General features: G+C 41.3%; 5 protein-coding genes across 5 annotated transcripts in view; 4 read left to right on the top strand and 1 right to left on the bottom strand.

The window, feature by feature from the left end:
* The first annotated feature begins 129788 nt into the window (after nucleotides 1–129788).
* Nucleotides 129789–211307, top strand: cdh6 (cadherin 6). The gene is made up of 12 exons (XM_035170921.2): nucleotides 129789–129905; nucleotides 156784–157127; nucleotides 171446–171740; nucleotides 171884–172003; nucleotides 173906–174079; nucleotides 184754–184941; nucleotides 187132–187382; nucleotides 193301–193437; nucleotides 195199–195320; nucleotides 202925–203042; nucleotides 203635–203886; nucleotides 207918–211307. The coding sequence occupies exons 2-12, from the start codon at nucleotides 156909–156911 to the stop codon at nucleotides 208463–208465; spliced, it is 2424 nt and encodes an 807-aa protein (XP_035026812.1). The 5' UTR covers nucleotides 129789–129905; nucleotides 156784–156908; the 3' UTR covers nucleotides 208466–211307.
* Nucleotides 211308–245916: 34609 nt separating this feature from the next.
* Nucleotides 245917–260196, top strand: c11h5orf22 (chromosome 11 C5orf22 homolog). Its single transcript, XM_035170883.2, has 10 exons — nucleotides 245917–246216; nucleotides 250061–250206; nucleotides 252621–252770; nucleotides 252908–253041; nucleotides 254730–255049; nucleotides 255504–255566; nucleotides 256664–256785; nucleotides 258236–258302; nucleotides 258941–259080; nucleotides 259203–260196. The coding sequence occupies exons 1-10, from the start codon at nucleotides 246148–246150 to the stop codon at nucleotides 259357–259359; spliced, it is 1368 nt and encodes a 455-aa protein (XP_035026774.1). The 5' UTR covers nucleotides 245917–246147; the 3' UTR covers nucleotides 259360–260196.
* Nucleotides 260197–264081: 3885 nt separating this feature from the next.
* si:dkey-29d8.3 (uncharacterized protein LOC556220 homolog) lies at nucleotides 264082–271052 on the top strand. Its single transcript, XM_035170885.2, has 7 exons — nucleotides 264082–264262; nucleotides 267496–267640; nucleotides 267751–267846; nucleotides 268231–268375; nucleotides 269017–269162; nucleotides 269323–269462; nucleotides 270235–271052. The coding sequence occupies exons 1-7, from the start codon at nucleotides 264163–264165 to the stop codon at nucleotides 270381–270383; spliced, it is 921 nt and encodes a 306-aa protein (XP_035026776.1). The 5' UTR covers nucleotides 264082–264162; the 3' UTR covers nucleotides 270384–271052.
* Nucleotides 271053–274986: 3934 nt separating this feature from the next.
* On the top strand, nucleotides 274987–280132 carry LOC118118069 (actin-related protein 2/3 complex subunit 5-A). Its single transcript, XM_035170886.2, has 4 exons — nucleotides 274987–275262; nucleotides 276846–276918; nucleotides 278030–278206; nucleotides 279445–280132. Exons 1-4 carry the CDS (start codon nucleotides 275123–275125, stop codon nucleotides 279505–279507), a joined length of 453 nt encoding a protein of 150 aa, XP_035026777.1. The 5' UTR covers nucleotides 274987–275122; the 3' UTR covers nucleotides 279508–280132.
* A 1744-nt stretch (nucleotides 280133–281876) lies between these two features.
* rnf2 (ring finger protein 2) overlaps nucleotides 281877–288358 on the bottom strand; it is an 11373-nt gene continuing 4891 nt past the window's right edge. The window contains exons 7-9 of the mRNA XM_035170884.2: nucleotides 287907–288079; nucleotides 287426–287615; nucleotides 281877–285452 (exon numbers count right to left, since the gene is read on the bottom strand). Of these exons, the coding sequence (XP_035026775.1) occupies nucleotides 285351–285452; nucleotides 287426–287615; nucleotides 287907–288079 (465 nt within the window). The 3' untranslated portion in view covers nucleotides 281877–285350. The remainder of the gene's footprint in view (nucleotides 285453–287425; nucleotides 287616–287906; nucleotides 288080–288358) is intronic.

The following is a 288358-nucleotide window of genomic DNA, read 5'->3' as shown; positions in this document are numbered from 1 at the left end:
ATCAGGATGGCAATTGTTACGACTGGGTCACACTGGATGCATGAGCTGTGCGTCATGGGACATCTTGCTTTTCATTTTGTTGCCCATGTTTGACAAGCGTGTTTCAGGTGCGTCCTGCACATGAGCCACGCTGCTCTTTTAGAGAGTCGTAGGCTTGCCTATTTTCTCTGTGTACCGCTTGTAGTGGCAGCAAAATAGACCACAGATTCAATCAATCAATCAAATTTTATTTGAATAGCCCATATTCACATATCCCAATTTGTCTAATAGGGCTTTAACATGGTGTGACATCCTCTGCCCTTAACCCTCAACAAGAGTAAGGAAAAACTACTAAAAAACCCTTTTAACAGGGTAAAAGAAGAAAATCTCACATTGGCACATATTGTCAAAAAGGTTGCCGACCCCTGATTTACAGCATTGATTAGAATAAACACTTTGTAGCATAATGGAAGGTAAATTAATTGATGATCTGAGTAGACATATTATATATCAAGCAGTCTTGTTGTAATCATAGTTCACGTTCAGCAGCCACCACGATCATGATCCACCATCACAATCGGATGCCACTATAGTCCACAATCATGATCCACTGCCGCCATCAGGATCCACCATCAGCTGCCACCTCGATCGTGGTCCATCACCACTATCAGATGTCAACACGATACAGGATCCGCCATATCAATCACGATCTCTGATTCGTGATCCACCATCATAATCCACGATGTGGCCGCAGCCGCGGCCCTGGATCTGAGGACGATAAGGCAAAGGGACTCCGGGGAAGAAGTGAAGTCAGTAACATGTATTGATGAAATATTCATTTCTTTGATGTGATAAGGATTGAGAAGAGGAAGGAGAAGCTGGGAAGAGAAGCTCCGTGTGTCATGTGTCCCCCGACATTCCAGACCTATAGCAGCATAATTAAGAGCAGGTCTAAGACAAGCCTGTACCAGCTCTAACTATAAGCTTTATCGTAAAGGAAGGTTTTAAGCCTACTCTTAAACATACAGATGGTGTCTGCCTCCCGAACTGAAAGTGGGAGATGATTCCACAGGAGAGGAGCTTGATAGCTGAAAGCTCTGGCTCCTACTCTACTTTTAGAGACTTTAGGGACGGGTCCAATATCTATTTGTCGAATTTGTCACAAAAATGCGAACCTTTATCAAAGTAAAAAGCACTCACTTTCTGTTGACTGAATCCATTCATTTGTTTTAACAGTTTTAATTGTTTTAAATTTGAGAACCAGGAACAGTTGTGTAACCATCATATTTAAGCTCTGTCAGACTAGTTGGTATAATGAAAATAATAATCCTCAGTTTTATCTTGGCGTCAACAGGTGCCAAGGACCGCTTTGATCAATACTTTCTAAGAAGTAGATCAAGTCCTGAGACAAATCTATACGGGCTGTTGGACCATCATTGACAACAGGACAGAAATGGACATCAAAAGAAATGGCACTTCAGCACTCTGACATTGTGGGCCACGTCCAACAGGGAAGAGGAGGTTTGGGCCTAGGTCAGAGTAGACCCCTGTAAAACAAGGCAACACCTTCTGAGCAGCAAAAATTGGTAGTCCTGGAAATCCGGCATCAGGAAGAGGCAGCAAGTTCATAAAAAAGGCTGTCACTCAAGCCAGACAGGGGCAGTGGATAAAATGGGAAAGCATAGAGAAAGAATTATCAGCTGGAAGGACCTGTGGGGAATGGAAGCAAGCAGGATTAGCTTCCTGCTTAGATCAAACTATGATGTCCTTCCCAAACCCCAAAACCTACAGCAGTGGCTGAACGAAGATCCATCCTGGGTTAGGGTTAATCCTCACATCCTCACTTGTTGTAAAATAAGTTCCTCCAAAGGTAGGTATACGTGGAAAAACAACCAGGTACTCAAATGCACTGCAGCAACAATAGAAACAAAGAGTATTGTGAGGGGGGAACAAGGGACAGAGAGGGCCTCCACTCGTGGTCAGTTCGAGCAAGCCAGAGACTGGGAGATGTTGGTGGACCCGGGCCAGCGGCTTACAGTCCCATCACATATGGTCACTACTACCCTTAGACCTGACCTGATACTCTGGTCCAATACACTGTGCGTCGTTTATTTCATAGAATTGACAGTACCCTGGGAGGATGATGTTGATGAAGCGAATGAGAGGAAAAGGCTGCGGACATGCAGACATGGCTTTAATGCAGAACAATGTGGCTGGAGGGCAATAGTTTGCCCTGTCGAGGTTGGCTGCAGGGGTTTCCTTGCAACATCCACTATTAGGTTGCTCAAACATCCGGGGATTCATGGACAAGTCCTGCGCCAGACCAATAAAGAAACATCACACACTGCAGAACGCTGCAGCCAATGGCTCTGGATCAGGAAGATTCCAACTGGCCCCCAAGATGTTAGGGATATGCAACCAGGTCTGATCAACCTGTGGTGGGCCTGCCTTAGAAGAGTGTCTTGTGATTAAAAGGCTGAAACCCCTGATGACGCTAAGGTACACAATTGAAGATATTGGTAACCTAAATTGTGCAGAAGAACTTCAATTGTACAAGGGATATTCAACATCTTGCCCTTTATTCTAAATGATGATAATGTTATGATCGTCGGTGTCAAATGCGACATTGAGGTGAAGGAGCAGTAAGACGGAGCACTTACCAGCATCGGCAGACATTATATATCATTTGTAATCTTCAGGGGAGCAGTTTCGGTACTGTGACATTTGCGAAATCCAGACTGGAATTGATCAAAAATGTTGCTAGCATGGCAGAAGGAGCAGGGTTTGAGTCTATTAATGGTTTTTAAAAGGAATCTGTGATAAATGATCAGAATCCAAACTCAAACCAGGAAATCGCTGATAAATCATCAGGGTTATTTTCCCAAACAGAGCTTCCAATGACTATAAAACTGACCCTGATGTGTAAAATTGGTAGAGGATGGATATACTATATGTACCTGTTGTCTAAGGGATTACAGTATATTGACTTTGTACTGGCAGCACATTGCCCAGCATCTCTCTTGAGGCTCGTGGTCATGGAGTGCCAGCTGGTCCGGTGCCCGACAGTCTGTATACCAGAGGAGAGAACACAGTAAGAAAACATGCAACTGTATCTGTCTGAGGGTCCCTCACTGCTCCTCAGCTCTCCGGTGATGAAGAGGGAGGCTTCACAGTTGGTCAGTTAGCATCCCCACTGACACTGGACAAGAGTAACGCAGGGCCAACACACAGAGACAAACAACCAGCCACACTCATATTCACACCTACAGTCAATTTAGAAACTCCAGTTAACCTTACCCGAATGTCTTTAGACTGTGGGATGAAGCTGGAGTACCCAGAGAAAACCCATACAGACAGACTTCTGACTATGATGCAACATACAATGCAATTTAATGTGATTTCAAGAGGAATGATTCTAAAAAATTCTACTTCTTTGTTCGAACACGTTTGGCGCTGAGGTTTGGACTGATGCTTGTACAAAATAACTAATGTGAAGGTGTCACTTTGGTTTTTGGACATTTGTCACTATTTTCAGGTTGGACCTGTCAGTCAGGTAACAGAAGCCAACGGAATTGCATCAAACAACCTTCAACTAATTTAATGTTACTGATGTTTAACATTCATTAAACAAGCTCTCAGAAAGATAAATAAATTGCCAGAAAGTAAACAAAATAATATATTGTGTTCCAGCATGGTGCACTTTTTACTTTTATTACGCACTGAGCACCCAGCATTGACAGAACAGTGTCAGTGTCTTGATTTTATAGTTGTCATTCATGAGTAGGCTACTGAGTGTGCCAATGCCATCCTGCAGCATAGCACTAACATTTGCCACAATACACATATATTGCAAAAATTAACTGAAGAAAAAATATTGCTCGCCCCTTCATTATACAGTACAAAATAAAGTAACAACAAATACACAATTTAAAAAACGATGAGATATTAACAGTTAATACAAAACATTTAGACACCTTGTCCCTTTAAATACATCTTTAAAAGAAAACTTCCAAACCCTGCCTATAACGCACTGTATCCAACTCCTGCCTAATGTGTGTCACAGCTTTACATTTGTGTTCTGAGCAGTTACCAGCTGTGCCTTCTTTCAAAGCACTGATTAGTGTGCATGTGTCTTAACAGGTTGTGAATACAGTGGAGAGCTGACAGGGCTTTTAAAAAACATATCAAAAACAAGTGCGACATTAAAAGACTGAGAGGCTGAAAATCAGATCAGGATCAGAGCAGGCAATATATGGTCACTTAGCAACAGTGGACACAATCTGTTTCCAACAAATCATTTTTTCACTCCTAGGGAAAAATACTATATACAATTATATTTAAGCACTGAAATAGATTTTGGAATGATTTCTTTCTGTGATGGTAGAAATTGTCCAGTGTAGTTGTGATCTTTGACTGTGGTACGACTGCTCGTGGTCTTCCAGAGGCCACACATTTCAGTTGCCTGGGTGTTTATAAAAATCACAGAGAAGAATGTTGAAAGCATGATCTCACTGCATGGTAAGCCATATCATTAGCACTTTACAAGCTGGGAAAAAACATCAGTAGGTAGATACAAAGTCACAGAAAACATGGAATATAAGAGGAATAAATACAGGCTGACATCAGTGCTCAACAAAAATCTTAATTGTCCTAAAACTCTCCTTCGACTCAATGAATACATCTTTAAACTCATGGCTCTTCTTGTCCTGTGGGGTTTTTAAAAACAGTAAAATTATTACTTAAAAGGAAAAAGACGGATGGAGTATTAGATTTGTTTCTGAACATTTACAAGCCAGGCAGCTAAAGATGCTGGATAAACACAGAGGGATGTAACAGATATATCACATTGACAAAACTAAAGTTCAAAACGTAAAGCGTAACTTTTGTGCGTATACTTTATCCATTGTTGGGAGGATGACCTGTCCAGAGTGGAGGCTGCCTCTCACCCCAATGCTGACATTTTTCTTACTGCTTTGATTCTTTCAACTGTATTGCCCACATTTTGTACCTATCCATTGTATGCTGAGGCTCCCATTATAAAAGCAGGAGCTTGCTGTGTGAGAAGACAAAGAAACAGCAGGGTGCCATTCAGCGTTTAGTGTTCAGTCGTTGTAGAAGACCACTAGAATGAAGACAGCCACACCCACTTCCTGCATAGCCAGACTCCATTCTTTCTTTATTACCCAGCTGTGACTTACACGCCTCAGTGTGGTTCAAACATATGAACTAAGTCGTACGATAAGGTGTCCAGCCCCATCAGGACTTATCAATGGCCACTCTCGCCGCCATAGCTTCATCCAGGCTGCAGACTTAGAACTGTTCACTATCAGATCTGTGTGGAGTAAAGAGTGATGAGTGACTCTAACCTTCCCCAAATGAATAGAGGAGACACAGACATGTCATGGATAGAAATGCACATTAATTCTCATTTACTTCGGCTCCTCTTAAAGTGTGTTATACATTCTGGATGGAAACAAAACAAGGTTTTTAGACACTGTTAAATTTGCTCATTGAATTACACTTAGACCTTCACTTTTGACTTTTCTCATTACTTTTTGCACACTGGATCTCATTCTACGCTTTGCTGTCCAATATATTGACCCTTCAACTGACAGCATTGAAGTGTTTGCTTAATTGGTATTTACTGGGTTCAGGTACTTTAACAACTGCTTTTATTTTCTTTATTTTTCTCTTTTATCCCATCCCGACTTTATTTGTTCAGTGAGAGAAGTGGGCTCTTGATATCCTGCCAGGATTTTAAATATGGGCTGGAATGGTGTAGTGTTGTGTCACATTGCTTCTGTTAACACTCACCAAGGTCTCGGAATATAAGGACATAAAGGTTTTGAGCGGCACATCGGAAGAATTAACAAGTAAGAGTATGTCCTGTCTTGATTAAAAAACTTGGTTTAAATGTCTACTTTTCTCTTTTTAGAGCACACCATGTGAAGTTACTTTTCTACACTTCAGATTGTAGATCTTGATTAATCTAAGATCAGGAAATGACAGCATCTGGGTCTGGTTTGACTCAGACAGTAGATAAGTTGGGCAAACAAACAATGGGCATGGAGACGTAAATGTTGCAGACAGACAGACAGTACAATCTGTAAAAGCTTTATCTTATGGTGTGACTATATAAAATACTGGCTTTGCACTGGTTCAGAGACTTTAGCCAACATGAGGATATTTTAATAAAATGGTAATTATTATCACTTAATCTAAGGTTAAATTAATTTTAAGTCTTAAATTAGCCTCCATCCCCACATCTCATGTGGATATAAACTTTAAGTTTAGAGTCAGCAGATTAACTTCCAACTCATTGTCTTGTGCCAAATTCAATATACTGCAGTACAGCACCAACCTATAAACTGTGACACTGTCCTAATACATGTCTAAGAGATAACATTTCCTTAATAGGGCTCCTTTAAATTTGGTGCAACAGTGCAGTTACCAACAGTGTTACCATCATTCCTAACATCCAATAATGAGTGCAAGGCCTTTACAAAGCGAGACCGAGTCAAAACATTCCTTTTCCCTTGGAAACAGCTTCATCATCAACAAAGCAAAAGCTTTAATTAGGAAACAGAATCGAGAGGAGAGGCAGAACAGCAAGATCATTGAGAGGATAAGGGAGAGGAGGGAGTTAAGGACCCTGTGTAAAAGAGACAGATTCTAGCTAAGAGTAGAGCCGTCACTGTCGGATTGGCTCAGAGCCCCTGATCCTAATCACTTGCATCCTTAAATCAAGCAACAACAAAAAATCAGGCCAGTTCCTTCAAGTGGAGACGGGTTTAGACAATAATGTGGTGGTGTGTGACGACGTTAGATAGACAAACTGTACAATAAGCTAAGAAGCAAGTGAAAATAGTAGCGTTCAGCAGCTTGTGGAGAACAAAGAAGTGCCAATTACATAAATGCCCTGCTGTGTAAATGGATAGTTGCTCACATGTTTGAAATTTGTTACCTGGCTGACAAGTGCTGTCGATGTAGTGAAATGGGAGGAAGCTTTATGATAGAGGAACCTATTATTGTTATATTGCCATAACTAGTCTTTTGGGAATAAACTTCCTAAATGCTAATGTGGCAGCTGGGCTCTGCCAATGGACTTTCAGTGGGTCTGAACCAATGTCTCCGCTTGTTTCTGCAATACACCTGTCAATCATGATGTCTCACCCAGCTTATTATTAAAACATTAAAGGGGACATAGCATGCAAATTCCACTTTGTTAGTGCTTCTACAGGTTAATGTGGGTATCTGGCATGTCTACCAACCCAAAAACTCTGGGGAAAAAACACTCGCGCGTTTTGTTATAGTTCCTCTAAGTCAGAAACGTCATGCTTGGGCGACTCGATTACTTCCTGGGTATTGTGTCGTAACAATACACTGGAAGTCTCCCTACATGGTCTTGGCCCACCCCCCGGTCGATCCGTCTCCCCCACACTCGTTACTTCGGGTTTACACCGGAGGCTGCGAGCAGCGCGCGCCCGTTCAAGCACGCAGCCAGGCTGTTCACAGGGAAACATTTCTCAGGATGGCCCGCGATTCACTCACATGTGGCATTGTCTGGATCGGGCAGGACTGGAGAGAGGCTGCAGCAGCTGCTGAGGCGACCAGCACGCTCTCCCGGTGCGTGAGCTGGAATTTGTGTCAGCGCCACACAGCCAACAGTGTGGAGGACTTCCCGCAGTGTTCAGCGCTACTGTAACCCCCGAACCCGACATTCAGCGGAACAGCAACAGCGGAGAAAGCAGAATCGTGGGCTGACACTTATATATACAGTCTATGGGGCTGACCAGGCGCGGAGAATGCTCGTCCGTGTGAACAGCCAGTATTTCTTGTGGCGGCGAGAGCGGCTCGCTGCCTGTAGCGGATCTTCCACCTGCCAGCTGTGCTTGAAGACTTCCGCAGTGTTCAGCTCTACTATGCCGGGTTACAGTAGTTCCGCAGGTTACAGTAGTTCCGCCGGGTTACAGTAATTCGCGGTTACAGTAGTTACGCCCGGTACGGACGGGCGCGCTGCGAGCAGCGCAGCGCCCGTTCTCCAACTGCTGCTAACCGCCCTGGCTATTCACAGAATAATGCATTTCTCGCTAGTCCAGCCCATAGACTGTATATATAAGAGTCCCAGCCCACCCCATTCTGCTTTCTCCGCTTGTTGTTGTACCCGTTGAATATAACCGGGGTTCAGGGTAAATGATGGTCTTCATAGCCCCCACCTCTCTTTCTCTCTCTGTCTGTCTGCTGCTTGTGTGCTTGTAGTGGATGGGCAGAGGGGGGACATTAATTATGTGATTAGGAAAATTAAAACTCCAGGACAACAAGGGGAATACAAGTATGGGATGCATATTTGATAATTTATATCATATAAAATATGTAATTTATATCGTTCAAAATCATGGGGAGGGGAGGGAGCTGGCTCATTGGCATTTACAAAGAACAGGCAGTCAAACAGGTCGCTCTGTGGAGGGCTGTTTTATGAGGTAAAGGTGCTGTTTTTAAATGATCCTTGTGGTATTTTGACCAAAGTATATTACAGACATTTCATTAAGACCCCAAGGAACCATATCAACTTGTGGTAAAATGGGCATGCTATGTCCCCTTACCCGAACATGGATCAGTGTGATTAAAACTAACTAAGACGACAGCGATCATCTTTGGTTTGGCTCATGTCCCAACTGCTAAGATAGAGTTCATGACCACTATGGAGCCAGCTTGAGCAGAAATACCCTGTAAATATTGGAGGTTCATTAAAATGGGCATAATTAAGCTTTTGTCAATGTTAGGGCTGGCCCAAAATTATTTCAAGATAAAAAAAATATCCGTTGATAGTGATAATAAAAATGATAAAGGTCAAATTATTATTTATTTTAAGTTTAAAGCCTCTTTTATCCCCTGAGTGAAGGTTGAAATAAACAGCAAAACACTTTGCAATCAATTATGTGTTATACCTCGTTACCATTGTTTTATTTGTCTAGCCCCAATCAATGCTATTGTCTGTATGTACCTCTTACTGACAGTTGTCACTCATCTGACTGAATGGTGGCGTTTCCAACTTCCTGTGGCTCGATGGAGCAGCATTTAAATTAGGAGGCTCCCATCACACCAGCATCAAGACCAGTAGAAGCATGATAAAACTCCAATGGTTAGCACTGTGCACTGACAGCAAGAGGTTCCTGGTTTGAACCCATCACGGTCAGCTGGGGCCTTTCCGCCAGGAGCTGCGTGTTCTTCCTGTTCCTGTGTGGGTTTCCTCCTACAGTCCAAACACGTGTAGGCTTAGGTGAACTGGAAACTACCCTGTCTGTAGGTGTGTTTGACAAGCACTCCTTAGACACTGGGCTCCAGCCACCCACAACCATGAGAACGAGAAGCAGGTGAGGAAAATGTTGTATTGAGCTAGTACTGGTAACTGGATCGCACTATATTGTTTCATATCAAAGTAAACAGACAACTCAAATTCAAATTCGTCAGACAGTGCCTTTTGGGCATGAGTGGTTGCGGTAGCTGTTGTAGCTATTGTAACCTGCAGCTGCTTGGATACCAGCAATCACTAAAAGCAAACAAAACACATTGAATAGTAGTACAGAGATGTCTGATTTCGAAATGAAATAAACCCAAATCCAAAGAAATACTCTTTCAACCAAATGAATGAAATCTATTCACAAACATGAAGAAAGGAATATCCTCAGTACCACGCACAATAGAATCTACTGGACATAAACGCAGCATTGAGATGTTTGACAGGTTTGTATTCAACGCCTTGTAGAATGTGATCTGTCAATCACAGCAGACTGCAGGAATAAAACGGGGGGAAAGAGTCAGAGGTGTGTGTATGTGTGTGCGTGAGTGAGAGGCAGAGTGAGAGGCAGCCACCGAACAGAAGCAGTGTGTGTGTTGTCAGCACTGGTGGCCCCTTCACAAGCTCTGCCTAGAGGCCCTCCATCTGTCAGAGGTGAAAGGGAAACCTCAGGCAGCGCCACAGTGACCTCGCTGACCTCCTTATCTCTTTCTGCCTTCATCTTCAAATGCTACAATGTGAGGATAACGATGTAGCATTTCCTCTTTACTTCAAACAGGACCAACCATTCAGCATCAGGTCATATTCACTTGTCAGTGTTATGTTTCAATGAATGAAACCCTGAAGTGGCAGTTGGATGTAGGGTTGAGGGTTGTTAGATTTAGATTATTTCTGTAGCTTGATGTTCAAAAGCGTTTTTTTGCTTTTAATGGAACCTTTTGCAGCAGCTGAATTCTTCCCTATCCTTGGCTCATTCATGAGCAACTTGGTGCCAACTGACTGCTGAGGGTCTGCAAACTAAATGCTAACCTGCAAGATTGCCTGGAACTTGCTTGTCCCTATTAACCTACACAGAGAAAGGTGTTTTATAGATAATTAGGTCAAGCAAGTTGATTGGCTGATAATTCTGGAGGCAGGTTGAAAACGTAGATGAAAGCAAGTGCAAATGAAATAGATGAATGAATGTAGGCTGAGCAACGCTTCAGCACATTCACCTTTCCAGTCTGAATGAGCTATTCCAGGTTTGCAGCTTCCTCTGTTTTGGATGGTCGGCAGTCAAATTATCAGCTTGTTTAATAGTTTGTTGTTAGTAAGCCGAATACATTTTTACATTTAAATGCTACCTTTTTGAGTCCTTGTACTTGCACAATTCTGCCATAGTTCAGTCCATCATCGAAATATTCCAACTAATTTGTTTTAACTTAAACCCAAGTTTCAAACTAAAACAGGGCCAGCAGTATTTCCAAAGTTCTCCATTTGATGACTTTTTTTTGTATTTGTGGCATAAACCTGGCAACATTGATGCTCTCAAAATTAAAAGGTACTAGTATGGAATATGAATGTAGCCACAGTCCATGTCGCTGCCCAGACTCGTTGACTTTTCCCCAAAGAGCAGAGCTTTTTCAGTTAGATTGAACTGTAAGGCTGTTAGTGTACTCTGAGTAGTTTTTAAAACTTAAGTAAGTATGATGACAGTACAGTATTCTGCTGCTTTAGTTTAGATTCCATCCCTCCACTCTCTTTGTGGTGTGTTGTGATGGCAGACGTTCCCTCCTCTCAGCGTTGGTTTCCAGCTCCTCCTGGAGGATCCCAAAATGTTCCCAGGCCAGATGGGATGTATAATCCCTCCAAGTTCTGGGTCTACCCTGGGGTCTGTCCCCAGTAGGACGTTCCCAGGAACCCTCCAACAGAAGGTGCCGAGGAGGAATCCAAATCAGAGGCCTGAAGCTCCTCAACTGGCTCCGTTTGACATGAAGTCAGCAGCAGCTCTACTCTGAACTCCCTTGGGATGCCCCAGCTTCTCGCCTTATCCTAACAATGAGCCAGAGCCCAGAGCCCAGACACCCTAGCAAGCACTTCAGACTCCATTTCAGGCTCCCAGCTTCTTTTGTTACGGTGCCATTAGCATGATCAATAAAAAAAGCATTCTGTGTCTACTGAGCTCATCCACTGACCAACCAGTTGCAATTCAAGCTTTTGGTGGCCAACGGGGATTTCATTTTTTTTAGATTACAGTTGTAGAATTTCAGTAATACAATACTAAAAGACAGTGTAAATAACATGTTATGTGCTATTGTAAACAGATATTTTTAACCAAAAGTCAAGACTTGTGTCTGTGCTGTAGTCCTGGCTTTGGCCTCCTGTGGCCACAGCATATCAGAAGTTGTCAACCCATCCAACTATGTTAAGTGTGAGCTCTCTGCAGTGATGCAACCTTCACATAATGTGACTTACTGTGTTCATGGGGAGAGAGGTCTCCACTGAGGCCATGGGGCCACTTCTTCAAAGGCTTTACTGCAGTCCACTAGACAAAGGCTCCTCACACATGTCAGGAGCATTTCCTTTGCTGTGGGGACACACACACACACACACACACACACACACACACACACACACACACACACACACACACACACACACACACACACACACACACACACACACACACACACACACACACACGGACACAGTCTACATGACATCCTGTTTTTAATGGATAGAGACATGAAGTAGAGGGAAAGTTTCGAGTTTTTCACTTTTTCAACTTTTTCTCCTTGCATGTGTCATGACAATGAGAAAACATTAAGCCACAGCCATTCACACTGGCGTCATTTTATTTCACCAATTCTAATAAGATTTTTAAATGCCTTAAGTCTCAATCCTTTAAGGATCACTAGACTGTTCTTTTTTTTAAAAGCCTCTAACCTGATTTCTGATTTAAAAGAAATCGATTTCTTGAACAGATTCTCGGCCTGTAGCTGCAGCGTCAGGCCGTTGATCTGAGGGCATCAACAGAATCTTTGCGAGTTACAAAGATATATTGATGAGGGTAACACCACCTAATTGAGTCAAGAAAGAGTAATGTATCAGTCAAGACCTAAACAGACCAAACGCTTTCTCTCCCAGACCTCCTGGAACATACTTTAACTAATTTGACAAAGACTTATCTTAAAGCATTAGATTTGTATTTCCTTAAGATCATTAGTGTAGTCTATGTGACACGCAGGTATACACTGTGAACCCACTCAGAAGCGTCAGGTTTTCCATACTCTCACTGAAAATGTGAGAATACAATATGCAACAATATTGTCGTGACAATTGTATAACAGCAATACAATAAGTCATGCTGGCTTCCCATAGGATTCATGTGTGGATACATGTACTGTATGTGTTAGTGAGTGTGGTGGTGCTCATGGGGTGTTGCTCCGAGATGGTTGTGTACGTGGCTGGCAGGGAATCATCTGAGTAAAGCTGGTGCTCCACTGCCATTGGGGCTACTGTGATGATAAAATAAAATAAAAAAATCCATAAAGTTTTAAGGCCCCTCTCTGTGTGCCTGTCATTCAGGGTGCATGTGCTGGGACTGTGGGAGCATGTGTAGTCAACCTCCTCCATTGAGCCAGTCCATGTGCATAGGTCTAAATTTACCCACAAAGTACACTTCACCACTGCACAGGTGTCACTCAGGTCGCAGTGTTCTCTGTTTTGAACCAGTGAGCCGACCCTGCTGGCTGTACCTGACAACATTTTTTTGAAAACTTAAAAAAAAAAACACCTAAAAACATAAGCTCACCTTTTTCAGCTAAAGGAGATTTTACCCTGTACACACCCAGTGCTCTCGGGATATGTCTCAGGCATATTTATATATATATATATATATATATATATACACTACCGTTCAAAAGTTTGGGGTCACTTAGAAATTTCCTTATTTTTCAAAGAAAAGCACTGTTTTTTTCAATGAAGATAACATTAAATTAATCAGAAATACACTCTATACATTGTTAATGTGGTAAATGACTATTCTAGGTGGAAACGTCTGGTTTTTAATGAAATATCTACATAGGTGTATAGAGGCCCATTTCCAGCAACTATCACTCCAGTGGTCTAATGGTACATTGTGTTTGCTAATCGCCTTAGAAGACTAATGGATGATTAGAAAACCCTTGAAAACCCTTGTGCAATTATGTTAGCACAGCTGAAAACTGTTTTGCTGGTGAGAGAAGCTATAAAATGGCCTTCCTTTGAGCTAGTTGAGTATCTGGAGCATCACATTTGTGGGTTCGATTATACTCTCAAAATGGCCAGAAAAGAAAACTTTCATGTGAAACTCGCCAGTCTATTCTTGTTCTTAGAAATGAAGGCTATTCCAATGCAGAAATTGCGAAGAAACTGAAAATGTCCTACAACGGTGTGTACTACTCCCTTCAGAGAACAGCACAAACGGGCTCTAACCAGAGTAGAAAGAGAAGTGGGAGGCCCCGGTGCACAACTCAGCAAGAAGACAAGTATATTAGAGTCTCTAGTTTGAGAAATAGACGCCTCACAGGTCCTCAACTGGCAGCTTCTTTAAATGGTACCCGCAAAACGCCAGTGTCAACGTCTACAGTGAAGAGGCGACTCCGGGATGCTGGCCTTCTAGGCAGAGTGGCAAAGAAAAAGCCATATCTGAGACTGGCCAATAAAAAGAAAAGATTGATATGGGCAAAAGAACACAGACATTGGACAGAGGAAGATTGGAAAAAAGTGTTATGGACAGACGAATCAAAGTTTGAGGTGTTTGGATCACACAGAAGAACATTTGTGAGACGCAGAACAGGTGAAAAGATGCTGGAAGAGTGCCTGACGCCATCTGTCAAGCATGGTGGAGGTAATGTGATGGTCTGGGGCTGCTTTGGTGCTGGTAAAGTGGGAGATTTGTACAAGGTAAAAGGGATTTTAAATAAGGAAGGCTATCACTCCATTTTGCAACGCCATGCCATACCCTGTGGACAGCGCTTGATTGGAGCCAATTTCCTCCTACAACAGGACAATGACCCAAAGCACACCTCCAAATTATGCAAGAACTATTTAGGGAAGAAGCAGGCAGCTGGTATGCTGTCTGTAATGGAGTGGCCAGCGCAGTCACCAGATCTCAACCCCATTGAGCTGTTGTGGGAGCAGCTTGACCGTATGGTACAAGAAGTGCCCATCAAGCCAATCCAACTTGTGGGAGGTGCTTCAGGAAGCGTGGGGTGACATTTCTACAGATTACCTCAACAAATTAACAGCTAGAATGCCAAAGGTCTGCAATGCTGTAATTGCTGCAAATGGAGCATTCTTTGACGAAAGCAAAGTTTGAAGAACAAAATTAATATTTCAAATAAAAATCATTATTTCTAACCTTGTCAATGTCTTGACTATATTTTCTATTCATTTTGCAACTCATTTGATAAATAAAAGTGTGAGTTTTCATGGAAAACACGAAATTGTCTGGGTGACCCCAAACTTTTGAACGGTAGTGTATATATATATATTAGCGCTATCAAACGATAAGAAAGATAAATGACAGAAGGCGGATATATACATTTAACATTTGTTTTAAAGTCCAAAGGATAGAGTTATTAAGATTGAAAAATAAAATAAAATCAAACTAAAACATACCATACCATAATTAAATTTGGCTGTCTCTTTGCTATGCCTCTGAGCAAACATAGGATGATGTTATTTAGAACCTTTATATTAAACAATTGGGGCATCTTAGCCTTTGTTCTTTTTTTTTTTAACAAATATAGGATGGTTGAATAAAACTTTTTTTCTTTTCTTTTTTAAATCAAACAACCAAACCTTTACACAATTTAAAGTAAAATCTGAATCTGAGCCCATCTGTAGAAGCAGTGTTGAGCCAGTTCAAGTTCAGTTCATGCAGATGAAAATGAACTAGTTCACGTTCATAGTTCATTTTTTATTGGGATGATTTAGGTGACAAACGTACGGTCATGTGTTTGGTTCTGAATCGATGGTGTCGGATCATGTCTGCGTGTCGCTCCGCTCACTTTAACACTGAGTCCTGACTGTGAGCGTCACGTCTCCTGTTGTACTGAGCACAAAATGATGACGAGTCATTTTCATGGTGTTTAAATGCAGCCTCATAAACTCTGGAGCGAATCAAACAAACACTAAGTTACTTCATGTGCTGATCAGGTCCTGATAACTAGTGACGAGTGTTTATTAGTTCAAGTGAGAGCAGAGTGGAGGAGGACACAGAAACTCCAGCTCGGTACAAACCAACTGCAGCTTCTGCTCTGATCAGGACGCAGCTGATCACTGATCAGCTGTGACCAGAGAAACTCTGTGTTTCACTGTTCTTCTACAAAGTCACTGACCGGCTGCTTAACGTGAACTGGCTCTGAGCAAGTGAGTGGGGGCGGGTATGGGTACATGGAGCGGGTCATTCTGCGCACACATTAATGCGTTAAAAAAATTAAGGCGTTAATTCCACAAATTAATCCTCCCGCGCTAACGCGTTAATTTTGACAGCCCTAATATATTTATATATATTTCCCACTTAATTTTGTTTTTAGTTAACCTTGCCAGAATACAAGATATCTTTCTATAAATTACAAATGAAAAAGGTCTGGAGCTATAAGTATTTATGTTTTCATGCATTCATCAATCTTAACCAACTTATAGGGCTATCAACAATTAGCCGCCTAAATTCCATCAATAAAACAAACTGCTGATTTGAACCACAAACTTTACTCAGGAGCAAATACTACTCTTTAAACTATTTAAAGAAAAAATTTATCCTGATAATTATCAATATTGACTGATTTTTGGCCGTATCACCAAGCACCATTCTTTATACCTCAGCAATATTTTTTTCGAAGCAAGATGTTAAACTTTGATCGTGATGTGTGAAAAAACTTAAACTCACAGAGCTGCTGATCAAATCCAGTAAAAAGACAGAATAAAGCAGCTTCACATCAAAAAGACACAGTGAGCTGAGCTGCCACTAACATTTGCTCAATTTTGTTTAATGATATCTTCAGATCCAGAAGTCAAGAACTTAAATCCTTCATTCGGTTAAAATCTATTGTCAAAAAACTCAAAGATCTAAAGAGTGTATCATAAATATGTGGCTTAGACCTGGATATACAATTCACATTGACAACACTGACACAAACACAAAGGGGATATGAGGCAAATCACAGGCGACCAAATGAAACACATTGTTAACTTGATTAAAATAACTGATTTCTCCAGGTTCGAAAAATGATTGGAAATTAACACACAAACACAACTCAACAAGTTGTTAAGCAGAGCTCCTGTCAATGCAGCAGTCAGCCCAGTTTTCAGGAGATATGTGATGTTTTTTTCTGTCATTCTAACAAACTGGAACAAATGGAAATTGTCTCTACTGCAACGATGGCCTGTGTGCCCTTGTGTCACACGTTAATGCTAACTGATACAGTATTCTGTCCAACCGTTTCCAACAGATTGACCGAGACTGTACAAGTATGTGACTGATAAACAGAATGAAGACAGTGTTCATAAGGGTGAGACTTGTGCAAGTACATACGTCACACAAAATGTGTTTCCTACTTCACTTGTACAAGAGGAAAGTCTAACTTAAGACTTTAATAAATGTATCTGACCAAAGAGCTGCATTTGCTGGTCTATGTTGAGTCTCATTGAAATGATAATGTCATCTGAAAGACTACTTCTATAGTTTGTTATGCGTGTTGGTTATTTTGACTATATTATCAAAGTGTTCTCCTATTCGGTCCAAGTCAGCAATTCTAAATTCCTTTTTAACATATATGAATAGCAGTGATGCAACATAGATGGAGCTCTCCTCGAGTGACCCAAACACTGCTGTGAGAGGAGTAAATCCTCGAATCTTTCTGGAACACAGAAAGACGAGAGCTGCTGTCGGATCCTGTCAACAGCACTGACACTGTGCTCAGATAGTTTCGCTCTCTGTTCATGTCATTCACAAGCTGTCGTTCTGTAAGTCAATAAAAGGATGCTGTCAACATGAACATCAAGAAATTGCCCTTGTGATTGATGAATGCCTTCCCTTCCTTTGGAGTGTACAAGCTTTTCACTGACAGCAGTTTTCAGCAGGACATGTGGCAAACCACAGATTTCCACCTCAGTAGTCGGTGTGTTCGAGCCTCGTAGAGTGTAGTTGTAGGAGGAAGGTTCCTGAATGATTACATGCTGCACCACGTTTAAATAAAGAGGCTTTCGAGGCAGAGCGACTGCGTTCACATGAAAAAACGTCAAAGTGAGTGCTCATTTCAGACGGTTGCTGGGAGATAAGGAGTGACAGCGAGCGGAGCAAAGGCTGGTGGCGGGATGTCAGTGACGGGAGAGAGATCAACAGAGGTCAACTTGATGCAAATGGGGTGACAGGGTGCAGCGATCGGCCGGAGGCCAGATTCTATTCAATTATATTTGTATAGCACCAAATCATGACATGCATTATCACAGGACACTTTGCATAAGGTCGAGAAACATATTATATTATAGAAACCGAACAGTTCCCGAAACGAGCAAGCAGTTTGTGACAGTGGAGAGACAAATTAGGAAAAAACTCCCACAGAACCAGACTGTCACATATGTAACCACTGCATCTGTCTGACTGGTTGTTATAATGACAATAATAATGTGATACCTATAGATGGAATGATGTTATTAAAGCCCCTAAAAGGAGTTTTTAATTGGTGAAGAAACAGTCTCATTTGAATATCGCTGTCTCTTTATGACCTACAACAGTAAATGAGACAATCAGTGAGATGGAGATCCCACGCACCCCAGAGACCACAGGCATCCCCAACTCTGTTTACAGAGCCGACCGAGCAAGGGACTTCAGGAAGAGCAGAGGAGGAGGTGTTCGTCTTTCTGTGAACAACAGGTGGTGCACCGCCGTGGACATTGTTTGCAAACACTGCTTCCCAGACCTAGCACTCCTCACGGTAAGGTGCAGACCGCTCTTTCTTCCAAGGGAATTCATAATAATGACAATTATGGCGGTATACATTCCGATACCCAAAGCTGCACGCCATTAACTAACAGCTGACGGCATGATCATCGTAGCAGGGGACTTCAATCATGCAGATCACAAACTGGTCAAATGCCCAAACATCATAAAAATGTGATTTCCCCAACCAGAGAAAATAACGATAACAATCATACAGCAACAAAAAAAAACATGACCTCATCCCCATGCATCCTGCAAACAGCAGTGTGTCTCATTCCTTCCACAACAAATGCACATGCTGGCTAGGCCGAGGTTTTTAAGACAGGAGACACTACCGGGAGCAGAGGTGCCCTGTGCATCATGGGAGATCCCCTGGTAGCCTCTGCCTATAGGAGTGTAACTAAGGGACGGTTCAGTGATATGTTCCCTGAAATATTTCTCCACTGTAGAAACTAATTATGATTGTAGTTAATGTTTGTTGCTTCCCAACGTGTATCAGATTGTCAGTAAAGCCAATGGCATTCACATTAGCATATTTCATAGTAAATGTGCTGTATACAAATGTGCTTTACCTAAATCCAGCACACTTGGACCTGCAAGTAACATAAAGATGGATCTCTCCAGCTTTTGGATGCAGATACAGACAGATCTCAGGTCATCCGACACTCTCCTTAGACCTATACTACAACCGTAAGCACAGATAAAAAAAACTGACAGGACTGTAGTCAGTGGGCAGGTTAGAATTACAGTGGGAGAATATCCAGTTATTGGTAACTCACCTGTTTGCTCGGGTCAGCAAAAGGAGCTGACTTAGCAAAGGGAGAAGAGTCTCACTTAGTTGAGTTGAATGGATAACATTGAAAATGGAAAATAATTTATGTAAAACACAAAATAATTCTTGGTGGTAATGAGAGTGCGAGTATAACTACCACCACCTTAAATGATGGGGTAGTAAGAATCTATATTATTATTTCAAACAAATACCACAATTCCCCCAGCCTAAACCACCATCACTACCATATGACATGATCCTTAGAAGTGGAGCCAAAACCCACAATGCGAGAGTCCCCCTCTCAGTACCACTATTCCTCACAACACATGTAAACCTTTAAAGACAGGGCTCAAATAGGCTGTATAATTTCAGGCTGAATAATTAACTGGACACAGGGAAATAGTGTGTTAACATACATTTGATGCTCTAGTGAGCATTTCCAGCAGCAGCACTGTGTGTGTGTGGGGTTTTGAGTCTAAATAATGTTCATGGTAATAATTGAAGATGCCACTGATTGTAACACTGTGGCCCGTTGATGTGTTGATGTCCACAACTATTGGAAGGATTGCGGTGACATTTAGCTTTTGCATGATAACTTGTTAATGCAAAAACTGGCTTTGGGTTGTGAGGTTAATTTGTCTCCTACTGAATAACAATATAACAAGGCTACAGTATTTGATGTCCAGAGGATGTGGCTTCCAAATGCAGTATTGCATTAGTGGTCAAATGTACACACAGTCAGTGTAGTAGTCATACCAAACCCACATCAGCACATCACATCCACAGCAGTGATGTGTTGCTGTGTTTGAAAGTCATGGTGCTAACATAATGTTTTTCTGATTAGCACCTGAAAGAAAGACCTGCACTGGCCAACTGTGCCAATTTAGGCCTCTGCAGCTCCGTGTTACAGAGGTTCATGGTGGGGTGTTGTTTTGTGTCTTTTTTCCCTCAGAGTGAGGAGGGGAGGGCGGCACACAGCAGCCTCATGGTGCCATCTGTGCAGGTCGAGCTCATGGTGAAAGATTATGGATCAGCAAGGGGTCAGAAAACCAAATAACTGTTAGATTGATGATCGAGGTGTTTGGCCAAAGGGCAGTCACACAACTAACAGTTTGTATTGCTGGCTGTGCCTCCTGACAAGAAAACCATTTAATGTCAGTGGTTTGTCTGCCCAGGGCTTTACATCTGAAGAAATATGGTCAGGTCAACAACACCAAGAAGACAAGAATAAAACGATAACAACTCTGTCATTAGGGTAAAGTGAGGAGGTACTGTTACTCATACCTTATGACTCATTGCAAAGTCAATTTATCAACTAATTTCTCATCAGCCTAACCCTCCTTAGTTTCAATTACTCTAGCTCGGACAAAGGTGCCTTCCAACCCTCCTCACTCACTGCAGCGCCTGCATTTAGCTTGAGTGAAAACAAGACATGATAGGTTAACAATGGGAAATAGTCCGTATTTATAAAGCACTTTTCTAGTCTCTATGGCCGCTCAAAGCACTTTACTGTACAGTTTTGCCATTCACACATTCACACATCCATTCATACAGTGCATCTACGGGCACTTTTCGATGAAAACGGCACAGCTGTCAGAGGCAATTCAAGTTTCAGTATCTTGCCAAGCAGCCACCCAGTTTAGAGCTATGCTCCTTTAACAGTTAGCTTTGCTTTGGTGAATGCACATGAAACCAGTGTGTTACCACTATGAACAGTATGAAGAAAAGGATGTTTATTTATGTTATGGCATTTGTAACTACTTTGGGCTACACGGACACCATGCAGGCTCTTTGAGAGTCCTCACAGTGAATTCTTAGAGTTAACATTCTGAGACCCTGACCTGAGCCACACCCTGATGTTAAAGACCTGATCCGACGGAAATCAGCTGATTCTGCCAATTTTTCAAAAGTCAAACCAAAACCAAAGCCATATTTTTCCTTGTGACACATGAAAAGTGTGGATGCAGAGAATCTGAGATCTGAGAGAAATTACCAGAGAAAGTGTCTCGTTAACCCAAGTTAAAAAAATGTAACTTGGCTCAAAACCTGACAAATCCTAATTTTGCTCCCCAAACACAGGCTCTCTTGTGGTTCAAAGAATCTGTAAGAGTAGAATGGGAGGTAGAGCCTTCAGCTACCAGGCTCCTCTCCTGTGGAACCAGCTCCCACTCTGGGTTCGGGAGGCAGACACCATCTCTGCATTTAAGGTTGAACTTAAGACGTTCCTTTTTGCTAAAGCCTATAGTTAGGGCCGGATCCGGTGAGTCCTGAACCATCCCTTAGTTATGCTGCTATAGGTCTAGACTGCTGGGCACTTCTCCCCTTCTTTCTGTCTCTCTGCCCCCACATTCATTTATTTACATGTCACTAACTTTGTGTTTTCTCCCTACCATAGTCAATGGTATTTGCATTCAATAATTTTTATTCAATTAATGAGACTGTACCCTTGTGACCTTTTTGTCTAAAAGCAGGTGTAAATAATTATTATAGCTGTTTAGCTCCATCACTAACTTTATGTTTTTTTCCTCTCTCTCTCTCTCTCTCTCTCTCTCTCTCTCTCTCTCTCTCTCTCTCTCTCTCTCTCTGCAGGTATCTCTGACTCCACAGATGCCGGATTCAGACAACAACTCATATTATTATTATTATTATTATTATATGAATTGTTGCTGCTATCATTGATAACATCTTTAGATCCACAATTATCACTATAACTAAATTAACTATAAATCAAATGTTTAGCAGCACCACTGAAAGTTATGTGTTTTTATTACACCCGCTAAGCAATTCTTTAGGATCACTTGTGCATCTGCTCGTGATCATCTAGACAGCCAATCATGTGGCAGTGGTGCAATACATACAACATCACAGGCTACGTTAGGTTCCTCTCCTCTCAGACAAGAACATAAATGTGAGGCTGCTGCGACTCAGACTCATCAACACTACAGTTGAAGACTGAAAAACGTAGCCTGGTCTGATAAATGTGGATTTCTACTGAGGCTGCTGAGTCTAGTGGCCCAGTATTAGTTTGTTTTGTTTTTTCAAATAGCTGTTTAACCAGATTTTTCACTGCAGAGCGACCACTACGGCAGAACAAACTCGAAAATGAAATACCCTGAAAAACCTAAATCATCAGCACAGTCATGAGAGAGAAAAATCGTGGGAGAGAAAGTAAATCAAGCCAGAAGAGAGCTGTGCTGTCCTGAAAACACAAGAAAGAACAGGAGAAAGGGGGGGGGATGAATTTGGCCAAGCTACCCCTGAACCCTGTCTGACAAAATGAAAGTGTTAATATAAATGATGCAAAGTGAATCATTGTTCCCACAAACTCTGTGTATCTCTAATCATGTGTTGTCTCTGAAGAGCAATTTCTCCCACACACAAATACACTCTTTGGTTTGTGGGCCCATTTTTGTCAGCGGCAAAAAATAACAATAAAAATTGTTCCCATGGACAAGAAATAAAATGGCCTGTTGAAGCGGAGGCTCATGAAAGGCTGCTGTATGTTTTGTTTTCCACCAGAGTGCTCTCAACCAGAGGGCTCAGAGTGTGCTTGAGCGCAGGAACTCTATAGCACAAAGGGAAGGAGAGACGGGATGAAAGAAAAGAGAAAAAAAGCAGGAAGGAAAAAAGGAGGGGAAGATTTTAGTGCAAGGAGCAGGTTGATAAAAGGTTTCCTCTGGACTTGGACTGGCAGCACTTGAATGCATACACAGTGGGCTATTGCCTACACAGCCTTAAAGCACTGTATTCTGCTATTTATTTTGAAACAGCTTTTGTTGTTGACTTTGAAGACATGTTGGCTGCTTGCTATCTACCAAAGAGAATAAAAGAAAAAACTCAAGTGGTGCTTGTTCCACTGTTCCCACTTCCTTTTGTGGTATCAACCAATGACGAAAGTGGAAAAATACAACTTCCATCGTTCCACAGACCCACAACAACAACCGTGAATACCTGATGAGCACTTATTTAAGTTGGTAGGGTGGAGGACACTTCTGTTGCAGCCTTCACATCACATCGAACTCTGCAACTTCACACAACGTTAAATGTCTTAATGTAGTTGTTGTGTCCTGTGTCCACAAATGCTGTAGGATAAAGATCAGTGGCAGTTAATGTGTTTAGCAGAGATAAACAAAAAAAGCATAATTTAATTATATAAGAGTAATAGACCTGAAGCTGCTTTTTAATTGGTTGTTGCAGATTTTCAACGGGACGCAGCTCTCTGCTCGCTCCCACTTTTATTTACAGCCAATAGGTATTGATTTAATTTTTTTTTATCTAATGTGATTGGTCGACGCTCAACGCCATCTCAGGTATACGGTGGCCCTGAGAGCTCAACGCACTGCAACTGATGAAAACACATGCAAGTGGACAAAACACAAGCAAAGTAAGAAAACATCTTCATCAATTTCACAACACAACACAACACATTACAGAAACGTGCAGCAAATACAGAAACGCGCTGCAAATACAGAAAACGACAACGGAAGTGTTTCCAGAGGACAGCTAAAAGTGATGGACACTGCTGCCACAGGAGACACAAAAACGTCCAATACATCAAACAAATTCGGTTCCACACAGGGGTCGGCAACCCGCGGCGCTGGAGCCGAATGCGGCTCTTCAGCCCCTCTGCAGTGGCTCCCTGTACAGGGTTGTGCATATTTTTCGCGAACGGTGAACTTAACGAATCAGTTTTCATATGATTAACGTGAACGTAACGATGAACGTGAGTGAACGTCACGTTCATTTTTTAAATCATCATCGTATCAGGCCATCATGAAACAGCAGGAGTGGGCATGTGTGTGTGTGGCTCCGCCCCCGCTCACTCGCTCGGAGAGACGCACAGTGAGATCGGAGCTTGGAAGAGGGCAAAATTGCTCTTTTGATAGTAAAGGTTGCCTACCCCTGCACAACATGGACAATACATTGCCTCACGAACAGGGGCTTGCTTGTTAGCGCAGTTTATTCAGTTTAACAGGAGAAAACGGCATGTCTCTAGCTCAGACCGTTGAGGAGTCATGACGCTCTAAAGACAACATGATATTTGAGATCGTATACGGCCCAGTGGGTCTCAGTTAACAGGATACATCTGCAGTAATAAAGTTTATTATTTATTAAAATAAACCAGAAACGTTTACAGTTTAGCAAATTTTCCAAGATCACTGACGGACACCGACTTTAACAACTCCAAACAATCACTTTTAGGAGTCCTCTGGAAACACTTCCGTTGTCGTTTTCTGTATTTGCTGCGCATTTCTGTAATGTGTTGTGTTGTGAAATGGATGAAGATGTTTTCTTACTTTGCTTGTGTTTTGTCCACTTGCATGTGTTTTCTTAAGTTGCAGTGCGTTGAGCTCTCAGGGCCACCGTACAGGTACGTCCGACATCACTGAGTTACGTCTGCTTTAATTTCTTTACAACAACACCCCAACAAGAAAAACAAGGGGATAAAGGAGCTTGGTCCAGACAGACTGCTCCCGCTCTTGTTATGAGAAACAGAGGTGGCTTACTGGATGTGGTGTAAGACTATAAAATATATACATGTATGTTTACAACTAGCATGTTGTATGGAACAGGGACACAGCACCATAGATGATAAATTATTAAAACATATTCATTGAAATGAAATCAGACAGATGGAAGTATTTGGCCACACTAGCTGGACACACCAGGGAGCCCAGGGCAAGTTTTGTCACCATGGACGCCTGGATTCATCCCCACCATTCTAGGGACAGCGTTTCATCTTTAGACTCTACAACAGCAAGTCTCAGCAGATAGATGGACGGATGGATGGATGGTTCAAATAAGCTAGAAATGTGATTGTCTTCTTCCTTCAGCTGCATAAATATGAACATATTATTCTATGTATTTTTACATCACGGCTATTATGTTTTCACTTGCCCTCCAAAACTCAGCATGAGAGCGAGATCCACACACAGTTATCATACAGCTCTGTGGTGTGGCGCATCAGTATGGATTGAAGATATTCTCCCAGGTCAAGGTGGCCGGCACAGAGTGTAACCAGAGGAGGAGGGTGAAAAGTGAGAGCAAATAAATATCAGCAACACAGAGCATGTCAAACACTGGGGGATAGTCGGGGTATGTAGTTGCAAGCGTTTGAGGAACACAGGCAGGACAGGCTGAGACAGCAGTGGATGCTGGGAGATGATGTGAGTGGGCGGAGCAGGCGCCCCTGACATCTTCAGTAGATGTTTATCCAACAAGACAGAAATGGAGAAAAAAAAGGAAGACTGTAAAAATCATCTCTCTATTCACAGACCACTTTCAATTAATTTGACATGCATGATAAATAACTGGTATGTTTTGATGTCTCTCTTTCAAAAAAGGCTGGAAGTCATTTTTGTTCCTTATCAAATCTTACCCTGGTTTGGACTTTTATTCCAGCACCTGTACCAGAGCACCGTGGACCTGCTGACAGATGACTGCTTTTTACTGCAGGAGAAAGGTGCGAGGGCACAGTTTCACTAGCTCTAACATCACAATGTCAAATCAACATCAAAATTGCTGCTCAAATTTTTAAAAAGGAACACGCAGTGAGCTTTAGTGACATGAAAATTGGTGACTCTGAACAATTGCTTAACATTTGAACAGTCACCTTTGAGGGAGTGAATAGCCTGAAAGTCCAAGCTATCACCAGAGCCTGTCTACTGCCCATTCTCTGGCTTTCAATGCCATTGTAATGAAGCTTAGCGTAAGTTCAGTCAGGAAGACCTAACCTGCATACTGATCAGCTGATTGTGGGCGTTCCTAAATATCCAATCAGATCTGGCGCGGTCTCTTTCAGCCAGTCATTCAGCAGTTGTCAAACTTTTAAAATCCCTTCTCCTCTCTTCCGCAGTCAGCCGTCATTCAGTGACTCGCACAACCCCTCCTCCACCACAATCTCCTCCAGTCTTGAGAAGAATACTCATCACCTCTTCCGGATCCCGACCTCAACTGATCGTATGTACTGTATAATGCCACATCGTGTTGGCAGCGATCATGGACCATGATGATGGATCCAAATAGTATCAGTGGATCATGACAATGGATCGTGGATTATGGCGGCACCCGATCATGGTGGCAGCTGATCGCGGACCAAAAAATCGACAAGACTGCCTGACAATATACCTATTACTCGTGGCATCCATTGCACTTCTGTCCGTCCTGGAAGAAGGATCCCTCGCATGCGGCTCTTCCTGAGCTTTCTACGTTTTTTCCTTACTCTTGAGGGTTGAGGGCAGAGGATGTCACACTTAGCAAAGTCCAACAGGACAATGCTCATAATATGGGCCATCCAAACAAACGATTGACTGATGAACCACCACCAGTGTCTAGACCCCGGGGGGGTATTCCTGTTCGATGCTCGGCTCCACCCCCTTCTAATCCTGATGACATCTCACAGGGGTCTAAAATGCCAAAGACTGTAAACATTCACAATACTTCTGTGCGTTTGTCAAAATAAACATTGTTAAATTGGGAATCAGGTCTCTCCTGATTGAACTGAGATTGGCTAAAGGGCAGTTGTGACATAGTCTTTAACGAATTGGAGTGAATTTTTAATTGGGAGGAAAAAAAACATAAAGTTAGTGATGAAGCTAAACAGCTATAATAATTATTTACACCTGCTTTTAGACAAAAAGGTCACAAGGGTACGGTCTCATTAATTGTATAAAAATTATTGAATGCAAATTTTGTTACAGTTATGATACAACCAAATACGAAATAAATGTAATGTTGGCAGCGGATGGCTTGTGATACAGAGTATAATCACTACCATTGTTTAACATATTCACGCTCGCATTTCGGTTAACAACCAACATGGCTGCCGTTTATTAGGACAAGTCAGTTGAATCCACCATAGAGACAGTTAAGCTACCTAGACAGCCTATTTTCTGTAAGAGAAGAACAAGCAACTGCTGCACTCAGTTTGTTTGCATCACATTGCTGCTTTCATTGGTTGTAGCTCGGCTCTGCGACCACCAATAACCCCCCCTTTTGGAAAATCGAAAATGAACTGAGAGGTGATGCCAGGCGAAGGGTTCATTACCCACTAAAAGCATTAACCATACAGCCAATAGTATTGAGCATGAAAAACACGGGGCACACATGGTCAATAATTGTTACAGTGGTGAAACTATACAGGTGTCTGTGTGTGTGTGTGCATACATACATACATACAGGCCTTTTCGTATGTATAAATGCTTTAAACATTGATTCACTTTTCCGGTATGTTACAAATTGTTTCTTCTAATCAATATTGTAAATACTGTAATTTTGCTGTTCTCCTTTACACTTGACATCTATTGCACTTCTGTCCGTCCTGGGAGAGGGATCCTCACATGTGGCTCTCTCTGAGGTTTCTACCTTCTTTTCCCCCTGTAATGTGTTTTTTGTAGTTTTTCCTTCCTCTTGTTGAGGGTTAAGGGCAGAGGATGTCACACCTTGTTAAAGCCCTATGAGACAAATTGTGGTTCGTGAAAATGGACTATAAAAATACAATTTCACAAATTTTACATGCGTGTGTTTGCGTTAGCAATAAGCACAGGGTATTTGTCAAAGACCACAGTAAAACACAAAATAGATTTAGAATAAAAACCCACTAAGCATCCAGCATCACAGTACAATCAGTCAGCATCCACACAATCTTGTTACTAACTGTGCTCTTATCACTTTCTTAATGATCTGTGTGAACAACCAGATGTGTGTCTGGTGTGTGTGCAGCAATGGAGGGATTACGGAGAGTGGTTGGCGTTTGGAATAAGAAGGGCTTTCTCTTTCTTTAGCAGCTGTGTGACTTTTAAAAATAACCTGTTAGAGCAGCTTACAAGTGATCAAGATGTTACAATAAAAGCAGGCCAGTGATAATGTAGGAAAGTGTGGCCCTTTGTTCATACCCTCACCCTGAGTCTGTGGGTGCATGAGTTCCTGTGGTGGCATGTGAGGCCCAAACAGCATTGAACGCTACATTCATGCCGACAATCTCCTGTTCTACCACATCTCAAATGTTCAACCCAAGTCATATCCGCTGACTGAGGAGGTCACTGAGGTTCACTGAAGTCACTGTCATGTTCATGAAACCAAATCATAATATAGATTATCTCAAGGCACTTAAGAAGGTCGAGAGAACCCCAACAGTTCCCACAATGAGCGAGCCCTTTGGCACAGGAGGGGTTCAGATTCTTGTTTTTTGACATATTCAACAGATGGACCTTGGAACTGTTGTGAAAGATACGTGTCTACTCTGCTGTGACCAGTATCCAAAGAAAATGGGCAAGACCCCAAATCCCTAGAACAGCAGCACAGCTCAAGCAGGTATAGTGTGGCTGCTCTAACTTGATAACATGGGCACCAAAATGAAAAGCAAGATGTTCCATGACATACACGCGCTACTCATGCATCCAGTGGGGCCCTGGAGTAAGTTTACGGATGTTCCTAATAAAATGCTCACTGTGCGAAAAAAATACCTTCTCACATGAATTTGCAGGTGATGTCTGCAGTTCCCCTGCAACATTTGTCCTTAAATATCTGTCCACTTGTATCTCGGCTCTAACGCATATATTTATTCCGCCTAGCAATGTCCCCCCTCGACCTCAATGACTAACCATGTTGCTGGGAGAATTGTGGTGCATTTGTGAAGCCCCCACTCTCATCTGACACTCGTTTTGTAATCACTTTTTCAGCAGCACCATATGTTTAGGTGCTGCTCACAGTGAGACACACATTATTCTGTGAAGCCATTATTGGCATTTATTTTTAAATCTACTTTTACACTTTCAATATTGTAAATGAGGCTAAAAGCCACTTTGAAATAATAGAGCATACAGGACGCATAAGGTGTGGGAATCTTTGGCAAACAAGAACTAAGCTAAAAACAATAGTACATTTGCTCAATTTATATTTTGACAAAATATATTCATAAAATGGTTAATAAAAAATGAACACCCTGTTTTAGGTTATTTGTCTCCATTTAATATATTTTTAAAGCATTTAAAGTGTCAGTGGAACCTACCCCCACACACACACACACACGTCCACAGGGGTTCCGCCACGATCACTGTCTTCTCTGTTGTCCGACTCACTTTTAATCAATAGAGCTGTCTCCACTGTCGCTGAATTGGCTCTTGTTTCACTCGAGCATAACTGCAAACCAAATACTGTTGGTTGCTTTCCAACTCAAATGTCAATGCCTCAAATGATCTATGAATTCTAGGTGACCAGCACCGGTAGCATGTAAGACCTGGATTTACACCGTATGTGGCAGGCAAGAAGAATGACGTTGACACTTCACAACATAAACTGATTGTCATATGTCTGCATATGAAGGGGAGCTGTATTCAAACTGATTTACTATCTTCATTTTGAAAGTGACTATTAATGTGAACACAGTGTTCAGTTCAGCTAAGTGCTTCGCTAACCTGCAAAGATTCAGCATCAAAAAGGGACAACTTCAACGACTGGAACGTACGTTTATAATGCCGACACGTCCCTGTAACTGTCCTTACATGGTGTGAAGAGATCGCTCTCTGACTGTCTGACACAACTGCTGTGTACGAGACAGCTCTTATTCTGTGGAAAAAAGAATTCCTCAAGAATCGCTCCCATGCAAACCAATGTAGTGTTTTATATGATACAAGATGCATCATGGGTGAGGGGCATAAATTGACAAGAAATGTGAAAAAAAAGTGTAATTTAAAGCTGTCATGTTTTTATGCATTTTTGACATTACTTGACAACAAGTGAAGAGAGACAGGGAAGGAGGGAGAAGAGGAGGTGTGACATGCAGCAAAAGGCCTGACTGGAAAAAAAAAAAAAACTTCTACAAATGAGTGTTATGGTTTTAGGGGTTTAATCAAAACCAGGAGATGAATTTAAGTTCAAGTCAAGTTAGGAAATCAAATAAATTAAGTGCTAATGTTTTTTAAGACAAAGCTGCCAGACTGTGTTTACTGGCTATAGCTTGAACTATCAAAAAAAGGAAAGTATAGCGAGTTTTGGAAGATACCCTCTTGATTTGTCTAAATCAGGCAACTGAAGCAGCATCTTAGCTCTAACCTTTTATACAGAATGGGGACTGTGGAATACTGAAGCTGTTTCAGACAGGGCGTGGAGACGAGGGGACAGACTGCAAATATGGACTTGTGAGTATTGTGTCTGACTGACTGAATCTATTAGTGTGACTTATGTGTCAAATACAAGGCCTTTCATGTGATTACTTCATAACACAATCTGTGTTTTGTAAATTTAGCTCTTTTAATATTAAGTATGCAGTTGAAAATGTAATTCAATGCAGTTCTGACATTGCTGTAGAGGAAGAAGCAGTGAGGCTGATAACATTGAGACAGAATTTAAAGCAATTAGCAAGTTGCATTGTTTCCTTTGAATCCCTTGTTTGTGTAGAAGCAGTTTAAATCCAATATAATCCCATACACTCCTCACATTGAAAAGTACTATACACTAAATGTTAAATATAAAGATATACTTAATAGCTGTCACTAAAAGAATTGGTTCAGAAGGTAATGAACTGCCATTGCAATAGAAACCGTTGCTGGGCCCAGAATTAAGTAATGGTGTAATAAAGTGGTTGACAGTGTTCAGTCCATTTAAACCTGTGCTCAGGATTTAGTGAAAGGGATTTATTTAACTAATCATACCTTTGGACAAATACATATTTTCCACAGCACATACACAGATAATTTATATAAACATGTAGGTAATGTCAATAGAAAATGCAAAGGGGAATGATGGTAAATGTTGGCAGATGTTGAATCATCCAGGCCATGCAATATAAGTGTGTTTTCACTTTAACACAGGCCAGCTCATAACGCACTCGGATTCAGAGTCAAAGGATTATATTTAATTTTGGAGGGGGTCCAGCTGCTTCAGCAGGCCAGGGGTTGACCTACATTTTATGTGGAGTTTTGATATCTGATCTTTAATCCAGAATAAAAATTACCCAGCCATACCCAAGAGGAATATCGTGATCAAAAGAAAGATAGATGACTTACCTGGCTTACTGCCTCACATATCCAGGCTGCGACATAGACTACACCTAATTGAAATGTGGTTTAATGCTGTTGTCAGAAGCTCCTGCCTGCAGAGCTGCACCCTGATTTAGACTTCACTTTACACTAATTCCTTTTCAAGACGGTTGCAAACAGTAATTACAACTAAGCTATTTTATCCAAGCAAATTAAGCCCAAACATCTGCGCCGACGCTGAAGTCTCCATCAGTAATGATGTGTTGTTGTTATTAGCACACGCTGTAATGACGTGTGATATTTTAGCAGGTTTAAATTGATATGTTTCTTTCTGGGGTGATTTTTGCAGTTAACAGTGTCCGTGGTCACTGGGTTGTACATGTGGCAGAAACAAGACTAAATCAAGTGTAGATGATGTGGAAGGCAACAAACACAGAACAATACAGTGTCGTGTGAGACATGAGGGCAACAAAGAAAAATCACTGTGATCATCATTACTATTCATTATGATAACAGTGTAAAAATACTAATATATTTATAATATCTGTAATCACAAATCATCCCATCCTGTCTGTATTCATGATAAAATAATACATTGTGAATAATTGCTTATTGTGTTAATAATATAAACAAAGTATTACCATTATTGGTAAAATATATCTGATAGATTCATAACTCTCATAACCGAAGGACAATTTAAATTGCTGGATCAACACTTGTATCTGCTCCTCTCTTCTTGTATCAGGAGCTTGATGAGTTTGAATTGATGAAATGCTGGAAATGTGGTAAATTTCTTACTGACACACAATCAGAGAGTCTTATTTACACGGCCACACTCTATGGTGGGTGTTTAAGGAAGTGATGCATCGCGTGTGATGTTTCTTCTTCCAATGCGACTGCATTAAGATGTATCATTGTGTTGGTCGTTACTTCTACAATGAAATACAAAGTGAAACAAAAACCTATCTAGCATTTCAAAGGAATGGAACAGTGGATTTCTTTTGAAATTCAGTCAAGTTGTTACAAGGCACGAGCAAACTCAGGCTCTGTTCAGACCTGGTGTTGACATCTGTCTCTGGTGATCTGACGTCAAGTGGACATTCTTAGTGTCAATGCACACAAGATGCATTGAGGATGCATTTCAGATTCAATCACTCAGACCATATCCAGAGTCTGGGAACATGTGTCCACATTTGTTAGCGGTAAACACAAATTTGTCCTGGGCCACATACTCAGCTGCCGTTCTCTGACCAGCCACAGTTTCATACTGGACCCTACGTATTTTTACACCTTTCCATGTTTCATATACATTGATTCATTTTTGTCCATGATATCACCACTTAGAAACACATGTTGATCTTCAATTTTTCTTTTTGCTATTTCAAATGCGTAACATGTATTGTAGAGCTGTGCACAGGGCAGTGACTTGCTGGGCCTCTCCTGGTCCCACGGACACATCTGTTTATTCAGATGTGTAAAAACATCATTGAAATGGCGTACATGTTTAGTTGCATTCAAAGTGGAGAAGTGACAACTGATCACAAGTGGTCACTGGAGACACATGGCCGGACATTTTCTTATACCAGGTGTGAACGGACAAACTTAGAGCTGTCCATTAGCGATCACATTATTGAAGACACATGTAAGGAGCTGACAGGGGAGGGGGGGACCTTCTTTACATATTACCGTCATTTATCAAACTCTTTCGAAGCATCTTAGTAACATCTCACACCCTCATTTCACATCTATACAGTCATTTCATTTTTCATTAGTTTCTAATCAAAACTGACCAAGACACAGTTTGCATATAAGTGTGTAAGACAGAAACAGAGTGTTGGTGTGTGTGAGGAGAGTTTTCTTTTTTACAATTACAATCTTTTGTTCAATATCTTCCAAACAGAACTCCAGGTCTGTCTCTACAGGCTACATGCTCTGCTGATGTCTGACGATGGACCCACTATACAATTAAACATTATCTGCTGTATAGCAGAGTGTGTAGTGTTGAGACATCAGTGTTCACACAAGTTTATAATAACAGTATCATCTCAACCACTCAGAAATCACCAGGACACTGATTCTGTGCTCTAACCCTGTTTGTTAATGTAACAGACACCAGACTACATCTACAATGTGCAGTGTGATTACAACCTAATGATCTCCTAGAGATGTTATCCTCATTTCAACAAACAAACATTTGTGACTCACCAACAAATATGAAAAACTATGCTCAACAAAACATGTGGATATTACTGTTATACGAGAAACACAGTTTATATTGTAATATTATGTCAATGGTGAATGACATTCGTTTTCCAGTGAGCACTCTCTCTCTCAAAATGCTGTGACTACTTTCTGGCGTCAACTCTTCACTTTTCAGACCTGTCATCAACATGGGATGATTATTATCGAAGGCCATTATCAGGAACCCAGACTCAGAGTAGAAGGTTGACTGACACCTGCCTGTGAGCTGCAGCAGTTCAGTGAGGTACCCGTTGAGCACAGGTGAGGTAAATGATTCCTATTTGCTATATAATCACTGGTTGAGTTTGTAGTTAAGGTCAAAAAGACCCTCAGGTCACCAGGAAGGTTCTCGCTACAGGCTGTTCGTCGCTGATCAGCTGATCCGTCCCTGAAGCCTCACTTTACACTGAGCAATTCATTTTGAGTATAATTACTCAGAGATTGAAATAACACAAGTGTGATTAGATGATGTGATACTACGGAGACAGAGCTCAGCTCCTTTGGGCTCCAGCCTTGGTGGCACTAAACCAAGACTCCATTATTAAAACACAGTTATGTTCTGGTGGGTTAGCATCACATGGCCTTCTCTCATCTCTTGTAATAGCTCTGTTCTCACACCAGAATACACTGCCAGTTTGATAATGGAGTAGAAAAACCACGAAGGAAAATAGTACTTTCTATTGAGAAGGAAAAATACAAAGATACTACCAATTATGCCATTTATATGCATGTTTCTGGACATACTGATATCCTCCAACTTTTGTGCTACCTCTGCTGAAAGGAAGACACAGATGTTTGCCGTGTCTGAAACCCCTACCTCATACATTATTCTGTGTTTAAAGGTGCCCTGTGGAGTTTTCTTGTGAACAAAGTTTCTTTTCCTTCAGTGTTTCACCCAAAAACTTGTATCCTTCTCAAATCAAAAAAAGAACTTCCTTCATAAAACATTAACAACATAATTTTTTTTTGAATATTTGAAATCCTGGTTTGTTTAGATCTGTGTTAAACCAACAGTGGGATGTGAATTGAACGCATGCGAAATATGTACGACGCGGGACATCTTGCTTCTCATTTGGGTGCCCATATTGTCCCACAAAATACACCAACATTTCCTAAAAACTGCTCACCACGTTTTAATTTTGAAAACTCTTTGAAAAGGGGTTTCATGTTAGTGTGGATGGACAGAAACAAAAACTTTCGGAGACAATGACATTGACGCAAACGTTTTTGGATTTGCTCTTATTAAGCTGTTGTCAGACACGACCTGCTGGTAAATGTAGGAGAATTGGGAACAGAGTTTGTCTTTCACACATGCACGAGAGAGGTTCTCTGCACAGACACGTTCCCAACAGCAACCAATCCTCCACATTATTCAGGAGAGAGGAGGAGCAGCCAGGTGCAGCAGGCAGAGCCAGGAAGTGACCCATCTGCAGAGATCACCTGATTTCCTTACTTCTGTAAGGTTTACACTTTCAGAAACCAGCGTCAGCTCTTATCACACCACACACTCTTCTGACATCGGAGTCTTCTATGCCTGTGTCACCGCTTTTTCACCAGCAGATATTTGTTGTGTCTATCATTTTTGTGTCTGTCACGCGTAAGAAGTGTCATCCACTCCCTCGTGGTGAATTCAGTGGGGGAACTCGGTGCATGTGTGAAAGCAGCTTTTGTGACGAGTCAACAGTCGGTGGCGAGTGCAACATGCATTCTGTGACACAAGAGGTTACTCCCGTGGGTTCTCTCAGCACAACGGAGAGCTTGAAGTTTAAGGATTTCTTTATTGCTGCTACAATTAAGTTGATTGAGCCACAGTCCATGCGTTCTTCTGCCTGGCTGCCTTTTTGCTTCACTATTCTTTCTTTTGTTGGTGGATCTTTGCTTCTCTGTCTCTCTGTCTCTCTCTCTCTCAATCAAGCCGCCACTGCATTTAAAAGGAGGCCGTGATTAGACAACTGAGTGCAGTCCTGCCAGCCAGCTCCACACCGCCTTTCTCTCCTACAGCTGGATCCACGCCCACCTCCACTCATTTCTAAAACCTACTTATTGTAACAGTTCCACCTCCTCATCAGTCTTACTTTTCACCAGCACTATTCATAGCCTTTTCTGAAAAGAAGTGTGACTAAGCCAAGTGCTTCCTGTTAAAACACACGCCAAGTGTATGTGCAGGGCCATGTCATGTGTGTTTTCCGGTTTGTTAGTTGATGAGTCTTTTAAGTATACTTTGTTCCTTGCAAGGAAGATCAGACAATCACACAGCATGCGAAGAGCATTCTGCAGAGGGAATGACAAAGATGCATTCGCAGGCACGTACTTTTACGCAGTATGTGTGTGAACCAAGTATTTAACACAAAGATTATAGGGCACATCATGCTGTTCATCATAGCCTCCAGTCTCCAGCAGTGCTGATGGTTTGACAAACATCTAGTTGTTATTTTTCAACTACCTGGTGCTGACCATAACATTTACTTACGGTCACCATAGCTGTGGTATATGGTAATTAGAGATCCTGATGAAAAACATATCCACCACCTTCAGATGATTGTGAGGTCCGTCCTGCAGTCAATGTTGTTGTGGGAGACAGAAGCCAGGGACACTGAAACACTCCTTTGTGTCCGAAGATTGGTGAGGTAGAGCAATTTTGTGTGATTGTGGCTACATCCATTCGACTACTTTGTCATTTGAAAAGTGTTTTCAAACTAAAAGGATCTCTGTCCACATGAGTGTTTTGGCTCTGCCTCAGTTTTAAACCACTTCCATACCAACACATTTGAAAATGTATATCACATGACCACGCGCGTACACAGGAACTGCTCAAATAATAGCTTGACTCCGACATGTGTTAGTCGTTCTATTATTGTAACAGCTGCTAGCACAGACAACAGGGTCAGCATCCCTTGCAATTGATTATCAATGTTGTGTTCTACACGGGTAGCTGAAGCTAATGTGGATTGTTTTCTTCTGGAAGCAGGTCATGTGATAGGAGCCTGACAAATCAGTGAAGGCTACGTTGTGACTGAAAAGACCCAAACTGCCAGTGGTTGCGAGTGTCTCCGTAATCGTTTCCAAACATCTCTGATTCTGCTGGTCCAGACTCAAATGAGTTTTCAAACAAAAACGTGGCCAGCAGCGTTTCCAAACTTCTACGTTTTAGCGTCTCTAAAACTCCACAGTAGTGTGGAGGCCCGGCATATCCATAGCAGAGTTGATGCGTTTTGTTCTGCAGCAGAAGTTTCCATGTGGAAATGGTGTCGTTTCCAAAGTTTCAGATCTGACGCTACATTGTGACTCTATGGCTGCTCTGTTAACTAAAGCAAAGAGGCCTTTTTTAGTGTCTGCCTCACATGAGAGCAAAAAAGAAATATTTCAGAAAAGAAAAAAGTCAAAAGGTGAAGAGAAGGAAAGCAGGGTAGAGAATTAAAGACTTTTATTTTCCCTCAGGAGGATTTGTTTGGAATAAAAACATTGGATATTAGAGAAAACATGAAAAACAAAAGGCCAAATGGAAGATGCTGCTTGAAATATCAATTTGCTGCATCAATGTTGAAGTGTAAATCCCTGGTCTGAATTTCTGACAAATTTCTGTTGTTTTATCCAATATAAGATGTACCACATAGTCGCAGCAAAGAGAAAACAATCATGCCTGGAAGCTTTCGGGGCATTTTCTGACCTGTTCTGATTCTTTTAAAACCTATTGTTTGGATTGCACGTCGGGGACAAATGGATGGACGTGCAATCGGCTTATCAATATAAATTAACAAGTCTGGCTTCAGCAGAAATGCATTTTCCATTCCCACTGCCGATCCAGCCTTTTGGCCCAGATTTAACTGTGTAGGGAGGAGCATTGACATGGCACATCTGTGTCCTTCATAATGAGCCACTTTAGCCTTGTTTAGCAATAATGTAATACTATTCATATAATTCATATATGCAGAGTCACCTACATTAACACAGGACCTGTATCTGGATGTGGACCAGCAACAACACAAGTTAACGCAGTTGTCAAAGTTGTGAATTGTTGATTGAATGAACACAAACATTTTCAATAAAACATATTAATCATTATGTCTTGTAGTTGAGTAAAAAATAATGTGTTTCATTTTAAAAGTATAAGCCTTGACACACACACTCACACACAAACAGTAAACAACAGCAGAATTTTAAAATGTAGACAATGTATGGAGAGCTGGAGGAGATTGCGGGTGTGCTCGGTTTGGCGCAATGCGAATGATACTATAAAACTTATCTTATTGACGGTCCAATCATGTATTATAGGACCCCAAATTAACACTGTAAGTGGAGTTAGTTGGGCTGAGCATGGCTCCCTGGGTGTCTGCCCTGGGCCAGGTACATACCCCCAAAGAAAGACAAAGGACCAGCCTGTTGCTCTTCAGAAGAGAGATACCTAAAAACCCAAGACCCTGCCCAACAACAGCCAGAGAAGCCTGATGGGACATCTTGTGAGTCGTTGTCGTCTTGTGTCTGCACTACAAGCAACATTGAATGCATGTAGAGAAGGTGCATGAGTCAAGGAAAAACTTTCACTACTGCAATTGTTCAGTCAACTAAAGGAAAAATAATTTCCTGGGAAGATTGTGTCACCCCAACGGTCCCAATGAAAAAAAGAACTCTTCCTTTTTCGTCATTGGTGCTGCACTGGAAGAGATTTGAGTCAGTAACCCCATACTTGAGGAGAGGCATATTGAAAAACTTGATCTTGCACAAAAACACCTTGACAAATTCACCATTCATGTATATAACATCCAGCACTAGCTTCAGACGCTAAAGTCACAGAGAAGGATGTGGTTGTGCACATGAATTATTAGGAAACCTATAGCTGCAGGGAAGTCAAAGACACCTACATGTTGGTGGGGGGAACGAGCAAGTGACCCTACCTACTGGGGTTAAATACTTCAGTGGCAGACGTGTGGAGTCTTTTGCCTCCGTGACAGCGTGCCGGAAGCATCATGCTGTTCATCTTTATCCTGTGCTGAAGTCCATCAGACAGAAGCATACAGTAGTCAGCTATATTCATTTAATTTCAGATGGACCCACCTCCCAGTACCGCAACAAAACAGCATTCTACCTGGCATCAACTGTGCCTTTCATGGGGGTTGAATATGTCACCTGGAACTTCACAGAGGCAACACATGGCAAGGGAGCCTCTGATGGGGTGAGAGGCCACTCAAAAACCTGGCGGACAGGATTGTGGCTTATGGGACTAACATCCCACATACAAACTCATTGTTTGAACAGCTGGCAGCACGTCCAGCAGTGAGGCTTTATATGGTGACAGAGGATGAGATCCGCTCCATCCTCCATCACTAAAGATAGTGCCTGGGAAAACGAAGATACATGAGGTAAGTTTATTTGTTATTAGTTTAGTAGTGAGTTCAATGTTGTTTCCTGCTTATTAATAGCTGACATCGACAAAACCAGGTGTTATCCAGACCCGGGAAGTGTCTTGCTTTTGTGTCCATTCGTGTAGATGCGTTAAACCCAAGGAGTCAAACTTCAGAGAAGGAGAAAGTGTAGAGTCAGAGAAGGAGAATGTGTGGAGTCAGAGAAGGAGAATGCAGGGCCAGGTCCTGGAACCGGTTTTAGAAGACGGAAAGTGGGTCCTTGTGGAGTATGATGTGGAACTCTTCCCTGGCACCATCACACAGGTATGTAAGGGTTAGGGTTTGTGTGTTTCACAGTTTGTGTGTAAGGTGAAGTGTTATTAGATCATTAATGTAAGTTATTTAAATGTTATTAAATTCCAATTGGTAATGTTATCTTGTTTGGTGTAATTTGATATATTGTCAGTTTTGACATCCTTGATCCACTTCCTGTCACATCCTCTGCATTTCATACCTGGGATAAACACACAGAAAACAAACCCTAACCCTAACCCTGATTATCCTGTGACTGCAACAATAAAAAATCAATGATTCTTACTAATTCTCATTACCGAAACCATCAATCTCATTTCTGAAACATGTAAATCAATTCCAAAACGGTATTGATTTAGAATTGAATTGATTAATTATAATCATATTTTGGTTTTCATGTAAGTTTTGTTGTTATAGTTTTGCAGCATTACTTTTGAAATATATCAGGTAATCGTAAAATATCTAAAAAATGCCGGTTGTAGATTGAAGGGGATGTTGTGATAATGAGAGAGATCAGTAAAACTAAATAAATACAATTATGTAAGTCTTTTCAGTGTTTTGAACTGTTGCGGTAATAGGGTTCAGGGTTCGGGGGTTAGGGTACAAACAGGTCCTCGAGGACATGTTTGGTGAAATGTGAATAAAAATGGGATTAAGTGTAAACATATGTTTCAGAGATGAATGGACCTGATTACCTAATACCTTGCTTATTATGTTTCATGACTTTGTGCATGTCTATTTATAATGTTCATGGATTTTGTTAGAATGACCCCAAAACATGTTCCACTCACATAAAATAATAGAATATTTTGATTGATGGCCGCACTAGCATCTTGCAGGAAGAGTATAGAGGTAAGGGGGGTTGGATATGGGTCTATAGTTAACTAAAACATTTGGGTCAAGAATAAGCTTTTGAAGCAAAGATTAAATTACTGCTACCTTAAAAGCCTGTGGTACATGGTTTGTTATATATATATAAGATATATTGAGGTAGATCTAAAACTGAGGTGTTAACAGGTAACACATCCCTAGTTTGCAATGAACTAAAGAATTGTATTTCTATACATGATATATCTTTTAATTAATGTGTGACTACTTGCTACTTTTAAAACACAGCATTTTTGTAATGATCAATAATCAAATCAAACTGTGGAATGTGCCATTGTATTTTATGAATAGTATTAAATGGAAGAGATGAGTCCACTGCAAGGTTATATTTGCCATCATATTTCCCAGCAAAAACAGTTCTGAATCACTGGAAAACATTAAAAGCTGCTCTTATTCACAAATAAATTAAGAATTCTCTTCACAAAAATCCTCCTGTTATGGGCAATGTGCATAAGTCCCTAAAAGAGCTTTCATAAAAAAAACACATGGCGAGATGGGATGTAGCTCGGTTCCAGTGTCTGCGCAGCCCTGGTTCTCAACGACTGAATGAGGACTCAAGTCCTCGGCAAGTTGTCAAGTCAGAGTTTGTGATTCGCTTCGCCTTTTCCGAGTTGGGTGGAAGCTTTGCAAGCGCTTGTTCCACAGTTCTCTGGTTAGCAGTAACTACAACAGGCTGTTTTTCCTCGTGGAAACGTACGAGGTGATTCCTCATGTTTGTAGTGTTGCCAAAATATCTCATTTTTGTTCGACACACCTTGCAAATAGTGTGGCTACTGTCCAAGTCCCTTCTTCCTGCAAACACATAAAAACCGAAATGCTTCCATACGGCTAACTTTCAATCAGGCAGGTGCCAGTCGAATTGTCTTGGTCGGTTGCACTGGTTCAGCCATCCTCACCTGTAGTTTATAACGTAAGCACGACGCACGTTCTCTGTGACATTTCGTCATCTAATTGGTTCAGACGTAAGCAAGGTAACAGACGTCAGCAGTCTACCATGTTGTCTCGTACAGTAGTGTTAAGTTGCACTCGGGGATCTTAATGTTGAAAATTTTCTTTTAAAATCCTGATTGACTTTACTGCATCGAGACCTAATCGTTTGAAAGACAAACGCAATGGACTTCTCCCACCCCTACCGGGTTGCCACCTGTTTTCTTCTATTAATAATGAGTGACTGGCATTATAGCCTTTCTTATCTGTTATTAGTCTATTTGTGAACTTTATCACAGCAAAAGGAACCTCTCATTCACAACCTTCATTTTCATGAGCAACAATTTCAAGTGTTTTACAAAGTATCAAATAGAAAATTTTGGACAACTGAGAATTCTTTAGTATATTTTGTATTTAGTAAACTGAACTATCTTTAAATGGCTGATCAGGCTGTGGATAGAAATGTCTGACTTTAGTTCAAGTTGCACATCTGTAACAAGTGTATTTCAATTCTTTGTGTCATCCAACACATTTCGAGGTTTTATCATGTGATCACATCCAGTACTTGCACATGCACTGTGTATGCAATCTGCGTAGAAAGCCAGAGTTTGTACAGAGAGGTAATTACAGGATGGTCCTACCAGCACTGCTACGAATAATCTTTAGAGTTAAAATCAGTTAACTATTTGGCGTAAGCACTTAAATTAACAGCAGACATATTGCAATTGGTAAAACAGCATAGTCAAAAGTTTAGACGTTAACCCCTCAGACACAGAGCAACACTAGCATTCATTGTCTTTCTCATCACCCCATCTTGGCTCATGTTTTCACCCCACCAATTCATCTCAAACCTCCTGGGCAGTGGCTCAGTTCAGAGCTTTTCTACTTACACACTCAAAATACGGCCTCATGATACTGTGGCAAACGAGTTGTTGAGGGTGAAAATTAATATAGCAACAATTTAGAGCTAAAATTAGATGAGGCAATGTGCAGAGTTGGTGATAATTGCCTGACTCGTCACTTTGAGCAACAACCAGGCGCCGACTGGCCATCAGGCCACCGGGACATTTCCTGGTGGCCTGATGCTCGTTCTGGCCTGCTGACTTGCGCCGCGCAACCGCCAAGCAAAGCGCGCTGCTCAGCAGACTTTGAGCGCACCTCAGCGCGCTGTGATGAACACTAAACCCAGGCCCAATAACAGTGTTCAGAGCGCAGTGGTGCTGCATGAACCTCCGCCGCACCGTGTAGTGGAAAGTGTTAGATTGTGCCGTAGTTCTTCGTGCACACCCAGTGCTAGACCAGGAAAAACAATGCAGGAGGAATAAACTTGACATCAGTCTTGCTATTGACTGGAAGGCTTTATTGATCACTTCCCAAACACACAGATCACGTGCCATTTACAGCGACTCTTATTGGCTGTCACCAGTCATCACACATCACCTGCTTGCACTGAGAATTAGCAAAATAAAGTAAAGTATTTACATTTGAGAGCATATTTTACATATCATAAGTCAACAGAAAGCCCCGCGCGCCCGTACACTGAACCCAGCAGAGATCTCAGCGCGGGTCGCATTCTGAAAGTGACGTCAGTCAAAATGGACCGCAGTCAGCAGCAGAAGAGGAAAGGTGGAGCAGAGGGAGAGAGGATGAGAAAAAGAAAAGCCTTGGCTGCAGAAGCAGCAAAATACAGTAAAATTACGGACATGTTCGCCAGTGAGGGAGCAGCAGGTCAGTCAAAAACACTTAATAAAACAGACAAACACGACATACTCAGTATGGCTAGCTAGCTGTCATTAAATAAGTTCCACTTTGTAAAAGCTAATGAGGATGATTTAAAGTTTAAAAAAAGCAAAATCTAAGAATATGACAAGCTAACACAATCATTTAGAGATGGAGATACAATATTTTTCTAGTCCCAAAATTGACCAGGAATTCAGATTTTCAGTTTTATGGACTGTGCTGTATGTAAGGTCTTAGTGTACCCTAAACTACAATATTAATGTTATTGTCTGTTGTCTTAAGCATATAAAAACAGGCATTGGGTGAATTTTAATAGCAGGCTCGCAGACTCAGTATTCTGATAGATTACTTGTTGGTCAGTCACATTTTTTGGGGTATTTTGTAATCTGGATAAATTTCCTCCCAGATGAACATAGAGGCCAAACTAGTCTGGTACCCATTACATCAACAAATAGGTTTAACCTACAGGATTAGTGGTCTGGTGGTTTAAGTGAACAGGGTGGCAGTGGCCTGGCAGTGGTGTCCACCACTGCACACACCACTTACACATTATTATTCTGCGGGTTTATTATTATGTGCATTATAATGCACACACCACTAGGCAATGAATGACAGTGTGAAGCATTACGTATATATAATGCATGACAATATGCAATGTCATGCCTTATATATATATATATGTAATGCTTCCGATGTCATTACATATTATTTGTCCCATTACTCCTCCCGCAATTTTTGTCAGACATACACAAGCTTTTTGTGTATTTGGTGTGACTTTAGGAAAAGTCAAATCAATCAAATTTCAGGCAAATTTCAGGCTAAAAGAACGACATTTAGGGTATTTTTACTGCTGTCAAAGGTCAAAAAGGATCATATTTGACCCAAACACTATTGACCCAAACACAAACACAATCGACTCTTACAGACCCTAGAACCCAGAGTGGGAGCTGGTTCCACAGGAGAGGAGCCTGGTAGCTGAAGGCTCTACCTCCCAATCGACTCTTACAGACTCTAGAACCCAGAGTGGGAGCTGGTTCCACAGGAGAGGAGCCTGGTAGCTGAAGGCTCTACCTCCCAATCGACTCTTACTGACTCTAGAACCCAGAGTGGGAGCTGGTTCCACAGGAGAGGAGCCTGGTAGCTGAAGGCTCTACCTCCCAATCGACTCTTACTGACTCTAGAACCCAGAGTGGGAGCTGGTTCCACAGGAGAGGAGCCTGGTAGCTGAAGCTCTACCTCCCAATCGACTCTTACAGACTCTTGGAATCACAAGACAGCCTGTGTTTTGGGTGCGAAGGCATCTATTTCGATAATATGGGGTTATGAGCTCTTTGATATATGAAGGGGCTTGATTGTAAAATTGTGTATAGGTCAATTTTCCTACCTATATGATACTATATTTTACAAAAGCCTTGAAACCTCAACTCACTGCAGTTGAATGAAGTACATGCAAAATATACAAAACACAAGAACATTTTAACCACCAGCCATTTTCTATATCCTCAGTGACAGAGTAGTGCTGAAGCCATATGAGTACCTGGCAGAGAGTTGATATAAGAATTTTAGCTCTAACAGACGGACGGACGACATCTTCCTCTCCGGCAGAAACACTGATCGTTTCTGGCATCCTTTGCTCTCTCTCCCTCTCTCGCTCCCTCTCAACTTGCTTCCTTATCCTGGTCTTCATGGGAATAGGAGGATCGTCTTCCTCTTCCTCCTCCTCCTGAGCCTCCTCTTCCTCCTGAGCCTCCTCTTCCTCCTCTCTCGGTGAGCACTGCTGAGTTTCCTCCGAGGCACCTGACCCACGAGCCTGTGGAGCACAAAGACAATGTCTTGTGTGCTTTCCAATTTTTAGACTTTAATGTTCTTGATGAATAGTGATATTTTTCTAAATAAATGTTTAATTTTAAAGTCACACAAAACTATTTTGATTTCTCATTACCAGTGTGTGAATACCTTTATAATTAAGAAAAACTTAATTCAAGCAACAAATTAACAGACTGTCATTGAGCAACGACCTCTTTCCACAGACTAATTTTACTTCACAATCACGGTTCAACACCTCCAATTTTCACCCAGACAATATCAGGACAATCTGAATTTTTTAAATAAAAGCGCTTGGAAATATCATATTTACACTGTTTTGGTTGTAGCAACAGAAATGGAGATTCTTATGGCACTTGGCAAATATGACATCACTGAAAAGATGGCAGAGGGCAGTGATATAACCCAAATAGGGTTAGCCTACAAAATTAGAGGTCTGGTCCTTTGCGTGAAGTGTGGCCTGGAGACGAGTCAAATTCCCGGCCTGAATTATTGTCCCAGTCCTGTGTTTTACTTTACCCAATGACACTGAGAGAATCTCAGCACTTCCAACAAACTTCAGCCAAACACTGAGCAGTGTACTGAGCACTGTACACAGCTGGACAGTGTGGGTGAGTGTGAAGCCAGACTTTTTGGGGTCTGTGCTGTATCAACACATAATAACAGAAAAATGACAAAGATGGAGATTATATCCCAGGTGATGATTCAATTTGGCTGCGGATCAAAAGAGCTGCACTGCTGTTTTCTCGTCACCTCGGTTAGACCTGCTGCGCTGGCACTGAATATTTAATTTCTCTTTACGATTCAACTTCCCCTCCTCATCCTCCCTCTCTCCTAATCTTTTGCCTTTTCTCTTTGAAACCATTAAAGGCAGCTCCACTGAGACTTGTAGCTCTGTCAATTGAAACACTGCCAAATCAGATGTACTCAGGGACTCTTGGGAATCTCCTTGTGATCTCCTGCTTTAGATCAGGCCTTTGCTGTGATATGGCACAATAAACAGTAAATGTGATCCAACCCTCCGTACTGTAACTGTAGCTTGATCACAGAGTAAAGAGACAGTAAGAATCTGAAATGTCCCTTTGTCTATCCTGACATCCTCTGGATACTGATTTGAGTTTGCCTCCTGAAAGACACATTGGGGAAGAGAAGGTCGCAGATGACTTGAGTTCACCTCAGTCTAACATGCTCTTTACCCCCCCCCCTCTCGCCTTGAGCTGCAGACGCTGAGGTTTGATCTTTGCCGCTTCATCAAAGACACAAACTGGGTGACACGATTCTGCCTTTTTCCAGATGACAAAAGCGACATTTTTGCCGCAAATGGCATTTGATAACTGACGGCACGGCCATCACGGTGGTAAAACACCAGTGACCTTTTCCAATTGTCACTCAGCTGTTACAGAGTGACTCATGAATTTCCTTGATGAAAAACAGTGGATTGTCTGAGGCAGGCGCAGCAGCAGCATGGATGACACAAAAGCCTTTATTCCGTGGGTACTGAGACCAAAGGCCAAAGAGAAATCTGCACCTTTCTATGTCCCCTCTTTACACCACCTGCCTTCTATTTTTACACTGGGTCTATTTTGGGGTCAAAATTCAAGCTGTTCTACTTAGTGCTCCAACTAGAGGCCTGGAGAACTTCTGTTGTGTTGACTGGATATGCACCGTTCACATTTTATTTCAAGGAGTTGTGTGTTTGGTTTTGCATCCAGTGGGCTGGTTTTTGATGTTGGTATCATTGTTTTGGCTTCCTGCAGCAATTCTGTTTTGTTCGCAACAGTTGCTTTTGAATCGGCGTCTTGTCCAAATTTGCAGGTCATTTCTCCTAAGGGAAATATTTTAGGCCGTTTGTCCTCGTCGCCACCATACTTGCTCATCTAAAAAAAATTACCTCCCCAAAACAAATACAGAGGGTGCACAGACCCGTAAACCCAGTGTCTGACAAAAAGATTTTAAAGTGTAAGGGCTCCCCCAACTCACCTATCGTCCCAGACACCCCACCAGTTAAAAAAAAGTCAAAATGTTGGTAAAGAAAAACCAATTTATTAATTTTTTACAAATTTGATGTAATTTTTGAATCTGTGCAAACTGGTTTGTGATGAATGGCACTCAGGAAAGTTTTGAGATCTCAGAACACCAGCCAGATAAGGGACCATTTTATATGGAGCTGTGAAATGTCACTAATACCTGCTCATTGTTGGGGGGCTTGGCGGCGATATGGCTCAGGACGGAGGGCCGTCCACTAACCAAAGGATCGGTGGTTCAATACCCAGTCTCCAAAGTACCAGTGTTTCATTTGACGAGATTACTTGATTTTTACCAAAAAGTCAAACCAAGTATGTCTGTGAGCTTTAATGGATGTTTACAACTTGGTTAATAATTTCACAAACATCTTTGTTCTATTAGTTAACTTCTGGTTGTCTGATTGCTCTTCCCCACAAAACTCTTAACAATATCTGTGTTTTGTGCAATGTCATCAAAACAAATAACACATTAATCCATGATGTGTAAACCTAGTTTTTGTACAGGGCTTATATTGTTTTGTGTAGTGATTGGATAACCCATAGAAAGAATCCCTTATGTCGTGTTTTATAGAAGCAGGAGGACAAAATGCAGAGACAAAAAGGTTTTAACAGAAAGGGAGGAGAAATGACGACGGGGTGGTGAGACGACCATGTGAGACGACGAACTGACAAAGACAAAGGGACACACAGAGTCTTATATACACAGGGGAGGCAGGGGTAATTGCACACAGGTGAAACACATGAGGAACAGGTGCAGACGACCACAGGGGGGGGCGGGAAACAGGACAAGGTAAGGATGTGAAGTGGGAAACACACAAGGAGCAAAAACTTCAAAATAAAACAGGTAACTGAAAACTCAGGGAGAACACAAATCCAAACATAAACATAAACACCGCGATAGATACAATACACAAGGAGTCCATAATCAAAATGAAAACACTCTTCATCAAAGAGGAAAAGTCCCAAGAATAAAGAGTCCAGAGTCCTGACACCACATATAATGCAGTAGCCTGATGTGTAAGGAATATGATACATGTTAAAATCAGTTTTACACAGTTTGTCAGATCTGGTGTTCAATAAGGATCACACAATGTTGTTCTCCTCTTAGTCTGTTGGTTAGCACCTAATAATTGTGACTGACATCAACACTGTAAACATTAATAACATGCAAAATGAAGAATACACCTCTGAGTCTTCAGGTCCGTGCTGATCTCTCTGTAATTCCAACAATCGTACACCACAGCTGCTTTTGTTCACAATGACAAGGTCCCAGGGTGATTCATGGCAGACGTGTCAGTGTTGACAACGCCCACCTCTGACCTCCTCAGCACAGCCCTCGCCCGTCAAGCTGCCACCTCCTCCTCTGCCACCTCTGCTCCTCCCTGAGCATCAGGCAGTGGTTTGGTAGCATTCGAGTGCTGCGACACAACGTCACCACTGTGGTGTAAATATTTCATAAAAGGCAGGACTCTGAATACTGATGGTCAGCTTGCTGTCGAAGGCTGAGCAACACGGCTGACACGCTAACGCTATCAAGAGAAGGCAATGTCTGTCCCCACATCTGCATTATGATGTTAACTGGTGAACACAAATGTATTAGGAATCAGTAATATGTATATACATGGGGGACCATCACATGACTGATGAGGATAAAAACTGTTTGTTGATGAAGATGATTTAATGTTTTTTTTTTGTGTAAAATCTTATAGTCCCTGATCCTAAATCATGTTAGGCAGCTTTATATAGCAATTGCTGTGTAACATAGGAATGGATCGAGTCCTGGAAAAATTGTGCTCAAGTACAGTTACTATCCAGAAACTTATGAACGTGAAAGTGTGTCAAATATGATTGATGAAGTCCACTCTGAGTTACTGTGCATTTTACAAGGGAAGTGGATGGAGGGGTGGAAAAATGGCTTAACATCATCTTAAGGGTCGGAATATTCTTGCTGTTAACTATGCATGGGCAAGAAGGCTGATTACGCAACCTGCGTCTGTTTAATGCATAGGTTGTGCACATCCTCAGAAATGGAAGCAACACTTACACAAGATGCAGTTCCCAAATAAGGTTGTGGCAGTAGTGAGTCCTTAGCAAGGTCAGCACTGGTCTGCACTGAGCCCCTTTGTCCAGACCAACAATAAATTCTATTTCCGTAGGCCGGCACGGATTATCAATTACAAATATACACCCACGTTTATCAGGACAGCTTTAAAAAATGACAGGTTTTCATAGATTTTATGTAGAAATATTAAGCTACAAGATAGACACTGACTGAAATAACTGTAAAATAAAACATCACCAAGAAATTCAAAGGGGGAGATTCATAAACAATGCAAACTGTCTGCCAAGCAGTGTTTCAGTACAGTGTAGTGCACACAAACACAAACACACACACACACACACACACACACACACACACACACACACACACACCACACACACACACATGTCACAATGCTAAACAATGCATCAGTTACTGACATTCTCCTCTGTCATCTGTGAATCTTGTTCATCACGAAGTCCTCCACACTCTGCAGGTTCATCTTCCACTCGTTCATTCTCAGTGTAAAGTAGAACCAGTTCACACTGTGTCACTGAACTCCTCAAAGTTTCAAACATGAAGCTGAATGAGCCTCTGCACTCGATGATGCAAGTGAGTGTTTTAGAATTCAAAAGCATTTGTTGGTCATGCAATATTGGTTAAATAGTTTGTATGTCTTAAAGGGATAGTTCTCTGAAAAAAAAAAATTCACTCATTATTTACTCACCACAATGTCGATGGAGGAGTGGTTGAAGTGTTTAAGTCCACAAAACACTTTTGGAGTTTCAGGGGTAAACAGCGTTGCAGCCAAATCCAATAAAATTGAAGTAACTGGTGAATCCTTCTTGGCTCCTGTGGTGTCATTCAAGCACCAACTGCACACAAGCTCAATGGTGCCCGCGGGGGGTGCAGTATTTCCAGTAGCATCGCTTCTTCCAGTAGCGGATATTTAGGCCAAAAACAAGCTCCTCTCCTGTGGAATCATCTCCCAGTTTCATTTCAGGAGGCAGACACCATCTGTACGTTTAAGAGTAGGCTTAAAACCTTCCTTTCTGATAAAGCTTATAGTTAGAGCTGGTCCAGGCTTGTCTTAGACCTGCTCTTAGTTATGCTGCTATAGGTCTAGAATGTCGGGGGACACATGACACACAGAGCTTCTCTTTCCACTTCACCCTCTTTATCACATTAATGTCTCATCAATACATGTTGCTGACTTGACTTCTTCCCCGCAGTCTATGTGCTTTATCGTCCTCAGATCCAGGGCCGCAGCTGTGGCCACATCGTGGATCATGATGGTGGATCGCGAATCAGAGATGGTGATCGAAATGGCGAAACCTGTATTGTGCTGGCAGCTGATTGTGGATAGTGGTGGCGGCAGTGGATAATGACGATGGATTGTGGACTATGGTGGCATCTGATCGTGGTGGTGGATCCTGGTCGTGGTGGCTGCTGACCATGGACTATGATTACAACAAGACTGCTTGATATACAATATACCTACACAGATACTCGACCATTTCTGACAATAACTCCTCAATTCATTTAATTTCTATTATGCTACAAACTGTTTCTTCTAATCAATGTTGTAAATACTGTTATCTTTCTGATGTTCTCAATTACAAGTGGCATCTATTGCACTTCTGTCCGTCCTGGGAGAGGGATCCTCACATGTGGCTCTCTCTGAGGTTTCTACCTTCTTTTAGCCTGTTAATAGTTTGTTGTTTTTTCTTCCTCTTGTTGAGGGTTAAGAACAGAGGATGTCACACTTTGTTAAGCCCTATGAGACAAGTTGGGATATGTGAATATGGGCTACACAAATACAATGTTATTGATTTGATTGATAGATAATGATAATATATATATATATAAACAAATTTCAGTGAACTATCCCTATAATGCACCACTGGATGGTGGTGCAATTAATTAAGGTCTGTATTTAGTATATAACACTTTTTGAGTGTTAATGAACACTCAAAGCAGTTTACCGTATAGTGCATTGCTATTCACCCATTCACACACACACACACACACACACACACACACACACACACACACACACACACACAGTGCATCTGTGTGTGTGTGTGTATGAGGATATCTTGCCGAAGGCCACTTTGACATGCAGATGGGATCAAACCACAGGCCCTTTGGTTAGTGGACGATCCACTCTACCTCCTACACAAGTTGAGGTATTGCTAATCGTAACCATGGCCTGACAATGACACCAACCTTAATTAAATTGTATTGTGTTTTGTTCTATTCACTAACTGCAGTGTCTGCACACTATGCCTTCCTCTGTCTGAGTTCTGGAGAGTGAACCGCCCTCTGTTTCCTGAGCCCCAGTAACCCAACACACAGAAACACAGAAACAACCAGTGGGTGAGTTAGTTTTCAATCCATCTTTTAGTTCAAGCAGTGGTCAACAGTGCCAAGAAAAGGTCAATATAACTCAGGTTCAACATTTTTTGTTTAACTCTTAGCACAGAGACAATGTCTTTTTCTTGATAATGTCAATACAACCATATAATCACCATCATATCGATAATGATATGTCAACATGGATGAAAATATATATTAGGGGACATTATCAGAGTGGCACAATAACAACAAGGGCTTTCAGAGTGTCCATACATTCGTCAAGCTAAACACCCAATCACCCTGTTTTGCCATGTTGAAGAAAGTGAAAAAAGAATAACCTGGATCTTCTTATTGATCTGAATCTGCTCCAGTATTGAATAGGTTCCTCCCTGGATCATGCCCCACCCAGTCCTCCTGCTGACAGACAGACAAACAGCAATGAAATCATGACCCCCTTATTTGGATGGCGGTAATTAAACGTATTTGGGCCTGTTTCTCTGCAACTAATTTGTCGTGATGTGGAAATATAGTGTCAGCGTAAGACACCTACTTTTGTTGTTGTTGGTCAGATACCAAAGAAACCATCATTTTAACGCTGTATGGACCTGGTTGACTCAGTCATGGAGAATCACTGCTTTAAACCTTGAAGATAAAGTATACTGTCACTTTCAATTTTAAATTATTAGACTCCGTTGTCATGCTCTTTCAGTTTATAAAAAAAAAGAAATCTAGATGTATTCTGCTTCATTTCATGCACTGTCCAAAATTCAACTTGACATATTGGCATTTAAAACTTTGATATCATGACCAGAATCTGAAATAAGGATGGACCCACTGGTGGTGTGGGCAGGGTTAGAGAGGTTAAAGGATTCTATATGGTTAGCATAGACACATTTCAATTTCAAATTTGTTCACACACTCTTCACACACACTGTTCACAGACCACCTATAGTGACCTCCTTTATCTGGTTTACTGTTGTTTTGATGGAGTTTAATCAGGGCCTATTACAGGTCAATTTCATTCAGACCCCAAGACGTGTTTGAATAGTAGTAAGTTCTATTTCTAAATGCACCAAAGACATGTCTGATAGCATTACATGTTAAAAAGTAAACAAAAAACTTCAATTAAGTGGAAATGGACCAATGAACAAATGGTTAGTTTGTGGTGAAACTAGTCTAAATTCTTAATTATTTACATTTGGCCTCATGGCCCAGGTTCATTTAACAGAACTTTAACAAGGGCCAGGTGATTTATTGCATTCCCAAAACTTAAACATTCATACTCGGTGACGGTTTTGCAGCTTATTAGGCCAAAAGATTAGATTAACTAACTTTGCAGAAAGGTGATTCACACATTCTTTATCCCTTCCTACAAAGCCGGAATTGACCACGTGTTTTTCCAATTGATAGACTTCAATAGAAACAACTTTAAGCCTGTTTCACTTTTCAAACATACTGGGAATGTGGCCATGACTCACAGGTTCCGAACAGGATAATACTGAACACGTTTTGAAAAACGTTCCCCGGTGCCAACAAAGCACCGAGTTGCCGTTACATGCAGATATTTAACAACAGGCAATTTGTGTAATATTGTTCTATAAAAATGTTAAAAGTCAAAAGGATTTTGTAGCCTTGGTGAGGACTTTGTAGTTTGTTTTGAAACCTGTTATGTCCTTCACTTTTCAGTTAGGCAGTATACTTTATTAATTTTATGTGAAGGTGGCTCCATTTGTTCTTTTGCTTTTAGCCTCGGTATTTCTGTCCTGAGATGAACCTTGAGAACATTAAGCTCCCTGCAGGAGACAAAGGGACAGCAGTTGAACTAAACCCAGATGGATGCAGCGGATACTTTCTGCATCCTGCTAACCAGATAAACGAGACATTTGCATTGTCTGGGCCAACAGAAGTCGTAATAATGTCATCATCAATGGAGTTTGACAATCCAGCTATTTTTCAATAGCTCATCTTGGAAATACTGGTCAGAGTTGTTATTCTTGCCTTCTCTGAACCCTCTGGATGAGTGTAATTTATGAAATTCTACTGCTGACACTGATTTCCTGTAGTGTTCTCAGATCCTCAGTCCAAGACCTATATGTCTGTGTTTTACACACAGTCAGATGTGAGTTTCTTTGTCAAACAGTGTTATAGTCAAATGTACAGTTGGTCCCCTGACATTAGAGAAAGAAATAGGCAGCAATTCATCCACTATTTGTGTTTAATGGATGGAAACAAATGGTGGGCAGGTGTAGGGATACTCATGAGCCTTTATTTGACTGGGGGTTACTAGGAGGAAAGCTTTGACTTTCATTTGTACTTATGGAATGAACAGCCATTATTTACCCCAAGTAAGAGCTGTGCTCATTGTCAGCAGGAACTTTGACACTTTTCCAGTTCTATTCTATGACTATTCTAGGTGGAAACGTCTGTTTTTTTATGAAATATCTACATAGGTGTATAGAGGCCCATTTCCAGCAACTATCACTCCAGTGGTCTAATGGTACATTGTGTTTGCTAATCGCCTTAGAAGACTAATGGATGATTAGAAAACCCTTGAAAACCCTTGTGCAATTATGTTAGCACAGCTGAAAACTGTTTTGCTGGTGAGAGAAGCTATGAAACTGGCCTTCCTTTGAGCTAGTTGAGTATCTGGAGCATCACATTTGTGGGTTCGATTATACTCTCAAAATGGGCAGAAAAGAGAACTTTCATGTGAAAGTCGCCAGTCTATTCTTGTTCTTAGAAATGAAGGCTATTCCATGCGAAAATTGCGAAGAAACTGAAAATGTCCTACAACGGTGTGTACTACTCCCTTCAGAGAACAGCACAAACCCGGTGCACAACTCAGCAAGAAGACAAATATATTAGAGTCTCTAGTTTGAGAAATAGACGCCTCACAGGTCTCACAGCTTCTTTAAATGGTACCTGCCAAACGCCAGTGTCAACGTCTACAGTGAAAGGCGACTCCGGGATGCTGGCCTTCTAGACAGAGTGGCAAAGAAAAAGCCATATCTGAGACTGGCAAATAAAAAGAAAAGATTGATATGGGCAAAAGAACACAGACATTGGACAGAGGAAGATTGGAAAATAGTGTTATGGACAGACGAATCAAAGTTTGAGGTGTTTGGATCACACAGAAGAACATTTGTGAGACGCAGAACAGGTGAAAAGATGCTGGAAGAGTGCCTGACGCCATCTGTCAAGCATGGTGGAGGTAATGTGATGGTCTGGGGCTGCTTTGGTGCTGGTAAAGTGGGAGATTTGTACAAGGTAAAGGGATTTTAAATAAGGAAGGCTATCACTCCATTTTGCAACGCCATGCCATACCCTGTGGACAGCGCTTGATTGGAGCCAATTTCCTCCTACAACAGGACAATGACCCAAAGCACACCTCCAAATTATGCAAGAACTATTTAGGAAGAAGCAGGCAGCTGGTATGCTGTCTGTAATGGAGTGGCCAGCGCAGTCACCAGATCTCAACCCCATTGAGCTGTTGTGGGAGCAGCTTGACCGTATGGTACGCAAGAAGTGCCCATCAAGCCAATCCAACTTGTGGGAGGTGCTTCAGGAAGCGTGGGGTGAAATCTCTACAGATTACCTCAACAAATTAACAGCTAGAATGCCAAAGGTCTGCAATGCTGTAATTGCTGCAATGGAGCATTCTTTGCCAAGCAAAGTTTGAAGAACAAAATTAATATTTCAAATAAAAATCATTATTTCTAACCTTGTCAATGTCTTGACTATATTTTCTATTCATTTTGCAACTCATTTGATAAATAAAAGTGTGAGTTTTCATGGAAAACACGAAATTGTCTGGGTGACCCCAAACTTTTGAACGGTAGTGTATATATATATTAGGGCTGGGTATCACTTCTGATTTCCCAAATCGATTCAATACCAATTCTTAAGGTCTCGATTCGATTCAATTTGTGATTTGGTTCAATATCGATTAAGTTTGAGATATTTCAGTGTACGATACTAATTTTGCTTGGATATAAAAGAAATGTTCAGAGAACTAAAGCTGTAAACTGAACAAGGAAAAATCTTACTTGGTGCATTATTAAAGATATTAAAGTATGCCTGTCAGGGTACCAATTTTTGTTGGATGATATATTGTCCCAGAAATGATTGGGATAAATTATATTATTGTCATAACTTTTAAAATATTTCATATGATTGAAATAATATAATATTATAGCATTATACCAAAAACCGTTCCAAAGAGAAATTAACTTTGAATTCTTAAGAATATTCAGTCTGACATTTGAATTAGAATAAAAAATATCAAATAGATAAATAAAACATAAATAAAATTAACCACACACAACCAAAATAATAAATAAAATGGACTCTCTGGCCTCTTGAATAAATATTAAGCTTTTGGCACCGGCTCAGTAAACAGGATGGGATTATTATGATTAGGTTAGTATTCTAGCGTTTCCTAAGGGGTTGGTGTGTGTGTCTGCTCGTCGCTCTTCACAGACAAACTGACAAACACATTTATTTAGTTATTAGTCTATGTTGTCGTATCATGAATCTGGATCATTCCAGTCACTTCAACCGTGATGTCCTGGCTGTTTGCTTCACGTGCTGCGGGTGTCAGGTGAACTGAGGGATCAGGTCCTAGTAGCTTTGTTGCCACTGTTCTTCAACAAAGTGGATTTGTGGGCTCTTTCACGTTAAAGGACTCTGCTCCTCTCATCTCTGCTTCACCGTCTGTGTCGCTCTGTGAGTGTGGGCGGGGGCCAGGGCCTGTGTGTGTGTGTGTGTGTGTGTGTGTGTGTGTGTGTGTGTGTGTGTGTGTGTGTGTGTGTGTGTGTGTGTGTGTGTGTGTGTGTATAAGCTCCGGCTCCAGACACAGATATGAGAGAAGTGACTCGCTAACTCACTAAAATGTTGCTGCTGTTCTTATGTAAAACGGATACACTCATGGGAAAAGGTTTATACAAAAGATCGATTCCTCTTTTTTATGAATCGACATCGGATCATTTAATGGTCACAGTATAACACCAAGGGCCTGATCTACTAAGTTCCCAAATATGCTATTAGTGCTAGATTAATACTGCATTATAACAGATTGCACGTTTGGTTGGTGGGCGTTTTGCGGCTGATCTACTAAAAATATATTATATTCATTTTATAAGAAACTTTAATGTTAAAGGATATAATTTAGTGTCATCTGCCAAGAAAGGGAAGCTCACAATATACTTTTGGCCAAATACACTGAGATCACAACTTCTGAACTTCATATCTGCTTTCACATCTACAGTTGGGCCAGTAAAAGGGGAAACTTACTTTAGGAAGAAAGACAAGAAGATGTTGAGATTTTCAACTTGGCCCAAACCAGGAAAAACTGTGACTTAAACACACAAAAGTAGGTATCCATGTACTTTTAGTACCTCCAGGAAGACAAATTAAAAACTCAGGATTGGCCTTAAACTGCAGATTATAATGAGAGACAAAGTAGGAATGTGCAATTGGCAAAGTCCTCTGACATGACAGGCAGGAAAACATTCACAGAACAATGCGCCTCAAAATGTAATCCCACCTGGAGAGACTTTAATCTGCAGAATGGCTGATTTCCCCGCTGCTCCACTTGTTTTCTCAGTTCGGGTACATCATTTAAGGGTTTAAAGCTTTCCTCCTTTATCTTAATCTGTTTATCCACTTGTTTCCTTTTTTTTGGTCTTTTTGTGTCATTTTAATATCCAGTGGAGCTGTGGCTGTTTTTTTTTCACAACAACTTTGAGGCATTATGTGGATGATTTCTCTCTCTTTCTCTCTCTCTCTCTTACTCACACACATTGTCAAGCTTTCTCACTCTCCCTCACTTTCTTTCTCGACCCATTCTCAGTGTCCAAATCCAGCTTTCTAAGTTACAATAGAGCTGTTTAAACCCTCTGAAATGCTGAGCAGGCCTTGAAACTGTCCATTGAAAAGTGGGCAACAGATGGACGGTGAAAGAAAGCGAGAGGGAGAGAGACCATAAGAGAGGGAAGGGAAAGAGAGTCAGTGCTTGGTCTGAAAGCTTCAAAGTGCCTTTAAGCGACGTTGGATTAAGGTCACAGCGAAGTTTCATAATGACAACACAAAGCGCAATGTCATTTAATATCACAATCACTCACTCTTACACACACTTCCCTCAACTATTACTATTCTGTGGTTGCACTGGGCAGCTCCCACCAGCCGAATGGATCCCAGACTGGTTTGAGGCGGGTGTGGGGGTCTAAACATTCACATTTTTTTTGGAGTTTTCCACAAACAGAGCTCCCAAAACAGTCAAAAGAAATCCCTGCTAATCCCCGAATCCCCACCAGTTTCTATTGAATGATTCAATTTCCCTCTCATTGTGTCACACTCAGCCTTTGTGAGCATGTGTGGCTGTGCGAGTGTGTATTGCTGTGTATCAGGAGTGAGTGTGTAAGGGGAATGCTCTTTGGGTGTGTGAGTGTGTTTGTACTCAGTCTCAGGTCACCAGTCTTGAGTGTGTTGCAATGAAGCTTTCTGCCACGGGTGTCAAAGCATGGACAATAACAGCCACGGAGCATGCTCAGTGGCCTTTTGACTGACAGCCAGGAGCAGTGGGCTGTGTGTGTGTGCGTGGGTGAGGGGGGGAGGACGCTGAGTGGAAAGGGAAATAATGACTCTTATGACTCCCATTTTCTCTGCTCTCTCGGGTGAAGGTCCGACTTGATTGTCAGTACACATTTAAAACATGTTTGTTATTCTCTTTCTGCAGACAGACCATAACCAACTGCATAATTGTAGAATCAAGTTTCAAAAGGAGTCTCTGTTACTCTGACAGTTTATACGAAATGCAATTTGTATAGAAGCGTGTAATCATTTTGTGAAAACTTCTGGTAGAATAAATAATAATCACACGACGATCCACACAATAAAATAAATGTCACTGGATATCTTGAAATCAAATATGATCAACATATCTCATAGATCCACGAATAGTACTGTGTGTGTCTATCCTGATACATCTCATTCCTCTATGTCATGTGGCAGGTTCCTTTATTATCATGACCACTAATAATGATAATCAATTCAAAAAATAAAATTCCCATCAAATGCACAATTTAAGTGATATTTTTAAAGATTCTAGAGATGTTTGATTGAAGTAAAGTTGGTTTGACTAAAGTGTTGATTCACTCTTTCATCAGTTTTTGCTTAAATTCATTATTAGGGATGATTCGGTTATAAAACACATCATAAATCAGCTGGTTTACTGTGATGAACCATCGTGTTTGATACCCTTAGAATTTGAAACACTGAATTATGTAACTGGATTTTTCTGGGCGAGCCTAAATCTCTCATTGTGGATTATACATACAATAATATATAATAAATGGTATACTGATCTAAAAATATAAATGATATAAATAACGTAATACATTTCACAGTTTCCTTTGAAACAAAGCAAGTAGCATTAAAATATATGCCAGGTTCAAATCAGTGGCGGAAAAAAGCCACTATGTTAAACTAACAAGCATTGAGGGATCATCATCATCTAACAAACATTGACTTGACTTCAGCTTTGGCAGATGCCCCCAAAAAACCATGAACATACAGTGTATTTACTGTGTGTTATTCCCAATGGGCCACACTGTAACTGAATTTTCACTGCATAAAAAAAAGAACTGAGGTGGCTCTTTTTCATGATTGTATAATTATTAGGAAAATGTAGGGCCTGACAGTTTTAATGATCTGAAAACCATTTAATGCTCATAGTTGTGTCCAGTTTTCCGAAATAATAATAATGCAGATCAAGGTATTTACATTATTAAACGTGGTCCTTGAATGTATCAACTTGAACAATACCTGCAATACAACGCTCATTATATACATAGATCAAATCCCTGTTTTTTAAACTGCTGAAAAAGTTCACATTTAACAAAACTATCTGCATCATGTTTAAATCATCCCTTGTTAACTTATGAACACAATTTCACCCCTGGAGGTTGGATGGAGCTGCTTCCATTTAATTTCCTCTCCTCACGGTTCTGTACTCAGACACCTGCTGCTCTGAAAGGACTCCACTCAAGAGTTGAGAGGCCTGCTCAGGAGTCTACTTGAACCAGTGTGACAGCAGTATTGAATTTCCTGAATGTAGCGTCGCATTTGGACTCATGAAGGATCCTTACATGACAAATTAATAGAGCACAGTTTGGCACCCCATTGTACCTGAAGTTCAGTGTCAACTACTTTGTGTGTGTTCCAGTTATGTATACAGCTGAGGTTGAAACATGAGATTGGATATATTCTTCCCTTCTGTTACTTATCGCCCTTTGGTTTTTCCGATGTGTCACCACCACATGTCCTGGTATCCAATCCCCTCGTCAATCACTACCCAGTTTGCTGGGCTAACTACATGTAATAAAGAGTAATTGATGCCACTTAAAGGTCAAATCTGTGTAATTTGGCTCTGATGAGCAGCTGACACTGGAAGCTCCATTTGCCAAACCAAAGTGCCTGAAGTGACTGAGTGACGGAAGGAATCAATAGCAGACATATGGCTGTAGTGGGAGATGGGTCTCTGTTCAATAGCAGCAGTGAAACCAGAGAGGGTGAGACAGATGTACACTTGAGTCGCTGAGTGTGCACAGGTGAAGCAGATGCTGCTCAACCAGAGGATCTTAACACTAAAGACTTTTTTCCCAAGAAAAATGTATTACAAGGAAGGAGACAAGGTTTTTCAGGTTTTTGAGAAAAGATGTTGAGTTTGTTACACAACTAATAGTCGCACAACCTTGTTCAACTGTACACATGACTGTGGGTGGCTGTGAGGTCTGAACTCTGTGAACTCCAGTGGCAATGACGTGATGTTGACAAAGACTAAAAGGACGTCTTTGAAAAACAACTGGGGCAAAATCTCCACACAGTATTGTTGTTGACAAAAAGAAGTGCATGGCTACAATAGAATCTACAAATAAAATCAGTATGGATTCTCACTGTTTTTGCTGATGAACAAAGAGGCGATTCCTCTTCCCACCACCGACAAAGCTAAGCTATTTACTTTAGCACGATGGCTGTAGGAGCTGAACAGTGGGGTTTGGCTGGTTTGGAGCCACTTCAACCATCAAACCATCAGTGTAGTATTGTCAGGCAAGACACCCTGCAGAACCACAAACCTTAAGGCACACAACACAGAAACAGAACTTTATTTCTCAGAACGATGTAACACAACTTCTAAAGGCAGTGTAGTGTAACGTTGTCTATTAACATCACAACAACAGGTCAATAGTGACTGACGTTGCTGGTAGAAGTAGATTTAGTCATTGACAGGAAGCTAAGCTGGTTCCCGAAGACAAGTGTGTTGTTGCAGGGTTAAATGTGCCATCCATGCTATTGCACACAAAACTTAATTTGCTGTTGGAGGTCAGGTCTTGTCCATTTCAAATGGATCCATGAAAGCTAAATGTCATCTATTTGCAATATCTCCTGTTTAAATGCACAGCAGATTATGAAAAAGGTGTTTTTTATGTTTTGTGTAAAGCACTTTTAAAGATTTTTTTCTACAAATGTAATTAAATGGAAGTTCACAACCTATTATGTACAATGAGTAAAATCATTACAACTAAGGTAGACAAGATTACAGAATAAGATCAACAGCTTTGTGGCAAAGTCCTTGAACATTTAGAGGATATGGTTTATTATATTGCAGGTATAACTCCAATAGTGCTGGGGTTTCTTTTCTCTGCACACTCAGGGTTTGGCAATGTCAACCTGCAAGCTCAGATCACTGCAATGATTGACTCATTTTGTGAGTGAGATTGACTTTGGGATTTTATAATGTTTTTTTAATAATCTTTCCAGAAAATAATTGTTTTATGATTTTTTTTGTCATGTCTGGATGGCTAAATTAGCAATATCAGAGACTGTCTGCAAAGCTGCACTTCATCATACAAGCTGTCATTCTGTGCATGGTCCGTCTCTAATTCAATTCTCTTTCAGCCTAAAATCACTTGGATGAAATGATCTTAGAAGTTAGACTGCTCATACTGCTAAGAGAGTGTTCATTGACGATGATTCATTTGAAGATTAGACAAAAAAATGTTTGGTTTTCTTTAACTGAAACCACAGTAGGGTTTCCACAGTTTACAAAAATGTGACTAAAACTAAGTTGAACTCAGGACTTGAGGTTATATTATGCACTACTAGTTTCATACACCTGCAACAAACTGTGATGCAACTTTTAAGTCTTCACACAAGTGCTCTGGTTAATGTACCAGCCACTTCTGTTATCTAAGACTTCATCAGCTACATTCCCACTCGTGTCTTGATAATGATTTTTTAAATGAAAGCATGAAAAGACAACGCTTACAGCTACTTTGTAATCATATAGCTATAACCTAACTTGTCAGTTTACTAGAAGCTTCAATACATTCATGACTGAAGACAATTGTAAGCTTTCAGACCCAATATTCAGTAATGTGTCTGTGTTATGGGCACCACTCAACAAAATCACTTTGGCAGAACATTGATGAAGTTGTGAAGCTGATGATGTAGCCTGTGAGTATAATGAATGCTGAAAGCTGATGGGTTTGCACAACAAAGGCTTCTCTCCTCTTCACTCTCAAGTGGCAGCAGGGCTGAGAGGTCCAAATGATAGACTGTGGTTCACATCAGTCCACAGAGGCCAGTTCAATGCGTGCGCTGCTTTTCACTCTGAACCTGTTTGCTACCTCTGTTGGTAAAGTGTTGTTATATTGCTCTTTTACCTCTACTCACACATTTTCCATACTTTCCCTACTGCAAAATATGTCCAGTTATGAAAACACATTATTCTTTTCCTATTTATCTACACTATCTCCACGCGACTCATTCATCACTTATGAACTGTATTCTACTTCTGCCCAAAAAAATGCCCAAGTCAAACAAGTCAGTGTTTAAAAAGAACTCTCTCACTCAATTTTAAGATAATACTGGTCTAAAACTGCAGCCAGATTACGAGCAGTGAGCTCAGTGTCGACTTTGTGAGACCCTTTCAGAGACTTTATTTTCAAGAGGACACCCAGTAACAAATATCATGACATTTAAGTCAGACATTAGCCATTTTCCCTGGAAGAGAGTCATCAGTCGAGCTCAGTAAGTGTGTAGTCCTCCCTGCTGACAGTGGCTGCTGCTCTCTGGGCTGACAGCTGCTGTGCTCAGTGAGTGAGTGGGAGCAGCAGAGGACCACACAAACAGGCTGCACGTGTTCTAACCAACAATTATTAATCCCCATTAGACTTTCCTCAGTCTGCTTCCACGTCTGAACTTGTGTTCTTGAGGACTTGAAATGTCATCAGTCATGGCCACCCCCTTTCTGGTTTGATTGAACACGAGGTGTACAAGACTCTAAGCATGCAGCGTGAGCCATATATGCTGTGTACATATATATGTTTGTATGTGTGCGTGTGTGTGTGCATGTGAGTGTGTGTATACATATACAGTATAAGGTATGTTTGTTTTTATATACTGGTAGAGTTCGCCAGCTTGAGTTGTGAGATGATTAAAGGGAGTGGAACTGCACACTATGTAGCAGGAAACTGAATCAATCACAACACATAATGATAATGCACAGCCCATAAGACTATGTGTACATTTCATTACCCATAGTATTAGCAGCACCAGCTGCCAATTTTCAAGTTTGAAAAATATATTGCTGCTGCATGCACGCTTAACTTTAACCGGTTTGATCAATATGCTACCTATAGTGCACTGCATGCTGCCATGCACTCAAAATAGCAAGTGTCAGTGTAGGAATACATGAAGTGCGACATGAAACATGTCTTTGTCTCATTCATCACTTGTTTTTCATGGAAAACACATTTTGAAAAAGGGGGGAGCTGCATATTGGACCCCTGCTCAGCCTTGCTGAAAAACAATATGAGCATTCACCCCAACCGACCCATCATTATGAAAGAGACATGTGGTCAACATCTTATGGGACAACTCCAGCAGCTAGTATTACTCCATATTTTATGATGAACTTTAGAACTTTGGATTTCAATCTGCAAAATTATTTTTGATTTATATGCTCCGCAAGAAGTTTACATTTACTTAAGTAAGCAGTTGTCACTTAGGAGTCTATTGACTGTTACAATACACCAATTGTTTTCCTCCATTGGTATCATGGGACAAGAACAGGACAAGGGACAAGAACAGGACCACTCTGGACACAAGTGTTGACAAAAGGTTCTGTGTTTCATTGGTTTATATGTTTTTGGTCAGGTGTGATCGATAAATTCAGCAGCTGTCTTTTGTGTCAGTGTTTACACTTATTAAATACAATGTGCCGGTACATCTGTGGCTTACACCAGGACTTGTGTCCTGTGTTTTCACATTCACTTGACATAAGTGATGTACAAAAGTCAAAGTGTCAAATGACAGCAGTTATGTATCTGTATTTGACTCTTTCATATCCTGATAAATCCCTGTGCAGTTAGCAGATGGATATTTCTGACAGCCTCCCTTTGTGTTTACTCTCAGTCAGACAGAGACACAAGCGTTAGAAAATAAAAATCATGTTTATTAGGAAAGCTGTAGGGGGCTTGCGCAGCTTGATCCAATACACGTTGTTTTGACTGAGTCCTCATTTCATAAATCTCTACCACGGAGGCATTAATCTGCACAGTTGCCACAACCCTTGAAGGCACAATGGCCACATTTATGGGAAATATGCCAGGCAAAAATAAAGATTATTAAACCAGGTGGAGTTGCTTGTTAACAGAAAAAGTGCATGGTTAGTTAGTGTTAGGCTACAATGGATGTGAAATGAACGTGTGAAATTCGACACAAGTTTAGGTACCAGCAAACTGAAGTATATTCAACCTCCTGTTTCACACATCCATTGTCATAAATATATATATGGTAAATGTTCACTATTTCTATAGCTGATGACCACTCAAAGTGCTTAACGGTACAGTTTTTGCCATTCACACACACACACACACTCATATAGTGCATCTGTGCAGGACTTTCTCTATAAGAAGGGGCTGTTTGTGTGTCTATCATTCTTGCTGCGTACTAGCAACCGAATCGAGCCACACCGAGCACGCACCGCCATCTCGGTTCGCCATACATTGTCTAAGTTTACAAATTCTGATGTTTTTACCCAGTCCACCCTTCACATGTGTCTGATGACACTATTTGTGTGTGTGTAGGCGCTTGTCGGTGTAAGCCGGCGCGTGAGACGAGCTGAATGTCTGAGCTATGAAGAAAGATTTTAATAGAGAGAGAGAGAGAGAGAGAGAGAGAGAGGTGAGTAGCGGAGTCCGTTGTGCCCAATGTGATATCACCCTTATCTTAAAAAACACTGTTTCCTTTTCCTCAAATTCTGGGACTATCCTACAGAAGCTAAGCAATTAGTAATCAGCTGCCTATAGTGATCATTTTGCCCGGGGACAAACATGATCACTGTAAGTGGTCAATGTATTTGTAAAGGATTAGGGTTAGGGTGACTCCACGCTGTTTTCTGTCAGACCTCTTCAGAGGACTAAGTGGGAGAGAAATTACCACTCCGGTTTTTTCATTTACTTTTGTAGCACCCATTTTGGTTCTTAGTGCTGCTTACATTTTGACATAATAATGATTCCCAGTTTCACACATTTTCAACCACTTTGGTTAAATTCAGCCAGAGTTATAAAAAAAGTCAAATTTTCACCAATCATGACTATGTCTCAACCTTAATTGCTTGAATGTAGGTTTATTATTGTAACCATGAGGAAAAAGGCCCTTGTCCATTTCAGGTGATGCTCCCAGGGAGGCATGGAGTAAGAACACTGTGGTGATGGTGCTCTGAGAGTTTAACCAACTTAGAAACTGGATTTTTCATAAGTGATGATAGCTGTGGTCAGAAATCTTATCCAGTGTGTAAAATGTTGGCAAATAGTACTGCAGTCAGAGTGTGATGAATTAAATTGTTTTTTCTTTTTAATTCTAAGAACTGTGCTTGTATGCAGATAAACTGGTTTATGAACTTGAACACACAAAGATTACCATTGCTGTGTGCCATTTTCACACAGTTGTTAATCATATTTAAAAGTCGTCCAGCGCCTTACCTCTGACAGATAAAAGAAAAGGCAGAGGAAAATAAATTTACAAGCAAAATGAATGATTTGTAAGATTAAACAGCATCCTGCCTTGGCAACTAGTGCCAATAACATGAGGAACAGTGCAAAAACTGCAGGCGACAAAGCGTGTTGCCAATGAGTCAAGACAGACAATGAGCTGAGTCGGAGATGTCCCAAAATAACCATTTATTTAGGATAACACAGTTATTTAGGGTAACAGCTTGGCTTTTCTCTGGGTTCTCAGATCAGCGATAAATACCGTTCCCATCAGAAATGTTCACACAACATATCACACAAACTAGTTTTTTTGGAGCGCAATCCAGCCCTTATTCCTTCATCTACTATCATGAATAACAGTCATTTAGGAAGCACTGAAGCATGCTTTTTCTAATACATAGTCACAAATGTAATTAAATATCACCATTTGATTTGTAATGTATATAGGGAACAGTCAGTGATTCAGAAAGTTTGCACCTCTCACTAAAGGCTGTTCCCTATATTATAATAATTGTTATATAGCACCTTTCAAGAGATACGCTTTATGTATTTCCGTGAGGACAAAACAGAAGAGAAAAGAAAAAAGTATTTAGCACAAAACCGGATAGAAACAAACAGCAGGGTGGAGCATTAACTGAGGCCAAAGGCCTCAGTGAACAGGTGGTGCTTGAGGAGCTTTTCGAAGCTGTCCAGATATGTAGCATTGCATATTTCGAAAGGGAGAGAGTTCCAGAGGGTGGGGGCTGCGACACAGAAGGCTCTGTCTCCAAAGGTTCACAGTTTGGTGTTGGGCATGGAGAACAAACCTGAGTTCGAGGACCGCAGCCTTCTGAACAGAGTGTAGGGGTGGAGGAGGTCAGTTAAATATAGTGGGGCTAGGGTGTGGAGGGACTTATAGGTGAGAAGGAGGATTTTGTATTTAATACGGGCCTTTATCTGGAGCCAGTGGAGGTGAATGAGGGTCGGGTTGATGTGCTGCCAGGGCTTAGTGTGGGTGAGAACCCTGGCAGTGAAGTTCTGTGCATATTGAAGTCTGTTCAGGATGTTGTCTGGTACACCGGACAGGACTCCATTACAGTAATCCAGGCGGGAGGTGATGTGTGCATGAGTGAGTGTTTCTGCCACAGAGTTGGGGAGTGAAGGCCGGAGTCTGGAGATGTTTTTGAGGTAAAAGAAGGCGGATTTAGTGACAGATTGGATGTGGGATTGGAAGGAGAGGGTGGAGTCAAGAATGACAGGCAGGTTGCGGACCTCGGGGGACGGGAGGATGGAGCAACCGTCGATGTTGAGGAGGAGATCTCTAACCTTCCGGAGCAGAGCCTTGGAGATGAGCTCAGTCTTGTTACTGCTCAGTTTGAGAAGGTTTGATGTCACCCAGATTTTTACGTCGTGAAGGCAATTGACTAGTGACTGGGGGAGGAGCTGAGCGGATGGATGAGTGCTTAGATAGAACTGGGTGTCGTTGGCGTAGGAGTGGAAATTAAGGCCATGTTGATGGATGATACAACCAAGCGGGAGCATGTACATGGCGAAAAGAAGGGGGCCCAGCACTGAGCCTTGCGGCACACCTTGGTTGACTGGGGCTGGAGCGGAGATAGAACCTTTGATGGTGATTAACTGTTTCCTGTTGAAGAGGTACGATTGGAACCAGGTGAGAGCTGTTCCAGTAAAGCCGAGGTGTTTGGATAGGCGGTTGAGGAGGATGGTATGGGAGACTGGGTCGAAGGCAGCAGAGAGGTCAAGGAGGATGAGGATACTGATGTGGCCGGAGTCAGCAGCGATGAGGATCTCGTTGGTGATTTTGATGAGGGCTGTCTCTGTGCTGTGGTGGGGTCGGAAACTGGATTGGAGGGGTTCATAGAGCTCATGGTTGGACATGTGCTGGTGGAGTTGGGCGGCGACTGCTCTTTCCAGGATTTTGCTGAGAAAAGGAAGGTTGGAGATTAGCCAGTAATTGTTGGGATCCTCTGGGTCCAGACCTGACTTTTTCAGGATGCCTTTTGAGACTGGAGGGGACCGTAACAGATTCCAATGATGAATTGATTATGTTGACCATGATGAAGCATAAGATGGGTAGACATGCCTTAACAAGGGCAGTGTTCATGGGATCCAGGGGACAAGTGGCAGCCTTGGCCTTGGAAACTAATCCATGATCAACCTGCAAAGGATGCAGCCTCTGAGTTGGGACACAGATTCTCTCTCTCCATTATGAAGGTGATTTAGGAAGGTGATTGTCTTTGCAGAGAGCTGGGATTGGAGGGAGAGTGTTTTAAGTGCCTAATGGAAATGGAAGAAAGAAACCGACAAGCTCTGGTGGAGACAGACTAGGCCATGACGCTGATGATCACTCAAATGATGACAACTATTTGCACAGTGTGACAGCCCTGCATGCACTACCTTACCCAAACCAACCTCTCTATTATCAGCCACAGTCTCACCTTATACAACACCCAAACACCACTGCTCCAGGCTATGGTCCCAACATCTCTACACCCTGTGCGGATGAACACTCACTCTCATTTTTTATGCATGAGCTGATAATGATAGAAACAGAAGAGTGTTAATTCAAGGTTTCCGTGTTCCATTGTTGTTTTGTGGAGGAAGCTTTTTCTTTTGGAAACCTGATGACTGATGAGCAGTAATACCATAATTGCCCAATTATCCTATTTCATTATTTTAAGAATGGACTTTATGTATGCCTAGACTGAAGAGCACAAGCTGTGATCAGCCATGCAACCTATTAATTTTCTTTTTTGCCACATTCACAATGGTAGCATTTTTCCTCTTATTTTCAGGGTCTCACATGAATTCTACCTCTTATGTGTGCCTATATGTGCTATTTACTTATACATAAATGAAGTAACTCTGTTGGTAACAGAAGTGAAAGTATGTAAAGGTCACCTAAGTTCACTTTAAGTAATCTGTTCTTTTGTTACCTACATATATATAGTCTGTACATGGTTTGTCTGTCAGAAGCCTGAATTTATAATGACAAGGGAGTGGATCTCCATCTTTATTTGTTTATTGTATATTTTTTTCTATCCGAATGTTATAAATGGGGGGAAGTGACATCCCAGGGGTTCACATGTCGGTGAGGGACCAGCGACCAGCGAAGTTCTGTCAAGCGGCAGACCTGAGGAAAATCACGACAAAGGATTATTAGAACTGGTTTATTACCTTGGTGAAACTTTTGTAGATTACCGTGGTACCAGGACTATTTTTCTGGGCGGTCAGAGATGGTGAGGATAGTGTGGATTATTTTATTTTATATTATTTGGGACTTTTTTCGGTTCTGGGACTAAGTTGCACAAACTATTTCATTTGATAAACTGATGAATTATATGAACGGGGGGGTTTGGGGGAAACGTATTGTTTGTACATGTATGTGATTTGTTTGGAGATGAGATGTTTTGCTCATGTTCCGGTCTTTGTTTGTAGGCTGACGTCCAGGTGGGATGAGTGTTGAGTTCATTTTCTTGGTAAAACAAACTAATAATTGAAACTTTTGTGAGTCAATTTTGTTATTATATATATTTTTTCACATATTGTAGTGGTTTCAGATCTTATGTCGTATTATTCGTTTGTTGTAAGAGAGTCAGCGGGCGGCGTCCATACACAAGGGGACAGATCCACCCGTTCTCCTTAAGAATAGCATGTGTGATTAATTCCCTTATATTCTAAATATGGCGAATTGTTACAAGTACGTGTATTTACCTTGTACATTAAAACAGCAGAATGTATGTAAACACGGTTTTATTTTTACAGACTGTAGATAGAGATGGACAAAATGAAAGCTCCCCTCAAGTCAAGCCAAAGCATCTGCAGGTTGGCTGCAGTGTAGGTGATAAACCCTACCTCCTCTGTTTTAGTGGATGGGCCATGAGCCAAATTAAAATGTCAAAATAAGCATGAAATAGATTTTTCATTTTAGGTAGTTCTTACTACACTGATGTATGTTCAAGTGTTAATTTTCCCAATGAGTAATAAAAAAGGGACCAAGCATCATAACTGACATCTGAGACTGAATCAGGATTGGTCTGTATCGGTGGGACCTGGCTAGGGCTCTATTCATCGATCGTTACTGTGCAGACTCCAAATGCTCAAGTGGGCAGCGTTTGTATCATGGTCGTTTTGGCTTCATTTCTGGATAGTTGAAGTGGAGACGCATCGTCCATGCTTGTATGCAGCTTTTGGTTTATGCATTTCATGAAACATAGCGAAAGTCTTGGTCAGGTTTCTGTTATCGTTGTTGTGTGTCTCAATTTCAGACCTAGACTGATAAAAGGCAGAGCAGTTTAGGATATTCAGGGTTGAGCAGAACGAGTGGTGTGATCAAGGATAGATGGCTTCCATGTCCACTTCTTTCTCATCAGCCACATTTTCCAGAAGGTCTGTCTCTGAGTCTTTCCCTCTGCTCTCACTCATGTGTGATAGGCTACATAACTTATGTTTCAGCTTATATTATATATTTTGGGTAGCTTGTTCCAACTGAAAGCTACCCATAATCTGAAGCAGTAAAGTTCTGACAGCTTCAGAGGAAGTTTAAGAGAATTGTGAGAACTCAAAATGTGAAATGGCCCGTTTCTGATTGACCACAAAGTCTGTTTGGTCCAATTTGTTTTGTTTCACAATGATTACATGTAACAGCCTACAAACATTGTCATCCATAGAGCCATGTTGTTAGCATATCTATAAATCCCCAGGTATGCTGTAATCATTATTTTTACAACGCGTCTCGACTTCCTACCACTATCTAGTAACAAAGCCAAAATAGCCTGGATATGAACACTGCCATCTCGGACCAATGACACAATTGGAGACAGAGCAATTTACACTTACATTTTATCATGTCTTTATTCCTTCAAAAGCTAATTAGAACAAAACTTGTAAAAATGGTCAGTTGGACCTACATCTGTGACATGAGAGCAAAAAAAGGACGTGGGGTGTACTCTGAGTTTTTAGTTTGGCCCATGTCACATCTGCCAACATTGATATGGTTGGGTTTATGACCTATACTGCAGCCAGCCACAAGGGGCGATTGAGACATTTTGGCTTCACTTTTATGAAGCTGTCATGTCATCCATCTTGACATTGTCATTGTGAGCATTAGCCTCTAATTGTGAGCATTTTAGCTCAACAAGCTGCAGGTACAGTCTCACAGAGTTGCAAGCATGGCTAAACCTTCGGTCTTGTTAAAATATACATTAGATGTGGTCTGAATAGTCAACTGGTGTGTCCCCTGAAGCTTAATTTCTAATACAACAGAAATGCCTCTGAGTTCCAAAGAGTCATTTCTAACCCAGTCAGACCCCCTCACTGGTCAGACAGAGAAATCCTACCTCCTACAAGTCAATTCACCTATTCTGATGCAAAGTGAAAGAGTGCTTTTTCCACCTTTCATTGCCCTCTGTTGATCCCCAGCATGGCTTGGTGTGCTGGTGGGAGAAGAAATTGTGTCTGTGTGTGAGTGTCTAGACATCTCCCAGAGCAAAGAACGTGTGATTTTCCCACACTTTCCACTACAACGTGATTGAAAGTTTCATTCTGAATTCAGCCTTTGTTGCTGTAACCTGGCATAAGGGAGAAAGTAAATGACTCTCAGCTCATCAACTAGTTTCGAGGTGCCATTAAGCAAGGCACTGAGCCCACCAGCTGCTGCCGTGAGAGCCGCACAGTGAGTGGTAGGACAGGGCAGAATGTAAATCAGCGATTAGCTGAGACAGAGCAGGAAGTTCGTGCACTGAAAAATGAACCTGTAAGAGAGATGGAGAGAGGCGAATAGAAGTTGAGATTAAAAAGAAGAAGAAGATCATTAGGAATTCACAGAAGATCTCACAGGAGGCCATGTTGTTAAATATTATCTTGTCATCTACAACTCCATAGGAGAGTCCATTACTTCGGTTCAACTGCAGCTTGAGACTGGATTTATGTATGTGATCTTACCGGGGATGCCATGGTGTGGGAATTATCCCACTGGGTTATACATTTGTAACATCACCACTGTTACATTCATACACAGGACATTTTACAAGAAAAAGTTGTGTTGAGTCAGTATCTGTATAGACTTCAAACTTGATCTTTAGGTCAGATTTTTACTGTGAAATATTTTTTATAGTTCTCAAATAACATCAAAGATCTGTAACTTGTTGTTCAGCACCGTTAAATCATTGTAGAGTTGTTGCCCTGCTTTTTCTCTCTCTCTTTCACACACATGTGGACACACATTGGCATAATGCATTTCCATGCCCTTTACCCTAACCTTAACCATCCAAGCTAAGTGCCTTAACCTAACCCTGACCTAAACCCTAATTCTAACAATAAAAAAATTCATGAAGGTGTAGCAACATCTGGATGCACGCTCTCATGCAAACCTGAAAGATGGGCTAAATGCTCAATCCCATTTCACCCCTTGGCCCTACCCCTACCCCTACACCTTTTTTTAGTTTGTTATCTTGCCCCTTGAAACAGAGTCACAAGGGGTAGTGGTTGAAATCTTCCCCTACGAATTGGGACAGCCCTTCAAGAAGCCGTTACATCATCAGAAGTCGTTGCGAAAACCTGTCACGTCATCAGTAGTCGATGTGAAAATACGGGATTATTAGATTGCTTGCATGCTAACGCTAGTATGCTAACGCTAGTGCAATCGCGATCTTTTTTTTTAAGGTTGTTGTGAACAAATTTAATTGATATTAAACTAAGATATTACAATAATTATCGTAGTTTTTAAATCCTTATTAATGGAGAAAATACTATATTTGTGGGTCTGTCTCCCAGCTTGCCGGTGATTCACAACGCATTCTGGGTACCCCTCTGTTTGAAGTGAGGGTCTAAAAAATCTCCGTTTGGAGGGGTATAGAGCCCTACCCCTCCGTCCCAACAGGTATTGGGACAGCGTACCCCTACACGTGAATGCGCAAAACGAAGGGGTAGGGCCAAGGGGTGAAATGGGATTGGGCCTAAGGCTGTAGGTGGAATTACTCTCAGCCACTCCCACTGTGGTAGCCTTGGTGCTCCCACCTCTCCCCATCACCTGCTCTTCCCCACCCACTCACTGACCTGTTCTCATTTCCATAATTAGCTCGCTAGTACATATACCATCCATCGTAAGTCACCTGTTGCTAGAAGGTTTTTTGTGTAAAAAGCAACTTTCCAGCCCTTTTGTCTGCTTGACCTCTGGCTGTTTGACCACCTGTTTGCTTTCTTGTGCTATCTTTCTGCCTGGTACTGATCTATTGTCCGAACAAACTTTGAGTACATTTGAACTTCTGATTCACCTGTTCATCTTTGCGTCCTGCTTTTGGGTTCAACCTACCTTTAATGATCCATTACAGAAAAACAGCCAATCCATTTCCTCACATAGCCCGTCCACTTTTAAAACAAAAAGCAGAAAACAAGTTTGAAAGACCACACACTCTGGGAATGAGATTTGAACTGTCCTGAGCACATTAACCTGACAGGTGTAGCAGCTGGCACAATGAGAGTGAGGTGAGGACCTATGCACCACCAGCCAGTGGTTAAAGCTCACCCACCCACACTGCACAGTGTCAGCCAGCAGGCATGATTTGCCCTGTCTCAAAATAATCAACGTGCCACTCAACATGGTGGCCCCCACCGCATACCACTACCTCTATGACCCTGTGTGAAGCCTCCTGAAGTATTTTCATGTTTCTGCTGTCACATTTACCCACTTTCACACAAAGCTGTAGAAGAGATCGCCCACACCTTTATGTTGGATACTATTGTCTTACTATTTGAACTGCGAATCAAAGGCTAATTTCACCACCAAAGGTTTTTTTGCATTAACTAGTGCTTCAGTTTATCCACCTCAAGCTTTACCACAGTGAAAGTGTGAAGGTCTCTGTGTGATTTAGCACCCAAATCTTTTTGCTCTCTTCCTGTGTCGCTCATTGCAGCAGCCCCCATGGGTGATGTTTTATTTTATGGGTTTATAATTTCCACATAATATCCTAACATTATACAAGACATTTTTCTAGAAAAAAATATGTTATGTGGTCTTAATATTATCAAATGTATATAATTTATACCCAAGCTTTAAAATTTATTAGAAGAAACTATTGTCCACATAAGATAAATTGTATAAATTGTAAAATAAACTACTTTTATAGCATTTTTCTTTGTATGGAGTACTGAATGTAGATTAATTGTGAAATGGTACATTTTTTCTCTTCAATATTAAATTGATAACAAAATAGAATGTACAAAAAGTGAAGGTGTCTGAATACTTAATGAATGCACTGGATATATTCTCCTTCACGACCCATCATCTGACATTGTATAGCAGAGGATCATTTGATATTGTGCTCCTTATATTTTGCAGATGGTCTGTGTGAATTGAATAACCTAACATGTAAATGAAACTGATCCCTGGTACTAAAGACAGGCCAGAGGCCACAGAGGAAAGTTCAGGCATAGTGAATAATAAGATAACACTGATTAAATGAAATGCCTTTTGCACAATGCATGCTGGGATATGATTCAGACCCCTGGGACCCTAAACGTGATAAGCAGCATTGGAAATGGATGGATGATTGAAATGATATGTTTAAATGAAGCAAATGAAATTAAGTAATTAAAGAGGATGCAGTATGCAGAGCAGCAATCAGAACTGTGAGATATGAATATGGATGATAAAGTCTGATACAATGGCAGAGTTTCCTTCACTTAAACCAATCACATCCAAGATAGTGGATTGCCTTAAAAAAGAGTTTCTGTTTTCATCAACCTTGAAGGCATAATTGAGTCCTTGAGCCAGTGAATCCGAAGTCCATTTGAATTTAGGATGAGTGCTGTTTACTAATTTCATCTCAGAGTGGGTGTTCTGTACTGTCACATTTCAATAACAGCATTGTGTACTGCTGCTCTTTCCCTTTAAACATGGAAACTGCACTTCTTTTCACTGCTGCACAGTGCTATTAAAATATCCAACCAAATGTACAAAACAGAGAGACTATCACAGTGAAAGCCTGACCTCGGTGTGAGCCGCACGCTGGTAGCCAACCTTGAAAAGGTCAGTTTTTGTTCTCATAAAGAAGAAAAAGCACATTTTGAGGAAGTTATATCTTGTTCATGTTGCAGCAGCATTTATGTGTATACCTGAATTTATTCAAAAAAAGACCAAATTAATTTCAAGCTGCTCAGCAGAGAGATCAGGTTGAATACAGTCCACCCAACTGATCCAGCAGTTCTAAAATGACTGTAAAACATGGATGATATGCAAATGCAAATGCAATCGCATGCACATGCAAATGCAATCCGAAATCCTCCATTGACCAGACCAGCTTGGACTACATAGGCCACGCCTTCATGGACAGAGTGCTCCAAAAAAGATGGCCCCTTGAATTGGGATAGAGCTTACGTCACCCGACTTTCTCCTTTGCTCCTGTCGATTATCTTGAAACAACACTTACTAGACTCCCTGAGGGACATGGTCATAAACCCTCCATATCTACAAAAAACAAGACTCTGTATTGGGAGACTATGAATCTCCCAATACCCCACTTGAATCCTAAATAATGCTTGTTTTAACCAGTAGTACTGATTCTGTTTCCAGAGGATGAATCTTGACAACACACAGACAGAGGAACTGTTTTACAGCAGCTCAAGAGGAATTGCTAGCACACAGACATTAGCATTTAACTCAAATCAGCTTTGTGCCTAAGTACAGACTCACACAGTCGCTTAGTTCTGTTTAAAAATGTGTGAATTCTAACACAGAAGAAGTCTTTGACAGCCCCACAATGTCCTGATTTATTCAGTAATGTGGTAAACAAAGAATCAAATATTTATTTTTGCCTTTATAAAGATTTTCTGAAAAAATGTAATGGAAAATTGAATACTTGCTTCATCTTTATGTTTTAGGGGCAGTTGTGTCATATCTATAAATCAACATACTTTTGACAACTTGAGACCAGGGATCAATAAAGAGGCAGCAGTTTATTACCGACCCGATTATAGCTTCATATCTGTTGCTTGAACCTCATTAACATTGTACTAAAGTTACAGTATAAACACGGAGTCTCAATCCTCCGTGTCACTGTCTGAATAATGATGGAGCTGCCAGCAGCACAGCGAAATGAGTATGGATTTATACCAGCTAATAAACACAGGCAGGATAATGGTATTGATCTATGGTTAGCTTAATGACACAATGGAACAGCCTATGGGCTTGTGGAGGATTTGGCACTGACCCGTGTTTGTTGCTGTGTTACAACAATTTGTTGTGTTTTCATGCTGTCAGACAGGTACTCTGCCGTGAAGACAGTGAGCTGAGGGAGACTGATTAATGAGGGCTGTTCCCCATAAACTTCCAGAGTCTCTAAGAAAGATGGTGGAGACAAGACGTGAGGTCACTTTGATTCTCTAAGTGAGAGGATGTGTCTGCATATGTGTGTGCGTGTTGTCCAGTGCTACCACGAAAGAAGTTCAAAAACTACTAATCCACTTTGTGTGTTCCATGTACTGTGTGTGTGTGTGTGTGTGTGTGTGTGTGTGTCATGTCCAGTGTTACCACAAAATAAGTTCATTAACTAGTAATCCACTTTGTGTGTTCTCTCCCCTTTTGTGTGTGTGTGTCTGTGAGATTATTTTTGTGTCACTCCTATTGTAGTCCTGCAGGATTTCTAAGACATCAATAGACCCTGTCAATAGACCTCACCCGTCAATAGAATGACTTAACCGGAATGGCTTAGTAAATAGTTATATAAGGCTGTTTGTGTGCACATGTATTTGTGTGTGCATCTTATTCAGTGTGAATGTGCCCTCTTTTTTTTTTCCGAGTGAAAACTGGAGCAACTCTCCCCTCTCTCTGAGATGGCAGCAGCAGGGTAGCATGTTATATAAAATCCTGCTTTCTCTGACAAAAGCAACTTTTAATAGCCTCAGAAAATCATCACATCTTCAGAAACTTCCTACTTGCTAACAATTCAACTAGAGCAGAGAAAGGTAAGTGATGGAGAGTGATGAGGATATACTTGTGTATTCAATCGTCTGTGTGTATGACAGTGTGAGGTCATGAAGCCTCAAAGACTTTTGAGACGCACTGAACTTCTTCCATCCAAGACTGAAAGATTAACAAATGTTAAATGGGGGCTACACTACATTGCCCAAATTTGCATTAACAGCTGTTTCTATCGGAAACACAAGAGCGTCTGGTGGAAAGCAACATAATTATGAACTGTTTTGTTTGTATATTTGTTTTGCTCCTGTCGGTGTCCTATTTGTATATGAAGACTTTCAGTCAGGGGTGAGAGCACATCACGGCACAAAGGAAGCTTTGGAAAAAGTCACTGACCTTCTTATAGTTTCATATACTGGTTCGTCTCTGTCCTAGCCTTCACAGATCTAAGTGCAGCATTTGATCATCCCATCCTAATACAGAGAGATATAATTGGCATTAAACCGCCCTAAGCTGGTTTGAATCCTATTTACCAGATTGATTCCAATTTGTGCAAATTAACGATGAGTCATCTGTGTGCACCAAAGTTAATCACGGGTTCCTCGGGGGTTCTGTGCTTGGCTTGATTTGATTTAACTTATATATGCTTCAATTAGGAAACACTCATCAGGAAAACCTGTACATTTTCACTGCTATGCAAATGACACCCAGTTATACTTATCATTTAAACTGGATGACCCGCAACTTTCTCCTTTTAAACTCAGATAAAACAGAAATTGTAATACTTGGTCCTAAAAACCTCAGAGATGCATGATCTCATAGCTGCTCTGGATGGCGCTGGCATTGACCTTGCTTCCAGTGAAACCGTTAGAAATCGCCTTTTTCAAAAATCAGACACGTCCCGTCTCCAAAAGTTGCAGAACAATGTGTAGTAGTGACAGTACCTCTGTCATTGCTGCTCCCTTTTTCTCTTTCAGACATTTTCTCTTGAATAAATACTTTAAACATTGATACACCTCTCCATTTATTTTAGACACCGTCTTTTCTCATTAATGTTGTAAATATATTTTTTGTTAATGTCCTCTGTTCCACGCGGCATCTATTGCATTTCTGTCTGGGCCTGCGAGATGGATCCCTCACATGTGGCTGTCTCTGAGGCCTCTACAGGTTGTTTTTTTTTTATTCCATACTCTTGTTGAGGGTTAAGGGCAGAGGATGTCACACCTTGTTAAGTCCCATGAGAGAAATTTTGATTTGTGAATATGGGCTATACAAATAAAAAATGAATTGACTGATTGATTGATTGACTTATCTGCTTCTAAGGTAGCATGATAACCAGCTAGCAGGTCTCATCACTTTCCAACTACGTTCCACGTTAAGAATGAGTGGTGCTCAGGCAGCAGACACTAACCTCTTGTAAACTCGACGATGGCTGACGACTATCACCATCACCCACTTCAAGCAAGAAATAATTTTCATCTGCAGAGAAAACTATCATTAAACACCCTAATCTGATTCGTTTCCCAATAGTATCATAACAATAACTCAAAGCTTATATTCTGTGACTTGATAGAAACATGAAAAGCTGCTCGTTGTTAGGAAGTAGACTGTGAAGACTTGTATTTATAGTGAATACCATTTGCTACCATTCATCAATAGATATTTGCACAACTTTTGTTTATTCTTAATTCAATTTGAACTAAACCAGCTTTCCCAAAAACACTCATATGTAATTAAGCCCCAATATCTGGAGTATTTCAACATTTTCATTAACAAATTGACATTACATAAATGGTAACCACTGAATCAATTTGCTATCATTAATATCATTTTAAAGTGAAGTTATTTAGTGAAGCAAACGTAAAGCTTCTCTTGTACATACATCAAATATGTGTAATCGCATCAAACAACCATTCACTGACGATGTATAGTAAATGCAACTATTCCTTTACGTTCAAAGCCAAACTGGATTTGTCCAAGATGGGCAAGAAAGTGTTATTTTCTCCTTTAAACATTAATTATAATTTTAAATAATTACAACATCAACCAAAAAAAAAACTGGACGAGATTACTGAACAGAAGAAAACCTTCTATCAGCTTTAATAAAATATGAATTAACAAACATATCAGATTTAATAATATACCAGTTCTTTCTATTGAGCAGTCATAGTAGTTGTCCTACTTTGCACTACTGTCCCAAGTACTAACCGACAGAAAAACATGAAAAGCAAACGTTTCAAAAAATAAGGTTTAACAGCCACCCATTAGAAGAATGTTTTTTTAACTTGGAATTATTTGTTCTTTTCAATGGCTACCGTTTTGTCCATGATCACCCACGAACACAGTTCTTTTACACAGTGTAGTAGTGTAGGAGGACATGAATCATATTGTTCTAGTATACTGACTTACTGCCCACTGTAGATATCTATAAACATCTTTTATGGTTTGAAAACTCCTGCAGCTGATTTACAATAAAAGCAGAAGAAATTTTGGCACTTTCCATGTAAAATGTAATCCAAGTTTCCAAGCTGTGATGAAAGTTGGCTGAGTAATTGAGAGAGAGATGACCACTGCTTTGTCATGGTACTCCTTTACTTAATGCCTGACCGATCATAAACCTGTTCCAAATTTGAATTTAACCCCCAACTCAAGTCTTAATCCTAAACTATTCTGTGATGAAAAATGAGAGTGGTCTAAAATGTTGTTATGCTCAGGGTCTAAAGCTCAAACTGGTTTTCAAAAGAACTTTGAGATCACATACATTCAGACACATATATTCTCTATTGTCTCCGTCTTTTCCAATCTTTTCAATCTAAAGCTCATTTGTGTCTCTGTGCAGAAACAAGACGGATTTGTAGGTGCCAGTCAGTAACAGCCATTTGCATTGGTCTCTGGCTGTTAGACGAATAGAGAGAAGCTGCGGGAGTCTTAGTTTTTCCTCAGCTGCTCATCCAGCACCGCTGACCTCTCTCCTCTCAACTCCCCACATTTACCTCATTCCAATTTTCTCCCACCCCAAGAGACTAACACACAGGCTGTGAACTGAATGAGCAGCGGCAGTTGGGTGAGGGAATGGGGATTAAACCTACGAGGGAGAAGACAGGGAAAGAAATACAAAAGGGGGCAGAGAAGGAGGCAGGAGAATGAGCTGGGATCTGTGTTTACTGGCTTTCAGTGGCTTGGCTAACAAGCCGTCTTCAAAGCCAAGTGAGCCAACAGTGCTGACCGACTTTAGCTGATGCTAATTGAGCTGAACGCCTAAAAGGAATACATTTTTTAATCAGCACACTTTCACGGTGTGAAAAGCCAGCTCAGAGTGAAACAGTTGGAAGTGAAAGAGGCAAATTAATAACTCACATTGGCTAATGTCATAGCTGATATACGTTTAGCAAATTCAAACAAGAAAACACTTGGTGAAATAAATGTAAATCAAACAAGTTTGTGTTGTAAGAATGAGTCTACTACAGCACAGAGAGAGAGCTAATGAGCCTGGCTGATTTAACCAGGTCAGCACAACTAAGGTGACCCAGTCCTCCTCCAGCAGATAATCCAATCCAAGCCAAACACAAGAAACTAATGTATTATGGATTCATCATATCTGATAAGCAAACCATGCATTGAAATAATAATAACATGAACTGCTGAGCAATTTTTCTGAGTAAAGTTATCCGGTCTAAAGCTCATATTCAGCTGTTTCTTAGCCTAACTCTAGGGGCTAGAGTGCTGCTTCACATTAAACACTTAATCAAACAGAATGAAACACATCAGAAATTGAGTTTTAGAGGTAGAGACTGACTAATCTTGTTACTTTTAGACAATGTAAAATACTTGGCTTCTGGCTCGAGCCTTATATTCAGAGGACAGGGAATGGGTATTTGGACCAGTGTCCATAGCCAACAGGGTAGGTACCCAATGGACCAGTGTCCATAGCCAACAGGGTAGGTACCCAATGGACCAGTGTCCATAGCCAACAGGGTAGGTAGCCAGTGTGGCAATTTACACCTGAGTTTTAGGCTCTCCTGGAACACTTCAATGAGTCACATGGGACGAAGTTCCAAGAGGTTTTGGCAGAAAGGCTAACACATGATGAAGATTGTGAAACCTATATTAAGAGACTGCAGATAAGTGTCTAAACATATGTCAATATCAACTTCAATCAATCAATCATGCAGGCGCCAAACCTCAGTCTCCTGATTAAAAGCCCCTTGCTTGACTCATTCATTCACCACAACCTCTTCCTCGTGCATTTACTGTCCCTCTATGATCTCACCTGACTTCCTACAGCCTTTCTGCTAGAAACTGGCTTTTAATAAGCACCTGACGGTAGAGGATCTTTAGGATGCCACCCAGCATATGGTGTCTGGTGAAGACAAAAAGACAAGGGGCTTAGGGAACCATTGGATGTTACATACAGTAGTTGCTGTGTGACTCTTCACACCTGGGACCATAGACTCCAATATTCGTATAACTCTCTGCACAAAAGAGTAAAACAATTCATTCCATGCAATGTCAGTGAGAATTATTTCAAGAGCGACTTGATCACATCACTCATTTGAGATCTGACTTGATGATTCAAAACTGTGCATAACGTAACAGGCGGGGATTCTCAAGGTAGAAGCACAGTTGGTAGAATCTACTTAACTTGTGAACCTCAACAGCAACAATGAGAGGACCAACATGAACTGGCATGATGAGCAAAGACTCATCACATCCTGACCAAGATACTATTTCACTGGCAATTTATGACCTAAAGCTGAAAAGGTCAAGTGTGGATTTATGTGACCGGAGCTTTGCTAGTCATCAGGATGAGACATCGACAATAAAAATAAATCAACAAACAAACAGTTTCACTGCTATGAACACCACAGATTAATTAAGAACGCAATTATGTCAAAGTTATTGGGGCTCAAATTTAATCTTCCGCCTTTTCTTAAATGATTCAGACCAAAGTAAATTACTAGATGTGATCACAACCTCATGGTCACCCTGAATGCTCTTAGTGCCGCTTATGCACACGCTCAAGCACCAGAGTGTTACACCCCGAAGGAGCACATCTGAGCATGTGAGCTGCTCTGCCTTGTGAGGCTCTGTCACTGTCCTGAGCAGTGGGAATTACAGTCACATCTTTTTTTGTGTTGTTGTCTTGCTCCTTGTCAGAATATCACAGTAATATAACACTTGAGGACCAGTAGGCCAGAGTAGGACCCAGGAGTGCCTCGTGCCTCAGACCAGCCCACTTAGACCACAGCCAATCATATATAGTCCATGTAACTATGCCATAGTGTAAAGCATATATAATGCATTATTGTTCTTTTCTCTACCACCTCACAATGTGTTTGTTTAGACAATCAGCATCTACTTCAGTGCCAATGACTGAATAACTTAAGATATACGACCCTCAAACATGAATAAATATGAGCGCTGTACTGTTCTCTGCACCTTATTATTCACAGTATAACTTTCTAAAGACACCATCGTTTATTTTTTGCTGTGCATGAGAGTGAAGGCAGTGCACAGCCGTGGTCTCTGAGACACTATTTGCTACTCAAATTTGAAAAATGGAACCTCCCCACGAAAGAAAGTCCTTAACCCTAAGCAAGCCTCCCTGCCCTTTGTGAAAACAGTGTTTCACACTTTACATTTTCCTTAATAGTACATTTTACATGTTTAAAACTCATCATATACATTATCTGAGACTGTAACTAGCATACATACCTGACTCCCCATAACCGTTAACTGCCAAGTATTTGCTCTGTATGCTCACTGAGCCGCAAGCTTGTTTTAAACAAGTTGCTAAGTTTGGCACATTGGTGCATTGTTGAGTTTTTCTTTTCAACTCTGGCTATTTTCAGCTCCTTTTTCTCTTTCTCCTCTCAATCGTGTCCTTCCTCTTTCTCACTCGCATAGCATCTATATGGTAATCAAAATGATGTGTGACGTTCTACGTCATCATGCTTCAGATCACACAGTTTGCACTACTAAGTGGAGTTACTCATGGTTAGGTTAGCCTACTGCTAAAAAGTGTTGTTAAGCCACTTGGTGCCTGACTGTAGGCGATGAACTGCCTGCCCAGACTGTTGTCATTCATTAGTGTCAGTCGAGAGAAAGTACGAAGAGTTGGATTTGCTAAGTAAATAGCACTGCTTTAATGTGGTTCACTGAGTTTAAGTCTGCAATCTGTGAGAATTCATCAGCTCATTTATTAAGACAGCTCATCACACAGTCAGCTCCTGGACTTGTAGTATCTTATGCACGTAGAGGGAAAGGTCATGTGGTCAGGCAGAGTTCAGCTCTGAGAACATAAAGCTCAGGACAAGAATGATAATTTAGTGATTCATAAAACAACTTTAATTTAACTTGAGAAAAACTGTTGGCTATTACTTAAAGGTTAGATTAAGGTGAAAGGGATCTATAGACAGAAATTTTATCTCAAATAATCCTAGTGATGTTTTCACGAGTGTGTTTCATTTAAATTATGCAAATTGTTATTTTATTTACCCTAGAATGGGACCTTTATATTGAAATACTTTATATTTAACTGAAGGTTACCACAGGTTCTCTATGAGAGAGAGAGAGAGAGAGAGAGAGAGAGAGAGAGAGAGAGAGCATGTGGAGATGGTGTTGATATCAAGTATCATCATAATATTAACACTGAGTTAATTACAATGCAACACACACTTAGTGCAGTGGTGTAGTGCTATTTGTTTTAGCACACCTGCGTGCCCACATGTTTAATTACATTAGTCACCTCTAACTGAACACGTGATCTGAATATTCAGTTTCATCACTCGGATGCTGCAGTGGCCCAGTCCTGCAGCAGTCAAGATCAGATGCAAGTCAAATCACCACAAACCACAACATTCATCCACTATTTGTTTTGTGTTACAGAAATCAGATATTGTGTTGATTAATAATAGCCTGAGTGCTTTTGTATTGAGCCATTCTGAAGCTGTCGGGCCACCCTGAGTGTCAAAAGCTGAGAAATGTCTGTTTTGGAGGAGGAGCACTAAACTGTCACTTCACCGGGGCCCAGGCTTGTTTTGTACCGTGGAACTCCAATAACACGAGGACGGGACAAGGGCCAGAGTAAAGAGGAACAACTGTAAATGTTACCCAAGAGAGAACAGAGCACCCTGCTGCTAATGAACCTGTTTGTGGGGAGAACTAGTTTTGCACATTGAGATGTGAGACCTGCTGATGAGCAGAGAACGTGAAGCATGAGAGGGAAATAAAGAAAGATGAAGAGGACACACACACACACACAGTGAGTCTGGGACACCCAATTGGTCCTGTGGTCTGGATAATGACACCAGATAAGTTGGTGTGAAGGGACTCAATAATTACAGCACAGCTCTGTGTCCTTGTCTAACCTGATAACCCCCTCATTACATCATCCACACGTCATTCACATTCCCTGGTATGTCAGCGTTGACTCTCCTCCTCTTGATTTACGTTGTAAGGTTAGTAATACATGTATCTTTTTAAAGTACAATAATTATGTTACCCACAATTAAATATCAAGAAAGAGAGTGGAGTTGATTTGCAACACGTATCTGCCAGACAGCCGATGATGTAACTGTGACACTTATTCATCTCCTGTGATTAACACTCATTATGTCTGTTTTTTAAAACATTTTTACATCATGTAATATTCTCACTCTTAAAATAAAATAAAAAACGTTGACTGGGAAATGAAAGGATAAGTCTGTTTTTTCTTCTATTCTTTATATTGTATCCTAGTAACAAGTATTGTGTATTGTGTTTCCCATTAATTATCTAGACTGTGTCAGGCCACCATATTCTAATTTGTCACGCCAGTTTCAGATCTCTAACTTGGTGTGTGCAGCACTGCATGCTCGCGCTACTGTGTGTTTGTGCCATGGTCCATAATGCTTTTATCGTCCATGCAGACAGTCAGACCTAATTGTTTTGGTTGCAGCTGTGGCATCAATGCAATTCATTCTCCCACGCGTGATCCTCTCTTTCACTCTTTAGTCTGTGTACCTGTCACTCGGAATCTGTTGCGCATGAGAATGACCTTCAGGTGCATGTACCCCTCTCACCGTAACAGATTTTGAACATCCCCTGGAAAACGCTGTTGTTCTTTTGTGCCACAGAGCTTGGTTGTTTTCTAATGTTGCTGGGGAGAGGGATGCCTACACCACCTTGCATCACCTGCTGGCACTGTGACCCAGTTCCACATAAGTAGTGGAAAATAGATGGATGGATGTCCACAAACTATTAAAACACACCGGTGAGCCACACTGTTGCACTATGAGCACACACACTCATGCACACACTTACAAACACGCACACACGCACGTGTAGGTTTATTTGGACTCAGTCCCACATGCACTGTCCTGCTGTCCAAACGACTCACTGGAGCAGGGTTTCTCCACCTTTTGGGATGTGGAACCTGACAAGGAGAGGCCGTTCAGAATAACATTTTCTATTCGATAAGGATTGTTCGCATTCTTCTTCTTCTCCCTCATTCAAAAATCCTGAATCTATGAATTTGCAAATGTTCATGACACATGATGTCTCCTACTTCACTGTTGAAATGTGCGTATGAAACAACAAACCCTGCGTATTGGGTGTTTCTACAACCTCACAGAAAGAACAATAAAAACCTTTTCTTTTTGTTTTGAGAAGGACTTGTACATTCAGCCAAGATAAATAAAATAATAAACTGAAGATTTTGTCAGCTCAATATTCTTATGGCGTTACAGCTGTCATGATAAATGTGTCCCAAACGCCCATAACAAAGGGAGGGGAGAGAGAGAGAGCAGCAGAAGGTGCACTGGTGTGGAAGTGAAGAGGAAGAGTATTATGCACAGCACATATATAGACAGACAACACTTGAGTCCTACAAATTACATTTATATTGAACTTATAGTACAATTAAATAGTTTTCTGAAGGATACATGACGCCAAACATTATGACTCTTACAAAGCCGTACTGCATTGCATTAGCTTGTACCGGTGTATCCACTGATTCATTCATTCATTCCCCTGTGACCTCTGTAGCTCAGTATCAAATCAAAGGTTTTCAGGGTCAAGAACCTGAAACCCTTTCTACTAACAAAAGAAGACAGCTACTCAGTGATTCTGTTGCAAACTCCATAATCTCCACACACACTGACCTTTGCTGATATTTGAAGGGAAGTTTGATGATATCAAACCAAACAGAGTCAAGGCTTTTACCTTTATAATGACCGTTTCTCTTTTTCTGCTAAAGTGGTTATGAATACTGTACGACATTGGATGCAATGCGTATTTTTTCAGCCAGCCTAAGTAATGATATTTCAGTTTGTGCAAGTTACATGTTGCATTAAGGTTAGGATGTGCTATATTCCCATTGACCCCTGACCTCAACTCCTTTAAAGCCTGGTCATATTTCAAATTGGCACAACCATGTTAACCTTGTAATATGGTAGTGCTAGAGGCTTGGTGATATAGGGATACGGTGACCACTCACAGGGCTTGCTGGTGAACTTCTCCAGCTGGTGAGCTAACGGCTTATCAATGACTGGCAACAGAAATGAAGTCAAAATATCCTTGTGCTTGTGGTGTTATACCAGAGTCTGCTCAGTAGTTAGTGCGTGGAGCTGTAATATCAAGGTCTATCATTAGTTATTACTAATGAAAACCAAACGTTGCAGAATCATGAGAACTTACAGCAGTGTAGATCTACCTGAAGTTACAGAATCGGTAGCAGAGTCACTGAATTCACCACTGGGGAGCTGGACTGCTACAAACTGTTTGTCATTGGTTACCAGTAAAAAGTCTTTGTCAACTATTTTAGGACACTACTTTATGAATTAGTAGCTTGCAATTAATTGTATGTAAATATTCATCCAATATAAATATAATATTGTAATACAGGGTGGGTTCTTGTCTGTTGCTGCACCATTTTGTGGTTAAAAAAGAGCAAAATGCTTTTTGCACAGAAAGCAGCAGTTTTGTAAACTTGTTTCAAAGATTAATGTTAACTTAACCCTCCCGAGCAGGAGACCTTGACCGAATCCGCAGCTTCCTCATTCTTGTCCTGTGCTGGGTCTAAACTAACTCATTCCCACATTGGAGAGGCTCGGCTCTTCACAGGACACGAGAGTTGTTGCAAAAGATTAGGAAAATATTAATGTAGTGAAGAGAGCTGTGGAGAAACCGAGGATAAGCATATTTGCATTATAACCTTTGACTGTTTGACTTTGTGAGGCATGGAAAAGATGCTTTGTGTGTTACAAATGCCTCTTTCCCTCCCCACCCCTCTCTCTCCTGCTACACAATGGCCTGAATCACATCTGGACTCAGGCGACAGTGTTGTCAGGATGTGTTACGGCATTTTGTGGTCATCTGAAAACAGGATATAAACCTTAACTAATACATAATAGATAATACCATGCAGCTTCAAAGCAGGGCGAGCCACCAGTGGTAAAATTGAGTCATAATTGCTCACTGGTCCAGATATTTATCTTTGTTACCAGCAATTGTTGTGCACTGTGCACATATATACATGTTCTATTCCACAAAGACCAACAGCAGGCTAAGCAGAACCAACAGCCTTTATATCCCCCAATATGTTAACAACCTTACAGGTACACTCCTCTTTAGTAGTATTCATCACATGCTTTGACTGAGCCACGTCTTTAAACTTTCTCTTATCGTCTCATATACTGTTTTTTTTTGTATGCATTATACAGCTCAAATACTGTACTCTATATCTGTATCTATGTGTCGGTCTAAACAAAATTTAGCATGATCAAATGCTATAGAATGAGCAAGACAGCTAGTAGCTATATTTCTGATGATGGTTTACCGACAGCTGTGTGATCAAGCATTTGTCTAATCATTTTCATCACTGCCAACTCTTTTCCAAAAGATATGATGATGAATGATGATGAAGAATCAGCTTGTTATCTAATGAGTTACAATGGGATTAGTTTAATGGTTGTGCTAAATTGGCCCCATTTGTTGAGAAAGCCAGAAGGTGCAGAGGCACTGCTGCCAACATCTAGCTGTCAGTCACAGTGGGGTCAGCCCTCCTCACTACCAGTCAACGGACCTTTGAATTGAGCTTCTGTAACCAATATATTATTCTACCGCCTTGGGCAGATGAACGTGAACATCAGCGAACATGATCTGTGCCTTTAGGCAAATATCAGGTGCTGGGAAATCTCTGAAGGTTGGCATCGACAGTGGATCTGTATGGTGAAGGTTGAAAGTTTACTGCAAAACTTGAATGAGAGAGAATATACAAAAAAACTAAGATTAAAATGTTCTACTACCGAAAAAAGAATGTCTATTTCATGAACGTAGACAACTACACGTAACATTAACGAGGCATATGGCTTTTTTAGAGATGGTAAATAGACTGCATTTATATAGCACTTTGTAGTCTTAACGACCACTCAAGATGATTTACACTATGTCACACTCACCCATTCACACACATAACATTCATACAGCACTTGTACCATTCACACACTGCTGGAACAATATGTCGTTCAGTGTCTTACACAATGACACTATGGGATGCGCACCACCTGATAAGTAGATGACCCCTTCTTCCTCCTGGGCCCAGATGATGCAATAAGATAGCAATGTTAGTTGGTCTGTTGGTCCAAGACTCTCCTCCTAAGAAAATCGACAGCATCATTTGTTCTGTGATAAGTCAAAAGGAAATCAGTGTGGATGAAAGGCTCAACAACACATCCGACATGAGAGACCATTTGTTTATTGTCATTAGTTTTTTCTAAGCATAACCACAATATTCCATAACCTTAATCATGGGTTTATCATTGTAACTACGATGAAGTTACCCTCACCTCAACTCAGCACTTATTTTAACCCAAACCATCATTTTTGCCAAAACCCAACAATACTTAACATTTTAAATCGTAACACAGATATATTTTTCAATAGAAATCTCAATGGTTTTGGAAGGCACAGACAAAAGACATATTCTAAGCAGGACAATGTCCTGTGTCTTTCTAGAGGGCATGGACAGAAAACATATTTTGTGGTTTTCTTTGGAGAAAATGTTAGTAAAGTAACAAATTGTCTTAAATACAGTTTCTCAACTCCTGAATTGATTGCTGTATAATTTGGCTAAGACATCTATCCCAAGAGGATAAACCATTATGACCTGGAGATCCCCTGACTTTTCCTCTAGCACTACTGGGAAGTTGACATTTTCATTACACAGTGAAATGTCCCCTATTAGATGGATCGCCATGAAATTTGGTACCGAAGCTTCATCAATAGGTAGAGACCAAAAGGGCAACAACATGGATACATGGGGCTGAAAGAAGTTTCCCTCCCAAGACGAACAGATTGCACAACACTGCCTCTGCCTTTTCGTGCTCATTACCATGGGTGCATCAATATTCACAAGGCAGCTAACAGCTTGTTCATTAGCAAACATTGTGTAAATTAGCAACCTACAACATTCTACAACAATGTATGCCTTTTTGCAAAGGAACATTTTATTTATTTTCTATCTGTAGTCTTGGAGGCGAGAGATGTGCTGCACAACCAGACGCAAAAGGGATATTCCACTAACTACAATGATGATATGTTCTTGCACAGACTGCAACATCTATCCAAAGCAAGTAAAGATTGACACTAGACAGGAAGATTAATACATCCCATCTTGCATGAAAACATCTGGGGATGCTCTCGGAGGAGCTGGAGAACATGGCTTTGGGTTGCTTTGCTTAGCCTGCTGCCTCACGATCTGGACCCAGAAAAGCAATGGAAAATAGGTGGATGAAAAAACACAAATAATCAGCTGCTCGCACAAAAAAAAAGAAGAAGAAAATCAGAGAATTAATATTCTCCCCAAAAACTTCTTTGCAGGTGTGTTGATGCCACAGATTATAAATAAATCCAATTTTACCACAGTGTTAGTTGTGAAGTTGAATTTAAGGTAGACTGTCTGCTTTGCAACGTGTGTGTGTGTGTGTGTGTCTGTGTGTGTGTGTGTGTTTGGGGGGGATTGTTCCACATTAAATCTGTTATCACCACAGATGGTTCCTGATGAGCAACCAGCAACACAGATTTTCCAACACCAGCCAAAATAAGTCAAGGACATCGACACACACAAGGCTGATCATGACAACCACATCCCCCACACACACACACACACACACACACACACACACACACACACACACAGACTATAATGTTTATCAACAAATTGCAACCAGTTTAAATGGTTTATGATAAATGTAAAATTAGTCTAATTCTTCTTTTATATACGTTATAAGTTTTTTACATGGAAAAACGTTTTGGTTGCCAGGTTTTGAAACATGTTAACTGACCCTCGACATGACTGAGCTCATATTCCTATACAAAGGTGAAAGTAAAGTACAGTCAGACGGTGATGAAGCTGGGTGTGACTCTGAATAATGTACTGTTGTACTGTTGATGTCATCACACATGGCAGCTGTAACCTGCTCCTGTAGATTCCTCTTGAGCAAAGTTGGGTGATTTCACGCTCTCCTCACTAGGGAAGAGTCCAGGATGCTTCCACCTGGATTACTAAAAATGCTTCTTACCGATCTAGTAGAAACAATGTGAGTACAGCATCAAACTTCATTCCTTTACTCGCCAAAATCTGTCTCTATAGTGCTTGAAAGCAATTTTGACGCTTTTATTTCCATACACTTGTAGCCCCATGTTTGTTGGCCCATCTTATTACTTACTAAGTCAAATTTAATTTCCAAAAGACTGCACAGCATGTTTAATTCAAGTAATGATGTTTTTTGATCCACTTAAACTCATAATAACAAAAGTATACAAGTTACCATGTCCTACTTCAGACTTTTCCAAAAAAGTTAATAAAACTCTGTTTTATACTTACTGACCCATGGTATTAGTTGAGTTTTAACCCCTGACTGTATACTTTTCACCAATGAATTTACTTGTATGGGCTATGATGGCAGCTCCTGATATCACTGCACACACAATCAATTGTGTGAAATCAGATCCGAAGACAATCACCTTTATATCTGCAGCCTTGATTTCACACTGAGGATGTGGCTGTTGTAACTTTAGCTGCTTGAGCTAACATGAGTAAAAGTACTTTTGCAAATGAACAGTGTTAATTTAGGTCATTATACTTTACAATGCCAATAATATGAATGTTTTCTTGTTACAATTTCCCAAAAATGACCAAAAAGAAACCAAGAGCTGCACACTTGATTTTATAGTGAGTATCGTAAGAATTTCACAGCCTAATTCAATCATACACATATTGAGTGTGTGACACACAAACTGGTAAGTAGGGAGATGCATGCAAAGTGATTGACAGGTGCTATGACACTGCCAAACTAATCAGCATGTGATTGACAGAAGGAGTGGGTGCTGTGTTCCTCCATTGGATGGGTGGATGGGTGGATGGATGGATGGATGGATGGACAGTCACACTAACTGACAGGCGGACCTAAATTGTCAGGATAGAGAATGAGGAGGAGGAAGAAATGGATAGAGAAACAGAGGAGATAGACAAAAAGAAAAATAGATCTCAGTTTCACCTCTACTCTGTTGTCCCCCCGTGTGAAGGATAATTTGCTGTTGTCATCTCCACTGACGTCCTCCGTCGTGTCAGGAGGCTGCAGCCGTCAGCAGCTGGGAAACCAGCAGTGCCTCATGTACTGCACCAACATCACTGTCTGAAGCAATCATGCTGTATCGTATGAATGTCTGCCTAGGCCACGAACTTAATGAGGACTCGTGCAGCTCCCCCACAGCATCTCTCAACAGCAATCATGCTGCAGTACAACAACACAGATTTGTTTGCGAACAGGTCAGTCTCTTTTCTCTGAGCATAAAAATGAAAGATTTACATCTGTGACATGGTTGTTTATGAATTCCAGGCCAATTGACACAAGCTCAAAGACCCAAATCGAGCTTGTGCCAAGTTTTAAAGACTCAACTCAATTCAAACTACCTTTTTCCATCTATTACTGAGCCTACATTTCCAAAAATGCAACTTGAATAACGAAATATCTGCCAGATATTTGGGTGTGATATAGTCTTGTTCTCAGAGATGAGAAGCAGGTGGCAAGATCATTTCTTATCGTCTCTACGCCTAATGCTATGGCCACACTGGCTGATGAACAGCCACAGAACAGCTTGCTTTTCATCTCGGCACCTATGTTAACAGATCAGTTCAGCCGTACCGCCTGCGGTTCAGCCGTGGAAGCCGCGCTGCTCTTCTAGAGATTCGAGGTCTTGCCTATTCTTTCTGCATACCGTGCGCGGTTCGCAGCAAGAATAATCAGTGAAAATGATCTTTCACCACAGTTTCAGTGATTATCTGACGAGTATGTCACAGAAATAATATCTGTAACACAACCTGTACCGGTTTCAAAATAAAAGCACTCCAGCGTTTTTTGCTGACTGAATCCATTCACATGTTTTAACAATGCTTTGATTGGTATTGCAAGACCGGAAGATGCACGGCTTCATACGTACTGTCCTGGCATTTAGTTCAGTACATAACCCCACTTTTATACAAGGAAATACTGGAGTTATACCAGCAGCTCTGCCAGTGTAAGCAACAGACAGCGGCGAGACGTATCAGAACCGCAGCCGGTGTGGCCCAGGCGCAACAGACACTGACTCAAGTGACAACGTGTAAAACCAGCTCACTTCTCCTCCAGAATGATTTTAAATTAGAACATATTGTACCCATCATCAGCATCTTTATGGTGAATGATTGATTTCTTTGTTTCTTCAGGTCTGGATTCAGATGATTCAACATGAAAACACAATTGAATTCAGATCTTTATATGATTTTGAATTAATATGTATAATCTTAACACAAAATCCCACTTACAAGCTTTTGCACAACTTTCAACTGTATCTCAAAGTCGTCATGAATGTATGGAGCCCACTTATGGTGTAATGCAACTTTGTCCCACAAACAATCATCTGTATTCACATGAGTAAAGGTCTTTTAAATCACAAGACTACAACTGAGCAAATCCTGCTGATGAAGTGAAATGCTGTTGAAAGCTGGTAAACAGTGAAACAGTTAGGCTCACTGACGTCACCAAAATCTCCTCCAAGAGAGAACACGATACAAACACAATATTAACCTCCAAAACAGTGGCAACACTGAAAGGCCCCTCAAAATACTCAAGTTTAATGTTTGATTTAATTCGATTTTTTTATTTTCAAACCTTTTATTGCCGTTTGTGAAGACATCAGCATTAAAACCACTTTTTCCAAGTTCTGTTTGGTCGTGCACAATAGGTGAAGTTTTGATGATCGAACATTATTACGTCCTCAAAGAAGGTTATGTCTTCATTGCTATTTTTCTTTTTTTCTTTTTGTCTGCATGGCTGTAAGCAGGATTAAACAAAAACTACTGAACCAATTTTCATTTTTTAATTTGGTGGATGGATGGGACATGGTCCATTAATCAATCAGAATCCATTAAAATTTGGCATTGGTTTAGACAAAGGGGTGGATCCAGGAAGATTTTTTTCTTTAATATTGCAAGATCGGGCAGTTTCACTTATTTCCTAGGGAATGTTGATGGATCTTGATGTAAATAATCTGGAATATAAAGGGGATTTATATCTATGAACGTGTGCAATTTGGTGAGGCTTGATTGAATTTAAGGTGACTAAGGAATGTGAAGAAATCATTTTTTGTTGCCGAATATCTTGAGGTTAACGTTCTAACCAGCTAGCCCCAGCCTGTCCCCTCTTGCAATACCTCATTGTACCTGAAGGGTACAAGGGAGCATCCAGTCTGACTTCAGTTCAGCATGAGAGAAGAAGTAACGCTACTTGGAGGGGAAATAAACATGTTAAGAGGAAATGTGAATAAACCTCTTTTTAGCACTGAACTACGGAAGTCCTCCACATTTTAAGGAGGGGCTGTAAATGTCGGAGTGAGAGCCTCCAGACTCTCTCAGCCTAGTAAGGGTCAGCAGAACATCCAATGGAGCCGATGTGAGAACAGAGCAGTAGATCCTCGGCAGGATTCATGGTTCTAACATGCGACCAAACAATGACAAAAACAACAAAAAGAAAACAAACATTTGTGGATAAATACCTGGAGCCATACACATAGAAGACACAGATATAGATGTCAAGAGAGTTTGTGGCGAAGAAGACCTACGCCAGTGTCAGACAAAGGCATGTGACCTCCGCAGCGGTAAACTACAATAAGTGGATTGCATCCTGCCTCCGCACACTGCCCCACCCCTGGCCTGAACACTCTTCAGATTTCTGTGTGACTTCTGTTTTTGTGAATGCGAAAGCGGAGAGTCCTGGAGTTGTTCCAGTCACTTTACACCTGATGTTGTGTGTGGCATTTGAACTACGTGCACCCAATCTTTCGGACTTCCTTTCAATGTGTTTAAATACGTGTTCCATGAATTCTAGAGTGAATCAAACAAACACAAAGTAAACTTCAGCTGTTTAGATCCCAACTTCTGATTATTGTTGGTGTTTGTTGGTGTTTATGTTATCGTGTAAAGTGAGTGCAGGTCAGTGGGGGAGTGAGGAGGGAGGACATGTGGCAGGGTAATGCAACACGGTACAACAATACCAATGTGTCCGCCCCAATCCTAAAGCAGCAATGGGCTGCCGCTGCAAAATAAACATAGCACATGTTAACCCAGGGTTAAGTGATAGGAATAGACACAAAAGCAACAGCTAACATTGGAGTTGGTTTCCACCACTGGAGAAGGAACCAGGTGAGAAAAATAAATAAGCTTGATCTTGAACTTACAACATTTTTCTAGAAGGTGAAGTAAGCCACTGTTAATGTTTACTTTGGCTTTGTAGTGAAAGCATACTTGCATGTGGCCCCAAATAATAATATAGTAATAATATTTGTATAGCACTTAGGTTACAAAGTGCTTCACAAAATCCATGGCAAAAATTTTTTGGTTTTTTTTCTTTTTGTCAAATAGTAAAAGCAGAGCAGTTCTGAGCGTTCTAATCTTACAGATAGGAACTAAATCTCAAATGAATACAAGGCTACGCTGAGCCACTTCACTTAATTCTGATGCCACTTCCATTAGTATCCACATTGTGCATTATAAATGACTCATATGTAATGCGTTCATAATTCCTTATGATCAAGCATGTAAGACAAAATGCCTCTTTTTGTACCAATTTAACTCGAACAACTTATAGTGAATTATGCATACAGTGGTTGTCACCATTTAAGTAAACACGTAATAGTAGAAATACAGAATGATCTTTGTGTAGTAAGGGCTTCAGGATAAAAGATGTTGCTGACTATATAAGATATTTAAGATTGCATGTACATTACTGGAGACCGTTTTAAAAAGCAGATCATAGAATTTGTTTCACTGAATGTTTTATGTTCCCCTGCGTGTTCTCCATTCAGGCATCATTCACTCTAGTATGTAAACCAACTTGTGGAAACTCAAACTATTCAGTCAGCCTGCACTTTAGAAAACAACATATGATACCTTTACAATCGGACTGATATATTTTATTACTGAATAAATGTGGACAAACATTGGTAGATGCTCCTCCTGGTTGGAGTTGCCCCCCAACTGATTCGGGTGTGGGCTGGCTGTGTGGAATGCATCGCTGAATAAATTAAACAGGGAGATGGTGAAGAACATAATTAATCTGCCATATTATCTAGTTGTCATGATTGAAATAGTTAATTAAAGATGGGAAGAGCTCTCATGCTCTATATCTGGTATTTTTCTCCTTTGCCTTCTGTCTGCTCTCATTTCCTCCCCCCCGTCTGTCTGTTCTCTGTGTGACATTTAAGAGTCAGCAGGGAAGAGCTGCTAATGAATCTGTGGGGATTAGCTGGTCAGATGACGCAGAGTGAAGACGTGGCTCACAGCTACAGATGCAAAACATCAGTGCTCACCTCCGTAACCTAAGAGGCGCATCTGATGAGCTCAAGAACACCCTCATCCAGACCACCTGTCCTGTTCCAAATGTTCATTTGAACTGATTTTAAATCAGCCAACTGAACACGACCACAAAAGACAGTTTTTTTATGTTCTATTTCCTGGTTGAGCTGTCACTGGTTTCATATCAGGGCTGTCACAATCACATTTCCACCATTTGGACAGATTGAAAATACTTCTATAATTGGAAAATGTTGAAAATGAGTGTTTGTCTGTTTGTATGAGAGACCAACACATTCCCCTCCAAACCTTTCTCATTGGTGTTAATGAAACTTTAGGCCTTGGTGGACAGTCAATGAGAGAGAGAGAGAGAGAGAGAGAGAGAGAGAGAGAGAGAGAGAGATTCACTTTTAATATAACTATAGCCTTTCTGAGGTTTCTAGTATGACCACTGTAACCACAGTCAGTGTGGCCCGGGCATTAATAACACTGGAAACAGTTAAATATTTGTTTGAATTAGACATTTTTTGAAAGTTCATTTCATATAATCAAAATAAAGGGTACAATGAATAAGGAGGACTTTATTATTAAAGCAGGTGTGTCCACATTGTTAACAAAACAATCTTTTTTTCAGTGCCAACATTACATGTTAATGTAGATGCAAATTCCATGTACATGCTCATTAAAAAGCCTTGTTTGTCACATTTACTTTGTTTCTCATGTGACAATGATGTGCAGGGAGCTCTGTTCAGTTGCTTCTCACTTGCCAGTAAAAGTTGAAGCTTCTCACGACTTCAGTAACACATTGAATATAAAACATACTGGCTTTCTTTGGGTGGGCATTCTGCTTAGCTTTGACTTCAAGTCTTGTAGGAAGCAATCATTTTATTGAACAACCTCTGAAGTTGCCATGAAAGGCTCAGGTTCATTACCCATGCTCTTAGTGGGAACCAGGCGTCTTACTTAGGCGGTGATCAGTAATAAGTAGAAAAACTGGCACCACCAGCTCTGACATCGAAGATTTGAGAGTTAAAATGACAGAAAGCATTAAATTCGATGAGCTGTGAGATTTCAGGAGATCAAGCCCAGAAGGCAAACAATGAGCAAACATGTTGCGAACACGCCTGGTATTAAGGGTTGTGTCAATTTAGCTGCTTTGTGCAAATGGCTGACAGTCATGTTATGTATTTAATTCCTAAACAAGTTATTCCAGGGAAAGCAGACAACATTTTCCAGGGTACATGAACTACAGCTGAGGCTTGGGTCGAAAGAAGTTAAATTCTTGTTTATAGCAAGACGATTAGCTTGTGTAACTAACCAGCAGCACCAACAGCAACCTACGCTGCCCCAAATGTCACCTACAGGGTACAGGCAAATTCAATTCTGCTGGGCTCATTTCACACATCTCATCACAAACCAGCTATGGCGTTGTTCAGGAGGGGTGGCGGCTATGACTCAGGAGCTACAACAATGCTGCTTTCAGACATGCTCTGGCCTCCGGAGACCCTCGCATTCTCTCCAGAGGAGGAGAATGTGTGAACGTATATGTCTGAGTGAGAGCCTCCAGACTTTCAGCAGACTTTATCTACCAGGCTCCCTACTATTAAGTCCGCAAAAAGTCCAAAGAATCTGATGTGAGCACACAGCAGGGGATCCCCAGCTGGATTCATTCAAATAAAATGAAATGAAATCTAAATGATGGACTAAATTAGGGAAAGAAAATGCTCTGTGTGAATGGGTGAATGTAAAGTGCTTTGAGTGGTCGAGGAGTCTATATTAGTACTATTGTACTACAGTTCATTTACCATTTACAGGCCAAACTTTGCCTCCTGTCCCAAATAAAACAGCTAAACTCAGCACCAGTCTATTAGGTTTGTTTGTATACTTACTATTCAAGAATGGAAACGTCTAAAAGAATTAAATCTGAGAGTAGACTCTTTATACACCTACACTCTGTTATCTATTATGACTGTGTGCTGTGACATGCTCAGCCCTTTACATTTGATAAAATCCAATAAATCATTGTTTTTGATTTGATCAGCGTCAAGATCTGACCTTTCAGCAGTTTGAGACGTTAAAGCAAACATCAATTATGAGACAAGATGATCCGCTCCTTACGCAACCATACAAAAATTAGATGAGAGAGAAAGTGGAGAAGATGTAACAGTGAGTTTGTGGAGTTTTCCTGAAGAAAATTACAGAGAAAGCTAAAAACACACCCCACCTTCTTCCTCTTTGATTTCTCACTTCTTCTCCATCTCTAGCCACTGTCCCCCCTTTTCTCTTCTGCCCACCCAACACATTCTCGCAGCACATCTTTCACATTTTCTTTTCTACTTCTTATCTGTGACCTCAGTCACCCATCGTCCACCCACACTCACAGACACACAAACACAGTGGGTGTGTTAGAATAAAGGTAGATTGTTCAGCTCTCCACTGAAGTGGTCAGTGCGGTTAGATAAGGTGAGGCGGTTCCAATCAATACATAGTTAAATCAGAGAGAAATGAATTTGTGTTTCATCTTAAACTCAAAATAGCAAGATGAGTCATAATCTTGATATTGTATAATTAGAAAATAATAATGTTTTTTTAACAAAGTGAAACGAACCAAAGGGAACAGAAATTAAACCATACAGAGAGTGATACAATTAAATGAAATGACTGAAAATAATACACAGTGTGAATGGAAATATGAGCCAGTTCTGCACTTTAAATTGAAACGCTCAGTATTTTTTTTCTCATTTGTTAAACACAGTCACTTCTTTCAGCAAAAGTCCTTTAATGCATGTCAATACTTCTCTTTATGGTAGTTTTATGGTAGAGTCCACCATTTCAGCGCAAGAGATGGAAAGCGATGCAGCATGTAATCCAGCATTATTGTTTGCAGGTTGATTTCACTGATATCAGCTGCTCTGTTTGCTGTTTACTCTCTACAGATGAAACAGAGCTGTATTAAGTTACTGCTGATGCCATAGTAAACCTGCACCGTCTGTTATTTGTATGTTGCAGCACATTTAATGCCTCTAATGCTACTCAATTAAACCGTTGTGGGAGAAAGAGCTGTGCTTGGTGCGGATAACCGAAGAAGTAATCCATGATGAGCTGATGTCAGCTCGTTGTGGAACATTGAGATCAGTCAGATATTCAGCTTTTGTCTCACACGAATCATTTTTACATATAGTTACCTCATTATTTGATTGTTTGGCCATGTTTAATATGAACAGCTGACATTCTAACATCACATGTAAAGCAGCTTTCAGATATGCACTGAACTCCGGATAATCTTCAGACATTCTCCAGAGGGGCTGTCTGAATGAGCCCATGTGAGATAACAGCAGGAGATCCTCCTGAGCGAGTTAATGTTAATGACATTTCTAACACACGACACAAAAATGAAAAAAAGACAAAAAGAATACAAATCTCTCAGGATGAAAAAGTGCTGCCAAACACGGAGAAGACACAGACGAAGCTTTGATCAGAGCTTTGGGTGATAAAGACGGCAGATGCCAGTGTCGATGTGCTGTAAACAAAAACATGTGATCTCCGCAGCGGCATTAATACGCTACATCCTGCCTCTGCCGGCTAAGTCACCCCTCACCTGAACGCTGCAGAAATTCTCTGGAGAAATCTCTGGAGTTCATTCTCTGGAGTTCATGTCTGAAAAGGGCTTATGACAGAAAATTGGGAAAACCATGAAAGTCCCCCTTTAATGATAACAACTTTAAGATTTAGCTCTTTGGCTTCTGATGACAGAAATGTACATTAGTGGAACGACATTTGATGTTTTTGAGCGGTATCACACTACTATATTTTTCATTCTGGCAACAAATCTCATGAAGAAATCAAACCGATGCATGTCACTGGTGGTTGGCTCAGTGTGGACTGATCCGTTTGATAACCTGGAACTTTATCTGCTTTGTGTGACAGTATAAAAAAGAAATACGGCAATTAAAAAAAGAATGAAGCCTAGAACCAGGTATGGACAGGCCTCTGACAGAGGAGTCGATCCCTGGACCTCAGGATGCTCTGACTATGTACAAGTATTAATGAACTACATGACGATGCCTGAACGAACGCACACACAGGCACAGCCTGGACTCATCTCACATTCATCATCACTTACATCCTGTCTTTGTCTGTGGAAGACGTAAATCTCCAGAAATGAATCCCACAGATTCAGTTTAGAATCTGCCACCATGCTAGCAGCTCTGTGAAGCTGCACTGAGGCACAGAGGTACTTTGAGCCAAATGCTAACATCAGCATGCAAACCTCCTCGGACTGCCATGTCAACATTTGTCATATTAAAGTGATAGTTCACAGAAAAATATAAATTCACTCATTTTCTACTCACCACTATGCCGATGGAGGGATTGGTGAAGTGTTTGAGTCCACAAAGCACTTGTGTTTTAGCCCAGACGAGCTCTTCTTTAGACGTAATAAAACAACAGAAAAAACATAATGCCTCCATACTGCTCGTGTGGTGTCATCCAAGTGTCAGCAAGCCCCGACATTCATATTCGACCCGAAACAGCGTCATTTATACCCTGTGTTTAGCCTAAAAGTCCACTACCAGAAGTGGCGATGCTAACGAACGTAGCCACACGATGGTGTGCCCGAGGGTACGTGAACGCACCAACAAGGAGGATATCAGAGGACATTTAGGCTTAAAACACGGTGTAAATAACGCCATTTCAAGCCAAATATGAATGTTTTATTACGTCTGAAGAAGCGGTCTCAATGGACTTCAATTGTATTGGATTTGGCTGCAGCGCTGTTTACCCCTGAGACTCACCCACCCCTCCATTGGCATAGTGGTGAGTGGTTAATAAGTGAATTTTCATTTTTCGGTGAACTATCCCTCAAACCATCTTAGCTTAGCATGCTAGCCATCACTAATTAGCACTACAAATAAAGTTCAGCTGATGGTCGTGTCATTTTCTTTGCAGGTATGTGGTTGTAAACCAAAGTACTGGACACATATTTCTGAACTGATCAATCGTGTTGGGGAAAGTCTCTTCAAATTCCATCCAGTTCATTCAATCAAGCAATCAAGACATTTCACTCTGAACCAAAAACCTGCTCGGAGCGCTACAAGGAAAGTCAGGGGATCAGCTAATAATACTATGAGGGCTGAGCACCGGTGACAATGGAATTTCTACTTGAAGAAAATACTTTGTATTTGTAGAAAATATTCACACGTGTGTATCAGTAAAGTAGAATAGAAAAATGCATATTGGAATACATCCTCAGCTGACGTTGAATACCTGTACAAACATCTGTGGCGATCCATCCAATGGTCGTGGAGATATTTCAGTCTGACCAAAGGAGTGGACAGACAAACATTACTATCACAGCTCAGAATCTAAAGGAGTCAGTAAGCTGCAGACATCACTGAGGAGCTTGTAGAATGGTCAAACAGCTTCTGGAAGCCCTCCCCCTATAACAACTTGCTGATGGCGGATTAGTGATTTTCAGTTATGGTCATTATCTGAATCCTTTCCATCAGATTCCTACTATTCAGTGATGGGCAGAGAGAGTGGAGATCTTAAACAAATAGTGTACATATTATTTACTAGGCTTAGTTCTGCACCACTATTGTGAAATGAGTTTGAGTTTTACGTCAGATGTCACTGATTTGAATTATTGCTATCGAACAAACAATGAGTTTTTGACCTGCTGTGGGGACAGTTTTAAAAAGGCCTGGATAACATCATGCTGACTGTGTGACTCCTCTTCACCTCACCTCATCTCATGCTGCCTAGAGTGAGGATATATCTCTCAGTTTGCCTCTGTCCATTGAATTTGCATGCAATCAGTCAAATAGAATGTTGTTTATGCATTCTGTCAGAAACCAGGGTAAAAGGGCATCATAAAGGAGCCAACATACAGAGACTGAAGGAGAAAGTCCTGCTGTGTATCACTGTCACTGATTCCACCAATGCAACCTGCTTCAACGTTGTTTCTTAATCAGGTAGTCTCTTGTATTTGCTTATCTTTGACTGATAGCTGCAGTAAACACACACACACACACACACACACACACTCACAATCCTGTTTAGCACTCCAGAAAGGCTTGTGCTGCTCTTGTGACGGTAGTCTGTCTGAGATCCCACTCAGGCTTAGTCCACAAGCACCATACCCACGTCCCCACACACACACACACATACCACTAAGCACATGCCATTATCCACCCCGTCAGAGGCACGCACGGAAATGACATATCTAAACATATATATACATTTACACACTATAGACATATAAATGCATCAAACTATAAAGGTTTTTTTTCCTAAGCTTTGTCGATGAAAAGAGAATGCACGACTGACAGATACCAGTTTAATTAACAGTGCACAGGAAGATTAAGAAATCTTGGCTATCTACAATGCAAGTGGTTGTAATTTTGTCAGCTATTTTTAGCCAGGTTAATGGCAAGGCTCCAGGAATAGCAGTGTCAGTTTGTCGGCCCACCATCTTGGTCTGGAAATATCTCAATGGTGACCCCTTTCAGTTATGCCGCTGTAACAGGCCATAGTATACCCCCAGTCCGGACTATACCTGGGGTTAAAGGGGCCCAGGCTAGATTATACCCCGGGTATATTATAGCCTAGGCCAATTCATACCCCTCAGGCCAGATTATATCCCCATGATATCAGTAGTGTTGAGTGATATACACAAGAATTACTTAATTTTTCAACATTTTATTGGGGGTTCAGCTTTGTCAGGTAAGTTAAGTGAGAAAGCTAACTGACTTAAATCTTAAAACTCTAAAACATAGACTTTTATTACTTCAACCAGAAAAACAGAACAAATATTAGACTTCCACAAAGATCAAAGATTACTACGTCCTGAAACTTCAACTTCTAAGACTAGCAAGTCCTCGCTACAATATAAATGTTCAAAGTTAAACACTGATAACAAAATGATCATGCTTGTTTTCAAGATAAAGTGCATGTTCTGTTGATGACTGCAGATTGAAGCTGGGGTATACTCTGGCCTGGAGGGGTATAGTATGGCCTAGGCTATTTTACACCCCCGGGTATAGTTTGGCCTAGGACAGTTTATCCCCGGGGTATACTCTGGCCTGGGCCAAAGTATACCCAGGTTTAATCTGGGCGGGGGGTAATTTGGCCTGTTACACCTGTACCACATTTTGATTTGTAATGTAAAGTCTGAGATGAAAGGGTATTTTTTAAACTTTGTACAATGGGAATGTCTTACAGTAGCATATTATACTGTATTATGATTATCAACGCAGGAACATGCTTCTGGTAGTAGTTGTCACCTATAACTGACTGAATGTTTCCCCATTGGCCCCATGAGTATTTCTTTACTGCTGATGTTGTGGTAATGTTTGGTTACAGCATGTGTCATCTAATGTTATTATTCAGCCAATTTATATTTTCTGTTTAATTGGACATGACATAAATGCAGAGAAAATGCCTGAAAGTCTTTTTTTCCCCGTGCCCCATGCTGATGCAAAACTGTCAATTGCCACAAAATTATTTGAACTATACTGTAATTAATCTCTTGTTTGTACATAAATCCAGTGTTAGTTTGGACTCAAGTACAGAATAAAGACTGATTCTGCCGTTTCAATTTCTGTGGACTGAGTAGAGCTTCACAAAACCTCTACTAAATATATATACATTATTGACAATTTTTAAGTTTTTACTCTCTCATTCAATTTTAGTTTGAGAGAGTTAGTAGCGATCTTGACACAAATTTTAAATAATAAAGTCTGTTTCTTAGAATAGAAATAGAAATAGATACAGTATTTGCTATTGTGTGTGTGTGTGTGTGTGTGTGTGTGTGTGTGTGTGTGTGTGTGTGTGTGTGTGTGTGTGTGTGTGTGGTGTGTGTTTTAACATGTGTTACCTGAAAGCAGCACACATGTTAAAACCCCTATCATCAGAGACAGTTAGCAGTGTGTTGTTTTGTCAGGACACAGTATGAAGGACAGGGAGTGGTAATAAAGACAAGTGGACAGGATGTTGGGAGCAGGAAAGGGAAATGGTGACACTGGTTCAAGGTGCCTGAGGGCCACAGGCACATCCACATGGTTTGGACTGATAGGGAATTTCATGACTTCACAAACAAAATGGAGAGTAGGTACTCAACTGTCTCCACATTTACAATCAACAACAGCAATCATTGCCACCATCCTCATTATGAAATCGACATGTCTCTTAGAACGAATGAGATGTGACCCCCTGGTAAACAGATGCTTTTCACAGGGTCAACTGATAACAATGTGAAGTTCTGTAAACTTCGTGATGGGCTGAGTTGGAGTGCTATTGGCCTGAATATGTAACTCATGACAAAACATACTTCCCTTACTGTCGAACAAAGCCTAATCCTTAGTCACTTTAGGACACTTTGCTGCCTTCTTAAATTACAAAGGCCATTTCTTGATTTCAAAGCAAATAAATATCCATCATATTTGACTCTGGCTCTTTTATTGTTTTGGTGTCTTGTGTTGCTTTTTTATTAAAAATCGTATAAATAGAAATTAATAAAAGGGCTCAGCCACTGTCAGAGCTTTCACAGTGCGGTCAGTATGGTAACTAACTGTGGTGACACATGTTAATTCCCTCTGTTCTGTGTCTGTAATTGTTCGGCCTGCTGTGATACTGTTTGCAGCAGTGCACTTCAGGGAAATATCGGAGTGGTCAGTACAGTGTAATTATTCTGTCCCTGACAATGTACACACGGGAAGAAAAATGTGGATGCCAAGGTGGTGGATAAGTACGTAGCACCTTCATTTTGATGACTGGAGATTTCATCCATCACAAACCTTCAATTACATTTACTTTTTTATTAAACAGATTTCAAATCTGATTCCTAACTAAGCAACTAGCCATAGCGTACTGTGTGTGCCATAACCACGATCTTTCCCCAAATTATTATTGTTTTAAATGGAAAAACTGAGTATTTTGATATTGATGACATAGACCCATGTTTGCTTCCTGATTGGTCCCATCAGTCACGACTCGACTACCAGCACTGAGCAACTAAGCACTATTGCCAACACTGTCAGTAGGTGTTTCATCTTTACAACGAAATCCCTACTCTCACCTTTTACCATTGCTGTTCATTGTCCGCAGTATTTTCTGCAACTTATCAACCAACTGCTGATTAGACAATCTACTTCCTGGTCACATCGGCATGCGCATTACCAGTGTACATGACTGGTCATTTCATATGTATTTGCAGCTGTGGAAGTATGGATTTCTGATGCAGAGCAAAAGCGAGAGCCTAACGCAGTATTCAGACGAACTTTGGCCCTGCATTAAGGAATGCATCCCTCTCATCCATTTGAATAGAGTCAGCCCAGCAGCATCATAGGGGTCCCAATACTGCAGGCTCCGGCAAAACACAGCAGGGTGTCTGCAAAAACAGTTCACACAGACTCAGCTTTTGCTGAAGCACAATGCAAAATTATCCAGCAGATCACATCCATACGAGTGTGTGTTACTAGTGCATTACTTTGCAACATGAACAAAGTATTTCTACTGTTCACTGTTTGAATCTCCACAAGGCACAGTAGGTTCACAGAGCCAATGGCATGGCTGAAGATGGTTAAGGTGGATTTGTGTTATGCATGGTGAGTTTCTAATATGAGCACCACTCAAAAACTGGCTCAAATTTGAGAGAGTGGTCAGGAACGGGGACAAAGTCTCTGGCTGGCTCAAACTGGCAGGAATCAAGTGACGATGAATCACTGGACTTTCCGAGATTAGTATGAGTTCAGCATGAGCAGGTCTTTAACCTTTTCTAACCTCATCAGCATGGCTGAGCGTGTTAACATGTCTGCTGTTATGTGTTTAAAAAGAGGACGTGGTAAGCATTCCTGTCTCTTAATTGCTGTCTGCTTAGTGACACAGTGACCAGAGAATAGGAAGAATGGGTTAAAAGAGTCAGTAGGAGGGCAAGGCGACTGTGGAGAGGAACGACTGGAGGGCGTAACAGAAGGGGGAGAAGAGTGGGGAAAACTCTGGTGATGGAGTAGAGAAGGAAAAGAACAATAGAGGAAAAGAGAAGGTAGGGGGTTAATGGTGAGGTCTGAGTAAGGGATTAACCCCCCTGCAGACACACACACCCACACACATACTGGATTAAGGCTGTTCACCTGACAGGCCCCACATTAGACAAACTCTTAATGTCCCACTGGCCTCAGTGCTTCATGCAAACATTTCAGGGAGCCCTTCACTTTATATATTACATGTCATAAATCTAATCTCTTGTGTTATGATAGTTCAAGTGGGAGGATTTTTTTTAAAAAATGGACAAGGAAGACTAATAGAAGAGATTTTTCCCAGTTCCAGGGTGAAAATTCCTCATCAACTTGTGAATAATATCAGTTGGCAGATATGGAAATGGTGGCACACGGCCCCATGTTTGGTGACAAGCATGGCTGGATTTTAATTTTTTTCCCCTTTGTTTTTCTCCCCCCATATTTTGAGACATGTCCTGTGGGTAGCCTCGAGTGCCAATCTGTCCTTGGCAGGGCTGAGTGGCCAAAGATTAATGGCTGAAGCCCAGATATTTGACAATCTTTCCAAGGCCAAAAATAGTAAATACAAGATAATTAAATTATGGGTCAAAATGTAAGCAAATGCAATAACATTAACATGTAATGGTGATGTTCCTGATGATGCAATAAAAGAACCATGAAGGACATGATTGCGCCTTTGAAGATATTATATTTCTCTCTATTTGCTAGAACTGCAATGAAATTGCAAACAGAGTGCAGGCAATTATTGACGGGTTGTCCTCATTTGACCTATTGTAGCCTGCAACCTACTACCATTATACACAACATAATGTTTTTGGCAACATAATGTCGAATATGAAACGGGCATTCTTCTAATAATCTGTCCAGATCCACCCACCCACATTTTTGGTTTTCAGCCTCAGTCTACCTATTCCAGTCTACTGGTGGTTGTGACCTGAGCTGATGTGGTGTAGAAATACAATACAATGGTGATATTCCTAATGGCCTCATCTTCTCCATCTGTCATCATGCTCTTGTATTTCCTGTATTTCCTAGTTTGGACAATTGCTAGATTACAAGCGAACTACGAGGAGTCTTGAAGCGTTTAGACGACTGTCACCACAAATGATTCGGTACAACTGTACTCAAGTATATTTAGAGTTCTTGACTGGAGCAGAGGAATCTGTTGAATAGGCTTGGTAGTCCCTTTTAATTAACCCTTTAAGGAAGGGGCGGCTAGTTCTGGCTGGTTCAAATCCTGGTTTGGCAGGGGTCTTTCTTTGTGGAGTTTGCCTCATGCAGTGATGCTCTGCAGGGATCGATGGCCAGGATGTGGTAAAGGGGGTCCCCATTTGTCCTTTGTGGTTTCTTTCATTATTCTTATTTGTATTTTTTGAGAAGTGTGTATTTGTTAAAAAAAAAGTTTGTGGGACGTAAATTGCCTACCAACGCCTTCTTTAACCCATGAGATGCTAAAGCCAACCACTCCTCTCCCCGCACCCCCGCCTCCCTCTCTCTGCTCCAGTACACCCCTTCAACTACATCCTGACTGTTTTTGCTGTGTCAGCAAATTCAGGAATCAGGAACTTTCTAACCTAAACTATCTCTGTGCTCTTGCCACAGGATGTTCAGAGTGTGGCTCACAAAAAGCCTCTGACTCCACAGGAGCATGTTGTAGAGCACATGATCTACATAGCTGAGGTTTGGTAGAACTTTGGTCTTGATAAAGATCCTGATTGGACTGAATAATCCAAATGTTGCTGTGTACTAAAAGCTAAGATGGCTAATAGCACAATTTAGAAAAAGGCTGGCATACCTTTAATGTGACATTCCCTTCATTTTTTTCACTGGATACCAGCTGTAATATTGCAGTACTGCCAACCGCTCTGCACTTACAGCTCTACTTTATGGACAAAAAGGGTAGTGTGTGATCTGAGAGGAATTTAATAGTTGGGGGTGGGGTGGCAGTGTCCATCTGTGGAGTCAGAGGGGGGTCTCTAATCTCTGTCTCTGAACCCCCCTCGTCAAAGCAGGGATGGACAGAGAAAATACTGTAAAATGGGCAGAAGAGAGGGGGCTATTATACTCCAGCTGAGAGCCTGTTTTGATGGCTCAGATTTTTTATGAGGGTTTAAGGATCAGGGTGGGTGTGTTTCTGTATCTTTGACTGCTGTGCAGAGGACTGAATGCAATATCCTTGAAACATGCTGAGGTGCACTTTATATTATTGTGATAGAGCCGCACACAATCACTCATTATCAATAACATTTTCTTGAACATGAGTGTGACTTTTTTTTTCACATATCCACACTAATATATCTGATATGTTCTCAGCATGATCAGGTAGCCTATACAATGCTATTCAATGCAAGGTAATGATTATGTGTTCATTTCAACACATATAGCAGACTGTCAAGACAAAGAAAATACATGGTGTGTAATGTGTAGTCACATATTATTACAGCTTGACGGTTTAGTGAGACTGCATCTTCATAAAAAGGTCAAAAACTATAAGAGCAGTGTTTTCATGTGAAAATGACTGATGAACATATTATCATTCTTTAGTGATGGCTCTGGCCCCCTCTGATTCACATCGTTGTCCATGTGTCCTAAAACTGGTCAGGCATATCACAAACATTTATCAAATTGGGGCAGGGGGGATTATTGACCAGTGGTAACTACTGCTGAAGCATTTTCATTTAGAGCCAAGATGGCTGCCGCTCATGTTGAGAGGTCTGCTGGAGTCGTTAGGTTTTTTGAATGGGTTTTGATTAGATGTCTGAAATGAAATACGCTCTGTGGTTGACACGAGCTGAAAACATCTCACATTTCATTGTACGACATTAAACACATCAGTCATGTATAAATACACACAAGCCTATGTGTGACAACATGAGGCGACAGAGGTTGTCAAGCCAAACACAACAACTAATCTACTAACTTGTGTTTACATTTACACTCACTGCTGAAGGGGTAAAGACCAAATCAAATGTGGTTATGTTGAAGTCATGCAACAGTGGTGGAGTTCATTTCTAGATTAGCGCTTTACTTCTGGGGACTGCATTTTTTTTCATTGCTCATGTTGTAATAAATATTTTGTTTTGGTGGTATTGAGCATTTAAACGTTGCATGCATGGAGTGAAGAAGTCACGTCATTGCACTGTCTTTATGACATCAGTCTGAACAACAGTAATGTAAGCAGAGAAGAGTCATGAAGAAAGCCAATAGAATCAACTGACATGCTTTAAAGTGTAACTTCTCCTCTAAGTGATTAATGAAATGCCTCCTTCTGGAAATTAAAAAAATGTCTTCTGAATGCAGTGCAGGGAGGCAGGGCCTCTGTAAACATTGTAAACACACACACACACACACACACACACTTGTCTAGCTTTGAGCAACAACTTCAATAGCAGCACACACACTTTTGTGACATGAATGTTGTATGAAGTATTGGGCCCCTCTCAGCTCTGGAGTTTCCTGACAGCCAAGACCATGGTCATCCCGAGCCATTTGAACTACTGGACACAGGCAGGCGGAGCTGAGACGGGGCTGAAGCAACAGTGTCTAAGCAGTGCAGTTGTCCTTGGCCATTCGAACTGCTGACATAGGTGGCTGTGGTCTTGGTCACCAGGACACTCTGGAGGCAAGGTGTTCTATTTCATACAACAATTCTGTCGCAAAAGTGTCAGTGCAAGACAGCCAAGGCTGAAACAGCCGTGTTTGACAAATGGAAGGGCAAGAGCAGACAGGGGATATTTAAAGGTCTAGTTTCAGCATGAATTTGAAAATGAGCGCTACTTTCCAGATTCCCAACCGTGAGTGGTTGCTGGTGGCCTAAAGCCGCCCACCTGTGATTAGGGGGTATAAATATATATATATATATATATTTATATATAGGGAGAGAGAGAGGTCCAAGTCGTTGACTCAATGTGAGCATTGGCCCTTCAAGGTCCAAGACAGTTTGAAACATTGGATGGTGTAATGAACAATGTTCATCCCATTAGATTTTTTAAATATAAATATGGTAATAAATCTGATGATAAAACCAGCAGTAATTTGTTTCATCCAAGAGCAGTCTTATTATTAAGTTTACAGAATTTAGCTTTACAGCATCTTTGATGAGCATGATTTTTTTATTTCTGACTTACAGGTCAAAATATCTTACGGGACCACCACCATGTCTTTGTGAGTGAAGCAGGCTGTGCTGTACATATTCTTAGAATTTTGTCGTAAAAATATTAGAATACTTTATAATGTAAAGGGGCATTTGCAAGGCATTTTCTGACTAAGATTGAGTGTTGTGTGGTTTTGCACGCCTTGTTTATTTGACACAAACAGCAAATATACCATCTGTACAGACGTTAGCTGGAGCTATAGCTACCAGCTGTGTGAGCAGTGTGCCTCCACTGCGAGGAGACAATTACAGTCTTTGATGTGAACGCACCCTTACAGCAGCATAAGTAGAGAATAGTCTGAAAGTCAGCAAACTGAATGTCACTTACACAGCAAAAGCTATCTATAGATCAGTAATGTTACATAATATTCAACACAATACGCTACTGTTCACTCCAGACCAAGGCTGCAGCAGCAAAACCTGTGTAGTGAGTTCAGCAAGGGTGTGTTTTATTGCTTATGAATTGAAGATTGTATTTGCAATACAATATATATGGGTAATATCACTTTCATTAGTACAAAGTCTTGTTTTAAGTGGAATTAGTGGCTGAGAGGGATACAAGTCACCACCAATGTGCCCTGAAGTTTAACAGTAAGTCTCTAACCCTTTGAGGAACTAATGGTTGCCACAGCAGAAGCACGTGTTCAGTCTTTGGAGTCAGAGCAGTGTCAGAGCCTCATTACACCCCGGTCAGGTGCAAGGTCACAAAGCCAGGTCGTGTTCAGACCAGCAGCTCATATGCTTTTATCACATGTCACTGCACTGTGGATTTAAAGGGGTATTAACCAGATGGAACATTGTATGACATTTACCAACCTCAAACTACAGTAGGGACCTTTGTGTTGGTGAGGTGTCAGGTCATTTTGAGGGCTTGTTTACATAGGGAGGGATTAAGGGTATACTGCTAATCAACATTTGGGCAAAATGAGCCTGTCATTTGGATTCTAATGGGAAGTGAAAGCCGCACAAACACGATCTCCCCTCAAACTGCAAAATACTGTGCATTTACACAGAGGAAATCTAAAGGATAAGACATTAAATTAAACCTGTTGTATCATTCAACCATCTGAGTGTAAACACTCATGTATTTAAACTGCTCTCTCTCAGGAGAAGCAGAGATGGGGGCTTGAAGCACAACACAAATGAGTTCCTTTCTTCTTCCTCTCCTGTGGCCTCAGGCAGCCCGGCTTCTCTGTGTGTATCCGTGTGTGTGTGTGTGTGTGTGCGCACGTGCATGTGTGTGTGAGCGTGTATGCCCGTGCCTGTGTGTTTTGCTGGGAATCTCACAGGACATCATAGGGCTCCAAGATGCTCCACTCAGTGATTAGCTGTGCTCAGCAAGCTCCACAGAGAGCAGCTCACTCACACACTCACACACACTCACACACACACACACACACACACACACACACACACACACACACACAGTTAGTCAGGCTGACAGAGACAGGCAGACTGGCAGGCCCATGTGTCACTGGCTAAGCTGATGAACTGACGTGTGTGTGTGTGTCTGTAGTGTATATAGGTGGATGGATGCATTTTTCTTATATTTTCTCAATAAAGTGTATGTTTCTATATATTTGTAGATAGGTCACTTCAGTGTGTGCATGGATAATGGCATATATGCTTACTACTGTGTGTGTGTGTGTGTGTGTGTGTGTGTGTGTGTGTGTGTGTGTGTGTGTGTGTGTGTGTGTGTGTGTGTGTGTGTGTGAGTGGGTGCAGGTACAAACTGAGAGTGTTTTGACGTGGAGCCTGAACACTGAACTTTCACATACACAACAACCACAACAACAAAGAGTGAGGCGGACATGCCCACCAACTCCCTGCAACAACTCCACACACTGGACCAACAGTAGCTTTCCATCCACAGACCTCTCTGCCAGTACTCATGAAGAAATGTGGGTTAGTTTTTTAACAGCAGCTTCTCTACTCTACTCAAACATGTGTCCATCACAACAACACACACACTTCCTGATCTCTGATCTGTTTTTTTATTTTTATTTTAAGAAAAGTACAGCATGAAACACAACTCGTCGAGATTTACTTTCTGTTTCTCATTGTTGTGCTTCCTTGAATTTAAGAGTTTGAGCCCAGGACCTCCTGCTGCGTTCTTCACATGTGAAAGACGATCGCCAGAGAAAGTCCAGTCCCATGTCTTCTTCTCCTTCTTTATTCGGTTTATTGGCAGGTGACAACCAACGTCAAGGTGCATTACCGCCCTCTACTGTGTGTGTCAATATCCTACTTCCTCTTCTTCCCCATTCGGTAGCGTATCTCTTATTACCGTTGATATTTGATAGCTTCTCCTTCGTTCAGTTGAGTGGCGGGTGACAACCTCCTGTGTTGGAGTGTATATCAGAGTTATCTAGCTCATATTAAATCAGTTTGTCCAATCCTGTCTCCCTCAGCTAATGGAACATACTCCCTATTCCAAAGGTAACTACTATTTCCAAGCTTAGTTCTTCCTCTCTGCTTTGCACTTTTCCTCTTGAGCTCCACTGACTCTTCTATAAAATATTTTGTGCGGGGGGGTTCAACACACAGTGGAAGGCGATAATGCACCTTGACGTTGGTTGCTACCCGCCAATAAACCAAACAGAGAAGAAGAAGAGGCTCGGACATCCTCCGCAATTCATGACTGAAAACGCCCTTAAAATAACAATGTCTTTGAACAAGAGGCCGGGCTTTCTATTAGAGTCACAATCTTTTTGTGGCTTTGATCTTCAACATTATTTGAGATCTTTAAAATTGTCTTTGGTTCTTTATCATGTCTTTGATGTGTCTATATGACTTATGGTTGGAAGAAGATACCCTTCATGTTCCATATCAAGGGCGTTTTGTACTACCTTGTCAGCAGCGCTAAGTGGAAAGAAACGGATCAAATAGACCTAAACCCAGATATGGAGGAGACTGCAATACAGACATTCACCATGGATACATCTAATGCATTGGAGCTTCCCAGCATGACAGCTGAAACTATTCGCATGCAGATTGAGGATCTTTATACCAAGTTGACTGCGGAGCAGTGGGAACTGTTAAAATCAGAAACACCAGACAACGTCACAAGGTTTCTGTTGGCAGAACTTCTTCTGAACATGACTTTGTCTGTGTCCTCAGACCTGATCACAGCACATGGACACAACGACTTTCCCTTTACTGCGGAGAGTATCCAGTCCAGTCTGGGAGACGCTCTCCGTCAGAGTTTAGCACCGGGCAGCTTAAAAAAGTCTGTGAGTTTGGATCAACTCACTGAGTTGGTTGCAGAGGAGATGACAGAGAGGGTCAATTCCCTCCGGTCTGAGCGCTCCACCAGCGGATGCTCCACCAGCGGATGCTCCACCAGCGGATGCTCCACCAGCGGATGCTCCACCAGACTGCCACAGTGTCACCAGACCACAGCCAACAAACTTGAGAAAATGGTCAATTGTGTTTGTAGAGTGTTGAAGAAATCTGCCAGCGACATCGAGGGCTCGTTCAAGCCGAAACTACGCAGTCAAAAGACATTTGAGCTGATAAACGAGTTCCCTAGGGGGAAACCAACCTCTTCAAGCACTGACTCTTCATCACGCAGTTCTCGCTCTGACAGACGAACATCCTCAGAATCATCAGTCCGCAGCAGTGACTATAGGACAAGTGAGGCCATCCAGGAAATCATCGGGAAGGAGGTGAGCGACATCATCGAGCCCCTTGTGGACGAAATGTCAGAATCTGACCTGAGTGGGCTGATATCTGAATCTTCTCTGGAGTTTAAAGCTGCTGCAGATGAAATCTATCAGATAATTAGTGAAGAGGAGAGCGTCAGATCATCTGATTCGAGTAGAGGCTCCAAATCTTCAAAGAAACACAAGAAGTTTTGGAAAGGAGTGGGGAAGAGGATCAAGAAGCTTTTTGCAAAGTTTTTGGCGACAGCATCGATGCTCAAGATGGGGACACAAGTCAGGAAGAAGTTCAGTAAGGAGACCCAAGTCCAGAGCAGTGAGTCAGTCAAGTCTCTGATGGAAAGTGTGGAGTCTCTGCTTCTGACAGAGACCAAGGACAGAGTTTCACCTGCAAACGCCCCCGTCCTTACCGATGTCCTCTATACGTACATCACAACTGACATTTTAGCGGCGAGTCCAGCTGAAGTGACAAAAGTGTCTGTTCCTAAGTCCCACAAAAAGATGTACGCGGACATAAAGGAGAGAGTGATCAATTTCCTGCCATTGATGAACTGGTGGTTCTCAAAAGAGGCCGGTGACTACACCAAGAGGGTGACCTCCGCTTTAATGGAGATTGAGCCCATCGTAGGATCTCCGGTTTCGAGATCAACAGTGCAACGGAACGGGCAGAGCCCCGCAAAAAGATGTATGTCAATCTCGTCATTGACCAGTTCGTCACTCGAGTGTATGCAAAGTCCAAAGTGAACTTGTGTGACGAATCAATACACCTCACTCAATACCTGTTTGAAAAAACATGGGCCGAAGTCCAAGACATTGACTTAGACATGTCCCCAGATATAATCAATGTCCTCCACAAGGCCGTGTTCAAGGACCTGTGTAAGATGTGGGACTGTCCAGAAACGCTGCTGCTTTCCATTTATCAAAAAGATCCAGAGGTCGAGAAAAGAATCGCCGCCTCTATGGAAAGCCACATGTCCAAAAAACCCGGCAGAATGTCCAGATTCTTCTCCTCTTTGAGCAGATTCTTTAAACGGTAGAAGTGCTATTGGTTTAAATGAGGACGTGCATATACGTGTCTTCTACTGAAGGGGTGTGGATTCACTCTGGGAACTCCAGTTAACCACATCCAAACAAAAAAAAGTCTGCATGAAATGTTTTCTGTAACCATTTTCTGTCACAACTGTTAAAAAATAATAAAAAATAAGAAGATGAGTCGCAGAGGTTGTCCTCTTGGTGTGAAAGCAGCCAGTGTGTGAGGAGGACCATGCAGGAAAGAGGGGGGGAGAAGGGGAGCATGGGGGGTCTGCTTCATTAGAACCGAGCTTTGGTCCCATGAGCTCTTTTCACATCTCATAGCATGAAGTCGTGTGTGTGTGTGTGTGTGTGTGTGTGTGTGTGTGTGTGTGTGTGTGTGTGTGTGTGTGTGTGTGTGTGTGTGTGTGTGTGTGAGTGCATTTGGCAAGCACACTCTCTGCCCAGTGGTCGTAGCTATTTCCTTTAAATTCCTGAACCTTGATTTCAGAGTGCAGGTACAAACTGAGAGTGTTTTGACGTGGAGCCTTTTCACATCTCATAGCATGAAGTCGTGTGTGTGTGTGTGTGTGTGTGTGTGTGTGTGTGTGTGTGTGTGTGTGTGTGTGTGTGTGTGTGTGTGTGTACAGCAGGGTCTGGTGCTTGTGTCGAGGCAGGAGTTGACTAAGCCTGAGATGGATCTCGGTTGGTGACTGATGCTGACAGACAGACAGAGGACATGATGAAAGTCTCAGAGTCACCGTCCAGCCTTTTCAACAGAACTCTTCCGTCACAGGAACTTTCTGGAGTCCTAAGCAGGATTTTGTGTGAGTGCCCCCCCTCCCCCACCATACTCATAAAACATATCAGTACCATGCGTTCAGAGTCTCCTGAATCCTTCTCTTGAATAGCAGTTGTCATCACAAACTTTGCTGCTGTATTTTCTCTGTACTTCCTGCAGATGACTAACACCGAGTTAAACCCCCAGTATTCAACACAGAATCGGTCTTTATGTTGACAACGTCTTACTCTCTTTGCAAGGCCCTCGTAAATCCCTGCAAGAGGATATTAAAGTTACCGACACAGTCTGAATCAGGCCAAATCATAGACTGTACACAGCTCACACATGACCTCACCTTGAGGCAGCTCGAGGTATTTAGAATATTACCACCAAGCTGTCAGACCTGTACACTCTTAACCTGTGTTCATTTTTCACAGTGACACAGGCTGACTTAAACTCTTGCTCGCTTTTCTGGTACGCGACACTTCTCATATTATATCACTCGTTACCCTTTTCACCTATCACCTATTTCATTTTAATGACAATATGGCAGCAGTGCAATTCATAGGATCTGTGACACGACGGTGGGTGACACACAGGATGGTTTTTCTGATCTCCTGGGATTTTCACACACAAAGGTCTCTAGTTGACTCAGAGTGCTGAGAAAAACCACATCCAATGAGCATCAGATCTGTGAGTGGAAACACATTTCTGATGAGAGACGTCAGACTATAACTTATGTCCCTCTGACTTTCTTGGCCTCTTTGAAGAAGCATAGCTCTGAAGATCCACTGGCCCCATTTAGACCTGGCCTCAACATCTGTCCTGAGTGATTTGATCACAAGTGGACGCCTCTAAGTTCAGGAGTGAAGATGCATTGGAGACGCATTTGCGATCAGATCACCCAGACCACATTCGAAGGTGGTCTGAGACACATGCACATTCTTTTAGCAGGTTGAACACAGATGGGTATCAAATGATATGTAACATTTTAATGTTGCTCAGGTATTTCACTGTACATACTGATACAAGATCTGAGATATGATCACAAGTGGTCATGAGAGACACATGTGGGGACACACTGTAATCACAAGTGTGAACTGATGAACTTAAATTGTCTGGGGACCATGAACACATTCATGGTCCCCAGACAATACATCCTAAAGATTAAAAGGGCTCTCTGACTTTTACCATCACCAGTAGGTCAAACATTTTAATTATCCAGTGAAATGCCAGTACATTGGTAACACGTTTCATGTTGAACCTCCATCAGGTCAGAATTTCACTGCAACATTAATGATATTCCCATCAGACGCTGCTGCTGCTAATGTTGTATTTAGTCTTTCGTGCTTGTAAGCAAATGGTAGCACGCTAACACACTAATGACGAGCACCACACCACTGATCCCCACACCACTGTGCTGTTAACAGACTAAAGATAGATGGATAGCATCATTATAACAACTATAACACTTATACACTGAACATCAACACTTGCACGCTGATGTAAAATGTCCCATGGGCACATGACCCTAAACCCAAACCCAAGAACTCATACAATATTTGAACTACTTGAAGAAGTGACCACATTACAATAATACTCAATAGAAGCCCAACCATTCTTGCACAATGGTGAAAACCTTTCTCTGATCACAAACCCTTACATGACCAGTTATTTATTTATCTTTACTTGTTTGCATTGTTTGACCTTGTCCGTTTGATAGCTTGTCAGATGTGTGGCAGGGACTCTGGGTCATCCATGTATTTATGACATATTCCATTTCTGTTCCTTGACATTATTTGACACTGCACCTGAATGACTCGACGGAATGACAGCCTCCCAGTGTTCAGCTCCCAGATCAGGTCGACTGGCAAAGGCACACGCCAAATGTGGGCATGAATTAATTCAGCCATAATTTCACTTAAAGGAGTGTAGAAGAACAAATGTTGCGTGAACAATGAGTTATTGGGCTTGTAATGATATTCTGAAGCAGTTCCCGAACACCAAACATTTGAAGACAAGGTGAAGCTGTATGTCCACTGTGAAAACTAAGATGGATGACTATGAAGTGACTCCTGACCATAACCAGGACAGGCATCGCGAATGAAGAAAGATGGCAACAGTATGTATGCGCAAAATAATTTTAGAGTGTAGAGGACTGGAGGAAAACTTTGTCAAGTTACTTATTGATTAATTAGTCTGCAATTAAATATGCCTACAGTTTGAATAGAGAAGAAAAATCAGCATACAATTTGCATTTGACATTTCGTGAGCCAGACAAAAATAGCCTAAAAAGAAAAAAATATCTGTCGGCCATTTGCCTGGAGAAAGGCTGGCTGCCAAATGACTTGCTGTTTTTTTTAGTTGGCCTTGAACAGCACAATGACAAGTCCCACAGCGCAGGTAACAATATAAAGAAGGATTTAGGTGTTGGAGTTGGAAAAGCAGTGCAGTGACTATGACTCCTTTTAGAGCTGGTGCTAGGATGTGAGCAGCATCTACCTGGAAAAGGAAATTCATCTACAACACGTGTACTGTATGAATTACAACACTCCAACAAGACTCCACATGAATTCTAATGTTGCTCTGTTTCTGCTAGATGTGTGAATAGCTAACTGTTAACAAAGGAGCAGGCGACCTCGCTCTCAGAAAGCAGTGTTATGGCAGAAAACTGGCTCCCGACAGCAGCACTGGATTGTTAAGTGATTTTGGCACAGTGGCAACGCTCAGTTTTTCAGGATTTCTGGCCTGAAAAGACATTTTTTTCCAGTGCAGCTTTGAAATGGTCAATAAGCGCTCTGAGCAACACAGACCCCACAAAGGTTTTTTCAGTGTTGTCAGAATTTCATCCACTTTGTCGCAAAAAATGTAAAGTTTTAGATATGTCATGCAATTCATGTAGGGAGGAGACAAGAAGTTAGCGGGCTCCACCGTAGGAAGGCTCGAGCGTGAGCGAAGATCAAGACAATCAGGGTAAGGGTTAGTAAGGATTCTCCCTCTCCTCTAACTCAAAACTGTTGCAAATGATTTGTTTGTTGGGTCGGCAACGCTACACAGCTGAACACTCCTCATCAACTGTGTAAGCAAAAACGTTGCTTACACATGCACACCTTGGTTGTGCTCGTGTTCCAGGATGGAAAACATTGTCAACCTAATTGGTATGCCAAATATGCCCCATTATTGAATGTACCTACTGTGGAAAGGACAGATCCTATGTGGTTTTTTTAGCCTTCACCTGACCAAACAGAAATGACAATAATAATAAAAAAGAAGTGTAAATAAGGAGCAGCAAGAGTTGAACCCCAACTTCGTTTTCATACTAAACTTAACCAAATATTAGTTTTACCAAAACCAAAGTAGTGGCAGCTGATTACAATAAGACTGCTTGATATATAATATGTCTCCTCAGATACTCGACCATTACTGACAATTATCCATCAATTCATTGACCTTTCATTCTGCTACAAAATGTTTATTCTAATCAATGCTGCTAAAACCTTTATCTTGATGATGTTCTCCTTTACACTTGACATCTATTGCACTTCTGTCCGTCCTGGGAGAGGGATCCCTCACATGTGGCTCTCTCTGAGGTTTCTACCTTCTTTTTACCCTGTTAAAATTTTATTTAGTAGTTTTTCCTTACTCTTGTTGAGGGTTAAGGGCAGAGGATGTCACACCTTGTTAAAGCCCTATGAGACAAACTGTGATTTGTGAATATGGGCTTTACAAATAAAATTTGATTGATTTGATTGATTGATGTTTGTCATTTCCATGTTATGTTGTGTTGTTCATTGGACCCAAAATGCAGATGTCAGACAAGACAGGTAGTGCAGGGAAGAATATCTTATCAAAATGGCAGGACTACTGACTCTATTTGTAGTTAGAAAGACATGAAAAACTCAAGCATCTGTTACTCACAAAGTAACACTAGCTAAAGTCAGGAAACACCTTTCGGGAAACACCGGGGAACAAGCCGGAGGGTGTTAGGGAGGTAGGACACAGATGAGCCACATTGGGGTACACAATCATAAAAGCGGGCTATATACAAAGACAAGAAGTAAAGCAAGCAAAAGATGCATAGGGAAAGAAAGTACAAAATAAAACAGGACATATAAGCTCAAAGCTCAAAGTTGAGATAATAACCCTGTCCCTCTAAAAACAAGGACAAAGTTTCAAAAAAGCCCAAGTCAATCTAAGTCCTTTACAAGCAATTGCTTATTGACATCCAATCACAAAGCAGACAGAATGATTATAATGCCAATGCTGTTTAATCACATAGCCTCCTGATCAAATGGGATTAGATAACATGTAAATATGAGGTGGAAATGGGCTGTACCGGAAATGAAAGTGTGCGTAAGGTTATTTCACCTCTGTAGCAAACTCAAATACTCTGACAATCTGCTCGTGTCCTAGTGGAGAATGTGTTGTCCAACAACTTTCTTCATTAAATTAGATGAATATTTGAAAGACTTGGTATCGATGGCTACCAACAGTGACAAGATTTAGTGAAATTGTCATCATGCTGTGGAAATCATCCACCCCCATGTTTATGTAGCCACAGAAAGAGCCTGAATGAAAAGCAAATTTCTCTGCTTCCACCCGAACATCTTTATTCAGTCGGAGCTCCAGTTTTTCACTTTGTCTTGGCAAGGCAAAGTAAACAGCTCTGCCAGAGCCAGTCAGCCAATATGGTGTAACTGATTTAAGGCGGATTAGAGATTCCTATGCTAAGCCTGAGAGAATCCTCTCAAATATTCACAGACGGACTGAATTAGTGAAAGAAACAATAGCCATTTTCAATGCATCTTATGTGAAATGTTTGCATCCTGTGATACTCGCAGCCATTGTAGCTGGCTGGCTCAAGAACATGTGACATGATTATATTTTAAAGCCACCCAAAGCCTGAGTTTTAACAGGAGCAGAATTTTAAAATACACATTGCTTTCTTTCCTGAAATAAAAAAGAAAATCCCCACTGTTTCCCTTCGGCCTGAAGTTGTTTTTTTAAAGGTTTGTTCCTGGTTTCCCCTGTCAGTGACTTGAACTAATTCCTGGAAGAGCTTATTGCTCAGAGGAAGAGAAATTGCTCCTAGTTTACAACTATTGGGACTCCTGTATCCTAAGTTCCTTCCCTATTTTATTTACAGACATGACACTTGCTATATGCAGTATCTTATAATATACTGTATAGGGAAAAGTAAGGAGGAAATCTCACAGATTTATTCTACATCGGTTATATCTTCAAACAAGAGAGTCTCAAGTCTGTCAGCTACGAAAACAGTCAATTCATGAACATGAGCTAAAGTGACTGCTGCAAAATACACAGACTGAACTTCCTGTATCTTCAATGTGTATCTGATTAATGACAACCATGGTTAATTCCACACATCCCAGTTCTGTCCCCCACCTGTACAGGACATCCCAAAGGAAGACAGGTGACCACACTGTTTTGTGTATCACTCACAGACGACACTTTTCTTCACCTGATGGTCGTTCTGCAGAGGAGTTAAGACAATTTCATGCTCCACATGTCTTCAGGCAGAGGAGGTCCCTGTGGTGTAAATGCAGGGGGAACTGAGTTGCGATGCCTGCTTAGTCGCATTCCCCCCAATTACACACCCCTTTACCTCTCACAATTTATTTTCACTTAAAAAACTATTTTTTGATCACTATTTTCCCCCTTGCATTCATTAACACTGCGTGCTTACAGCCTCACAAATAATCTCAGTGCTGTAGGGTGATCCACCCTGATTTAAATCCCCACGTGGGCCTATCCCACCCACGTATCGACCTCATTGGAGAAAAATCAATGACATGTCAATCATGTTGTGGCCGTCAAAGTTGGACACTCTCGCGGTCACAGAACAAATCATTGTTTGACACTTTTACTTTCGTCTCACACTGTTACATCATATGGAGCAATGGTAACAGGCCTTTCACCCAATTATAAACAAAAAAAACCATTATAGCTTGTAGTTTTTTTTACATTTATATATTCATATTTTACTGGGCTGGTTTTTGAAGCTGTGGTTGCTTATTTGTTTTGTTTATTTATCACTGCTCAGGAGATTTCAACACAGACACATCGTCCTCCACCAGGCCCGTAGGGGATAGAGCTGCTGACACTGTGTCCAAACAGAAGGCATAGCATGAGCAGCACGTCAGAGCAGCAGCAGCTCCGGTGCTCAATGTGCACAGGCTGCATTCAGTCAGAATACTGAGTTGAGGGTCACACTCATTTGGAAATGCTCACAGCCCAAGTCAAAATCACTGTAGCACTGTTATGCATTTAAAAAAACGCAGCAACACAGAGACTCAAAACACACTTCAGGTTGTGTTTATGTATGTGCAGCGTCTGTGTCGACAGCTGAACTGATTAAAGAGAGAGCTTATCTGATCAGTCACATGTGTGTCAACTGAAACACTAAGTCAGACAGAGGTTGTGTTATTTGCAATATAGATATACTCCTGTCAATCAGAGCACTGTGAGAGATATGCACACTTGCATAGCTGTAATGCACAGCAGTACAGCTATCACTCACTGAGTGTTTGCACACATTATCTCTCTGCTACCCCCAGCACACCATGCTTTCACTCACCTCACCAAACACTTCAAGACTTGAACTCATCAGGGTGGTCCACCATGGTGGTATATGGTATAGAAAGCACCATGCACTGGACAAAATTTTTATTTTATATTTAAAATAACATGTAAAAAGAGCCAATATCTTCTCACCCAGACACCCAACAAAGTATTAAACAAGTCCTTCTGTATTCTGTGTTACATGTTATCATATTCATTGTTCACAAGTGGTTATTGTTATAATTTGAACCTGCTCAGTGGAACAGTCAATCAGAAATCACCATGTGTAGTCACAGATTTGTTTCTCTCCACAGTCGCCAAAGTGCTGCTCATTGTGGGAACTGTTGAGTTTCTCTACCCTCTATGGAAAGTGCCTTGAGATAATGTACATTAAGATTTGGTGCTACAAATAAATATAATCAAATTTTTAATTCTAAAACAATTTTTTATTTTAGTTTGTTATAACATACAGTACTTTAAGTTTTGGTGAATTTGAATTGGGTGATGGCACCAAAGCCTTTTTTGCCAATTTTACCAATGATTTTAACTGAACATCTGGATAGAAACACATAGAACTGGAACATTTTGCCAAACTCACAACAAAATATCAGACATTCTTTGTTGAAATAATAAATGCTGAAGTTGCGTCAAAGCTGTACAGGAGGAAAAAGTCATGTTAGAGGATGAGTCAATGCATGGTTGGGTGACACTGACAGAACTTTTATCAAAATCTACAGCTAGAAAACACAGGAACGGTATGAGCCACACTTTAATACGTTTTTCTGTGAGTTGTTATTTTGCGAATCAGTGCAGGAAAATGATGATTCGATGTGTCCGAATCTTTTGCAGCGAACTGAACATCCATTCGGACATTTGCTACATTTATATCAGTTTTCTAAATTTAGACGCGGACCACAATCTCACCAATACAGATAGAGGACAACTTTAGGACTCCAAATCCATTTTCCACAGCTGTACTGTAACACAAACATAATGGTGCTAATAAAAGCCGCTGCCTCGTGATAACACTGATATGTTCATACTGTCTTCAGAGGTTTCAGACATGACCTCTGGTTGAAATCTGGAGAATTTGCTATGGAGTTTACCCAGAGTCCAGTGCATGTCTGAAAGCAGCTTTAATGACATTGCTGCCGACACCTCAGGTAAATTCTGATGTGACATGTTTTTAGAGCCACCTATTGATCATGTGGGCTGAATAAATGTTACGTGAAAGGTAGAAAGAGGTAGGACGGGGAGATAGGTTCGAAAGCTCTAAGAGCTCGTAAGTGGACTGTTGATATCCCATTCAGACATACAGTATACTGTTGTTACATACTCATTGTTTCTCTGATTCCCAGTGGAGTGAAATTACAGTATTAAAAGCTGCTTTCAGACATGCACTGAACTCTGTGTTTGTGGTGATAAGAGCTGACAATGGTGTCGGGGTGCTGTAAACAAAACCATGTGATCTACGCAGCGGAGTTAATACATCACTTCCTGTCTGTGCCTGCTGCACCCGGCTGCTCCACCTCTCGCCTGGATAACGCCGAGGATTTGATGCTGTTGTGAACGCATCTGTGCAGAGATCCTCCAGCCCCTGTTGTGCATGTGTGGAAGGCGGACTGTGGGTTTAGTCCATAGCCAATTCTCTGGATTTTACCCGGAGGTCATGTCTGAAAACGGCTAAAGTAATACTTCAATCCAAGTTAAAGTTTTTGTTAAACAGAGTAAAATCCTTACTTGTCTGTATTTGGTGCTATTTCAATGATTTAAGAAACAACCTGTTGAGCTGAACCATCAGCCTGAGTCACAAATGTCTGTCAGAACTATCTTCAAAAAGCGAAGGGAAATAAGAAAAGCTTGGTTGAGGAGAATGTACCCACGTCTGATCTTTCACACCTAAATAAAAGCTCTGTACAGTGTGATGAAAAATGTGAAGCCCTTTGGAATGACCTGCTTTTCTGTATAGGTTTGTCATGAAATGGGATCTGATTTTCATCTTAGTCACAAGTACAGACAAACACTTGCTTAACTATTGCAATTTTACATGGGTTTATTTTTTTAAAATCCACCAAGGGGCACCTGCTTGCTCACTTGGTGGTGCGAGCACCTGGCACACCGAGGATTGAGGCCTGAGGCGGCCACAGGTTCTGTTCCAACCCAGCCCTTTCCTGTGTGTCATCCCCATTCTCCCCCCTCCTTTCACACTTCCACTGTCTGTATCTTCCATCAATCCATCAAATATAAGACGGACATGAATTCTGGACGGACAATGGGGTAACATTAGCCATATATAAAGAAATGCATTCACAACACAATAAAAATATATGGAGCCTTTAGGTGAGGGATGGAGCCAGGACATAACTTAATATGACTGCGAAGATCACATGTTCTGGTTAACTAGCATCAAGAGGGCTATCCAGGTTATCCTGAAAGATACACTGACAATCCTGGGAATTTATTTTCTCCTCTGACGATGACTGTCCATGCAGAAAAATTGTGATGTCCCTCCACCATGCTTCCCCTTTGGTGTGATGCTTTCACGTTGATCTCCAGTGGCCCCTTTACACCATGACCTTCCCAAACAGTTCAGTGGTTTCTTTGGCAAAGCTCAGGTCAGAACAGCAGCTTCCTCCAGTGGTTCCCCTTCAGCTGCCACTATAGGGTTCTTTATCACCTCACAGAGAGGGGCCTGATCTACTGAAGAGGGGCCTGATCTACTGAAGGTTTGCACGTGTGTAAAAACGTGTGCAAACTTGATTTCACCTGCAAAAAAACATGCACGCTGATCTACCAACGGTGCACACTGAGGATTGCGTGCAGAATAACACGCGCTGTCCATTTAGTACGTTTGCCTTAATGAATATGTATTACTGGGCATTTCTACCCCAGTGCGCAAAATATTGGGAGGAGTGGATGCGAATACTTTTCAATTTATCACACGCATTGTGATTTACAAAGCCTGAAAATCTGTGCGGTGATTGTGACTGCGTCTAGAGGTCAGAGGCATCTCTTCCACCGGCCCCCCCACCTGTTTTATTTGCTGACATTTTTTCCTTTGTTCTTCTTCTTACGTCCTGCCATCTTCTTTTATTTTCATCGGCTGTTCTTTTTGTTTTACCCACAGCATTTACTTTCTCGCAGAAACTCTCCCATATCGTGTTTCTTTGAGTTATATTAATATTTCTTTGCTGTCGCTTAACAACATGTTTGTTTGCCTCTTCCACTAACACCTCCAATTCCATGGCATTAAATTTGGCTTTGCGCTTGCAGTCACTCTGCTCTCCGGAACGCTCCATGGCGGAAACCAGTAACGCATACAAAACACACCTTTTATCATTTACGCAATTATTTTTAGTAGATCACCCGCAAAACGCCCACCAACTAAACGTTCAATCTGTAATAATGCAAAGACAATTTAGCACTCTTTACTTTGGATCTTGGTAGATCAGGCCCTTTGTGTTGTGCTCACTGTCAATGGTTGTGCTTCAGGAATCATCTCAGCTTGGCGAACCCTTCTCGGGAGAGTAGCCACAATGAATCAATAAATCATCTTAGACAGTTTGTCTGACTATGGACTGATGAATTTCTTTGTTAACTATTGATCCTCTGAGTCTTGTGAGATCCTTTTTGTGAGGCCTGATTCACAGATGATTCTTGCGAACAAACTCAAAATGCTTTTTTAAGTCACAGTATTGTAGCTGTCATTGAATGTAGTGTTTGAAACCTACACTGTGAATGTTTTAATGTATTCGATATGGACAGTACAATGCTTTGTCTGTTAGTTTGTTCAAACGGGTTTTGTTTGTTCACTGTTGTGATGAAAATCTTGATTTGACAATACTTTTGTTAAATGTTGTGACTTAGGACTGTCATGAAGTGGATTCCACTTTGATTGTCATTTGCATGAACAGATGCCTGAATAATCCTGTGTATGAGCATCAACATCACAGCAGTGAGACTTAAAGGGGACATAGCATGCCCATTTTACCACAAGTTGATATGGTTCCTTGGGGTCTTAATGAAATGTCTGTAACATACTTTGGTCAAAATACCACAAGGATCATTTAAAACAGCACCCTTTTTACCCTGTATAAAACAGCCCTCCACAGAGTGACCTGTTTTGAGTGCCTGTTCCTTTAAATGCTAATGAGCGACCATCATTTACCCCCGAACCCCGACATTCAACGGGTACAACAACAAGCGGAGAAAGCAGAATCGCGGGCTGACCTTATATATACAGTCTATGGGGCTGACCAGCGCGGAGAAATGCACGTCCCGTGTGAACAGCCAGGCGGCTGCGCGCTTGGGAACGGCGCTGCGCTGCCTCGCTGCGGCGCTTCCGTCCGGTGTACCCGGCGTAACGAGTGGGGGGGCTCTGTGTGTTTGTGCCAGTGTTACAGTAGTGCTGAACACTGCGGACGTCTTCCACACTGCTGGCTGTGTGGCGCTGACACAAATTCCAGCTCACGCACGGGAGAGCGAGCGGTCGCTCCCGAGCAACTGCTGCAGCCTCCCAGTCCCAACGATCCAGACAAATGCCACATGTGAGTGAATCGCGGGCTGACCAGCGGAGAAATGCTTGTCCCGTGTGAACAGCCAGGCGGCTACGCGCTTGGGAACGGCGCTGCGCTGCCTCGCAGCCTCGCTGCGTCCGGTGTAAACCCGCCGTAACGAGTGTGGGGGACGGGGGACGGGGGTGAGGTGGGGGTGGGCCAAGACCATGTAGGGAGACTTCCAGTGCCTTGTTACGACACAAAACCCAGGAAGCTCAATCGAGTCACTCAAGCATGACGTTTCTGACTTAGAGGAACCATAACAAAACACGCAAGTGTTTTTTTCCCAGAGTTTTTGGGTTGGTAGCCAGATACCCACATTAACGTGTAGAAGCACTAACAAAGTGGAATTTGCATGCTATGCCCCCTTTAATGTTACCTGTGAAAAGCTGAACACAAACACAACAGCAGAGATCCTGTCAGCAATGGAGTGAAAGTATGATCATCTGAGGACTGGTGGGTCTATTAGGGCAACAGGGGGACGGTTAGTTCCTTTACAGATGAAATTGAAGAGGCCATAGACAGTAAATAAAGATGGATGACATGTCTCCACTTACTCCCAATATAAAAATGTTATGTAATTAAAATGAAGCCAAAATATTCTGGATACTGGTGCAGTAATCATTGCTGGTGATGTCATTTGAAACCAGTCTGCCCAGTAGTGATTGAGGAGTGTAGAAGCAATATCGATATCCTGCTAATACCTCTTGTACAGCAATATTAGCGACTGTACACAGGTTTTTTCAAACCATGATGAACCTGCTATAAAACTTATTTTCAAGGAGCTTGCCTCTCTGGTTTTTACCCGTCGTGAAACCTGAGGTGCTCTCTCACCTCGCTGTCTTCCCAAATGAACGCATTCACCTGGGTGTCACGTTTCCATCGCTGCTTATTGGAGCTGATATAACCTGTGTCTACTGCAGAGTCATTTGACCTGGTGGTGAATACCGTTTGTATCCATTCCTATTGCAGACAAAAGCCAGATGTTAGTGGGTTTTTTGACCAGCGGAAAAGCAGCTTAATTGTGAGTTAGTCTAAGCTGTGGATCATGAGGTTTCACTCCTGTTTTCGTAGCATCATATAACTAACTTATTAGAAACATAAACAGTTATATCAAAACATACATCAGCATAATGACAACTAATCTAGTTCTAAATTAAAATAACAGACACCATCTTTTGAAAAATTGTATTTGGTGTCTACTTTGACCTTTTAGTTCGGTCTATGTTCCATCCACTCACTTGGAGGAGACAGCCACCAGGGGGTGATCCATACGTTTTGGCTTCCCTTTTGGGGAGCTGTCCCCCTTTATACACAGACTATGGAAGAGATCAGTTGATCAATAACTGGAGAATGTGTTCTTTCTCGTGCAGTCTCAAGTGGCAGTGAGCAGGCTAACTAACCTGAAGTCTCCATTAGCTGAGGGTCAGGGTGCAGGGCTAATGCAGCGGTTTAACTCAATATTATTTCTGTCACTTTGTCTAAAGCATGTTTATCTGTTGCATGAAACATGGGAGCCTCTTTTCCACCATGAGACCCCTTTAAACCAAACAAATATTGTAGTCCTATGAGTCTGATTCCGAGTGGTCAGTTTTAGTGTGCACTGCTTCAGGGCAGTTAACTGTAACGTTTATTTCCAGCACAAAAGGTTAGTGACACTTGCGGAGGCTGGGTCTGCAGACGCACTCAAGGGGACAATTAAGTGCAATTACTGTAGCTCCTCATATAAAACTGAACAAAACCTTAGTACAGATCAATGAAGTGTTCACTCTAAACAGTTCACCAGAGGCTTAATGACCTCCTGCAAAAACGTTCTATACTCATATCTGCTCAAGCATGCATTTCCTAGGAAGTAAAAAAGTAAAGGACAATACTGCCACGACTATGACACAAAAAACCTTTGACACAAGTAATTAAAAATATTGAATCTGTAAAGTAACATATTTATTTGATCCCATGCCCCTGTGCAGAACTCAGACTGTAACTCTCTCGCTCACGAAGTTTAACCTACACGTAAACAACTTATATAAAACAAAAGTAATTTCACAATCACTGACTTTCTATTTCATATATCATTATTAACCCTTATGATCAAGAAAACATGAGAATATTACCACAGCTACCACACCTCCTGTTATTTATATGCTGTTTAGTTGCTTGTGTATTGTCTTTGCTTGCTGTCTGGTAGTTTTTAACTTGTGGGGTGTTGAGTGTAACTTCAGAGGACTAAAGGGATAGTTCACTGAAAAAATGAAAATTCACTCACTATCTACTCACCACTATGACAATACAGGAGCAGTATGGAGGCATGTTATGTTTTTTTTTCCTGTTTTTTTTTTTACGTCTGAAGAAGGAGTCACCAGTTCTTTAGTTGTATTGGATTTTGCTGTTTACCCCTGAGACTCCAAAAGTGCTTCTGAGGATTTAATGTTGCAGTTTCCAGATGCCTCCTATGTGTCATGAGAGAAAGGATTTAAAAAAGAGCTGTCAAATCAATTCAATCAATAAATGCTTAAATATCCTAATGTGTTGTCCTTAACACTTGATCGTACACTTCCCATAATGCAACTCAATAGTATCTTTCCCTGGCCCCTTAGTGGCTGATAAATGTCCTTCAGGCACATTCACTTTTTAACAGGGGCAGTGGCTTTCTGTTGCAAAACCCATTATCTTTCTCACACACACACACACACACACACACACAGAACGTGAATAGACCCTTAAAAAACCTCATCATTATGCCCAGCGGCTCGTGCTGCGGAGGATCTCCGGCTCTGTTCTCACATGAGCTCATTCAAACATTCACAGGAGTTTGAACTAGCAGGCTGGCTGGAGAAAGCCCGGAGCCTCTTACTCTGACATTAGCCCTTCGACAGAATGTCAGCAAATTATCAGAGCAGAATTATATTAAGTCTGAAAGTCTAAATCATCAATTGCGTCTATACTCAAGTTTAAATTTGTGAGCTGCAACGGCCAATCAGCCCTGAGAATGAAACTCAGGTCCGACCCGAGCTAGATGATCAAACTGGCCACTGGTTAGCCTCAGGTAGCGCTGGAAACGACATGACCTGCAGGTAAAACCCAGGGAATTGAATACAGAGTTACCCACAGTTTGCCTTCCACACATGCACAACACAGCGGGAGGCTTTCTGCACTGACACGTTAACAACAGCATCAAATCCTCCGCATTATTCAGGCGAGAGGTGGAGCAGCCGGCTGCAGCAGGCAGAGGCAGGATGTGACATAATAGTTCCGCTGCACAGATGCACGTGATCATGACACCACTTTTTTTCACCTGGATATATTCCAGGCGTGTTTGAAGCGTCATCAGATCTCCTACTGATCTCGAATTCTCCTGCATTTCTTCTGAGTTTACACTAGGAGGCCCAGGCAGAGAAGGTTAGCAGAAACTGCCGAGCCTCTCACACATGCACCTTTTTTTAAATTTGAAAATAAGCGGACCAGAAACCGGTAGACACACAACAACAGGATAGAAACTCTTCGGGGGTGTAATTGCAGCTGGACTCACACACACTTACGCATAGCTATGAATGCTCGCCTTAGCGTTGGCTCAAGCGTACCTATGGTGCAGCATCGACGCAGAGGCATGAATTGTGCTTAAGGCAGCTTCCAAATTTGTGTTGCGTTTGGTGTGAATGCCACTTGCTACATCCTCATGGAGCTGTGACACCTGCAGGCTGGGAGCTCCAGCTCCTGCTTATTAGAGCCTGATCAGAAGGTGGCACATGCCATGCTCCTGTAGCTGAAGGGGCTCTGTTGGCCTTTGAAAATACAGGCCACCGGAACTGTGTGTGTCTGGGGTGGAGCCAGGATGGAGATCGGGTGCGTGTGAGTGCGTGCGTGTGTGTCCCCTTCAATCGCTGACGGCACAGTGATAACGACCAATCAGAGGCCAGTTCAACTCGTCAATGTGTTGATTTGGTGGAGGTGGGGGGCGGGCGGGCTGACTGCGCGAGAGAGACGGGGAGAGCGCGCGGCGGAGAGAGAGAGAGAGAGAGAGAGAGAGAGAGAGAGAGAGAGAGAGAGAGAGAGAGAGAGAGAGAGAGAGAGAGAGAGAGAGAGGGAGAGAGAGAGAGACAGAGAGAGAGGGAGAGAAAAAGAGAGGCAGAAAGAGACAGAGAGAGAGGGAGAGAGCAAAAGAGGCAGAGAGGGAGAGAGAGAGAGATTGAAAGAGGCTGAAGAGAGAGAGAGGCAGAGAGAGAGAGGCGAAAGAGGCAGAGAGAGAGAGAGAGAGCGAAAGAGGCAGAGAGAGAGAGAGAGAGAGAGGCAGAGAGAGAGGGGGGAGAGAGGCAGAGAGAGAGAGGGGGAGAGAGAGGCAGAGAGAGAGAGAGAGGCAGAGAGAGAGAGGCAAAAGAGAGAGGGGGAGAGAGAGGCAGAGAGAGAGAGAGGCAGGAGAGAGAGGCAGAGAGAGAGAGAGACAGGAGAGAGAGGCAGAGAGAGAGAGGGAGAGAGAGAGAGGCAGAGAGAGAGAGGCAGAGAGAGAGGCAGAGAGAGAGAGAGGCAGAGAGAGAGAGGGAGCAGCAGTCTCAGTCTCCTCTGGATTCAGCGTCGGTCGCTCGCGTCAAAGCTCCATCCTCGGCTCACAGAGACGGTGAGTGGCTCCACATGAACTCACACATACACACACACACACACACACACACACACACACTCACACACACACACATGACAACAGTTAACGTACTTTTGACACATCGTGAATGCGCGTGTTGGTGCCAGGTGCTCCGGGCAGTGAAGTGTCCTCAGGTAGAAGTTGGAGCAGGAGCCGCTCGTTGGACGCGGTGAGCGGCGGAGGGCACGCGCACGGAGTTGGTGTGTTTTCATGGGGAAAGTGAGGAAAACCAGATAGTCCGCAACTTTCCTCAGCCTGTCACACTTCATCCGCTTTTCACGCCCGTTTACAAACAGCGACCTGAAAGAATTGATGCAAACCAAAGTTATCCCTATAATGTACCTCCTCCCATTACTCCTTATTAATAGCGAAACAAGTTCGAATCCGGAGCACAAATTGACCTCTGTGTGCCAAACATGAACTTGCGTGCAGGTTATCATGTGTGGTATTTCATTATAAAAAAAATAGTGAGGTTTTTATTTATGCGTACTTATTATAGAGCCCGTTCAGAACAACGGTAAATACAGGCGCGGATATTTGCTTATATTCGTTCAGGGTTATTTGAGCGCAGGGTGAGTAAAGACCACGGTACACGGTGTTAACGCTGTTACACGTTTATTGTTGGCGCAGTTCTTTTTCCCCTCGGTTTTGGTTATGTCTTTATTTGAATCTCTCGTCAGAAATGCAGTGGTTTTCGAGTCCCATCTGCAAAGGGAGAAAGTGTGTTGGCTGAGGGGAACATTGCGGCTGGGTTGGCGGATGAATTACATGGAAGAAGCTGCCACTGGAAACATGAAACAGGGTTAGTTCGCTGTTCCGGTGTCTCTGGATGGAGAGTGAGAGTCAGAGAGCGGAGCAGGGGGAAGTGATGCTGATCCGCTCCGACTCACTTTCTTCTCTTTTCCAACTCCCTCCCTCTCTCTCTCTCTCTCTCTCTCTCTCCATCTCTCTCTGGCTCCATCTTGATCCCTCCATCTCGACGTCAGTATCTAATTAGAAGATGCAGAAGTTTTTTTTTGTATATATCTCTTTTTTCAATGTCCTGCATCATCCGTCAGATAAGACGTCAGACCCACTTTCACGACATCTGAGTGGAAGAAAGAAATCCCTCCCTTTGCTTTCCCCCTGCTCCGCCGTGTGTCTGACTTATTGTTGGCGTACATCTGTTGTCTGTGTGGACTTGCTGTATTTAGTGTGGGGTAATGAGCGTCTCTGTGAAATGGGCAGTATGGACCCAGCTGGGAAACGTGCGTGTTCCCTCGCAGTGGACAGCTTGAACAGTCATGGTAGCAGGTTTTGGGGCAAACAGTGGCAGTGGATGCAGGCTGCTCGGTGTTGGATTTAACCTGCTTGGAGAGCCAGATGGGTGTGTGTGTGTGTGTGTGTGTGTGTGTGTGTGTGTGTGTGGGGGGGCAACATCTGGGCAGCTGTGGCAGCAGTGTTGGATACAAAATTAGTGTAATAAATAAATATGTGTCCTGTCTTCTATATTGTAAGAATGTGGCAGTTTGCTGCAGTAAATCTGCTGCGGGTCTGTGGGAGGCTGACATCAGTAATTTTGGATTTGAGCTGAAATCGAATTTTCCATGTTTGTGTTTTTAACCAGGAGCATTTTTGGATTTAACTTCATTTTTATTGCATAAATACTGAGACAAGGAAATGCAGTTAAGAATCTAATCAGAGTAGGAAAAAGCAGTGACGTGCACATGAATAGAGATAAATACCAGTGACGTCTGTTTGATAGTTTGATGAATTTCCCTCAAAAAATATGTATTCATTTTAACTAAACCTTCATATGTACCTGTGAAAGTAAAATAACAACAGGAGTTTGTTTTAGCACCGGACTGACAAAACATCAAAATTTGGTGAATATATTTACAATCTGATGTGGGAAGATTTGTAGGTTATTAGTCATTAATTCTCTAAACTTGTGAAGTGTAATTTAGTGAAACATTGGAACCCTGAGCAGACCACAGGGATCCGTAGCCCTGTTTGGTGATTCCTTTTTTTCTCCATGGATTTATACTTCAGAGGAATTTGGGGTTTCCCAGCATGCGTGCAACTGTGGATGGGCCTTGGAAATGTGCATAGCACTGGCATCCTTCATCCACATTACTGTACGTGGCCCGAGTCAGTCCTCGCATTAGACATTCCTCACTGACTCAGATAAGCTCCACGCAACCTAACGGCCCATCACTTACATTTTTCAAAGAGCACGAGCCCGAAGTAGACTGATGTCTGGTCAGCATATAATCACGTGACTGCTGCTTTTAGCCTGAATAGAGACTCAGGAGTCAGAGACCTGTGCACTCTGAGTGACCAGTGAGATTTTGCTCTGATTATAATTGAATTGAAACACAGTGTTCCTTCTGTGTTACACGGTGAAACAATTAACTTAATGTGAATTTAAAGTTTTAAAAATGTATAATAAAAAGTTATTTTTATGTTGTAATTGTCAGACCACTGATCGAAAACAAAACGAGCATATAACAGACTTCCCAGCATGCATTGCATTGCTTTTTAGGCATGATGGAAAAATAAATTGTGTGTCTTTGTTACCGTTACACGATGAAGTATTGAATTCTGACTCCTGTGAACAAAGCCTCAGATCTTTGTACTGATTCTGCTAAAATAAAGCTTTCAACAGTCGAGCTATATTTTTTAAATGTCAAATGAAATTTTAAAAGTGTTAACGGCAGTAAGGGAACCTAAGTATCTAAGTCAAGTCAATTTAAAATGTTCTAAGGTTTACTCAATATTTTGTTGCTCAACATTTACCAGAAGACACTGACGATTTGTAAAAAACCTTGAGTCTGATTATTCAAGACATTCCTGATGAAACACAGAAACATGAATAGGTTCTGTTCCTATTAACTGTGTGGACGCTCAGTCAGTGAGTGTTTGTCAGTGAATGACACTGACACCTACTGGGAAAGTAGCTCAGAACGCCTGCCCCACCGTGCCTCCGTGCACAAGGACGCATTTCTTTGGGACCATAATGGGCAACTCTCACAACTACAATAGGACACTTTGTTTCCCAAAGCTTATCCTCTGAAGCGAGTTGCTTTTCATGCTGGACACAAATCCCATGGTGGTCCTGACTCCAGCTGTCTGTAATCTAAGGTTAATCACAACGTGCACTGGTGGATGGAGTGTGCAGGAACAAAAGTGCTGTTGTGAACTCTCTTGTGTGATCGCCCTGAATGTGGAAAAATTAATAATCAGCTCCACTAAACTCCCAGATTTTGGAGGACTTTATGTTGGGTGTGGCCTGTGATTAGCATATCATCTATCATCTGTATGTTCCACATTTAACAAGATGCCCATGAAAATCAAAACATCTAAAGCTTAGAATATCTTTGGAAGACATGGAGCCTAAAACAAACTAGTTAAAACTGGCAGATTTTAAAGTGCTGAACTTTAAAATAGTAATTCCGCTTTTGATTCATGTTTGTGTGCAAATTGCATATTTTGACAAACAAAATCATAACTCATTGCCCACTTGCTTTTGTAAGTGTTTTTATTCACATCATAATTCCACTCAGAAGACACTCAGAGAGGAAACATTTATATGGCTTCAAAAAGAGAAATAAAAGAGCAAGAACACTGATTAAAAAACTAAAAAACAAATGAGAAATAAGTAAAGAGAAAACACAAACATTTTCAAGGTCTTCACAAGGATCCGAAAGAGCTTTCTGGAAGAAGACACTGACTCTGCCCGTCTCTGTTGTCGTGGTGGGCTGCTCCAAAGCCACCGAGCCATGATGGCAAAAGCTCAGTCACCTTTAGTCTCCCGCCCTGGACGCAGTCACAGTCGGGTCAGTCATGCAGTATGGAGCCTGTTAAGCAGTCAAAAGTTCAGCGAGATAACCCGGAGCCAGGCCAGTAAAAAACACACAGAGTCACTACAAAAACCAGTGAAGCCATCAGAGAGGAGAGGGAGATATTTGTCCCCCTCTCTTTGTTGTAGGTAAAAGCCTGACTTCAGCACTCTCTCCACACTGGAGGCGCTCTCTTTTTGGTTAAGGCAAACAAACAGGGCACCGCAGCAGTTAAGGCAAGAAGAGATGAAAGCACATAATCCTCTATATCGCTGAAACTCAGGATGGATCTAAGTATAGCAATGCTCCCGAGATGACCAGCAAAGCTAGCCTGAATGGACAAGTATTTTAGTGTGCCATTCCAAATTAGTGCTTGGAAGCAGCTCTAATGTGTTTATTAAGCAGAGTGAGGGCAGCTTCGGTTTGACTGGAAACATGGATATTTGTTTCTTTAGTTGTGCAGAGGGGACGGCTTGTTGAGTTGACTTGACAGGGTCCAGATGGGTCTCTGCCCACGCCTAATTTATAAAAAAAAAAGAAATTTGGAATAAAAAATAGAGAAACTAGATTTCCGCGAGAGAACTCACATTTATTGGTCTTGTATATGTCTATCCACATTCTCAATGTTATTTAAGAGAGCAAATCAAAAATTCGGGAAAAAAATGATAACGAGGAGAGGGAAGATATGTCCGTCCCTGAAATCACTCACGCTCTGAGGCCGCATGTGATTTGGTGTAAACTGTATTAGTGGCAGGAGGACAGAGTTTGTTGGGATGATGTGAAAAGAACTGGATGACAGTCATGTGTGACGCAACATCAGCCTGTAAACTGTGAACTGACGAATACGAAGATAGGATAAGAAGGTGCGGGGATGGGATGACCTCCATTTTATCAGCTGCCAGCTCTCCAGAAGAGGGAGGCACCAGGGGAAGAGGGTTTCCCAGCGTGACCGATAAGCACTAAACACTGGGATTATCTGCGGCTTGTTCAGAAGAGTTACGAGACATATTTAGGACTTACATCTTCAATTTAAATATGAGATCCTAATACAGTACGTCTTTCATCAGCTGGTTATTACCAGAAGCTTTGAATCATTAGCCTTCTGTCAGCTCTTAAACACATTCGCTCTTTCAAGCCGGAATTCTTTCATTCTTAAAGAGGACGTGTTGATGGCATCAAGTTTTGAGTGAAGAAACAGTATCTGAGATTGAGGAGATGTTTGAGATAATATGCATGCTCACACACACACACACACACACACACACACACACACACACACACACACACACACACACACACACACACAGAGACAAGCCTTTTTGGTTAAAATTAAAGCTAAATGAATAGATTATCAGGCATAAAGATTTTAAGGGTTTATTACATTGTGTTGTAATTTAAGAGAGATTCTATGTCTTTTGTGTTTCAGTTGTACATTCTGCCTTGGATTAACATGTTGTAACATGGGTTTACTGAATTTATTTTCATAATGAGCACAATGTTTGAAATGACAAGGGTCTAAAAAGTTCCTATATCAACACAAGCTTTGAAAATGTATCAGCTTGTACGCAAATCGATGTCCCAATCAGATCTTTTAGCTTCACCCAGTGCAATTCTCTCTTTGCGAAATCCCTCCTGCTTCTTTGCACCGAGCAGGGGTTTCTGCTGGTGTCACGTGAGCCTCAGCTCGCTGAAATAGCAGCAATTTGGCAACATTTCAGGCTGGAAAGTCTCATTAGTAAAAAACGGCAACATGTTTATTTATTTGTGTTCTTTTTCAGTTGTGACTGTCAAAACTAGATGATAAAAGAAGTTCTATAGCGTTGCTGTTTGAGACATTCATTATCGCATTGGTTCAGCTCCATTTGCAGCACACATTCTCTGGTATGTATATATTTTTCATGTCAGTGGAGTCTCAAATGTTCTGCCCTGGGCCCCAGACACATTTACACTGTATTATATGGAAAAGTGAAGAGAGGAAAAGCTTTTGACAAGTGAACTAGTCAGGCTCCTTTTCAGTATTGACGGCGCAAGACGTGACCTTCAACCTCTGACTGGGAGAGCCTCTTCCCAAAAGGCCTCATACTTAAGTTGCTTGGAAAACGGCCAGTTTGCCCATGATCTGTTACTGTATGTAAAGTCGTGAGCGTGTTCACCAGACACAGCAACACAGGGATGCTGCCGGTGCAAACGATGTTATCAGATATCATTTTTCAATGGATTGCAATAGGCATTAAAAACACTGAGTACATGATGTCGTCTGACAGGGGAGCATCTCACACATTTAATTATAGCAGCTCTGGATGCTAATGAAGCCGGGAAACTGCTCTGTGTGCTAATCTATGCTGACGGCCGACAACTGCCCTGACAATGCTCTTTGTGCTCTGTATGCGGGTGTGTGTGTGTTTGTGTGTGTGTGTGTGTGTGTGTGTGCAGAAGGTGATAACACTGATACGGTACAGGTACATCGTCAGGTACATTAAGTGGATTAAGAAGCAAAAGTGTGGCTGTAGTAAAGGTGTGTGTGTGTGTGTGTGTGTGTGTGTGTCCCTTTGATCGTCATATTCCCAGACTATTTGCTGATCCAAACAGTGCCTAGCTCTGTTTTCCTAACCTGCAGACCTCGCTCCCCACAATTGTGTATAATTGCATGGAAAGCATAGAGCGAAGGAACGCTTTAATACACCGTGAGCATGGTTGTTAGCTATCTCCTTCCCGCCCATAACTCCAGGCCACAGCAGATACCAAATTGGAGTGCATGTGAATAGCAGTAGCTTTTAACACGCTGCAGAAAGCATTCACATCAAATGAACAGTTTTCCTCTGACAGGTGTTCAGCTGCATCTGTCTGGAAGAGAGACGCTAAATTGTTGTTTGAAGACAAGCGTCAGGCTTCCTCTCGACTGGCTTGACAGATCCTCCAATTACAGCTCTCTGGGCCCAGTGTGTCGTGTTTGCAAATGCAGTAGATCGCTGTTCATCAGAGCCGGGTCAGAAAGAATGAAAAGACGTGGCGGCTTGTCGGATTTCTTGAGACCGCCTTACTGTTTTAGTCTGAAATCCGATGAAAGGCTTGTTTTAAAGCAAGATTAAAATGGCTTGTGGAGCACAGTGCGTAATTAGAGTTTGCTATGTTACGGGAGAGTAAAACCGAGGAGAACTTTGTTGAACATTAAAATGGACTAAAGAAATGAAGCAGTGAGAGGGTGAACGCCTGGTGACGAGAACACATAAATAATCTCACTTAGGAGTTTTGCCAAGTTAGTTGTGTGGTTCAAAGACTGTTTTCACACTGACACAACACAGCACACTGCTGAAGTGGAGGCATTTTCAGCTTGGAGGGCAGCAGCGTTATCACAGGCAGCCACCGAACCTCTGAAAACAACTGGAAAACTGTCTTCTAAACTGTGATTCTAAGGTCTGCACTGTAACTGCAGCCTGCAGCCCGAAACAGATGTGTTTCAATGGTGGAGCAGTATTATCACTTATTTTTCCTATTTTATTTATATGTTTAAACCTTCTGGGAAAAGCTAAACAAGCTGTAAGAACAACCTCTGACGTCCTGCCACATTGTAAAGTCTGACGTAAAAGCAGTTCCCCATCTTCACCAGCTAAATTAGTAACTGTGTTTGTCTGCAGAGTAAATAGTGTAGAGAGGGTTCACCGGAGCTCTTTCACTGCAAACAGCTGAGGGAAATGATGCTGCTGGTTACTGGAAAACCAAATAATAAAAAAGATCCTAAAAAAGTTCCGATCTATCATCCAATTCCACAAAGGTCTGTGTGTCTGCCTGTATGTGGAACACATATCTTGTTCATCTAATCGGCTCCACACTTGGCACACTGAGCTCTGCATGAGAGTGCTCTTAACATCAGTTCAGTAAATCATGCATCAACTTATATATAAACCACACATGTGAACATTAATAAAGCAAATTCAGGTTTATTTTATGAAAAACTATAAAACTATAAAATCTAAAACCAGGTAAGATAAAGAAAAAACGTCCCACTTGCAGGCATGAGCTCGGCTTCAGCTCGACTCTGATCAGTGTACTCAGTAGGGTGAAAACAATAGCCCCTTAGACAGTAAAGCAGTAAAGACACGACTTCCAGCTGAGCTTCACAGCTTTGATGAGGCAACAGTGCAACACTGAGACGGTATATTTAGATATGGTTTGTTTGTATGGAACAAGCTTAAAAAAGATTGAATAACAAAGATAATGCCTACAAGTGAGTGAGGGTTGGAAACTCAAAAGATAGATCTTCTGGCGTGTATTTCTTTAAAGTTGTTATTTGTTTATGGGTTACATCACTGTCAACACCTTCGCACTTAAAATCCCTACTCCAGCAGCAGAAATACCAAACATCTCTTTCCCAGTGGAGGAATGCTGCACCAGAATTTATTCAGATACAGAAAATTAAATTTTTTTTAAAATTCTTATATTGTGTAACATTTTGTGTTGTATTGCCAAGTCTTGCACTTGCACAGACAGTGCCCCCTTCCCATCACCTGTCTCTATCTCTATCACAGTTAATATTTTGTGCCGCATATATATAGAGTGCAGAGTAGCTAGTGAAGCTGGAGGTGTGAGAAACTGACAGCACACCTGGGATAACGTCCTGACTGTATGGTGCTACAAAAGACAGGCTTGATATTCACAGGAACAGTCTATAACCTGTCAGGCCACTGAATAGGAACAGTTTATAGTCTCTTGACCCATGTTTGCCAGGTTGGTTTCACACAATGTAAAAAAGCACAAAGACAAACACACTTGGAAACACTCTCTCTGCATGTGAGGGTCTTATTTGTTTGGTTTGAAGTGCTCCTCATCATCAGGCTTTGTCTGTGTTAATGGGAGATGAAAGCAGTGGCGGGAATGAGCGGGAAAAAGCATATATGTTGGCCAAAAGTAGTTTGAAACAGAATAGTTAATAAACTCCCTCACAAACCAGCCACAGCTGCTGTTTATTGTGTTTCGCAGTATCTGTCTTCAGGGGGCTGTGGGGAACAGCTGGATGATATAAGAGTGCACGAACAGAGGTTAGTGCAAGTTGTTCAATTTTATTCCTTTTGATTATGGTCCACTTTCATTGGATTGGATTGGACAGGACATGGTGCTGTAATAAAACAGTATAATAAAAGAGGCTGTATTTCGAGGGGAGCTTTTATTGCTGTGCTTTAGATGGGCTGTCAGATTTTTAACACATTTTCTGGCCCCGTTTTTATCTTCAGTGTAATCCTCTGTGTCATTCTTTAAATAGAAAAGATTACATATTTTTCTGGCAATGTTAGAGAGGGAACCTATTTATATGTCAGTAATATGTTAATTACCCCTAAGAGGGATACTGTTCATAACAGTTTGAATCACACTCAGACTGTGAGGAATAGGAGGAAGGCTGAGCTAAGGTTTACTACCTGAGGACAACAGACGACTACACACAATGTGCTCTTTACACACCATGGCCTTGTACAGGACCTATACTGCACCTCTCCGTTAGATAATGCACTTTACAGTGTTCTCCTCTATAGCTACCGCCCACTTCCAAGGCAGTGAACTGCTCACACGCTGACCTTCAGTGCATCCATTCATTTTGCCGACCCATTACTCATGTGAAGGGTCGCAGGAGGCCGTCTCAGCGTCAGACAGGTAGCCAGGCAACACTCGATTTCTTTAAGCTTGAATCTCTGCATCACTTGGTACTGATCCAGTGTGAAATATGTAAATGAGCAGCCTCGAAAGTTTAGAAACTGACTTGGGTTAGCGGATGTGTCTGCACTAATTTATACTGGGGGACGTTGTTTCATCTTCTGCTGGAGGTGTGAAAAGTCATAAGCAGCAACACACACTGATAATGTGCAGGATGCACCGAAGCATTGACGTGATATCAACTCTCCAGGCAGACATCAGTGTTATCTTTTCACTGCTGACTACTTGTACCATTACTCATCTGTAGTCTTTGGCTCATATTGTAAATTAAATATCACTTTTTTAGATAAATGTTGATGTTATGGATATTTTGTCCATGATATCGATAGCCTTGTCTCGACCAAAGTATTTGATATTGAACTTTAAGGCAACATTCATATGACTAAATTGGCATTTTCACACCTTAACAATCTCTGCCCACATGAGTCTCTCGTTCACATTAACACGCCTGCAAACGCATATTATGTTCCCCTGGTCCCCACTGTGGAAACACACAGTTCCTGGGCAAAGTTCCTGCAGTGGAAAAGCAGCTAATTCAGATGTTGAGCCACTTTCACCTCCACAATGACCATATTGTTAAATAAGATCCTTTCAAAACCTTTTGACTAGGAGCGCAGTGAGAGAGCACGAACCAAGGCTAATGCCATGTTAAAGAAAGTGAAAACAAGTCCTTGTTCTGCTGTTGTTCAGATCCCCCTCTTCAAAATTGTATGGAAACAGGTTCTGTAGTTTTTGAGTAATCCTGATAAACCCGGAAAAACATTTTGTGATTTTATAACTTCCTTGGTGGAGGTAATACAAATTGTACATCATAATGTTCATGATGGCAGAATTCACTGCAGCGCTGTTGTGTAAGATTATATTAACTTTAGCTGGTTGCATATGTCAGTGCTCAGTATTTACAGGGTAGTTAACGAGCGGAGGCCGACACTTCCTCCATGTTTATCAGCTTTGTCTCGAGACTGACTGCTCACCACAGTGCTTATTAATCAATTTTGGACGTGACATAGAAACGAGTGGCCTGGGAGCAGGAGCTAGCTGAACATGAATATTTGATTGTGACTTCTGGAATAAGTAGATTTTTCTCCCCAAGACCCCTCAACTGCTTCCAAATTGGATTCATCCCTTTTTCGAAGCGATTAAGATAAGAGGAAGCTCCGCGGTTCACCCCAGTGAGAGGAAAGATGGAATGTTCAGAAGAAGCCTGGGACGGGGCAGCTGCTTGTTCCTGCTGAAGTGGATGATTGTGCCACATTCTAGATGTTTGTCTCAGCTAGAGGCTTTGTTTTAAACCGAGCCGTGTCCTCTCTTTAAGTTTTTTACTCTCTTAACCATATCTTTGCTCTTTACACACTCATGGAAACACACATAGTAGTTTACAAGGGTAGACATTTGCTCATTTGCATAGTAATGGCCTGCCACATTCCACGGGAGAGTGACAAAAGCATGGTCCCTGTGTATGTGTGTTCCTGCTGTTTCTCGACTCCGTGGCTGCCATAAAACAGGGTTTCTCATGATAAAATGTCCTGGTGAATGAAAGACCTGCAAACAGAGCGCAGCTACAGACCCTCGTAAACACAGTCACACACAGGAACGAAACGCAGGATTTTATGCTGGTACACAAAGTCAGGCCAAAGCCTTTTTAGCACAGAGTTGAGTTTTCCTGTAAGCACCTTAACAAGTAAGTGTAATAAGTAAATGTTCGTTTAACAGCTGTCTTTAAAAGATCTTTGTCCATTGTGTACTTGAAAGGTTTTGGTGTGCTCCCTTTACCCCCAGCTCAGGGTTCAGTTTCCGAACCTAACTGTGGGCTGGGAGGAAATATTATATATGTACTGTCACTGAAACTAAATTAATTGTGTCTGTATAATAATCCTTGTAAGATACTGCTGAAACAGCAACGAGTGAGGCTCTAATGCAACCGAAAGGAAAATACAATTAACAATATATGTTGTATAAACATAATGTAAACACAGCACAGCGTCGCAGAGCAGGTCAAGTGCAACTGGTAAAGGCTGCTTGGCAAGGCCATCAGTACAGTTACACATAAACATAATTCACTCTTTGAGCATCAACACATTCAAATAGAAATAAAACAACAGATACTACAGTAACTACCATGTCTCAGCTGAAAAATATATGAAGAGCTGTGTGAGAAATAAAGCCTGTTTACACCAGTGGTCAGAAGTAATTGGACACTGGTCTACTCAAGGGTTTTTGGGCAGCTATGTGTTGTTTCACATGTGGCTCAGAGTGAATTGAGCTTTATGCTAACCAATGCTGTAAATACACGTACTAATAAATAATCTATTGCACTTCTGTCCGTCCTGGGAGAGGGATCCCTTACATGTGGCTGTCTCGGAGGTTTCTACGTTCTTTGCCCTGTTAAAAGGGTTTTTCTTTTTGGTAGTTTTTCCTTACTCTTGTTGAGGGTTAAGAACAGAGGATGTCACACCTTGTTAAAGCCCTAAGAGACAAATTGTGATTTGTGAATATGGGATATACAAATAGAATTTGATTGATTGATGAATTGAAATATGCCATTAAGGTTGGAGTGGATCTGTCTGAAGGCTGGTTGATCTTCGCTGTGGTTTTTCTGGCGAGAGAGTGCTCTATAAATGATGTAATCCGCGTCGAGGCTCCAAAACCTTTTCATGGCGTTTGGTCATGCACGTTCATCTCAACTTAGACCCCTTCGAGGGAAGACTGGCAAAGTAGGTTCGCCTTTACAAGCATCTCCACAAACCTGCAGAGGTTCAATGGTGCAGAATTTTTGGAAAGAGATTGCTGCTTCACCTGGTAAAGAAGAGCTATTTTGCTCCAGAGTTTGGAGGAACATTAGAGATTGCTTTGTTAAAGCCCAAAAAAGGTAGTGTGGCAAGAGTGGTGACCCAGGGGTCAAGGAGTTCCCGGCAATACTGGTTGAGCTGGGATGGCTGTTTCAGTTCAACAAGCCCAGAGAGACTGAAAACAATATCGACTGACTGACAGAAATGAAATGTTTGGTGGTGTTTACTATTGTTTCTAGGTCGCCTTCTTTGCTTAATTTCTTGTGTCTTTATCCACATACTACTTTTGTTAGCTAACGTGCAATGTCTTGACCATAAATGCCTCTGTGCATGCTTGTAGATTGTGCGCTATCTTCAGAGGCCTGCGCCAATGTGTGAGTATAAATAAGGCTTCAAAAGTAAGGTCCAGAATTTGAAATTGCCGTTTTATTTTAAAAACTCCAGGTTGAGACATTTGAAAAGCATGAAATAGTCAATCGCGTTTGCTTCCTGATGGACATTTTTTCGGATGTGTTGATATGGACAGATATCTGATGCACATCTAGACAGCGATTTTTTTTCTGCAAGGGAAAAAGATAAAAGTGAGACTCAAGAAGCAAAATATGTCAGAGAAAATGTGTGCTGAGTTAAGTGCGACACCTAGTGGTAAAATGTATCTTAAAATCAAACCGGTTTGAAAATATTTACACTAAGGGCTGGGCAATTAACCGAAAATGTATTGAAACTGACATTTATTACCTTTAACCGACTTAACCATGCTCATTTCAGTTAATTCGGGTAATACTTCCCCCACTGCGTGCATTCACAAACTGTTGTGTTTCTGCTACGTTCATTTTGCAGCAGCGGACCGGGTACTGTGCACCGTGCTGTGTTACCCTGCTGCATGTCCTCACTCCCCCGCTGCACTCACTTTACAGTTTAACTATAAACACCAACACTAATCACAAGTTATCAGGACATGTACAGTCCTTGAAGTTTCTGTTTTTCTGATTCGCTCAAGATTTTCCGGGACACGTATTTGAACACATTGAACGAAAAGGCCGACATTTTGTGGGCATAAATTGCACCTGCTACACACAACACGAGACGTAACGCACACAGCCAGGACACCAGGGTTAAAGGGACCGGAACAACACAATCGTTTAATAACGAAATATGTGTGAAGAGCAACAGAGTCGAGCCCACACACATACACACACTCACTCCTGCAGACAGGAGAGAAGTTCTTCCTGCAGATTATGACGCAACGCGGTGTTTTAACTTCATTGTTGCAGGAGAAGAGACGCCTTGTTTATCCAGGACCATAAATAGGAATTCAGCAGGTTTTTATGAAGATCAGCTCTAAGTGTGAGTGATTAGAAAAGAGCAGAGGAGCAGAGTCTCTACAGATCATGAAATTGATTTAAAGCCCCCCCCCCCCGCCCTATTTACACTGTTAAAACTAAGCAGCAGTAGAAACCTTTGAAGACACAAAAGGCATGTCCTCAACAAATGTAAATTTGACCTTTTTGCCAAAGAAGGTTTTTTTTATTATTGATTGGTTAATGGGAGAAATAAGAGACACATTAATTAATAATAAAATAACCCCATAGTAAGACCCTGCTCTGGTCCACACCCATAGAGGGACACACTGTGATGTCATTTTACAGGATTTCAGATCAGCGATTTCCCCACTGAAGTGTTTTGGGGTCTGCTGGTGTGTGATAAAAGATGCTCACTACGAGTCAGGTCTCCCATCCTCGTCAATCCTGCTGACCCCCCACCCCTTCTCCCCGAGCCCGCTCTGGGGTTACGTAATACTGTAAATCCTAAAGTACCATCTGGTACCAACAACACTATCCATCACTAATTGTTGTTGATGCACATGGCAGCAGTCATCAGAGCTCTCAGGAAACACACGCTAATACAGACACACGCACACACGCACACACGCGCACACACGCACGCACACACACACACACACACACACACACACACACGCTCACTCACTCAAACACAGTGAGGGCTTTGCTGCTTAACCCAAAAGCACAGACTGAGACATAATGAACACACTTACTTTCTGCAAAGGTGTATACCGGGGACAAGGTCTTTGATAGATAGCAAAACCATTCAAACCTCTCACACACCCACACCCACACACACACACACACACACACACATTTCAACATCTATTATCTCCCCTTTGTTAAGATTAAAGCAGCTCAGGTTGCATGGGGGATTAGGCTGGTTGGGACTTTGTAATTGCTGGGAAAGGGTCACTCAGTGAGTGCATTTGTGTGTGTGTGTGTGTGTGTGTGTGTGTGTGTGTGTGTGTGTGTGTGTGTGTGTGTGTGTGTGTGTGTGTGTGTGTGTGTGTGTGTGTGTTGGGGTCAAGCATTGGCAGCAGGGATTACATGACCCACAATGTGCACGTCCTGTAGTGTGCCTTGTCAGTTCCTGTGAACCATGACACTCCACTAAAAGCTGACTTTAGATCAAATGTTTATGTCCCGTTCCCTTCAAACCTTGGATGTTATTTAGATTGCATGCAATAAAACTCTCATCCCATTCACTATATTATCCAGAGAGCCACACTACACTACATATATGTAGGTCATTTTATGGACACACAAATACGGTTGAGAGCTTCTGCCATTCACAGCCCCCCCCCCCCCATACACCAGTTGCATTTCTCACCAGAGGGGACAGGGAGGAGGTGCGAGCTCTGCAGCATTTCAGGATGAAGCTATCTGTGCCACGATGTGTGCTTTGGGTAGAGACACTAATTACAAACAGTGCTAGATAAAAACCCATCCAAACACACTTTCACGCTCGTCCCAGTAGCGGCCTTGAAATGAGGTGTGAGTGCCAGTTGACTGATTCCAGTCACTAACCCGCTGTCACATTGTGTGTGGCTGCATCAACAAGTTCATTGATTTCCTAAAACATTGATTGACCCCAAAACTTGGGCTTTACCCACAATGGTGGTGTGCTGTTATTCAACACGCGCTAAATGGATCTTTGTGAGGCTGACTAATTTGTAAAAGTGTTGTTGATGTTAAGCTTTGTTATTTAACTGCTGCAATAGGAGGCACACTATGGTGACCGTTCGAAATGCTGGGCGGATTTTATTCGTCACATGAGGACATTTTCCACAGCAAACCAGCAGCTGCAGCAGAGGAACCGTAGATTTGATGTGCCGTGTGGCATGACCAACAGGTCTAGCTGGGTCTTGCTAAAGCCTATATGCTAAAACAGTGCCGGTGCATCCTTCAGCTGGGACCTCTACGTTCACTTCTCCCCTCAGTGAGGCGTTCACCACCTTTCTGCTGCTCCTGATAATCCCTGTGGTGACCGCAGAGCTCTTTCAGCTCAGTGGAGCCCTGTGGTCTGTTCGAGAAAAGGCTGAAGTATTTAACTCTCTTTCCAGTTGCCTCAGTAGTTCAGAATGAGCTGTGCACTCAAACGTTGTAGGGGCAATATTCCCAAGACTCAACAGCAGGTTTTAAATGGAGGAAAATGCTCCAAACATTCACATCCTTTTTCCAAGACTTCAATCTTTGTTAAAAGTTTGATTTCAACTATAAAGTGTAATTTATGAGCACAATGATTTTTTTTTTTCGGGCACATATAAAGCATCCAAAGACCACAAACATAGCTAATATTACTTACATAATAGAGTGTTGTTGAACGTATTGTTTCAACAATGTGAGCATCCAGAAGTAAACTTGTGTGTGTACTGAGAGCTGAATGTCATAATCGGTTTTGTTTAGTAAAACAGTGTGCAGCTGAAATAGGTTGTGAGCATGCATTCAGTAAAATGACAATGATTAGAGAACAATGTGTTATTCTGATATTCTGTGTAAAACAATGCACCCGAGCCTGTAAATGCCAGCATCCCCATCGATTTGAACACAGAGGTGGAGAGGATCCAGATTGGTTGCAGGATATCCACTTATACAAAATGAACTCATTTATTTGAATAAATATTGTAGCGAAGCGTCAGTGGCACTCGTCAGAGCAGAGGCCCTGTCATAAAAAGCCAGTGGGTATAAATGACTGGGACTGCCGGCGCTCTCTGCTCTGGTACTTTAATGTCATAATGGTTTGATTGAACATTCAGTGCTTAAAAACAATGAAGCAGTTTAGTCTTTCTCCGTTCGCAGCAGCATCATACAGATAAAGCCAGTTTGTAACACGATGCTTTGTAACTTTTTTAGAGGGACATTTCATTGTAGATAATTGAAGCCACAGTATCCATTTCTGAGGTGCGTACATCAAACCTGTGTTAGTACTGTAGACTAAATACCTTAAGGTAAAAAACAACAGTGAAACACAAATGAGACTTCTACACCATGATAATACTTATGTGTTTATTCATTGCAACGGTGTTTTTCTGTGTAAATGGTAAAATGGTCTGTATTTATATGGAGCTTTTGTAGTCTTGATGACCACCTAAAGCACTTTACAGTACTGTTTTGCCATTCACCCATTCGCACACACACATCTATGTACAGCACTTTTTTCTATGAGGGGCCATTCGGGGTTAAGTATCTTGCCCAAGGACACTTTGGCATTCAGATGGGGAAGACTGGGATCGAGCCACTGACCTTCTGGTTGGAGGACAACCGCTCTACCCCTCAGCCACAGGCGCCTTTGTATGGTCTGATTTACTCAACTCCATATTCACACACATTGTTTTGTTACATAATCACATATGTTCTACACTTATACACGGTGATCCTATTACTCAAAAGCCGAGTGTACATCAATCCAAAGCTCAGACATTAAATTACTTTTTAAATGTTTATGATAGATAAACTTATAATTGTGTTTCAATAAGGACATTCAGAAGATATGTCTCTATGACAACCACTTTTACGGTGTGTCCAAACGTGGTGAGGGAGGAGGAGCTTGCCGATTCACTGCAGGACAGGTTTTATGGTTCTCAGTCCTGTTGGTTTGCAGCAGGTGGCTGAGTTTCATGGGCCTCAACTGTTAGAACAGCACCTCCTAGTCTAATAACTCAGAAGTGTCTGAGCTAATGAAAAAAGGTGTATTTTCACCAAACGTCACATGGAGCACCAGAACACCTAAATAAAACTTTTACATTTTTTTTTAAATAACCGTTTCCAGGCCCCATTGTGTGGACATTCTCTGGACAGCAGGAGAGTCTCCGTAGCCCTCAGGTTCAGGTTCTTTGTCTGTGTCATCTGTATGTATGACACATCTTTGTCATCATGAGATATTTGTTTTCTTTTTGTATTTTTCAGTTCTGCGTCTGTCGCATATTTGAAACATCATCAACATGCCCACTAGTTTGTGGTAGATCCTCTAGAAAATATCCTGCTGTACTTTCACATTGGCTCACTTGGAAATTATCTGTGGTTTTTACTTGCGGGCTGGCATTATAGGCTCCACTGAATCATATGATGTTTAACACGTGATGCAGATCTAGCAAACATATAGAACTATGTCCAATCATATCTTTGTAGGCTTGAAAGCACATCACACATTCAATTCACACTGTAAAAGCGCATCTTCTCTGAACAGAATGGTTAATGGGTTTAAGCCTTGAAAGTGTATTTTACTGAAATATCAGAAAACTGCGACCCAACATGAGGTGCTTTCAGACATGAACTCCAGATAATCTCCTGAAATCATCTGGTGGGGATGTATGTGAGAACACAAACGTCTCCAGAGTCTGGACAATCTCCAGAGCTTTTCCTGGGAGCCAATACTCCTAACACTCGCTGTGCGAGCGGCGCGTGTACATCACAGAATGTCTTGCTTCTCAGTTTGGCGTCCATGTTATCAGATTAGAGCACCCACGCTGCTTGCGTGAGCAGCACGTCTCAGGCACATGCTGCTCTTCTCGAGAGTCGGCGTCTTGCCTATTTTCTCAGCTTACCTCGTGTGGTTCACAGCAAAAAAGACTGCGAAAATGATCTTTCACCACAGTTTCAATATCGGTATCTGTTGATTAGATCACAAACATAAATATTTTCAACACTTGTTCCAAAGTGAAAGCACCGCAGGGTTTCTGTTGACTGAATCCATTCATTTGTTATAAGGGGTTTTTGTTTGTTACTGCAAGACCAGAAGATGCATGACTTCATACTGTAGAGTCCTGGCATAGAGTGTAGAGACCTTCTTTTGTTCAAGGAAATACAGTAGTCCAACCAGGAACCTCACATTGCAGTTCTACTGCAGACACGCAGCAGATCGGTGGCGATGCCATCACCCGTACTCATGCAGGCTGTGTGGCCCGGATGTGATAATGTCTGAATGAGCCCATGTGAGAACAAAGCAGAAGATTATCCAGAAATTTACACAAAATGAAGATGATGTTCTAGAACTTTGAAAGATGGCAAAATACAAGAGCTCTTGGTGATAAAGGCCGGTGTCAATATGCTGTAAACAAAACAGCACACTACCCCTTCTCTGAACAGTCCGAAGATTCCTGTGTTGTTGTGAACACGTCTGACCTGAGAATCTCCTGCTGCTTTCTTCATTTTTGATAAAGGCAAAACTTGGTCAAAGTCTGGACCTCATTTTATGGACATGTGGAGTTCATGTCTGAAAACAGCAATACACACATGATCTGCAGATAGTCACAAGTGGAGAAACCACAAACATCTTCAGTTTCTTGAAATCAAAAGTGTTAAAACTCTATGTTGTAAAACATAAAGGTATAAGTGTTGAAGATCAAATTTCTTTACACCAAAATAGATTTGACCTGTGTTTGAAATATACAAGGTTTAGCTAATGGTTAGATCTTGGGAAGAAAAGGAAAGGATAGTTAGGTTTTGGGGAGACAACATCTTGCCTCAGTTCTGGGTTACACAACCAAGGTAATCTGAGATAAAACACAAAACTCACAGTCCTGTGCAAAAATGTCTGAAGTTCCGCCAAAGTTGATGTGAGGCTTCACCAATCGAGAGCGACAGATCAAGTGTCTTTACAGGTTCACTGCCAACGTCTGGCTCAGCAAGAAAACACTTTCTCTGGCAACACAAACAGGACATTTAGTGCTAAAAATAACCCTGGATAATAACCTGCATGTTTCGGCCCTTGGTTAGGGATGAGATCCATGTTGAGTTCAACTTAAGCAGTTGAAAGTGTTAGCCCATGTCTCCAGACTAGAGATGTGTACCGCGCAACAGTGTAGTGACATTTTATCGTCTCAGAGAGAGGGACACACTTTCATTTTCTTATTACACCATGTCCTGCTCTACCTTTTTGGCTTTTCAATGACCCACTATGTTATTTTCATTCGTAACCTCTTTGTTCTCTCTCTTAACACCATGGGACCTGGCTACTCAAAGTAATGTGGACTTATGAGAGTTGCGGTGCTTTGCCGTACAGGACTTCTGCACTGCCCTCCATGGTTCATAAAACCTAGTGTGTTTTTAACGAAAGAACTGATGTCTTGATCACAGCAGGAGTGTTGAGAACAGAGAAGGGGTGCTATGAGATGGCCTGCGGACCACACACTGTCTACACTCCAGCTGCCCTTCATACACATAGATCATTGCTACTGTGTGTGTGTGTGTGTGTGTGTGTGTGTGTGTGTGTGTGTGTGTGTGTGTGTGTGTGTGTGTGTGTGTGTGTGTGTGTGTGTGTGTGTGTGTGTGTGTGTGTGTGTGTCATATGTGTCTGTATTGATGTGTTGGTATTATTGATCTCGCTTTGTATGGAGAGGACTGTAAAGCCTTTCTGGATGAGCTGTCTACCTGGACATACTGATGCTGAATAGCTGATGGGGCCGTTGCAGTGGCTGGGCAGTGTATGCCTCCTTAATGTTTATTCATCAGAGTCAGCATTTACCAAAGCTTTTCATTTTAAACAGCAGTTTTCACCCGAAGTTGCTTTTCATTTGAATGTCCACGGGGATAAAAATGGCTGGTGTCCCAACAACTAGCATTCGAGAATCAATCACAGCTTGTCAGTGTTTATATGAAATTTACGAGTCAAGTGGGGGCCATGTCTCAGACAACACTGACCTACAGTGACATGCAGCTCAAGTTATATGTATGAGTGATATTTTCCTATTTCCTATGTCCTGTGCAAACAAGTGTCTACGTCAAACCGGTCATCAGCAGGCTGAAAAAGAAAACAAACCATCAATACCAGTCAGTATTTCCAAGAGATAATCAGTAAATAGCATCTAGCATCTGTGCTGTACCTTTACAGTCCTTATGTCCTCGTGCCATACATTCTAATATTGCACTTATTGTGAGTAAGACTTTCCAAAATCTGTGTTAAGGATTTCTGCTTTCAGTAGGAACCAGTGGCCTCAGGGCTGAGTGCCACTGACTGTGTAGGGCAGTAGGAATGTGAAGGAGATAAACTAACATATTGTGGGTTCTTGTGCTTTATACTTGTTTGGCAAGAATTTTAAAATACCCTTCAGAAAAGCTGACCTCTGAAGGACTCTCTTTGAAAACATATTCTACGGTTCATAACAATGTCAGATTGTTCTCGTGAAGCGCTGGAAATCTTTTGGCCACACTGCAGCAAAATGCAGTGTTTGTCAGGGGGCAGCGCAGAGACACGCAGGGGAGAGTTTTCCACAAACAAGTCATTTTCCTCCAACACCAGGTTGACCTCAAGTGTCCGCAATATCAAGATAAACTCCTTACGAGGGAACAAAAACACCATCCCTGTACAAACCTAGTGCAAATGTAACAAAGGAAATCTTTCTCCCAGTAACTGAATGGTTGATGATGGGCAAAGTGCTGCCAACACTGTTAAAATAGCAGCTCTGCTATGATTGAAATAGAAGGGCGAGGAAGGAGCACCGACTTGTTTCTCCACAGCCCTGCAAAAAGCCCAACACCATAAAAGATGTTGATGTCCCATCTTCCCGATTTCACATCTTGCCCCTTTCAGACAGGAGGCTTTTCATGGTGCCTTTAGTGATGTCTACAAAAAACGTTGGGTTTGGCTACACAATTGTGGATGAGTTAGATGATAGATAATTCATGGATTTTTGCATCTCTGATTTATGACATTTAATTAATTACTTTCTGTACACTATAATATTAAATTCATCCCATTGTCCATTCCTGGTCTTTACAGGACAACTACGCATTTCTGCCAGCAGTAACGATAGTTGTAAATCAGGACGCAGGAAGCAAAAGCAGGAAGATGCTTCCATGCCAACGTGTAATTGAAAGAGTTATCTGGGTTTCTCATAATCATAACCCAGTTATGGTGTTTACATAGACACCAAGCCAAAAACTGGGTTACTGACTGTCTCTGTATTTCCCTTCACACTGAATAACCAAGATGACTGAATGACTGCAAAGTGGATTGGGAAGGCATATGTACCGACTGTTACTGGCTAACTGAGCAGCTGACTGACGGAGCAGCTAATTGACACCGTGTCTCTGTGCTCCCCAACGTCTGTTCTGTATTAAAGAGAATGATTCATGGCGATGTCATGTGGATCACAAAAAAGTTGCAGAAAAAGTTTCTCTCTTTAAAAACTTGTAGTCAGGTGTCTACAGTCAAGCCGCAGCTCCTGCACCTCTTTTATGGTTTATTCATAATGAGACTTCACACCCCCAACTACCAGTGACCGGACTATCTGACGGCTCCGTGAGTGTGTGTTTGCCGTTGTCTGTCTGTCTGTCTGCTGTCCCTCTGATGGACAGACAGTTAGAGAGTGTGTGAGATACATTTTGGACAGGCAGTGTGGACGCTGTTGGCTGCTTTCAGATGGCTAGTCCATTCTGATGGAAAGGGGTGGTTGGGTTTGTACTTGTCACACGCACACACACACACACTCACACACACACACACACAAGCTGCTCGGTGGCTGACATTCTCCTTTTTTCACCTCTAATTGGTCCTCTGGGAGTTGTCAGAGGTCTCAGTGGCTGTCTGCAAGGTGACAACACACGACCGTGCACACACCCTGACACACACACACACACACACACATACTACCACCAACACAGCCCCGCATCAGGAGAAGTAGATGGAGGTAACAGAGGAGCAGAGGCGCTGTGATAGTCACCTGAAGGTCATGAACATTTATCACTGTTTGTAAAGTTGAAGGGTGGGGAGATTAGAGAGGAAGCATCATGCTGGCCTCGGCTGCTGCTCCAAACTCAGTGAGACCCCTTGTATGAATCCCAGCTGCTTTAATAACAGTCTCACCATGGTTATGGGCATATCAACTCGTATGCTGCTGAGTTATATGCCTGTTTATTTGAAAAGGCCATGGGGTTCTGGCAGTTTTGTTTTGGTCTGCAGCCTATGGAGCCTTGCATGGGACGTGTGGAGCTCTCTGGTGGACGCGCTGACTGTGAGTCTAATTCAAAAGCACCAGTGTAGGTGTAATTAACTAGACTGAGGATGTTAATTCTGTGCACACGTTGGAAGTCACTATTTCATTACATGGACTCTGTATTTTGTGGTTCATTAGGCAAGTGCTTTGGACAGATGCCATTTAAAGTAGGCTGTGAAATTACCATCAACATTGTTTTCACTTCTAGTCAGACATTTCTGGGAATGCTTCCACCACAGATTAAGCATGTTTCCCTTGCTGGAAAAATATGGCACTTTAGAACCACTTTATATTTATGTAAACTAACATACCATTACAAAGTTCTTTATAAGCATTTATTGGCTCTTTATTAATCATCATAAAAAACTTATATATATTCTGCATGAACATATTCTCCGACCACCAGACCAGTAAGTAGACCTATGGGTTTTCCCTCACACATTAGTCAATGAGCAATATGCTTTGCTCAGTATGGGCCTTATAAGGTTGAGCAGTCATTCTCCATTAATAGCACTTAGTAATTATGGTCTATTGTATTGTAATAAAACACAACATTTTGGAAGAGGAAGAGCAGTGTTGAGTTTGGTGAAATTTGGACACTTGATACTTTCAATATTAACCGTTGAATAAACAGACAAGCAGCGCTCTGTAGCAGCGCCCGAGACTCATCATCATCAGTGAAGTTATGGATCACAACAAAACGGCAACAACAACTGATTGGGAGTTCTGCGTACTGAGTCGAGCTTCGGTGAACATCGAATAAACAGGTGAACATATCTTTGTGCAGCAGCTGTGGGTGCGGCAACAGGGTTCTATGGACCGAGTCTAGCACCAGGCCTTTATTTGCTCAGGCTCAATGACTATAAGTCACTTTCACAGTTTCAGAAAGAATGCTGCAACCAGCATCACTACAGGCCAAGGAAAAAACACTTATTCCTTTTCCATCCCCCCATTTGTACATACAGTAACCTCATATCCGCAGTCAGAGAGAAGCCTCAACATCCCTCCACTCCGCCTTTTCTTCTGTAATCTTAGCACCACTAATCATTGTATCCTCATGATTTGTTTACGTTCAGTTGCTGCAATGGCTGCATTTGTACAGTTAAGCCATTTGAGCAGATGGCGCTCAAGATCAGCTTCTGATTGAATGAAAAAAACTGCAGAGCGTTCGACAGATATTTGTACAGCGACACCCTGTCAACAAGTTCGCAAAGCTCCTCTAGACTGAAGAGGAAGCGTGGCAGATTATTTGGAAACTTTCCAATCTAGTAACCAGTGTGATGATCACACACAATTAGCCTGCTGGGGAATGAGCAGGGCTGCAGGACATAATCAGATCTTTGATGTAGCTGCGCTTCAGCCCACAGACTGCACTTTTGTCAATTACTGCTTCCCACTATATAGAAGCATGAATATTTCTGAAGCCTCTTCAGGTTACACTGAGCCAGAGCACCACACTCATTATCTTAGAAAACATTAGTCATTATTAACCTTCTAATAGATCTGGAGAGATAAAATCCTTTGAAATCATTGGATGGATGTCATTGGTTACCTTAAGAGAGGGGGTACATTCAGACTGTGGTATGCCCTGTGTGAGTGACTGTAGCTCTTTGCCATAGTTGACTGTCTGAGGTATTATTTTAGCTTGAAGACTTCAAACGGTTCTGTGGAGAAAAATATCAAGCATTTCACGGAAACTGTACGTCAAGGCTTTCATGTCTGTTGTTTTTTGACTGCTATAACTGCTATAACAAGTACCAACCCAATCTATTGAAAGGAGAAGAATGTTGTAGGTGAATGTTTATGTCATTTGGAAGACAGTAAATCTCTTAAATCATTTTTTTATGGAAAAATAATTATCTGCAGACGTGAGAGTTCATTTGTGGTGATTCTGGACTGAGGCCAGTACATCTGTGATTTTTTAAAGAGCATTTTTGGGACTTTCCACAAACTCAAAACACACTAGGATAACAAAGCGATGGATGGGGGGGTCCCTTTGAACCGGAAAAGTTGAAGGCTCCAGCCTCTTTCACTGATTGATAATGGAAGCGGTGAGGCTCGTTAAAAAACGGAGTGAAGGCAGAATCAATTAGTCTCCTGTGTGCTCTTCATCGGATTCAATTAAAGCCTTTCTATAAAGCACTGACTTAATGGGACTAATGCAGTACAGACACAGAGCAAGATGGAGCCAAGGACAAAGAAGCCAGGGAAAGAAGGAGCAACAATGCTTTGCCATTCATCAGTTAAAGGTTAAAGAGCAGCAATGACTGACTACTGTTTGATCATGTTGAACAAAATGTCTTTATAATGTGAACATGAGAGTCATTTTGGTGCAGTAGTTGACTGGAAGAAGGTGGTTGTGTTGGAACATAGGACTGGTCATGCTGGGGAATGCATCCCCACAGTCACGTTGAGATGACTGCTGGTTGAAAGCCATTGTTGCATGTCAGGGCTGCACCCTAGTGCTGGGAAGATGAACTGATGTGGTGAAGCCAGTAAACAATAAGTGTGTGTCAGCACTTTTTTTGATATTTGTTTTAATCAGTGCACTCAAGATCATGTTTGTTTTTCCTCGATGAGCGGCTTTAAAGAAATGCATCCTCACCCTGCATTGTCCCGGAGTCTCTCAGAATCCTGAAAGTATGAATTGACCTGGTGCGAACACAGTGTTGCCGCGCAGTGTCAACAGATTGAAACGGGTCATATTTGTATCAAAAGAGGCGCAGATAAAAAAAGAATATTATTTTTGCTTGTTGCGGCAAGACATTGACAGAGCTCTGTGTGGGAAGATAAAAGCACATTTCCTTTCAGTGTTGTAATTGCTGTGTAAGAGTTTCCTCCATATCCTTCTTATTGATCCAGTGCAGTATTTTAGTGCACACAGCCTGTTTTGGATGGTGTTTTTTGGATGATACAGCGATTGAGTCAGTGTTCAATTTGGATTTTGGAAGAAAATGTGTTTTTTAAACCAAGAACCTTTGTCACTGAAATGATGCGGCAGCAGCAGAGAGAGGCACATTTGTAAATAGTGAGGGAGCTGTGTTGGTGAATATTGACGTACTGAATCTAAACTAGTGGTTTCTGTTATCCTCACAGCTACAACCTCTTCACAACAGTATCACGTAAAGCCTGCCCAAGACTGGATGACTTAGATATTTTAGGATATAAAAATTCTGATATTGATATATTGCCGTATATTCTTTCAGGGCAAACTATGTGATGACACAATTCCTAAATCACCCCTAGTATCTCTTTCCCCTTCATGTTCTGTAATACAACCATTTATATCCATGCATATGGGTGACTGTGGCTATGGAGGTAGAAGTGTCCTTGGGCAAGACACTAAATTCAACAGTTGACACTTAAACTGGGAGGTGTCCAATGAGGACAAGTACAAAATCCTGAATTCTACGACCCACATTAAGTTCAAAATCGGATTGAATCATTCAAATGAAATTTCTGCTAGTCCCTGCTATACTTTCAAGGGTAATTCTTTTTCAAATGTTTTTGATTTTCATAAATAAATCTTAACTGGAAAACCTTTTAATCAACTTTAAAAAAATCTAAATCACAGGCACTTTTATGAGAAAAAAAACTATGAAAAAACCTGAATCTCCTCAAACAGAATTAATTGATTCATGATGCACATGCACATGCACTAGTTACAAGTTATATAAAGAATACTTAAGATTTTGCGATATTGAACTTCATTGCATTCAACAACCTTAAAGAAAGCATCTGAAAGAACATAGTGATTGCTTTACTAAAGTCAAGCAATCATCTGTATCTCACGTTGGCCTGAAACAGAACCATAGTCATGATTGTTCTAGAATTGTAACCAAATGTTTATGATGTTAAACATCATGTTGACTATCAACGATGTTACCCCAAACCAGGATCTTTCCCAAACCAAACCAAATTGTGCCTTTACCTCAACCCAAATGAATATTTACTATTTACTTTATTTGTCTTTTCCAACAGTGGATTTTGAACACTATATCTGTGGCATATCTCCTGCTGCTGTATGGGGGCTGTTTCCCGCCCCTGTGGGTCACATCAGAGGGTTTAGGTCGGTGGACTTATTGGGTCTTTTTTCTCTTGTGTTTTTTATCAGCAAGTTGATTTGCATACATTTACAAATCAGTAAGATGGAAAACCTGCACTCCTGGCTGCTCAGGTCTGAATGATTCCATTATAAACTGTCCTCACACTGCTCTTCTATGAAATGTGGATCTCATGTCTGTTTCTCTCTCTCTCTCTTACAGCTTCTTTCTCCAGTCAGTCAAAACCTGAAGGACTATGACTGGTTCCTGCAGCTGCCTACTCGAGGTGATCCAGCTGGGCAGATAGAGCAGTTGTGACCTGTAGATCCTGCACTTCCTCCTGGAAAATGAGGACTATCGTACCGGGCCTTACGTGGCTCTGTCTTTGCCTGTCGCTGGATGCGTTGTCTTTGAGTGGACGGAAGACAGACGCAGTGGATGGAGAGGGAACTCAGGCAGCAATCAGAGGAGAGAGGCCACTTAGAAGAGTGAGACGGGGCTGGATGTGGAACCAGTTTTTCCTGCAGGAGGAGTACACTGGCAGTGATTATCAGTACATTGGCAAGGTAAGAGCTGTGCCCCTGCCTCCGTGTTTGTGATTACACATGAATGTTGACATGGTCCCGTGTGCTGTTATATGAAATTCCCTTGATTTGTTGGAAAGAGATCCATTAGTCATGGTTGGTCTGTTTCAATAAATTCCTGGATTTGTTCGTTTGTATTCTTGTTCAAAGTGATTACTCTGCACATGTGGCTCATGACTTGCAAGCGTGATGAACGTGCTTGATGATCATGACAGGAGTGTTATAAGTTGGTGCACACATGTGCTACTTGAAATGGTTTTCATGTGAACAATTACATTCAAAAATAAACTGCTTGGTTTGGGTTCTGTACATTCAAATACATAGAAATCAGTACTCTGACAAATTGGATTCGATACTAAAGTGATACCTGGGTACACATTTCATAAGTTTATAAATATTATGATCTTTAAGTATTGCAAAAAGTCAACGGGGATCATTTGAATTATATACTTGTAGAGGCTTTCAATACAATGCAACTTTATAAATCCTGAAGGCAATATGGTTTAGAGAAGAATAAACAAGATACAGACATGCACTGAAAAACATACGCTAACAACAATAACACATAAAAAACTAAAACTAAAAAAATATATTCATATGTATTCTTGAGTCATATTTCACCATTAAAAGTTTAGATTTTAGATTTAGATTTGGTACAATGACTTGTCATACCTTGATTTTTGAGTTATTTTGAATCTGTAACAAATTAAGCCAGTTAAACTTTTACTGCAGGATCATCACTCGATCATGATTGGACCAAAATAGTCATGTGGCAGATTGTTTGTTTTATGGTTTCAGCCATCGTTTTTGAATCATTACAGCCTTCATATTTTTTTTAACAAACATTTTAAGTTACATTTGAATGAAGAAAAAACACAGTCTGTAAGCAATACAACTTATAATATATCCTTACTTGCTTCATTACTCTCATAGCTTTTGCTTACCCAGCATCACCTGGTCTATAATGACACATTGCGTATTAGCTATGATTAGCAAACTTTAGTTATTTCTGATTGATAATACAGAGTCAGTCTGCTTTGTAATTCTTCAATTCTTGTACTACTGGCACACCATGTTTTAGCATTACCTTCTAGCACTTGTGGCAAACTCGCTTTTTCCCCCAGCAAAAATAACATTTCCTTGGTTTGACACAGCTGTAATTCACATTTTTATACAAACACTTGATATAAAGCGCTGCTTGAAGTGACGAGTCCAGAGGTCGGCTTTTTCAGAAGGTACTCTGTTGTTTTGGTTTCATGGCCTGCAGCTTTACTTTTGAGTCGAGTCTCAGTGCTGCTGTCAGCCTGATGTACACACTGTTTGGTAGCTGCAAAACACCGAATAGAGAGAAGATACATTTATAGCAAGTACTAGGTGAACATCATTGAAAGAAAAATGTAATACAAAAAAAACTGAGATTTATGAATACTTTATTTATGAATAAGAACATGACTTCAGGTAAACGAAAGACATTTGTGTAATACTACATAAATACGTCAAGTTACATGGAATGCACCAATTCATCACACTGTTTACATTCATCTCCGACTACGGCTGCTCGCTCTCTGCAAATGCTGAAATTAAACTTGATTCCAAAACACCCGGACCTGAACCCTGTGTGGTAAACAGAGAGACCTGCTGATACACAAATGTTCTCGGCACAGACTTGTGTAGTTGCTGTGCAGAGCAGTGAGAACACGGCTGCTGTAGCTCTTTTTCCTCTCGACTGTCACTGCGAGAGGCTTTCACAGCGCTCCAAGATTCGTACACTGTGATATTTCTGCTCACCCAAACTGTAAAGACTTGTGTTGATGTTTGCTCAGCGACTGCACTTTGCAGTACACACTGAGTGCAGAGAGGTGCGGAAGGCTGACAGGAAGAAAATGGCAGGATAGGCAAAAAGACAGGATGTGCAGGGCGGAGTGAATATATCAGGAAGGTGTTTTCTCATCAGATGCAGAGAAATGTCTGTGTGCCATCCTGTTAACGTCCAAAAGTCTGAGAGTCTAAGAAATGGCCCGAACATATTTTTATCCTAGTGTCAGTTTGTGATAGTTTAATGTTAACACAAATATACAAATAAAGAGTTCACCAACCCATAACCTGAGTTTTCAATAAACAAAACAACAAATGCCTTGAGATAAATCAATTCAATTTTCATTTTACCAAAATCGTAACATACATAGCTTACATTGATGCTATAAAAAAAATGTATGGAAAAAGAAAAACTTAAAAAGTCTCCTCTCCATTTTACAAACCACCACATTGGACATTAAAATAGTTTAAAATGCAAAAGAGGAAGAGGATATACAGATGATATTGTTACACTTTTCCTCCTGAGTTTATGTGACGCACCTTATGTTCATGGTTTATTAAGTTAGTGAAGTGGAAAAGGGCTAAAAGTGAATCAGTTCATGCAGCTCCAGCATCTGTGGGCTGGGCACGTGTTCTTCCCAATGACCAAAAGGGCTACAACAAATGAGAGGAGAAACATTCATACAGGGCACGAGGTCTCACTGCCTCAACATTTCACTGTGAGACTTTGTTGTAGTTTTCATTTTATTTTTTTAATTACACAACTAAGTTTGAAGAAAAATAAAGATTAAACTAAAATTCAATTGAGAAAAATACTTTGCAGATCCCATAATTGATTGGAGCTGCTGCTTCCAGACGAGTTTCTCAGATTCTAGATGTGGGTGTCCCGCTTTGTTTAATGTCAAGTTTCTGTGGCAGTGTCATGATGTTAATGAATGACTATTATGAAGAGAGCCTGGTATCTATCAACATAGAGCAGTGTTTACCATTAGTTAACTAGAGTGACCTATGTGTGTTACTGTTTTTCGCCACAGATTGAATTGTGAGAAACGCCGCCATGATTAAGTGAATACAATACACATGCAGCACCTCATCCTGAAACCATATGGAGAGAAAAACATATTTATAAAACCAGACTTTCTCAAGATCCTCTGGCCAAAGAAGTGTTTCATCCATAAGTAAGGCCCTGAGTGAGGCTGTGCATGAAACATGCTGTTTGATGATGCTTTATTGCACTTGTAATGAGGTGTATAATATTCACTTACCTTGTGCAGAGATAGAAGGGTTACGTATGGATTTTCCATCTAACTGGCTGCAGTGTTTAATATCTAGACGAGATGCTGGGCCCATTAGTGAAGTTAGAACATCGTGATGATTGTTGGTGCCGTTCTGTTTGATCAGAAGCCAGATGCCGGGAGGTGTTGTGCTGCTCTGTATGAATCCTGCTGTCTGACAGCACAAAAACAAAGTAAGCTTTGAAACAAACAAGAGTTTGCTGCGATTGAGGTGAACACAGAAAGAAGCGAGACGGAGTCAGCACACTCTCCCTCCGTGCTGGGGTGTTGCCGTCACTGCGAGGGTTCTGCCTGGTGCTTCAGATATGCTTTAGTGACGACAGAGACAGATTAGCATGGGGACTGGAGACTGTTCTGCAGAGGCAACAATATGGCAAGGCAAATATTAACATGTTTTTACCCCTGATACCATTCAAGAATCATAAAGTACCGAATATTTATGCAATCCTGATCCAAATTGTTAATATTCAGGGACACAGCCAGACAGCATGCATCACCTTTAGATACTCCCTGCCTGCCGAGGACTGAGCTGCCTTCATCACGGCCCAATCCAGCTGCATGCCTTGTAGCCAAACCCCAGTATTCAGAACAGGGAGCCCAGAAGAGTTTGTTGTGATGTGGTGCAGTTGTATGTTGTTGATTATGTTGCACTCGTCCAGTTAATTACTGGGGGTCAGAAAACAAGCTCGCGGATTAGCCACACTAAAATCCATCACAGTTTACAGACCCACTTCCTGCTTCAACTTTGACCTATTGTACTTACCTTGATTGTGGATGGACAATTCTCCAGTGGGACTGTTACTGACCTTTAGGTTCTGCTCACTTTCAGTTTTTACCTCCAAACAAAGTTGTTTAGATAACCTGGGTTAACATCCGACCGCTTATCTTTCTCGACCTGTTGGACTTTGGTTCACAGATGTCGCAAGTGATGTTATAAGAAAATCACACCTGTAAAATAAACACACAAACAAAAATAAGTGATCATTGGTTAAGTGTAATTTGCAGAGCTATAGGCACATAGTTGAAACATTGACAGACTGACAGAAACATTGTGGAGGATTTAGAAGTTTGGAGATGCATCAGTAGTAGACACAAATATAATCTTTGTGAATGAATCCCCAGATAAGCTCAAACACCACTGATGTCTATGGAGCCACCAATCTCACGCTAAGTTAACCACATTAGCTCCAGTGGAACTTTCTCTAATAGAGTCAACAGCACTGACCCTCTTCAAGAAAACACACAAACTGCTACATTTTCCCAGATTGTTCGCACAGTGTCATTTGTTTTAGGATCAAATCACAAGTGTTTAACTGAAGAGTATAACGGTCGTATTCGCATTTGTGTGAATTTATGTGTAAGTACTACAACCCTCAGAAAAACGTTGTCCCTGAGGTGTTTGGATATGGATTTGATGATGCATGATTTACATCTGTTTATGGATATTGTTGTTATTATTATTGTTGTTCGTGATCATTACCCTTTTAGAAGAATATTACCCACTGTGGAAACATTATTTACACAAAGATTACACAACAGCCGTACGCAGTAAGTGTATCTTCTACCACCCACTGCTGCACAGTAAAGTCAGAAACAGCAATGAGCAGTCTACCAAATAAATGAGGGGCCATTGTCACCATGAATATGATTGTGAGAAATCACAAGAGACAGCAGTATGGTGCAGGTTTGGGAGCAGAGACAGGGATCTGGGACACATAAGGACTCCGGAAAGCATGTTCTGCTCCGAAAATGTGCTGTGGTGAAATGTCCGCAGGCTTCGTCAGCTCGTGTTAGGTAAAAGCATGGAGGTGTTGCAGCCCTGCAGACTGACAGATCAAATCAGACTGAACACTGCTGGAGAGAACAGGCAGCAAGGATCAAATGGCGAGAGGGAGGCAGGAAGGGAAAGACAGTCAGAGAGTGAGGGGGGAAGAGTGGAAAGGAAAGGGAAGCAAAGGGAATGAGGAAAGAAAGGAAGAAACAGAGGAAATGTGGGTTTTGTAATGTGGAAAATATTCACTAAAACGGTGTAGTTAAAGGAAACGTGAAGACGATGAGGACAGGTAGAACAAAAGAACAGCAAAGGAACAAGACAAGAAAAAGTCAGCTGCACGGAGAGGAGGAGGGGAGGGGCAGCAGGAAGAGAAAGGAAACAGAAGTGCAGAGAGAAAAGGTGGAGCACTGCAGGTCGATAAAAGGAAGACAAGTGAACACATGACAGGAGCTCACTGCTGGAACCATGTTCCTCACATCACTGTTATTCAGTAAATACGGAGGTTGTTGGAGGATTCAGGCGCTACATGGTGAATGCGATAGGCTTGGACTGATGTGCTGTGTGAACTGTGCACTTTGATAGAAAGTTGAGTGGTTATGTGACATGTTGTCCAGATGATACGAGAGCAGTGTCACCTTCAATCAAGGCCAAGCTGTGGAGTGGACAATATACATAAAATTGACAGTTTTTTCTGTAGCCCGGCTCTAAAGATATAGATGTTTATTGTTGTTTGCATGGTGCTAAAGGGACCATTATTACGTATAGTGGTAATATGGGTGGATGGTACCGTATATAGTATAGTGGTACAGTGTCTTGGGATGCTGACAGTGTTGATTCTCTGGTGGCTCCTCAGGACATTTTGAAACTGTGCTCACAGCTTAAAAAAAATGACATTTGACAAAATCACAGGCAACATCTTTTTCCAAAAACTCTCCCTGCTCCTCGGGATAATCCACAGAGGAAGAGCACAGTGTGAACCTTAAGAGAGGCTGTGAAGTCATCTCTATGACAACTGAACTCAGTACCCTGATGGTGCCATGATCTTCTAATTCCATATGATTTAATTCTGTAAAGAATGAAGTGTTGATATCATGTTAATAATAGACATATGATAGTATCGTGTAAATAATCCACCACCTGTAAAGTAGTTTCTTTCCATTGCGATGCCCTAACTTTACACTCATCATCTATCTCTATCCCCCCATTTCTCTATCTCTTTCTCTCTGTCTTCGATATAGAGATAGAGAGAGAGAGAGAGAGACTTTCTTTCTTACATTGAATGTCCATTCGTAGGGCTGAAAGTTTTATCTATAACCAGAAAAAAACAAAAATCAAGCAAACAAAAGAAACTGATCTGTTTGTCTATGATCTCCACTCTGTCTCTCTCTCAGCGGGGGCCACTACTCACAAACAGCGCAGTCGGAGTGGTGTGTGTGTGTGTGTGTGTGTGTGTGTGTGTGTGTGTGTGTGTGTGTGTGTGTGTGTGTGTGTGTGTGTATGCAAGTGTTGGTTATAGGAGATGGAGAGACATAAAACTATACACAAATTTTACTTATCTAGATAACTGACCAACTTCATTCACCAAGATCATCATCTAACTACACAACCCTAGTAGTTATTAATATTTTGTAATATTTTTTTTGCGTAATAATATGCCAAAAAATGTGATAAAACAGACAAGTTAGAAAAGGAAATTGACCCCATAACTGTTATTATTATTCAAAAAAATCCTTCTGGTATTGTGACAATATGATTATTGTGAATTCTGTTGGCCGTGATAATCGTTGAGTGCAACTCTGGTATTGTGACAGTGAACCCTAAAATTAAAGGGGACATAGCATGCAAATTCCACTTTGTTAGTGCTTCTACAGGTTAATGTGGGTATCTGGCATGTCTACCAACCCAAAAACTCTGGGGAAAAACACTCGCGCGTTTTGTTATAGTTCCTCTAAGTCAGAAACGTCATGCTTGAGCGACTCGATTGCGCTTCCTGGGTATTGTGTCGTAACAAGGAACTGGAAGTCTCCTACATGGTCTTGGCCCACCGTCCCCCACACTCGTTACTTCTGGGTTTACACCGGAGGCTGCGAGGCAGCGCAGCCGTTCCCAAGCACGCAGCCGGGCTGTTCACGGGACGAGCATTTCTCCGCTGGTCAGTCGCGATTCACTCACATGTGGCATTTGTCTGGATCGTTGGGACTGGGAGGCTGCAGCAGCTGCTCGGGAGCGACCGCTCGCTCTCCCGTGCGTGAGCTGGAATTTGTGTCAGCGGTAACACAGCGCACAGCAGTGTGGAGGACTTCCGCAGTGTTCAGCGCTACTGTAACCCCGAACCCGACATTCAACGGGTACAACAACAAGCGGAGAAAGCAGAATCGCGGGCTGACCTTATATTCTACAGGCTGACCAGCGGAGAAATGCTCGTCCCGTGTGAACAGCCAGGCGGCTGCGCGCAGAACGGCGCTGCGCTGTGTAGCGGTCTTCCACACTGCCAGCTGTGTGGAACTTCCGGAGTGTTCAGCTCTACTGTATGCCGGGTTACAGTAGTTCCGCCGGGTTACAGTAGTTCCGCCGGTTACAGTAGTTACGCGGGGTACACGGACGCGGAGCGCCGCTGCGAGGCAGCGCAGCGTTCTCTGGCCGCCAGCGCTGGCTGCCACCACACAGGACGAGCATTTCTCCGCTGGTCAGCCCCATAGACTGTATATATAAGGTCAGCCAGCGATTCTGCTTTCTCCGCTTGTTGTTGTACCCGTTGAATGTCGGGCCGGGGTAAATGATGGTCTTCATAGCCCCCACCCCTCTCTTTCTCTCTCTGTCTGTCTGCTTGTGTGCTTGTAGTGGATGGGCAGAGGGGACATTTAATTATGTGATTGGGAAAATTAAAACTCCAGGACAACAAGGGGACAAAGTATGGGATGCATATTTGATAATTTATATCATATAAAATATGTAATTTATATTGTTTAAAATCATGGGAGAGGGGGGAGGGGGGAGCTGGCTCATTAGCATTTAAAGGAACAGGCACTCAAAACAGGTCACTCGGTGGAGGGCTGTTTTATACAGGGTAAAAAGGGTGCTGTTTTATATGATCCTTGTGGTATTTTGACCAAAGTATGTTACAGACATTTCATTAAGACCCCAAGGAACCATATCAACTTGTGGTAAAATGGGCATGCTATGTCCCCTTTAAAAATCTTTGTTTCAAACACCTGGATAAACATGTCCCGGTTTTGAGAGACCAGAGAAATCAGCTTGGAGGTCTTCAGTAGAAACTGGGATACGGGTCGTGGTGGCCCCATTTTCTATCGACTGTCCCTCGACTACTGTCAAGTAAAGGCAGAAAAGTCCCAACAACACTATTACTGCCACACTGCTCTTCCATTACTGGTTATAAGATGGAGAGGCTCAACCCAGCAGAGTCCCCACAGCCAGAGACGGCACTGAGTTCGTCCCCAGCTGCTGAGGCCACTCAGCAGTGAGCAGTTGGTAAACAAATGACACTGATCTGAGATGACATGAGATTTGCTGGGTTTGCAGGAGACAGAGACACACCTGCACCTCTGCACACGTCAGACAGTATCATTAGAATCATGTATTCAGGATTCTTTGAACGTCATGTCATGCATATGACATACGTCTCACCTGCCCTGGGATTCCACCTGAGGGTTGGACAGTTGGGTATCTCCCACTAGAGAAACAGCAAGAAGAAATAGGCATAAGAACATCGAGATCAGCCACATTATTACCATTGTCCTGATTGCTGTAAAAAGTTGGTGGTGTTAAAATGGCATACAGTTTTTATACGACACTCGCTGCATCTGCTCAGCAATCATCAACAATTCCCTCAGCTCACAAATTCAGAATAGGAAATAACAACTCAATTTTCCAAAACAATCCCTGTCAGAGGTGGAGAGAAAAAAGGACATGAGCAGCTAGAAAATCCAATCGAATTTGAATGTCTGACTTTCAGTGGGGACGTCCTACACCAAAGAACTGTTGGTGCTCATCTCGAGGTAAAGGTCCAGTGGCTCTGATTAAAAAATCAGACAGAGTTGCCATTTAATTAATCCGTCCGAGCCAGCTTTTTGTTTCGATTTTTTTTTTTTTTGAATTTCGGCCCACTTTTCTGCCATTGTCCTATTCAGTCTACATGTAAAACTCTATTAGTGGTTGCTGCTTGTCTCTATTTTCATGATCATTTTTCTGTCGCTGTCTCTCGGGCTTTGGCCCCATGTGAAGTGTAGCTGCTCTAAATGTTTTCATTGCAAATCACTGGCTTGTGAAGACACAGTACATTATCTATGTGTTTAACTCAGTGACACTTTTTTTCCTGTTCATGCACCAGAACCAGGCAGATGAAGTGTGACCCATCCCTCCACACTGTTGATTTGCAGCGTTGTCTTATGCGTGCGTGCGTGTGTGTGTGTGTGTGTGTGTGTGTGCGTGTGGTTTTGTGGGGGGTGGGGATGGAGAGGGAGTTATCAGCAGTGAGGCAGGAAGAACCTGAGGGAAAAAATAGCTTTTTTGCTGTCTTTGAAAAGTAGTGCAAGTGTAGAGGAGTCTAATTATCCCCTCAGTCGCACCAGAGTCTTGCAAATGTCTTTTTAGAGCGTTCTAGCTGTTCCCAGAGTCACACATCATCCACCAAAACAGCATGTCCACCCTAACCCCAGACTTAAGTTTTATTAAATCCATTATTCTCCACTAGCGAAACCATTTTAATTCAGTTCAGTGCAGAACCCAGTATTTTTCTCATTTCTTCACACTGCGACACTGCATTCAGATCAGGTTTTAATGATGCTTATATAGACAGGTGACAAATGAAAGTGAGACTCTGTAACTTCAGCTGAACAACAGTGGAACTGCGACAATAATTCATAATCAAGGCAAAGGCCAAAATGCTTTATTGAACTGCCAGATTTCTGAACAGATGTTCACACAAAAGAGCTGTTAAAAGAGCACAACACCAGAACAAGTTCATGTGTATATATATATATATATATATATACACATCTTAAAAAACTTGACATGCGGGTAGCTTCTCAGAATCGAGGACATGGCCATGTGCTCCCCAGGTATGATAAAGTACTGGGTCAATGCTACAGCATAACTGCTAATGGTAAACGGTATGTTTTTATATCGCGCTTTTCTAGTGACCTCTCAAAGACAGTTTTTTGCCATTCACACGTTTATACACTGCATCGTATATTCGTATATATAATATCATTTTTAAGGTCTTGACCTTCTATGTAAAGTGCCTTGAGATAATGTATATTATGATTTTGCACTATACAAATAAAATAGAAGGGCAGCACCTTTTCTATGAGAATGGGGGAAGACTAGGATCGAACAGCTGACCGTCTGGTAAGAGGACTACCGGCTCTACCCCCTGAGCCACAGTCTAATGCCTTTCGTGCTTTAGCCCTGGCCCGAACCTGATCCTTCTCATCCCTGTTTACAACCAGCAGTGGCTATCTGTTTCACCAATGGTTCAAGTAGTAAAGCAGTGGTCCTACTGTGTGGACAATACTGATTTGTCTATTTTCAGACTTGATGAATATACTGATGTGGTAACGTCCTACATTGACTTCTCTGAAAATGTGATTATATACAGCAAGTCATGGTTCAGTAGAGAGATAAAACAGTAATGGAAAAAATAAGCACAATGCCTGTAAGGATAAAGAAAGGGAGCTGTACGAGGCAGACGAATCAGATTTTGAGAGAGCTGTCGAATTATTTTTAGAAGGTTAGAAATCAAACTTATGACAGCAAGGGGGTATGGCAAGGCCTTGAACAAATCACTAACTATAAAACCAATGTGGCAGTAGTTGGTGATGACCCAAAGCTGCCTGACAGTCGAAATGAATTCTCTTGTCGCTTTGATAACAATCAAAGCCTAATGAGACAGCAATAGTAGCCACTCCCCCAACTCCCGTCTTTGTCATAGAGGAGCATGAGGCGAGGAACCGGCTGTGAAGCCAGAAAAGCAGGAAAGCAGCAGGCCCTGATCTTGTATCCTGTCTCTAGGAAATTTTAAGACGATGAACTTGCTACTTTCTTCACTCGTATCTTTAACGGGTCTCTGTTGGAATTCAAAGTTCCAGAATGTTTTATATAAGTTGTTATGATCCCTCCAACATCACTAAGTTTAATGATTACAGCTCAAGCACCTGCAATAACAAAAGTCTTTATAGCAACTACTAAGTACAGGGTGCTTTTTCCCTTTGTGTCCATTCCATCCGGCAGCATGATGAAGCTCTTGCCACTAATGCACAGGTTCTTTGTTCCATCAGCACTGGTGCCCCATGGGGTTGCATTCTGTCACCTCTTCAATATTCATCATATACCAACTCAATATGATTTTGTTAGCTAGCTGTCGAATGTTGTGATTACACAACATTCGACAGCTATAAGGTCTTTCTTCTGAACTGAAGAGCTTGTGGTCAATTTTCGACAGATGAACACCACTCAATAGTCTGGAGGTGGCCTGCAGCTTTGGGTTTCTTGGAACAGTGATCGTGGATGACATCTCGGTCTGTGTTATCACAAAAGCCCACAGAAGACACTTTTTTCGTACTATCTCAAAAAGTCGGGGGGGTCCAGAAAGCACCTTTTCTATATCTGTGTGGTATGGCAACTCGACAGCAGAGGCTGCAGCTGCACGGAACAGTTTGCTCTGCCTCAAAAATCATCAGCTGCAAACTCACCCCCATCCCTGACATCATGAAGATCCGCATCTGGCGCAGAGGTCTAAAAATACTACAGGACTGCGAGCACCCTGACAACCCGCTCTTAATAAGTCTCCCCTCAGGGAAAAGACTTGGGGGCATCAAAACTAAGACATGTCTTCTCCTCACCAGTACTTACTACAGAACCATCCCGTTACTAAATGGCTCCAAATTCTGCATCAGCACTTCACGGAGGACAAAGCACTAATTACTACTAAAACACCTGGCATTCTACTTTGATTTTGTATTATATACTACATCCGCAGCTGTTTGTAATGTTTCATGGAGTAGGATTATCTGTTTTTATTTCTTATTAGGTGTAATGCTGGTATTGTTGTATTGTCCTGTTGAGAGCACACTGAGGCGACTGTATTGCAATGAAGCCTTGAAAAGGTATTTTACATTTTGATTGCATGATTGTGTATTGAAATGTGTTTCTCAACATCTCAGACATTCTGTTGGTTTCTCTTGTTATTTGTGACCCACTGTGTGTTGGGCACTTGAGCATAAATCAATTAAATCAAGTGTCAGCCAAAGAACAGGCAGGGCAGCACGAGCATTCAATGCCCAGAAAGATGAAGGACGGCAAGACCTTCAGTATGTTAGAACACAATATAATAATTATATTATTATAATTTTTACAATTATTATTATTATTTTTATAAATATTAATAATAATAATAATAATAATAATGTGTTGGGAACAGACAGTTCTTCAGAGAAAACCTGAATTCATGCACATTTCAGAGGGTTTCTGCATTGTTAGAACTTCAATAGCCTATGCAGACCTTGGACTTTTTTTCTTTCGCTTCAGAGGCACAGGACTTCTGTAGGGACAGAGATACTAAGTTGAAAGGAAAATCCTCTCATTGACAACCCAGCAAAACTCCAACAGGCCAAGTTGGCAGATTTAGATTTTTCTTAGGAGGAAGAAGAAGAGGCTGTGAGTCAGCACTCTTGTTTCCCATCAAGGTTCATTGGTATGGGCAGTGAAGTGAGTTTGTGAAGTGAAGGCCAGAAAGCTCAGAGAGTGACCCAGTCATTGAGTTCTGGGTTGCTGGGGAGGCAGAGAAGAGATTGCTTATTTCTATTTTTAAGTCCCAAATAATGAGCTGCAGGTTCCTTAACATACAAAGACAATGAAATGATGTAAAGTGGGTCTGGGGTTCTTGCTCCATTAGCGGATAATGATGATCCTTTTATACACAATAACTGCTAAACCTTTTGTCTGTGAGTGAATTAATTCCACATACAACCAACACCACACATGCAGAGGTACCATAGAGCTACAGTGTTTCAGCAGCTGAATGCTACACAACTATGTCTGCAACTAAGGTTGTGTGGAACAGGAGTAATGTGAATGAGTGAGTAATAGTGTATTTCACATCATTCATTGTTTCCTATAATAATGAGATATGTAATGATATAATAGCTCTGTCTCACACACACACACACACACACACACAGGTGTTCACATGCGATCAAAGGCTTCAGCCTCACACCTGACCTAAAGCAGTAAAGCAGGGTAGAAGGGATGAAAGGTGAACAGTGATCCCCTTGAGGTCGGCAGATACAGACAAAGACAAGAGTGAGAGAGAGAGAGAGAGAGAGCAAGCCGGGTTACTGCTGCAGGTATGAGAGCAAAAGCAACAGATCTCACCGCAGATCCGATAGATGTTTACTCCTTCAGGCACAACACGATAACTGGCTTTCTGCTGCCTGCTCTTCGTTTTCGACCACGGTTTTCCCCCTTCAGAAGATTCTTGTGTTGATTCTGAAGCTGACTCCTGGTCTTTATTCATGTGTTTGTCTTTGCTCTTCTTTGCTTGATCTGATATAAACCTGTCACCATCATCCGCTGGCTTTTTTAACTTTGCAGAACTTTTACATACACAAAAGGTGAGTATAACACAGAGGCAAGAAAGACTGAAAAAACTATATGTCTCCTTTCAAAGTCTTTCAAACTAAATGTATTAAGTACCCTCCGCACCAACTTATAAGAGTGCTTTCCAAAATTATAATGCTTTTAGCAAGATGATACAGCTGCTAGTGTTCCAGAATGTTACTGGCATCAAACCCCATGCAAACACAGAAGGCAACAATGTGTTAGTCTGTCGGACTTCTCCAACCTGTCTGTAGCACTCAGCTTCAGTCCCACTTGTTCCTACTGACGACATTCATCTTTAAAAAGCCTCCTAAATATGCAGTTTTATTTTTTTTAATAGCTCATTTATGTCCTAAAAAAGCTGGCAACTGTGATTTTTTAGCACAACATTACATGACAGCAGGACGTAGTGCATTTGCTGGGGACTATTTTCAGTAGTAGATTAATCCACCCTTGCTTTTGTGAGCAGGACAGTTTACTTGTCCACTGGACATGTAGAATATCAACAGACTTATCGTCTGTGGTTGGCTGAGTAACCAGCTTCAACTTACAGAAAGAAACATGAAACCAAACCACACTTTTTGTTCAGCCAATAAATAACAATGTCATGCTACATTGATCAAGTTCGATCTACATGGCCACAATATTGTTTCCAGTCATTAGTAGATGCTTTTGAAGATAGATGTCCAGGAAGATACATTTAGATGTGCACAGTTTGCAGAAATGAAGTCTTTGTATCTTACAATAACTTTGAATTATGTTCAGTTATGTAGCTTAAATATGTGTGTGTCTCTGTGCAGCTCCAGTCAGACCAGGACAACGGCAACGGCTTAGTCAAATATGTGCTGTCTGGTGAGGGGGCCGGCGCCATCTTTGTCATCGACGAGAATAATGGCGACCTGCATGCCACCCGCCGCCTGGATCGTGAGGAAAAGGCTTTTTATATCCTCAAAGCCACAGTGGTCAACAAGCACACAGGTCTAAAGCTGGAGCCAGAGACAGAGTTCATCGTCAAACTCCATGACATCAACGATAATGAGCCTCACTTCAGCAAAGAGGTTTACACCGGCAGCGTACCTGAGCGGTCTGACACAGGTACGGGCTCTCAAGAGGAAGAGCACACTTTTTACTTGGTGTTCCTCTTATTTTGAAATAATGTGCAAATTTAGGGACAAATAGGGATAACCCGGATTGTGTACTATTTGTCTATAATAACCATGTGGATGTGTATCTCTCAGGTACATCTGTCATGCAGGTGACAGCTACAGATGCTGATGACAGTATGTATGGGAACAGTGCCAAACTGGTCTACAGCATCAGCCAGGGACACCCATACTTCTCTGTGGACCCAAACACAGGTAATAATGATGGAATCCTTGTCGTGAACCAGAAAAATGTTCTTACAGTGTTTGTCATTTTAAAAAGCATATTTACCTAAGAACAAATACATGTAAAATAAAATAAATACTGAGCCCCACCTCTAATACTGTGGTTATAGGTTGTTGCAAGTTTCCTTCAGCTCTTTGCCCCCTTAATGTATCTGCTTTTGTTTCATTCATGCCCCGAATCATTGGATTGAATCAACCAATAAATAAATATTGTCCATATTTAGTTAAAGGTTTGAGGTTCTACATCATTGGCTCCAAAACAATACAAGTTTCTGCACTGGTACTGTCAAATTTTTTATACTGAAAGAAAAAAGAAAGAATCGAACTCAAATTTAAAGCTTGAAGTTGTTTAGCCAGTGAAACATTTTAATGTGAAGAATCAGCAACCGAGACACAGACATGAAGCTGAAGATCAGCTATTCCGTCTGACACTGGTTGAGATATTAACATTTCCCAGAAAGGGAGTCTTCCTTCAACAGTGTTTAGCACCGCTCTGCTAGCTTGACAAAGCAGAAAAAAAACCGCAGCAAAATAGAAAATTCTAAAAGCAGGGTCACAGGGTCTGTAAGCTAAAAACACTAATAATAGGTGAACTGCCCGCACTCAAATACTGCATCTCATTTTCCGTTGGATTGCTGACTTTAAATCTCTCCCTCATAAGTGGCACTTTTGAGTCTCACTCCTCCATATTTATTTTATTGGATTCAATTAATCAGATCCTTTTCCACCACTGTCTGTACTCAGAGCAGAATTTCATTTGGGTAAGTGTGTGAGTGTGAAAGAAGTAGCTGGAATAGGAGGCTCTTCTTTGTTGCAGCTCCGTATCTCAGTGTGAGACAGTACATCTGTTTTTCATCTGCATGAAAATCTGTTAGAAAAGCTAGTAAGGAAAAAAAGTAAATACACAGGGCACCTTCCCCCTGCACATTTATGCTAACACTACACTGAAAAAAGGAAGAAAAGAGAAAAGGGATTTGTTCTAATGTCTGCTCAGCTCAGCCCTTCACTGATCTTATATACTTTCTCTGTAAATAAAAAAGTCAGCCATCCATTTAGACAATCAGCACAGTAATCTCCCTCTGTCTGCTCATCTGTTTCAAGCAAATAAAGGAGTCAGGGCCATGGTCAGCTTACTGCTGGCTATGGATTACACAGCAATGATGGACCATGGTCTCTGATGCAGAAAGAAGAAAGTAGAGAGAGAACAAAAGTATCGAAGCAGATGATGAACATGAAAATTTACTGCAATAACAAATACAATCCTTTTCCTGTGGCTTCTCCACAATAAAAGCCAGCCTGTATTTTGTGATTTAAATATTTGCAACATTAAGCAGCAATGTTAACTTAAGTATTCAATTAAATTGCACTGTACTGCATGCATGCATCATCTATCTTATGGTATTTCCTTTCAATCTCCTTTGTTTGTAAAAGCGAATGGTGCACCATTAACAGTTTATATATTTCATGAGAAGCTTACCGATTTTTAAAGGGATAGTTCACCCAGAAATGAAAATTCACTCATTATCTACTCACCCATCTGGGTGAAGTGTTCGAGTCCACAAAACACTTTTGGAGTCTCATTTTTAGATGAACTATCCCTTTAAGTACACACATTTATACGTTTTTATTTCAATTGGCATCCTCAGCAGTGGATTTGAAATACCATTGTGTAGTTGTCTGATTTTATCTGCAGATTTTCTTCTCTTAACCACACAGTAAAGAGCAAACTTTAGCTTTTCAAGTTGATCTCACCTTAACAAATACCTTTTTATGATGTTTGATGAATATATAAAGTTTAGTGTGGCGTAGGATGGTGAACATGAAAACGATGTGAAGAGCAAAGCTAAAGCTTGTGTGATGTGTTTTGCCCAGGTGTGATCCGGACAGCCTTGGGTCCCGGTGACATGGACCGCGAGCAGAGGGAGCACTACCAGGTGGTGATCGAAGCCAAAGACATGGCCGGGCAGAGAGGAGGGCTCACGGGGACCACAGTGGTTAACATCACACTCACTGATGTCAACGACAACCCGCCCCGCTTCACTCAGAGTAAGTTAACAGCACTGAAGGAGGACAGAGTGCCTCCAGATGATGAAACACTGAGTCACACATGCACACACATTAATTATGGAGTTCAGATGCAGAAAAGGGGGGCATGATAACTGCTGTTTTTTTCATACCTTGTTAGATATGAACAACTTTCCCACAGGAATCAAACAACGTCTCAGTAAACCTTCCTCTGCTGTTAACTTTCAATTGATCGACACTTAACACCGGCTGTGAAGAGAACAAGCTGTGGGAACACCAGTCACAGGATGGCAGAAATGTTACAGAGTTTATATCCACAAATCAAGTTTCCCCCCAGGAATCAATAAGGTGTGTCGCATTCAAATGGCAGCACAAGCGACATTATATTAAAAATGAGCACTAGAGGCAAAGTCACAAAAAAATAACCATAAACAGGCTGTTTCTAAGAATATTCGATATCCTACCATTTCCTGAGAAAATGTTATGGATTTTACAAGAGCAGCACAATGTGCAGACACTAATGGAAATCTTGGCCAGTGTGTGTGGAGTGACAGATGCTTTTAATCACACACAGTTCTCACTACTAAGTGGAGCAAACGGTGTTAAGATAATGGTGCATGAGGGAGTTTCTCTGATATTATTGATTCAGAACTTTGCAGATTCTGACAGCTGCAGAGTGTTTAAAATCACGTGGCAATGGAACGAGCTGCTTCGCTTCCAAGCTCCCCAAAACAAACACAGCAACAGTCTGCTGCACATTTCAGCAGGGATGCTGAAGTTGAGCAAGGAAAGTTGGCCTTTACCGCCCCCCCCAAAAGCCCACCATCTCTGAAGTAATTACTGAGAACTGAGTTAAGTTATGCATTGTAAGCAGACAAAGCGCATTGGCTTTGTAGACCTGCAGGGGTAAGGGTTAGGATTCTGGGAGCAGTTGTGTGTCAGCCACAGCAGAAGCCAGGAGAGAGAATGCAGCTGCTGTTTGCCAATAAATAATGATTTTTTTAACTAGACAATGAGACCGTATTAGGTGCTGTAGATAGCAGCAACATGTGATGTGTGGTTCAGAGTATCAGGGGTAGGCAGGAGCGGCTGCCTCCAATTAAAAATACAACCCCTCTGCGTCTGTAAGCACTGTCAGGGCTATGTCAGATAGACCAGGCAATAGTGATTCAAAGGCAACACACAGGCTGATAACTGTCACTCAAACCTCTTCACACCACGTCCTCCGGCCAGCAGGAGCCCCCAAACTGCAAGGTGTCGTCAGAAAAATGAGATGAGACTAACACAGGCTGTGTCCCGCTCCGAGGGCTGAGGTCTATGAACACCTTCGTTGACAGATCTGACATGAGACAGTTTGGTTTAGGTTCTATTTCTGTGGTCTCTTTCCTATTTGCGTCACCAGCTTGTCCCGCTCTTACCGTTGCATCATCAGCTACTTTGAGCCGCTGCACTGACTGCAGCTAGGACTCCTGCTTAGCTATCTCTTCAGCTTCATCTTTGGCGCGTAATGACTCCTGGGATAGGTTGTCCTGAAAGGGGTTCCACCTGTTGGATCCCTTGTTGCCCGGGATTGGATGCATTTGAAGGAGCCTTTGAAATGGGACAGCCTAGTCACGCCACTGTGATGAAATCAATCTTCAAGTGCAGCCTCTGAAGCATGTGGCTCCTGAATTGGGACACAGAGCAACAGTGGCACCCAGTTGAAGTTTGGCATCCAAGCTGCGATGGTTTTGATTTTGAGCACGCACCACTGGTCCACGGATTAAAGGTCAGAGGGAGAGTCCAAGATCCAAAGGTCCAAGTATGTTCCGAGATCAAGATAAAAAACAAAACAATGGTGGAAGAGGTAGGTGATCTGTTGAGATGAAGATGATTGGGGTCAGGACATCCAGTTGGTCAAGGAGATCCAGAGGTGACCCAGCAGTGAGAAGGTCAAGGAGTAGAAGGTCAAGGAGTAAGGATCAGTTAGTTACAGAGGTTTTCCTTACTAGTTCAGGGTTAAGCTGCTTCGAATCATGGATCCCAACCCACATCACTCAAAATAAAAACACACTGTCAATGCTGCATTCAGCATGAACTGAAAGTTTCTGCTCACTGCTGACTTTTTCTCTGCTCAGCGTTGTTATGGATCGGTAAATCATTGTGCTCAGCTCACACGCCAGAGGTCTGAAATTGCTGCTCTACAGACATACCAGTCGACCTAATGGTGCTCATAACCAACACTTTAAGTCCTGTCCATCACAGCAGGAGCACCATTCACTCCCAACATGCTGATCTACTCACCCATTTCTGCTGGAGAAATCAGACAGCTTTTCTCTGTAAACTGATTTCTCTGGATATGTGTGTCTTTCCAGGGGAATTCATCCAAGTAACACTAATTCTTCCTGAAAGCCTTCATAATTAATTTAACCTAATTCATCCTTAATCACAGAAACAGTCTCACTGTAAACGTGTGGGCTTTGTACCAAACTCTCCAAAGACCTGTGCTGTGTTAGTTTGAGACAGGCACTGCATATTATTAATATAATTTACATATTTATATATATATAATTTCCACAGCCACACTGGTGGCTGCTCACACAGGTATTTTTGCTATGTTATAGTATATTCTGCAGATTTTGTTTTCAGAACAATCAGTCAATCATTGTATTCTAAATGACTATATCCAGATTACCTGTTCTGTCTAACAATCAGTTCAGAAGTTAAAGATATTCAGTGTTCAGTCATAGAAAGCAGAGAAAAGCAGCAACACCTCACATTTGACAGGTTGGAGGAAGCAAAAATTGTTTAAATATTAGTTATTGCAAAACATGAGCATTCTGTAACTTCTTTTAGAGGTTGAAAGTCCCTTCATATCCTCCACTGATGTAAGAAACAATAAACATGCATCGAAAGACATCATTTAGTGTAGGTGGGCTGGGGCGCAGGAGGTAAAGCGGGTCTTCTACTAACTACAGGTTCGATCCCAGTCTCCCCCATTTTGCGTACAAGATACCAAAGTCCAAATTACCCTTGACGGCTATGCCACTAGTGTGTGGTGGGAGTATGAATAAGAAAAGTGCTGCAAATAGATATGCTGTATGATTATGTGTGTGATTGTGTGAATGGCAAAGCCGTACTTAAAAGCTCATTCTCTATATAAATACGGACCATTTACCATACAAATCAAAGTTCGACAATACAAGACCCATTGAGGCAGCATTGCAACCTCCACGTCTGAATACTGTGCCCTTCAATGGGTTCTCTAGCATATATCAAAAAGAAAGGGCCCAGTAACATGAACTTGAATCCCTAGTACAGCCCTTAAAAACACTGCAACATTTCTAAGAAGCACCTAATATCTTCCTTTAGTGTACCTTGTAAGTCTAATGCAGACTGTCTCTTTGCAATCAGCAGAGACAACCATGGTGGTGTCATCAGGGCGCTCCCTCCACAGCCACGCCACACATTATAAAGCTGGTGACAAGTAGATTGGATTTGGCAAATGGTCCCATTTAAGTTGTCATGGTTAAACGAATGCTTTTGGCAGAGAACAGTGAAAAGTGGCAATTATGTACTGATTTGTATAGAACTGGACACGTGTCCGTTTAACGTGCAGTCTCGCCTTCAGAGAAAAAAATATATTTGAATAGGCCTACTAATTCTGGCAATGATTCCCATGGCAACAGATCCACTGTGGTCAGCACTTGTGCAGAGATAAATACATTTATGGATGTAGAATAGTCCATTAATTACAGCTGGTGTTGAGAGTGAAAGCAGATTAACCTGTCCAACATTACCATAATGTTAAAGGGATAGTTCACCATAAAATTATTTTACTTTAATTATACTGATCCTTGGTGTGATCCAAGTGTCCACAAGCCCCGACATTCGTATTCGACTGGAAACAGCGTCATTTACACATATTTAACATTCCTCAGTTCTATATAGGGTGAGCATGTTAGACGAATCATAACTCATCCAAAACAACATATATAATGCTGCAGGAACAGTGAGGTTCTCAGTTATAAGTGGAGTAAATAGGTTTTTCAGCAAAATGACAAAAACTAAAAAATTGTATTTAATGTACCTGTATTTGTATATATACTCATGCATTTATCTCACAGTAACAGGTGTCAGTGAAATGACTTTTGGCTGAACAAATAAATCCCTGAAAAGTGACTATGTGTTTAGTGGATTGACCGGAGCAACAACAGCACTGTGTCTGGCCCAAAAAATATATTACTGCTGAATTTTGTAAATGTCATTGTTCGCTGCTGCGAGTCAAGACAGGATCAGGGCAAAGCAGGCAGCTGCCCCCAAGGGCAGCAAGCCCTCTGGGGTCCCAAAGGATCCCTGTGTGGAATATTTGGCATTATCCTCCACGAAAGCACAGTATATCCTGAAGCGACAATGGCCTTGGGGTGGGCTCTGCATTTTTAAATAATGTTAAGGGTATCTTTAGTTTTCATACTTTTGTGTTTTGAGTGGATGTAATTCAGTTCATATGCTTCGTTAAAAATAACACTATTCTCATGCAATATTTAAATTGCATATACTTATACTTATAACCTCACAGTATATAAGCAATCCTTATATATATGCTGAAGCAGCTACAAAAAGATTCATGCTTAATCATCTCACAGGGATGATGATGTGATTGAAAACTCTACAAGAACTCCTATCTGAACACTGTGATGAAATTATTCTCAGCTGCCGTTTTTCAAGATTAAATACTTCGGAATTCATCTTTTTAATCCGACATTGACAAAAAATAAATTGTTAAATAGAGGTTCAAGGCGACATCATTCCATAGGTTTGTGACCATTGTTCACCAACATGGCAGTGACTGTCAGAAGCATTGTGTGTGTGTGGTGCAGTGCAGTTTAATTCAGTGCTAATCTCACGTTAGTGTGTGTGTGTGTGTGTGTGTGTGTGTGTGTGTGTGTGTGTGTGTGTGTGTGTGTGTGTGTGTGTGTGTGTGTGTGTCCAGCAGCAGTGTTTCAGTGTCTGCAGTTGTGTAAAAGAAATGGGTAAATAGTTGTTGTGTTTGCCTCGATCACATTGTTCGCGCTCCAATCCCAGTGAATTGACACAAAGGCGGAACATCGTGCCCTTGGTTCTCTGGATCTCGGACTTTCTGTCTTCATTCATTGTCTAAGTGTTTTTCCCTCTGCCTCTCTATCTCAGCCGCGGTCAATCACGGTCACTGTATCAGAGCATCAGTGCCTCCTTCCTCCTGTCAACACCACTGCCTAGTCACCCATTGCTCAGATCACCCAAGGATATGTTGAACAGACTGCATGTGGTGTTATCATTTTGTTTAAGTAAACACACACACACACACACACACACACACACACACACACACACACACACACACACACACACACACACACACACAAGATGAGGAGCAGCCATTCATTACCATATATGACACTGTCTGTTTACTGTCTGCAAACCCACAGGTCAGAAACTGGTTCTCACAAAAGGTAGAACTCTAACGCAGTCATCCACACACATGTCAATTCATTTCACTTCATACCGTGACTCCAATCAGTGTTGTCGGAGTCGGAGCCAAGAGGCAACACAATCTCCAATCAGCCGGAAAGAAAGCTGAGTGGAGATGAATTCTGCCTCTGCTCTCTTTACTTCTGGCTCTTTGGGGTTTCACCAGGCTCCCACTTGTTTGTCTTAGTGTTTTGTTAACACAGAAATAAACCGATTGACTACCACAGGTACTGGAGTTGCACAAGGAAAATTGCTTTTGTGGTTACATTCTGTCAGTATGGGTATATGTATTTGTAGGTTCTAAGTACACCAGCCACAGAGCACCGATCACATCAGAGACAGTAACATTAGAAGCTGTTGGATGGGTTCTTTACTGTCTTGTGTTACATCTGCTTGCCACGTGGCAGTTTAATCTTAAGTCAATCAAATCAAAGCTTTGAATAAGCTCCTGATTGGCTGCTTGTTGCATCTGAACTTTAACATATGTGACCCCATTCACATGAGAAAGCATTTCATTCAGAAGGGGACTACAAATCTTACAGAATAGACTAGTGTACTGTATAACTGTTGATATAATAACACTTTATTATATTTATTTTCTTGTTTATTTAAATATTTATTTATTTATATTCAGTTTTCTCATTAGTTTCAATGATATATGAAATAAGGTTTTATTTGTTCAATATTTAGTATATATTCTTAGGATAAAACAAAAACTATTTTGTGGCTTTTTTGTAATTTCCTATTTTTTATAACCTGGTCACACATTCACCCTCACATTGATAGTCAGTGTATAGAGTAAATATCTATAAAGTTTTTACCGTCCTCAGTAGGCACACCTTGTCATATCACTGCCAGTGTTGGCCTCTGTGGAAGACACTGTTGTGTGTTCGTTGCTGGTTTGGTTTTGCTCAGTGTGTTTGGCTTCATTTGGCTTGTTTGGCTTGTTGGTCAGTGGTTGGTAATTGGTTTAGTAGACCAATTACACTCACTGAAGTGAACCACAGTTTCACAGAGTCCACTGCTGTGGGACCGTAATTTCTCACTGCAGAAATAAATATACACACATGATCTGAATAGGGACATTCATAATTAACCATTTAAACCTAAGGCTGGCCTCTGTAGCCAGGCTTTATCACTGCTTTCCTTGGACAGTGGCACCATCTGAGTCTGCATTCTCCTCAGACTGCAACAGACTGTCACCAGAATAACCCCACAGCACGTGGACATGCTGCCGTCTCTGAATAAAGATCTGTACCCAAGCTGTCCATAAGCCTGGCCTGTTTATTTTATTTTCAGCTCTGAATAATGCAACTACAAGTTGCATTTTTGTTTATAGACGTTCTTTATTGTTTTTCTACACTGAAAGTGCCAGTCATACACAGCATACACAGAGGTGGAGGAGGATTGAACATCTGTTCATTAACCTTTATTATAAGAAAATGTTATATTGGTATTTTCTTAAATGTGTTGCAGACACTGGTCCATTCTAAATAGAATATTTTAATTTTGTTGGCTATTGATGTAAGAAAAGATTTTGAATGAACATCCCTAAATCTGAAAGCCACTGCAGCTGCAGTGGAACCATTGTGTTTCCCCCTACCCTGAAATTAAGTGTGAGTATTATGTATCATCCTTTATCTCATTCTCTCTCTTTGGCTACACTCAAACAAACACACCTAAACATACCCAAACAGTGGCAGATTGTATGTATGACACCTGCTGTGTCTCAGTAGTATATAATTACTAACTCGAGTGGTTTATACACACCACTAGATCTCTGAGATGGAACATATGCACAGACACACACACACACACTGCGTAAAGGATATATGTTGATCTAAAAATGCCTCAGGTTCATGCAGCACAGTGACAAATCATTTGCATTCATTTAGGTGTGTTTGTGTTCCTGGACTCTGTTCAGCGACTCTGCCTTATTTAGTACAAACTGAATCTACTGTGGTTTCACAGTGAGGGTAAATCTGAGTAACGGCCAGCTCTCCTCAGCAACAAACTGAAAGCAAAAGACAGTGTTAGCACTTACTGCAGAGAACAAAAGGAAACATCATGCTCACAAAAAATACATTGAAATGCTTTTTTTTATGATTGTCAGCAGTTTGGCAGAGAGACATTATTCCTGCACCTGGCTTCCATCATCAGTTACATTATTGTTTTGTCTTTTTTTGGGCTTCTTTTGTTCTTACAGTCTACCCATCTTACCTTCTTTATAAAGTTTTAAGACAACAAAGACACATTTCTCTATTCAGCATTTATGCTGTGATATGTTTTTTTTTTTTTCAAAACAAGACACACTTTCTCATTGTCTTTGTTTGAGAATTTGTGATGTATTTCATTTTCTGACTGTGGTATTAATCACTCTGACTCACCCTTATGAAAGGGTGGATTAACAGGGTTCTTGATCAATACCTGTCGTCTACTTAATGGCTTAGGTGGTGATGTTGTTACTGTCATGTAAAGTCAGGTTTGTTTGTGCAGCTCGTTATTCCAGTAACAGTATGAAAGGGCCTCATGGGGCCACATTAGACAAGAAACACAAACACCAGTTTAAGTGGACGGTGAAAATCTCCAAAGAAAAAAAAAGGCTAATGAGAAAAATCAGGGTAAACTTGAGAGGGATTACATGAGACAAACCCTTTTCCAGTGTTAAAAGGTTGAAATAAGCAAGTGACAAGGTATTGGTTAATTGATACAATTTAATGTCGCAAAACAGCACGGATATGAAACCAGCAAAGGGAAGAACAAGTGTTTCAAAACAGGAACAAATTCTATACTCACGCTTTTAACCTGGACCTTTTACTCCTACCAGGAGAAATAAGGTAAATTTGGCGTAGGTAATGCAGAAGACTTTACAATAATCAGCTACCACCAGCGTAACAGAATTCAAACTGGTGGTAGCTCTCTGCTACAGTGAGAGCTGAAAACTGTATGCTTGTATTAAATGCGCAGTAAAAGCACTATCTACTAATGTTGTGCCAAATTCTGCCTGCTTGCAGACGATGGAAAAGCCTTTATGGGTGTGTTTACAGGCTGCCAACACGGGTAGTGTGAGAGAAAGAGAGAGAGAGGCAGAGAGAGAGCCCCACCCTAAAGCTTCCTGTAATTTCAATTTGATAAAATGCAATCCTCGTTAAGTACTAAAGACTTTTAGGAGGATGAAAAAACTTCCCTGAACTTGTACCCTGGTCTCTGCGATGGAAACGCTTAGTTCCTGTAAAGGTTCCTAAAGTTCCTGGAGAAGGTTCCTGCGGTGGAAACACAGCTTATGATGAAGCTGGATGAAAACAGCTGTCCACGGCACATACAGATCCCGACTGTTGTCACTGCATGTACAGTATGTCATGTCCTCACCCAGATAGACTGTATAAAAGTATGGCAGACTGTTGGAGTCTCTTGCTCCCGTAACCACATCAACAGTGATGTAATGGGGTCATGGAGTACACCTCTACATCTACAATCTCTTTTGTTGTTTGTTGGTGTGATGTAGTTGGATTTGGTCTTCAGTTTGATTTGGCTTGTTCTTAGTCAGTGATTGGTAACTTGTTTTTTCTGGTTTCATTTGTCTCGCATTCTGTGGGCTTGTATGCAGTGCAGTCAGAATATGTGTCTCAGTTGGGGTTTTTATGGCAGTTTGTGGAGCTGCCTCTTGGCTGTTAACAGTCAGCTCTGTGTGCTGTACACAAACCAACTACACAATGGTACATATCCAAAAACCTGTTTTTGGATATGCACAAAAATAACACAACTAACCTTTTCAGTAAGGTGGTTGGAGGAATGAAAGAGAGTGGCCTTGTTTGCATGGTCGCGCAAGTCCACCACCGGTGAAAGTCTTTTCACAAAAATAATATCTCAAATGGCTCCCTGCGCAATAAATCGAATATAGTAGAATGTTCACTTCCATTAGCCATATATGAAGCATAGTAGGGGCAAAGACCAGAAATGTTGTGCCCATAAACGCAGTGACTGATGTGAAACACAGTTTTCATGAGTCCATATTGCAGTACATTAGTTTCCCACTGTGGACATTCAGCTGGACGGCCAGCCCGATTTAGAAGTTCACATTCACGTGTTATGAAGGCTATGAAACGACCTTTGACAGAGATTCAGGATGCTGGCAGCTGCAGATGTGGCAGTGTTTTTCCATCTCCCCTGATGAAATGTGTATTCTGAGCACATCCTGCTCAGGAGCAGCAGCTGTAAAGTTGCATTTTGAATTTATATATTAAATATTGCCCATCTATCTGATATGGCTCAATGGATAGTGTAGATAGCTCCGCTTCCCCTACCTCTATACATGAAGTGGATGAGTGTACTAACAGAATCACATTTTACAGATTATACTGACAGCTTGCTATTCAACTCAGAAGCCACAAAATATGAAAATGAACACAGCATGTGTGTGGACCCGCTCTATCAGTCATAGTGTCATGATGGACAATTCTTCACTATACACTTTCAAGCTTTTAATTGTTCATACATTTACAGATACAAACAATGTATCCACATTTTACATAGTGTCTTATGAATTGACGATGGCCTGCTCTCTGTTGTCGACGACTTCTCACCACTAACTTTGCTAATGCCTGCAGACTTAACAAATGCATTGGACAGCGTAGGTCCTTGTGCACTGGCCGCTAACTGGCAGAACTTATAGTCATGAGGAGGCAATACAAAATTAGAGAAATCTTTATCATTTGACACAAAGTGAATAAATGCTAATGAGGGCAGAGTCGTCAAACTGTTATAACTGTTTCACAATAAGGGAACATATATTTGTAAAGTTTTTTTGTTTTTTTTTATTTCATGGGGGCTTTAAAGAATTGTATATGATCCACACTGTCACACAGACTTTGATGCAGGATGGTAAAATAAAGACACTTTTGATTTTGGACCCAAAAAACACACTTTTGTCGAAATGCAGTTCTGCACATTTAATGAGAACAATTTATATGGCATACAGTGACAACGCATTAAATCACCCAGTGGGCTAATTCTTCTGCTACTAACATTAATATGGGAGTGATAAATCAAGGTAACTCCTTACTGTGAATGCATTGATTGATTGACATAAACTGTGACATGTCACTGACATAAAGATTGAAGTGAACCTTAGTCTCCTCACATGGATGTACATGACGGTGCAGACACCATACAGCTGACCGTCAGGGCTGTTTTCTGTGTTTTCAGGTATTTACCAATTCAGAGTTCCCGAGTCATCGAAATCTGGCATCCCAGTGGGGAGAATTCAAGCCACTGACAGAGACACCGGGAAAAACGCAGAGATGTATTTCACCATCGTCAGTGGAGACGGCATGGACATGTTTGAGATCTCCACTGACAAATTCACCCAGGAGGGAGTGATCACTGTCAGCAAGGTGAGAGGGAGCATGACCAAAATGTGGTCCCAGACCACTAATCGCATTTGTAGCACTTATCTGAAAACCAGTTTTTTAAATTACTTTTGAGTGTAAGGCACAAAAGACATTTCAATCAGGTGAGACCAATTGAAGAATGAACAAAATGCATTGTCATGCACATGAAAGTCTATAGAAAAAACAATTCCATTGGATTACCATAAACATTCAACAGTCAGCTGATTAAGCGGGGCGGGGCGAGTGAAAGATAATTGTGGATGAATAACACCATCATATCCCAGTTTCCTTTGGCACATGTGGCACTGTCATGTCAGTGTCCCAGTGTCAATGCTGTTACCTTTAGATGAAAGCTGAAAACCATAAAGCTCTCCCTAAGATTAAAAATGTCTCAGTTAGAGAACAACTAATAATAATTTATGTTGTGCATAATTAATAATTATTTGTGTTTATTATTTCATGGGCTGGATTTTTGTAGTATGTGCAAATTTTGATAATAATAATAAAAAAACATCAATGTAGCATTTAAGTACTGATTTGAACAAAAGGAAGCTTCGAAGCATACACACACACATGCACACATACACACAGTCCTATATTAAATCAGTATAAATAATAAATTAATAAAATGTTTGCATGGCTCTTTTCCTCTTTTCGTATTTTGGTTGGGGGCTGAAAAGTTTGGGACCCCCTGTTGTGTTAGATCTTTGTAAAAGCAAGTAAAATACAAAGCTGAATAAACTTCAGACACACGGAATGGAGCGGAATGAAAACTCACCAGTGTGCATCTATTGTTGATTATAGATAAATCTGCTGCTTTTCTGGTGCTCGTGTTCAAATAAGGCAGGCTTTTAATTATCTTGATATTTTTCTCACGGCATTGGTGGAATCAAATTAATTCTAAAGGAGTGATTCAGCAGATCCCACAGTTTCTACTCATACGGATCCTGCCCACGTAGTCTGTTTTACATGTACTGTTAAATATGCAAAGCCCCGGCATGCTTGACAGATGAAAGAAACCAAATTAAACTTCTTCATCTTTACCTCCGCAACCCTGTGCAGCAGGCACTAATGCACCGGACTGGAGCTTTTTATGCTGCTGAGTTTTGAAAATGATTCGCAGTGTCCTCACAAAGAGTGTGTTTACTGATGTGCACTCACAATTGATATTTAGAAATTCTTTTGTTCCTCTTGCTGACACAACCTCAGAAAGTCTGCAGGCTTTAACAAAGAAGTAATGATGTTCTGTCAGCAGGATGCGAGATGAGAACAATATCCAGGATTTCTTCAAGGAAGCAGAGGCAGTGCATGTTGAGCTGTTCGAGTGAATCTGAAGCTTTGTTCTTGTTTGAAACAACAACCATGCCGCGTTGCCACAGTCGATGTCAAGGAGCAGATTTCACCAACATAATTTGCACTTTTGAAAAACTATTACCATTTGTCATCAGATTGAATCTGTCGGCTGCTTTCATCACAATTTTATTAATGTTATATTTTCCACTGTAACCACATGTGCTGTTCCCATTCTTTTATCACTCAGACAGACTGTAGCCCCCACACGACAAGAGATGTGCTCTTACATTCCATAAATCCTGCCTCTGACGCTCAACTAATCAATTTAGATCATATATTGAATCAAATAGTTTTTAAACTATTCTCCTATATAAGCAAAAAATAATATAATAACAATTCAGTCTTTTTCAGTCTAGTCTGGTTCATTATTTAACATGTTTTATTATGATATCACACTCGTTAAAACAGGTCCAGAATGGCTATAAACATTAAAAATCACACTAATTAACATTTTCATAGCAATGGATCAAATAACTAAGTAATATGAAAGGTGTCTCTCGTGGTGATGAGCCCACAGAGAATCAGGCACAGTTCTGTATCGTCATCAGCATGTTGGCACGTTACTTATTACAACAGTAATAATATGTCAGTGTTTTATGTTGAAATTGTTCTGTTGTTCCCACGTGTCCAGAAAGTTTCTGTGGCCAGTTATATTATTATTTTTCTATTCAGAATTATTTGTGGCAGCTCTTGGCAATCAAGCCTGTCTATAATATATAGACAGGAGGTTCAGATTCAACTCTGCCTTCCAGTGATGATGTTACTGTTACCTCCTATTGCTGTAAACAGTCCTCTTACAACCCTCCTGTGTTTGCGGTGTTCCTCTCTTTGCCTCTGCAGCCTCTGGACTTTGAGAAGAAGCCATCATACACTGTAGAGATCCAGGTCCAGAACACCCAGGTGGACCCTCGCTTCATGTCCGCAGGCTCCAAAGACATGGCCACGGTTCGAATTGGCGTGGAGGACGTGGACGAGCCGCCACTGTTCGACAAGGCCAGCTATCTGATGGAGCTCAAGGAAGATGCTGAGGTGGGCGTGGCCGTGGGCTCGGTCAGCGCCATGGACCCCGATGGAGCTCGCAGCATGGTCAAGTAAGGCCAAACCTCACTGAACTTTATTTTAGCTTTATCATTTTTTTTTCATGCCTCATTGACTTTTAGATGTGCTTTCCTTTGGATTTTTCTAAGACATTTGCAGTCTCACTGCACATTCCCTTGACTGCAGATTAGATGTAGCCTTCAGCAGGTTGGTCGCATTATAAGACATTTGCTGGTTTTGTTTTGACCAAGTGCAGTGGTGTAGCGGTGCCTGGAGAAGTGGGTATATTTTCTTCTTTTTTTTAATCAGCCCATCCAACAAAGGATATAAACAGTGACATGTACGCTTGCATATGTAGTTCACCTAGAAATGGGCAAATTGTTACTTAATTTCTGATGCAGATGCAGATTTTGCATCAATACTGGCCCACAGACTCCAGGGTGATTTTGAGTCAAGTCAGTTGTCTATGGGTCAGTAGTTTCTTTTGTAAACTCTCCTATGGATCAGTTGATTTGCAGCAGACCAGAGTGGGCCACCATTACAGAAATTTACATTATTTATCGTTGGGCAGTTTGGAAATATTATCGTATAAATATTACAGTTTGCAAATATTACAAATATGATGAAATACATAACTTCACTTCATGTTATTATCATAATTAACAAGGTTCTGCCTTTAAAAAGGTACTCACCGTGGTTGACGAGGACCCAGGGTGATATTTTTAACTGGAAGACAAAAACAGATATGACCCATCCTACTCCGACTCTGATTGGCTTACTCTGATATTCTTATTCTAACTAGGCAGAGTACTAGGCGGGTGATGCTTTCTCTGTCCTGGGATTGCCTTGCAATCAACATCAGGAGGTAGAGGAATCTGGACAGATGAGGTGAATCCATGAAGTGGTACAGATGGGACGTTTCTGTTGTAACCACATTTTACAACGGAAACGTGAATTATGTATTTATCCATTTTAAGATCCAACTGAAAATAAATGTCAGTCTTTGAATATCTGCTCAGTAAATAACTCATACTGTACTCCAGATGGGAAGCTGATAGCCAATCAAATCAAGTGTATTTGCTTAAAGCTGTATTGTCACTGTTCCAGATCATGGTCACACTTTCCAACAACAGCAGGAAATCAAACACAAGAGCTACACATTTGAACAGAGGAGCCTCCATTAGCTTTTGAATGAACAGCTCCATTTTATCTGCCAATAGCTGGTAGGCAACAAACAGTTAGCAAGTCAGGTTTGTATGTTTGGTCGGTCCTGCCTCTACCGGGTCTCAGCCTGCCGCAGCAGCCGTCAGTAGAACCCACTCAGACACCTGAGAGAATTTCCACTTCAAATTGGTGGGTTGAAAAGAGGGGAGAGAATAGATATCGAGGGGAGGCGGGAAAAACCTGCAAACCTCCTTGTTATTATCCATCTCAGTAACAGAAATAATTAAGAGTACATCTGCACATCACTTCGTCTCAGTTAAGGCCGTGTATCAGTGAAACGTGGAAGACCATTGCCGCAGCGCAGGGCTATCATATTTGAAAGTTTACATATCTGTGCTTTCTCCTCTTCTTTTTTAGAAATCTCAGCTAAACTACACTGGAGTTGGATAAAGTTTTACTTCAAATGGTCTTGGATTCTCTAAAGGCCTACAAGGGTTCTGATAAGAGTGTGAAAACTGTGTAAACAGAGGAGAAATGTGGGGCAGGCTAAAAGATAGGAGGTACAGTGATCACTGTTAAGATTATAAACCAAGCTGTCTCTGGACTATACAGCCGTGTGTAAAAACTGCTGAGTATATACACAACAGAGACCTGCACCTACAGGCTGTATTCAAACGCAGCTGCCTCACTGCAGCTCTGTTCATTATTGATGCTTGGCATTAGGGTAGTTTGAGCTCTGTGGCTGTCCTGTTAGTAATTGTCCATTTCTCAAATGGCATCAGCGCGTCCTGGGAATTTTTCCGATGTTTACAAAATAAAAAGCCTAAGGCCCTCAGTAATTTGCTCTGCTGCTGCGGGTATTGATCAGGAGTTACAAGACTGTTAAGATAAGTTGAAACTTTCCTGATCTCTGAAGGCAATTTGTGCTGTTGCCAAAAAGAAAAAGTAATAGGACACAGCTATAAAAAAAATATGGATCTAGAAAATGGAGCAGTGTAAATAAAGAGGGGGATGAGGATTAAATAATCATAGAGTTGGATAGTGCACACAATTCAAACACCAAGCAACTACATCAGCATGTGGAAAAAACTTGACTTGTCCACAAAGCCAGTAACATCATGCTACTCAATGCTAACAACACAAGCTATCATGTAAAAGCCCAGACTCCAGTGATTCCAACCACAGCCTTTATTATCTTTCTATGACCAAAACTCACTGACCCAGCAGCAAAAGAAGAGAACATATAGCGACATACATAAATGATGTCTTCACTATGTTGTTTTGACACCATAAGTTGTCCATAACTGAACAGTGGCTGTGTGAAACTGAAAGTGTCCATGCAGCAGCAGAGCGGAGTAGCAAAGTATCTACGACAGTTGACACAACATGAAGGATTTGGTGTCAAAAGGCATTTAAAAGGTTCTAGATGTTGTCAACTAGCCAACATGGGCAACACAACGACGACAACAGAGGCACAGACAAAGACGTTCATGTCTATGAAAGAAAACAAGCTAGCGAGAGTGGTGTCACTGCACACAATAAACAACAAACGCCTACTTAGATCATATATGAGAAGTCTTCAACTATTTCTGATTATTATGAAACTTAATCTCGATAAATTTGAATGAGGCCGCCACGGTTTAAATAATTAATGTGACACAACTTGAAGCACTTGTGAGTCTGTGAGTGAGGCTGCCCACAGTAGGTCGTCCTGCGAAACACAGTGACCACTGAGCAGTAGCCTACATCGTTTTATGTTTAGTGTAGTGTGGTGGGGTGTAGTGTGGTGTAGTGTAGTGTAGTGTGGTGGGGTGCAGTGTAGTGTGGTGTGGTGTGGTGTAGTGTGGTGTAGTGTGGTGCGTGTAGTGTGGTGTGGTGTGGTGTAGTGTGGTGGGTGGGGTGTAGTGTAGTGTAGTGTAGTGTAGTGTAGTGTGGTGGGGTGTGGTGTAGTGTGGTGTAGTGTGGTAGGGTGGGGTGTAGTGTGTAGTGTAGTGTGGTGTGGGTGTAGTGTAGTGTGGTGGTGTAGTGTAGTGTGGTGTGGTGTGGTGTGGTGTGGTGTGGTGTAGTGTGGTGGGTGCGGTGTGGTGTAGTGTAGTGGTGGGGTGCGGTGTGGTGTGGTGTGGTGTGGTGTGGTGTAGTGTGGTGTGGTGTGGTGTAGTGTAGTGTAGTGTGGTGGGTGCGGTGTGGTGTGGTGTGGTGGTGTGGTGTGGTGTGGTGTGGTGTGGTGGTGTGGTGTGGTGTAGTGTAGTGTAGTGTGGTGGGGTGGTGGGTGTGGTGTGGTGTGGTGTGGTGTGGTGTGGTGTGGTGTAGTGTAGTGTAGTGTGGTGGGGGTGTGGTGTGGTGTGGTGTGGTGTGGTGTGGTGTGGTGTGGTGTGGTGTGGTAGTGTAGTGTAGTGTGGTGTGGTGTGGTGTGGTGTGGTGTGGTGTGGTGCAGGTTGAGTAAAAAAAGGAAGTAATCATGATGTATGTATGTCAGCAGAATGAAGTGGAAGCTGCAGGCTGGAACTCCGTCTTTATTTCTCGACATTCAAAGCAGATGAAGTGATGAGGAACATATTCCAATTAAAACAAGCATGGGACCATGGAGTGCTCTTAAAATGATGTGTCACAAGAGGACATACACACACACACACACACACACACACACACACACACACACACACACACACACTTAAACCCAATTCCAATTATGTCTGTGTTGTGCATTTGCGTATGTGACTACATCATCTATTCACACTGTGTCAGTGAACTGTTATTTTACTGCTGAGTGCTTCCTAATTATGACCAAGCTTGGATGTACTCAGACAATGTTTTCTTTCATATATCTCCATATGGGAAACAATAATTAAGATGGAATGGTACACAATTAGCTGCTGATAGCTGTTTGATGATATGTTTTCGAGTGGATTGTGAAACTAGCCTTGATCCAGTCCAATGTGAAGTTCCTGTTCACAGAGCAGTTTGCCGCCACTTTGACAGGCAGGCGGAAAAAGACAGAGGCAAAGGCATCTCAGTTCTATTATCTATGGAGTGCTGTGAAGCTGTGAATAGCTGCATTCAGCAACTAGTTCAAAAATAGAGAACGCTCTGAGAGCAGTCCACAGTCAGTGGCAGGGATTTTCAAGTAGCTGTGATGTTTTGAACAGGCTATAGTGAGATTAAATAAGAAGGGGGGAGGACAGAATGCTGCAACTCACAGCGCAACAGTTATATGATTCCAGCTGTTAGAACATCAAGCTCGGCTGCATTTTTTTCTTGACCGAACTTACGTATCAAAGATTGTACATCTTTTTTTTTTTTTTTAGATTTCACTTACAGAAATTCAAGGCACTTTCAGATTAAAGGGCGATGCCGAGTTTTTTTTTCGAGGTACTATTTTAGACCGGGGAGTCTGCTGTGAGCAACACATCCCACAGTTCGAAGTTTTAACAGAAACTAAACACTGCTCAGCTCTTTGTATTATTATGAGGAAGTATTTTACAGTTCTGTAAAGTTATCACTGTGACAATTATTTTATCTTTTGACAATCATGGTAATAACTGTAGAATTCAGCTCCTCATGTTAAATATATCAACAATATATGTGCCTTTGCAAATTTTACCTGATACCACATTGTGCTCGGACTTTTTTCTAAACTTTCGAGAGGAACTTGCAGTAATTTCCCTCCAGGGTCTCTCTCTTTTCTACTCCTCCCTTTTCCTCCTCAGGGCGAGTGTGGGGTTTTCACTCTTTGATGATACAATTTCAACTTTCTCAAAACACAACTTCACCTCAATTTGTGTCACCTATAGAAGAGTTAAAATCTTATAAAAGAAAAAGAAAAAGAAAGTAATCTGATCATCTGCACCACATTGTACAAACTCATAGATCTCAACACTATAAATGTCTGAAACATTATTTCCTGAGACCGATCTCGCAATGTAAGAAAAGTGATTATAAAAAATCCAGGATCAACCCCCCTTTTTAGTGGATCTTTACCAAAATATAACGTGTTCTTCTTTGGCTGCTCTGGCAATTTGGCCATGTTAATGAAAGTTTTAAAACCTCCTCTGTTGTTATTGAAGAAATGGTTTGATTAAGATACTTACATGTTGTTATTGGGCAAAGTTCATGAGCCTCCATGTAAACTCTAACTAATAGAGATTCATATCAGTTTAATTCATTTCAATTTTACCTAAAGGTACGTCACAGAGTGAGTCTGAGACCTTATCATATTGTACAGAGAAACCTAACAGTTCCCACGGGGATCAACTAAGGCAAAACAAATATCTCCTTATGAAAAAGCAGAGCCATACACAAACAAAGATTTCAAGAGAGCTCTTGGTGCTAAGGGCCGATGCTGCTGCTGTCGATGTGCTTTAAACTAAAACAAGTGATCTCCTCAGCGGAATTAATACGTTCCATCCTGCCCTGTCTGCTGCACCCCCCTCACCTGAATCCTCCGTAGAATTTGTTCCTGTTGTGAACGCATCTGAGTGAAGAATGTCCCGCTGCGTTGTTCATGTGCGAAAGCAAACTTGTGGACAAAGTCTGATCCCATTTCTCCCGAAGTCGTGTCTGAAAATGGTTTTAAACAGCTTTACAGGCTCAACCTTATCTACAGCAACTTCAAAGCCCAGAAAATCTCTTTCGCTTTGCCTATATCGTCATGCGCTTGCCTCCATCATAGATTGAGAGAAATCAATTATCCTCCTTCCTGCAGTTACCACCTGGTAGGGCTCCACCGATACAAAGGTTACTGCAGTCCATCCCACCCACTGGCTTAACTTAGCCCTTTCTTACCCTCTCGCTGTCTTGTTTGTTACAGGTACTCCATCGACCGTCGCACCGACATGGACCGCCTGTTCAACGTCCATCCGGGGAACGGGTCTGTGTTCCTGCTCAAACGCCTGGACAGGGAGGAGACTGCCTGGCATAACATCTCAGTCATTGCCACTGAGTTCAGTAAGTGCGGCACGGGCAGGATGAGTTGTAGATATGATGTGATTTGTTGATGTGGAGTATAAATGAAGGAAGCCAGACACATTTGTCACGGAGGGAACTCAGTGACAAGGGGTGTAACACTAATTACAGCATCCAGGACTGGCTGAGTGGGAAACAGTAAAGCATCTGTTCATCTCAAATAACAAAATCTCATTGAGCCAAGTAGAGTTTCACTTTGGGGTTTTTAGATAGCCTCCTCTGGGATTCCTGCTACCACTCCAATAAAATGGAAGTAATGGAATTTCATTGATGCTCCTCAGACAAACCGAAAATGACGTTTAAAAAAAATCATAATATAAAAACAATATCCTGGTCACATTGGATAATCTACAGACCTGAGAATGAGTCATTTCTACAGAAATAATTGTTTATGAAATCATTGAAAAGTGTCAGTTTTCAATGGTGTGAGGAGCCCCACTTACTTTTCCTGACACCATGAGGAGGGATTCATTATTTCCTGATTCCTATTCATAACAGCAAGTATTATTTATATCTGGTAAAAATACGACGGTATAACCAGTCAGTCACACCTCTGAGAGACCTTGAGACACTGTCACTTACACTTCTTGCTCCTGATTATCCCTCCACAGCCAATATAAAGAAAGAGAACATCTGTCGAGACAGAAGAAGCCCTGTTGTTTTCAGTCACGCTGTGCTGCTGAGTATTAAGACACTGTTGGACACTGATGAATTGGTGGTAATCAATGAGAAAGCCTATAACAAAGTAAATAATGGCAGGAAGCCCGAAAAAATCGTTTTTGTTTAGTTTTTGTTTCGTTTCTTTTTTTTTTATACCAGTTTCAGGTTTCATTAACATCAAATACCTCAGCTTCCACAAACAATTTCACTCAGACACAAGTGTGAAATGGAAGCCTGATTGGTTTCCCTGCGTCAACTGAGACACGCTGTGAAAATTACAGGACTCTAGAAACCAATGGCTCAGACATGGGCTGAAGAAATATGGCCATTTTTATGTATTTGATCTTGAAACCTTTTTTATTTCCTCTTTCATGTTTTAATTTTTCCTCTTTTATGTTCACATAACTGAGGTTACTGAGAAAACATGTGAGCGGGAGGGAGAGCAGGGAAAACGTGAAACAAAACATTTGGTTGCAATATAGCCTGCGCGTAGACGTGTAGCCTACACAGAGCCCTACGCCGTACCCTGACGTGCACCTCCCGAAACATTGAACTACACGTCAAGGCGACGCAGAAGAGTGATTGGTCCGCTTGGTAACATCGCATCTCCGGCAGACACACCGCCATTTTTTTATTGAATTAAAGGAAAAAACACGGAACAAACGGATCATTGCATTTCTTTAGGAAAAGGTAATTATCTTCAACATCTATCAGCTCCAACTCCAACACGATCTGATTAGTAACACTCGCCAATGTTCTGAAGTAAACGGAGACGCCAGAGAGTTTGTAAATAAGCGGACCACAAACTGGAAGACACTCAACACCAGCATAGAAACTCTACCACCCCTAGCATTTGGGTGGTGTAATTGCAGCACGACTCACACACAGCTTTGTGCTTAGGCTAAGTGCGTAGCTACGGCGTAGCCTCGGCGCGGGAGCATGAATCAGCCTTAACACTGTAACTTCATCCATCATCAGAGGTTGACCAGCAGACACAAACACAAAACAGCTGAGGTTATACTGGGGAGCTCACAGTGTGAATGGGTTTCCTCAGCATAAAGCCTTTTCTCTGTTTGCCTTCAGATAATCCCCGTCAGAGCAGCCATGTTCCCGTCTACATCCGTCTGCTGGACATCAACGACAACGCTCCCACCTTCGCCACTGTTTACGAAACCTTCGTCTGTGAGAGGACCAAGGCTGCTCAGGTAAAAGCCTTATCACTTCACATATATGAAAAATACACATGCTGTATCATTATAGACAGGGGAAATGTATGGTTTATGAAACCAACTACATCCGGCCCGGGTGGCATCTAGATTGGTTGTCCTTTCGACCAGCTAAAGCCTGGGGTTACAGTTCTCGAATATTTTGAACTTTGTGCTGCCTGAAAAGATGGACACTGGTCCTTTTTGCGTGGTGACCTCATCAATCTTCACACCCAGCTACACCTGCATTGAATTGAAGAGCACAGTGTTGAATAGATATTAATCTGACACACTGAAACAATGTTGCACTTATATGGCACTTACACGTAGCACTTTGTAGTTTGGCTTTTTTAAAGCAAATTGTACTTACTTGATTCTTGTTGTTCTGGCTTTGTACCCTCATGGTTGAATGCACTTATTGCAAGTCGCTTTGGATAAAAGCGTCAGCTAAATGAAATGTAATGTAATGTACAACAGCTGGAACTTAAGCACATATTTTTTTTCAGGACGTACAAAATATGACGTTGATAATCGACCTTGTGACATACATGATGGCAGATTCTCACTCCTGCAGATGGCATGAAGCAATCAGCAGGATGATTTTAACCAGAGAAAGCTCACCACCATGTCCGTCTTTGTAAAATCATACAGGACGCTTACAACCACAGGCTACGTCCACAGTACCATGTTTTACTTTGAAAAACTATCACTTTTGCTACATTTGCATCTGACCTCCATACTACCAGAGTGTTCCACACCCTAATCTGGAGGCTTTTGGAGCCACTGCTAGTTGGGAAACTCTGGTGACACCCACGTTCTCTTCCTATTTGGGTTTTATCAGTCATGACTCAACTACCAGCTGTGAATTTAAACACATTCAGTAACAGTTCCACCTTTGTCATCGGCCCAAGAGAAGAAATCTCTGCTCTCTCTTTTCACCATTGCCGCTCATTGTTTGTGTTTGTTTTTCTGTAACTGATCAACCATCTGCGGAGTGGGCAATTTGCTTGCTGTTACACTAAAACATATAAGTGTGGACGTCACCACGGAGTCGTATTAGGGACTTGTGCTGCTTTGCCTTGTACAGTTTTTTGCTGAGTGCAGACACTGGCTTACAGAGAGCACATTAACCAAACAGCCAGGTTTTGCTTTCATTAAGTTTCTCTCAGAATTAACATTAATTAGTAGCGTCATGCCACCAGCTACATGTGTTACTTGATACAGTCAGAGCTACTGAGAATTCTGTTACCCGAGAGTTTTGTATATTTCTCTTTTCAAATTAGGAAGGGAAAAAAGGTTTATTAAAAAATGCTTATCCCCACAGCATAGCATATCCAAGTGTTATACCAAAATAGATTGCAGCCCAATAACAGCCTCACTGTCTTTTGTCTGTGCTTCTTACGGCAAACAAACAGTATCTGGGTTTTTTAAAGGCAGCAATTTCGTTGCATCCCTTTTTTAAACACAGGTAATTTCCTCAGAAATCAGCAACTGTGATGGCTGAGGGTTTGTTGAGAAGCTGCTAATTACTGCTTCACCTCAGCCAGCAGGGGAGACATGGCGAACAGGACATAACTGCACTATAAGGAAAGAAATACATTCGATTTTTAAATTCACATAATAACAATACAGGGGAAACTGGATATAGTGATCACAGATATAGTGAGGGAACCGTGTATATGAATCAAAAAGCTTGGGACAGAATCGTTCATGTGAAAATGCTGCTTAAATGATTCTGTCATAGTGATCAAGTGATGTCTTTTCATACATGTTTGAACCGTAAAAAAGGAATTTTATTACAGTTTTGAGCCAAAACAAGCGCGCCCCCCCATCTCCTCCCGCTATCCATATTGTTTAAGTTCACAAATTCTGTTATTCTGTTTAAATCTGTTATTACCCATACTCAGTTTACATATGTGTCTGATGACACTGTGTGTTTGTGTGTGTTTGTGTGTGTGTGTGTGTGTGTGTGTGCATGTCAGCGCGAGAGAGTGAGGAAGAGTTTGAGCAGAGTCGGGACGAGCTGAATAATGAATGAATGCGTGCAGCTATGAGGAAACATATCGGTCATTATGTGTTGATCAGTGTTGATATTGTGGCGTCATTTCAAAGAGAGAGAGAAAAATGAGTGTGTCTGTGCGCACGCATTCGTGAGGACACATTGTGATATTGCCCTTATTTTAAAAACTGCTGTTACCTTGCCCTTAAGTTCTGGGACTATGTTACACAAGCTACACAATCTTAGTAATCAACAGCTTATAGTGATTAATTTGGCCTGGACAGACGTGATCAGTGTGAGCGGTTTCCACTGTGATAATAAAGGTCTCAAACAACAAACTACAATCAACTCAGAGGAACTAAATTTTCTTAGGCAAAGACTGTAAACACTTTGTGTGTAGAGTGTTTTTTTATCTTTTGATTCGATACATGCTGTTTTTATTTCCTGTGATCATTGAAAGTGCCGTTGTGGCTCCATCCCCACTCATTTAGATAAGAGCCTGGTCCTGTTGGTCCTGAAGAACTGCCCAGGGATGTTGCCAAGATGGTGGTGACACCTACCATTACTGACTTTGCTCTAACACACACCCCCAGTCTGCTTTCATTGACGGGAATCCTGACGTGCGGTGCCTGAATGATAGAGTCAGTGTGGACAAGAACAATACAATGATTTGTGTGTTATTAGTTAAAATGGATTATCATTCAGAGACAGATTTGAACATAGACTTATATATACACAAATGCAGGTAGTTCCATAGGGTATACTCCACTTCATCTTGCTGTTGTTACGTAAGACTCTGTAAGGAATACAGGGGCTTGAGGTCGAGGTTGAGTGCGGATCTTTCAATTTACAAAAGAGAGGTGCATGTGGTGTTGGGAGGAGATTTGATGTGTTATCAAATCTTGAGTAATTGAAGTTAATTGAATGTTTTCTGCCTTGATTTCTATCAGTTGTCATAACATTCCATTCACCAAGGTCACTGCTGAGACAGAACAGGAAAATGAGATAGAGATCATCCCCTCAGTCGCGTTCACATTACCACAGAGATCTGTGGAGTGTTCAGGTGAGGGGTGGCACAGTGTGAAGGAAGCGGGATGTAAAGTATTTATTCTGCTGCAGAGACCATGTGTTTGTGTTTCAGCACATCAACATCAGTCCTTAGCACCAAAAGCTCTTTTGACATCATACTGAGATATTTGTATTGTTTTTGCTTTCTTCATTTATGCCCACTTGCTCGTGGTGAATCCTCTTGAGAATCCCCTGCTGTTACTCTCATGGGCTCATTTAGACATTTGTGGATTTTGAATAGGGGGCTGGGTGGAGAAACTCCGCTGAGTGTCCAGTGCACTCGGACATTTGCGTTCTCACATACAGCCCCTCTGGAAAATGTCACTGATTATCTGGAGTTTAGTGCATTTCTGAAACCAGCATTAGAAATGTTTCTCAGATGCCCCCATGTTAGCTAAACTAGTTCATAAGAGTAAATGAAAGATTGTACAGGTGCTGGTTCAGGGCAGGAGTTATCCAGCGTCTTTTGCAAAAAGACCTTTGCAAAAAATAAACTTACAAAATAATAATAATAATAATAAGAACATTGTTAAAAATAAAAAGCCATTACCTCTTTAGCTGCTGCTGCTTCAGAGCAGGCTAAGCAGTAGAATGGCACCTCGTGGAGTCTTTGTATGCTTGTGGAGGATTCAGCCGGTTACTGGCTGAGAACGGTAACCAGGTTACGAACTGAGTAGGTTCATCGATGATCAGATCGGCAGAGCAAGGAAACAGGACTACAGGCAAACTAACCAGGAGGCCGCTGTAACCTGAAGCAGCCAAAGACACCGGATGTCTAAATAAAACATAGACTACTTAATCTAAGTATTTTATTGGCATGAAAAGAGTCAAATGTATTGACCTGGCTCATAAAATACTCATTATGTTTCAGTCTTTTTTGCAGAATTTAGCAGAAAATGTAAATACAAATGCACTTCATGACCTCAGTGGTAAGCTGTTATGAAATGTAACATTAAGAAACATTTAGTTCTGTGTGCTCTTCATAAACACAGAATGGCAAATATAGTGCATACACACAAAGTGTTGAACTGCTGTTTTGCATTGATTCATATTAGTGGCGTTCTCTGATATTTTATCAGCGTGGAAAACTAAACTTGAATGACCTCCAGCACAGAAGGGAAGCTGGCTCTACAGCCTGCACACAGCAGGTGGTACTGTAGTTATTGTGCACTGATGCTTTTATGAATCACTTATGGGACATGCCAAGTCCAAGAGGCTAAACTGAGCTGATAATCCCCTTTTATGAACAGGGAAACATAACATTTGCATGGAATCAGTCATTACTACCACACTGACCCTTGTACTGGGTTCCACAAATGTAGGCCAACATGTCTCCTGGTTGTATTACTGTTCATATCAAGAGTTTTAGACTTTTTAAATGCTTTTTTGTTACAAATCACAGTATTGATATACAGTAGATCATTTGAATTCCCCTGCACCTTAATAATGGCCTGACTTTACAGTCTAAGAGGAAATGACTTTGTCAGACCTCTGTAGCCCTGAAAACACCAAATATTTTATCCATAAGATATCTGAATTTGAATTATTTCAACTCATGTGATTATACATTTTCCACACACACACACACACACATACACAGGAGGGATGACAGAACTCTAAAACAAAGACATCTGCAGCTGAGAAGCTGATTGGTTGTGGTCCTTGAGACCACTTGGGTTCTTCTCTTGTGGTTGCTGATGAGCTACTTTGTCATGGACCCTGCCGGGAGCTTTAATACATCTAGTATTGTAGGTAGGGTTTACACACACACACACACACACACACACACACACACACACACACACACACACACACACACACACACACACACACACACACACACACACACACACACACACACACACACACACGCAAACTCTAACATAGTCGAGACAGAGGACATTAAACTGACTTTAATTTATTTCTTAGGGACTCAAACAATAACCATAACTACAGCTTGTGTAACCATAAACCTTAAAACATGTCTTCACCTTAAAATGTTAAAATGATTTATGTTATGAGACTATCAGTCACCATAAAGTGACTGTGTACACAGATGTAGGTCCCCACTATATGTGTAATACCACACACTCAAACGGACACATGCGCACACATGCATAAAAGCACAACAAACAAATTAGTAGGAAAAAGTAGGACAATTAGTAGGAAAAAAACAAACCAAACAACATGTTAAATATTAGACGACAAAACACAATTAGGTGCAACTGCATAGCTGATTACCACACATGCGCACGCCCAACACCATCTTGATGTTCTTCACTATGGTGGCTTGTTGCCACTAATCTCCGCACATCCCTGTCATCCTGCCATCCGTTCATCCTTTAATTCCTCTGCCCTTTCATCTGTCCATCAATGTGAATCATCAGTATTTGTTCGCTAAATATTCTCCGCAGCTTCCCTCTGGTTACGGATTTGTTCAGTGTGTTTGTGTATGTGCACATGTGTGTTATTGGCAAAGATCTTTCTTAAAGCCTTTAATCCCTTGGCTAGTTTCTCATTTTCAATTAAATAAGACTGTAGTTAAAAGAGTATCAAAAACATATATGATCATCAGCTGAGAAATGACAGAAATATGCAGCTCCGCAGTGTCCAATATATGTCTGCTAAAGTCGTTATGATGGAAGTTTTAACAGTAGCCTGGTTACACATCCAGCCGACACTAAGCAGCATCAGCATTGTGACATTGCAGTCATGTTTGTGTCCACCTGATCAGTTAAGAGTCCAACATCAGCTCTCCTTTAGCCTCTGTTTGGCTGAAAAATATCCAGCTCTTTAGGTGCTAAATACTCCACAGCTCACAGCTCACAGACAAGATTTGTTAGAGCTTAGATTGTGAGCGGGAAAACCAAAACAGTTCAAAGCTTAGAGAGGCTGAAAAGCCATTTACAAGTGTGGAGTTGGTGATGAGACTGTCACTCCACGTAACCTCTGTCACACGGCAGCTCTAACAGCAAATAGTCCGAGTATCTGCTGGTCAGTCAAACAGTAAGATAAGGTAAGATAATCCTTTATTAGTCCCACAAAGGGGGACATTTGCAGTATTACAGCAGCAAGAGTCGAAACGATATCAGCAAGTAATAAGTAACATGCAATACTTGAGTGTAAGGAATATAGGGGCGTACTGCAGACAGCCGTGTCCGACACACAGTCTCACGTCCTCACACGTCCTTGATGGAGTGTGAGGGGGGGCTGGGCTGCTGGTGATGGGTCGACTGAGAGCTGAGTGCTGTGGGACGGGGTTTGGAAGAGGAGGTGGTTTAGTGTACTGGGGGAGCAGACGAGGGGGGTGGCAGCTGGGTTGGCAGGGTGGGGGGAGGGGCAGGTGCCTGATCAAACCTGTTGGAGAACATGTTCAGGTCATTTGCTCACTTCCGGTCCCCTGCAGACTGGGACTCAGCTTTCTTGTGGCCAGAGATGGTTCTGAGGCCTCTCCAGACACCGTGGATGTTGTTCTGCTGCAGCTGGTCCTCCATCTTCCTCCTGTAGCTGTTCTTTCTCTCGCTGATCCTCCTCCAGTTAATTCTGAACAGGCAGTATGGAGATGCAGAAGATTGACGAAGATTATTTATTGTATATACTGAACTCCGGTTATAGATTGAGATCCATTCTTTGCTTGTCTTTGGATTTAAATTTAGAGTTTGACAAACTGTTGTAGTTTGTTGAAGGCCTTCAAAACTTATAAATCCTGTTGCATTACATTACATGTCATGTAGCTGACGCTTTCATCGAAAGTGACTTACAATTAGTGCATTCAGCATCTATGAGGAGGCATAAAACATATATTTGAAAGCCCTAGTGTTTATTTCATAATTGAAGCTCATTTTACTCATGTACCCATGCTTTCTAAATTTGAATCCATCCAACACCCAGAAATCCACTGAGGATTTCACTGCTGTCAGGGTTTGTTGCCTCGAAATGAAGGCTTACGCAAAACTTATACCTTTGGAGTATGAAGCTCTCACCCTGTGTAGCTGTTCAAAGTTTGTAGCATACTTCTTCACAGAGAACAGCAGCTGTGCTCAGCTGGAATTTAGTCAGCCACAATGGGTCCCACTGGTGACACGTTAACACTTCCTCGACTGCTGCATTAGCATAACCCACTGCTCCCCTGTCAAGGTGTTTAGTCCCATTTTAACTAAAGGAAATTATGCTGGAGAGCATCTAAATTAGAAGAATGAGAACATCTTCATGAATACTAAACTGAATAAAGACTCGTTGAATTGGTTGTTGTCATTTATGATATCTGTCACAATATGAAATCTGTTAATTCTATATCAGTGTAATATATCTTTTCATGAGCTGTGCTGATGACAGAGATATTCATGGGTGATTTGGCACAGACATGTGATGCTGATAATAGCCAAGCTTCTCTGTTGGCAGCTTTACATCACAGCAGTGTTTACTGGCACTGGGAAAGGAATCTCTATCCTGCCTGTCTTTTCCACTCATTGACTGCTCTTAATTCACTTAACTCCACCGGGGTGTTCATGTCAATGTATGTTGCTGTCTCCAACAGCGGATCCAGACAGTGAGTGCCGTTGATGCTGACGAGCCGTCGACAGGACACAAGTTTTTCTTCAGTTTGGCTCCTGAGGTGATGCACCGCAGCAACTTCACTGTTCGCGACAATGGAGGTAGGTCACACTTTATTACTGCAATAAATTAACTGTATACATTTTACAGAAGAAGAGGACATTATACAAGGGAATTTACTAAATATCAACTTCTTCAGCCATGGAATAGCATTTAGGTTTTCTCAATTCACTCTGTGGAGAGTTCATTCTTCCTGATCATCAAAGATGCTGGAAATCCCAGAATGACATAGTGTCTCTGGCAACACATAAGCAGAGTTACACACATTACCAAATATATTTGAATACTGCAAAGTTGCTCTTTATTACAGTATCAGTAAGACATAGATTTTTTTCTGTAATGTGATTAGCTTTTTGTGTTTAGCCAAATATATATGTATGATATATGATTTTTTATTGGGAGCCTTTTTGTTTGTACTGAGATAAGTGAATATATTGTTGCTGTTGCTTCTTTTCCCCAACTCATACAACAGATTTGTCCTGATTCTTTGACTAATGCCTTGTTACACATTTCCCTTTCCAGCCTGGTAATAAAGTGATTTTTATTCACACCTCTGCTGTGTGACAGTGTCTCACACACTGTGCACAGCAGGTGTGCTAGAGTGATCTTCTAACAGGACTTTTTCTTGCTCAGATAACACTGCCAGCATCCTGACACGTCGAGCCAGTTATAGCCGCCTCCACCAGAGCATCTACCTGGTTCCTGTGGTGATCACTGACGGCGAGTACCCCATGCAGAGCAGCACCGGGACCCTCACTGTGAGGGTGTGCACCTGCGACCGCGATGGCAACATGGAGCTGTGTAATCCTGAGGCTCTGAGCAGCTCTCCAGGCCTCAGCACTGGTGCACTCATCGCCATCCTCCTGTGTGCCATCATACTGCTGAGTGAGTATGGGGAAATGTGTGTGTGTGTGTGTGTCCGTGTCTCCCAAAGTGTTCACTTCAGCCAATACATCTATATTGAAATGATTGTAAGGTAACAAGGCAAGAGAGTTGGCTGCCCACTGTGACTGAATAAATGTAAGTGATGCAGCAGCAGAACCACATTGGCAGAGAAACTGTTATTAATGTGGATCAGCCAATAACTGATTTGCCCAAATAAGGTCAGTATTGCCCCTGATGTCTACCCAGATTGAATCTTGTGTCTCCATCAGCAGATGGAATTTGCTTTTCTATCTCAGAAAGACAAGATATGATTGAGCTACTCTTGAGCTACTCATAAATTTACAAAATAAAAGACAGTGAAGGTTTTGCTGCCATGGCCCCTTCTTCCTGAGGAGTCCTAATAAAGTCCTCCAATCTGCACAGCTCATCGCAGCCATTCATTCCATTGCAAATGCAAAATGAATGGTTGCCACATTTTTCCAGATCCTTGAGGACATCCTCTCCAGATTCAGTATCTTCCCCAACTTGCTGTTATTTAGTTTGCAAGATATCCTTCTAAAACTGGCAAAGACAGGATATAAAAATACGGAGACAGACAATACAGCTTAGCCTACAGTGTGTTGTGGAGACCAGAACTCATGGATCAGCAGTTATTTTTCTATTGAGTCACACAATTCAGACCGGCAATAGAATTTTGTCTGCACCTGGGACCCCAACAATGGTACTCACACAATGCTACAAACTAATTCAAATCTCAATGTGGACAAAATGTCCTCCGTTTTTAGGTGCAATTGTTAACAAAAAGAATGAAATGTCAAGCCAAAATGGCTCCTTTTCAAACATTGATTTAAAAATTTTTTTAAAGAAAAACGAATATTTTTCTACACAATAAGCATATAGCAGAAAAAACTTGAATGACAGATATGAAATGAAATGTTTGATCATGCTTGCACCAGCCCAGTGCAGTGGTTCCATTTGTACAGCATTGTTAAAACGAGCATTGAAGCCTTTCTCATTTGCTGTAATGGAAAACAATGTCAGTTTAGAGCTGCAGGCGGCTGCTGTTCGTCACAATCAAACCTTCTATGGAAATGAGTGCATCTCATCTGCCACCACATCCCCACTTATCCTCTTATTCATGCAGTGGTCACGGTCCAGTGGGCTGCTGGGAAAATGAATACATATTTATGCCTCTGAAGGTGCAGTCATTGCAGACTTAGTGGACACACACACACACACACACACACACACACACACACACACACACACACACACACAGCAAGACACAGGGATGTATGAAGACACACAGACACAGGAGGTAGGCAGTGCTGAAATGCAGTGTCCACACTCCCCTTACATGAGTGCAGAGAGATGAGAGCAGCTGGCCATCCACTGGCTCCACTGTCACACTTAAACACACTCATGGCAACCTGGCGATACTAAAAGTTGTCATGCCTTGATCTGGTTATTTTAGTCAAACAAATATTCGTCAGAATAAGTGATGTCATAATGAGTATGAGTGTTTCTGGAATTCACCTGTAATTTGAGAGATAATGATACAATATGACACCATGGGATCCAACACTATACAACACTTCAGGACACAATACAAATGATACAACACAGTACTGCACTATAAATCAATCAATCAATCAATCAATCAAATTGTATTTTTATAGCCCAAATTCTTAAATCACTATTTACGTCATTTAACAATCTGTACAAGGTGCGCCATCCTCTGTCTCTAACCCTCAACTAGATGGGTCCCTCTCCCAGGATGGACAGAAGTACAATAGATTTGTGTAAAGAGCACATCAACAAAATAATATTTACAACATGCATCAGGACACCATACAATTATACAAACTGTACAATATTACATGATAATACAATAAAAACCATGTGATACAGTGAAACAATGGTATCACAGCAAACAAGTCAATAGGATACAACACTATAGCAGTAAAGGAAAACAGTATGATATGACACTGAATGGTAAATCATGATAAAACATCAATGCCATACAATATCATACAGAACAATACAATATAGTCACATTTAAAGACATCAGCTCCGTTGTAGCTCGCTGGGAACAAGACAATAGTACCAACCAATATGAGGTGACACTAAATCACCTCACTAACACCACACGTCCGCCAGAACTGCTTATAACAACATTATTCACACCAGTGGCCCATAAATTGAAGTTTTCATATAAGGACACAGATGTGGACGTAGAATAATAGCCAACAGCTCCAAGGAGAGCTGAGGGCAAACCACATTGAAGATTGGTGCTTTCATTCAGTGACGGCCCTTTTAGTTCTCTCATCTGGACTGAAGAGACATTACAGCAGAGTGCAGAGCCATAACACTCAATGTGAGGACTCTATCTGCAGCGTGGACACAAGTACATCAGCTCTTCAACTAATCGTCCTTCTCTGAGAACCTGTGACAGCACATGTTGCTCAAACCTATGCAGAAGTCAGGTGTTGATACCAGAGCAAATGGTTCACTTCAGTCCAGTTCCTTAGAGAAATCACATCGTGTGATAAGTGAAATTATATTTAAGGTGTTAATTAAAACACAGCCTTAAGCTGGAGTACTTTAGTAGTGTTGACCTCCATATGAATGTATTGATCATCACCTCAGGCATCACATCACTATTACCCCCCCCCCCGCACATCATGTACTGTAACGTCCTTCATTATCCATACAAATCTTTCTTGTTCTGTGTTTACGTCTTGTTAATTCTCTCAATACGCTCACACAAATCACAGCCTGTCTGCTCCTGTGGAGATGCTCCATGCATTGATTTGGGTTGCTGCTCTGTATGCATTGTTGCTTACATCTCTTCCCTGACCTTAGCTACGCCTCTGCACTTTCTTGTTGCCACTCTTGCTCCCACTTGATTCACATTCAAGCTAGCTTGCATGAGCTTAGCCAATCAAATGTTCTGCATGATTATTTATGGCTGAGCCCTCTTTGAAATCAAAGGCTGCTGTCCTTTGTGTCTGCCTGTAGCGGGCCTTAGCAGCCCTGGTGTTTTCATTTTGGGGTGTAATGTGTCTGCACCTTGTTTAGAGACCCACGTGTTGGTCTGTATCGAGATTAGCTGTGATGCACATCTTCCCACTAAACCCTACTCTTTTATTTGATCATCTTTACACTATTGTGTTTCCTGTGACTAGCTGGAGATTAAAAGATTGTTCCAGTTTATTACAAAGTGATGCGAGGCTGCTGAGCTCCTCCAGGCAGCCAACTCCAGTGTGTTGCTATGCTCCCGTGGCATAAATCCAACGCACCCTTTTAATGTTCTCAAGCTGTCAGTTCTGCTCGTGTAGCATTTCAAAAGCTCCATCTCCACCCCAGCATTCACCTGTAGGCTCTAAGTCTTATTATCGTCACTCCACGCTCCCTGGTGTGCTAAGCTTGCTGCTACCTTGTGGGTGAGTGATGAGGTCAGAGCTTAGACATCAAATATCACCTTTGTGCATATTCTACAATGACAAAACCCCTCAGGTTTAGGAAAATAACCATTTAGTTGTGTACTGGCAACATGAGAGTATGAAAATACCTGGAAACAAACAGCGTTCAAGTCTGTGAGAGGCAAGAGGCAGTCGGTCCAAACGCAGGGATTAAGAAATACCAAGACCTGTCCGTTTAAGAGCTTGCATAGTTAGGTATCGACTTATATTTTCTAATACCTCTGTCATGCTTCTGTGTATTCAGCTACCTGTTAGGTTTATTGACCACAAAATCAATCACTCCACCCAGCAATGCCACTGATGCAATTAAGTGTTTTAAATAGAGTGTTGGCTCATTTGCAGTTGTCTGCTTCATGACCTGACTTCACTGCAGCATAGTCACATTGTTCCTCAGCAGTTAACTTGTGGAGTACATGTTTTCATATCCAATAAAAACAAAGCTGCCGAAATAATGTTTAGTATTATCTGCCCTCTGTGGCTGTAGATTCTAATCAGTTTCCTGTGAACTTCTCTAATCCTGCACCTATCTGCTGTTGTCTCTTGCAGTGATCGTGGTTCTATTCACAGCATTAAAACGCCAAAGAAAGCAGGAACCCCTCATCATCTCCAAGGAGGATGTCCGGGACAACGTGGTGAGCTATAATGATGAAGGTGGTGGCGAGGAGGACACCCAAGCTTTTGATATCGGAGCACTGCGACACCCGGATACTGCCGCTGCCTTAGAGGAGTCTGCCAAGCAGAGGCGTGACATCATCCCCACTGACACCCTGCTCTACCCACCGCACCGCCGACATGCTCCCACTGCTCCTGGCCTCATCATGCCACCGGTCACCTTGGCGTCACGGGACAACGGGGACGTACGCGAGTTCATCAACCAGAGAGTTCTGGAGAACGACTGCAACCCGACAGCACCGCCGTACGACTCGCTGGCCACCTACGCCTACGAGGGCGCCGGCTCAGTGGCTGAGTCGCTGAGCTCACTGGGCTCTGTGTCATCTGAGGCTGAGCAGGACTACCACTACCTTAGTGAATGGGGGCCCAGGTTCAGGAAACTAGCTGACCTGTATGGGGCCGAGGACAGTGACTTCTCCTAACGAAGATACCATGGAACCACACACACTCTCTCTCTTACACACACACACACACACACACACACACACACACACACACACACACACACACACACACACACACACACACACATGCTTTCATTTCAAAGACAGGTTCAGTAACATTTTGATCAGTGCAGGGCTGAGGACAGCTGTGTCTCACTACAAACTCAGTAAAAGAGATTGTCACTGTTACTGATGAGCTTTAAGAAAACTCATGAAAATACAAAAACATGAAAAAACAACTGATGTGCTGGCAGATTCGGCAGATCCATTTAATGGAATACGGTAATCCAGAGCCCCACCTGATCTCTGACCTGGCTTCACTGCACATGGAACTCACCAAGTCTGTTTCAAAAGGAGACAAAAGTCCCAAAATGTCTATATTTGGGAACTGTGAGGTAAATCAACCAGTGCAGGGGTGGATCCAAAGATCTTCAATTTCACCAGAGTGGACCTCTTCAGTGATTCATTTCAGGCCTGAATGGAGTTGAAAATCTGAATTGGACAGTATTTTGTAAAGAGAATTGGACTTTAAGCTTTTGCTTTAATCTCTCCTGGGTTACTGAATAACTGTTTTACAGAGTGTTTCTTGTGGCTTTGAATGCAGGATTCAAGATGGACTGAATCGAGTGTGTGGAACCAGGTCGCTCAACAAAACAAATAAAAATGTAGTTATTTCAGGACTGGACCACACTCACCGCTGCAGATATGAAGTGAAGAGTGTGGGGAAGACACTTTTTTTTTCTTTCTGACTAAGTGCCCTTTCTGCTGCCCTTCGAGCTGAACTGTAGACGCCTGTACGCTGGCTCACACTGGAGGGGGCTGGAACAACTTTTACATGATTGCTTGTTGTTTTTGCTGTCTTGTACAAAATGACCATTCCAGAGGAGCTTTTCTGACGGAATCCTCGCTCCTCGAAAGTCGCCTTCTTCGGGACACAGAGTAAAAGACACCTCGTATGAATAAATGCACTGATTTCTTTATGTTTATGCAGGTTTTTAGATTTGTTTTTCTTTGTGTTGCACACAAAAAGAAGATGTATGTTAACAACATCATTCCTAGATTTTTAGCTTCTTGATTAAGTGTATATTGTGTCAGAACTGTGGTTGAACCTCATCATACTGGAAGAAAACTAAGTTCTGTTTATCTGTAATTTTACTGGAGGTAAAACAAAAATACAATCCAGATGTCATACAGACAGATGCTCAACAATGGTAAAAACATGTCCATTGGGAAAATGCTTTACATTTAAATGAAGGACACAGAGAAACAGTATGGCTCTCACTTTTATTTTGAAAATTCAGATGACTGTATGACTTCTCAACAATGACCAGTGAATCTAGCCATTTTTAAGGCTGCACAAATATAAAGCTGCACTAATCATTATTTTTATTACAACAATTGATCAAAAGACTACAGGTAATATGAACGCGATGAACGCCAACTCTTCCGTTCTCACGTTTTTGTGTCTTTTAGCTCATTGTTTTGGTTTTCATGCCAACGACTGCTCTGTTCTGGTTTAGCTTAATCAACTCGAATCGGGCTTATCTCCAGCAGCAGGCAGCAGTTTTCTAACAAACTCAGTGTACCTGACCTCTCCAGCACCAAACAGCAGGCAGACACAACTCGTGACCATCTCTTAGGAGTAAGTGGAGACCGAACCAGAGCTAAAAGCAGAGTGACACTCAATGCATTCATGAGATGAACACACTTAACCCCAATTGGATGTCACTGTTGCCCCCTATCTGCTACAACATAAGCCACGTTAGCCACAACAACAATAACATAATAATCTAATGTCAGTGTTGTGTTAAATCAGTACTTGTATATTTGGGGATGTAGTCTCTTTGTTGATGAGACACTGCAGACGATCAGACCAGTATCAGTGTTACAGTGTAACATCACCCTGGGACTAGACTGTGTTGGTTGTGCTCAGATGAATGAAATAAATAAACAAACACAACAGACAGCCCACAGACAGACGCTAATCAAACCCCTTTCCGTATTGGTTCAAAGTTGACTTTCTGAAAAGTGACAGACCTACTTCACAGCTGCATCTTGAATGTCTTTCAGTCACTGGTAACCTCATTTTCAGCTCGTATTATGTCCTGCCCACACCTGTTTTCTGGCACGCGCTCGCAGTTTGAGGATGCGATTCAAATGTTTGTTCCCAGGGGTATTCTGGCACAGATTTCATTCGCTGCTCTTGTTTGAGACAAGAGAAAAGAAACTTTGCTTACCTTATTTAGTTTGTTTGTTTGTTTGTTTGTTTTGTTAGCTTCATTCAGCCCACCCCTGTGTCTCATTCAGACTTGTGGGGTTTTGTTGTAATGTTGTAATTAACCAACACTGTAAGGCAGTCATCATTTGCGTTGTTGCTATTGAAGAAAAAGGTTAAAATTCACAACAGTCAACCTCAGTGCCATGTTAAGAAAAACATTAGTTTCCCATTGAGGGATGAAACCATGTAGTCAGGATCATTTCATGTCATAGCAGGCGTTTGTATTGTGTTTTGGCTGTTCCAGTAAAAGCTGCAGTTTGCTCCAGTTGTGTTTTGTGACTGTGGTCTGCTCTGAAGGCTTAATACAAAAATGTCCACATATTTTTCTTTTTATTGTAATTCATTCTTTTTTGTACCAAATATTTATAGGACACAATAATGACATTCCTGGAGGGAAAAAATCGAAACAACCTTCAGCTTCACTGTTTTTTCATGTATTTTGGAGGTGTAAAACTTGCTGTAGGCAGTCTACTGTCTGTATATGATGATGTATTATCAAGTTGTTTAATTTTATCAAAATAAACTTTTACAGTTAAAATGTTAGATATTTTTTTGGGGGATGAATAACAGCCGCAGGAAACCATTTTCATCCTTCTTACATCTGTCTCCTCTGCTCACCTTGCTCATTAAAATTGTCTGTTTATAAAAAAGAGAAATTAAATCTCCACTGAGAAGAAAATATCCCTTTCTGCTGCCACTCCAGTTATTTCTTCCACATCCAGCAACAGAAACAAACTGTTCTGAAGCTTTATGTAAGATTCCCCATGCATCTTCTTAATGCTTTAAAGTGCAATATGTAACGACCGCTAAAACTGGAAGAGGATTTCTGGTTTCCTCTAGATAATATAGCATCTTAACCAAAAAAAAAGAAGGGACACACAGGAAACATTGAGTTCCACCTGGTTTGTTGTGTGTCCCTTCTTGGCTCAATATCATCCAGTTAGGCCATTTGTGAGAGATTACATACACAACTCACAGAGAGATTGGAGATAGTTTATTAGCCACTTTAGCAGCTTATTTTGTCCACTGAGTAATTTGTGCACATACTTGTATCTCTTCATCCATTTCTTTCCAAGACACTAGAAGGTTCTTTTTTTTTTTTAAATAACTGTCTACTTACCTTTTGACAGAACAACCCCCTAAACCCCCACCTGTGTGGTGACAGGAGTACCTCATGCTCCTGGAGCAAACTCCCTCTCCTCAGTCCACACACTCCTCAAGCTGTCTGCTGCCTGTGACACAGTGAACCAGATCTTCCTCTCCACCCTTAGAGGAATGACTGTCTCAGTCTCTCTCTGTTTGGATCCCACCTGACAGGCCTCTCAGTGACATGAGAAGTAGCCATGCAGCCTGACTACAGGAGTTCCACAAGACTCTGTCCTGGGCCCTCTCCTCTTCTTCCACTACACAATAGAGATTAGTGCTGTCATATACGCTTGTGGCTTCTACCACTGCCTGATCCTGATGACACCGCTATTCTTGTCACCCCCCCTATCTGACAATCCGTCATCGCCGCATCCAGTTCAAACCTACAGCCATGTCCAACTACGCCACTTTTATTCCGCTGGATATTTAATCATTCTATCACAGGACCTAGTGGGCACTCACCTCAGACAACAATCTTTTTTCATCCATCTTCACAGCAGTCTCATGTCTTTAAAAAATCCTTAAGCACTTGTATTTAGCACTGAACATGCTTTAATACATTGTAATGTAGTGTAATTCAGTTCTGTTCCCATGATGGCTGTCATGCAGCTTTGTTTTGACATTTGTCTAAACATTTTAAAATACATACATACAAATACGTACAACTACATTCACAATAATGCCAGAATGACTGTATAGATGGCCTGGTCTACACACCAGTCTTTTATATTTGTTTAACCACGTCCTTATTGTTGCACAGTTACCTACTTTAACCAGCTCCACTTCCTGCAGCTCAGCCGGCTGCATAGCTAACTTTTTAGCTTCATTGCCTCCACACAGTATATCCTGAGATAGATCGGCTCGAGAAGGATCCACACATTGGATCATTTAACCCTTGTGTTGTCCCTGCTTCCCCGGCTGTTGGCCCCCTCACATAGCCCACCCCATATTAGGACGCACACGTAGGGCAATAGACAAGTGACAAGCTTTTACAGCCTTGACAACCGTGGCGGACGCTTCCGTGCGGGCGATGCGCTCCCTTCGTGGGATGAACGGAGTCACGAGAGCCTTTCCCAGCTGCTCGAGGAACACCCTCCGCTTGCCCGACATCCAGTCGGGGTTGATCTCTCTCCATATCACGAAGGCGTTGTAGGAAGAGACATCGAGAATGTTGTGAAAGACGACCAGGGGCCCACGTGCGGTCATCCTCCTGCAGCTGTACGTTCCGATCACCTTGTCTAGGTTGTCCACGCCACCTGCGGTTGCAGTCCAGGACGATGACCGGTTTCCCGCCCTCGCGGCCGCTGATGTCGGCCTCGGCGTGCCATGTGCTCAGGAGCACCATGTTCCTGTTTTTCTTTGGGATGTAGGACACCAGAGTGGGTGGGCGTGAATGCGAACTTGGATGAGAACACCTCTCTTCCCTTGACCGCGAGCAGCCCGAGCTCGAGCTTGTTCTTCCGAACCGTGCCGACCACAGTGAGCTTCCTCTCCAGGAGCTGTCGCACGAGTTCGTAGGAGGTGAAGTAATTGTCGCACGTGACGTTACGACCGTGCAGTCCCTCCGTTACATCGAGCACTATCCGCAACCCCTGGTTCCGTTCTGGGCATCCGCCGCTTCCAAGGATGAAGAATCTGCAGAAGCATCACCCACTGGGTCGTAGTCTTCGTCGCCGTCGTCTTCGCCGTTGTCGCCGTCCTCTCTGTCTTCTTCTTGGTCTGCTTTTCTGTCTGCTTTTCAGTCTGCTTCTCCATCTCCTTGTCCGTCCGCTTCTCGGTCTGGCTCTTTCGCGTCCTCTTCGGGTTCAGAGGATGGTTGCTGGGAGAATAGTTGTTGGAGAACCTGTTCTCTGGTGAAACGCTCCTGACGTGACATTGTGCCATGGTCCGGGAGAGTGGCACACGGAGACTTCTATGTGGGTCTAATATACCCCCCTAGATTGTAATTGGAATCAGGTGTGGGTCTAAATGACCCCCCAGGAGAATCGAGAATGACAAACCATTGGTCTCAATTACCCCAGGAGAATTGGATAATGACAATCCTTGGGTCACCCTAACCCTAACCCTGACCGGCCAGGGCTTGCGTATATGATCACACGCACGAACTCACGCACACACACACACACACACACACACACACACACACACACACACACACACACACACACACACACACACACACACACACACACACACACACACACACACACACACACACACACACACACAGACAGACACACACACACTCTGGGTCAATCCGACCCAGGAACAACACGAGGGTTAAAACAGAAGAACACAATTTTCTGCTGCATTTAATGTGGGCCTAGTTATTCCCCTGTGACGCAATTGGTCGTCAAATTAAATAAAATAACTAAAATAAAATTGAAAGCAAAACAGAGGCAGCAGTGTTTCTAAAGGTCTCCTTGTTAGCAGATGGAAAACCAGAGAGGAGTTGACACCAGGCGAAAACATAGCAACAGTTTAAATCTGAAATGAATCAGTCAGCCTGATAGTGAGCTGCTGGGACAGTGTTGTTTCATTTCTTTTTCTTCTGATGGTATCATCTTTAAAGAATAAGCCTTAGTACTTACATTCTTAAAAATACATACAAAACTCCACATGAGCATGTTTCTTTCAGTAAATGAAACTGAGAGATGAATAAATAACCAACATGGTTGGATAAAACAGAATCACATGAAAGATTCACACTTTTTATTCTGAAAAAAAAAAACATGTGGTGAAACTGCCAAGGGGTTTGACAAGACATGGGGTTAGGTGGTTGAGGTCGGGGTCCACTTGAATTTATATACATAATATATATGATGTCAACTTTTTTTTCAATGGCCAGATTTGAAACCTTTATCCCTGTTCTACTCACTGTGTACCGTATCTACCGATGGACAGTAGACTGAGAGGAGAGCCTGTGTGTGTGTGTGTGTGTGTGTGTGTGTGTGTGTGTGTGTGTGTGTGCATGCGTGTGTGGTTACCCAGTGGCAGCGTTAGTGATGACAGCTGTAACTTTACCATGCTATGAGTACACAGCGTGCCTCCATTAGTGCTTCATACATTTTCTCAATGTTAATCTTTGATGGGAATGTCATGCAAGGAGATAGAAAGTGACTGTCAAACTCACTCACCCTGCACGAAGAGTTCTCTCTCTCTCTCTCTCTCTCTCTCTCTCTCTCTCTCTCTCTCTCTCTCTCTCTCTCTCTCTCTCAGATTCACACAAAAATGCGTGACCATTCATTCTTCAAGGCTGGGAGTGAATACGGTGCTGAGCTTGTTCACTGGGATGTTGAGCCGTGTGTGTGGCCTGCAGGGCTGGGCTTTTCACTCCACCTCCAGGCACAACACACACCTGGGGAGCAGTTGGGGGAGACTGAGAGAGACACACGCAGCAAAAGAAGGAGTCAGATCCTCTACAAACCAAGTAACACTGGGAAATGTCTGTATTGTCAGCCTGCAATTGAAAAATAATTAAAAGTTGGTAGATTACAACAGAAACCAATAGGGATTTATAACTTTTGACTTTTTCACTGGGACAGTGGGCCAGGAATGAGTAGGAGGAAGAAGCAGGAAAGATTTAGTCCAGGAGGACTGGGACACATCATGGTCAAAGCAGGCTGCTGCAGAGGGGTCACAAAGAACCGTCTCATCCTGAATAATAAACCATATGGCCCAGTTTACACCAGGTACTACTAAGTAAATAAGCAAGTAAAAGTTTTCAAAAAGCAGGGTTACAGAGTGCCTCTGTCTCTTTATGTGATCGCAGGCTGACTCCTTGATGTTGAGATCAGGGCTCTGTGGGGACCAGACCATCTGCTGCACGGCTCCCTCTTCTTTATGATTCTGGCTCTGTGTTTGGGCTCATTGTCCTGCGGCAGAATGAATGTGGCTGAGAAGTCGTCTCCGCGAGGGGACTGTGTGATGGACAAGGGAAGGGGCTGAAACCTCTCTACGCTGCATGTCATGTCTGTGGATACATCATCTATTGAGTGACACCTGGACCACCGTTCATTACATTTGCATCTGATTTTAATAAACATTCATGTCATCTCTGTTGTGCCCACACTGTGAATAGTTATTTATTGTCAAATTCTTGAACATATGATTTTTATGTGAATGAACAGGAGGAACAGGTTTAAACATATAGGCCAGTTTTCTTTGAAACTGTCTTCTCGGACAGGCCCAGTTAATACAGGCACAATTAAAATGCAGGTCTACATATCTCCCTTAATGATTCTTTTCTTTAATATATTAAAAGATGAAATGTATTTATATAACGTGTTTGTTTTAGGATTGGTTCCAGGGTGCGTGTCATTTTCCCAGTCGAGAGGACTAACAGAGTAACAGCAGCTTGTGATGTAATTAATTTGGTAGAGAATGATGTAAGATAATGTAATTGTTGTGTTATCCATGCACAACAAGTATCAGCCTGATTCATTCATTTTTAAATGAATTGTCTTAGAAAAAGATCAGAGATCTCAGGCTGACTCCTTGATGACTGTAATCCATGTGTTTGTTGGTCAAATAAAGAAAACATCAGCATAAGTTAGGGAGGTCAGATATATCTGTCAGCCAGTGTGAGTCAGACGTGGCTGCCGTCGGCCTCCCACTGCAAACATTCCATTGACACGTGTACTGATCACAGTGTGTAATCATTGTTTCACTTCATGCAAATGTGTAATAGCAACTTTAAATGCCTTTCTCAGAATGATAGATAGATTTGAGTCACTGAAGGTAGTGGAACAGAGGGTAACCAGGAATTGACATAATCTGCTTTTATAACTGTTCGGACCCCTCGGCGTCAGTCTGTAACGTGCTGGATTCATCTGTTGTGTCACTTTTCAGCGTGCAGAGGCAACATATTTTTCTAAAGTGCTACATTTATTAACAGCAGCAGAGTCTACAGGGGGTGGGCCTGGGGGGCTTGTGTGTGAAGTTGTGAACAAAGTGCCCCCGTGTCACATCAGAGACTGTCACAGCAGGTTTACATCCTCACTGCTGTCTGTGGTTAGGTTGAGACAATGGGCTGTGGTCTGTTTGACTTCTGAGTCAACTCTCAATTCATCGGAGAAAACTGGAAGTGTGTCAGGCTGCCCTGCGGGGTCAGAAAATGACAACACCTGAAAGTGTAACAAGCCTGAGTTCATGATCCTAGTTTAGCATGTTAGCATGCTAATTTGGACAAAATACAAAGTGCAGCTGAGGATGATGGGAATATGTTTGGGTCATAAACCAAAGTGTTGGACTGAATGTAATATCAAAGGATCCCCAAAATTACAGTTGATCCGGGGGGAATATGAACCTAATATCATGGAAAATCATCCGACAATGGTTCAGACCTGTCAGCCTGGATGAAAGTGGTTCAGTTGTCATCTTGTGTGTAGTGAAGTGAAGTGTATTAAAAAGACTGTCAGGTACTTTACGAACACTGCTACAGGTTTGGCTCACTGCAATGATTCCTTGCTGCCTTCTTGATGTGTGAAAAATGTAAGCGATGGACAAAATCCACAGCCGTCATCATTCACTGGGCTGGTTTCTTTCATGTTCAACCGTGTAAAATAGAAGTCTGCTAGATATCATTTTGTTAAGACCTGCTTGTTCCATTATGATTAAAACTGTATTTGCTACGTATTTTTAAATGAACAGAAGTGCCCATGCTGACCAGTGTGTAGGACCACACTGAATAGATGAGAATTATTATCAGACACAGTCTTGTAGAGATGAATGATGAGTAAATGGGGGAAAAGCAAAAGCAGATATGTTTAAAAATTAAAGAGAGGAATAGAAATATTAGACTTACAAAGACAGTCAAGGCAAAGCAGGGACACAGAAGAAGAAATGTGAGATGAAATGACAGACAGATGAGAGAGTAAATCACAACCTTAATCTTATCATTTAAGACTCAATATTTAATCAGACATCTTCTAATTAATTACAAACTGTTTAATAATACTTTCCAATGATTAGAGGATTATCCTCTGCTTTGATTATTATAACCTCCAAACATATACACGATTAGATTTTTCTGATTAATCCCCAGCTCCCTCCTTTGTCTTAATGGGGCTCACACTCAGAGCTTTTCTTAACATGGCACAGTTCAAACACGGAGCCGCAAGTCAATTCAGTACATTGAACACAGCGTTGAGATCTAAAATGTTCATTTAGTCACCTGTTGTGTGACGCACAGCCTTGGTTCTCCTCACTCACTGGGTGCTGAGGCCGCCCCATAAGTGTCTCATCAGTCAGAAACCCCCTATTCAGGTGGAGTTTGTTTTTCATTATTTGCCAGTCAGTGTGCGGCCACTTCCGGGGACCAAACTGTTCCCTGTTCACGCTGCTCTGCAGGGCGAATTCATTCCACTACATCAGGTCGTCCTGTGTGCTGGGTGCAGATGTGGACCTGGACCCAGGGTGAGTCTGAGTGAGATGGAGGCAGCTGCCCAGTCAGACTCTGATAACACTGTCAACTGCCTCCTGTTTAGATGTTTGTGCTCTACCCGCCCCCCCTCTCTCACACACACACAACACATTGTGCAGGTATCTCTGACTCCTGAGCTGCAGGATCCATTTCTGACATTACTCAACAACAACAACAACAATTATTCTTATTCTTATTCCTATTCTTAACTGGTGCTGTCACCATTAATAACATCTGTTAATATACCTCTTGTTATTTTCAACAGCCAGCCTGACAGAGCGTAAATATGATGGTTACACAACTGTTCCTGGTCTCTCTCTCTCTCTCTCTCTCTCTCTCTCTCTCTCTCTCTCTCTCTCTCTCTCTCTCTCTCTCTCTCTCCCCTCTTCTCCTCCCACCTCTCCCTCTCGTCCCCATTTTTCTCAGCTCACCCAACAGGTCGAGGCAGATGGCCGCCCACATTGAGTCTGGAGTCAGATAACGTATGTTGTGAGTTTGTGCTATATAAATAAAATTGAATTGAGTTGAATTTGAGGTGATGAACAGCTCACAGCAACTTAAAGTGTCCTTGTCAGGAACATCTGGCAGCAAGCGTTTCTTGATTTAAAAAGCATTTGTATTTGTATATATATATATATATATATATATATATATATATATATATATATATATATATGTGTATATAAACTTCTCCTCTCTGCAGATTCATCAACACACAGTGTGTCCTGCTGCCTTCAGACAGCTGCTGGGATTTAATGAAGGAGACACTTTTCAACACAACTACTGGCTGAAAATGTAAATGACATTTTAAGCCTTAATAATAATTGCTGCATATTTACTCGCAGGTTTGAGTTTTCTGTATTAAATGAAATCAGCACATTTTACAGACAGTATGACATTGTGCCACTAACAGAAGCAATTTTCATCAAAATATCAAATGCTCTTCTCCCACCTGAGCACCGCCCCCACTCGAATACCAGGGACAAAGGATTCCACGGTCAAGACCAGCCACTTGTCACTAAATTTGCTGCTGATGGTTGCTGGGCAGAAAGTGAACAGTGAAAACATCATGAGAGCCCAGTTTACAGGCTGTAGAAACAAAGCAGTCAACTGTGTTCAAATCAATTAAAGCCAGTTTCTACATTATCACCAGTAACTTAACAGAGCAAGGGTCACACCTTATAACCTTATATTGTTCCCATCGTGAGAACTGTCTTATAACAGGTAGAAACCTCCAACAGAGCTACATACAAAGATCTATAGAGGAAAAGCATGCAGGCTAAATATATATCAGGTGTTATATAACAGTTTTTGATGAGGATGCCACAAAATCAACCCGTCACAGAAGGTAAACTCTGAATTCCTCTTTTTCGTGTCCAATCACAACTCTTCCACAAAAGGGTGAAGGAAAGGGATTGATACATACATTATAACTTCTCAGTTCCTTTCAGCAATGGAAGCTGAATGGAAGGTGTTGTTTCCTAAAACTAGCAGTGATGTCTGGACTGGATTGTGGAGCTGAAGAGGAAACTGGGGTTGTTCTTGTTTTCTGCAGAGCTGGTGATCATTCTCTGTAATTTGGTTAAATCATCTGAAATGCATGCAGTTCTTCATTGGTTCAGTGCAGCTCCCTGGAATGTCGGTTCATATCAGACCCTTAACGTGGGTTAATGATTATGCAAATAAAATGGGTAAACTCAATTTGTGTAAGCCCGTCCTCTATGTCCCTGCTCATTAATAATAAGGCAGCTTAATGCACACATAAGCACACAGATTATCACCCAATCACAAACCATCTGCATAACCAAACAGTGGAGTGGAGCGTGGAACTGTTAATCAAAAGACTCTCCATGCATCTCCACAGCCTCCGTCTGAGGGCTCTCCTGGAAGTGGGAGAGAAAAGAGGAAATGAAGGTGAGAAGGGAGGTCGAGGGTGGTGCATTCTGGAGGATGGAGATGTAGGGGATGGGTGAGGGTGCGTTGATATTCTCAGTCAATTCCAGTAAAGATGTCAAAAAGACGACACTTGAAGGGACGCAGATCTGAAGTGTTTTCCTTTTGTGTGAAATTGTGAAGTTAAGCGTGAAACTGAGGAGACTGTTACAGTGACAGAGCCGTGAAGCTTCTGTTATCATGGGAAAAACCAGACAGACTCCGGATGTGAGCTTCTGTGGCTTGATCTGTTGATACGATTCCACAGTATCTTCATTTGACTCATTAACCTGGCATTCATGTGTTGATTAAAGGACAATAATGTATAATAATTACATTTAGGGAAACCAAACTTACACCTGGTATTAAAATGTAATCTCTATGATTAATGTTGTTGTACTAAATTACATATCATTCCTCCTGTGTGTGTGTGTGTGTGTGTGTGTGTGTGTGTGTGTGTGTGTGTGTGTGTGTGTGTGTGTGTGTGTGTGTGTGTGTGTGTGTGTGCTTCTGTGTGTGTGCTTCTGTGTGTGTGTGTGTTCTGTGTGTGTGTGTGCTTCTGTGTGTGTGTGAGACAGAGAGAGAGACTGGGACCTGGGCGTCACAATCTGGTTTCCTGGTGATGGCGGATCATGGATCCTGATTGTGGTGGCAGCTGATAATGGACTATGATTACAACAAGACTCCTTGATATACAATGTGCCTACTCACATACTCTACCATTACTTACAATAACCCCCCCAATGTATTTGTCATTGCTGCTTCTTTCATCTCTATCAGACATTCTCTTTTGTACAAATACTTTAAAGGGGACATAGCATGCCCATTTTACCACAAGTTGATATGGTTCCTTGGGGTCTTAATGAAATGTCTGTAACATACTTTGGTCAAAATACCACAAGGATCATTTCAAACAGCACCCTTTTTACCCTGTCTAAAACAGCCCTCCACAGAGTGACCTGTTTTGAGTGCCTGTTCCTTTAAATGCTAATGAGCCAGCTCCCCCTCCCCTCTCCCCATGATTTTAAACGATATAAATTACATATTTTATATGATATAAATAATCAAATATGCATCCCATACTTTGTATTCCCTTGTTGTCCTGGAGTTTTAATTTTCCCAATCACATAATTAAATGTCCCCTCTGCCCATCCACTACAAGCACACAAGCAGACAGACAGAGAGAAAGAGAGAGAGGGGGGGGGCTATGAAGACCATCATTTACCCCGAACCCCGACATTCAACGGGTACAACAACAAGCGGAGAAAGCAGAATCGCCATGTAGGGAGACTTCCAGTGCCTTGTTACAACACAAAACCCAGGAAGCTCAATCGAGTCGCTCAAGCATGACGTTTCTGACTTAGAGGAACTATAACAAAACGCGCGAGTGTTTTTTTCCCAGAGTTTTTGGGTTGGTAGACATGCCAGATACCCACATTAACCTGTAGAAGCACTAACAAAGTGGAATTTGCATGCTATGTCCCCTTTAAGCATTGAGACACTTTTTCTGCTAATCAATGCTCAGTCAGGAACACTTTGTCATGATTTAACCATTATTGCACAATGGGAATACAGTTATACTTTGTGGACGGCTCCATTCTTCGGATGTTCCCTGGATTAGCGAAGCAGCATGCTAAGATAAAACATGGAACACGTGCAAAGTCCCCCGGTGGGCATAAGCAGGCGAGATACATTTGTTCAAGACGAATATCATTTACCACAACCATGTTTGGACTCAGGGCTAAAAGGTGGAGGCTGGGGTGGTGGAGGCAAGTTGCCGGCAGCATGAGTGGCAGTTTAGCTGAGCAGGGATCAGTGAGGAGGAGGTCGTATTTAAAGGAACTGCTTTGTTAAGAGAATGGGCTGTGATTGGTGGGTGACTGACGAGCACCCACAAACCTATCAGAAGCTGACAGCTTACGACAGCTTAGCACATGACTCCGTGTCCTACATGAACTGACGCAATGCTAAATACTGTTATTTTGTTGATGGCTCTCTCTGAGGTTTTTCCCTTTTTTTCCTTGTTAATATTTTTTTTTTTTGTAGTTTTTCCTTACTCTTGTTGAGGATTAACGGCAGAGGATGTCGCATCTTGTTAAGCTCTATGAGACAAATTGTGATTCGTGAATATGGGCTTATAAAACAAATAAACTTTGATTGATTGATTGTTGCTCCTGGACTTCCTGTTCCTCGTATTCAGACACATGTATCCGAAGACTATAAACTTCGATTCCAGTCTCACTCTTCCACATGCCGAAGCGTCCTTGGGCAAGATACTGAGCTGCAAATTGTCTCTGACAGCTGTGCCGTTCTCATAGAGAAAGTGCTGCACATAGATGTATGAATGTGTGTGATTGGGTGAAATAAAATGGGTGGCAAAAACGGTACTGTAGCACTTAGAGTTGTCATCAAGACTAGAAAAGCTCTATATAAATGCAGATCATTTACCATTTTTACCATAAACTACCTCTGAGACCTGTTCCTCTTCACCAACAATCATTCATTACTTTTACAACTGCTTACTCTGCGTTTGAACGTAAAAGTTGCCTCAGAGTCTGATTCCAACGTTTGGGTCAAAAAGAAAAGAGAATCCAAACAAAACAGTGTGTTAAAGCGGTCGCTCAGCTGGGATTTGTCATGAAAATGGTACAGTCTTCCTCCTGACTGCTGAGATTTCAAAAAAAAAACAGGAAGAAGATGATCTGAAGACTAACTTCAGAGCAGACTCAGTGGATGGTCGTCTCTCTGGTGAGATCCTTGTTGAATCCCATCCACCACAGATGGCGTGAGAGAAGGAGCCACTGAGACTGAGGCGGACGAGTCCAGTAAACAGTTAGAACCTGGGTGTGTTGGCTCCATCAAAGACCGGTACACAGAACAGTATGAAGAGAAGTGTCTCTCATTGCTCATCAAGGTTTTCTTGACTGCATGAGCAGAGCTGCTTTGGAGAATATCTTCCAGGATCCAAGTAAACTGATGAGGAAGATTTCATTACTTTTGGCAAACTGTGCTCGAGTAAAAGGAAGAATTAGCCTTCAGAGAATTAGTTTCTTGCCCAGCGACACTCGGAATGTAGACTGGAGGAGATGGGTATCGAACCTCTGACCTGATAATTTGATGACGACCCTCTCTGCCCTCTGAACTACAGCCGCGCCCCAAACAGTATGAAGTATGAACACACTGCACCAATAAGTAAAGACAGTGTTTTCTTAATTTTATTCTTGCTTGTTGTGTCCGATATAAATGTAATTATTATTGCTATTATTAGTAGTAGTAGAAGCAGTGATCAGGAGATAATCAGAAGAGAGAGAAGTGAGAGGTTCCATCATTAAAGGAGCGTTCACTATCTGTGTTTGAGTTAGAAGATATTAAAGAAAAATGTCATCATAATGTAGAACACATTTTTGTGTTCTGTTTTGTTATTGTGTTATTTTTATTGGGATATTTGGTGAGAAAACTAAATCAAAACATGTCAAAAAAGGGAGAAAAGCTAAACATACTTAACACAACAGATATAAAAGTATTGTCTATAGATATATTATGCAATAAAAAGCAGAGTGGCTTCTTCAGGGAAATATACAGCAGCAGTTGGAGCCTGGAACAAATCTTAAGCATATAGCAAAGTTTCATATCTTCATATTTTTTTACTTTACTCAAGTGACATTTTCGAAACAGGACTTTTATTGTCACCATTGATCAGTGCACACGCCCACAGTGCCATGGCCTTCAGTGTAACATCAGTAACTGCTTCTCCCTCGAGCTAATAAATGTCATCACTTTCATTATTGTCAGACCCCTCCGCAGGGGTTTGATTCCAACCTGTCTGATCATCCACTCTGATCTGCTTGTCTCACTTATTGTTTTTACGAATGATGTCACATTAAAAGATTTCTGCTATTAACTTGTCAGCACAACTGATAGAAGCAATAATTAAAGCTACACTGAGCACAGTGGATCGTCACTGTCACTGGACAGATAAATAGCTCGTTGCATTGAGGCTCCTCTCATCAGTGACTGAGAGCCTCAACATCCAGCTGTCAGCAGCTGGGAGACACAGTGTGTGAAAGCTTATTGCAAGATGGCTGAAGAAACACAACCTGGTGTGACGACTGGGTTGCAGATATAGAGCTATAACCATCATCACCAGTGCTCACAGGCCTGAAGTACAAACCAGTGACTTCTCATTACAGTCAGAAGGAGCGCCATAACATCATGCTATAAAGAATCATGGGACTACGAATCTCTGAAGTGAACACAATTCTTTGAATTTACACAGTCATGACGCTCTGGTGTTTGAAACTTGACATCTTTAATTTGAACGTCACAGATGTAAGTGAGTTTTTCAATTACACCGACCTCACGTACAGCTTATCTCAGGGCCGAGTGGAGCAGCACCGTCGCCCTCTCACACACACTTTGACCACTGCTCTCATTTGAGGAAAATCAAACAACTGTGACCGATTCGAGCGTGGGAGGCGACGGCGGAGCTGAAGCTCAGATGGCTTGTCTGCAGGGCGCAGAGAGGAGAGGGTTTAATACAGCCGCTGTGACTTTCTTTTTGAAGGCAGTAATTACATCTCATCACGTCCACCCCACATCACGCTCCTCACTCCGCTAAAACACACCTTTATGCTCTGCTCCAGTCGCCCCATCGATTGAGACCAACTGAACGCATGTGGCCATCAAAGGCAGAGTGTTGCTGAGCCTAAAAATAGGCTGTTTTTTTCCTGTGATCAAAAGGCACTGCTCTAATTTGACATCACTTTTAGTCAAATGCCAGTGAAGCACACCTACAGTATCAGCCAGAATCAAACACCAGATCTTTCCACTGTAAAACAGACTCCTAAATATGATTATTTCTGTGCCCTCTTACTTCAATATAAAGATAAATACAGTGCACACAAACCGTGTGTAGATCTGCCAGTGATGCAAAGCAGATCAGAGCAGGTCTTTGTGCTCTGAGCTCACGCGTAAGCCCTCAATCTGATTCTGATACAGGCAAAACAAGATCTGAGGTTTGTAATGGGATAAGATGATCTATTTATGCCTAAAAGCCAGAACGCCACATGTGATACTTTATTTAGCACCACGCTCTCAATTCACACACTGCTGCTAAATTAGATTTGGGATGTACTGTATTGCTGTCGTTCCCTCTGTTTGTCTTGGTGCCACATGCAAATTAAACCCACAAACATTACGTTCACAGGATCAGAGCTGCAGACAGTTTGTAACTCGTCTCTTTTTCAGGACAAAAACCAAAACAACTGTATCCCTAGTGACACGCTCAGCACGTTCAATACAAAGACCAAGGACAGTTCTTTTTGTTGTTTCTTAAATGGTCTGTATTTAAATAGCACCTTTCTAGTCTTGATGACCACTCAAAGCACTTCACAGTACAGTTTTGCCATTCACCCATTCACATACATATTCATACAGTGCATCTATGCGCAGCACTTTCACATGCACACGTCTCTATCATCTCCATCACACACTGCCGGCACAGCCATCAGGGGCAATTTGGGGTTCAGTATCTTGCCCAAGGCACAGGGAATGGGGGAGACTGGGATTGAACCACCGAGCTTCTGGTTAGAGGATGACCCGCTCTACCTCCTGAGGCCATTTAATAGTACACTGTGGCAAAGGACCATGCCACTGGGCTCTCCCACACACAGACCGAGACACAACTGTTTCTTTTCAGCATCTTTTATTCTCCACACAGCACACACGAGCAAACATAAAGTCAAAACATAAAGCGGCCAGCAGTTTCTGCTGGTGTCTGGCTTTGCAGCCCAGTGTCTCTGTGTCTCTGTCTCTCTCCGCGTGTCCGTCTCAGTCCTTGTGTGACTGCGTGACTGTCTTTTTGAAGCAGATCAGCCGCTGCCTTTAAACCTGAGGATCCATCAGCTAACAGCTCTCACCTGCACTGATTGATCCTCTGCTACAGGTGAAGGCGCTCTCCCAGCCCCCCCACCTCCACATACACTCATGAGCTCATGTATAAAAAAATGTATTAAAATGTATAATAGCTTTAATAGAACATGCTTTTACTGAAATTGTAACAATTCCGGGAGTAACAGAGACTCAAACGCAGACACTTTTACACGGTGACACTGGAGCAGGTTCAGAAGAGTAAGGGCCTGTCCCGATTCACCCCTTAGCCCTACCCCTTTGTTTCGCGTGTGGCCATGAAGGGGTAGTGTTGTCCCATTTCTCTATGTGATCTACGGGTAGTGGCCATCTTAGTCTTTCAAACACCCCTATAACCGCAGTGTATTCAGACCACTCTAAAAACCAAGGGGTAGACTGAAATTCACTGATGCTTCACGAGCAAAGGAACCGAATCAACGTGGCGCCTGCTGCGGGTAAAATGCTCACACATGTCAGTATGAAACCTTGCAAAATGTCCATTGTCCATTTTGTTTTAATCCACCAGAAATTCACTGGCAAATGAAAATGTAATTGAATCGCTGTGACAAGCGTCAAAACAAGCACGTAAACAGTCTGAGTGAGAGTAACGAGTAACTGTCCTATATATGAAGTTTGAAAAATTGTCAAGTCGCATGTTTCCCCGCTCATGTTATAACCTTTTCAGTGCAGGGCAGAGGTCCCTATGGACAGGACTGATGTTACATTGAAATAACCGCTGACTGACTGTATTGATCCATGGATCAATTTGTCCTGTCTGTCCTGCAGGAACTACCTAATGCTTCAAGCTTGTTTCCATCTGCTGCAGGCAGCTGTTTTTTAGAGAAAAGCCTCTGGTACAGCCACTGTGCACTACCTGATCAGCACCACCTAACAAGTTAAAGAGCAGCTGGGGAACATAGTGGAGCATTTGGCAGACGTTTTTCTAAGGGGCTGGTGAAGATCAAAACCGAGCCAAAAGACAGTGGATATAAACTGCAACTGCCATGCTGCATTATTTACAGTAATGCTGCAGTTCTGCCACAATTGAAAAATATTCTTGCAATTAAAAAGCAAAAATGAAAATTCCATATTCTGATCCACTTAAATGTCCAGTGTGTAAGATTTAGGTAAAAGGGATTTATTGGCAGAAATTGAATATAAAATAATCCCTTACCCTAGAATGAGCTCTTAATATTTACATCAGGAGTGGGTCCACTCTTCAGCGGCCACCATGTTGTTTACATTAGCCCAGGCTGGACAAACTAAACACCAAACTGAAGGCTACCATCAGGTACTGTATATCCTTCATGCTTGGAAGGGGAGGGTGAGGTGAAGGGTATACAGCTGCAACATGCAACTTCACCACTAGATGTCACTAAATCCTACACACTAAACCTTTAACACACCAGAAAAAAGATCACTCTTCTTCACCAGAAGATTTGAACTGCTGCTGTGCCACATGCAAACACACCTTTTAACTCATTTTAGACACATGTATTATTACTGCTGCCGGCCACAGATAGTTCATGAAGTGAAAGAAAAGAAGCCTATGTTCAGTCTGTTGGTCAGAGAGGGGCAATGTCTAAAACTGTGACGAGGGAGACGGGAGACGATCAGGAGACATTTTCCACAGGAGCTGGAGGGGACAAAACATTTAAATACAGTGACTTTACATTTATCAGGTGGACTCCAAATAGATTGTAATGTTGCAGATGTTGGTTTTACAAAATGTGACAACAGGCTTTTCCCTAAAATAAACCCAAACGAAAGTACTTTGTGTTGTGATCAGCAGGAAGAACTGTAAATATAAAGGGTCATTTATTTCCAAAAGAAGGCACTGATTTTTTGGGTCTTTTTTTCCCTTCAAACATGTAATTGGTTTTGGTTTAAATTAGTTATTTTGTGAGGTTTTCTTATGTTTCTGGACTATTTCAGTTTGTTGGGGGAAATTTGGATCAACACATTATTTATTAGTTTGGATTTGATTCAACCCAGGTGCATTTGAGGCTCTCTGATCTTGTACTCCCTCTGATTTTCAAGAAAAAAGAGCAATATTACATTACATTAAATTACGATTTTAAAAGCAAAATTCTCAAAGAAAAACAAGAATGGATTCATCTGAATGCATGTGACAATTTGCTTATAACACCCCTATCAAAATATTTGAGGCATGAAGGACTCTGAGGATAAACACAGGCATATAAAAGGAAGTCCACAAGCATAAAGTTGAAAGAGAAAAACAAATCTCTGATTCAAGTGCACCAAATCTGGACTTTAGAGACCAGTGATGGTATCTGCTTTTAGATTCCCCACACCGGAGGACACTGTGTGTGTGTGTGTGTGTGTGTGTGTGTGTGTGTGTGTGTGTGTGTGTGTGTGTGTGTGTGTGTGTGTGTGTGTGTGTGTGTGTGTGTGTGTGTGTGTGTGTGTGTGTGTGTTTGTGTGTGAGGCCGGTGGCTTCCCCTCTTCATGTACCTCTCTGAATTCTTCATACCCCTTTACACTCCCTGTGCTACTGTTAAATAATAGATACCAGCTCCTGCACTGACTGTTCCAACTCTCTCCACAGCTGTGCATCAACACAACCCATTTACTGCTGCGGAGCCTCAGAGTCCTGTTGGGAAACATGTTTTGATGCAAAGCAGCACGTTATGTGCAAAATATAACTTATGAGCACAAAATGAGGCAGTGCTTGTTGCCTGATTATGCTCAGAGTCTGTAACATCCCTCTTACGACAGAGAACTTCAGACCTCCTGTCAACACTTCCTTACTCAGGCTAAATGAAGGAAAGCCTCCTTCAGGGAGCCTGAATCAGATGCATTAGCCGGGCAGCTTGTTGCCATCACCAGCCACTCTATTTACCTTGTTTAAACTCACTGCTTCAATCATTCATTACTCAGCTGCACACTGGAGGAGCTGAGGACCGAACCACCAAACTTCTGGTTAGTGGACGACCCACTCTACCTCGGAGCCACAGCAGACAGAACAGCCAAGGTTCAATGTATTCTTCATAAGCATATTCACAGAGACGTTAGAAAACAAGCCCATATGTCGGTTGTACAAGCAGCTTTCTGCAACCCATGGTTATAGGTTATATTGTTAGATGATCTCCGGTAGCTGCAGCAAAGGAAAAAGTCTGGTGACATAATATAAAGATATTTATGAATATTAGTGCAGTGTCAGCTGAACCTTCCTGTTTGGAATGGGCTATTTGCCTGGCTTGTAGTAGTGCTGGTTGCAGCTGTATTTTTGAAACTGTAAAAGTGACATGCAGTAACTGAGCTGCAGCAAGTCCGACTGCAGGACTCAGTCCACAGGACCCTGATGCTGCTCCACCGCGACTGCACAAACAGCTGTTCACCTGTTGATTCAAAACAGCCGCGGTTCGATCCCAGTCTTCCCCCTTCTGAATACAAAAGTGTCAAGATTCTGAACCCCAAATTACCCCTTCGCATAGAGAAAAGTACTGCACATAGATGCACTGTATGAATGTGTGAATGTGTGAATGTAAAGTGTACTGTAGTGGTCATCAAGACTAGAAAAGTGCTACATAGATACAGACCATAGATAGACCATAGAAGCCTGTTGTCGTAATCAACAACATCACTTATGTCGATTAGCCCCAGCCGCCGATGCTACAGATTGAAACATCAACGGCATTGATTTTCTGGTGCTCATAAACTTAATCAGCATTGTGTTTGGCAAGAGCTTGCATGTATGTAAGTCCTACTCTCCAGCTGTAAATAAAATCATTTTTAAAAATAAAAGAAAGTATATTACACAAAAATATTGTACTTTTAAAACTAACAACTCAAACAGCAGTATACAAGTACAATGAAATAAAGATAAAGAGTACATCCTCCACACAGCTCTGGATGGTAAAAAAAAAAACATCCAGTGAGGGATAGTTGACCATGTCTCAACATTCAATAAGACAATCAATATTGTCATCAGCCATCAGTAGTTTCACCAGTGTCTTGTTAACTGTGTGTATTTAGTGTCTGTGTTCCCCTTTGTGTTTATCCCTTTGTTTCATTGGATCTGTCCTCCTGTGGCATCTGCATTTGGGCCCTCACCTGTGTTCAACCATAACAGTATGAACTGGTCAACCATGGACCCAGTAGGTGCTTTCCTGAAGGATGAACTTTATTATTTAACATACACACTTTGCTTAGTATCTAAGTAGAATATAAGAGGGACTATGGTAAAGAATATAGAAGCTGCTCTGCGTCTATAATGCAAAGGAGTTTCCAAGAAAATTTGATTCAGAAGCTCATTGCCTGAATGATTGAAAAAACATATCAGGTTCCCTGCCAGTCTTCCACTAAACCAACCACAAGCCCAGTATCTTCAGACCTCCAGCTAGTCGGTCCACCCAGCGTGTCCAGCCTGATAGCATCCTGCATACTGTTGATCGGACTCTGATCTAGAAGAACCGGACTTGAATAAGCAGTCACCTTTTTCGGGAGCTCGTTTGCCTGCTGTCCCAGACATCTTGGGGATGAAGCCCCTGGAAGAAAGTCTGGGCTACGAAGGCAACAATCCTCCAAGTAACGGCAGCTTTCCAGCCGCCAATCCTGAGCTCAGCCCCAGGTTTCTTGCAGCCATTCCAAGCTTCAGTCTCAGGTTTCCAGTGCCTGTGGTCCAAGCCAGAGTCACAGACTTGCAAGATGTAAAACGTTCTGAAGCCTAACATTAACGGGACAGTCTCTGTCTCTGTGATATGTACCAACATTCTGTGAAAATGTAGACAATAACTGATGAGACGCATTTAAAAAAAACAAATGGTGGAGCTGGAGTTATTAGACTCCTTTGTCTGTGAAATTGAGGCAATACCGGAGAAAGGTGTACTGAGTGACAGACCAACAATACATTGGTTTTTAGCAGCCTACCTTTATTCATACTTTCTGCTGTTTTATTTTGCCTTTATTGACAGTGAGCATAAAACAGAGAAGAGATGGGGGAGGCCTCTGTACGCGGGGCTCCCACCCAGCTGAGCCCGGGGGTGCACTATTCCTTCAGAAATGTTGCAAAACGTTTCGCTGAGTGGAAAAATAGGCGTATTGGTCAAAGAAACATGTGACAAAGTGCAACTGAAACAGACTCAGTGATATGGACACGACTTAGGTGTCGCTGAAGTCTCTACTCCGAATACATATAATAATATTAATACCATATTTCTATCATGTTGTCTAAATTGTTTGTTCCCTGTGAGGTGTGACTGTGGCTCTTTGAATTACACAATTTCTTTCAGTGTTTATCACAAACGATTAAACACTATATAGTTGTTCTGGATGGAAATGTAGTGGAAAGGTATTTACTATTAACGGTTCTCACGTCACACACACAACGTTACAGTGTAAAATCATACCTTGGGTCCCAGCTACATCCCTAAGTACAAGTTGCTCTGAAGCAAGTGTAGACGAGTATCTGAATCAAATGTAAATTGGATGGAGAACTGAGAAATGTAACTGAAACCAGCATAAACTGGACTCCTTCTTATATCCTATTTGTGTAGCTCCTTGATAATAGTGCAGCACTGTGAGGAAAAAGGTGCACAGGGTCTATCTTGTTTTGATGCAATACAGGAGGAAACTGTGACCTTGAAATCCATATACTTCATCACAACACAGCAGGAAATAACCAGTTCTGAAAGGTAGCATAAAACAAAACCATTAACTGCACTGTATTCTATTTGAGTTCTCCATTAAAGTAATCGATTATTTAATTTAACACAGAGGAATGTTGCTCTATCTGACAGGTTATTGTGCGACAACAAATGAATTTAATCTTCATCTAATGTTTTGCGTTTCCTCTGTCCTTTCCTCTTTTGATTAACAACTAACGCTTCCTTTTATCTGGTCTTATTTTTCCTCCAGAGTTTCATTCAGAGAAACCTCCGTTCAGCGATATACAGTAAAGCAGACTGAGTAATAATACTGATTTGCTCATGTTTTTAATGTGCTTCTCTTTTAGAGAGCGTGCTGTATAATAGGAGTCCAAAGTGTGCATCCCAGTAAACAGTGTTCTATTTGCAGCTGTATGAGGTTAATGGGGTTGAGGTGACAAATGATCAAGCGGCAGTGAACTGACTCTTGCTGTTTTCAGACATGCACTCCGCAGATCCTCTGTATTTTCTCTGGAGGAGGTGTACTGTATGTGCAGAGAACCTCCCGCTGTGTTGTGCATGTGTGAAAGGCAAACTGTGGGTAAACTCCAGGGCCAACAAAGTGCATGTCAGGAGGACACAAGCAAAGACACTGCTTCATTTCCCATGTGAATCCCATATTTGATCTATTCCACGACTTTGACTATTTGTTTTTTAACCATGGTGACAAAGGTCATTAAGCCTTAAGGAAGTACTTATGTTAAATCAAACCACAAGCTTTTCCTAACCCAAAACAGGTCGTGGATGGCAAAACTGTAATGTAAAGCACTTTGAGTGGTCAGCAATACTATAAGCGCTACATAAAAACAGACCATTTACCATTACTGTCATGGTGATGCTGGAGCTCCTGTACACTTGCTGATGCTGAAATACTTCGGGTCACATCTGAGGGTTAGGGACAAATGACCTGTATAGTTATTTAGGTTGGTGGACTTGTTAGAAAAACATGTAAATGCACACAGAACACAATGTGACTGGACGATACCTAGAAGTGCTCTATAAGTCACAATGTGATTGGATCTAAGTGATGTGTAACTGACATCCACATCCTTAATATGCTCAGGAAACTGAACGGTTACCGTTTGACTAATTTCCATATTGCTATCTGATCGGATCATGGAACGGATATGAAAACAGCCAAGAATCAGTTTATTTTATGAGGTTATATTTCGATAATAGATTAAACTGAATGAATTGAATAGATGGATGTTAATCCACTTATGTAGTTTCCTTGTTAGAGATGATAGATAATGCTCTATTTCCATTCTTACTACAAGGAGCTGATTGCGGTACAGCCTTATCTTTGATTAGTGCTTTACTTAAGCATCTAGTTGGATAATATCTTTAACTCAAAGGAAGTGGTATGGCAAAAAAGGTTCCACAAAAGACTGCGCACACTGAGCAAAGTAATATGGGAAGGTAACTCATATTGATATCAATATTTTTATCAACTTCCTCTGAGAGATTCTAGTGATAAAAGTGAGGGGGACAAAAAAAATGAATTTTGAAAAGTGAGTGGAAAAGGTCAATGCAAAGCGCAGATGTGAATATAGTCAAGGTTTCAATATCCCTCTCACGCTCCCTTTTTATTCTTCACTCAGCTGCCACCCTCACTTTTCATGTGAACCGTGAATGCCACTGAAGGCTGCTGAATGCCTCGGAAAGTGTTTGCCATTATCCCCATTTGAACAAGAGATCACATCAAGGATAGATAGATATGCAAAGGCTATCACTGACAGATAGATATGACTGGAGAGAGTTCGTGGATGCAGCCAGGAAAACGGCAAGTTGTTCATTTATGGCAGTTTGAAACAAATATCAGCATCAAGAGAATGAATGTGACATTCGCCAGGTGGACAACTGATGTTGCTCTGTTTCTGCTGGATGTTAAAAAAGGCATTTTCTATGTCAATGTGCTGATGATGTTCTGTCGCCCTTAGGTTTCAAAAAACATCATCAGTGCAAGATGTAATGTTTCATAACTCGGTGGATTCACAGATTTTGTCCACTGGCTCTCAGTAGCAACAAATCTGTTCATCCAGCATTTATTCAAAAATAAATAGATAAACAGGGTAAATTAGATGACGCCACTTGGAGCTGCTCAAGGGCATCTTGAGTTATGAGTAAAGCTGTAATAGACCACGCCCACTTCCACCAATCAGATTTTGGGGTATTAAATTTAGTGAGGTCCAGATTGAGAAAGTTTCATCAAGCAAAGGTTGTTGCATCAACGTCAGTGTGCAGTCAAAAGCTGACTGTCAAATCAAAGAAAATATAACGCACACATTAAAATCACATTATTTATTGTCAGTTTTCACATTGAACAGGAAGGGTTATGAATAATACTCTTTTCTCATTTCAAGTTAATTCTTAAACACATTACAGAATTTTTTTTTAAAAAGTGTAAATAATCATTCAAGTTTCCTCCTTTTCTTCTATATGTTAACTCAATGAACAGCTTAAACAACTGCAGGATATTGGTTTTGAACTGACCGTTAGAAGAATTAACATGTAGGAGTTTGTTTAGTCTTGATTAAAAAATCCTTTTTGGCCATCTTCTTTTTCATTCACTGTTAAACCACTGCACAAAAGGCTAGAGAAGCTTTGCCAGAACATTCTGCCAACATTTGTCAATTTTCAAAATCAGCAATCAGTTATAGGTCTGGGTCCGGATCACAGTTCGCCTGTTAGTGACCCCTGCTCTGGTGCATACACACTTCAAATTCAAATCAATCAATAAAATAGCCCATTTTCACAAATCACAGGTTGTCTCAAAGGGCTTAACAAGGTACGATATCCTCTGTCCTTAACCCTCAGCAAGAGTAAGGAAAAACGAACAGGAAAAAACCCTATTAACTGGGGGGAAAAAACGTAGAAACCTCAAAGAGCCACATGTGAGGGATCCCTCTCACAGGACGGACAGAAGTGCGATAGATGCCGCCTATAGCAGAGCACATCATAAAAATAACAATATTTACACCATTCATGAGAAAAGGCAGCATCTAACAAAAATGTCGAGGTGTATCGAGGTTTTGTCATCAATGGTAGAATATGTGAGGAGGTTATATTGCAGATCTGAGCGATCCAGTTGTAATCATAATCCACGTTCAGCTGCCACCACAATCACCATCCATGATCACGATCCACCATGATCACCATCCACAAGTCACCATCATGGTCAGGATCCACGTTCTACCATCATGATATCCACCACCACGATGTACCATCTTCACACCTCAGCCTAAAAACACTTTGATAGGCCCACTTCCAAACCAAGGCCCGAAGGTATCTTATCAGGATTTATATTGAAATTCTGTGATAGTCAAGATTAGCTAAGCCCCTTTGCAAAGATATTACATGGTTGATGTCGGCCATGTTTTTTCACCAATCATGCTTATTCATGGTAGAAATTTTTTAATTTAAATTTAAATCAAGGAAAACGTAAAACAGTAGAGCACTGATATTTAATAGCTACACCACACATACCACACATCGTATATCCACAAAGTAAATATTATAATCACATTTTACAGTATCATTATGGGTGTATCATTATTTAGCTGGCCTGCATCACTCTTATAATTGTAAAGGTTAATAATTTCATCAACGTGTTAATCAATAACATTCACCAGTGTTTAAAAGTTCAAACTTAATATGCTTGAACCTTTTAACAATGTAGCAGAATATTAGAAATTAATATTTGGCACTGCAGCATCTTACAGAGTGCATTTCTAGTTTCATATTTACCACTGCGTCATCACCTGTATTCAACAGGTGACTGTTCACATAATGCGGCCTCGGCTTCGTCTGTCAAACAGAACTAAATTCTACCCATTATCTGACTCAGATCAGAAGGTATCAGGAATCAAGGATACCATTGTACCTTGTTAAGTACCAGGACAACTGAACAAGAGAATATAAATGATGGAAAATTGTCTACTTTCTGGAGAGCTGTCTGTCAGCACTGAAATCATTAACAAGGATAGGCGAATCAAAATGTCTTTGTCCCCTGTGCTTATTTTTTGTTTGCAGACACTGAAAAGGTTTTCCTTCAGTCCCCTGGTCCCCTGAGATCTGTGACAGTCTGTTGTGTGGCGAGGACTGCTGCTCTCTGAACCACTGGCTAAACACGTTCACACATCCAATGTGCTGTGTTCACAGCTGCTCTGGTGTAGCCACATAGAAAATTGACTCTGATCAGCCAGGCCTGAAAAGGTGCAGAAGTTGAGATGTGTCCAAAAACGCAGGTCTCCTTGAGGCTGTCTGTCACCATCCAAGCCAAGCTTTTATTGATTTGTGGTATTATCTTCCATGCTTCACCTGGCATCTGTGGGGCATGACCAAGTGTAAAACACAAAAACTAAAACTGACATACAGACAGTCGGACACACACAGGTCCTCTAACACTTTGAATCCTTATCCTGTCTTTTCAAGCTTCTGAAAGAAGTCTTCATGCTAGATAGGGAAACTGCCCTAAAACAAACACAGCCTAATGTCTGTCGCTGCCTAACACAAAGTCTTGACATTGTTATTGGCATAAGAAGCACATATTCACATGCAAACGTATGCTCAAAATAATGCACACTATACATACATATAAAGGCATGTGCAAGGTCAAAATATACCCCCCAACCTTCCCACCCACACGTTCCAGAAACTATTGTGCTAGTAGTGTGTGGGCTGCACAGCCTAAAGCTGTTTGTGCATCCTCAGGCCGCAGCCATCCCTAACACTGATAAACCAAACCTCAACTTCAAAAGCACAACCACTGAAACATTCACACAAATGTTCTTGGCAAAAAAGATCACTCATAAAGAAACTTTGAGGAAATGTCCGAGGAATATCTGCCTGGGTAATTTTTTATTTTGTTATTTTGCTTCACATTCATTCAGCCATCCAGGACATTCTGTCCTCTGCTGCAGGCCACTGAGAAGAGGCACGTTGGGGTTCCGTTGATGTTGTAAGAATGAGTTGTTTGGGGAAAGTGTGAGAGCTGGGATTTATTTGAGATGTTTGATTTAATGTCTGGTGGACAGTGACTCCTCAGTGCAGCAGTGGTATTTATTGAGTGTGCTTCAGCCAAGACTGGTGAGCTCTTCCTCACACTACAGGCCTCCTGCAACTCTCCTCACCTTTGTCTGTGATGTCTGCGATGCCTCACATCACATTCACCACTGACATGAAGTAAGTTCAACACACCCAAACCGTTCACTTAGCCTAACATTGGCTGTACCTGTACTGCGAAGCAGATGTCTCGGATAAGCAGATAAGAGAAGCAACGCGATATCTGTCAGTCAACTTGGGAAAAGTGACATTCAAAGTGAAATGTAAGTAATGATCATATAACTTAAATAAAAAAGAAACTGTTGTATTAATGGTTATTTTTAATATAAGGTTCAGGGTATGCTGTATATAAACAAAATTGTATTAAGCTTATCATTTTTGTTTTAGTCTGATGATGAATGTGATGCAGTTAAGTAATGTCAGTCTGTACTGTTCAGACTGTGCTGCCAAGAAGAGTTGGTGTAGAAGTTATTCTGACTGAAATCATTTATAATCATGAGACATATTTAACAGGGTGTGGATCATTTTTTAATAAAAGACATCAGAGGCTTTAGTCTTTATTTCTCCTCGTGCTGTTCTGGGTTGTACTGATAGAATAAGTAAGAAGCATCAACACTGTCACAAGTTCTGTCACTATCAGAATCAGAATCTTTGATGACGAGTTCATATGAAGCTATAATAGTTATCATGTATTTATTTAGTCTGATAAAGTCTCCCTTTGTATGTTAGATGCTCTGATTTAAAACCACACGTGGACACATGAAAGGTCTGAAACAGTAAAACCATTGCACTCATCTATAAAAATATCTGCTACTCTTTATAGAAAGAGCAGTTGCCCAACTCCACCAGCACATGTCCAACCATGAGCTCTATGAACCCCTCCAATTCAGTTTCTGACCCCACCACAGCACAGAGACAGCCCTCATCAAAATCACCAAAGAGATCCTCATCGCTGCTGACTCCGGCCACATCAGTATCCTCATCCTCCTTGACCTCTCTGCTGCCTTCGACCCAGTCTCCCATACCATCCTCCTCAACCGCCTATCCAAACACCTCGGCCTTACTGGAACAGCTCTCACCTGGTTCCAATCTTACCTCTCCAACAGGAAACACCATCAAAGGTTCTAGCTTCACTCCAGCCCCAGTCAACCAAGGTGTGCCACAAGGCTCAGTTCTGGGCCCCCTTCTTTTCACCATCTACATGCTCCCCCTTGGTTGTATCATTCATCAACATGGCCTTAATTTCCACTCCTACGTCGACGACACCCAGTTCTATCTAAGCACTCATCCAACCGCTCAGCTTGGACGTCTGCTCCATCTTCCCGTCCCCCGAGGTCCGCAACCTGCCTGTCATTCGTGACTCCACCCTCTCCTTCCAATCCCAAATCAAATCTGTCACTAAATCCGGCTTCTTTCACCTCAAAAACATCTCCAGACTCCGGCCTTCACTCCCCGACTCAGTGGCAGAAACCCTCACTCATGCCTTCATCACCTACCGCCTGGATTACTGTAATGGAGTCCTGTCCGGTGTACCAGACAACATCCTGAACAGACTTCAATATGTATGCCTCAATCGACCTGTAAGCCAGTCTGGAAACAAGTTTACTCAAATCCACAAGCAGAAAGCTTCAAGAATAGATCTCCTCGTTTATATTGGACACCCTGTCTGGACCTGAATCGTAACCCATATTGGATGGGATTAAAACTCTTTATTGTTTCTGTTTCCTGGTTTCCATCCTTGTGAGTCCACATAAAAACTATAACCTTAACAATGGCACAACCAAACAGATAAAAGTTGCTTGTAATTGTTTTGCTTGTAATTGTTTTTGTCTTATGAAGTTGCAGTGTGTTGAGTTCTCAGGGCCTCTGTACGTATCTGCCAGGCAGCCAGACACTCAACATTGCCGTCTAGTTTCAGACAGAAATAAATTCCCTTCATGTTGCTTGCATGCAACACAATCACGTTCCTAGGAGATCTGATGCAGAGGGAATTAAAACTAAGACAACCACTGTGCTTCATCCGGATCAACCTGACTGTTGAGCTTCATCTGCAGCAAAGTGCAGCAAAAGAGATGATATGCATGATACACAATGTCTACACAGGAGGAATGGCATGAGCAGCATGTTAGCAGAACAGCAGCGTTCAGACAACGTTGAATAGTAGATCCCTGGCACTTTTGAAGCTCAGTACTCTTTGTGCGTTCACATACTCAGAAGTTCCCCAAGTTGTGAAGTCATTGTTCTGACTCTGATGTGTTCATGTGCTTTGAAGGCAGAATGTGGGGGAAACATGGAGGCTGTAAACAAAAGTGTTGTATTTATGTGTTTAGAGAATTTAAACAACGCCTTGACAACACTTACCAAAATAAATATATGTAAAGAAATATGATCAGGTGTGAAAGGCATATAAATAATTTAAATAATTTAAACCTCATAAAAAGGTCTGTATTGGGTAAAAAGTGGTTTTCAGCACTTGTGAGAGATGGACATGCATTTTGCATGCAACAAAAAACACTTGACTAGTTCACATTAGAAGCTGCTATTTTAGAGCTGATTGTAAATTTATGATCATTGGTTTATAGGTGCTGACGTCAGGAACTCACCCACTCATGACTTTCACTGACTTTCTAAGTTGTTGTTCCTACTTGAGCTGTGGTTCTAATTTGAATTAGTTAGACACCACACAATCACTAAATGTGTAAAGGGCACAAAAACTAAAAATTTAAACAGAAGCTTTTTTGTTGCTTGTGAAGCTGGCTTAATTACTATAGTGTATTTGTGCCATGCGATGGACGACTTAAAAATCCCTTTCTTTGTAGATAGACGTAGTCAACACTCACCACTGACACACAACGTGAAACAAAAGCCATCTTGAGAACTATCGTGCCCAACCAGTAATTAAGGCCAGACTGTGAGTGTTCTACATATTGCACTCGCTGCTGTATAACTTTGAGAGGAAAACAAATCTTGACATCTTGCAAAACGAAAACATAATTACACACTTCACCTTCATTAATAAGGTCTTGTGCAATCAGTCACAGATCAAATTAATACTCCACACTAAGAGTGGGCAGCCCCAATCCATCTGACCTTATCTTGTTGAACTCATTACTTTATAATTGGATTGGTAAAAACTGCTGGCATCATCAGTAACAGTACAAATAGAAAACAGAAATATACCATCTGCCTTTAAATGTGCAGTGGAGGGGGCTTAAAGTTTACTCCAAGTGGATCGTAAAAAAAGAAAAGTGGCACCATGACAATAACATGTACAATTTGTTGTGGTGCACAAATCTGCATAAATCAGAAATAAAAATCTTAGGGGTAAGACTTACTCTGTGAGCAGTATAGACCTCAATCAGGCCATTCACTTTTTTATACTGTAAAAAAATATCATTTCAATTATGAAATGATATTTGTCCCTAGCATATCAGTGTATTTTTCTATCTATATAAGCTTTAAATATTGTTTATATTAAAATAGGAGGCAGAGATGACTTGTAAAATGTGTTTTTGAACTATGCACGACGTCATTTTCAGACATTCTGTGACTTCTTCATGACATCACTTGTTATGTGATGTCATGTGACAGGGAATAGTTTTGTTGACCAGCTGCAAAACGGAATCATTTAGAGATACCCTCCCACCGATTTTGGAGAAAATCCATACTTGTGTTGCTAAGATATTATGTAAGAACAATACACACTAAGGGTAACTCAGGGTATAATGTTCAGACGCTATAGGTCAGTTCACACTGTTGCTGTGTGTCTGTAGTGTTCAGTGTTTCAGTTTGCCCAAAACAAATTAGTGGCTGAACAATCACTAATATAGATCATCTTTTTATTTTTTTATATAATTTGAGACATCCATACATTTATTTATTCATCAAACAACAATTTGCCCAATAGTTGTTTTGTATTGTTTTGTCACTGCAGCTATTTTGCATCTCTTTATCAGGGAATATAATGATACTGGACCTGGTTGCATATTTACGTTAAAACCACACCCAGTTTGTCTCTCCTCGTTTCTCATTGAGACGGGTTGAGACGGCATCTCCAGTGGAGGACAGTGTCAGAGAGAGTGAGGAGAGCAGAATGTTTCAGAATTCATTGCAATGAATTCATCACAATGGAGTATGCACTTTTGCAACGTCACTTTTTCAAGGTCTAAACCATGTGTATCTGTCAATCATCTCAATCACCTCAGCCCCGCCTGTCGAGTTTTAATCGTGAGGGACATTCGAGCAAAGAGGAGGATGAGAATGCTACATTGACAAGTATGTGTGTGGATTCACCGTCTTCACCCAGCAAACACCCCCACTCACTCTGTTGGAGTTCACTGACCAGATGAAAAAGCTGTCACTGCCGCTGGGCCCCAATGTGCTCCCTGCCCTGTTCTCCTCTAATTCCCCCCCGACCACCCTCAATCTGCCTTCACTAGTTTTGACACAAACATCACAGGCACCTCCATGGGGAATTGCCATGCTGGTCAGAATAGAAAAAAAGAAAGTGTCAAAAAGCTGAGAACATCTACAGGCTAACAAATATTCCTGTGTCAAAAAGTCCCGGCACTTCCACACACCAGGGCCTGCCATAACTTTTCCCGCTTCTTCACTGACAGAATTCAGAAAGGCAGACAAGCAGTCAATGCCTCCATGTCAGATTTAGAATATGTGTTGCCTCTGTGTCCATTTTAAATCAATTGAAGCAGCATTACACAATTTGATCCCATTAACCAGAAAATCTTGGAGGACATTATAGAACATCTGAAATACTCCCTATGCGCCTTGAAAATCGTCCAACAGCCTTTTGCAAAAATGATTCTAATTCTGCAGGTGACATAGAAATCTAAATTACCATTCTGGGGACTACAGTCCCAGACAGGCTTTGAGCTGGTGTATTGAAAGATTGGATGTGCCAGAATTGTTTTTTAGTTACGCAAAGACAAAACTGAAGTCATTTTTTGGAGACAATGAAAAAGACTGAATGTCAGCACTCAGCTTCGATTGGGTTACAAACCACAAACCAAGACAGAAATCTTGTGTTTTCATGGACTCAGACCTAAATTTGAGCAGACACATTAAGTAATTTACACAATTAACCTTAAGAACATTTTGAGATTTTATGGACCTATGTTTCAGCAAGAAAAACCCTTGCATGCTTTTGTCGTCAGTCACCTTCTCGACTGTAATGGTGTGTTTATAAGTCACCTGAATAAAATTGAACAGTTTATAAGTAAAAAACAAATCAGTGTGCCATGTTCCAGAATTCCTGGATCCGCTGCCTTAATCAAACCCACCCCGAAGGTTGGATTCTTCCTTGTCCGTTTCCCCACCCTTTCACCATGTTTCAATAAAGTCGGTTCAGGAGTTTTTGTGTAATCCTGCTAAAAGACAGACAAGCAGCAATGGAAATATAACCTCCTTGGCAGAGGTAACGAGCACAGGGAACGGTACTATAGTGAAATTACTGACTTGGGGATAATTCAGTGAAGCTGTAACATAAAATTAAGATGGTCTCATCACAACATCACACCCGATACAGTAAAATTCTAATCCATATCTTCAGTGTTTGACCACATTCAACCATACAGACGGATGCAAGTGTAATATTGTAATTAAAATCCCCATAATTTATTTTTGGTGATTTTTTGGGGGAGTGTTGCCTCCTTTTTTAATCAAAGGAGTAAATATGTAATGAAATTAATTGTTTCATATTTGAGATGGGCAGCACACATTGAACCTAGATCCTAGATTTTCTTATTTGAAAAACCACATATCCTGGTATGTCTCTCTAACCAGAGGTGACAGCACAAACATTGCACCGGCATACAAAGAGTGGAGCAGCCAAGGACTCCATTGAAATCAGTCCCTTTGAACTCCGATGCCTGATGTTATTTTGCGAGGGAAAAATGATTCAGGAATTTCCAAATCGCTGTCGCTCTATTCACTTCCAATCTAATGCAATCAGCAAAGCCAAGTATATCCCTGCTTTCATCCTTTTGATCAGAAGGAAAAACAATTTACACTTTTTCATTTCAGAGGCAGTGTGAAATGAAAGCAGAATGAAGGAGAGTCAGTGGAAAGGGCAAAAGACAGAGAGAGATTGGAAACAGTGGGGTGTTAGCGAATGGATGAAAAGCACTGAGCAAATTTCATTAAAGTGATCCATCATAAATGTGCTCAGTACACACACACACACACACACACACACACACTCATATACACAGAATTACATGCCTCAAAGAGCTACTCCAAGAGCAACTAGAAGCTGATAACAGTCAGTTTTAGTTTAGTCGACAGATTAAACATGAGGTTCAAGCCCACAGAGGACATGTAAGTGTCACCATATAAATAACTGTTGGGACGCCCCCTGGTGAAGGAGCTCCCTTTGAATTACTTTTACAATTGTATAACCCCACCCTGAGGTGTAATAAAGTGCATTTTCCAATTTTATGATGATGATGACCACTTGGTAAATCTTTGGGAAAAGTTTTGTATTTGTCTTTTGTGATGTTTTTTTATCAAAGGGGAATTCATGGCAGCAGTTGGTCAGCCAATATTTCCCAATTTTATTGCTAATCTTTTTCTCACTTTCTGTTTAATTGTGAGAAGGATCCAAATCTTTGGGAAAACATTCTGCTCTTTGCTGATAGTCCATCCATGCACTACTTTAACAATTTCTATAATAAAAGATAATTAAGAGCTGGGTGAAGACAGACACACAAATGCTGACTAATGCAAATACAGCAGGGGAATGAATTTGCAAGGTGGTGGTAGTTTCTACTGAATGAATAATATACATATAGGGTAATAGAGTAAAATCTGTATTTTGTGGATTCGTTAATGAAAATGTGGCATTATTTCTAAAAAAGATTATTGCTGTTGAAGGTTTTCAATGCACAGCAAAAAATACATTTAGCACCACTGAATTAAGGTGGAGACAGAAAACACGAAATCTGGGCATATAGAGCTCTTATCAATAGAACCGCTTGACATTGAAGACAGATAGAGAAAAAGGAAATAAATCTTATTTGGAAAACGAAAATACCCCATCATAGTAAGCATTATTTCTACCCTGAGAAGAGGTCTTTTTCTTACAGTCCTCCTTTCTATTTGCTCCCATTACTGTCTTTCTTTCATCAATAGCAAATTTCCTGCTGTGTTTTTGTTCATTCTCTTTTGTCTTCCCAATCTCTCTTCCAGCCCTACACCAAGCATGCTGCTGTACTTTTAATCTTTCTTTTTTCTCTTTCGATCCTCCTCGCTCCACTCTTCCCCTCTTCTGTCTGTGTTGCTACCTCCACTCATCGTCCTGCTGTCATCTCCTATGGGCTGTGGTCCAAACCGAAAGGATAGGATGGGAGAGATCAAAGCCTCCCGTTGCTCTCAGAGGCCACCAAGATCAAAGGGTGGATATATGAGCAGAGTCTCTCACACACATAGATATACACATAGTGAATAAATCCCATCTCACATCTATACAGGCACACTGGTCCAACTGATAGAGTTGGTCTGAGAAAAATCTTTTCAGGAGCTGATTTTCCATTTGTGTGTTGGAAGATTTATTGATTACACAATCTAATAGGAAACTTTTTCTTTTTCTTTTTTCTAGATTTTCAAAAATGTTCACCTAAATTGGATATATTATCATTAAAATCTCCTCTGTGTTTTTATTATGCACTGTCACCTTTAGGATGATACATATGATAATTAATAATTATGTTATTGCAGATAATGTAAAAGTAGTCATGTTTTAAGCAGACTGAAGCTGTAGCCATACTGCACAATCTTTGGCATCACCGTTCTGCAGGCATGATTTTCGGTTTACGATACCAATGCCTTACCATTTGGCCACCATGCTTTGCTTCATGTAATTTGCCACTTGCAGTAAGATGCTGGGCATTGTCCTGCAGCAGGAGACCAACGTAAGGTCTTATAATAGCTCTGAGGATTTCATCCCAATAGCTAACAGCAGCCAGGGTACCGCTAGCTATGACATGGAGATCTTTGCGACCCTCCAAGGACGTACCTCCAGACCATCACTGACCCACTGACAAACCGGTCATGCTGGATGATGATACAGGCAGCATAACGTTCACCACGGTGTCTCCAGACACTTTCACGCCTGTCACATGTGCTCAGTGTGAACCTGCTCTCATCTGTGAAGAGAACCGGGCGCCAGTGGCCGACCTGCCAATTCTGGTGTTCTCTGGCGAAAGCCAATTGAGCTGCACGGTGCTGTGAGCACAGGTCTCACTAGAGGACGGCAGGCCCTCATGCCACCCTCATGGAGTCTGTCTCTGACAGTTTGGTCAGAAACATGCACACCAGTAAACTGCTGGAGGTCATTTTGTAGAGCTCTGGCAGTGCTCCTCCTGTTCACACAAAAGCAGAGAAGAATCAGTCAGGAAGGAAAAGGAGAGAGCAATCGTCTGTAGCCATCACTTGTAAAACCGTTCCCTTTTCGGGGGTTGTCTTACTTTTGCCTCTTAATTGCACCTGTTGTCACTTTCATTTGCACCAAAGCATGTGAAATAGATTCACAAGCTCTGCTTTCTAAATGGACTGATATCCCTGAAGTTCTAATGATAATAATAATTTTATATATATGTATATATATATACATAAAATACATTAAGTAATATATATATATAATTATTATTACTTAATGTATTACAATATTACTTAAATCACAAAGCCACTGGTGTATTTTCATACAGAAATTATTCAAGATACATAAGTAATACTCGTAGACAACATGACTACAAAAAACGTTTAAATTATATTGCTTCATAACGCTACATGTATTTTCAGTGTATTTTACAGAGTGATTCATGTACATTTACCGTCTCTAAATCTGTAAATTCAACAGTTTCTCTTCTTTAATGCATCAAGCTGATAGATTGAATTAACCTTGCGTTAACAATGTATTTGTCATCTTCATCATATTAAAGCTTTAACCCGCACGGAATGTTTGTTTTCATCCCGCTCCTTGTTTCTGCCCGGACATAAAAACAATCGGTGTCATTTCCGGGGTATGTGTTAGCTCGCTCGTGCAGGTCGCACCGTGTCAGCAGCTGGTTTTACGACCTGTCACTGTGTGTATGTGTGTGCCACCGTGTGTGTGTCACTGTGTATGTGTGTGTGTGTGTGTGCTGTAGGAGGACATAACACAACCTTTATTACCTGAAGTCACGTTTATCGGTAACATCAGTGTGAGCGGAAGTTCCCCTCTGTCAAAATGAGCCGTGCACCGCTGAAGAGGGTCTACAAGGATCTGCCGGTGTGGATCGTGGAGGACCACAACGACGTAAGGCTGCGCTGTTGTGTGTCCGCTGAACATGTGCAGCTGGTTGTGTGTCTGTGTGTGTTTGCATACCCAGATTGCTACAACGTCAGCTGAATAAACCCATTAAAAGCAGTCTGTATAGGAAAGTGGATTCCTCTGACCACAAACTACCCAGAGAAACATTCCCACACTGCATGATGTTTACTATGATGGTGACTATTGTTAGTGATATTATCAAGTTGCTACACATCACCTTCAGTAATCCTAATAAGCTTTGTTCTGAATAGCACCCTTCATACAAGAAATGTATCTCAAAGTGCTTTGCAAGAAATAAAAAAACACACTGAGTGTTTCACATGGACATAGATAAAATACCAGAGCAAAGGTAACATAAGATGCAAAATGAAATAATATATATATATATATATATAAATGAATAAGGGCAACAAGAAACAATGGAAAACTAGAATGGCACTCAGTAGAGCACATACCTCCACAAAGCCCATGCAGCAGTCCCCTTAAATTCCATCAAGCTGCACCAGATTGTTGACGCTCAGAGATATCACTTCTCTAAATACAAACATAACGTCCTTGTTGGAGGTACAAAATAAGTATAATACATGTAATGTACAAAATGAAAGTAAAAGAATTGCATAAGTGCACAGGTCTGAGGGTATCAGACAAGTCAGAGTGAGTTAAAGGCTGAAGTGAGGAGAGAAGTATTTAGCTTTGTGTTGATTATGTGTAGTGAGCTGACTTCTCTGGTTTCTATAGGCACTGGGACCAATACTTTTGGTGAGAAACTGACAAAGGCTGCATTCCAGATATGGAAACCTCCAATAAACCAGCCACAGATGATGAGTTAGAAATGTAGTTTGCTCTCAGACCCTGAAATCAATTGTAAATGCTACAGGAAACCAGCACAGAGCAGCTAAAAGCCTTATGTGCACATTTTCATGTTACGTTATAATAAGTTGTGCATTATCTTTTGCCTTTGACCAGAATGCTATCAGGTGTTTGGGGTGAGATGATGTCGTGTCGGTTCCTGACACATCCATCCACTGCTCCTCCTTCATTTCAGCTGTCCCTCAAACTTTAGGTTACATTACACCACCTTGTTGTCTCTGGAGGTCTGGTTTGGTTCCCCCTTCCTCCCCTAAGTGAACTTAGTTCTCAATATTCTTAATGATTCAAATAAGAAAAGAGATGCAGTAATTATCTGTTGTCCATTCATCAATTAGTTGATTAAAAAAAATTTGCTATTGAAGGAATTGTTTAATTCAGGTCTTTCATTCACAGCAACCAGCATCTCAAACGTGAAGATGTATTGCCTTTTATTTGATTTTTATGTTTGAAAATATAATATTGTTTCGCATTCTGCTCTGGGTACCTGTGATGGCAATTGTCAAAATCTCCTGGCACAATGAATAAACAATTAATCAAGAAAAAAGTTATCTTAATAATGAAAATAATTGTTAGTTCTGGCCCTGGTGAGAAAGATCCAGACTTCTAATCAGATACGTTTGAAATAATCACAGTGGTCCTGAGAGTGTTGTGGAAGATAAAAAGAATCTGTAACCAACTCATTCGGTGCCAAAAGTCTGCAGCAGTTTGGGCTGGGGGCCAGATTTCTCCTCCAGATCAGAGGTAAATCATCCTGAGCCTCCAGTAATCTCTCTGCAGACTTATTTTATCAACCTCGGCAACTAAGTGCCAATATTTGCTCTGGCAAAGTGCAGCTTATATATTGTATTGTTTTCTTTTCTGTGTCTTTGTAGTGCCGGTAACATGGTCATTACTGCTGCACTAACAGTATGGTATGCTGTTTTAACATTTCATCCATAGCAGTAACAGAAATTGTAAATATCAACAATTGCTATTTGACATTCAAGAATCCCTAATGTAATTTTGACTGGCAGCACTAACAATCCTAATTAAATATATCTACAATTCACTTCTCTTGAAACTTGACAATGACTAGTCAACTTTTACCCGTAACTTCAATTCAGACTCATTTATGGATAATTCTAAGCAGAAGGGCACTCCATCAAGGCCCAACAGTTTTTATTTGGATGTCCACCAAATTGCATACATTAAATATCAGTCCTCTAATCGTGCCTGGTTTTTTCATCAAGACCCATGAATTATTCACTGAGAGATTAACAAAAATGTTTTAAAAACCCACCTGATCTCACAATGCTTGAGAAATTGAAAAAGAAAATCCTGGATCCGCTCCTTGATTCAGATCCGCACCAAAATGTAATAAATCCTCTCCTGACCCATTGCACATCCTTCCACCAAGTTTCAGGTTAATCTGTCCACGTCAAGTAGTTTTTGCATAATCCTACTAACAGACAAACAGACGAGCAAACAACCACAGACAAAAACAACCTCCTTGGCGAGGGAAATAATTAATTACAACTCAATTCTCAATTATTCATAATGTTGATTCTTGATATCAATAGTTCATGACAATTCTTAAGAGTGGCCGTCTTCATTTTAGATGTTCACAATTACTCGTACATTACAGATATCATCAATGAAATTATATATCTTTAAAATTCAGCTCTGATTAGTCAAAATTGAATTATTAATCAATTAGCACACATAATTATTCTGTTTAAAACTGCAACTGAAAATGGAATTTCAGACATCCAATTAAATTTCACATATCTAGATATGCATTTCAAAGATATGTGAGGGGCACTAGTAATAAGTGAAAGTTACATATTTATTAGTATCTTATATTTATTATCTTTAAGATATCTACAGTTCCTTTTGTCACTCGTTCTAATTGACTTTTGCATATCAAAAACGACATTTCTGCTCAACGAATATGCAAACAAGTGACATAAACACGGGGCTTAAAACACGTCGTAAATGACCTTGTTTCAAGTCTAATTTGAATGTCGGGGCTTACGGACACTTGGATGACACCACAGGAGCAGTATGGAGACATCTTGTGTTTTTTCTGTTGTTGTTTTACGTCTGATGATAAGTCCCTAATATCTTTAGTTGTATTGGATTCAGCTGGTACTCTGTTTACCCCTGAAACTCCAGAAGGGTTTTGTTGACTCAAACACTTCACCCACGCCTCCATCGGCATAGTGGTGAGTAGATAATGAGTGAATTATCATTTTTGGGTGAACTATTCCTTTAATATCTGTTAAGCCTGTCCACTGTGTACCCCTCCTCTCAGCCAGCGTCAGTTGGGACTGGCTCCAGCTCCCTCTCAAAGGATTCATGTTTTTATCCCATGGTTTGATGGAAAAGTATATTGTGACATGTGGAAAAGTATATGCAATTTAGGGCACCTATCCAAAATGGTCTGTTGATATGTCAGAAATTGAAGTTGTTCCTGAAATGGAAATTACATTTAAGCTAGTTACAATCTTCTCACTAGTGAAAAGGGAAGTTGTCATTTAATTTATTTCAATAAATAAGTGAAATATATCTATATTTGTGTATATGTGCCCTTCACAACCCTTAAAGGATAAGGATAATGGATGGGTGGATAATATTGTGACTAATCAGTACAGGACATGTGAAGATATATATTGTAATGTGTCAGAATTGTTTTAAGAGATATCTTAATCACATTCCATTTGTGTTAAGTAATTAGTTAGGGCTAGTAAGTCCTACATATTCAATATTAAACAGCTCAACAAAAAGTCACCAAAAAGCATAACTTTTGGTTTTGTAAGTATTAAAGTTCTAAATTACCTCATAGTTTGAATGATGTCTCATTAAAATGTCGCCATGAAAAGTTTCGAAGAATAATTTTAATTTGTCAACATATATATAATCAATGTATAATAATATAATCAAATTATTTGAATTGCTTATTTCACTGTGTCTTGGATAGGTGGTGTGTCACATCTACCGTGCCATTGCATCGAGGCACCTCCCAGACAAGAACCTAAAGATGGTTCATTTGGACTCTCATCCAGATCTACTTATCCCTGTCAACATGCCCGCTGACACAGTCTTTGATAAGGAGAGTCTGCTCAGGTATGATCAGTTTGGAACATACTGCATGTTACAATCCAGCTCAGTTCATTCTCTCTCACTGCCGTGAGCTGTCAAAGAGGGCTAGGTGGTTTGGACAGAGCACTCACACTGTCGGCTTGAATTGGGAATAAGAGCATGTTATTTATAGGTCTTCATATACTCAGCTGACTGTGGTTGTTTCCTCTTTGATCATACCTTCCTGCTTTATGTGAAATCCATATCCACAGAAAAAGTGTCAGAATGTCCATGTGCGTGGCCGTGTTTCCACAAACCAAAGAGCCACTGCTGTTCTCCCTGATCACAGGAACCCGAAGCATTACAATAGATCATCATTCTCTCAAACTACTAATTACTTTCTATGAAGGAAGTGTCTCTCTGAATATGTTTTATCAAAGGTTTACTGGTTGTAGTTGAGATCACAGAAGGCAGAGCTCAAAGATGAGTGTGGTCCGATGCCAGCTTTGTGCTCATTCACATATTGACTGAATGTTTATGGGCGTCATGGCTGTGATTGAACAATAACATATTGTGTAGATGCCTACACAATATTAATTTCTACATTATTACACAAGTACTCTGTAATCACCCATAAACTATATATAAAGATGGACGACACAAGAGCTCCTAAAAGTGAGGCCAATTACTCTCACTTGCCCCCTGGTGGCAGATGGGACATGGACCCAACTAAAAAGTCAATGTACACGTCAAATATAATTTTCCCAAAGATGATTTTTGTCTTGTTAGGTAGTTCCTATCACACTGATTTATGCCTAAGGGTTCACGTTTCTGATTAGTTTTAATTTGTTATTTGATGCAATTAAAAACTGGGTGAAACGTCATTATTGACAGCTGAGGCTGACTCTTGATTGGTCACGTGTGAGTATAGGTCAGTGAAGCTAAAACATCCTGGCTACAAGTGCTGCTATCATGAAGTTGACGTAATTTGAAGCCAATCACAATAGTGATCATGAAGAGGCTCTCCATTGACCTGTACTCACACTTGACCAATCATGAGGCTCAATCAATCATGAGGTTGACTCATGATTGGTAAACATCGTATCCAGGATGTTTTTGCTTCATTGTACAGTGGGTGGATGTTGTCCATCTTTTTATACAGTCTATAGTCGCACAACATCTATCTTCAGACTGCCTTTCATGAGATCTCCACCACACACCACCACAGTTGTGATGCTATCACAGTGACAATATCTGTCCACAGACAGACAGACAGGAAGATGATTCTCAAAAGAACTCCTCACTGGTAGTTTCCACTACAGTAGGTGTCTCCACGACTACATTTTGCCTTGATGACACATACACACGCACACGTATACACACACACATACGTTTGTAGCCCCTTATCCTAACCTTAACCATTAAAAGGAAAATGCCTGACCCTAACCTAAACCAAGTCTTAACACTCAAACAGTCCTCTGAAAACGTGAGGCCCGGTCAAATTGTCCTCACTCTGTAGTGTCTATGCCTAAAATGGTCCTCACAAAGGTACCTATTCATCTGGATATCTTCTTTGCCATAATATAATCATATTTAAAAAACGACTTAGATACAGTATAAAGTTACCTTGTGTCCCGTGCCCCTCTTAACACACTGTCCCTAATACTAACCCTAAATTCAAGTCTTAACCCTTTGAAAGTGGGTCAGAAAGGGAGGACAGTCCTCACTTTCCCAAAATGCCCTCGCTCCGTAGGTTCTCGGTTCAAAATGGTCCTCACAAAGATATCTGTACAAGTGCACACACGTACACATACAGCTGCTATTGATTTAAATTACTAGGTGAGAATTATAGCTGGTAATAATGTTGCCATAGAGCCAATTCAAGTGTGTTTAGGGGGAACAAATTTTGCCACTGATTGTAGAAAAGATTAAGAAAAAAAACTTAATTTCCTCCATGAGCTGTGTGTCACACCCCCATCTACGGCCACAGCTGTAGCGTTAGCTGTGGATGTGCCGAAAAACAGGCCGCATCAATGGGCCACATCACAAAAAACTACCTCCCTGTGGTTTTTAGAACCCCAGCCTGTTTGTTCCTTTCACCTCACACAGTGTCTTCACCTCACGCCTGTCCCCCCAGCTGTGGAGCTACGGCTCACAGTGTGAAAATCCCTAATCCACAATAATGGGACACTGTGAACATTTTTCATGTCACATTTTGGTTCTCCAAGCACCATAAACAAAGTTTCATTCACCTCTATTGTACTTGGTTGAGGGTAGAGCGAGAGATACCTTAAAATCTGCAGTATCACAGTTGGACTGCTGTCCTTTATGGCTGTTTGCCTCTCACCTAGTATGTTCTGAGATACTACTTGCTCCAGTGTCTTGCAGCAGTGCACAGGTGTGTGTTGGACCATGACAATTGGCATTTGGGGTAATATTTCCTTTTTTTTCCCCTCCAGTGAGTTGAGTATAGAAAACTGGATAATGCCCATGGTGTATGCCGGCCATGTGTCCTGGGTAGCATGGCTGCATCCATACTGGGCCCAGCAGATCCGAGAGGGAGAGCACAGGATGTCTGTGGGCAGAGACTCATCCACCACCACCATCAGGTAGGGCTACACTACAACACAAACATCCTGGATTTCTTCATAAAGCTGTCATGATTTAACTTTTAGCATAATCTTTATTAACCTTCTCCCCACCTCTGTTTCCCTCTGTCTGTCTTGGTCCTCTCCTGTCTCTGCAGAGTGACCAGTACGGACGACTACTTCCTCAGTGATGGTCTTTATGTTTGTGAGGAGCAGCTGGAAAACGCTAAACCTCTCAGACTGAACGTGGTCAAAGTCAATCCTGTCAAAGCAGGTCATTCATTACTCACAGGTATGTACCTGGAGTATATTGTGGGCAGATGTACAAGAGACGAGGAGGTGATGGGTTCATTTAATACATTTGATGATTGGACAGTGTTGAATCTCCCACCATTACACTCAAAGGTCCCTTTGTAAATGGACTTTTTTTAAATCTTATTAAGGGATCACCCGTGGCTGATCACATCAGATTTTTTTTTAAGCTGAACTTTCAGATTTTTCTAAACCATACATGTCAGTGTCACAGGGACCAGAGCTGTATGTGACACTGTGGTGTCCCCTCTTAATGATTATGAACAGGAAGGAGATGCATGTACTCAATAGATTTGGTCCTGTGAAAGACTCCTTATGGTCAGTGCAGGCTGATAAGTGCTAAATATTGTTTTTGCTGAAAGTAAACGTACGCAGCACAATTTCAAGTGCACCCAACTGACAGTTACACAGAGAGGGCAGGTGTTATGCTGAGGTCTGCCCGCCTGCTGAAGACAGTATAAACTTTATGGATTTTTTTGACCACAGAGAGAGAACAACATCAGGGCAAAGAGCGCTGCACACAGGTTTGCAGTGAATCAACGGCACAAACACAAAGTTAGAAATCTTTGATGTTATCAGGAGAGATGTAAAAAAAAATACATCAGATCATCATGAATCTGGAGGGGGGGAACAAAGCAGTATAGGTAATTAATGGGAAATGCTGTATTTCTCTCTGAATGCCTTTTGCCAAATGAAAAAAAATAGTAACAAGATTCATGAATGGGTCAAAGAGCTGGCCAATGTGCTTCACCTCAAGAAGTTTGATTTACACAAGGAAAATATATTTCCAAAAATTTCATGAGCAATCTGTGAAAACTCCATGCAACTGAAATAGTGTCAGCTACAGAACTGTTCTATGCTGTTAAAGACATATTCTCACTGTGCATGGTCTTCAGTGTTGAACCATCCAACGCATTCTAAAACAGTGGTAGCTGTTGTTCCCTTTCTTCTTACAGTAAATAACATGTGCCTTTAAGGCACCCACTCTGATGACTCAGACAATGTGTTACTTTGATTATTTTAAACTCTTTTGTGAATCCAAAAAGAAAAGCAAAATATTCATAAAATAATCTATGGTAGTACTTATACTGCATGCATTATATTGTTCAGGTTATTGAGATGGTATGTCCATCCCCTGATGTTACCTACACACACATATATATATTATTTTTTTTTATTATTTTTTTTATTATTTTTTATTATTACTTTATTGATTTTTGATCTATTCACTTTTGATTATTCAATTCAATTTTATTCATATAGCGCCAAATCATGATATGCATTATCTCAAAGCACTTAACATAGAAGGTCAAGACCTTAAAAATGAAAGAGAGACCCAACAGTTCCCACAATGAGCAGCACTTTGGAAAACTCCCTCATTAACTGGGAAAATCCTCTAGCTGAACCAGTCTCAATGTGGTCAGCCATCTGCCTCGACAGAAATGGGGAAAAGAGGGGAGAAAAGAGAGAGAGATAGGGGGGAGGGGGAGAGAGAGGAAAATGGTTACTCTCCTTTTATTTTTATTCTTCCTTATGTTCATCTTTTCTCTTTCTCCCGTGTCCTATCATTCCTTTATCATATCTTTAATTCATCCAGCTCACTAAGGAGGAAGGATAGATGCTGATCTTACACGGCCTTATGCTGCCTCTTCTCACCTTTCATTTCAGACAAGAAAACCCAGGAGGACACAGAGGGGTTGTTCCAAAAGAGACGCAGGACAGAGGGTAGTAAGGCAGGCGAAGCCAGCTCCTCTGAGACCCAGTCAACTGCCACAGTCCTGCCAGCAGAGGGCAGCAACATCATTGCAGAAAAGTCCAGCGGTGGGACACGCTTGGGAGATGATCCTGATGATGATGAAGATGAAGGATCAACCAGTTATGTTGTTAAGAGAATATCTCCATGTCTGAGTGAGACAGAGCCATACATCCTGGACATTGATTTGGATTTCTTCTCCTGTAAGAATCCCTTCAAGGAAATGTATACAGAGGTACGTTGGTTGACTCCACTCTCCAATCCACTACACAGCTCTGCAACATACTTTTTATGTAGTCATGTGTTCAATTGCAGAGAGTTTTTACTGCCACTTTATTTTGAACCCTTTTTTAATGAGGTTTGATGAAAGTAACTTTTTAACAGCGTTACAAGGACACCATTTAAAGGAAGTTTCAGTTAGATAAGACTTAATAATGATCTCACACAGGGATGGATCCTGATACTGTATCACCTTTATGGATGTAAGGGATAGTTCACCCAAAAATGAAAATTCACTCATCTACTCACCACTGTGCTGATGTAGGGGTGGGTGAAGTGTTTGAGTCCACAAAACACTTTTGGAGTAATAACAAAAGTGTTATTACTCTCCCAAGGGGCGCGAGGTGAGATCAGCGAGAACTTTATTCTTAATTTGACTTTGTCTGACTCTGTCTTGTCCCTGTGTCCAGGAAGAGTACGCCATCATGAAGGAGCTCTATCGCTTCACAGGACCCAGCCCTGATGCTGATAAGGTCAGACACGTTTCTATTTATGAATATGGTTTTAAACAGTCAGTCTGCTTCCAACAGCCACACTCTTACAGGTGAACACACATTGTAGGACAATAAACACAGGTTGAACATGTTTGAACATTTTAGGAAAATACTAGTATACCTGTGCAACACAAGTGAGTGAGGAGGGACTAAGAATTTAATTTCAGTGCAAGAACATGTATAAAAATCTAGAAATAAAAAATCTCTGTATATGTAACTTTGACTACTTGTGGTTGTACAAGTAGTACTACATAATGTGGGTATATATGTTCATACAGAGTATAAACTGTTGGTATTTTCCTCTTCACTATTTCTTTATTAGTGTTATTATTTTTTCTATGAACTTTAATTCATAAGTATATTCATTTGGAAATGTTCCTCTCAGGTTCTGCTCCATGTCGACTTGATGGCATCACATCCTCATCAGATCTGTCAGCTGCACGCTCTTGCTGCCAGTCTCTTGTTCTACCACATCACAAAGGTGTTCTGTTTGATGGACAATGACACAACAGAGAGTTCACTGACCTCCCAGTAGAGCCGTTGTGTTGTGGTAGAACAGGAGACCAGCAGCAGGAATGTGCAGCAGACAGATCTGCGGAGATGATGTGATCCCATCATGTTGACAGAGCAGAACCTCAGAGGAACATTTGCATAACCCATAATATGAAGAACTGAAGCTGTTTTAGAGCAAAGATCTGTCAGTATGTTTGTGCGAGGCAAGACACAGCAAATGTGTGTGTAATAGTATAATAATTAAAAAACGTATATAACATTTGTACGTCCATATTTTAAATATACAACATAATCCTATGAAGCAGACACTCAGACATTAATTCCCTATTTCACCCACTGAAAGTTTGTATTATCTAATAGTCTACACTCACTTTTAGTTACTTCAGGAGCACAAGCTTTGTTTTACTCCTTGGAGCTGCAGTGATTTGTCCTATTTCAGGAACCAGACCACAATGACTGAACAGAAGAATTTGTTTAGTGTTTGTTTTGTGTTGATAATTAACATGAGTTGTATGTGTACAGATATATATTGTGTGTGTGTGTGTGTGTGTGTGTGTGTCTAGGAGGAGCTCGATGACTGTGTGTACCGTCGTATACATCAGTTAGAGGATCTGGAAGCAGCATTTGCTGATTTTCTACAGGACGATGGAGAAGAGACAGTTAAATTTTGGGCCGGTAACCTCGGGTAAAGCTTCCCTGGATTCACTTCACTGTTATACCACGCTGCATTATTATATACTTTTTAATCACAATTAAACACATGTGAAATGGTTTCAAATGTACATAGAATGTACCCTAAATTTGAAGCTAATGTAATTCTTAATAGGTACCCACATCAAATCAGTTTGACCATCATCTGGGGAGTACTCAGCTTGCGAATACAGTTGTTGCCAATATATGGCTTTAAGAGCTGTGTGTGGGAATGTGGCTAATGTATAAAAAAACCTCACCGCTTGAATCACTGCCATTACATGTCAGACAGTAAAGCTGATGGAATTCAGCAGTAGGAACCTGCCTTCATGCCTTTCTCCCAGGATATAAAACACAGAGCTCTTATGCAGGAGAAGCACAGATGGAACAAAGACCACCCATTGCAGACAAAAAGCCAAATGTTAGTGAGTGTTGGTTGCTTTTTTGACCAGTGGCAAAGGGACTATAAATTCTTTCACAACAGTAACTGTAAGCTAGAAGCTCAGAGCAGGAAATCTGGAAAAAATCAAACACATCATTAAATTAAACAAGCACACAGGAAAATAAATAAGTAAACTAAAACTGTAAGATATGAAAATTAAAAGACTACAACACATTGTACAGTTTTAATTTAAGTAAGGACATTGTTTGTTTTACACTGTATATAATGCTTGTCCGAGCTCTTACTCTGAAATATAAGCTCTGTGTAGTGACCCCAAACTTAAGGGTATGAAAAAAGGGCTGACAATGGCATTCACATTACTTTCTGCTCACACTCCCATACTGCACTGTGGTGTGTTTTAGAGAAAATAAAACCAAATGACATGATTAGTATTGTAAATGTCTGTTCACTTAGACAGTAAATGTCAAAGATTTCAGACCTCTGGAACTGTAATTGAGTGGAACACCGTTCAGTTCTTAATATTACTAATGACTCCTGTGCTTTGTATCAAAATGTCTGCTGTGAAGAGGGCCTATAGTAATCATGTTACGTTTTCGGGTGGAAGTCGTCCAGCTCCGACAGCTGCAACAAAAGGAACCAGTGGAAATATGATCTGTAAACACCCACAACCTGTCAAACTAAGTGAGAACGTGTGTGGCGGGATCACTGTGCAGTGGGAGGATTGTACAGTGACTATTCTCTTTGTCTAACAGACACTCAGGTTACTTGTTCATAATAATAGTTTTCATAAAAAGTAATAATAATAATCATACTAATTTTACATTATAACTCAGTGAGTCATAACTCACTCATTGAGAGCTCAAAGTAGTGCACTTGTTATGGTGGGAATTTATTCAGAGCATTATATAGATCATGAAATCATTATAAGAATTCAGTCACTCTGATAAAATGACAGAAGATAATTGTTGTGCACTACTCAGTAGATGGGGATTGATTCTGGACGAGGTCAGAGTGTGTGATCTGACTTTCTTTGTGTTTTCAGAATGGCTTCATTAGCCGAACTGGTTTTCAGTTTGAAGTCAAGAAACCCGAAGCCCGACTACGAGATGGTAAGAATAAGGTTAATGCACTGTTCTGTGATCTGCTCTGTGAATGTGCAAATGCTGCAACAGCCACAATGATGTATCAAAGTCATATCTGTAGTATTGTTAAACGATTATGCTGTGTTATTATACTGTGTAAAGGTACAAACAAACCCAAACAATTACTTATTTTATCCAATGCCATGAGTGTGCTTTCTTTTCAACCATTGAAGTCTTTCTCCTGGATCTGATCTTACTGACTAATCCATTAAGAATATTTTATTATTTATTTAACTTTTGACATCAGAAGCAGTTTTACTCATATATTTCTGCACTCAATAATAATAATAAATGAAGAATTGAAGGCAAACGAATCAATTAAAAACAGCTTGAAGATTACACCATATATCATTGTATTTTTTATTATTATTATTTGTGGTTTGGAGGGAAATATCTTGACAGCTATTGGATGGATTGCAATGAAATTTGCCTAATGATTTTGTTGATCCTCGGGCTCACTTAACTATCAGCCCGTTATTTATGAGCAGATACATGCAGCATAATAATCCTTCCATGTTTGTTCCTCACCCTGACTCTCGCTCTTGTCCTCCCTTCCCGTCTGATCTGATGTCCGTCTCCTGTCCGCCCCACCTGTTCTCTCTCAGGTCCATCAGGCGGGGTTAACCTGTGACACTGTTGAGCTGCCTCACCACATCAGCACTGAGGAAGAGATCGACAGACTCATCACAGCTGTACAGCTGTTTCTGACGCCTCTGCCCAGACCTACACTGGTCACTGTGTCCAGGTAAACGACACAATACACAAGCGGGAGTTGGATTTTTTTTTAATCAAGCCGATCTTGGAAAGAGTTGTTGTTCAGGAAGCAAAGTTAAATGTGCTTGTTTATGTGTGTGTCTGTGTTTTCAGGTCCAGTCTAGATGAATACTGCCCAGTAGAACAGGTGGATTCAGTCCAGAGCAGAATGCTGGCTGTACTGGAGGCACTGTATGGTCCATTGGACTTACACAAAGACTATAAACACAGCAGCACAGAAACTCAGGACTGCCAACCACAGGCCTCTTAACAAACACACACATACACGTGTCACTCTCAGATGTTGTGTATCTTTGTTTGATAAAGACAATCACAGGAAAAATGACACATCAGATGCTGCTGCACTGAGTCGTAAGTGTTGTGATGTGTTTTGTCCAATAGGTGTCACTTTGAGGCACTTTGTCATGAATATTACATGACATGTAGTATTATTTGAAGTGGCCAGAGAAGTTGATCATCCTGGATTTAGTTTTTGCAGAACTTGTAGTTTCTGTGCACAGAAAAAAACCAAATGACTGTGAAAATACATGTTAAAAGATAACTGGTCATATTCTGTTTTTTCCTTATAGTAAACAATGTGCAGACCAAAAGCTGCCCTGATCGGTCCTACTAACAAGTACTGTGTGTGTATCAAAGCCTATTTCATGTTATTCCTCTGTGCCTAGAGCTTCCTTGTTGTGTAAAACATCAGTGAGCGACAATGTTGCACTGGGTAGCATGCTCTTTCATCACTGTGAACACAAATACTGTAGCGTATTTTGACACACACTGTCCTGCTGTTGGAAACACTAGCAGCAACATGTATTCATCTGCCACTGAGACTAGTGTCCAACAGATGCTGCATTTCCTCCTGTCTGAGTCAAGTTTGCTAAAAGCTGCAGAGCCAGCTGTTACAGGAAATTACTGAGCCTTTTTACAAACAGTGGAGAAATCAGAAAATATTGTTGTCTTTTCATGAGATTTGTGATCATAACAAAAACAGGTTTCCAGCCTCATTCAGTCATATTTGTCATACCTCTCGGTCTATAACAGTAACGTCTGTGCAGTTTTGTTCTGTTAAACTGTATTAAACCCGTTTGAATATGGACCACGGTGATCATCCTTGTTTTCTTTCACTGATGCCGTAGTGATACTCCCCCTGTTCTGCTTCTTTGTTGTGCAAATGTCAAAACAACGATGAGATTCTCCAAAGCAGCTGCGTAAACCAGATTTGTATTCTTCGCTGGGAGAAGTGATGGGTTCGAAAACTGGCGTGTTCCTTTCTGAATCCTCCTTTAACCTTCTCTAAACTAACCCCAGATGTGTGAAGTATTTAAGGCAGAGTTTTATGTGAAGAAATTCCTCAGCTGGCTTTAATATCTGAGGCCACAACTTCAGCTGCAACACAATAAAACACCCCAGCTCTGCTCCATGAGGCTGAGGATTTACCATTCCCACAAGAAATACAATTAATGAAAGGAGACTTTATTTTTCCAATTTTATTTTTTTCAAACACATTTTAGTTGTCCCACTTTCTCAAACATGATTGATATTGATCATCTAGGACAGTAATTCGAGTTATTCAAATGGGGGAATATGCACTAAGGGATTTCCTGAAGTAAAAAAGAAAGAAAGATAAACTAAACAGATGTAACATATGGTCTGCAGTTGTCAGGAGTTATTGGTAAATCCAGTCTGTCCCTGTCTGTTTAAACTGATCTGGTCTGGTTAGTTAACTTGCACATAATCAGTTTGCTCTCTAAAGAACAGAGATGATCCAAAAAGCACAGAAGAAGTCCTGTGGTCTGCAGCCACTGGTTTCACCAAACGTGGAGACGGCAATGGGTGATCGGGGATGATGATGGTCTCTAGCCCCAATAGAAAGAATCATCTGTTAGTGTTGTTTTTGCCTGCTGTTGATTGAATTAGAGTTTTTTTTTTTATGTGATACACCTTTAATAGAACGTTTTAAATGAATATTATAGTTACTTTATTTGGGCTAGGGTTCTCTATGAAAAAAATATGACTTTTATAAATCAATATGAATGAATGACATTTCTATGAATAATACATATTTTCTTATTCATTTTCCTTGTCATTTTAATAATGCTTTAAAAAAAATTGGTAATATTGAGCTTTGCATGCATTAAGCAAGGTGATTAAAGCTTTTTTAAAGCATAATGCAAGTGTCCCAGATTACCAAGTGTCCCAGATTATCAAATTCAGACAGAATTTTCTCTTCTGGCACAAAGAACACTAAAAGCTGTGTCATGTCTCCTCTGAGTACGATATCTCCGATCTTTCTTCTGGTGTGGTAAGAAAACATTTAGGGATTACAGAAAGGTATAATATGTAAAACAGATATTGGAATAAATCATAGAAGTCAAATTTGCTAAAAGGTCCCAGATTACCCAAATTCACCCGCTAGTAATAATTTCTCCACTAGAGAGCCCTTTATTTATTACTGTAAAATGTCCCACTCAGTACATATGTTGGTAACAGTTCTTTTGAATTAAGGGAATGTTTATCAATCTCTTTGTTCATGTGATTAATATATATATAGTGATCCATTTTGGAAAGCTCTCAGTCATTGATATTGGTACTGGCCTCAGAACAGTCTGGGTCAGCCTTTACTCAGTGACCACTCGAAACAAATTAGTCTTTGAAACAGGAATTCGATATTTCAGTGCTGTCTCTATAGCAGGAGTAACATATTCATACTGCCTGTTCCCCAACTAGATCTAGATAATAACTAGATCTAACAAGAGCAGAAGTGAGATACTGTGAAAGTGTGTGTGAACAGGAATGTAATTCAAACCAATAACAAGTGCCGTCTCAGTGCTATACACATCTACACTGGAGAATCTAATTTAATTTAATTTTAATATTGAGCTGTTGAGAAAAAAAAACTGTTCTTTCATTAAAAAAACAATAGGTTGTGAATGTTATTATGTGATGTCTCTGATTGATCAAAGCTGTTACTGTAGACTGCTCTTTGTCAAGGCAGAACACAGCCTGACTGATGACTCCGTCTCATAAAGGGTTTTTTTCTTTTTCTTTTTTCTTTTTTAAAGCTTGCTGATGGAGTATCCAGGCAGCAGAGGGGAAATGTTTTGAGCAGAGGTATGATCAAAGTGAGTCATGTTGACTAGAATAGTTTTGTGTGAATGCAAGAATGCTCTTTACGTGGAGGCACTGATGGTTTGGCAGCTCCTATGAATTTGGGGAGTAAATTAAAGGAAATCCTGTAGGAACTCATCAACGTAGTCATGGTTGAGGCTGTACTAGCCAATATTATTATACATTTAACAATTGATCAAATGTTATAAAAGTCCCTGTTTGCAGCAGCAGCAGTTTTCTGAAAAACATCTGTGATAAAATATTGTAACGAATGGTGAGCCGGTCGCTCTGATTGGACTGTTGTGTTTATGTTACTTGATTTGTGTAGTTTTTACGTTTATGTGTTAAGGATAGTTTTAATTCTTCAGGATAGTTTTGATTTGAGTTTATATTTAACTTCCAAAAAAATCCCGTTCAACAGGAAAAAAAACGCAATAATGTTCCAAACAGTCAAGTGTAATCATAGTGTCTTAAGAGTGAGCGTTTTCATATTAATGTTATATCTGACTCGTGAAAAAACTGACCTCACATAAGCAACAGAAAAGGCAACAGAATATGAGGCTGTACATGTCGACAACAGAGAGAACGCTGGAAGCTGTAGACTCAGCCCGACCTTTCTCTCAGAGGTCACATATAAATGGACAGCAAGTCTGTACTGTGAAGAGCTTTGAGTGGTCATCAAAACTAGAAAAGTGCTACATAAATACAGACCATTTACCATTACTATGATGGATTTCACCGTTTCTCTGTTATTTGTTCAATATTGAAGCTCCTACAGCCTCGTGTAGCTCAAAGCCTTCGCAGGCTCGGGAGTAATAGTACCCATGATGTGTAAAATCAATAGTGCGTCCCTGTAAGATTTGTAGTATTTTAAATTATACAATAATTTCAGTAATGTTGACTAAATGTGTACTTGCACAAGTTGCATTTCCTGCATTTCACTATATAAAATGTACAAAAATGGCAAACAGCAACCAAGAGTCCATGGCTGGAAAACAGATACTATTAAACACAAAGTATTTTCAGTCCTGAGAAGTAGTTCAAGGAATTTTAGATCCATGTATCTAACACTTGAGCATTGGTGTAGACATTCAGTGTTGTACACCTCAACAGTGTTTTAGTTGCTTCTTAACATAAACACATGACTCTGTACTTTTCAGGTCACATTGTTGAGCAACATGGGAGAATTTACAGCTCATGTGTTTGCAATGTAGTTTTTTCATTAAAGGTTCAGTGTGTAGAATTTATTGACATCTAGTGGTGAAGTGTCGTGTTGCAGCTGAATAACCCTCACCTCACCCTCCCCTTCCAAACAGGAAAGAGAACCTGTGGTAGCCTTCAGTTGTCCTAAAAACTCAAAAGGTGTTTAGATTGTCCAGTCTGGGCTACTGTAAAAAACATGGCAGCCTCCATAGAGAGGACCCGCTCCCTGTAAATATATTATTATTATTTCAATATAAAGGTCCCAATCTAGGGGAAAGAAAACAACAATTTGTGCAATTTAGATGAGTATACACTTGTGAAAACATCACTGGGGTTATTTTATATTAAATTTCTACCAATAGATCCCTTTCACCTAAATCTTACACACTGGACATTTAAGACGAAACTATTTGTATTTTCACGAATTTCCTCTAGAGGGCGCTATTACTTGTCCAATACATCAGCACCATAGACTGGATATACAAAGGATCAGAACCTGGAACGTATTCAACAGTTTCCCTCCACGTATCACTGATTATAGTCTGAATAAACAACCATGGAAATAAAGAGTTGAGCTGTTGTCAACACAAACACTTTGTGCCTGGGGGCGTTTACACAGAGCACGTGAAGGCATCGGCTTGGTCAACGTGAGTGTCAGTGTTGCTCCGCCCTCACGCGGCCACTGACAGTCAGACTTTCACAGACAGTCTGTGCAACACATCAGCACCGACGGAGCACGGACGCAGTCACCATGAAGCCGATCAGTCTGTTCAGGATCCTTGTCATTCTCCTGTGTGCGGTGGTTTTTGTCGGAGTTTTGATTGTGAACGCGTTGGCCGGAGCGGGAAAGGGTGAGTTCACTGTCCCTCGGTCAGAACCAGCGTTAACTTCACTGTTTGTGTGTAAAGTTCTTTACAAATCCACTTGAAGGTGTTTTATAAGTCAGCTCGTACAGCAGGGAGGTTTCCTGTTTGTTGTGGTTATGAAACCGTGTTTCCACTGAGCGTCATTCCTCTGTGAGAGAGATGCTCTGCTGCCGCTCGTTATGTCACAGCCACTGTTACTCAACAGACAATGTAAACAATGAGCATTCTTTCCATGGCTGTCCATATGTACGTCAGCGTGGTGTCTAGCAGGGACAAGCCACAGTTATAAAAAACACGCAGTGGAAAAAAGCGGTTTTTTGTTTTCGAGCTGACGCGACAACTTTCACACATAAATATTCACAAACACATGTTTTCTAACTTCCCTCTAACTGTTCGTGTTTATTTAGGTAAGTATACAGACTCTGTTCCTAACGGAGAAGTCTGGAGTTTATCCTGCCATGTCCACTATGTCTAAAATAAATAAATAAATAAATAACGGCATCGACTCCAGCAGAAATCACTGTTCGAGTCTTACTGAAAACTTCTTTAAACCAAACACATAGTTCCAGTACAGACAGCAGTGGTCCTGTTGTCTCCATATCCACTGGTGCCCTTTGACAGGAGGAAAAAAACCAACATTTAAAAATGCATTATAAATAGTCTTCATAGGGTGTGGCTCACAAACCCGTTTCCAAACTGCACATTCACTGCTTCCCCTCAGTGCCTCGGCTCTGCTGGAGCCACTGCTGCCTTATTCAGTTCTCTTTTCCTGCCACATCGTCCCCATGGTTCAGAGGAGTTATTTCCTGTAGGAGCTGTTGTCATGGTAATAGTTTGTGTGCAACTAAACAGTGGTGGAATCTAACTAAATACTTTTACTCAAGTACGATAGTCATCTACATTTTGATATACTTGCACTTTACAAATGTTTTCCATTTATTTTTTTTACTCTAAACATCCTCTCCACTGCTTCTTAGTTGGAAATATTATATTACCGTCTTCCATACATCGTTTCAGAATAAGATTTTTGAAAAGTCTCTAAAGTGTAATTAGATTAGATTTAAGTTAGGTTCCCTGTCTTATTTATTTGTTGCCTATTTGCACAAAACGGTTCTTTCCTTCCCACGGCATTCATCCCACCCTTCCTGTGACTCACTGGGTTGGAAACTGCCAGACTAAACCATATAATTACATATGAGTGTTAACTTTGATACTTTAAACACATTTCTGATGATATTTCTCTCCTTATTCTGCTGTAGGATTTTGAATGAAGGCCTTTACTTGTAATAGAAAGTTTCTTTATAATTTAGTATTTTACTTTTACTCCATTAAATGATCTGTTTACTACTTTTGATACTATTCTCAGTACTGTGTCTGGGATGCAGTTTCCCTGGCTCATGGTGTCATGGGACCACAGTAATGTTCTGCTTTCTTAATCTGTGCACACAAATGAATAGTGTTTGTTTTCTCTCCTCATACCTGCCATTCTCTGTAACAGTGATAACATCGTGTTGTTGATTTGACATTTCACCAACTGATGAGCCACAACACTGTAGATGATCTGTGTGTTTTTGACATAATGCAGCCATGAACAATACTTGCAACTACAAAGTAAGAGTTCAGAATGAAAGAGGCCATATACCCTGATCAGCCCCAACACTACAGCAGATATCTTAATGTGGCTGATGGCTGTATGGTCACATTGTGCTCTTTAATCCTGCTGAAATAGTTTCCTTAAATGACACCCCATACTTATTTTTCACAGTTTATGCACGGCTCTTTGCCCCATTCAAAATCTTAATATAACAGCATACGTCATTTTCTAAATAACCGTGTGCCTGGAACCTTGAAGCAGCAGTTTGTTTGGCTCTTTTCTGTGTCAACATGACACACAGCTGCTTTCCCAGTTTGGTCTCCAACACGTATAGAGATGCACTGGTCTGATACTGAGTCAACAGCTGATGGGTATTGTGACAATAAGGCAAATCTATTCAATCCATATTGTGTTATTGATCCAATCTCTGACAGTTTGACAGTATCCACTTCATTCCATCAGTTGTTAGTCAGTAGCTCAGTGTTAGTTTACAGGATGAGTCCATGGTGAGGAGACCGTTCGCTCGTAAATCCCCAGCATATGTTTATATGAGCAGCAATACTACGACTATTATCTTAATAGGGTTAATATCAGAATATTAGTGTCCATGCAGATGTTTGTTTTCACAAACCCACTGGCCCCAGTGTAACACTGATCACTCTCTGTTTTAAACGTAACACATCCATGTAACTCGGTCCATTAAGGTCCTGATCAACAGAAGGACAACTGAACACTGCATCACATCAACACAGCAGTCACACAACAACATCACAAGCATTAGAGGCGAGGTGCACCCTTTTATAACCCAATAGAATTAGTCTGATTCACAAAGATCATTCACATCTTGGAGGGAGATAAAAAAAATAGGCTCAGCAGGTATGAAGCCATTTCATGCTTGTAACTACAGCACGGTCTATTGCTACTACTTCTACATGATGATAAATGATAATTCAGTACATTTATTTATATGCATTTTAACTGTAATGTATTTTAACTGTAATATTTTGATAATGCTCCACACATATAAAGACCCCAGTCTCTTCCACACAGTGAGGCATGTAGTTTAATTAAACGTACCGAAAGGATTTTTAAAACTGTTTATGAAATGGTCTCATTTTAATATTGCTACTTCTTTGTTACCTGCAACAGCGATAGAAAATTAGCTTTTTTTATAAATGTCTGCATGTCTGTGGTCGGGTTGGACAACTGGGGAGGTCAGACTAAAAGATTTAGGGCAGGGTTAGGGTTGGTGTATGAACGGTACTAAAACAAAATTATAATGTTGTCATATTAAAGTTATCAATCATACAGAAACAAAAAGGTACATTACCTCATGGCTATGAATCCTCCAAACATCTGTGTGTCTTTTTTTCCCAAAACAACCAGGCCAAAGTTTTTACGACAGGAGACAGTGGAAACACTACCGCTTTTGTCCACAGGGGCGCCAAAATCAAGAAAAATGAAAGGTTCCTTGTAGGAGCTTTAAACACTGCTACTGTATGGAAGAACCTGTCTGGCTGTGACCTCATCCCTCTCCAGCATGTACTGGATAAACTGGAACGGCAATGGTAAATATTTTCAGACGACGTTGGTGTTCTCTCTAACGCTCGTTACTGTTTTCCAGCATTTTTCAGTTCCAGTACTGGTAACGTGTCAGTCCGCTATGAGACAGAAATCACTCCAGCCGGCTGGACCTTCTCCATCTGGGGGGTTATCTATACCTGGCTCACCCTCATGGTCATATACATCACCTGCTATGTCTTCAGAGGGTAAGCTCCCAGCAGGGCACTCTCAATATTAACTCATGTTCCCTCAACCTGTGTGATAGGAGCCGTCACTCGGAGCCACATGAAACTGATCCTGCTCTTTCTGTTAATAGAGCCTGGGCTCAGTGTCTGCTGCCCTATGCCTTCTATTTCTGCTGGCTGTCCAACATGGTGATGAATGTGGCATGGCTGCTGTTGTGGGACAGAGAGTAAGTCTACTGTTCCTACCTATAAGTTCATTCATTAGCACAGAAACAAAGATTGATTTCAAATATAAGTATTATTGGTGGACATGGGCGCTGTGTATGCAGGGGGAAGATAAAATGATTCTAAAGACAATTTTTTTTTTCCAGTATCACATTATTAACATGTCATCATTAATGCAAAACTTTATTTACAAGAATGAATTAAAGTAACTGTTCCTTTTTCTTATTTTTACAAATGCAATTTATCTACTTGTATATGTCTGACTGTAAGAAGAAGTTAATGAGTATTCCAGGCAGAAATAACTCATTTACATGTTCTGTTGTAATAATAATTTAATATTACACATTTATGGTTCCTCTTTCTGTTTTTCTCTCTTTATCTTGCAGGCTGATGCTGGCGTCTCTGGTTGTTTTAACCCTGATTTCAATTACCAACTACAGCGCTTTGTTCTTCTGTTGCTTTGCCACTGATTTCTATGGAATCTGGTTAAAGACATACCATCGCAAAGACCTGGCCTGTCTCTACATACTGGTACACACAAATGCGGCTTGAATTCAGATTAGAGTTCTTCACCAACCTGAAAAGACCCGGAAATGTTCTATGGGAACCCGACCCAGACCCATCTATCATTTGAAAGCTGGGACCGTGCCTAACCCAAAAACACTCTAACCCGGCCAGGAGACATGGACCCGATGGGCACCAGATCCACTCCGATTGATTTAACAAGTTACCGTTAATTCACAGGTTGTCAAAACCCAACTTTGTGTCTTACTTAATGTAACGTTAGCATTCTACCCTGTGCCTGGCCGTGATACATTGAATGTATCCTCCAATGTTTCGTAAAATACATCCAGGTCTTCTCTTATTCCTCTCTTGCTGATTGAAACAGCAACATGGCAAATTTAATCCTCGTGATTTCAGATTAAAACTCAATTTATTGTCACGGTGACGAACACGGCTCATTTACAATCATCTTTGCAGTTTTGATGCAGTATTATAAAAATAGCTTGGAATTACAAATAATGTTAAACAGACCTGACTGACTACAAAACGTGGATGCGAACTGTAAGGGGTCGGGTCTGGTCGGTGAAGACCTCTAATTCAGATACATTCAGTCTGTCTGCTGTGTATCTATATGTTCACTTTGTGCTTGTAAATGTTGATATGTTCAGGTCCAGAATGGTTTGGCTCTGTACACCACCTGGACGTCCATCGCCTCTCTGATCAACTTCTCAGTGGTTCTCCACCTGTGGGGTGTGGACAAGAGCACAGCAGCCACCGCCTCGCTGTGCATCCTGTTTGGAGAGGTGGTTGCTTGGTAAGCTCTATTTAGACGAGAGCATGTCACAAGTCGGAGATGGGAAGAATGATCACATTTTAATTTACTTCTTTCATTTAATCTTTGAGCATGCATCCACCACATAGATTGTTTTTTTATGTAGATGCTGGACATTAAGAAAAGCTCTGTCTGTGTGTAGGTTCATCCTTGAGAACTGGGTGCTGGACCGTTGGGTGCGTAACATCCTGACAGTGTACCCTGTGGTGATTGTGGCGCTGATCGGAAACATCGTCAAACACTTCAACCCAGTTGATCCCACTACAAATTCTATCTTCATGGGTGAGTTCAACTTTAACATCAAGATTATTCACTTTTCATTTCATTCTGGTGGATTCTAACAAGCTCTCCCCTCCCACCTGACATGTGTAGCAGTCCAGAGCAAACAGAATACAGTCAGACAGGGCAAAACATATAAATCCTTATCCACACCCACCCCATCATTGTAAGGTGTCTGTAATTTAGCTTGAAAACAGACCTCTGCATGTATTGGTTGTGAAATCAGGTTAGAGCAGCCACTCTGCCTTTGTGAGGATTGCGACTCACGCTCTCCTGGATAGTCGGTGTCTGTGTGCTGCACTCAATTCACCGTAAAATAGATATAATGATCTTTCACCAAAGTTTCAGTGTCTATCTGTTGAATATGTCCCAAACATAAATACTTGCAACCGGTACTCATCCTGCTTTTATTCAAGGAAACGCAATAGTCGTACCAGAAACCTCACACAACAGACTGTGAACAACAGACTTGTATGAGAAGCATGCACACACACCTTGTTTGACCCAGGTGCAACATCTTATTTCACCATGTTAAAGAAAGTGAACATGGATTAATGGATCCGCCTGATTATTTGGACCTGCTCGAAAATTGAAGGGGTTATTTCTTGAGTCATGCACCACCCCTCCACAAAATTGAATGGAAATCAGTTCAGTAGTTTTTGTCAGACAGACGTGCAACACATAATTTATATTTTTCCTACTTGAGGATAACTTAAGTTCTCGTGTTCGTCCCAATCACCCATGGGGTCTTTTTTTTCTCCTTGTGTCCTGTCAGTTATTCTGCTGGTGTTGGCCTGTGTCCTGCTGGTGTCCCGTGTCTTCACAGTCATCTGGAAGAACAGGTGGAGGCCTCTCCACTCCCCAGGCACAGCACGGGTGATGGTGTCACCTCTCGACAGCAGAAAATTCAGGATCTTCTCTTAAACCCGTAGGACCTGTCCCCCCCGCAGACCCTCAGCTCTCAGCCATGACACACTGACTTTATATTCTCATAAGACAGATTTTGTCTCCTCTCACGCAGCTGTGCTTTTATGTCTAAAACACTTTAAAACACTAACAAACTACTTTGACTGTTTACCACTTACATTATTATCGTGCATATATAAGCGCTTTTTACTGAATGACTTAATTATCATGTTTTGTATTGCTATTTGAAGGCAGTCTTATTTTTACATCAATGGCTTTTATAATTTTGTACCTACACAGTGGCTCTCAATATGTTTGCTTTTTGACAATATCATTTGACTAAGAAGACGCTTTGAATTCAGTCTGATTAGCTAAGTAAGACCCTGTTGCTTTATAACTCATTGTCTGCTTTCATTATGCAGCTTCTCCCATGTGCAATGAGTGCTCTTCATTCAGGCAGATTATGAACTGCCTCTTGGTTCCTCTCACAGCTTAGCACTTTATTTTATTATCTTTTTTCTTGTCTTGCTGTTTTCTTTGCTGTTATCATATGCCATGCATTCAACGCTGAAGTGTGTGCATTGTACCCACACTGTTTTTTTTCTAAGAAGAAGAAATGCTCATGTTCCACGTTCTTTTGTTTTTATGCTGCAAATAAAATTTCCTCATGAGGGACAATAAAGCGTATTAACAACACTGATTATTAAAACTTGCAAAGAAAATATCGATATTGATCTACTCACTCATGCCTGATGGGTGGAGCTTGACCGGCAGCACTGAGTGTTGATTTAACTTCAAGCAGTTATATGGACTTAAATCTAAATGTACCTTTTGAATTCAACTTAAATATGAACTAGCGGATTGACACCTTGAGACTGGAAACCTGTGAGTTCTAAACAGGCAGCAGCAGTGTAAGGATTCTTCTTCACACTGAGTCTGTTTCAGAGACGCTGCATGAAAACAGGATCCCTGCCCTGTGGTCCATGGACTCTCCTGAGTCCTGGTCTACAAGACAGAGTGAGACTGAAGTTGTGATGTATTTAATCTCAGATGTTACTGGCACACACGTAAGACATCAAACTTCTGTATTCTTATCTACATTGTTATATATTCTTATATGCAGATGAAGCAACTAAATGTTTCTCTTTGAGGACCCAGCACCATCTGTGTGGGAGTTAAAAATATAGTTCTATTGATTTCATTTCATGGCTGTTAGTGAGCTTCACTCCACATAATGAGGGCCGTGTTTTACTTGAGTCCACTGTCATTTCACATTATTGGTGTGAGAACTCAGCTCTGGCCTTCAGCTTTGCTGGTGGATTAGACAGTACAGCATTCTCTCTCGTTTCTGTTGGTGCGATCTTTGACAATACCTTACAGCAAATTTCCTGTAGTTGATTTGTCAATGGACACAGGCGTCATCATATCTCCCAAGTGTTGAGGATGGAGACTGGTAGTGGGCGAATCTCTAGCAAGGGGAACGAGTAATGATGAAAGAAATGCTGGTGATTCATGTGGGTGAGAGCTGCTCCAGTTCAGTGTGTGTCTTCCTCAGCTCAGTGATCCCAGACCTCGCCTGTTGTTTTCTTCCGCAAGTGAAAAGGTAGTAGGCACCTCATTAATTAATTATTAAGTACACAATTAAAAGTTAAATATACTACATTTGTTTCATAATCAAATAAATTTATAATTTCATATCCTAATGAGGAATACGAAATTCTTATAAAAATAATTAAAAAATAATAATTAATCCATCAAATCTAATTTAAAAAAGGGATGTACAGCAACAACGGATAACAGCCAATAAGTACATCATTTAAGAATTCAGAAATAATGTTGTTTCAATAACAGATAACTGGACTAATAAATAGAACTAGATTAAAGAAGAGAAGTACTATAGTGATTCCTCTGGATTGAGGCCACAGACTGACTGGAGAGGTGTGTGTGTGTGTGTGTGTGTGTGTGTGTGTGTGTGTGTGTGTGTGTGTGTGTGTGTGTGTGTGTGTGTGTGTGTGTGTGTGTGTGTGTGTGTGTGTTCAGTTCTGGAATTTATAGATGAATGAAAAACAGGACCACCAGATTCAAACCGCAACAACGGATGACAAGTAGCCTGATTCATTCGTGATGAGCCTTAACTTCCACAGGTTGTTCACAACATGAAGTGAGGAGTAAGTAACAAAGACATTCACTAAAATACGTTGTATTCTTCAAACTAACAATATATAGTTGAAAAAAGCCATTACACATGTTTTCTTTAGATCCTGCAACAGTTTGATCTGTTTGACCTTTGACTCATCTATCATCACCTCATTAGCATTGTCATGACAACCACTGTTGCTCATAACGCAAACACACATACTGTGGCCACAATGAACAATTATGAGTTAATACTGTAGTAAAGGACCAATAGAGTCAGTGAACTGACTCAGTGATGTCAGTTACACAGCAGTCTGCTATCATACTGCAACCAAACACCGTATGGAACTGACCATGTGACGGTTCATTGCTAACGAATCCAACTGTTTATAAGAATCAATTAGAACCAGAACTGATATATTATTATATCTTTCCTGTTTTACATGTTGGATTCCCTAAATGTACACACATTAGCATGTTTTCTACACAATGTGTCCTCTCTGTTAATTCTGTTCAGTTACTGCTGAGCTGCTTTGGGCTAATAAGTTCACAGGAATTAGGACATGGACGTTTACTCAGTTGCGTGAACATTAATTAAGATCAGATTACTGACCAAAGCATTTTTGGTTTTATATCATTTGATTTGGGCTCAGGGCTCCTGATCGTACTTGGTCAAGTGGCCATCTGCAGGCAAATGTACAATAATGAAACAGCAGTGATAGCCGAGGTTTCAACAGCAAAGAAAAGCTCCATGAAAAGGAAGGTGTCATGCAGATGTAGTTCAACTGAAATGAAAGCTTTGGCAGGAAACTGTCAACAACTCGTGTTCCTTCATGACCTGCTGCAGCATTTCTAACTACAATCTGTGGGCTGAGTTTATCTGGTCAGATTAAATTAGTATTAACGTGTTCTAAACGTGAGCTTCATCGTGTGTTTTGCATTTGTTCTGTGCTGAAATTGAGTTTAGCGTAAAATGTACTTTACAGAGGCCTTTAAGTCAAGACGTGTGTGTTATTGTGTCAAGCACATAGGGCTTACAACACAGTGACACCACAAACAGCTCCCTGTCGTCACAAATGGAGTTTGATTACTTTTGCATTTCCATCCTCTGTCCTCGTTTACAATGTCAGTGTACTGACACATACATTCAGGTTGTTTTTTTAGGTGGAGCCCTTTGCTTGCTGATGGGATTTAACATCTTTGTTGCTGCTAGTTATTTTGTTTGCTTTGCTTTCCTGCCCTCCAGTGGTCATAGCTACTTAATGCAGGTGTCATAACATTTATATTGTCTATATAAGTCTTGTTATGATGAGCATATGAATCATTGGATTTGGCTTTATCCTACACTTTTCCGCTTTTATTTGTATATGATAGTTTGTTCATTATGTAAATGATGTATTATGTTTGCAGTGGATGTACAGTACAGATACATATCTTAAAACATCTTAATAGATCAAAATATGGTTCAAGTCCACATGATGTAGGATTTCAACCAAATGAGGAAAGTACAGCCGTGACTTTCGTCGTGTGATTAATGTAGTTAGTTAGTTAGATAAATAAATCACTGCACATTCAAAATAAATTCCCCCACAGAACTGAGAGTGGAATCAGTTACTGCACCACTGAGATGACTTGCAGATAACCTGGAGCTTTAGGGGGTCAGGTGGGATACAGAGGGACAAACAGGTTGGGATGGATGATTGGCTCCAACACAGGAAAATAACCAGGGAGGCCAGCAGTCAGTCACCTGTGTGCAAAATGTGTTTGTTATTCAGGGTCTCTAAATGGAATGGGGTTTTTTTTTCTTCATTTGTGGTATTATAACCTTACATTTTTGGGGAGTCCCCCTCGATTACCCTACTCCCCAGCAAAACTGCTGCCTGGGTCAAATACATTTAGGCTGCATCCACGCCAATATGTTTTCATTTTAAAAACGTTGCTTTAAAATGAAAACATATGAGTAGTTGTGTGGACGTTGCCTCAATTTCTGATAGTTGCAGTATCTTTTCAGTCAGTAGCTCTCAGTTTAAAAGTAGAGTAGCTGCAATGGTTGAAATGTTCTGGATATTGTGAAAATGATCGATATGAGGCATAAATGGCCCAACATCTAAAAATTCTTCATACGCATTTCTTTGATGATCTAAAGGAGTATTAACATATTGAATTATGGTACACAAAAATCTGATTACATAGAAAACAACAGATGTAGATGAAGATTGCCATTGTGTCCCTAATCACTGGATGCATCTTGATAAATGTTAAATTGGATATTTTTCCATACTCGTGATTGCTCTGTATGTGTACCTATGTAAAATCATACATATTATTAAATACCAACAGTGAAAATACACAGTTACCTTGAAGGAAAACTAGTATTAGTACTAATTGAATACTGTATAACCACAAGTAGACTTCAATAGACTGCACCACTACTTCCTCCACACCAGTAGGTGGCGGTCAGACAGGAGTACCCTGGTTTAGAAACGACCAACGAAGCCGAAGAAGAACACCCCGAGCAGGAAGTGAAGTAGCGGTAGGTGGACACTGGACAGCTCAGCTGCTAATATCTGCTGTCCTGAAAGCCTGTTTCTCTCCGAATAGCTTATCTTACTGCGTCCATCATGTCCAAAAGTTCACTGTCAGACCGCTTCAGGAAAGTGGACGTGGATGAATACGACGAGAACAAGTTTGTGGACGAGGAGGAGGGAGGAGAGAACCAGGGCGGCCCGGACGAAGCCGAAGTGGACGGTCTGCTCAGACAATATCCTTCTAGTTAGTAGATGTGTTCGTGTGCATGCAGCGTGTTTTCCACTCAGGCGCGTGATCGGTCTCCTCACTGGTCTCCTCACTGGTCTCCTCACTGGGACTGGGACAGAGCTGCTGGCGTCGTGCAGCGAGCTGGCGGCCCTGAGGAGGCCCAGCGGGCACTGGGCCACTCCGGTGTATTTATACATATTCTAACACATCGGAGTGACATCCACCATGTGCAGTGAAGTAAGTGAGTCGTGGCTGGTGTGTGTTGGATCTACTCGGAGCAGGTCGCTGCACATTTCCGTGTTGAACGTGGTTTCCGGGTGTGAGTTGACAGGAGGAGGGTGTGGTCGCTCTGTCGTCAGTGTAGGGAGAGAGTTGTACTCTGAGTATGTGTACTACACAGACCTGTGTACTGACCTGTGTATTACTGCTACCACGGTGATCAGTCAGTCAAATCACTCAATTCTAATGTGTTCAAATAAGGTCTATGCACTTTACCTATTCCTATTTACTATAATGTACTAATACTTTACTATACTAATACTTTACTATACTGGTAATGTATATTATACTTCACTGTAGTGGTACTTTACAACATTTCTAACGTACTGTACTATACTATCAATATATTAGACTAGACTACTGTACTATAACTATACTATAGTATGAATATATTAACAGTTTAATATACTAGAGTAATAAACTCTAGTATACTTTTCTATAACTATACTGTACAATGACTTTACTATACTATTCTACACTGTGCTATTACTGTACTTTAATGTAACTGTACTATAATTATATTACACTAACACTATACAGTATGATAACTACTATACTACTACAGTGTACTATCCTATTCTACACTACTGTTAACTATATTATATTGTACTGTCATATAATATTAATCTGCAATATACTAAGCTAAAACAGTATGATTACTATACTATAGTGTATTATACCTTACTAATATACTATATTGTATAATAACATAATTATATTAAACTGAGATTATATAAAATAATCTTTTATTAATCCCACTATGGGGGGAGTTGCTGTGTTACATAAGTAAATTAAACATAAACATGAGCAAATATGAAAAGTAGAAATAGTATATACGTTGTAAATAAATGTTGAATTAAGTTGAACCTGAGTGTGATATAGTAGGTGCTTGTGGTGTATTGGGAGCAGAGCAGATTGTACAGCAGCAGGAAGGAAGCACCTGTGATATCTCTCCTTCAGCACTTTGGGCTGATCAACCTGTGACTGAGGCAGTTCTCAGAGCTGCTCTCCTCTGTCCCACCACCTCCACTGAGTCGATCACGAGCTGCCCTCCTCTCCACTCTGTCCCCTCCTCTCCACTCTGTCCCCTACTCTCCACTCTGTCCCCTCCTCTCCACTCTGTCCCTGTTTGCTGTCGAGATGCTGCTACTCCAGCAGACCACTCAAAATGTACCAATGTTCCTTCATTCTGCTGTGGCAGTGTACAGTGTAAAGAGAAACTCAGTGTTTATTTAGCAGAAAAGGGAAATGCACATGTATCTCCCACCTGTCTGTAGAAAGTCTGTAGTCCTTAACTGCTGTTTGCAAGGGGAACATGACTGGTGCTCTCCACGCTGTGCTGAAGAACCCTCCAATCAACTCCAAGAACCAGAACGCCAAGGTATCAGTCTTTGTTTTTGCACAGTTTCTTTGTGTGTCTGCAGCAATACTCTCACTGTGATGTTAGATGAAGTATTACTTTCTCTGTGATCTGATATTCTTCTCCTCCTCTTCTTCTCCTCCTTGCTGTTCATCAGTGAAGCAAACGAAGTTTTATGAACGTTTATATCTATGTATGAATCAAAGGTTTTTACTGTAATAACAATTGGCCTAATTCACCAACTGTTCTTAAGAAATGTCTTCTTAAAACACACTTAGGCAGTTTTTACGAAGATCCTGGCAGTCACCAATGTTTTCTAAAGCCTACAGTTGTATAATAAGATTCAATTACCATAATATTTTATAATTTGTATCTTAAAACAAGACTGACAAGTTTCAGAACACACACACACAGAATATTTGGTCTATACTGCAAAAGACAACACTTTTTAAACATGAACATGTAGAAGATGAGAATATTTAGTCACAGAAATATTCACCCATCTTTAGGTTTTACACACTGGTGTTTACATATTTAATGGGTCACATGTTCCTTAGTTCTACAGCTACAACTTTGATTTCTTGTTCATTTCAGTTTCTGTGATTGTGTGTGCACACGTCACTTCCATCTCATGCCCTTTTATGGGCATTGACGGGGCATTGCTTATGCTAATTAGAAAAGACCGACGCACACTTTCACTTAGGAACACATGGTTTCATCAATATAAGAACACAGATACGAACAATTGTGCAGTTTAAGAACAAAGAAGAAAAGAAAGAAAATTCATTAGAAAATATTGGTGAATGAGGCCCAATGAACCTATTGAAGGTTTAGATGATATTATGGCCACAGGATTTTTCCCTTTTCTTACTATTTAAACTAAAGTTGTAAATTTGTTTTGCAAAGTTAGGACAATCTCTTTTTTTCTATCCAACCTTTTACATCTTGTTGTCGTCTCATTCCATCAAATTCCACAGAGCTCATACCTTCATAAAGTGTAATCTATGAAACTCATCACGTACACAAGCCTGTCTGTCAGCTCTGCAGTCAGCAGAGTTCTTATCTGGCTGAAGAGCGAGACAGACAAGTCATTAACCTGTGAGTGGTGTGACTGTGTCCTCCCTCTGTGTAGGATCGAGCTGAGCTGCTGGTGGTCAGAGTGCTGAGCAGTTTTAAGAGCAGTGACATAGAGAAAGCTGTTGGATCACTGGACAAAGCAGGAGTGGACCTGTTGATGAAATACATCTACAGAGGCTTTGAGAAGCCCTCTGACAACAGCAGCGCTGTGCTGCTGCAGTGGCACGAAAAGGTATGCACTTGATATATAATATGTTTAAAATGAAATCATTGCAGTGAAGCCAAATTCATTTCATATTTTGTTGAATTTTTGAAGTGAAATATAATAAATCCAACCCCTGCAGAAAACACATTTTAAAATTCCCTTTATACAAATGCACTCATACTGAGTATTAAGTCAACTAAAAACCTGGGTCTCATGTTCATAGCTGTTGGCTCAGTAGATGAATGTGTGAAATCCAGCATCACAGTGAAATACTTGAGTCTAGCCACAAACAGAAGAAATCCAGTTTGACAGAGCTCCACTGTGGCCCAGACATCTAAAGCAAACTGGTGGTTTGCTCTCCTGAAATGTACAATGGTCAGTTCATGACACTGTGCCCACAGTTACCGTGAGAACAGCTGGTGAAGGATGTGAGAGGAACTAGTATTCCTAACAAACATTTCTGAGGGACAGATCAGGTAAAAACCCTAAAGAAGTGGGTTGGATCACAGTTTCCACTTCCTGTCACGCTCTCCTCTGGATGTTTTTTTTGGTTTTAACCAATAACAGTAGAGACATTATCTAGAAAATGATGTGCAGAGTTCAGGGGAGATGAGGTGAGAGTAAGAAAGATGTTCTTTACTTCATATGCCCTCCACACAGGTGCCCCCCCCCCCCACACTTTACAAAATACTAAGTTCAACAATTCAATTCAGTTTTATTTGTATAGTGCAAAATCCTAACATGAATTACCTCAAGGCCCTTTGCACAGTAAGGCTAAGACCTGACAACATGATAGAGGAACCAGATCCCACTTCTAGCAGAGCCAGACTCAGTGTGAGCAAACATCTGCCTCGACCGGTAAATGGTATCAAATCTGTGGGATGACCCCAGAGTTCTGCAGTCTGACCTCTAAGTACATAAATGAGACAGAGGTCTGTGGGGACAGTCCATCAGAATGATGTGATGTACAGCGGCTGTGGCTGAGGGGGTAGAGCGGTCGTCCTTCAACCAGAAGGTCGGCCTTTCAATCCCAGTCCTCCCCATCTTCAATTGCTCCTCATCCACATAGAAAGAAAAAAAAGTGCTGCTAATAGGTGCACTGTATGAATATGTGTGTGAATGGTAAACTGTAATGTAAAGAAAAGGTAAACATGCTTTTCTCTCAGAGATAAGAAGAACTCTGTGCTTCATCTGTACACAAAAATACATTTTCCCATTGTGTTTTATACACTGCATCTAATGTGTGCGTGTGTGTGTGTCCTCAGGCTCTGGCAGTGGGAGGAGTGGGCTCCATAGTCAGAGTGCTGACTGCCAGGAAGACTGTCTGATCGTCCAACATGGTCCATGAGTAAACGGACGCCAAACCGTTGACTGAGACACGTCTCCTCTTTCTCTGCTTTGGGACATGATTAGCCTTTTGTTTTCATACTGGAACTGAGTCTCTTCCTGATCCAGTTCTCTCCTCTTTTTTTCTGCACTCACTATTTTCAGTCACACCTCCGGGGTTTGGATGTGCTGGCAGTCAGACAGGGAGGTGCTGGCACCTCACACTGTCTGTGTCTGCCAGCCGTGCAGAGAGAAGACACAGTCTGTCCAAAGCAGCTCCTCGCTCCTTTCAAACTGCTTCACAGCTGCTCTGCTGCCTCCGCTGGCTGCTCACTGCAACATCTCCTCCTCTTCTCTCCTCCCCTCCTCCCTCTCGGGCCTCTGACTCATCCAGGTTGAGGAAATGGAAAAGACTCTTCTTGGCTGGACTGTCGTGGACTGGTGACCTGTTCAGGGCGTTTCCCTGCCTTTTTTGCCCAGTGCATGCTGGGTTGTTTTCCCCCTAACATTCTAATTTCTGAACATCTTTGTTCATTGACTTTTTTTCTACTTAGACCAACTCCACATTGCTTATATTGTTTCTTTTTATACCTGAAATAAAAGACAAAATAATGTACTAAATCTGAATTTTGGCTGATTGTATTCTTGTCTTATAATAAGATGACCCTTCTCTGCTCGCTGTCTCACTTTCTCTCAGGATTTGCTACTGACAAAGAAAAGACCAGGTTGGCAGCATGAAATAAATTCACTGAGACGGCAGCTGAAGTCTGTTGAGTCAGTTTTGATGCTGGCAGGGTTGATGAGCATTAGAGCAAATACAGTAGCTGTGTGGTTTTAGCTGCTTTAGGTGTACATTTCACATCAGGTCCTGTTGAATCAGTCAGGTTCTTTTAAACCTTGTTGTGGTTGAAAAGAGTTATGGATTAGTGAACATGATATTAGCAGGGGACAGCTAAAAGCAGTTCTAAAAGACATAACTGTACAATACAGTGTTGTAGCAACAGTCAGGAAATGATGAAGATGATAAAGATCTTACAGGAGTCCTTTGGGCTGACTTTAAAGTGTGTTACACAGAATTTACAAACCCAAAGTAACATTTACAAATGTGCACCATGATTTATGTTTTATTTGGGTGTTCCAAGCCACAAATAAATAAACCACCAAGCAATAAACACATATAAAACTAGAATGGCACTCAGTGGAGCGCATACCAACGAGGCCCTAGTCTCCTCAAGCTGCACCAACTTTCACCCACTCATAGATATCAGTCCCCTCCATGTGCCTGATGTTTTTCATCATGGTCCATGGGGAAAATGGGGACTAACGCACCATCTTGCAATGTTAAAGTAACAACAAAATCCTTCCACCAAGAGTTGTGGACATCTGTTCAGTTGTTTCAGTGTTGTCTTGATTAAAAAAAGCAAGATGGCGATTATTCTACCAACTCATCACACATCACAACCTGAGTAAATATTATACGTACAGGTTTTTGAAAAATGATCCTGTATAAACAAATATCTAAAAGTATTAAAGATGGTATATGACCGCTCAAAGCGCTTTAGGGTACACACCCATCCAGTATAACACAGAACTCACTGCACAGGTGTCAGGGGACATTTGGGGTTCAATATCTTGACCAAGGACTCTGGCATGGCCCTGGGTTCGGACTGCTGAATATCCGGTTTATGGACAACCCGCTCTTCCCCCTGAGCGACAGCCACCCGAAAACATTCTATTATTTACACACTGTTGAATGTATGTGCACAGATTAGGTCACATCTGTTACAATTGCCAGGACTCTTCTGTGTGCAGCTCTCCCCACAGTGCACTTGTAAAGAGGGCATCTGAATTCTCAGTTGATGTTTTGTAAATACACAAAGTAGCTCTAATATCTAAAATTATATCTATAATAATTTAAACTACACATTTATTTCATCACCACACCCATAAAGTCTCATACATATTGTGACCTTTTCCCTCAAGGCTGTGTGTTCATTAGTATGTCTCTTGTGCACACAGCATCTGTGACTGATATTTTCCATGTTTCATTTCGTCTGCAGCCCAGTGCAGTGAACTGAGCCATGTCAGAACTCTCCTGAAGCAATGATCGAAAGTTCCTTTAGAACTAAAAGCCTTTAAATGGACTATTTCATAATCCACCACGTGCTTCATATTCCATTGTTCATATGATTAATGTTTTCTTCATTTAATCCACTTTACTCTCCTGCTAACAGCTGCTCCTTTTTATCTTTATTCATATCATATTACAAATTAAGTTCAACATAAAAAACACAAGAAAAATACAAGGGCAAGTTTACTTTTTTTACTTAGGGTGATATATGGTGACAGGAATACACAACTCAACACAAAACACAGTAACGCAACAGTTTTTAATCAGTGAAAACACAAGCAACAGCACTGTGTTCAACGATGAACACACAATTTCAGGTTTAATGTCCAAACAGAAAGATGCAGTGTACAGGTTCCACACATACACACAGCCAATCATCTCTCACACACACACACACACACACACACACACACACACACACACACACACACACACACACACACACACACACACACACACACACACACACACACACACACACACACACACACACACACACACACACACACACACACACACACACACACACGTACCAAATAAGAAGAGAGTGACGGTGCTTCCCACACACCTCTGACTCAAACCGCTCACCTTCTCCTCCCTGAATCCAGAATCTGGGCAAAACCTTGGGGTTAAATGAGCCATTTCCACTGACAGTAACTGAATCAACTGGATCAACGGAACAGAAATCAAATGTCAATGTTCATTTGTGACCAAATAATTATTCAAAGTTATTTATATTATTTTTGTCAAAGTGAAAAACTGAGCTAAATTCATCCACTGACCAAGACCATAAGATGTGGTGGAAAGCTCTGGTCTTCAGCTGATGTTTGGGTCCCAGGGAGAGTGTGGTGGTCAGTTAGTATAGTCTCTCAAAAACTGGCTGAACTGCCCCGAATTGAAGCTGCAGAGACATATTTATTACGGAGCTCAGAAATTGTTTCTCTTCATTTTCACTACACCCATAAGCTGCTCCTCATGTGGTATGTTACCTACACAATATCTAACATGAAACTCCTACAGCAAAGGAAAAGGTTTCCAGCTCTCCACAAACACTAAATGCTACTACTGACAAGCAAACTAAACTGGGCCTTGGTCCACAGCTGATGTTTACATGGTGCTGCACCACCTGTAAAGGGTTTAGTGTGATGGTTGTGGTTTGTCCAATCAGGTTCCTTGTGACCAGAACAATTTACCCAATCAGTCGCAGAATAAAAGGTGTTCTATTATGGACACATTTATGGCACAAACTGGGCTTCTCCCTACTTTTGGGACATTCAGACCCCTTCCTTAGCGTCAAAACAACTTCAAACATCTTCAATCAAAACATCTCACCGAACCACCACCACGTGTATGAAACAATAAGGAACTGTACTCTTACGTCTTCTGTGATGTCATGTTTTGCCTTGAAGGAGTGCTGATGAGAAAATAACCCTCCTAACGCTGGCAGTCATGTTACACTGCTGAGTCAGCAAGGGGAGTGGGATCGATCAAAAGGTAGGTGGGATGGTGAATACTGTAATGGTCTGACTGTCCACGGTGCTGCAAAAAATACCCTCCCACCCCACTCTGCTCCACACCCACACCCACACACACACACACACAAAACACCATTCTTTCCATGTTACAAAAGACATTTATAAAAAGGACGAGCCATAGAGAGCAGCCACAGATATTAGAAGACAGTTTTTTCCTACAGGCAACAGATCAAGACAACAGCTGCCAGATTGTACCTCACAGTCACAGTTCAGAGTTTCACTTCACTCCCCAACCAGTCTTCACGCACCATGCTGGTGCTGCACCTGGTTTGTTATCATGCGTTAACACTGGTAGCTGCATTCATTAGATACTCTCTCTGTCCTGTGTCCTGCTATAGTGATTCAGTTTCCAGACAGCAGGAAAACAGACTGCAGCCATTCAAACCGTCACCATTCTCTGGTTTTATTGAAAGACGACAGACATGTCCAAAAAAAGATTTCCAGAGAACACCTGCAACAGTATCAGAAACAAGAAACAAACAAAAACACCTATTTGCCTGCTTCAATCTGTGTAGCTTCACATCATTGAATGCTGTAGATTGACCTGGATTCCTCAGTGTAAACGCACTTTTCACCATCTAGCATTCAAACATACAGATTAGCAGGTGCCTTCTCGTCCCTGTACACTGTGTGATAACAGTACGTCACTGTGCCAGATGGCTCTGAGAATATCAGGCTTTTATTCAGAGGCATAATTATGCAAGCTAAGAAATGTCAAAAATAATTATAGGAATCTTATGAGCAACTGAAAACTTGAGGCCAGGTTACACTAGAAAAGTGGTTTATACACGTCACAAATCAAATAATTGAAATCCTCACTCAGGAAGTAGACAGAAGACCAGGGAGACACAACGTAGCTTACATATGGAGATTAACATTTTGAGACAGTCGGTCATTGACACTTCACTGTACAAATGGTCCGTTTGCTGCGGTAACTGGCACATTACCACCACCTGATAGAGAGGCAGGACTGTGTATTGCACCACCTGTGTGCGAGTATGTGCTCAAGATAAACAGAACAGGAATCCAGTTATAGAAATTCAGCTCCACAGTGCTGGTAGAGGTCTAAACACCCACAGGCACCTTTAACCACTGCTGATTACTTAATGTTGAACATTGAAATATGTCTGAATTTATGTAAATGAAATTCCCTCCTAGCAAATGTCAAGTACGTCATTTCAGCTGTGTAATTTCAAATCTATTTGTCTTTTTAGATCAAAAAATCCCCTCTGAAAAATCCAGTTTTTTACATTTTTCTAAACATTTAGGTTAGCAAAGACACTAATGGCAAATGTCACCACAGAAATTCAGACTGGTGGTTTTCAAAGTGAAATATTTCAATGCTTCACATTCAGTGGTTTCTAACTTTCAACATTAAGTATTCAGTAGGTTCAATTCACTATGAAATTCGGATTATTATGGCCTGGTTTTGCTTCCGTACGTGTCAGATTCTTCTATCATGGACAGGTACAGTTGAAAAGCGCACGTGTACACACAGTATGTATGTGTATTTACAATGTTGGTATCAGCCTGTGTGTGTCATACGACTTTATCTTCTGATTGGTTATTTTGCTGATGTGGGTTGTCGCACAAGTCCGACTTTAACATTGTGCAATGTGATCTTAAATCTAAGAGCAGCATTTCAGAATTCAGACAGCCTCTAAAGCACTAACTGACCTGTTGGTGGCTGTAATTCAAAATGAGATCTAAGACCACCATTTCATCACATTCTTCTACCCTCTGGTTGACCAACATCATACAGTATAAAAGGGGCCCTGCTGAAGACAAATATGGAATATTACATGTTCTTTTGTTGGAAAACAGCACATTGGTAACTGAGACTGTGAATGGAGCCTGGTTTTCTGAGCTGGAGAGAATCTATAGTTACTGTTAGCAGCAGACCTTTATCTGTGATTTATCTGCAAGCTGCTGCACTGATCTGCTACCTTCTACTGAGAAAGATAGAAAGAGACACACAAAGATACAGAGAATATAAAACGAGGGTTTTTTCTTTTTACAAGAGTCCGTTCAGGGGTTTCACCAACCCCCCTAATCTCCTTCAGACACACACACCTCTCTTGTTTCTGTGTGCGCACATGTAGCCAAGTCCGTCTGTTTACTTCCAACTGGTGAGTGTGTATGTGGTTATGTGTGTATGCACGTGTGTGTTATTATGTGTCTACTTGTGTTCTTTAGTAGGGGCAAAGTAGAGCTCCATGGGTTTGTTCACCTTCCAGTACTTTTCGCTGACCAGCTCCAGAGAGAAGGAACCGTTCAGGACCTGTGAACAGAGTGAAAGAGTTCAAGCATCTGGCAGGTTTCCCGCTCTGAGCCTCATGTCTCGCTCCACCTCCAGTCCGGGCCCGTCACTGCATCTTTATTAACACAGCTGTTCTTCCTGCACAAATAAGCAGGCTGCTCTCCACTACATTACAAATTCATCGAATGCAATTAGTCTGCAAAGTTACCTCCGACTGCCACTAACATTTCTCTGCTGAAATAGTGGCTTGAAATAAATTACTATGTCTGCTTTTCAAGATTTTGAACTTTTGAACACCCAGACTGTGGGTCATGTCTTTGTTACACATTTGATTCTGATAGTTTTGTTGCACATTGCAATTAAGGGAGCAGACTAAAGAGATTTATATGACATCGACTGCTTTATAGACAGGCATGCGTCTAAAAACGTCAGATTGTGGATTTTCTTTCCTCTGGTATTACTATCGGCAATATGAAAGTTCTTGTTGTTCAAACATTATATCGTTGGAGGCAAAGACTGTAAGCTATCCTGAGAGCTGAATTTTAATTCACTCATTATTTACTCACCACTATGCCGATGGAGGGGTGGGTGAAGTGTTTGAGTCCACAAAACACTTTAGGAGTTTCAGGGGTAAACTGCGTTGCAGCCAAATCCTCTACAATTGAAGTTACTTGAGACTCCTTCTTCAGACATAATAAAACAGAAAAAATATAACATGCCTCCATACTGATCCTGTGGTGTAATCCAAGTGTTCGTAATGCCCGACATTCATATTGGACTTGAAACGTCATAATTTACACCGTGTTTAAAGCCAGTAAGTCCTCTGATATCCTCCTCGGAGCCGCGGGCTTGAGGACACTTGGATGACACCATACGAGCAGTATGGAGGCATGTTATATTTTTTCTGTTGTTTTATTACGTCTGAAGAAGGGGTCACTTTGGCTGCAACACTGTTACTACCCCTGAGACTCCGTAAATGTTTTGTGGACTCAAACACTTGACCCAGCCCTCCATCGGCATAGCAGATAATGAGTGGATTTCCATTTTTCTGTGAACTATCCAGTTTTTCCCCCCAGAAAGCCTGAACTATCCAGAAGAGTATTTTTAAACTACCAACTATCCGAACCATGGTTTGTTTGTTTGGAGGTAATGCAATATGGTAACAGTCCCTGATTGTATTCAGATATGGAGGACATAATTTAGTCAAACACTAAGTCCACAAGAACTTGAACATATGTAAGAAACACACTCAAGCAGTTGCTATTAGCACTACTAAGACAGTGTGTAGGCAGAGCAGTTCAAAACATTGCTTTTCCATGGCTGGTGTAACTTTTACTATAACCAATAAAAGTGACAATCAGTCAGAGCTTCAAATAAAAAGTTGCCATCTGAATGTAATGTTAACTGACCTTTGCTAAAATTTCAATTTGGGCCAGCTTGAATAAGAGGTCTGCCAGTTTCTCTGTCTACCCTGCAGCCCTGCTGCTCCACCCGCAGTCACACTGTGTCACGCACAGCGGTTAGGCCGCTCACTCACTGGTATCTTCAGGTAGCCATTAAATGCCCCAGGTGCTTTCAAATTAAAAAACAGTTTAGAGCCGACCTCTCAAGGAACTCACTCGCAATGGTGCAAACAATTTCTCACATTTGCATGTTCATATTTTCACTCGTGTAGAGAAGTGAAATACTTGCACCATAGGGGTGTTCTCTGTATGATACAGTCTCTGTACTTTTTAAATGAAAAAATGTATTTGGTGCAAGGAACAAATTTTAACAAAATTGTAATTATTATGAAAACCTTTTTTCTCCGCAAATGAAATCAGTTTTCTCTCATTCTATTTTTACATGTCAACATTTACACATGTCAAAAAATCTTCTGTGAAGACTTCCTATTGGAGGATATGTAGGAATAGGGCATTCATGTACAGTCAAACAAACTGAAAGAATTATAAAATTGTTAGATTGGGAGTGCAAATGCATGTGTGTGTACTCACAGTGAACTGGTTTCCAGCAGTGGGGATGTAGATGGTGTACTGTTTCTCTGAAGCCGCCTCCACATTGACAGGACTGGCCTCAGCGTTTCTTCTCAGTTCCTCCAGAGCCAATCGGACAGCCAGGTATTTAGACAGGTGATCCACTGTTGCATTACCGGACGTCTTAATGTAGCGAGGGACAAACTCCACACTGCAGACACACACACACACGATCAAATATGTGTTTGTAATCAAACAGGTACAACAAGGAACACAACAGACATAGATGTGTTCGAGACTGATTTCATTTGTCCTATATGGACACTGCTCCCAAACAGCCAGAATTAATGTTGTTTAAAGCTACAGGTAACATTAAGCATGATTTAAGTAACACTGTAAGGTTTGGCTGTATTTTACCATTATTAAACTGTATAACCCTTATAAAACAGGTGGGTGTATGGTCAGTGCAGGGGAACGAATATTTGCGTGACACTATGACTACCTGTTGTGACTGTCATCCTTCTCCATCAAGGTGGGATGTGGCCTAAACACCAGTTCTATTTCACTTGCACCACCATCGATCACAGAGTCCCCGCCCCCATTCTCAGCAGCATTGTCCATGTCCAAACCGCTGTCATCGCTCGTCTTGGTGCGTTTGATGCTCGGACCTGCCTCCTGGGAAAACAGACGGTAAAGTCACTGTTTGTATGAAGACCACACACACCAGGAAGACATGTGTTCTGTTGGAAGGCAAAGTTGTCTGAGTGTCTGCCACCCAAGCAATAACTACAATTCTTTCAAATGGTCACATCATTACTGTTGATTCTTAGCTGTGTTTCTGAGGTCTGGCACTTTCTTTGCTTGATATATGTCATTTAGAATCAAATTGAACAGTAGTGTTGTTTAACATCATTGTCAGTTACTGTTAAAGCAAATGTACAGGTTTTAAGTGTG

Source organism: Hippoglossus stenolepis, chromosome 11, assembly GCF_022539355.2.
Source record: "Hippoglossus stenolepis isolate QCI-W04-F060 chromosome 11, HSTE1.2, whole genome shotgun sequence".
NCBI classification, from domain to species: domain Eukaryota; kingdom Metazoa; phylum Chordata; class Actinopteri; order Pleuronectiformes; family Pleuronectidae; genus Hippoglossus; species Hippoglossus stenolepis.
This window is presented reverse-complemented; position numbering and strand designations above follow the sequence as displayed.

What these genes read in the sequence shown, in the direction of transcription:
- si:dkey-29d8.3 (XM_035170885.2), top strand. Translation starts at nt 264,163, where the DNA reads ATGAAGCCGATCAGTCTGTTCAGGATCCTTGTCATTCTCCTGTGTGCG. An exon ending in CTGCTGTTGTGGGACAGAGA is followed by an intron (nt 267,847 to 268,230) that starts GTAAGTCTACTG and finishes TTTATCTTGCAG; the next exon opens with GCTGATGCTGGCGTCTCTGG. An exon ending in TTTGGAGAGGTGGTTGCTTG is followed by an intron (nt 269,163 to 269,322) that starts GTAAGCTCTATT and finishes GTCTGTGTGTAG; the next exon opens with GTTCATCCTTGAGAACTGGG.
- LOC118118069 (XM_035170886.2), top strand. Translation starts at nt 275,123, where the DNA reads ATGTCCAAAAGTTCACTGTCAGACCGCTTCAGGAAAGTGGACGTGGAT. An exon ending in GTGGACGGTCTGCTCAGACA is followed by an intron (nt 275,263 to 276,845) that starts ATATCCTTCTAG and finishes TGCTGTTTGCAA; the next exon opens with GGGGAACATGACTGGTGCTC. An exon ending in CCAAGAACCAGAACGCCAAG is followed by an intron (nt 276,919 to 278,029) that starts GTATCAGTCTTT and finishes CCCTCTGTGTAG; the next exon opens with GATCGAGCTGAGCTGCTGGT.
- cdh6 (XM_035170921.2), top strand. Translation starts at nt 156,909, where the DNA reads ATGAGGACTATCGTACCGGGCCTTACGTGGCTCTGTCTTTGCCTGTCG. An exon ending in ACCTGAGCGGTCTGACACAG is followed by an intron (nt 171,741 to 171,883) that starts GTACGGGCTCTC and finishes TGTATCTCTCAG; the next exon opens with GTACATCTGTCATGCAGGTG. An exon ending in AGAGGACCAAGGCTGCTCAG is followed by an intron (nt 195,321 to 202,924) that starts GTAAAAGCCTTA and finishes TGTCTCCAACAG; the next exon opens with CGGATCCAGACAGTGAGTGC.
- c11h5orf22 (XM_035170883.2), top strand. Translation starts at nt 246,148, where the DNA reads ATGAGCCGTGCACCGCTGAAGAGGGTCTACAAGGATCTGCCGGTGTGG. An exon ending in AGGTCATTCATTACTCACAG is followed by an intron (nt 253,042 to 254,729) that starts GTATGTACCTGG and finishes CTTTCATTTCAG; the next exon opens with ACAAGAAAACCCAGGAGGAC. An exon ending in ACACTGGTCACTGTGTCCAG is followed by an intron (nt 259,081 to 259,202) that starts GTAAACGACACA and finishes CTGTGTTTTCAG; the next exon opens with GTCCAGTCTAGATGAATACT.